This window comes from Tyto alba, unplaced genomic scaffold, assembly GCF_018691265.1.
Source record: "Tyto alba isolate M040663 unplaced genomic scaffold, T.alba_DEE_v4.0 Super-Scaffold_28, whole genome shotgun sequence".
Lineage (NCBI taxonomy): Eukaryota > Metazoa > Chordata > Aves > Strigiformes > Tytonidae > Tyto > Tyto alba.
In genome coordinates, this window is record NW_024881302.1 from 16882922 (window position 1) to 17134282 (window position 251361).

The 251361-nt window shown below is 47.5% G+C and overlaps 8 protein-coding genes across 25 annotated transcripts; 2 read left to right on the forward strand and 6 right to left on the reverse strand.

Moving 5' to 3' along the window:
* Positions 1-1637: 1637 nt before the first annotated feature.
* Positions 1638-10349, forward strand: UBALD1 (UBA like domain containing 1). The gene is made up of 3 exons (XM_042798723.1): positions 1638-1961; positions 8047-8106; positions 9222-10349. Exons 1-3 carry the CDS (start codon positions 1854-1856, stop codon positions 9540-9542), a joined length of 489 nt encoding a protein of 162 aa, XP_042654657.1. The 5' UTR covers positions 1638-1853; the 3' UTR covers positions 9543-10349.
* Positions 10350-11410: 1061 nt separating this feature from the next.
* Positions 11411-17276, reverse strand: CUNH16orf96 (chromosome unknown C16orf96 homolog). Its single transcript, XM_032998298.2, has 15 exons — positions 16753-17276; positions 15658-15762; positions 15308-15388; positions 14788-14844; positions 14528-14669; positions 14124-14209; positions 13810-13920; positions 13281-13445; positions 12943-13061; positions 12685-12747; positions 12497-12592; positions 12280-12403; positions 12051-12150; positions 11787-11879; positions 11411-11653 (listed from the first exon to the last, which is right to left on the reverse strand). Exons 1-15 carry the CDS (start codon positions 17092-17094, stop codon positions 11571-11573), a joined length of 1767 nt encoding a protein of 588 aa, XP_032854189.2. The 5' UTR covers positions 17095-17276; the 3' UTR covers positions 11411-11570.
* A 66-nt stretch (positions 17277-17342) lies between these two features.
* On the forward strand, positions 17343-40434 carry CDIP1 (cell death inducing p53 target 1). Of its 5 annotated transcripts, none has more exons than XM_042798549.1 (6): positions 17343-17393; positions 36672-36772; positions 37409-37507; positions 37895-38041; positions 38304-38568; positions 39130-40434. In XM_042798549.1, the coding sequence occupies exons 3-6, from the start codon at positions 37423-37425 to the stop codon at positions 39239-39241; spliced, it is 609 nt and encodes a 202-aa protein (XP_042654483.1). In that variant the 5' UTR covers positions 17343-17393; positions 36672-36772; positions 37409-37422; the 3' UTR covers positions 39242-40434. The 5 variants fall into 5 exon arrangements, with proteins under 5 accessions (XP_042654483.1, XP_032854185.1, XP_032854182.1 ...); XM_032998294.2 differs by lacking the exon at positions 17343-17393 and adding an exon at positions 17418-17722 and having other exon boundaries at positions 38307-38568; XM_032998291.2 differs by lacking the exon at positions 17343-17393 and adding an exon at positions 17419-17722.
* Positions 40435-41565: 1131 nt separating this feature from the next.
* HMOX2 (heme oxygenase 2) lies at positions 41566-45701 on the reverse strand. Of its 2 annotated transcripts, none has more exons than XM_032998290.2 (5): positions 45597-45701; positions 44029-44146; positions 42986-43477; positions 41924-42044; positions 41566-41839 (listed from the first exon to the last, which is right to left on the reverse strand). In XM_032998290.2, the coding sequence occupies exons 1-5, from the start codon at positions 45674-45676 to the stop codon at positions 41715-41717; spliced, it is 936 nt and encodes a 311-aa protein (XP_032854181.2). In that variant the 5' UTR covers positions 45677-45701; the 3' UTR covers positions 41566-41714. The 2 variants fall into 2 exon arrangements, with proteins under 2 accessions (XP_032854181.2, XP_032854180.2); XM_032998289.2 differs by having other exon boundaries at positions 41566-41842.
* Positions 45702-51527: 5826 nt separating this feature from the next.
* On the reverse strand, positions 51528-57540 carry LOC104369368 (zinc finger protein 436). 5 transcript variants are annotated; one of them, XR_006165854.1, is made up of 3 exons: positions 57438-57540; positions 51962-53328; positions 51528-51796 (listed from the first exon to the last, which is right to left on the reverse strand). XR_006165854.1 is itself a non-coding variant. In XM_042798546.1 (3 exons), exons 1-2 carry the CDS (start codon positions 57526-57528, stop codon positions 52139-52141), a joined length of 1281 nt encoding a protein of 426 aa, XP_042654480.1. In that variant the 5' UTR covers positions 57529-57540; the 3' UTR covers positions 51528-51796; positions 52134-52138. The 5 variants fall into 5 exon arrangements, 4 of the variants coding, with proteins under 4 accessions (XP_042654480.1, XP_032854179.1, XP_009975172.2 ...); XM_042798546.1 differs by having other exon boundaries at positions 52134-53328; XM_032998288.2 differs by having other exon boundaries at positions 51528-52018; positions 52134-53328.
* Positions 57541-57859: 319 nt separating this feature from the next.
* On the reverse strand, positions 57860-93396 carry SLX4 (SLX4 structure-specific endonuclease subunit). 3 transcript variants are annotated; one of them, XM_042798543.1, is made up of 18 exons: positions 93308-93396; positions 92597-92670; positions 85863-85965; positions 83371-84105; positions 81939-82202; positions 80943-81117; positions 79062-79277; positions 77873-78087; positions 76468-76781; positions 74687-74969; positions 73199-73287; positions 69958-70104; positions 68085-68254; positions 64793-67236; positions 63507-63609; positions 62788-63270; positions 60315-62147; positions 57860-58488 (listed from the first exon to the last, which is right to left on the reverse strand). In XM_042798543.1, exons 4-17 carry the CDS (start codon positions 83738-83740, stop codon positions 61811-61813), a joined length of 5610 nt encoding a protein of 1869 aa, XP_042654477.1. In that variant the 5' UTR covers positions 83741-84105; positions 85863-85965; positions 92597-92670; positions 93308-93396; the 3' UTR covers positions 57860-58488; positions 60315-61810. The 3 variants fall into 3 exon arrangements, with proteins under 3 accessions (XP_042654477.1, XP_042654476.1, XP_042654478.1); XM_042798542.1 differs by having other exon boundaries at positions 57860-59074; XM_042798544.1 differs by lacking the exon at positions 93308-93396 and adding an exon at positions 92913-93056 and having other exon boundaries at positions 57860-59074.
* Positions 93397-101968: 8572 nt separating this feature from the next.
* On the reverse strand, positions 101969-127762 carry TRAP1 (TNF receptor associated protein 1). Its single transcript, XM_042798773.1, has 18 exons — positions 127665-127762; positions 122810-122977; positions 121278-121360; positions 120729-120869; positions 112897-112968; positions 112001-112161; positions 110690-110799; positions 110423-110496; positions 108282-108437; positions 107779-107899; positions 107582-107651; positions 106232-106379; positions 105520-105705; positions 104789-104927; positions 104277-104362; positions 103593-103738; positions 103108-103180; positions 101969-102817 (listed from the first exon to the last, which is right to left on the reverse strand). Exons 1-18 carry the CDS (start codon positions 127747-127749, stop codon positions 102716-102718), a joined length of 2121 nt encoding a protein of 706 aa, XP_042654707.1. The 5' UTR covers positions 127750-127762; the 3' UTR covers positions 101969-102715.
* Positions 127763-130342: 2580 nt separating this feature from the next.
* On the reverse strand, positions 130343-229482 carry LOC104357394 (CREB binding protein). Of its 7 annotated transcripts, XM_042798330.1 has the most exons (32): positions 228939-229482; positions 214594-215129; positions 214417-214467; positions 193131-193307; positions 182833-183082; positions 182156-182269; positions 173180-173422; positions 172455-172554; positions 171839-171985; positions 171244-171361; positions 168402-168594; positions 168214-168267; positions 166851-166975; positions 166024-166212; positions 164016-164435; positions 163206-163385; positions 162790-162976; positions 157645-157763; positions 157272-157511; positions 156685-156773; positions 151048-151158; positions 150222-150278; positions 148838-148915; positions 148278-148345; positions 144051-144201; positions 143088-143234; positions 142547-142660; positions 141934-142099; positions 140320-140487; positions 137052-137213; positions 136499-136780; positions 130343-134814 (listed from the first exon to the last, which is right to left on the reverse strand). In XM_042798330.1, the coding sequence occupies exons 1-32, from the start codon at positions 229021-229023 to the stop codon at positions 132643-132645; spliced, it is 7293 nt and encodes a 2430-aa protein (XP_042654264.1). In that variant the 5' UTR covers positions 229024-229482; the 3' UTR covers positions 130343-132642. The 7 variants fall into 7 exon arrangements, with proteins under 7 accessions (XP_042654264.1, XP_042654262.1, XP_042654263.1 ...); XM_042798328.1 differs by having other exon boundaries at positions 166851-166945; positions 214417-215129; XM_042798329.1 differs by having other exon boundaries at positions 151048-151128; positions 164016-164432; positions 214417-215129.
* Between the last annotated feature and the right edge of the window lie 21879 nt (positions 229483-251361).

Consider the following 251361-nt stretch of genomic DNA (forward strand, 5'->3'; position numbering starts at 1 on the left):
CCCCAGTGCTGTCACCCGCTTTGTTTGTCAGGTACTTGTAGAACAACAAGGTCCAGGAGCCCTGCAGACTACACACAGAGTTATTCCTCACTAGAAGGAGTGGCAAGCCCATGAACTTTGCCTCCCTAAACACTGCCCTGCTCCAAAGGGCTTGCAACCCTCCCCTAAAGCTCTGCTGCGCCAGGGCCAGCCCTTCTCCCTTCAAACATCAAACTACAAGGTTTCTAAAGAAGTCTGGTTCTCAACAATTAAAATAATCATTCAGGAGATTTGTTTTTCCAGCTGTATTTACACCTTCCTGGCTACAGAGCTCCTCTTGCTGTTTCCCTCTTGGGGTTGTCTCGACCTTGCAAAAAAAGACCTGTCACCCCTTGAGGCGTCCCACTGCCACCGCCATAGAGCTGTGCTCTCAAACTTTGATTTAGTCAGGGACATATAAGGAGGAGGAAACCCCCTTGACTCTGGCAAACTGCAAGGCCTGGAGTACTTTGTGTGGTGACTAAAGGAGACGTGGAAGATGTGGTAGTCAGCTTTGGACAATACCGATGCAATTTGTGTCCAAGCAGCAGAGGCTGCAAACCCCTCAGGTCAAACGCGTGACCTGCCTGAGCTTCAGCCGTTAATCCTCACAGCTCAGAAATATCTGCAGCCGTACATGAAACGCCGGCCAGGGACAGAGGTGTTAGCAAACATGCTGCTTGTGGCAAGGCTACACCAACCCCCGCAGTCCAAAAGAAAAAATTAAAGAGACCAGAATCATTTAGGAAAGGTGGAGGAGGCCGGGGGCCTCTGCAAGCCCTGTGGAGCCAACAGTTTCCTTCGTCTCCCCTGCTTTTCCCTTCATTATCCCTCCAGCCACTCAACCGTGTGTCTGTGCCTGCTTATCCTTCCCTGGTACTTAGCAACAGCCCTGTCCCCAGCCCCGCTGTGCAGCACTGCGTGCTTCCAGCAGCTATGGCGATGCCCCACTCTCCAAGGATCCTTTCACACCACCGGGAGCCCCCTGGCACCTTCCAGAACCTTCCCCTGCTGCCACCTCTCCTTTTACAGCTTGGCAGCCATGTCAGCGGGGCACTGGGAGTGACGAGAGCAGGCCTGCCAAGGGGACTGGGCTCCCCCCCACGCACCCCAAGTTTTTATTAGCGCTGCTGCAGAGCCCTGAGCCAGGCCCGGGGCAAGGGGCCGCCGTCCCCCCCCCCACCTCACCTCACCTCAGGCCGCGGGGCGGTGAGGTGACAGCAGCTCTGGCCTGAGATGGGTCCCCGCAGGCGGGGGGGCACCTCATGGCCTGCAGAGAGCACCCCGCACCCCAAACCACCCCCCCCCCCCCGTCCCCCACGCCGCGGCCGCTCCCCTCACGTCAACAGGAAACCGCACGCGGCCGACTGTAAACACCGCCCGCGCCCCCCCCCCGCCTCCTCCGCTCTCCCACGTGACCCGCCCCTCCCGCACCCCGGCCCGCCCCCGCCGCCCTCTCATTGGGGGCAGCGGCGTTGTTGACCATATACGGTCAGGTACTACCAAGCCGAGGGCGGCGGTTGGTCGGGCTGGCGCGTCACTCAACGCGCGCCGGCCGCTCCGCAAACAAAGCGGGCTTTGCCGGGAGCTGTAGTCCTGGCTGGGGGAGAGAGGCGCGGCGGCTGGGCGGGCGGGGACTACATCTCCCAGCGGGCACGCCGCGGCCCGGCCCGCTCCGCCCCGCCCCTGGCGGCCGTCGGCGGGGCTCGCCGGGCGCCGTGAGTCAGTGCCCAGTAAACATTGGCGTGAGCCGCGCCGGCTCCGCCATGGTGGCGGCGCCGTGAGGGGAGGGGGGGGGCGGCACGGCGGGGCTGGGCGCGGCGGCGGCGGGGGCCATGGACGAGCTCAAGCACCAGGTGATGATCAACCAGTTCGTGCTGGCGGCCGGCTGCGCCGCCGACCAGGCCAAGCAGCTGCTGCAGGCGGCCCACTGGCAGTTCGAGGTGAGGCCGCCGCCCCGGGACCGGCCCACACTGCCGCCGCGCAGCGCTCGGGGCGGGTCCACGCGTGGCGGGGAGGGGGGAGGGTTTGCCTGGCCCGGTCCTGCGGGGCAACGCCGCTCCTTCCTTCCCTTCCCCCTCCCCCCCCCCGCTCCCTTCTCGCGTGTCGGTGCGTGGCGTGAGCCGCCCCGGCGGTGGGCGTGGGGAGTCGCGGGCGCCGCGGGGGTTAGGGCCCTGGTGGGTTCGCGTGGGGCGTGCTGCCCGGCCGCTCAGCTAGCGTGGGGCCCACGCGGGATGCGTGGAGGAGGGGAGGGGGGCGGGGAAACGGCGAACCACGGCGTGCGGGTGGGGTGCAGAGCGAGGGACCGCAGCCCGCCGGTGCCCCACTCCGGACTGTGGAAGGGCCGAGGGCACCGGCACCCCCCCGCACCCCCTGACCGGCTCCGTGCAGCGCTCCTCCCCGCGTGTGTCCCCCCCCACTCCATGCCTCAACCCTCCCGCGTGGCCGTGGGCTGGAAAACCCCAACCCAGCCTTTCCCACGTCCCTGCCTCGGAGAGTTTGAGTCCTCAGGCAGCCGTGGGAGAGGAGACTTTGTAGGTCAAAGCTTTTCTGGCTCCAGACGCCTTTTTCTCTTGCTTGCGGGCAGGATATGTTCCGTGGCATAGACAGGGGTTAACGTCACGCGTGGGGCTGAGGTTGCGGGTGGGGAGCTCCCTGGCAGCCTTTCAGGGTGCTCTGCTCTTCCAGAAATCCCCGGAGCTAAAGCGCAGGGAGTAAAGGGGGGAGTGCAGCGGCTGTTAGTGAGCAAAGCTCTTTCTAAATAGGATTTTTTTTTTTTTTTTTTTTTTTTTCCCCTTCTGCAGCCCCAGCAGCTCTCTAGTCTGGAGCTGATGGATTTGACGCTAATGGCACCTTTGTAATTGAAGTGTCTGTTTTGTGATGCAGGAGGAGGTCTGAGTCAGTCTGGAGAGCAGGAGGTTCGGTTTGTCTTCATCCCTGTGGCTAGGGCACCCCTCCATCAGCGCGGCACCGCCCGGGGGGCTGCGGCCAGCCCTCCCCGACGTTATTCGGGGGGTCATTCTGTAACGCGACGGCTCTCGGGTGGATCGGGCACGGAGGCAGTTCATCGCCGCGTGGTCTGCGTGCAGTCACAGGATTTCCAGATGCTAAAGCAGAGGTTGAGAAGCATTCAAAGCCAAGCCGTGCGTGGCCGGGGAGCGGGTGGGGGGGGTGTGGAGCGGGGCGCAGGAAGCCGAGCCGGCGTTTCCCTCCGCCGTGTCCGTTTAATGTCACGGTCCGCTGGCCGGAGCGCCGTTGCATGTGGTGTACGTGTTGCATGTGTAACATACTCCGGGTTTTGTTTACTAATACACTTTGACAGTGGCCCTCTGGGACGGGCGGGATCCGCTCCCACCACCTCTGTGCGTGTCGCGAAACAGCTGGGAACGGATGACAAAAGTTTAACTTTTCTTTCAAAAGGCTTTTTGCAGAACTTTGCCACCCTTTGGTGAGTTGCACAAGTACAAACAGCCGTCTCCTGCCGGCTTGGCACTCACATGACTCAGAGGAAGCTCCGCTGTAAACAAACGCGCCGCGATGAGCAGTTACCATGTTCCCACTCACTTTTGGTGCAACGGTCAGATAATTCCCTTTGCAAAATGGCCGCTGGGCATGCCTTCTTCGGGGAGCCACGCTGGGGAGGTGTCGTCTCCTGGCTCCAGTGTGTTCCCACCTCTTGCCTCTGTGACATTCCTAGGCTTTTGTTATTCTAGCTCGGTACCCATTTACTGGCTGGCCTCGCATCTGCAGCGAGTGTAAATTGGTGGAGTTCAGGCAACTTCAGTGCTAATTTATGCTGTCTTCACTCATAGTCTCCTCAGATTCAAAGCGCTGCTCCAGGGGTGCAGTGTGAGTCGGAACAGTCCGCTCACACCCTGAGGACGTTGCTCCTCCCTGTCAGAGCACTGTGAGGAGAGGTGTTCTGCACAGCGGAGCCAAGGTGAGCTGGATGCCTGGTGACAAGACAGCAGGAGCTGGGTTCACCCAGGTCTATGCCTCTGTCCTGGCCAGAACTTTTCCTCCGTGGGCACGTGCCCTGCTTGCTGCTTGTGACAGCCAGACGGTGAGCAGGAGCATGGTGTGTTGGCTCACTGGCAGGAGGGAGAGGGAGGCCGCTGCGAAACGTGGACAGCTTCGGGCTGGTGGGGTGCTGATGGTTTGGGACTGCTTTCCTGAGCCTGTGCTTTGGGGCTGCTCTGGGGCTGTTGTGGCTAGTGGGGGAGGGTGCAGGGCGGGTGGCAGAGAGGGTTTGCTCTGCACGCTGTCCTCCTGGCCCTGGCAGACCCGGAGTTTGTCTGAGGGGAAGGAAAATGATCCAGGACAGTGAGCAGGGCATGAGGTCAGGAAACTGTGGAGGATACAGCTGCCTTCAACACAGCACAAGCTGATCAGAGCCTGTACCGTACTCGGGGGCTTGACAAGAAAGCCATTTATTTTGCAACTCTCCATCCCTGGGGAACAGGGCAGTTCGCGGGTAGTGGATCACCTCTCCCACTCACCGTGACTCCAGTCCTGTTTCTCAGGGACCCGGGACAGGCTTTCCTGTGGTGTCCACAGCACAGTTTGCAGCTCTTGCAGCGCCGTGAGCTCTGCTGTGCTTCCAGGGACAGCTGCGGTGGGTGCCAGCAGGAACGGCCGTGCCAGCCCAGCCCTCCGGCAGCTGGAGCTGTGCCATGGCTGATCAGAGGGGGAGGTTTACAGTCTGGAGAAAGCAACTTGGAGTGTCTCTGGGTGAAGGCTGGCACTTGGCCTCCAGGACCGCAGGTGCCGGCTTTTTGGGAGAAGCCAAGGAGGGCAGCAGGTACCTCCACCATGGCTGGAACCCAAGCAGGCTACCAGGGAGATGTTTCAGAGTTTGCAGAGTCTCATGCTGGGCTGAGCAGTGGATCAGACTCCTTCACAGATAGAAGAGTATTATTCGGCTTTGTTATGTGCTGATTGCCTCTGGAGCTGCTTGGGAAGGATAAGACATCAGCTTTAAAAAAACCACCCGTTCCTTCCTTTTTCCTGGTGCTAAGTGTCGGTCTCTGTTCGGTGGCGTGAGGCTGTGTGTGGGGAGCAAGAGGAGGAGCAGGTGTCTGGCTCTGCTCACTGTGTTCATGGTTGGATTTCCACTTCCTCTTCCGATTTATTTATGTTTTATCGAGCCCCTTTCCTTTGTGGCTCAAGGGCAGGGTGCCCCCAGGGCTGCTCTAGCACCGTGGGCTCCCTGTACTGGCATCTGATCCCTGGCGCTGGCAGTGGCTGCAGCTCATGCTTGCAGCCGGGAACGGGTGTGGGTGCAGCTTGGGCAGCGATGGGCAGGGGATCGAGCAGCACCCAGGGTCCCATTTGAGGAACTGCAGAGGGCTGGGTGTCCTGCTCCTCCAGGCTGAGCTTGTTATGCTCAGTGCCCAGGTCTCCTCGCATTCACTTTCCCTCCTGGCCCCTGCAGCCATCCTCCCTCTGACTGGCTCACCACGGGCCTTCTCTTGGCAGCCTGGTGGGATCTGCCTCCTGCAAAGGTCCTGGTTTTGCATCCTTGGGGGGACACGTGGTGGCCTGGTCTCCTGCCGAGCCTGTCCAGGCGGTGGGTGTGTGGCTGCCCCGTTCCCACTCACGCCCAGGGTGACGTGGGCGATGGGGCCTTCAGGCCAGGGTCAGGGCTGAGCTGCACCTTGGGCTCCCTCTCAAGCAGAGGAGCCTTTAACTGGCTTTGCAGTTGCACCAGTTGCTCCCAGCACTTGTGACGCTGGCTGGGGACCAGGCGACATCAGCAGCTTTGGTTACCTGTGTGGCTCTGGCACGCCGTGCCACCGAGGGGATGGGTGTGCAGGCCTCTCACCCACCTGGATTGGGGCTGCTGCGGGTCCTGGGTCCCCTTGGGAGGAGGTGGCAGCCATTCCCTGCAAGCAGTGGACATTCTGGTAAGCAGAGGGGTTGTTTTTGCCACTCTTGGAAAAGGGCAGATGGAGGGGAGGAGATGTGGTGTTTTATGTAGAGGGGCCTGCAGTGGTGGAGTGCTCCTTCCACCCAGGTCACGGCTTTCATCTCAGTTTTACCGGGGATCAGTGGGTTGCTCAGGGTGACAGCAGGGGCCTTCTCTGCCCCTGTCTGCTGATGGCACAGTCCCAGATATGAGGCCACTTGGAAAACAAGAGCACAGAGCAGATTTAATCAGCTTATGGTATCTGGCTGTGCCCACACCTCTGCCTGTGCTTCCCGTTTGCCGTTACCCCCCTGCCTTGTCACGATCCTTTCTGTTCCTGAGTGATAGGACCTGTGGGTGTTGGCATCAGACCTCGCCCAGGACGAAGGGTAGCATGGTGATGGGAGTGTTGCTGCCTCAGAAGCATCTGTGTCTTTGTTGGACACTTCCCTGATTCATGGATGTGTGCCGGCCTGGTCAGAGCTGGTCTCTGGAGTCACAGACCCTCCTTCTGCTCTGTGTTCGTTGCTGAAATCTGGTGGGTCCTGCCCGTGGGTGCTGACAGCTCTCGGCTTGCAGCCTGGCTGGGTGCAGGGTTCGGGTGCTGTGTTATTAAACACAGACAGAGAAATGCAGCTATTGTAGGGAAGAGCCTTGCCAGCCCAGCTATTGCACAGTGCTCCCCCCGAGGTTTGGGAGCTGCCAGACTCTACAGCAGCAATTGCTTCCCCCACCCAGATCTGGATTATTGTTTGCAGATACCGTTCCTGGCTGCCACCTGGTCTGGTTGATAGTTTGCCCCCATTTAGCTGGGAAACCATAAACCCTGCTCCGAGTGGCCAGCACCGGCTTTCCAGCTCCCCAGTGGTGTGAGCACAGCCCCTTCACCTCTCCGGGGCCTGCCAGCCTGGGTGTTTGGGGCCAGAATAGTTTTCCGTCGGATCAGTGAACTGAGCTGACTTGCCATCGTTCATCCTGCCCCTGGATGGGACACGGGAGAGTGTGGCTGTGGGCACCAGCATGAGGAGAGTGTGTGTGGTGGTAGGACTGTGGCTACTGCAGTCGTGCAGGCTTTGGTACAACCTGCTTTTTCTTGATTTTTTTCTGCTTTTTTTTTTTTTTCCTAAGTATCATGGGTAACCTCAGTCACTGGCTTGTGGGAAGGGAGCAGTTCTGGGTGGTGTGGCAGTGCCTGGCTGCAGCCCTGTGCCTCGATCCCAGGCCACACTGCCCCTGGAGAGGGGTTTGAATGGGGGTTGATGGGGACTTTTCCTCCAACCAGAACTGAATCCAAACCAATTCTTCTAACATTTCTATCAAGTCTGATCTGCAACTGAATCAAAACATTGCTTTCTAGCCCTGACTCAGTTAAAGCCTGGCACAGAACAGGAGTCAGCTTTACCTTTGCTGGTCCTGTATCAGCCCAGTCCTGCACACCCCTCAAAGCTCCCGCTGCCTCCGCTTCTCCCAGACCCGGGCTGGGTGTCTGCCTTCCTGGCCAGCCTGTGCCCCCAGCTCTCCCTCCCTGCAGCCCCCATGTCCTCTCACATGCCTTTGGTATTTACCAGTTTATTACTGGTCTCAACTGGAAGCTAACCAAAATTATGTCAGTCATAAGTATGCTGCCTGTCACTGAATTGGAAATACTCTGATCTATAAGGTGAGGTCACAGCCCCAGCCCTGGACATCTCCTGGTATGAACATGGTGACCATGATCTTGTCCTGTTAAGGACACACATCTAACTGGTTGCCACTGGGCTTCCCCTGCTGGGTTTGGATTTGGTTTCCCTCCTCTCCCTGCACACAGCAGTTGCAGAGTATTGCTGTGAGTTGTGAAACGCCTGCCGGGGTCTGCTCCAGCAGTGGCTGCTCCCCAGCAAGGCACATGGTGATCCCAAATATGTGTGATGGCCACCTGCGTGGGGATGTGGGAGCAGCTGTGCACAGCCCTCTCCGCTGTGGGCAAGGGGGCTGTGGGCACAGCCCAGTCCCCTAGGATCTGTTTTGAATCATCTTCAGGGTCTTGCAAAGCCCTGATGTGTTGTGCAGGGATGAGGTGTGAGTGTCCAGTTTACATTCTGGTGGTAACATTTTTTTTTTTTTTTTTTTTTTTCCTCCAGACTGCTCTCAGTGCTTTTTTCCAAGAAACAAACATCCCCTACAGCCACCACCATCAGATGGTAAGTGCTTTCCCACCTCTCCAGCGCTCGCCCGGGGCACAGCACCAGCTGGCGGGCGCATCGGGCTGTTGCTGGTGCTCAGCTTGCTGCCTCGCAGCTCCAGGAGTGCAGGCAGGGAGGTCTGGCCGGGCGCTGCCAGAGCTGCCTGCCAAGGAAGGTTTTCCTGGAGAGCAGCCGGGGGTGGCATAGCCTGTCCTAGGCAGTGGGACAGTGGGTCTGGGAGTGCCTTCAGAACCCTGCAAAGGAGTTGGGGCTGTTCCTCAGAGAGGGATGGTCCAACAAAGGATGCTTTGGGCATGGCCAGCAGTCCAGATCAGCCCCAGCGTGGCGGAGGGAGGCTCGGGGAGCAGTCCAGAGAGCCCAGCGTAGGCTGTGTAAACACATGCGCGGATATGTGCGTGCTCCCCACCCCGCAGCCCAGCTGCACATGTGAATCCTCATGTGCTCGCTAGAGCAACTGAGCGTGCAAACCCCTGGAGCCTTGCTGGAGCTTGCCTCTGGAACGGCGTGCACAGCGGCTGGATGTGTGTAAACACAAGAGAGTGTAAGCACGCGTGGGTGCTGCCTGCCTCTGCACTCACCCAACTGTCCCCAGGCTTGGTCACTTAACGCTTGTGCCCCAGCACCTGTAATCTGCTTGGGCAGATGTGTCTTGGGAATTTGCTGGCTGCTGTGGCCTCATTTGACTCTCCAGGACAATTGGGGATTTGGAGCGTGCAGTAAGTGTGCAGAGCCAAGTGCCCGGCAGGGCCTGAGCGTGCCCAGCCTCCTGTGGGGTGAGAGCTGAGCCTGAGCCTGGTGCCTGCTGAGCTGAAAAGCTGCAGGTCAAGAGTGGCACCAGCAGGTCGTGGAATTGAGGAGGTCCCCGGCTTGGCTGGGTGCAGGATCAGGTGCAGTGGGGTCCTGTCTGTGCCCTCTGACAGGAGCTCTCACCACAGCATTAGTTTTCAGAGCCTTAAATAACTGCTGCTTGCGGACAGCATGGTCAGCAGGGCGCAGGCCCGGGGGCTCCCTGTGCTGCAGCAGTTTGGGCAGAGGGGTCTTGTGCTGGGCCCTGGTGGGAGGCAGAAGGTAGAGACCCCACCCCACCCTGACCCCGTGTCTCCTTCCCGCAGATGTGCACTCCCGCCAACACGCCGGCCACGCCGCCCAACTTCCCCGACGCCCTCACCATGTTCTCCCGCCTCAAGGCCTCCGAGAGCTTCAACAGCAGTAGCCCCGTGGCCTCCATGGCGACCTCCCCGCCGCCCCCGGCCCCGCCGCTGCCCCAGCACGGGGCCTTCAACCCCACCTGGCCCGCAGCTTCGCCCCCCAGCCAGCAGCAGAGCATGTGGACTCCGGCCCCGCCGGCGCAGCCTGCGGGCTGGCCAGCCGCTGTCTCCCAGCAGTCCACGGCAGAACAGAAGGCCAACGTGACCATGGAGGCAGAGAGATGAGGCCGCGGTGGAGAGCGAACGTGGCGGGGACCCCTGCGTATAAATATATATATATTTTCCCCCCCCCCTCCCTGAAGAGGAGAGGAACTCTGCTGCCAGGGCATCTGGCAGCCGCCGAGACACATGAGCAAATAGCTGCCTTGCATGGGTTTGGTTTGAAGTAGTTTTTACTTGTCCTCGAGCTGAACAGAGCTCCCCAGAGACAGCGGGAGGCTGCGTGGGACGCGGGACCGGTGCTGGCCTCTGCCAGGGACCCTGCTGCTGCCGGGCTCTCGGGGAGGGAGCACCCCCTCCTCTCTTGGGACACCGGAGTTTGCATGCGAGTGACATTTACGGAAGAGGTCCCTTCTTCACGGTCCCCTGGGCCACCCTACCAGGCAGAGTGGGTTGTGCCTGAATGTTTTCTCCCCATCCCTTGGCCCCACTCAACCGGGTGGGGGGCAGGCACCCCACGCGGCTTATTTTTTGTAAGGGAGGGAGAAAGCAAGGGCTGTTCCTGCTCGGCCGCAGCCTCCGCCCTGCATGTGCCGTGCTCGCTGGTGAGCAGGGCTGGGGGATGCCGGCTCCCCGGAGACGATGGGGAGCAGGGGGTGGGGAGCAGGGGGTGAGCCACCGGTGGCCCGGCTGGGCCAGCATGCCCTCCCCTCCACCTCCTGGGATGGGGTTTGCCCTGGGGCTGTTTGCATGACACAGTGTAACCCTAGAGACTGGGATCGTTTTTAACCCCTCTGTTCTTTTTCTCCCGGCGGCTGGAAGTCTCTCCGGATGCGCCACAGCCGCTTGCAATACATGCTCTTCTGCTTTGAACCCGGTGTCTTTGCTTTGTTTGCAGCAGCGGTGGGACGCGGGGAAGGCTGGCCTGGGCCCCGGGGTGTTTCAGGATCCCCTCTCCGCGTGGCTCTGTGCGTGCCGTGCCTCTGAGCTGGGGCTGGCCATTGTGTGCTGCTCCAAACACCCCGTCCCAGCCGTGAGGTGTGTACCGGGGCTCAGCCCCAGCAGGAGCCAGCCCAGCTCTGCCCCACCACATCAGCTGTGGATGTGAGATCCCACCAGGAGCAGGGGCAGGCTGCTGGCAGGGCTGTGCTGAGACCTCAGGCTCCCTGCGTGACACCCACAGGTCCTGGGTGTCTTACTGTGACCTGGCTCCTATCCCCTCTCCACCAGAGGACAGGAGCCACATCCCTCAGAGGTTGCCATCCCTGCCGAGCCCTCTCCCTATGAGGCTGGGCCCCTGCATCCCTGTGCTCACCAGTCAATAATTAATTTGAATCTCTTATTTGTGTTGCCAAAATAAACACTGTAGGAGTAATGGTTTCACCCAGGCTGCCTCTTGTACACCCTCAGCAGAGGCTGGGAGCAAGGGCTGGAGCTGGTGCTGACCCTCCCTCGTGAGCTTTCCTGCGTGGGCTTGTGCTGGAGCTGTGTGCAGTCCTGCCCCACTGAGGTGGACTGGGGCGAGCTGGGGCCGTGGGCCTCATGTCCCAGTTACAGTGACATGAGCATGTTGAGGTCAGCATGGAGTCCTGCTGGGAGTGGGGGTGGCCCATGGGGCAGGGGGGTGTGCAGCATAGAGCCCACCCAGGGGAGACAGAGACGGGATCTCTCCCCAGCCTTGAAGGGAGGCACCTGCCCGTGAAGCTTCACGGAGACTGGGGTGATGGGGAGGGGAACCTGCCTGTGACTGTCCCAGGGCCACCAGGAACCAGAGGGTTGGAGAATCCAGGACCAGACCACAGACCTGAACATCTGACTGGTCAGAGAGAGCTCACAGGGAGGTATGGCACAGCCCAAAAGCATCAGGCTCTGGTCGCCGAGTCCCCAAGGATGCCCCACATGCCCTCACGAGCCCAGGGACTGTGCAGGAGAGGTGACAGAGGAGGGAGCATCTTTATGGCCCACAGTGTTACCCCCACGGCAATGAGTGGCGGCCAGGGCAGTGTGGCCCCTGCCTGAGGCCAGGCAGCGCAGCCCTGGTACTCCTGCCCCCCTCCCCAGATCCCCACACCATTTCACGGCCCCCTGGCCGGCTCAGACGCCCACTGTCCTGCTGCCACCAGTGCCAGCCTGCCACCGGTCCCCCAAGGAGCTTGTCTTTGTCCGCGTAGCAGCGCCTGCAATGCAGAAGGACAAACAGCCTTGTATGGAGCACGACACCCCCAGCGATACCCCTGGGAGTGCTCAGCAGTGGGCTGAGCCCACGAGGCAGGGCTGGTGGCCCGGGGGACACCTGGGACAAGCACTCACATGAGTATGGGGACACGTAGTGGCTGCCATACTTGGGGACGCGGCGAATCTTCTCTGTGGTGTGCCGGCAGCGGGGCTGGGGGGTCTTTGTTGCTTTGGGGTGAGAAGCAGAGAGTCTGTTAGCGCAGGGAGATGCGAGCCTGCTGATGGCTCAGCCCCGGTGGGGCACTGAGCCATCCCAGGCGCTGACGGTGGGACATGCTGGGTCGGGTGGCTGCACAGCCTGGCCAGAGCTAACGCGGGGCCCCAGGGCTGCTCCCCTACCTGGGAAGTCTTTGTCCATGGTGACAGTCCTGTTGGCAGCTGGCGAGCTCAGCCGGCCCTTGTAGACCACCCTGTTGATGCCCAAAATATCCACTTCTCCCTAGAAGGAAAAGCAGCTGGTGAGGTTGGAGGGGCCCCGAGGCTGCGCCCAGCAGCACACCCACCATCCCAGCCTGGGTGGGCTCAGCAGGTTTCCAGAGCACAGGGACACACGGGGATAGGGCCTTACGTTCTTGCAGATGAAGTCTGCCGGGTGTCCGCAAGAACAGATGGTGATGAGGGAGCTGGAGGTGGGCAGTGGCCCGGCAGGACTCGCGGGACCCCGGCTGGCCCTACCACTCCCTTCGCTCTCCCTGGGCAGGGAGCACCTACATTATCCCTCCTGCCCAGGGAGAGGGACCCCAAAGGGAGAGGGAGGGACATGGTTGGTGCCTGGCAAGCCTCACCTCGCCGGCAGCCGCTGTATCGGGCAGTTGGAGCCGCAGGCGCTGGCTGGCTGGGGCTGGAGGAGCTGACTGTCCTTTTGGATGGTCACCAAGTGCCTGCAGATGAGGATGTGAAGGCAGAGTCAGGCAGTGTCTAGTGGAAATGCAGCGTGGGGGGGTCTGTCCTGGGGGAGATGCACACTACTCACGGCGCCCGAGTCTCGGCCAGGGGTCTGTCACAGGAGATGCACTTTACTGGATCAAAGAGCTGCCTGCAGCATGGGGGTGGCTGCTGAGCGCCCCGCCGGCACCCCAGGGATGACGCGAGGTCCCAGGGGTGGCTGACACCCCGTGGGCAGGGTGGGACAAACAGGGTCTGGATGGGACAGCACGGGAAAGGGATGGGACAGCAGAGGAGAGGACAGAAGGGGACAAGGTGGGATAGGATGGGACGCAGCCGCCCTTACCTCTTGAAGCCGGCGCCATGGTTGGCACCGCAGCAGGGTCCCTGGCAGAGGCACTGCTGGGTGAGCTTCCACACCGGCTCCAGCTGTGCTTGCAGGGGAGCCAGCACTGTGCAGTCCAGCTGCAGGAGGGGCAGAGGGTCTCCTTGGGACACCAGGCCCATTTTGAGGGATGCTGTTGCCCCTGAGGGACACTGGGGACACCCTGGGACACATAAGCAGCCATGACACAAGGACCATCATCTCTTGGCATTGGCAGATTCGGGACTCGCCCTCCCCGTGCAGGGATGTGCTCCGTGGCCTGGTCCATCCCCACCACCCTCCCTGGGTGACACTGCTACCTTGGAGTCCATCTCACTGAGGAAATTCTCCAGGGCTTTCTGCCTGTCCTGCTCCATCAGGGACATCCTCTGCACCAGGTCCTGCATCATCTCGCTCAGCTGGACTATGGCTTGTTGCAGCTCCTCCTGGCTTGCTTTGGTCTCCAGCACAGCCTTCTCTGCTTTCTGAGGGGGGCATGGTGTCAGCCACCCCCTGCAGATCCCCAGCCCTGCCACCATCCCCGCGTGCCTTTGCTTGCTCATAACACCCAAGCCCTTCTCCAGCAGCACCTTGTTCATGTCCGAGTGCTCCACCATCCCACGCAGGCTCCACGCCTGCCACTTGCCCCCAGCCACCCACCCTCCCCTTCCTCGGAGCCACTCATTGTTCATCCCCAGCCCCACCAGCATGGAATGGCCACAAAATCCTGGCACGCTGAGCTTCTTCGGAGTGGGGATGCCCCAAGTCTGGGCAAGCCTGCACCCAGCCTTGCTCAGATGCCAACCATGGCACAAGTGGCTCCCGAGCTGAGCCCGGGGCTCTGCTCACCTGGGTGTTCATGGTGTCACACCACAGCTGCCCCGCGGTTTCCTGCAGCCTTGTGCACTGCTCCTGCAGCTGCCCCACCTGGCCCAGCACCTCCCTGCTGAAATCCCGCCCCTGGGGAGGACAAATGTGGCCCTGGGTGAGGAACAGGGTGCCTGCAGGACTCAGGGGAAGCAGGGAGATGTGCTTATGGGTGGCCACAGTGAGTGGCTAGCAAGGACACCCCGAGAGATGCCCAGTGTGCCCCTGGCGAGCAGGGTGTGGGGCTGCAGCCCCCAGGCCCTTGGGCAGCCCCACACCCTTGGGCAGGTAGGCACCTTCTCTCCTCCATCCTGAAGTTGCCTCATCTCACTTGGCACCTTCTCCGATTGGGCAGCCACGTCCTCCAAGGTCCCCGAGTCGGCTGAAAACAGACACCAAAGCCAGCTCCTGCAGACCCCCAGCATGGCACCATCCCAAGCCCAGGTGGTTTTATGGCTGCAGAGACCCCCCAGCGTTGCTGCCAGGCCCTGGGCAAGGCCAGCACCGAGGTGTCACATAAAGCAGTCCCCATCAGCCATGCCAGCGTGGCTGGGAGCGAGGCGGAGGGACAAGGGAGCTGCAGTGGCTCGGGGACCCAGATGGGATGGCCGACTGTGGCCCTGGCGTCCATGGGTCCTGGCCAAGGTCTGGTGGCACAACCTGGCATGGTGGCCAGCATGGTGGGGATGTCAGTGCTCACTGTTTTGCTGGAGCTGGCTCTCACAACGGCTGACATGGGTCCCCACAGCCTCATGCTGCTCCAGCAGCCAGCTCAACCTGCACGAGGCTTCACGGGCCAGCTCCCGCGAAGGCTTGGGACCGAGCTCCTGGCCAGAGAGCTTCTGAAATGAAACAGCCCCTGAGGTTTTGGGGAGAGAGAAGAGCCTCATGCTGTCCTGGAGTTGAGAAGCATTGCCAGCCCCCAGCAAAGGAGCCTGGCATCCAGGAGCCTGCACACACCTTGACAGCGGGCACCCCACAGAGATTGCTCCTGCGCAGCTCCTGATGCACCTCCACCTGTGACCGGGAGAGAGATCAGCCCTTCCACCCTGCTCTGGGAAGGGAGAGCCTGGGCAGCCCCTGGCATGGGGAGGGAGATTCCAAACCTTGCCACCACCATCCTGTCGCCAGCCCTGAGGGTCTCCCAGGGCCTCAAAATCTAGAGGGTAAAATCCTGCTGGCACTGCAGGAGGCACAAGAGCAGTGGAGGTGGCCAGGACACCGGGACATCCAGGGAGAGATGTCTCTGCTCTGGTGGCTGTGGGGGTGACATGGACCCTGCCAGAAGAATCTAGTGGGGCCAGATGCTTGCCCAGGCAGGTTACCACAGCAAGGGCAACCCTTGGGAGGCTTGAGTGCATTTTTCATAACAATTTGCAAAGCCTGACCTTGGACAGCTTGGGGACAGTCCCCAGGACTGGATGCTGAGTGCCCCTGAGCACGGTGCCACAGACCCTCTGCCAGGGCTCCCCCCACTCACCAGTTGATCCAGGATGCTCTGCAGGAGGTGGCCGTGCTCATCCTGCTGCACCGACTGCTCCCGTGCCTCCTCCAGACCAGCCTGTTAAACAGAGGCACCGGGGGGTTCAGCATCCGCAGGGGTTGGGAGTGGTGGAGATCAACGTCAGCAGGAAGGGGCAGGGATTGGCAGCACCCAGCTGGGCTCCGTGGCTGCAGGCAGATCCCACATCTCCCAGCTTGGCCTCGGGGTGGGAGGGAGCTCAGGCTTGGGACCTCATCCCTGTCACCCCCTTGCCATCTGTTGTCCCCAGGGAGCCCAACCCCCCTGCCAAGAGCTCTTCAGCAACTGTCCCAGCTCTGCGCATGCACCTTCTGGAAATTGTCCTTCAGGAGCTGCAGCTCCTCCTGGAAGCCCTCGACAGTGGTTTTCAAGGAGCAGATGGTGGTGAGCATCTCCTGCAGCATGTCCATGACCTGAGGAACACGGGTTTGGGCAGTGATGCTGGTTCCCCACAGCTCTGGGGGACATGGAGAGAAGGGAGGCTAAGCACTGTGCAGAGAAGACTGGGGCTTGTGGGTGTCTCTGGGACCCAACAGGGCTGCCACAGCATTGGCCACATCTGGCCAGCGCATGGCCATGCCCATAGAGCTCCCCCAAACTGAAGTGAAAGATGTTCAAAGGGGACAAGCATCCCAGCTCCATCTTCCTCACCCTGGCAAAGTACTGTCACCTTTTCCCTTTGCCCTGGACAGCTGGGGACAGCCTGCCTGCGAGGTCGCACCACTGTCATCTGCAGCTCAGCCACTTGCTGTGCTGCAGGGAAAAGAGATGATGAGGAGCCTATCAAGGCTGCTGCTGTTCCTGCCGGGGGAGTGGGGGCTGTGTGCTCCCGCCCAGGGTGACCCCAGCCCCCAGGCACAGCTGCCAGGGCAGGATGGGACTCAACAGACCTCTATTTCAGAGCAAATATCGCTGGTGCCCCAGGGACACGTGAGAAGTGACCAAAACCACCTTTGACCAGTGGCTGTGCTAAAATAGTGTTCTTTAATTAGTCCCCACAGTGGAGCTGGGGCCACTGGAGCCAGAAAGGTTCCTCTGCACTTTGCTGAGCTCCCTGGTCCTGGGGCTGCTCAAGTTTAGACTCTTGAGTGGGAAACACACCATGTAACACGGGCACATCACTGTGCAGGCCAGGACACTGTGTGCAACAGGATGTCGTGTCGGGTGGGACACCGCGTAGTGTACAAGATGGGGCAGGTAAGTGCATGGGGCAGGACACGGTGGAGGGCAGGATGCCTCCCAGAGCAGGACATCGTGTAGGGCAGCACAGGGCACAGGGCAGGACCCTCTGTAGGGTGGGATGCAGCACAGGGCACAGCCTGCCTGTGACACTCCGTAGGGCAGGACCCGGCAAGCCAGCAGCCCAGCAGCGGTGTGACACCAACCAGAGGATGGCTTCTCACCTTCGTCATCCCCTCCTCGGCCACTTCCATCCTCTTCGTCAGCTGCACCATTTGCCACTCCTTGCTGGCCGCCATGCCAGGGGCTGGCGGCTCCGCCGTGCCCAGGGGCCCGCTGCTGTGGCTCGGCTGCCCCTGCTGATGGAGAGAGCCAGGCTTCCCTCGGGGCGCGCAGGCGGAGGGCTCCAGGACACCCCTCTCGTCTTCCCCGGCCCGCCCCGCGGCCTCCGGCGGGTGGAGGTGCTCCAGGAGGCCGCGCAGGAGGCCGCGGACCAGGGGCCCACCGCCGCCGGCCGTGCCGAAGGCCATGTCCGCCAGCTCTGCCAGCGTGATGGTGACACTCATCCTGCCCTGGCCCCCCTTACCCCCCCAGGGGCGCCCGGGGCCGGGGACGCTGCCGGGGGGCCTGGGGCTGAGGTCACAGGGGCCGTTACCCGGAGATGGCCCCGGGGTTCTGCCCGCCGGGTTGGGGGGGGGCGCAGCCCCGGCCTGGCGCGGCCCGGCGCGGGGGGGGGGTGCAGGCCGCGGCCCCCGGCGCGGAGAGCGGCGGCCCGGGCCCGCCCCGCCGCGGCACCGCCCGCCGCCCGGCCCGCCCCGCCCCGCAGCCGGCAGGTGCCGGAGCCGCCGCCGGGAGCCGGCAGCCGGTAGGTGCTTCCACACGAGGCCGAGGCTGGGGGACGGGCGCTGGGCCCGGCTGGGCCCCGCAGAGCGGCGGGGAGGGAAGGGAAGGGAGGCTTGGCGGGGCCGGTGTCCCCCAGCCCCGGGTAGGCTGCGGCGGCCGCCTGGCAGCGGGGCCGGCCGGAGGCGTGGGGACACCGAGCGTGGGGCTTGGGGGGAACGCGCAGGAGCCCAGCACCATCCACCGCTGATAACAGGGAAGAAAAGAAGTGCCCCCCCTAGCTCCTCCGGGCAGAGGGAAGGTCTGCCGGGGCTGGGGCGTTTGCTGCGGAGCCACGCGTCCGGGGGAGAAGAGGTATGGAGAGACGGTAATACAGGCCGGGGAGAGGAGGAGGCAGCCCCGCTCTGGGACCGGCCTTTAACGCTGTCTGTAGCGCCGCAGGGTGCCACTGAAATCTTGCAAAGCTTCAGCTTTGTACCCTCAGCAATGCAGGGAAGGGTTGGGACAGGAGGATCGAGGTGTCCCGGAGGGCTGGAGCAGCGGGTGCGGGATGAAATTTAATCGGATGAAAAGCGAGGTCATGTACTTGGGAAAAGACTTTCCGCTGTAAGGCGAGCGCTCCAGCCCAACTGAGGTCATGCCAGCTTGTGGAGAGGACGGCTGGGAGCTGCCAGCGGGGCACAGCTGTGAGAAGAGCAAATACAATCCGTTACCCAGACAGATCCCCGGGAGAGGAGGGAGCCAGGCCTAGGTACAAGCGTGTGTGTTTCCAGTCATCCCTGCTCAAGAGAGATGAGCTGGGGCTGGAAATGCCTGTTCAGTGATCAGGAACGATGAGCCAATTTTAGAGGAGCTGAAAGAAGCTTCACAAGCAAGAAGAGAAATTATGATGATGGGGATGGTATTGTCCATCAGCACATTGGCAGTGTGAACCCTGTGAAACAAGCTAATGGGTGACGCAGCACAACAACAAATAACCAATCCATAAATGTTAGCGGGAGACTGGGAGGTCTTTAGCCATGAGAGCGGTGAGATCTTGGTTCTGCCTCCCAAGGGGACAAGAGAGGCAGAAGGGTGGGAGCTGTTAAGGCAGCGTTCAGTTGCTTTATGAAAAGCACAGTGGGATGGGGTTGTTGCTGAATGGAGGGATGAAGCTTGGGACCCTGGGAGTAGCTCCAGGGGAGCGGGAACAGGCAAGCTGGGATGGACAGTGCAGTGCCAACGTCCTGTGGATCATCCCCGGGAGTCACACTCAAGGTTAAACTTCTCCCAAGTCACTCCAAGCACAGGTGTGTGCCCCTTGGCCCAAGGCATCACTAGAAAAGCTGCTCAGAAATGGTCTCCTTGCACCAGTGAGAAATGGTGAGGGGACTGGTGCCTGTCGCGTTCCAGGCTGAGCCTAAAATATCAGGTGGTAGGCTAGGTCAGGCACAGTGATTTTAAGTAGAAGTGTTTTAATTTATAATAGTTTTGGCCTGTATGTAAAACTTGCTGAGAAACACTTTGTGAATATGCGAGATACCCTCCTGTTTGTTCCCTTTCAGCCAGCGTGCTTGAAATTGGGCTTTTGTTTCAGCAGGAGCCCTTCTGCTTCCCAGAATATGTGACTGGAGTAGGCAGTAGGGGAAACTAGAGTGAGTATTATGTAGCATAATATATAACCATAGCATGCCATTCATTCATTTTTAGGAACTAAACAAACTCAGGTCAGCGTGGAAAGCGCAGGCTGAAAACTTCCCTTTCCCAAAGACTTCTCTGTCTAAATGTAATGATGTTCTTGTGCCCCAGGAAATCCCTGGAAGCGTTTAGCAATGTAGCTGCTCTGTTCTCCCTAGGCATTATTTGAGGAAGGAATTCCTGCTTGGAGGTAAGGAGGCAACAACTTTAGGAACTGGTGCGAGGCATTCTAGTGGTGTGGCTTGAGCACAGCTGGGGGATGAGGCTTTAACAAGGGCAGGGTGATGGAACAACGTCCCCAGAGTGATGCCAAGTGGAGCAAACATGCTCAGTCCTCCCAAGCTGCTGTTGTAGGGGTGGTGGGGCTGCGGTGGCTGTGTCTGCTCAGGGCTGCACTTGAGCAGGTGCTGGGAGAGCGGATGTGTGTGTTCATATGCTGACTACCAAAAAATCTTGCCACAGATGTGACTGGGACAGTTAGAGAGGGACCATCTTTTTCAGAACCTGAGCCTTCCCTAAGAAGACGGAAGACCGTGTTGAGTTTCTTGTTGTGTTCCCTCAACAGGTCTTGCACCTGAAATTCGGTTCCTTGTATTTTTCTTCTGACTGGAGCTCCGTCTCAGCTGCTGTTATGAAAGGAAGGAAGGTGTCTCTGCCAGCGCCTTGTTTTGGTTTACGAGCACGTTTTTGTAGCTCACGTCCTAATCAGCCATGCTTTCTGTGCGTGGGAGATAACGGCAGCCGCTTTCCTTCTGGGTGAAGCACAACTGGCAGATAACGCTCTGGGAGCGCAGCTAATGCACTCCTGTAGCTGAAGGGCATTCAGTGAGGGGCCAGACTAGAGCCTGCCCACAGACCCACACTGTGTTTCAGGGGATTTTGGGTCCTTGGCATGGTGTTGCCATCTACAGAAGTGTTCCCATTGCCAGTGTTACTCGCCACCATAGCAAGAGAAGGGATAGAAGTAATTTTATTATGTAAAATACTATCGTTTTCCCCTTTCAGATGTGAATTTAGCAGATAAATACTTTAATTTAAAGGATGTGGTTGATGCAGAGGTCTTCCAGTACGAGGATGAGTGGTTTTGGAAAGAGATACACAGACTTCTAGTATCTGCTCTGATCCAAGACCAATTTTTTGCTTATGGGTAAAGAGAAGTACAAAACTGGGTGTTCTACGTCTGTTTGTGGTACCATTGTAAAGCCCTACGTTTGATGTCTTATAATTGCTTTAATCAGGAGGGAGTATTCTAGATTGAAAGAAGCCAAGTTTTTAAAACTATTTTTAATAACGTTTTTTGTAGGGTCTGCAACAGGGCTGTACTTCACTTTTACTGGCATTACCCCAGCTCTGTACCTGTGCTGAATGTACCGTCAGTACTGTGATAGTTTTTCTGTGTGCAGGCTCACATTTACTCAGCTTTGCACCCAGCCGAGGAAAAGAGTGATGGCTGCCAGGTGAGACAAGGAGGAAATAGTATTTGCATAATAAGGAGATTAAAATAATAATGGAGGCAGCGGAACTGAATATACCTTTGAGCTTCTAGAGATCCAAACTGCAGTGGGAAGGTGTTCTCCCAGACTGATCTGTGCAAAGCTGCTGAAAACAGGGAGGACGGGAGAGTTGGACAACAACAAATAGATGCTGATATGCCTCATGGCTCTTAGCAGCAGTCAGTGATGTTCTAAAAGGAAAGATTTTAATTGTACAGTACATTCCCTTCTCCCCGATACAGTAAAAATGATGGTTTGTAGTGGGAACTTCAGTTGCTCTGCAAATCGCTGGAGGTTTTTGCTTGGTTTTGCTTCCAGGACCTGATTTTGCAACTGTTACGCAGGCAAAACACTCCAGCCTGACCTGATTGACTCTGCTGAAGATTTCAGAGCAAGGCACCTGAGCACACAAAGTTGCAAACACAGATGTGGATATAACTTTTTTTCCTTCAAAAAACACATGATGAGCACCTTCTGCCTTGGGATGTGATACTCACCTTGCTGTTTTCCTGTTGTTCTCAATTGGCACTTGGTATCCATTCTGCAACCAGAGAGAAACAGTACGATTTTTCATAAACAGCGTCATATCTTTGCATTCTCTGATCAAAGGGAACACAATTAGAACAGATGACATAGGAAACCACAATCCATTTTCTCAACAGTATAAAGTCGCTGAGGCAGGGGGAGCACAGTTTTTATTTCAGGCACGATACGCTCAGGGAAACTCTTGGCTGCTGTTACAGTTTTGCTTTGGGCTCATTCATTCATAGTTGCCTCGTGGCTGCAGTCTAAAATTTGTTGTATCTGTGGTGATGAAAAAGGGCTGTTTGAGAGCCCAGAGAGTATAGCAGGCCTGTGTTGTCATAGGTCTGGGTAGAGCATGGAGGTAGGAAGGAAGCTGCTTCGTGCTGCACATCTCCTGTGTGAGGCCCCACTTTAGTGCAGCTATCTTTAATCTGAACTCTCTTAGCAGGCCTGAATCTAGAGTGGGAAAATAGAAGAAATAACCCCAAAAGATGGCAATGTAATTAGCATCTTAGGAACTGTGAAGAACAGCTGCTGGCTGTGTGTGATCACAGAATGGAGAAATGAGCTGGGGCTTTCTGTGCAAATTCAGTAATACATTTCTCTATTACCTATTGTGATTAGTAAAATAACTCTACATTAGTAATAGTTATGTTTCCTTTGCCTCCTTTATACATAAGAAAATGGAATAATACCCAGTTCTCTTATAGATTAAGAGAACTTAAGATAAAGCATTTGTGCTGAGATGGTGGTCCCTTTGCCCTGAACCAGTGTGCAGGTGAACATTCCCTATTGTGTACGTCTCTGAACCTTCTTTGATACCCAGTCTCTGCATTTAGAAAGAAATTCTTCTTTACCTTGCCGTAACAGGATGGATACCTATTAAAAGTTTGGGAAGATGTGTTTTTGGAAGGATACACTTACTGTTTCATCTTGCATTCCATCTTACAATCATAAATTCCACCCATCACATCTTACTGTGGTACGTGCACATCCCATGCTCTAGATATATCTCACCTTTATTTACCCATTGCATTGTGTGGTCGCAGAGAAAAAGAATTTTACTATACAATTTGAACCATGAGAGCCCGTTTGCTTTGGGAGTTTCCTTGAGCTCTCATTTTGGGAGTTAGTGTCAAGGCTCTGTCTAGGTGTGAAGGTGTTGTAGTTGTCCCAGCCAGTCCCAGAGCTGGGAAGAGGTCAGGTCTGTGGAAGCTGCCTTCTCAGCAGGGTGCATTCCCCTGCCCTGCCCGGGACGGGCGATGGGAGACTTGGGGACCTGTGCAGGCTGCAGGGAGAGGCTGCTGCGGAGGGGTAAGTTAGGCTCTCTGAGATCCCCTGTGGTTTATACTGTCTCCCTAAAAAACAAAAAACAAAACCAAAAATACAGCCCACTCTCAGACTACAAAGACTTTGCAAGTGTAAAAAAGAAAAGCACAGAGGCTTGCTCCCTCTTGCTGTTGGGTTTCATGTGTAGACACAGTACGCTTCCCGCCTTGCTCCAGATTTCAGCCAGTATTGTTTTTGTGAGCACTGACGTCCCAAAATGGTATCTGCTGCACGTATCTTTACAAAGGAAGCCCTGACTTACGTCATTTGACAATTGAATCTCTTACTGAGACCAGACGTGGTGGCTGAGGCGCAGTTACACGTGAGCACAGGTTATCTGCCAGAGCCTGGGGACGGCAGGCACCGTCAGCCTGCTCCCAGGAGGGATGGACTCTGAGGGTCTTCCCACATCTTTCCTTTGCATCTTTAATCTGGCAGTACCTCACAGTGCAAGATAAAACAAGTTGTTGTGGGGGGGTTACCAAACATGTTTTGAAGCACTGTTATTTGATTGAAAAGATAGAGCCCCCTCCCTAGTTTGTGAAGGGTCGTTGAGGAATTGTATTAAAAATAAGCCCTCATTGCTCAGAAATCCCTTGTGCTTTCTCCCAGAGCCCCACAGCTGGAGAGCAGGTATAATCTTTTAGATTATGGGTGAGTGAATAAGATTACTGTCCTGGGGAGAATTATTGTAAAATTGATTTTATTTAGGTCACGGGACAAAGATTGTCACATGGGAAGACTTGAGCAAAACTTAACCATAGCCTGGTCTTCCTGGGGGGGCAGAGGGGCAGTGCTGAGGCTGTCTGTGAGATGGGAGCACTTGTCTTCTGCTCGGTTGTTCGCAGAGAGTCGTAGGAAGCCTGTCCAAGCCACCACGCTTTAATTTGTGCCCTTCCAGTGTGGGTAAGGAAACAGCTCCTCACCCTCTGCTAGTGGCTGAAATGGACTGCACTTTCCCTTCTGGAAAGCATTTGCCCAGCCTGTAAAGTCTTTGTGATATTGGGATGCTAATGCTGTAGAGGAACAAATAAAAACAAAGCTCAGGGCATAAATGGGGAGCATTTTGTGTCCTGGCACACGGCTGAGAGGGTGTTGCACTGAGAGGCTGGTGCCGGGAAGCACCACCGACTTTGCCTGATTCAACCAGAGCTAAATTTGCCTCCCAGGAGCAGAGGGAGGGTAGACTGCTTTTTATGGCAGTGCCATGCGTTTGCAGAGCTTTTAAAAGTAAAGATTGGCTAATATGTTCTGGATTGACTTGTTCATATCTCCAAGACCCAGAACAGCTGCTGTCCATGTTTTCTCTCCTTCCTTCCTTTTTGGGTTGTTTTGTTGTGTTTTGCCTTTTTTTTTTTCCCCTTCAAATGGCCATGACTCAGCCCTTCCCCGCTGCTCTCTGAGTTTCCTGGTTTCTGAATAGGCTATTCTTGGGACAGTGGTTCCTGACAGATAGGAACAAGGGGAGTGTTGTGTTGTTCTGTTTTGTTTTGGTCTTTTTTTCTCCTCTGGCCTGTCTTAATGCTCTGCTTCCCTCTGTTTTTTTTCCTTGTTCCTGAATTATTGAATCGTCCTAAATTGTTGGGCACCAGCTGGGGCGTGTTCTTGTCCTTGTACCAAAGGAGACTTCTCAGGCACGATCCAGGCTGTGATCCTTGCCCAGTACCAGCTTTTCATTTGCAGCAGGGTGGTGGTGACGTGCCTAAGAGCGTGGAGGGTTAGACTGGTACGGCTACGTCTACTGTAAAGCTTAAAACCCCCTTGTTTTAGCCCCTCTAATTCCAAGGGGCTGTGTTTGGCTTTCCAGTGATCTACCTTGCAGGGGGTAGGTCCAGGTGAGGACCACTTCTTCATGCCGTGTCCGTGCGACACAGGCGATACGGTGACTCTCACTGCAGACCTAAGAGGCAGCGCGCTCCGGTTCTAATGGCTAAGCATGACTTTGGATGCATGCTGCCTCTGTGTGCACTTTTGCAAGCAAGGGGGGAAGTATAAACTAGAATTTAAAAACAATGAAAAAAAGATTTCTGGTTGCTTAATTAGTTATTGCCCCCCCATGGATGGCAGAGGCTGAAAATCTGAAGGATTCTCTCTCTGAAATGCTTCGTGATGCACTTACACAGCTTCTTATCATGGACAGATTTTGAATTTCTTCTGAAGTTTATTCCTCTCTAGTGTGGGCTGGGGAAGGTCACCTTGCAGTGGCAGGTAGTACACCCCAGGCTAGGCATGCTGGCTGCCACTCTTGTGGTGCAGGTACGCAGTTGGAAGTGAACATGGTGTCTAATACTAAACAATCTTTGCTGGGTTTTAGTTTTATTAAGAGCACAACTCTTTCTGTCAAGACACAGTTGTATGTGAGGGGGAAGTAGCCAGAGCTGTTGTATATTTTGCCTTGAAAATACAGTTAGCTTTTTAAAAAAAACAGAGGCACTCTATGTTTTCTCAAAGTCTGTGGTTACCAAGAGAAATTTCTCAGACAAAAGTACTAGAGGGCTCAAAACACAAGGGTAGTGTTCTTCTTTAGCATCCCTCCACGTTTTTGGATATGCTGTATTGTTGTTAAGCCAACCAAGATAAAAGCTTTTCTGTGTGAGGAGGCTTTGAGAACATTCACTGCCAGATTAAATTAGCCTTTCAGAGAATAAATTAGTCGTTGTGATGTAGGCAGCCCCGTTCACTGCAGCTGTAAAATCCACGCACGCTAGTACCCGCAGCAGATAACTTAAATGATAGATGTGATAGCTGTGTTCGGGGTAGTGGTGTTAACTTGAGATTAGATTTCTGGCTGGTGATGAATGAAAACCAGCCTGTTGAATTTTATTGATTATTTCTCCAAATAAGAAGCAGGCCACCCTTTCAAGAGAGGGAAAGGAACTCCTGGGGTTCACTGCAGCTTCATTTTGGGAGGAAATCATGGACTAAAGCCAACACTGTACCCCTGCTGCAGTGACTCCCCAACCTGGGATGCTTTTGAGGTCCTCAGGGGTCCCAGTTACCCAGTGTGTGGCAGAAGGGGACCGTTGGAGCCTTGTGTTGAAGGGGAAGACAAGGACTGGAACACAGAGTGGAGGAGGGCTGTCACGATGGGATTTCCATGCTGCTGCTGTCTCCTTTGGGCTTGTGTTTTAACTGACCATTGGATAAATAGCTGCTGCTAGTGTGTGCGTCCTGCCCTTTTCTTAAAGTTGTGTTCAGTTTGTCTTCTAATTAACTTAATGCCTTTATTCTGCTTTATGGTACAGAAGAAAGTGCTCGCAGGAGGCGTGGATATATGCTGAAGGCTCAGCTTGTTCTTCCCACCTGCTCTGCTGTGTCCATTTCAGCTCTTCCAAAATCTTAACGTAGTCTTTGAGCAAGAGGGTGAAGCTGGGCCTTGAGGCCACTTTCATTGCCATTAAATATCAGCTCTTCCCCTGGGCTTGTTGTAGGTCTTCCAGAGAGATGTCATCTGGATCATATTTGTGTTTTGGGAATGGAGGTTTGTGGCTCTGAGCTACAGGTGGTGTTATTTTAGCCTTTAAGACTCCCTCTTGGGTGCCGTGATTCAGGATGCATTAGCGCGGTGGGAGCTCGGTTTTGAGCTGGCTGCTGGGCTATTCTGGTGAGAGAAATAACAGTTCCCAGCTTGTTCAGTGGTGTAGCTGTGGGAGCTGCTCTGTCTTCATCAGGCTCAGGAGAGGATTTCAGTCCTGAATCCGCCAGAGCAGCTGAGGTATTTACCTGTCCTGAGGGCATCTTGGTATTATGTGCTTGAATTTTCACCAGTCTTATCCCCTGCTGTGAGAGCAGTGACCCAACCTTAGGACTGTTCCAAAACCCTCTGACCAGCTTTACTGTTAATTTAGCAGTAAAGCAGTGAGGTGTTGCCTTGACAGAGAGACAGAGAAAGGGTTTAGAAAAGCTTAGAACGGGGATTTGAGGAGGTGCGTTGCTTTGAATCCAGCTGCTGTGGCTAGATTTTCAGCGAGAGGTCTTCCGCTTGCTTTGCAGTTCTGGAGTTGGTGCGGCTCATATCCAGGTGATGTCCCACTCATTCCAAAACTGGTGCCTGGAGAGGTAGGAAGACATCATATCTCTTCCTTCACCCTTGCTTTCAAAGGGAATACAGCTCTGTGGGCCCAACTGAAGATCTTACTGAACTTGGCTAGCTGATTTGTGTCTTGGTCAAAGTTCTTGTCAGATCTGCCAGGCTAACGATGTGGCCTTGCATGTCTTTGTTGTTACCCCTGGATGACTGCTGCACGTTGCCTCCAAGCAAGCAGTAGTGGCATATCAGGCTCATGGGGAAGCAGCTTTTGGCTGATCTGAGGGACAGATACATAGCAGCTTGTTACGTGGCTTTGTTCAGCAGATAGCAAGAGTTTTGGGGAAGGGGTTACGAAGGAGTTGGCAGGAATTTGGTGCTGCAAACTGAAACCAAAGTCACAAAATGCTTTGGAGTAAAAATGACTTCCCTCGACTGGGAAGTCACTGCAGACTAGCCAAGTCTGGCTGGAACTGGAGGGAGAAATGGGACTGGCAGGAGCTGTGTGTAACTCAGGGGTGCATCCCAGAGCTCCCTCTGAACCACCGCAGTGCTGCTGGAGACAACCCAGCACCGGGCACACTCAGTGGCTGTTGATTAACCCAGGGGGTTTCCCCTTCTGTGAGCTGGGACATCATCATCTGTCTTTGAGTAGCCCAGATGAGCTGGGCTTGGGAGCAGGGGGGTGCAGGGTACCCTCCTCCTGTCACACTGCCATGGGACGAGCAAGCCCCACACTCTGGGCCACCCTGAGAGAGGTCCCAGTCTGGAAACAGGAAGGTCTGGTCACGCTGTGGGAGCAAGAAGGTGAGTGTGATAACATGAGCGGCCTCAGCACGGAGGAGTTCCTCCAGTGCACGACTCTGGATGTGCATGGGTCCTCCTTGTTGGCAGTGGGACTCGGGAGAGATCTCAGACCTCACATACACACTCCTGCTTAACCCCAAGCCACGCTTCTTTGCAAAGAGTGAGCCGTGGCCTTAAATGAAATTGAGTGACATAGAGCACTTCTCACTAGTCCTCAGAAGAAAAAAAAAGCAAGGTGACACTGTACCTGTTAAATCTAAATGTCAGCAGCTTCTCTGGCACCAAGGCAGGGGTATCTGTGAGGATAGAAAATGCTAATGTTGTTGGAGACTGGAGTCAGTCCTATAGCAAGCTGGTGAGATGCCTTGGATAAAAAACCATCAGATCCGTGACATATGTTTTGTACATCACTTGGAAGGAAAATGGATCTGGAATCACCACCAATGTATTCAAAATTATTTTATTGTGTTGCAGAATCTGCAAGGGAGTTCTGAATAGGCTCTTGGGCTCTGATTAATTCTGAAACTGAAATGTGGCTTCATCTCCACAAAAGTGCTGATCCCCTATGATTCTAATTTCCTCCTCCTTTGGAGCTTACTGTGTTATTTAATGGAAGTCATACATCTAATCAGTTTGATTCAGCAATGATGTAGCTATATTATTTGACTTTCTCTCAAAAAAATTCTGTAGAATGAGGGAGTAATGAAAAAATGGGGTGCATAAAGGAATAAAATATTTTTAGTGTAGTTTTGGGAAGGAAATCTATAAAATCCTGAGTTGTGCTGTGAGACGTAGTGGGTAATCATCCTGTATTCATCTTCTCTGTGTGAGAGCCGAGAGGTGCCACTGAAATGGGCAGGCAGCAGCCTGTGACAGCAGGAGACACTTTTTCATGTGGGTAACTGAAGAGCAGAACTTGCCACTGCTGTCGGTGGCAGAGCTCGGTGAGTTGGGGGGCTGTAAAGGAACTAGGGTGGTCCATGGAGAAACTCCAGGCTGCCTAATCTCTAAAACCCTGGGAGGGACTGACAGGGGGGTCATTCTGCCTTTGCTTGCCTCCTGACTTGTCCTTAAGCATCTGTTACGGGCTGCCATCAGAGGTGAGCTGCAGAGCTGTGACTGTCTTTAACGCGAGAAGCTGCAGAGCTCCTGCCTGATCTCCTCTGGGACTTCTGCTGGCTGTTAAGCTTCTTGAGCTGGGGTTTTTTTGTTTGCTTCTTTAAATGAACAGTTAGTCTTGTGGCACAGTTAAGTTTGGTGTTATGTTAAAACACTAGTACTGGAGTAGATCTTGGTTTTAGTTGCTCTAGATTGTTGCAGGTTATGTTATTAACATTATTAACTAGATATCAAATAGATGATGTAATGCAGCATTTATCCTCTCAGGGGGAAGATTAAGTAGATGCACAGAACTCCAGGCAACAGCTGCTGATATTGCTGGGTGCTTTCCCATGGATCTTACAAAGCATTAGTTTGGGCAGTTTGTGAACTTCACCGAGAGCCTCACAGAAAAGCTCTCTGGCTCCCCAGAGATTTGGCTTGCAGCACCCTCCTTTTCTCACCTAAGCCTCTCTGGAGCAGATTGCTAAGGTGGAGAGGAACTCGGGTTCATCTTTAATGTTTCTTTTAAATCGCATCTTTACATCCATGAGAACACCTGGCGTATTGTAGTCTGTCTTCTCTCCTGAGGCCAGGTCACCAGCTGGTAAAGTCTGACCAGTAAGCACCTCCGGAGTGGGAGGGAGTGTGTTTTCCAGGGCCAGCAGCAGCCTGGCTGCACTGTTCTCTGTGTTTGCTCCATGTTCAGCAAACCATCTTTTGTCTGAGTTCAGCTGCCCTGGTGCTCCAGAGTGCACGCCTGAGCCTTCCCCGGTGCCCCTAAATGTGTAAGGGCTGAGGTTCAGTTTTGAAGTGTGGGGTAATGGCCTCTCCTCGCTGGAACCTCCCAGGCCTCCTTGAAGCCCCTCTTGGCTTGTGTTGGATGTCACTGCCGGCACGGCGAGCTCTGCAGACGCGTGGTGCTTCCCGCGGCTGTGTGCTGCGGCTTGGGAGCTCATGGCAGAGAGCAAAGAGCTACCCCGATTTATTCTTTTCATTTCGGCTGGTTTTTCTTTAAATGTTCAGGTTAACCTGGCAATGCTGCTTCTGCAGCCCGGATGTGGAGAGCCAACAAGCACTTGGTCAGCCCATCTGGAGTGGAATAGCACTGGAGAGAATCCCAGAGGCAGCAGCAGGTCCTGAGAAGCGCTCCTCCCGCGCGTAACCCTTTGTGGGTGTTGGGGATAAACCATCCTTGTCTTAAGCAGGGGGATTTTGTGTCCGGTTTTCCTGATATCCATACAGAGGAGCTGTGTGAAGCAGTAATTTGAATCTCTGGCTGAGGACAGCTGAGCCTGGGCTGTGTCGTGCAGATTAGCTGACTGTGCTTTGGATTTAAAGCCCTGAGAAATCTTGCATTGGACACAGCACCTGGCTTCCAGCGAGGATTCTGCTCTTAGCTGATTTGCCTGCTGGGTTACAGTGGCACAGAGGAGGCCAGATGACATGTCTGGGGTCTCAAGGTAAATGACTGCAATGGGGATGCTCCTCCAGAGATTCGCATACTGTAGAGCAGAGCGGGGAGCTTTGGCCGTCTGACGTAGCTGCACTGAATGGTGAATAACCTTCTCCTCCAGCAGTCCTTTGTTTTAAAGGACTGCTTCTGCTCTGCTTTGCCAGCAGAGCTCTCCACTCCTGCAGCAAAGAAAGAGCCCGGTCCTCCTGGCAGTAGCAGTTTTCTGCAGCTGAAATCTGACTGCAAAAGTGTGGGAGAAATCTGCTGCTCTGCAAGCAGCCTGGCTGTTCCTGCACGGTGGGTTTGCGCTCCCTGGCAGCGGCGCTGGAGGCGCAGGGCTTGCGCTTGGGGAAATGAAGCTGAGTCGCTCAGAAAAAAGAACAGACCTTTTCCTTAGTTCTTAACTTGGGTTTCCATCTGTGCCTTGCGCAAGTGTGCTGTAGGCATGCGCCCTCTTGCTGTCTTGCCCAGGACCAGGATGATGAGTTGAAGAGGTGCTGCTAGGGTTAACAGCGGAGTAAAGGAGGGGGTACGTGCCACCTGGTCAAGGATTGCCAGGGCATCTTCTTTCTAAAAGAGGCTGCAGCACTGTCTGATGTTTATTCTTTCCCTCCTGGCTCTGGGGAGATGGTGTGCAGGCTGGAGGCAGCAAATGTGCACGGGAAGACGCAAGGCTGAGGGGGAAGTTTGGCTCCTTCACAGGCAAAACAGTTGGTTTTCTTTTTGTTCTGCATAAAACCCAGGCAGAAATAACAGCTAATACTGCTTTTTCAGCGGGGATTTTTGCTATCTTTCGTTTCAAGGTAAGAGCTGTCTGTTTTGAATTGCATGTGACGCTTTTGGGAGCAGTGGGAGCTGAGCCACATCCCTGCAAGCTGTGTGCGAGCATGCGAGAGAGCATGCGTGTGGAGAGGGCAGCATCCCGGGCTTGCTCTGTGGTGCAGGTGCAACGCAGAGAACACACTGCAGAGCAGGCCCAGGCTGGGCTTTGGAGAGGCTGCTCAGCAATACCGGTGTGGAGGAGGGCAATCGTGACTGCCACGGTCAGCGTATGGCTCTGTCCACCTCTCATCCCACCCTGCTTGGTTCAGTCTCGCTACCCCTAACGGCATTCTAAAGGGTAACAGGCTTTTGGTCAAATCACATTTTGCCAGCATCTGCTCTGCCTTTTGTGCTCATACACAGCACACTTGTCTGCCTTCCTAGTGTCAGTATTTCCTTCTTTCTGGGGCACGTAGGAGCCTATGGCACACAGGTAGCTTTCCTGGGGCCTGGAAAGCTGGCGTAGTGTTAGCCACAATGCTGTTCCTTTTTTAAAAGGAAGGAGGTTGGCCACAGTAAGGGAGCCCAGCTTCTTTGGAACTCTTGACTTTGCTTTTAAAGATGTGTTTACAAAAGCCTGGAAGCTGAAATTTTTGTCTTGTTTGATGTGCAACGAACCTGGAAGTGGTTGTGTCCTTTTCTCTTAGTTATTAATTTAATTTTAGTGTGTTTTTTCCTTTTCTAAATATCGGAAGTTATTTCTTTATGGAGGAAGAGCTCCAAAAACGTGCAGTAGCAGCTTTTGAAGTGCCAACATCACTGAGCGTGTTTGGGTATGACCAAACGCTGCTTCCCGTCTTAGAGGCAGGAGCCACTGCTCACATAGGCCAAACAAAGTCAAATCACCGTGGGTCTCCAGTTATCAAATGCAGGAGGAGCCAGGACAACGCACACGGTGTTTCTGCTCGTGGGAGCAGAGCTCAGCTGCGCAGCGAGGCTGACTCAGAGCTGCACAGGGCCAGTGCTGCACCATCAGGGTTTGCACGTGAGTTAGGCTTGCCAGCGATCCGGTCTGTCCTTCTCAGGGTTGTCTCTCCCTTGGTGATTTCATCCAGGAGCAAGCAGCTTGAAGTGCACACGGCTGCTGCCTGGGAGGAATGGCATTGACTTTGGGTCTCCAAGCAGTGCAGGAATTATCTGTGACTGTGCTCTTCGTGGTGTTATCTATTTTATGGTGTGTTAGCATATGATACGCTAGGACCTGTTCAGGTGGTGTGATGTTCCCTGGTCCCACTGAACGCCACAGTTCAGTTGTTTTTGACGTGTGGTTGGATGGGCAGACCTTTCCTCTTGCCACGTTTGAATCCCAAACTGTCTCCGCAGTGATCCTGTGTGACGTAGCGGAGGGAAGTACAGCCAGGGGGGGAACACTGGACCCTAACACATCGGCTCCTCTCATTGCTGCTGTAAGCAGCTGGGAGGGCTTCGTGGGCACCAGTGTTGGATGTGTCAGTAATGGGAACTGTGGGCTTTGGGGTATCGATCCCTGATTAACTAGAGCTGGGGTTGCTGAGCACAGGAAGGAGGCGGGTGAGAAAGCTTTGTGCTTCCACACGCAGGGCTGCGTGCTGCCCCACTGGCTCTTTGGCTGTGCTCACTGCTGTAGAGAAACCTCAGACCAGACTTCTTGAAGCTGGGAGTGATGCCCTGATCTGGGGGGCGGTCAGTCGAGAGACGTGCTGCCACAGGTTTGTTCTTCTCCTGACCCAAAAGCTGCCTGGAGTGGGACTTTGGGTCGACCAGGGAGCACAGAGCCAGCTCTAGGGGAGGACACACAGATTGAAGCCACAGCCAGGGTGGGCCAAGCCCTTTCTGCCTTTGTGGCTGCAATGGAGACGTGCTCTCCTGGTTGTGTCTGTCACACCGCTGTGCCCCAGCAGGGCTAGTGGGAGCGGTGGCAATCTGGATCTTTGCTCTTTTGTTTTCTTCAGCAAATCTCCAGCCTAGCCTGCGCGTAGGCTCCCGTGCAGCTGTGGTTTAGTCCCTCGTGTCCCCACGGAATCCAAGCCACCCATAATGGCCACAAGCAGCGAGATGGTAGGGGAGGACGAAGGGTGGCCGGGTGTGCCCGTGCAGTCAGTGCTGCAGGGCAGGTGAAGCTTGCTGGAGCAGCAAGACCAGCCACGGCTTGCTGTCCCATCCAGGCTGCAGCAGCACGCGCCGGAGAGCGTGCCAGCGTGGGCGATGCCGTTGCCACAGCCGAGCACGGCTTCAGGTTGCCGATCTAGACAGAAGGGAGGTAACGGTCCTGCACGGCACACACAGTGCAGAAATACCCCGCCAGAACGCCGTGCGTTCAGCCTAGCAAAACAAAGTCTGAGTCAGGGTATGATGGCTGTTTGCAGCAAGCAGGGGAGTGAAAGAAAGCTGTTCGGGCACAAGACTGGCTACAAATAAACTAGAAACTGTCAGGCCGTCAGAGCAGTGGGGGGCCTGGAACAGGCTTCCCAAGGGAATAGCAGGAGCAGGACAGCCAGCACACCGCTGGCACCTGAAGAGAAGTTTTGGGGTGTTATCTCCAGAGAGGGAAAGAGGGATGGGCCCCCTCTGTCCTCTGATCCTTGTTCTGCTTGGTTTGTCATGCTGCCAGCCCGTGGGGGCCCTTTGCTTGTCTCCTGTGTTTAACGGGAGCAGTGTTTGCGACTATTGTGTGGTGGGTTCACTTTTTGCAGTTAGGTTAAAGAAGAGGCAGTGAAAGCTGTTCTTCCAGTTGAGAACTGATCTGCACTTTTAGCTGGAAATAGCATCTCCTCTGTCCATCCTTCTACTGGTAACCGACTCCTTTTGAGTCTAATGATTTTGCAGTGTGTCCTTGCTCCCAAAGGACCTGCACTAGACATTAGTGATTCCATCAGATCTTGAACTTAAGCCTGGTAAACTTGGTCCAAATTATTTGTAAGCTTTTGTTTTCCCCTAGGTGTTCAGCTGATTTATAAGCGTGGTTATTCAAGTAAGCCCTAGTGTGGATGCAACTTCTGCAGGCTTTGCCAGCATTTCTTCCCACATGAGACCAGCTAGTTTTGTCTAAGCTGTTTTCGTGCCACAGAAGTGCACTGGTGGCTCAGCTTTAGTAAGCCGGCATGGTTAACGTGGGACAGCTTCGTAGTGTGCTGGCATGGGTGGCTGGAGGTCCTGGGGCGAAGCGCAGCCTGCCAGGGGTGTCATCCCTGGGCAGGGCTCTCCGGGCTCTGCGTGCCGCGACACCTCTGCGGTGAGCTGCCGCCGCGCTCCGCGTCCCTGTCTCTGTGGCGGCGCCGTGGGCAGGAGAAGTCTCGTTTCTCTTCTGCAAGACAGAAGGAGCAAAGTAAGTCAGCTTCACCAAAAGCTAGTGAGTAAACCCAGCAATGACCAGCAGCAGGAGTCCTTGTTATGTGCTTCTGGGGATCGTGTTTTGATGCAGAATGCTTCTGTGGTTTTGTCTAGTGGCTAGATCTTCCCAGCTCACCTGTCTGCCCACATACCACCAACCCACCCTCTCCCAGGAGGGCACTCTCCAGGCTCCCCTCTCGCCCGCGGTGGGGGGGATGCTGCTCGGGGAAACTCGGCCTCTTTGCAGGGGTGCTGCTAGCTAGCTCCTGAGAGCAAGGTTGCCTCCCTGCGCTGCTGTGGGCAGACGAGGGGGAGGATCTGGGTTGCTTTGCTTTGGCTGCGTTGCTTTGGAGAGGCAATACTGCAGGATCATCCATGCCAGGGTGGTGAGTGACAAGCTGGGGTAGCTCCCATCCAGCTGTCCCAGCGTGGAGGGGAAGCTGTGTGCCCCCCAGCTCCCCGCGGAGCGCTCTGGCGGATATGGGCTGGGGCGGGTTTTGTGCTTCTCGCATTAAGATAAAAGAAAGCACAGGAGAAACAGCTTCTAAGAGGCTTAAAAGCAACAGGCTTTCTTTTCCTCCTGGGAAGGGCACACTGCCAACGTCTTGCTCTTTATAGATCTCTCTTAATAAGCAGAATATTGCTTTAAGAGTGACTGAGTCTGCCAAGTATGAGCAGAACAGTTCTGCTGCTTCCTTCATCCCAGTTGCACGCGTGGCTCTGAGGTCCGCTGGCCGTTGCCTTCTTCTGCTGGTCAAGCTGGCCGGATTAATTGCTGGCTCAGTCTGGGGCTGTTGCTTCATCTGATGGGTGTTTCTGGAGTGGCTGGTGGAGCACGTGGGTGGGATTGGCCTCTTGGTCTCCTGAGTTTTCTCACCAGCTGCTTTGATGACAGGGGGAGTAAGGCTGGTGAGTGTTGAAAGATGTTATGTTATGGGAAGGCAGCGTCTGAGCGCTAACGGGAGGAGATCTGTTACATTAGAACAGCTGTGGGCTCAGCTGGGCTGCGAGGGCAAGGAAGGTTCCTGGCAGGCCGGTGTCTCCAGGTAAGGACTCAGGGATGCTCTGGTTGGGCTGGGCTCATCCAGGAGCCCTGCAGGCACGGGGACAGGAAAGTCCGAGGCTCCTGGGTGCGCAGGGTGGGTTGGTTGGCTACTTTCAGAAGAATAAGGCCTCCTTTTCTTCGCATCCCCAGTGAAGCTAAAAAGAGCACGGCCCAATTTGTAGCTTTGTAGGTCACTGAAGGAGAAGGAGGGCTCTGCAGCGCACTGCACTTCGGCTGCTTTCCTCTGCCTGGAAGCGCTCCGTGCCGCAGCAGCTCTGCCGTACCCGCTGCACGGGCCGGCTCTCCTTCCCCTGGCTCTTAAGTAAGACATTGGAGAGAGGAGCAGGAGGAAGATCACCCCCAGCACTACACTTTGAAGCTGTGTGTACTTACCACTTCAGACCTCTGGGGAGAAATGCGGACGTCCTGGGGTGACCCTACGCCTGTCAGGGCTTTGCTCTGCTGCTTTGGGGGTCAGCAACGGGTGTTGGTGCTGCTCCACAGTCAAGCGATGGGTCGTGGTGCTCCGCCGCGGACTTGTGACCTGAGTAGATTTCCTGGCACCTCGCAGGAGGCTGATGGGAGGCAGGGAGTGCGAGCTAGGAAAACGGGGAGTGGAATAAAGCAGAGCCAAGCAGGTCAGGGGAGGGCTGGATCTTCCTTCCCGTGCTTGCCGAGGCCTTGGCTTCGCTTGACCCGGCAGCTGCAGATGGAGGTGGCTGATGCCCCACAGGCACCCCTCCGGGCACGCCAGCGATGCGGCGGGGCTGGGGCGGCACTCGCTGCCCGGCCGCTGCCTGTGGAGGCTTGGCCCGTGCCCTGGGCAGGTTGCCCAGCACGTGGCATCGGTGCCGGGGCCAGGGGGACCCTCGCTGCCTCTCCCTCCCTAAGGAGTGACCCCAGCGGGGTGCTGCCCATCTCAAACCCTGCTCCGGCAGCCCTCGGCCCCGAGCTCTCTGGGGCTGAGCAGGTGGTTTGTGCCTCACCAGGGCTGCAGGGAAGCCTTGCTGGTCATGCCTTGGTGCGGGCAATGTGGCAGCAGTGCTTTCTTTGGCCAGCTTTTGGGGTCCAGAGCTGCCCTGGTTGTGCCCATGGGATTTTTGTGGGCTGATTGTAGCCTGGGTGGGTTTTTCTTGCTCAGTCAGAAGCTGCTGGAGGGGGACCTGTGGGACCAGCTGGGAAAGCACTGCCCTCACAGCACGCTGGCCTGCCTCGAGGAGAGCAGGAGACCGAGCGGAACAGGACAAGCAGGGTCACGTTTGCTCCTGGCCCACTGGGGACGAAGGATGGGGGGTTTGGGCAGCTGCTCAGAGCTCCTAGGGCTGCTCCCTGGGCACTGGCAGCAATGTCACTGTGTCCCATGCCTGATGGCAGCCTTCCCAAGCACCGAGTGAACAGCCTCTCATTTGTATTTCCCAATTTAGTCATGTCCTACCAGATATAACTGAGCCAGAGTAAACAGGGAAATCAGGTTTCCTGATGTCATTGCGCTTCCTTGGAGTTCAGAGCGTGTCGGTGGGGCTTTTCCATGTGCCGAGGACGTGTAGCCTGGTGCCTGCCATCGCAGGGGCACACGTGGGGAGGTTCCTGCCCAGAGCCGCGCTCCCCACGCCTGTGCTGGGGCGAGGAGGGGCTTTGGCATGGTGGCCAAGGCAGCGCTGTAGCAGTGGCTCCTCTCCATCTCTGTAACTCGCTTGCTGTCTCCTTTCATGCAGGTTCGTGGGGTAAACCGGCTTCCAAACTACGCTGCTGCCAAGAATTGTTTTTCTCAGCTCTGTCGAGCCCTCTGAGCTCCTTGGTGCAAGGAAGAGGACAGGTAAATTTTACCCGATCTAAAATATTGTCTCCAGCTATTAAAGATGGTCTTACCTTAACTCACTCGAGAATATTTAGATGCTCTGTGGGTTTGCACCTTCACTCGAGAACATTTAGAGATACCCTGAGCGTTTGTACCCCTCTGCCTCAGGGTTTGTGCTTCAGGCTCGGGGTCCTGCCATCCCCTCGGGGCGCAGCGTCTCGTGTCACTCTGCTGGGGGGAGCTGGGGAGCTGTGGGCAACGCGGGCAGCTCGTCCCCACCTTTGGCACCGTAACGCTGCAGCCGAGGCGCTCGGCAGAGCAGCTTCTATCCCAGCGCTGCCCCGGCAGGCGGCCCACGCCGCCGAGAGCCGCACCGCTGAGCTGCTGTGCACCACGCGTGGGCGTTACGGGAGGGGGCCCTGCGGGGCCGGCAGGAAGATGTTACACCCTGGTTTTGCTGCCTGGGTCGAAGCCCATCCAGCTTTGGGGCTGTGGCCTTGTTTCTGCCCGGGGTGGGTGCTGAGGCCGGTGCAGCGGTGGGACCAGCCCCGGAGCCCTCTGTGAGCTGCCACCGCCCGCCCCGAGCACCGCGCAGCTCCGGGCGGGCGCCTGTGTGCAGCCCGGGTGCTCTTCTAAAGGCTTCTGTCCTTGCAGGGCCGCCCTGAGCCATGTCCAACGACCCGCCGCCACCCTACCCGGGCGGCCCCTCGGCACCGCTGATAGAAGAGAAGCACGGCCCACCCCCTGCGGCAGGTACTGGGGGTCCCAGTTGCTCCGGGTGACATTGCTGGGGGGCAGGAGCCCCGGCCGTGGCCTCTCCCCGCAGCTCTGCCCTGCGGCGCGATGCCCCCCCAGCTCCATCTGTCACTGTATCACCCTCGGGGGTGGCAGGAGGTGCCAGGGGAAGTGACGGGAGCAGAAAGCACTCCCTGCTTAGAGCCTGGCTCTGCGCCCTGCTGGGGATAAAGTGGGGTGAATTTGGGCTTCTTGTAGCCCAGAGGATGTGGCCTGGGGGGGGTGTGTGTGCCCCCCACCCCGTGTTGCATCCCCCGCTTTCCTACTGGGGCCAACCTCCAGACCACTCAGCCAAGTCACCATCTCCCCACCAGCTCTGCTGCCTGACTCCGTGTTTCCTTTCAGATGGCGTTGCCCCAGTCGTGGGCCAGCCCCAGGGGGTTCCCATCCCCCCTCCTGAATTTGGGCCCCCCCCATATGAGCCACCCTCGCAGCCGGGGTTCGTCCCCCCCCACATGCCCACAGACAGCTCCGGGCCCTACGTGCCACCTGGTGAGTACTGTGAGGGGGGGGCTGCACGGAGCAAAGGGTGGTGATGGGCCGTGACACCCCCCCCCCCATGCATGTGTCTCCCAGTGCCCCGGGGTGGGTGGCTGGGTGGGGTGCTGGGGGCTGCCATTCGGGCCTTGCAGCGAGGCTGCTCGGGGTGGGGGGCAGCCTGGAGCAGGGTGCACTCCCCTCCCCTCCCCGGTAAGGATCTGGCTTTTCCTTCTGCACACGAAGACGTTCACCTGTGCCCGTTTCTTGTTCCTAGCAGGTTACTACCCGCCCCCAGGCCCTCACCCCCCCATGGGCTACTACCCTGCTCCGAGCCACTACCCCTCCCCTGGGGGCCACACAGCGACGGTGCTCGTCCCGTCGGGGGCTGCCACCACGGTGACGGTGCTGCAGGGTGAGATCTTCCAGGGTGCCCCCGTGCAGACAGTGTGTCCCCACTGCCAGCAAGCCATCACCACCAAGATCACCTACGAGATCGGGCTCATGAGCTTCCTCCTTGGCTTCTTCTGCTGCTTCGTGGGGTAGGTGCTGCAAGCAAAGCTGGGGCCTCGGGGGTGGTGGTGGTCACTCAGGCCTGGTCCTGGTGGCCCCGACGCTGGTGGCCTCAGCGGCAGCCTCAGCACTGAGCTGTCACTGAGGCAGCAGATGTGACAGCTCCTGGAGAGCTGGGCTTCCGCCAGGGAAGGGGAAGGTGCCACCTCCAAAGGGCTCTTGTAGAACCTGGCATCAGCGTGGGTGCAGTCCATTCCCCCCACCCTGAGAGCCACGGCCTCTCCTCACGGCCAAGGGCTGGCAGCGGCGGGGGCTGTGGCAGGGGATGGGGTGCTTGTCCCAGCCCCCTGCCCGGCGGGGGAGGCAGGTCCGGCCTCGCCGCCTGCGTGAGGCTTGGTGGGAGCTCCCTCCCCTCCGCGAGCTGCCAGGGGGGCTTCGTGCTGCCCCACGCAGCAGTGGCTGGGGGGTGTGTGTGTGTGTCACGAACTCCCTGCTCGTGCCCCTGCCCCAGAGCGCACCCCACTCTGTGCCCACCGGCTGCCTCGGGGGGTGCCCGAGCTCACCGCGCTCTGCCTCTCCCTCTGCTCCAGGTGTGATCTCTGCTGCTGCCTGATCCCCTGCCTGTTTGATGACTTCAAGGATGTGACCCACACGTGTCCCAACTGCAAGGCCTATATCTACACCTACAAGCGCATGTGCTAACGGCGCCCCGCGAGCCCGAGCCGCTGCACTGACACCGGCCCCTCTCCCGCCGCCGCCCTCCTAGTCTCTGCGTGTGCAACGCTCCTTCGCTTCACCCGCCGGTGGTGTGTATGTGTGTGACCCCGGCTCCCTCCCACCTTCCCCCAGCTCCGCTCCTCGCTGTGAAGGGTTGGCAGGGCGATGCTGGTGCGGGTGCGCAGGGGAAGCGGGCCCAGGCCCCCGAGGCTGAGGTGTGGGTGGATCCCTCTGCACCCCCTTACGCTGCAGGGCGCTTGCGCAGCCCCTCTAGCCCGGAGCAACCCGGGGAAGAGCAGCAGCTGCTGGAGGCGCCCACAGTGATGTGCTGTCCCCACCCCTGGGGAGCTGCGGCAGGCTGGGGGGCAGGTGCTGCCCAGGAGGGGAAGGGGGGGGACCCGAGCAACCCACAGCGGAGACAGCACCACCCTTGTGGCACTTTTAGGAAGGGGCTTGACGGCAGGAGCCAGAGGGTGGTGCCACCCGTGCCAGGTTTCAGCAAAGCCCCTTCCTGCTGCGCAGCACTGGCAGAGCCGTCGTCGTGGCACGGGGCAGCAGCCCCGCACCCTCCATCAGCACCTCCGTCCTGCCAGAGCGGCCGCTCCGGCTGCATGCGCCTCCTCCCGGCCCCTGCTGTGGCTCTTTCAGCAAAGGGAAAAAACAAAACCCAAAAACCCCAAACCCTTGGCCCTTCCTCACCCACCTGGCAAACTGTTGGCAAAAAATGCATCTGGCACGTGGCTGCCTGCCCCGACGCTGTAGATGAGGCGTTTGTTACCCGGCTCCAGCTCCAGAGCAGCCCCTGCCCTCCCGCTGCAGCGCCCGTCCTGCCACCGCCGCGGCTGCACCCTCTGGGCTTCCTCCTTGCGTGGGGGTGTTGGGGTTTATTTTTAGCTCCCGGGCTGTAGGGCAGAAGGAAGGGGGCAGTGACAGGAGCTGCCAGCAGCACCGTGACCCACGAGGGCCAGAGGACCTGGGAGCCAGTTGCAGCTTCTGGCTGGGCCGTGTCCGGCCGCAGCCAGCGCCGCTGGGCCGGGCAGACCCCGAGGGGAGCCGGGGGGGTCTCTCAGCAGGAGGCTGCACACACAGCCTGGCCTGCACGGGCAGCTGCTGTTTGCTCAGAGGTGGAACTGTGGCACTAGTCAGTGTTTTTATGTAAATAAATAACAGACCCTGAACTCACGCACATCTTTTCTTCTCACCTGCTCCAAAGCAACAGCAGATCTGCCCCGCTGAGGATGAGGAGGGATGGCAGGGCTGGGGCTGGGCACTGGAGGAAGAGCAGCAGCTTTCTTACCCCAGCCCAGGGCAGCAGAGGCCCTGGGGGTTAACGGGAGCTTTCCCTGCCCCTGCCTCAGCTGAAGAGGAGAAAAGCCCCCCCAGACTGGGCTGGGAGGAAGGCCAGGGGTTGCCTATGTCACCCAGCCCAGGGCCGGAAAGCAGAGAGTGTGACCTGGAGCATCTTCCCAGCAGAGCAGGAGCCCCCTCACCCCAGAAAAGCCCCAGGCCCCCCCAGGACCTGCCTGGGCCCTTTGGGGGTGGGTTCCCTCCCCCCAGGAGCTGGGGCACAGTAGAATGTAAGGGCAGGAGTGTCTCAGGGAGTACATGAGTCACAGAGACCAGTACACCAGTGTGGGAGGCTGCACCCACTCCCCTGCTCCCCATTAACCGCCTCCCCAGGCTTCCGCCTCCCCCGCACCGCCCCACACCTCATGGCACAGTTCACTCACTCTCCCAGCCATGGACTCTTGGCTTTCCCCAGCTACAGCCTTGCAACTTTTTATTCCAGTCAGGTCTTCAGAGGAAAAAAAAAAAAAAAAAAAAAAAAGACAACCCACACCCCCAGTTTTGCAGGATACATTCATCCCCTTCATACCCCCACCCACAGACAGGTTCCTGTCCCCACCCGCCGGGAGCTTCCTCCAACACCCGTTAAGACTCAGTCCCTGGGGCACAGCACCAAGCAGGACACTGAGCTCACGGCTCCATGGCGCAGCCACTGCCACACGACTGAAACATCAGTTTCTCAGGGTAGGAAACCAAAAGCTCTTCACTGAAAGGGCTGATGACGCATTGTCAGGTTGCAGCCCAGGGCAGGAAACTCCCTCCAGCGCCTGCTCCCAGAAAGGAGATGAAAAGCCAAGCTCGTGAAGCCTGTGCCAGTACAGGACAAGACATCTCTCGCCTTGAAAGCTGCCCCAGCCCGGGTAGGGCAGTGCTGGAGCGGGATCCTCACACCCGCTCAGTCCTGTACACTAGTCAGCTAAAGACATTCCATTACAGTGCTTGCATTACTGGCGGGCAAAGAGTCTTTGACAATCCCGCAGGATTCCCCTTTATTTTCTTAACTTTCACCCCACAGTCAACTCACCACCAACAGCAAGGGAACAAGTTTGAGAAAGGAGGGGGCGCGCGCCTCTCCCCTGCCGCCGCTCGGAGCCGCGCGCCGCTCTCCCCATCACATGCTGTACCAGGCGGCAGCTCCCGCTGCCACGGCCACGCAGGCCGCCAGGATCAGCCGCACGAGGGGCTGCTTCGCCAGGGCCACGGCGGCGTGGCAGGGGCAGCCGGCTGCTGCCTTGCCTGCTGAACACAGAAAGCACCGTTAGCGCTGCCGGTCTCGCGCCGCAGGCGCGCGCGGCAGCTCTGTCCTTGCCCACGACCTACCTAGTTTGTCTGCATAGTAAGGGCATTTGCGCAGGTCTCCTTTTCCGTTGTGGGCTGGGAAACCTCCGTCTTGGGCTTCTTCTGTCAGCGACCTGCCAATCTCGTCCAGTTCATCAAACACCTGCAAGGGGGCACGGCGAGTGCGTGAAGCAGGCAGAGCCAGGCAGGTTTCACGCAGACCCCTGGAGCGGACCCGCAGAACGGGCAAGGGGCGCTGCCGCCCCCCTCCCCCCGAAGTGCTGCCGATTCCCCTGGTGACACCTGGCACACGCGAGAAGGCGCAGCCCGTTCCAGGAGCACCAAGACAGACACAGCATCTCCCAGTCGGCCTCCCAGCCTGCTGCAGGCGGGTCCGCGAGGCAAGGCGCTCGCCCTCCCTGCTGCAGACCCTCTCTGCCGTTCACTGGGCGCTCGGGCAGCCCCCCAGCCCTGCTGCCAGGGGTTTCCCTAAGCAGCCAAGCCCATCCCACCACCTTTCTGGACGGCTTCAACCACACCGGCCTGCTACAGGCACAGACTAAAGCTTCCATGCAGTACCTAAGACTACGTTCATTCCCCTGGGGCAAGTGGCAGCTCAGTCAGGTTTTATGAAAGGCAAATTCTATGGGAAGGAACAAGAGGCCACCAGCATTTTTGGCCATTGGGCAACATGTCAGACAGGAGACAGGAGGTGAATGGTAACCAGTGTCGTGCAATATGCTCAAACTGTTTGAGGCTGTCTCGGAGTGAGAGCTTTGCTCCCCCCACCGCCTCAGAGCCACACAGCCCATGGGAATCTTGTAGTGAAGTCATCTTAATTTTGCCCTAATCAAGGCCCCGGCTGCGGTGGTGGAGTGTGGGAGGAATTCCTGCCCAACACCAGCCATGTCTCCAGGCACGAGTGGAAGAACTATTCAAACCAGAATCCCGGCCCCCGGCCGGAAAAGGAGGGGCTCTGGCAGTCTCAGACCCCCAAACTGCTGCCTGGGTGAGCAGTCTGACTGAATTAACCTGGGCCTAAGAGTTGGTCCAGACCCACACGCAGCAGCACCTACTCATACAGGGGCTCAAGGGATTCAGTACCTGCATGTTAAATCTGAAGGCTTGGTTGGCCTCTTCCACAACCCGTTCCTTGGTGTTCTTGTCCAAGTCCAGAGCGTTCATCCTCGCTCTGTAGAGCTGCTTGAACTGCTGCGCATTGGAAACGTTGTCAAACACGTAGAATTGGATTCCTTCCTCAGTACTGGGCAACTTCAGGGCCCTCTGGGCTACCTTCTTCAGCACTTGGCCACCTGAGAGGTCCCCCATGTAGCGTGTATAAGCGTGAGCCACTAGCAGCTCTGGCTCGTGCTGTCCCACATGATGGATTCTGTCCACATAGTGCTGAGTTGCCTCTGAACACTGGATCTTCTCCTTCCAGTCTTCTCCATAGAAATATTTCAGGTCTTTGACCAACGCTTCTCTCCGGTGAAGCTCTAGGGGGAAATACAGAGGAGCAAAGACTGGGTTGTCCTTGTTGCGATCCATTTCCTCTTCCAGGGCCGAGTAAGTGAAGTAAAGTGCCACGGTGGCCAGCTACAGACAAAGCACAGCTAATGTGAGAAGCCATTCGCTAGATCGGCACATCACACCCTGTGACTACTCCCCCACCCTGCATGGAGTTGGGGTAAACAAGGAGGAAACGCCCAGGCTTGACAGAGGCTCTTCTCTACCTCCGTTCCTAATGACACAGCCTACAGAGCGCGAGCGAAGAATGAGTCTCATGTTGCCAGCTGCGTGCTCTGTAAACCAACCTGAAGTCCATGGAAAACAGTTGCCAGAGGATGGAATAAGTGCTGTAATCCCACCAGGAATCCACTCCTAACCAGTATCTGTGCTGCAGCTGCACCTGCCCCGAGTGGCCAGAAGCCCACCTAAGCTAATTTGTGCTGGGCCAGCACGCTGCTCACCCCGCTGGGTCCCACCTGTAGGACACACCAGGCAAGTGCCCTCCTGTAGTTTTGACTCTTCGGTCCAGATTCCCCCCATCCCCTACACACAGAGCTGCAGGGCTCTGCCTCAGAGCCCGCATCAGTCACTGGCTCTGTCAGAGAGCTCCTCCGCCGCAGCAGCAGGGCAGCACTCACCTTGAAGAGCTCCTTCTTGATCCGTCCTTTCAGGAAGTCTTTGACAAACTGAGTGTTCTCCGCACGGTCGTGGGATTCCTTAGTCCCCTCCTTCAGCAGCTCTGAAAGGTCGGTGGGGCTGCAGGCAAATGGGGAGAGCTCCTTTCACCCCACTTCCACACACAGGAATGAGTTTGTCCCTGCTGTGTTTGGAGGGATCCCCCTCCACTCCCTACCATCTCAGTTTGGAGAGGGTACAAGGTGGGATCCATCGGGCCAGCCCCACAGGCTGGAACTGGCACCCCCAGGAGGAAGCAGCAGGGTGGCAGCAGCCAGAGGCACCTTCTGCAGATGTGGGTGCCTGTGGGCCAACCAGACTTTGCCATTCTGGGCTTCACGGGGGCTCAGACCCAGGATGCTGAAGCAATTGCCAAGGATCCTCTGATCCCTGCACCGTTCCTTTTGCTTCTCATCCATGTGAGCCTGAACAATACTATAAAAGGAGGCCTTGAGCATAGAAAGAGCAACTGCTGGGGCAGGTTGAAGGCACAGGAGCCTTGGTCTACCCTCTGTGGTCACTCTGGGGAAGCAGAAAGGCTCAGGTAAGAGCAGGTGCATATACAGGCAGGGCCTGGGTGTCAACTGTTGGAGAAGAGATGAGAGCCGAATGGCAAAATAGGGTAAGAACACCCTGAAAAAGTTTATTTATCCTGAATTACACTGTTTTTTCAGGTTTCTACAAGTTGGCTTTCTAAAAAAATAATACAAATTTTAGATTACTGCCACTGCACCTACCTGGAGTTTGGAATAAAGTTATTAACACCTATACTCATCCAAAATTATGCCAAAGTGCACCTTACAGTTTTTATGACGAATTTGCTACAGATACCGTGTTCGTGTTAGCTGTAAGAGACAGACTTTGAACACTCCAGGCCCACCGAGCGACTGAACACTGCAGCTACACAAGGCCTGCATGTGCCGGAGAGCCACGCAGCATTAGCATCTCAAGAAACTGAGCCTGTCGAGTCAAAGAGAAGCCAACCAGCCTATCTAGGTATATTCTGGGAAGCACCCTATTCCCCCTTCCCATTTTCCAAGCTTGAAGCCTTGGCTTTTAGAGTGCGTGTGTGAATGTGCTTTTTAAACTAACCTCCAAGAAAATATTCTTGCCTAGACCAGTGGGAATTCTGCAAAGGCAAAAGAACTCTGGAGCAGAGTTCACCCCTAGAGTCACCTTTCAAAACAAGAAGCTGCTGTCACAAGGCTGCCCAGCAAGCCATGGAAAACTGGCTCACCTTGGCCACGAAGGCACAAACACAACTGTCAAATGGTCAAAGCATTTCTGAAATGCCAGTCTGATAGTAGAGACTAGAAAAACAACCACTTGTTTTCAGCCTTAGCCAGATTGCTCCTTCCCATCCCTTCTAGTACCGTTCGATTAAAAAGAATTTACTGCACATATATTTGATTAATCACTTATGGGAGTCCCTTGCTTCTTTTCAGATGAGGAAAAAGATCACTCCTGTACCTGGAAGGTCTCCTGCCTTGCCCAAGATTGTGTCTGTGCCATGTTCTGAGACAGGACTCACCTGACATTGTCATCTTCTGTTTCCTCATAGCGCAACATTTCCCCTTCTCCCCCCTCTGAACCCTCCATAGCTGATGGCATTTCTGGTCAGTGCTGGCGATCAGACTATCTGAAAGGCAAAATTAGAGATGGGTTTTAGAGGGAAGCTGCCCTTGCAAAGGGATGGGTAGGAAATGCTGAGCCATCTAGCAAGGACCCTCTGAGCTGCTCTAGCACACAGGGCAGTGAGGGGCAGCTGCTGGGCACTTTCAGGGAAGCAGTCTGGCTTGTTCAGCTCAGCTACCTGAGGTGAACCTCAACACTAACACGCAGTTCAGGAAATATTAACCTTGGCGGAGACCTACAACACGGCGAGCAGCCTGCATTAGGCTTCCCACTTCAGGATGGCTCCTGGCTGAAGATGATCAGAGACCTCCACGTCAGTGATCTGCACTGAAATAGCAAGCAAGCGAGCTGCCTTCCACTGGTGCTACCAAATATCTCATCCAGTGTTAGGCTCTGAGCAGAGTAACTGGAAAGGGAAGCACTTCTTCAGTCAGGAGGAAGAAAGTGTGTTGTGGTTTAACCCCAGCCAGCAACTAAGCACCACACAGTTGCTCACTCACTCCTCCCAGTGACATGGGGAGGAGAATCAAAAAAACCCCAAAACTCACAGGTTGAGATAAGAACAATTTAATAGCCAAAATAAAAATAATAGTGATGAAAAGGAATATGACAAAACGGGAAAGAAATAAAGCCCAAGAAAAGACAAGTGATACACAACACAATTGCTCACCATCAGCTGACTGATGCCCAAGCAGTGATCCACCTCTCACAGCCAACCCTCCCCCAAGTTTATATACTGGCCACGATGTCCTATGGTATCAAGTAGCCCTTTGGCTAGTGGGGCTCAGCTCTCCTGGCCGTGCTCCCTTCCAGTTCCTCGTGCACCTGCTTGCTGGCAGAGCATGGGAAACTGAAAAACCCTTAACTTAGGATAAGTGCTACTTAGCAACAACTAAAACATCAGCCTGTTATCAGCACTATGCTCACACTAAATCCAAAACACAGCACTGTACCAGCTACTAGGGAGAAAATTAACTCTATCCCAGCTGAAACCAAGACAACAAGCTACTTAATTTCCACAGCAGTACAGAAGTACCCTGGAAGAAAGCAGCGGTGAACTAGGCCAGCTAAGCTCTGAAGTCAGGGTGCGCACAGGGGGCAGAAAAGCCTTCCCTGCAACGGAGCGTACGAAGAGGAACTTCCAAAGCAGGGGCAGGTTTCACTGCTCTGCCTTCCCTGAGCTGAGAAGAGTCAAAGCAGCTGCTACCTGAGCTGAGTGAGCTGCAGACAGTTCCTCTCACACACTCTTCTCTTGCCTAGCAGGGTTTACTTCAAACCCCAGAAGTAACTTGGATCTCCCTCCCCTTTTGCAAAAGGAAAAAAAAAAAAAAAATCTCCTTGGATTTAGCAGGATGCACAAAATGTACCCAGAAGCAGGAACAAGACACCTGGCTTAGGCCAGCCAAACACCCCTGTTAAGGCAGAGATCCAGCCAGCCCATTTATAAAACAGACCTGTAAGCAGCTCTGTGTGGAGCAGCACACCCTCCTTACAGGCTGCTTGCCAGATGAGCAAAGAACTAAGCTGCTCGCTGACCCTTCAGAAAGCACTCGCTGTGAGAGGGCCATCCTTCATGCTCTCCCACTTCAGCTCGGTCCCCCCCGGGGGCTGCACCCACAGGCTCGCCGCTCGGCTCGCGGCTGGCAGAACGGCAGACAAGACGCTGCGAGCTCGCCACGCTCCTCAGCACAGGGCCACCAGTCGCTGGCTCCCAGCTCACACGAAGCACCCCAGTTATAAATTAACTGCCCTGTGGTTTCTCTAAGCCCTGTTCCACAGCCACTCTCGCTGCCCTTGCGCTCGGATGGGGCTCAGCCAGGAGCTGGGTCTGAGCGCCCGTCCCCGGGTGCAGCTCAGCACGGCCCCGCGGCTCGGGCGCAGGACACATCGCCAGCGAGGAGGGTTCCCCCGTGATCACCCAGCCTCTGGGCTCACCGGGGCAGAGCCTTCCCCGAGGGGAGGCCTGACCAAAACACATTATTTTGTGATGCAGCAGAAGTCATTAAGGGTGACAGCCCTACACCCCCAGTGCCCCACAGGACAGAGCACAGCACAGCCTCCCCACCCTTCAGGTAGAGAAGTTTGAGGCAGGATGATGCAGCTGGGGCAGAAAGCACACCAGCACAAGGGCTCAGGGATATTTGAGGAAACCAGGTTCAGGTGCTGTATTGTCTATTTGATTGCTCATTAGAACAGCAAGCAGGTTCACACTGAGTCAGCAAACTGGACCCACCTTCACTCATCACACAGCACTAGCTTCAAACATCGGGCAATGCTGGCTGTGGGGAAGGGAAACTAAAGCAAAGAGGCAAATAACTTGCTCGTGCTCGGCCAGGAGCCTGTCATGGGCACAGGGGGGAATAGCCAGCTTGCCTCACAGCATAGCCAGCCTCCTGCCAATACAGATGCACAAGTTGTGATGACACCCTGGTTTCCAGCTCACCTTACTTCAGCCAGGGCACTTCTCAACAAATGTAGATTCCAAAATTAAAGTAGACAAACCGGTTCCAATTTATCTTACACTTCCAGAAAGCCAGAGTCCTGGAGGTAGGGTGTGCTGCCTCTGCACGCTGCCAGGCCCACAACAGCCACCGCTACAAAGCAGGAGGCGAGAGCAGAGCTACAAAGAGCAGCTCAGCACCTCCCATCTCTTGGAGGAGGCCTGAAGGTTGACGTTAAATATACAACCCAAAGGAACAAGCCTCAGAAACTTGTAGTTAACAGCAGCAACGGTTGAAGGCTCCCAATGGCCAGACCTACATGGCATGGCTCCCGAGATCATCACTGTTCAAGACACGTTTGCTAACTTACTCATTGAGGCCTCCACGCCTCGCAGCACGCTCGCACTTAGCAGCGCTCGCCGACACGGGAACTTTGCTCCTCACACTACCCAGGGGCATCTGATGGCGTCTCAGAAGCCTCTACCCAAAGCTGTTACGAGAATTGCAGAAGCACATCAGAACAGTGCATTATTGTTCCAGTAGAATGGTCTGCTGTTGGAAGATGGGGTTAACCCACAAAAAGTCATTTAAGGACTTTGGTGCTCTCTCAGACTTCTATTGCCCCTGGCTTTTTTTGTAGAGGCTCAGTCCAACTTACTCATCTCTACAGCAATACGCAGCGCAGTAATGGCACCAGTCCCTCTAGCCTGAGGTGAGGACGGTACACATACAGGAAAATATTGAACCTTACATTTTTCCCGATACTACCTCTAGGACAGACTGATGAGCCATGAAGTCAAGAGACAAGTTCAGCACAAATCAACCCTCTGTCCTTTTCAGTATTAGGATACTGCATGAGAACTGGGAGGAAGGGAAGTCAAAATCATTATATCTATCTTACCATCACACACCATTGCTTTTATTAAAAAACTGGCAACTGAAAGCCCACAGCATGGTCACTGGTCAAAGCCTTGGTTTCTCGAGGCATTCTGCTCCTCTGAAAGAGGCAGTGTCCTACACACCAAGAGGGAGGTTAAGGCAGCTGCCTTCCTCCACTGCCGAGACTGGAACGTCGTTTCATTTGCTACAAGGAGCTCTGCTCAATCAAGATCCTGGCTGATGTTCAGGGTAAACACATACCTTCCCCATGCCCTGACAGCAGCCTGCTCGGGAGAAATCCAATAGCTACAAGAGTCAGGATAGTGGGGCTGGAGAGTAGAGGAAAGGCTTGGTACGCAACATCTCAGCACTCTTTTCCATTTCCTTCCCCATAACAGTGTTCAAACCATACAAGAAAACATCCCTATCTCATCTAGCCATCAATGAGTTTGCCCCTACGTGCATTTCTGCAGCAAACTTCACGCGCAAGATGCGCAACCATTCTTCTAAGGGTAGGAAGCCACTTAATCTCAATAATCCTGTGACCTTTGAAGGAAGCAGACACTGCTGCTGCAGCAAAGCAGGACTGGAAGTCCTGATTTTGCCTGGACACCCTCAGAATAAGTTCAATAATTCACAAACACCCAGGCAGTACAGAGTTCGTTTGCTGTTCAACTAGCATGCAACTTCAAGGTATTTCGCCCCACGCAGAGCTCACGTCCCCTTGCTTTAACACGCAGGACAGTGCAGCTGGACCTGCCCAAGCATCGCTGCAGCAGAGACAAACCCCAGAACCCCAGGCCTAGCAGCCTGAGGAACCATCACAGACGTAACCTGGGAACATCAGGAGAGCTTCACACCTCTCCTCCTCCCTCTGGGGAGGTACTTGGCACTGGCTGCTGCTGGAAATGGAGCCTCACAGAATAAGTTACTGCATTACCTGCTCCCAGGTAGGTTTAAGACACCACCTGGACACAGCCTAAATTTAGGCAATAATTCAAGCCTCAGACGCTTCTAGCAGTGCCCATGCAAACTACTTCTGTCTCCCAGAGCTGCACTAGTCCAGCACCTTAACAAACAGACAGAGCAGGGAAGCTTCTGGTGAGTTCACAGATCTTGCCTAGTTCTGCGCTTTGATAAGCAGCCCCTGTGTCAGGCAGCACATCAGGAATTGTTTTTCTCACCGTGGCTAGGAGAACAGCGCAAGGGGCAAGTCGGTCAGGGCTTGATCCAGGGGGAGGAGAAGTCCAGTGTTACAGACACACGTGAATACATCAAAAAGTCTTTGCTCTGGGGAGAGCCAGGGTTCGCCCTGCCTGTTCCAGCACGCATCCCAAGCAGGGCCAGTGACAGGCACGGCTGATGTATGGAATGCAGCACTGCGTACAAGTGCTGGGCACTGTGAGACTTGAATACGGCATTTGTTTCACCGGATAATGGAAAAATAGGGACAGCAAGATGCGTCTGACGCCTTTGTCCTCCAAGCTCTTCCCTGAGCTCTGCTGGGTCAAGAGGAGCCAGATGCCCCCCACACCACTGGGAGAACCAGGTGCAGGTCTCCTGTCCCGAAAGACTCGGGCATCCTTCACAAGAAGCTGAGCACAAGAATCACTGCAGGGGTATGAGGCAACTGTTCTGGCACACTTCCTCAGCTGCTATGCAGACACTCGCTCACGGGAGCAGAAGGAAGAGATTAGGGAGGCCTGACAATTGCTGGCCCGGCAGGCTGCCAGCCCTCGGCTAGTCACGAGCACGCCGCTCGCAGACGGGCCCTGCGGAGCTCCCACAGCTTGAGGCGTCCACGACCGTCCCACCGCGGCCCGCGGAGCACCGCACCGGCGCCCCGGCCAGCAGCCCGGCCCGGGACGAGGCGGCCGGGAGGGCAAGCGGCAGAGCAGGGCCCAGGGCAGCGTCAGGGCCCAGGCGCTGCCCCCAGGCCCCGGAGGGCTGAGGCGCAGGGACGCGGCCCTGAGGGGTTTCCCGGCCGAGCGTCTCCCCGCCGCAGCGTGCTGGGCCCACCCGCCTCGGGGAGCAGGGAGGGGGCGCTGGGGCCGCTGCCCCCCATCCGCGGCAGCTCCGGGGGGATCCTGCCCTCCTCCCTGCAGCCCGGGGCAGGGGGGGAGCCCCACGCAGGGGCCTCAGCACGGCCCGGGCCCGCCCGGCCTCCCCGCGTTGCCATGGGGACGCGCCGCGCGCACTCACCCGCCGCCTCGCGCGCCCTCTGCCCCGCGGCGCGAGACAAAGGCCCGGCGCGGCCGCCCCGGGTTTATCGGCGACGGGGAGGGGCGGGGGCGGGTAACGGCGTGGCCAATCAGGAACCACCGATAGCCCCAGCCGCCGCCGCCGATTGGTGGAAGCGGGCGGTACGTCACACAAGCGCTCCCCTCCCTCCCCCCCCCGGTCTTGCCGCCAGCCAACGGCGACCTCCGGCCTCGCGCCAGGCCCCGCCCCGCGCATGCGCCAACGCTGTCGGGCGCGGGGGGAAGGGAAAATGGTGGCGACCGGGGTTTGTAACGGCGGTTTTATTTGGCATTTTTAGCGATAACCAAGCCTCGCTACCAGGTGGGGGCCCCGGCCCACACCACGAACCCCGGCAGCGGGGCTGAGGCGCACCGGGCTTTTGGCTTCTTCCTTGTGGCAGCTTCTGGGGACTGAGGATGGTGATTCAGAGCCTCTGAACAAAGCGGGGGCAGCGAGGGAGGGCAAGAGCTTTTGTTTATCGAGCCAGAGCGTTGCAGGCTCAACGATGGTCCATCTGGTTCACTGTACGAACTGTCTGAAACGTGTGTGCACAGAGACAAGGCAAGGTATTTACCTTCCTGTAAAATACACTGCCAACTACGTTCCTGCGTTTTCAAACTATTTCCTCTCTCCCTCCCAAGAGCTATCCCTCCCAACACCACCTCCTTCCCCTGCTGTGTCACACGGTCTTCCCCCAAACCTCCAATTCAGCTCCTTGCACCAACTCTTCCATCTCTCTCTTTTAGGACTCGTTCTCCTGAAAAGAAATTTGCTTTCACCCTCTGCAAGCAGAATGGTCATGAGAGTGATGCTGGGCTTTGCTCCCTGGGGATGCTCGCAGGGTATCAGAGCTACCTGCTCCCCACACTCACCCCTCCTAGGGCTCCCCACCCCTGTGGACCTGCTGGTGCCGGAGGAGCGCAGAGCTGACGGTGAAGCCCTTCCCGCAGTCGGCACAGGCGTAGGGACGCTCCCCGGTGTGGATGCGCCGGTGCTGGATGAGGTGGGCGCTCTGCCGAAAGCTGTCGCCGCAGTCAGCGCAGGCGTAGGGCCTCTCCCCTGTGTGGACCCGGTGGTGCCGGAGCAGGGCTGATCTCCACAAAAAGCTCTTTCCGCACTCGGTGCACTCAAAGGGGCGCTCCCCGGTGTGGAAGCGCCGGTGCTGGATGAGGTGGGAGCTCACGGTGAAGCTCTTCCCACACTCGGTGCATCCGTAGGGACGCTCGCCCATGTGGAACCGCCGGTGTTGGATGAGGGCTGAACTCACGGTGAAGCTCTTCCCACACTCGGAGCACTCATACGGCTTCTCCCCGGTGTGGACTCGCTGGTGCTTCATGAGCTCAGAGCTCTGGCTGAAGCTCTTCCCGCACTCCGCGCACTCGTAGGGTTTCTCCCCGGTGTGGACCCGCTGGTGTCGCGTCAGGGCCGAGCTCACGCTGAAGCTCTTCCCGCAGTCGCTGCACTCGTAGGGTTTCTCCCCTGTGTGCACTCGCTGGTGCTGGACGAGCTGTGAGTTCCCAGAGAAGCTCTTCCCGCACTCAGCACACTTGTAGGGCTTCTCCCCAGTGTGGGTTACTTGGTGCCGGATCAGCTTCGAGCTCATGCTGAAGCTCTTTCCACACTCGGAGCACACGTAGGGCCTTTCCCCGGTGTGGATTCTCTGGTGCTGGATGAGATGTGACCGCTGCCGGAAACTCTCTCCGCACTGGGCGCAGGTGAAGGGTTTCTCTCCAGTGTGGATTCTCCGATGCTGGATGAGGTTGGAGCTCACCCGGAAGCTCTTCCCACAGTCCCCACAGATCATCAGTCTCCCCACAGAAGGATTTCTCTGCTGGATAATATCTGGCAGCCTCCTGAAACTTTTTCCACGCAGCACTGCTCGGCTTTGCCTCTTCCCCAGAGGTCTTGGAACCCTTTCTGACCTGCGTGGGAGGACTGGGTCCTGTGCAGGACTCTGGGAACTGTTCTCCTTGGAGAGTCCCGAGAGTAAACCCTCAGGCTCCACTGGCCTGGGGATGCCTTGGCGGTGGGCATTTTCCTCTTTCTTGCTCACAATCCCATCTTCAGCTGCAGTAAAATAAGAATCCCGAGAGAAGTCACAGGCAGGACGGGAAGCTTTGGACAGGGGAGATCAAAAGGGGCCAAATTCTTAAAATTCAGCAGATTGACTTTAAAAAGTCCTGGTATTTCCCTCCAAGCTACACAGTGGATTTTTCAGTGTTCACAGGAACAAACCCTGGAAATAGCCCCGCGTGCTTTGCCAGAATCTGAATCTACTGAAATTATTGGCATATTAGAGATAAAAGTTTAGTGCTAGAATGGGAAAGATGGCTGCTCTTCCAAGATATATCTGAAAATGCTATTAGAAGTTGAACTAGAAGTCAGAGTAGGGCCATCAAGAACTGCCTTGTTCAGCAGAACATGACTTGGGTTGCAAGATATGCAGCCTGCCTGATCTTGTGCTGCTAGTATGGCAGAGAGAGAGAAGATGCACAAAGGAGACACTGGCCCTAAGGCATGAGACACACAGACCTCCCAGAGCCTGGCTTATGCCACCCTTAGAGCAGAACAACGGTAGCTTTATGCTTCCACTGGTGCAGAACAAATCTGTTGTGAAAGGTGGTTGGAGAACTGAAGATCCTCCATGGCTGATTGCAGATTATGCACTGAGGAAACCCGATAAATGTAGAAGATGAAGGTAATGCAAGTCAGTGGAAGTAAGGCTAGCTGAAATTATGAATGGCTCCTGGGACACAGGCAACGAACAAATACCTGCCCTCTTATTCACATAAAGTCTTGCAAAAGCGTAACAGGTATGAATCTATGCTGTGCAGACTCGGGGTCCGCTGAAAGCCCTTCCAAGACAAGGGGCTTGCATGGATTTCCAGGGTATTTACACAGAGCAGTGACTCCTTCCAGCCCACTGCTCTCACGTGGTTTGATGAGCATCCTAGCAGATTCAAAAGCACGTACCCCCAACAGTGCTGTGGCTTTTGCTGCCAGTGGGGACGTGTAAGCTCTCTGCAGGCTTACTGAGGGCTTATATGCTAAATTGGCGAGACAGGACCTGTGTGGCATGCAGCCTTCTGCTGTCAGGGGAGGGTAAATGGACGTCGGAGGGATGTACGTGGGATGTAGAAATGGCAACATGCATCTTGGAAAAGAGGCATCACATCCAGGTTTAAGACAGGTCCATCAGGGAAGTAATTTCCAGATGCTCTGTTTATATGGACTTACAGGGGTGAAGGACGACTTGCTGTTGACTATATGTAGACCCAAAATGTGGAAGAGGCTAAGGACTAAAGCTACAAACACACAGACCTCCAGATTTGCCTACTTAAAGATTCAACAGCTACCTCCTGGTTCTCTGAAACCTCTTGTGAAATCAGCTGGTAACATATCAGTTGTGTGGGACTGATGTACAAACCACAGGCACTTCCTGTGGTCTGGCAGCGCTGCGATAAGGAAGTGCGTGCCTTGGAAGAGGAGAGTCACTACTGAACCCTAAGTATGCAATAAAGGAAGGAGAGTCTAGAATTTCAACCAAGACTGATACACATACATATTTAATCTTCCTCTTTCTAGTCAGTGTAAGAAAACATGATTTAACAGCAAAGTCCTGAGATACCTTTTATGGCAGTTTGGTGTGGTAGCAATGCCACTTGTTCTCTCATATAGTTTTCATTAAAATTACCCCTCGAGAGGAAGAGAAACTGGAACTTTGCTATTCACCATGAAGGCATTTCCATTTGTCTGCAGCTAGTCTACCCAGGCCTGGAGGAAAAGAGAAAGGTGATATCCAGAGACAGGATACGAAGAGGACATTTCTGGCAGGCCAGCATGAAGCTCTTGACCTGTATGTCAGACTTACTGACAAGGCAGTGGAGCCAGTGAAGTTGTTCTGTTGCTGTTGTGCCCAGAGATATCCTTCACCTATGCTAGCCTTGGTGCTTACACAGAATTTTGGTTCTTTACACAGAACTTGGAAAGGCCTTCAAAGTACGTGAGAATCAAGTCCTCTATGGTGTTCTGTACTTTTTGGGGAAGGTCAGGAGTTTCAAGCTTCTTCTTTTAATGATTACAGCCACGGCTTCAACTCACAGCTTCTACAACCATTTTTGTTACTTCTGAGCTAGTAGGTATCTTCATCGGCATCTGGGAAAAGCTGTTTGTAAAGGGTTTGATCAAGTTTGACAGGAACTCATTGGAGGTATTTTAAGTGGAAGAAGAGTAAGTTCACAATGCTGAGGAATTCATACTGGAAGCAGAAGGCTGAACTGGCAAAAATAAATAAGCAAGAGAGATAGGAAGAATGTGATTCTTCCTCAGCCCATGCCAATTTGGATTGATGGTAACACCTCTGATATGCCCAAGACTGCTAGTGCTGTAGCTACAAGGCAGGCTCCAATAAGCAAATGGGTGTACATATTGGGAGAGAACCTAACCAACATCACCTTAAATGTACCCTTGGCTCTCTCTCAAGAGAAGTCAGCAGAAGTTTTGTCTTGATGCTCTGGCCTGTCTCACAGCAGCAGAAGGGCACAGCAATCGCCTCTGGCACGGAATTCAAGAATTCACAGGAGAGAAACTTGTGAGAACTATTGAAAATAACACACCACCATCATGAGTAAGCCTCAGGCTGCTGGACAATGGCAGACTGTGCTGGGGAGGTGTCACTGTGTGCTTATCTTGTCCCCTTCCCTGGCATCCACTTCTAGCCAGTCCCCAAGTCCCTGAGGCAGGGCTTGGAGTTACCCAGACCTTTGGTCTAAGCCAGCAGCACTGTTCACACAATCTCACAGCACTGCCAGACTCCTGGCTGTGGTACCTCACTGTCAGGGGACTGGAAGGTGGCTGATGTGATGCCAGAGAAAGGGCTTGAGGGGAGATCTGGGGCCCAGCTTTCCAAGCAAATGAACAGAAACTGGAGTAAGAGAATTAATGAACAGATGGCCAAAAAGGGCAGACTGGGGAAGAGCTGGCATGGCCTTTGGAAAGAGATGTCTCACTTCACAAACCACTTGGAGTTCTTCAGAGATGTCACCAATTTTAGCAAAAGAGAAGTCAGGAGTCCAAAGGCATTCGCCCTTCACCAAAACTGGTAAAGAAACTATGCTGCTGTGGGATGAATGACCCTCAATAAGGTGATATGGGAAGTAAAGGGGAGGTGGAAATGTCTGCTGATGATTTTGTGTTAACCAGGATTCAAGACAAAAAGGCTGACTACGAAGATAAACTGTGGCAGAGCCTTATGATACTGACCAACCAGGTGACAGGGGAATGACAGGGGACATTCACTACAGGTAAACATAAAGAACTGCAGAGGGGATCAGCCTCTGTACCTTGCACTTGTACCAGGATGGGCCTAGGATGTTCCTGGTATCATTCGGGAAGAGCAGCTTGGAGTTAGAGCAGATGGATGAAATCTGCAGCTCCTAGGTGGACAAAACAGCTAGTCAAATGTTAGTGATTGTTAGGAAAAAAAAATAGAGAATGTAAATCTGCCCTGCTGCTCAAATTCCACATCCTGACTGTGTGCAAGGGGGAGGATGGACCCTCTGTTTCAGGGAAACTCTGATAGAGCTGAGGAAGATACAAAGGTGTGACAAACAATCAAAGGCACAGAAGAACTTCTGCATGGGAGATGACTCCAATGCCCATTCTGCTGGTAAAAGGTACAGCTGATAGGGGGTATCGCAAAGGACTGTAAAAACACGAGTGGCCTGTGGTGGGGGGTAGGGATCCATTCTGCACTGTCATCAAGTGAACTACTCGAAGGCAGCTTCAAAGCAAACCAAAGGAGGCAGCAACTCATAAACAGCTAAATAAGCTGTGGAACTCCTTGCTGCAAGCTGCCATGGATGCTAAAACGTACACAGCTTCAGAAGGCAAGAAAATACACACAGAGCTGCAAGATATCGAGACATCAGATGTGTAGTTCAGGAGTTTCTGAAAACACAGATTGCTTGGGCCTGGGAAAGCATACAGGGACACACCACTGCTCACCTGCTCTTCTTGGTGTCTCCAATACCGGCAGAGACAGCAGGCAAAGCTGGAAGGACCATGCTCCAACCCAGTCCCACCACTCCTGTGCATTCTGGTGGGATCTGGGGAGGTTTTTTTGGAGCAGTTTTTTCTCACCGACAGGTTGACAGATGACTGCACCGGTCCCTTACCTGCACAGGTGCCACTTAGAGCCGTCTCCCCTTCGTAGGCGTGGAGGTGGGCGAACCACAGCTCCTCCTTCCCATCCATGTGGGAGATCATCTCCAGCTCCGCTCCCGGGAGTCCTGCACCGGGAAAAGAAACGGGCAGGGTCAGGCGAGCCGGGCTCTGAAATGATTTCCGCGAGCAGGGACACCAACCCCCGCGGTGTCCCCCCGGGGCAGGACCGCGGCTGCGGGGCCCGCGCGGCCCCTGTCCCGCGGGGCGGGCCGGGCTGGGCCCGGGCGGCGGCGGCGGGGCGCCCCGTCACGTGACGGCGGCGGCCAATGGCGGGCGGCGCCTCCGCCTCTGGAGGCGCCCGAAGATGGCGGCGGCGGGGGCCTGCGAGGGAACCGGTCCCGACCTCGGCCCCGCCCGGCGGCGTTACCTGCAGCCGCTGGAGCTCCCTCCGCCGTCGCCGCCGAAGGCTCTTCCTGCAGGCGAGGGGTTTCTCCCTGGGTACCTGTGGAGGGCGGGAGTTCAGCTCTGCGTGGCTGCGCGGGGTCACCCGGGGGCAACAGGGACCCTTCCTCGCAGCAGCTGGGGGAACAAGACACGGTAGCGGCCAGCGCTTTCTAGGGAGAAAAACGTATCTAGAGGAGATCAAAGCAGAGCTCTGGACATCTGTACGTGGGCTCAGCGCCCGTTCCAAGAGATGCAGAACTCCCGGGGGCACTGCCGGAGCCTCCTGGGTCCCCAAAGTGGTGTTGGGAAAGGAGGAGCGGGCTTCTGCCCAGCTTAGGCACTAGCTTACATCTTTAGCAATCCCTTAAAGCCTTAGTGAGAACCCTTAGTAATCTAAGCTTACAAGATGACTGACTGGGCAGCAGAGCAGCTGGAGAGGTGAGGAACCTGAGCAGAGAAATGCTGCAGGTACCTCTGAAACCCCCTCCCGGGGGCAGCAACTGAATCGGGGAGGTCTTTGCTGAGGCCTGTGTCCCCTCTCCCAGGCACTTTGTGTTTCACTGAACAACAAGCAGCTTATATGCAACGCCTCTGAGAGAACTTTTATGAAGGAATGATCTGAAAAGCAAGCAAACACATTTGAAATGCATTTACAGAACAGCTCCAGTCCCCTCAAAGAACTGGTCTCGGATTTATCCCTTCAATATCTAAGTGCTGGCACTATAAGCTCTCCTGACTCAGTAGAAGGGGAAGGCACAGCAGTCACCACTCTGTGCTTTACAGCATTCTCATGTTTTGCAGTTAAAACTGGCCCCTACGTGGGTCTTGGCCATGGCAGAGACTGCGGTGATGGATCACACCCACTCGAGAAATGCCATCAAGACAGAGTGACTTCTGGAGTAAGTGGACACCCAGAAAACAGCTCTCTTCCCACCTGCAAGATTATTAAGTAAACATCTGCAGCACAGCTTTTCAGAATAAACCTATCAAGACTATTTTTTCAGGCAGGAAATGTGACAGTACACAAACCAACATGGTGGTAGCTGCAAAGGAGTATCCATAATCGATCCCACCGATCATTTGATTGTCACAGCAAGTTTAGAAGCTCTGTTTTCCAAAGCTCACTCAGAGCCCACATGGTGCATCTTGGTAAGACAGAAGCTTTGTGCAAAGCCAGGAACGTATCTGCTCCCTTCTTAAAACTCTAAAAAACAATGAATACCATAGTTGAAAAGGTACTTCTTTTTTGCAGCCTTGGAAGTGTTAAAACAAACAGAAGTGTCAAATATTTTTGATAGCTGTTACTACACAGTTGGATATAAAAAATTATTACAATATATTTTCCAAGACAAATGAGCCTGCATTAGGAAAGTAAGAAAACACAGAAATATATACAAATTGAACCGCTTGGCAACACGTTATCCCTGGCAGATGGCACCACCAGTGTTAGCTTGGGGAGGCACGCTTTGCTGACAGATTAATGAAGCAGGTGAATGAATAATTGCTTTCAGATAATTTGCAGTGTATGTCGGATATGTCCTTGTACTCTTGAAGGCTGTAAAATATTTAAAATCCTTTTCTCATCACCTGAGAAAAGTTTTAGAATTACAAGAGACAGTTGATTTTGTCACCTTTAGCGACCAGGAAACATCGAGGCAACCCACGGCTAAGTGGTCGCCTCCAAACCCTGACAGCACAGATGTGATATTTAAAATCATCTTTCTGCATTAGGCAAAGACTGACCAGTTAACAGGTTTAAGCATGACAAAGATAGGAGGATGGAGACACTTTTGGTGACCAAAATTCCGATTTTTTTGGTAATATGCTAAACGTTTTTTTATGACACAATGCTGTTTGTATTATTGTAATTTATATCCACTGAAGCGTGACACTGCATTCATTGAAGGTTAAGATGTAATAAAGAATTGATTACAAAATCTTTGATAGTAAATGTAAGTCTTACCTAAAAACAGAGCAAAAAAGCTGGGAAGGGATCTTATTTTCTCATATTCAGTGATAAGTAAGACTGAACCTTTTTCCATGTATGAATTGTGTACTTGAGAAATACACAGTACACTGAGGGAAACAACATTTCCTAGAATGCCACTTAAGGCAAGCCTTGTCCTTTTCACGTAACAAAGTCATGTCCTGGCAGCTCTTGCACAAGAAAGTGGGGGAGGAACAGTGATGTGACTGCCAGGGAAGAAAACTATCCCAAATTCCTGAAAATTCACCAGACATGGCAGAAGGCTTTGCAAGGAGATTCCCCCCCCCTCCCCCTTATTCCTGCCATGGACACCTGGCAGGGAAGAGGAGGTTCACAGGCGGTCACCTATTTCCCCTTCACCAGCAGCCCTCCCCCTCCATGGCCAGACCGGACCCTTCCCCACCACCCACCCACCCTCCCGGCAGACCCCAACACCTTCCCCCCCAGCCTCTCTTACCTCTGGGCTGCACGGCCCAGCTCAGCCGGGCAGCTCATCTCTCTCCAGGTAGCCAGTGCTGGGTGACCTCTCCCACTGCACCTCTCCTTGCTGCTGGGTGCCCGTGACAACTCCTCTTCCTCCAGGTCTCTGCTCGGGGTTCCAGCCAGTACAGGCACAGACTGTGGCCTCTGCTGCTCTCAGCTAGACCCAGTGCTGCCACTAAGAACCACCCCCCCAGTCTGTCACAAGTTATAGTTTATCATTAGCACCTTACAAATTGTTTATTATATATAATATAAATCAAACTGGGGATATACTGTATCAAAAATAGAAAAAATATTTGTATGTTCCAAATACATAAATATGTTTAGAAATCGAGCTTCTTTTTCTGACGTGTCGTGTCCATTTTGTCAAGTGAGACTCTTTGCAGACTCAGAACTGCCAGAACAGACAAAAGTCAGAAGATGTTGTAAAAGTAAATACATAAAGGATGACAATTTAGAGTCCAAGACTTCCCCAAGAGTCCCAGACAGTCTGCAGCCTAAGATCAGTCCAGTTTGGAAATGAGACTGATCAGAGAAGCGGGTTTAGATCAGGTTGTAAGAAGTGCTGAAGAGAGCCAGTGGTCACTGTAATATTCTCTTCTTAAAAACATCTCCGTCGAGGACGTACTCAAGCTACACTGACAAGGTAAAATGGTCCTTAGAAAACAGAGCAGATGGTATCTTTAACACAGATCCAGCATGCAAGTGAACACATAGAACCGAATGTTCGCATCTAAAGGGCTTTCACATGACATCTGGTGTCAGAGGGCACTTCTGGGAGACATCACAAATACACTACAAAAACACCTCCACTGTTTCGCAGCCATTTAACAAACACCAATTAAGGAGTTTTAACAGAGATTGCAAACTGAACCAGGGACAGAAGGAAGGCATTGTACTTCCACAGTGCTCCCTGCCTTAACAATTAGCAGGGCAAACTATGCTGAAGAAATGAAGACAGAAGTCACTGGGGTCTAAGCACTCAGTGCTCTACAGAGGGGAAAGGGGACTGGTTTCTTGCAGGCAGGTTATTCTGCTGAATACTGGAACTTGAAGGGTGAAGTGTTTCACAGCCCAAGTCCAAGAAAAAGGTCTTGGCAAGTGTCACTGGGGGAAGCACCTGCCTTTAGAAGCACCAACATGAAGAAAAGTCAGGGACCTAAAACCTATTAGAAAAATGGAAAGAAAAGAAAAGGCACGGGAGGAAAGCTGAGAGGAAAAAAAGGCTCCAGATGACCGGTGTGTTGAAGGTAGGACAGCGACAGAGGAGTTCGTGCAATTCGGAGGGCTGGGAACAGGAGCTCAGCTCAGACCCATTCTCCAGCTCGTCATCTGGACAGCAGGCCACAAGGAGGAGCAGTGCACCCACTGATCACAGCACCGCTGCTTGCACCAGCCTGGAATCGGGTTTCCAGCTTATCAGGAAGGCCTCCACGTAAAAAATTTTCATGATGGAGGAGTGGGCTCCATTCAGTATCGTCTCCTCTGTTTTTTTTTCCCCTTTCTATTCTGTTCCTTCTCTCTGCGGGCTCTGGCAGTGGTAAATGTGATACAGTGAGCATCTAAAAAGTCCAGCAGCTTTGCCTTGGAAATTTTAATGCCATTTTGTTTCAGCTCTGTATGCAGATCAGCCAACTCAATTGGCTCATAAAAGAGAACCCTGTTGTACAGGGCTGTGTTTGAACGGATGTAGCACCTTACTGCCTCCAACGTTTCTTCTTCTCGAGCTGCTGCCTGAGATGCTGGAAGGTCTTCTTCCTCCTCCTCGGATACAAAAGCACAGGCTTCAAACCCATTCACAAAAGAACTAGAAGCAAGATCAAGCAGACCAGAGAATAAGGAAAGAATAGACCATCAAGGACAGGACCAGAGCTCCCCAAATCCCTGGTGGCTAACCCCTGTGACTACCCTCTACAGGATCACAGACTCACCAATACCCATAAAATGAGTGAAGCAGAACACGGCACGTGTTCCGCAAACTTCCCCAGCCATGACAGTGCTGGTCTTGCTCACCCAGCCCGGGAGCTGGCTGGCATTCCTTGTTCCTGACCCACAGCACCTACTGCTGCCGTACACGGCAGCCTCTGCCGAGTATGCTCTGCTGTCCTCTCTCTCCTGTAGCTGCAGGTTCTCAGTCAACACCAAGCACTCCTTGTCACTCAAACTTGCAGAGATCAGGCATGCCAGATTTGGGTCTTGCCCACATGCAGCCACAAGCACTTTTGTGTTCTGAGAATAGCTCACTGGGCATTAGACTGAAAAAACAAAGCCTATTTCTTTTGTATGTTGTTGAGTGATGGAAGGAGTGTGTTGACCTTCGAATGACACACCCAAGGAGGTGGCAGGGCCACTGTAGGCCACAGGGATGCTCACCTCTGTTTGCCATATTCCTAGCTCATCTTTGTCCTGCACCATTGACTATTTTGTTTAGTATTTTGTTGCCTTACCTCTGTGAACCAAAAGAGATGTCGCTTCCATCCCCTGAAGAAACTGCAGACTCCTGAGATGCCGAGAGCATTGGCTCCTCACCATCAGCTGCCAGAGACCATCTCTCTGGAGGTGCGGATGACTTTTTCTGCTCTTTGGCTCCTTTTGGGGGATGTGTCATTTCAGTTCCCTCCCTGGGTGCTGCACAGCCTGTGTCATGGGATCCAACAAGGCCATCATCAGCCCTCCCCACAGGGAGCACTGAAGAAGCTGTGGCAACCTGCTTCTTTTTGCCCGCAGCCCTCGAGGGACCGGCACGCTTTCCATCCGCAGTCCGGCCTGCCTTGGGCTGCCTAGAGCGTGTGGCCGGGGACTTCTGCAGGGCAGGCTGGGAAGGTGGGATTTCATCCTCAAAGTCAGAGTCCACGTCCTGGTGAGTATATTGAAATATCTCCTTCAGCTTCAACACCATCTGGCGTTTTGGGAGAGCACGAACTCCAAATCTGAAATAGAAAGTTGGGAGCTTAGGTTAAGATAATGCTGCACCTTCCCCTGTCACAGCTCAGGAAGAGGCTCAGGCCAGGAAGTCCAGTGGTCAGCTGGAAAAGTGTGACATGACCTCAAAAAACACTGACCAGAGCTTCACCATGGTTTCACTTTCTGCCCAGAACTTTCTTTCACACAACCTGCCAGCAAATTTCTGCTCATAAAAAGATATACTCGTGGAGGTAATGCTAACCTGCTCAATTCCTTCTTCAGCTGTGGGGTCTCCATGATGGAATAAGCTGGCATTGGTGTCATTGGAGTGCTGGGAGGCTTGTTGTTCTCCTGACAGGAAGATTCTGCAGCACAATGAAATAACCATGATGAGAATTAGTACAGGAAGGACTTAAAATGGCTGGCATCTTCCCCTTTTAGTGGCAGATATTCTAATATGATACAATTGCTCAAGTAGCACTACATTCCTACAAGCTCTTTTAATTATTATTCAGCTTCATATTGGACAAAACAGTCAACATGTTTTGGTTTGTTTTTTTTCTTCTAACCTGAGATACTTGGTTTTTATTGACTTCAAATCAGAAACCAGCTTAAATTAAGACATATGCCACATCTGAATATGAAGCCCTTTGAGGGCTTTGTTAGAATAGGCAAATGTTTACAAGGCAGTTAAAAAAATGTGTTTACTGAATTCTGTGAAGTGGTGGTTCTCCCAGGAAGGAAATTTCATAATAGCAACCTGATGTAGAAGAAACTGAGCAAGTCAAGCTTCTGGTGTCCTCAGTTAGATACTGACTTAATGATACCAATTTACTGATACTGTGAAGCACAGTCTCTAAACACCCGTTAAACTAATCACTTAGTATGGCATAATTAATAATATATTTAATTAGGTACTATGAGAGCAATTATTGGTCATGGATGGAAGGAACCATGCAAGGATATGTGCAGGGCATGCAGAGATCTGTTGCAATGGCGAGGAACTAGCACACAGAAGGCAGCACAAGACAGCAGAGCATCAGCAGAGCTTTGCAGGAAAGCATGTGTGGAGCCCACGCATGGGCAGCGAGAGGCACCCACCCCCAGCTAGCCTCAACACAAGCAAACCCTCTGTGCCTGCACCACTGTGTTGCTTACCTGATGTCCTTGTGCATGTTAGCACAAGCATCGCTTCACGAATGTGTGAAAAGCAAGACTGTACAGAGCAACCACTGCTACAGGGAACAAATATCCACTGGCATGCAAACTGATTTTGTTTAGGTTTTTTTTCCTCATGGTACCCGCAGCTTCTGCAAGGAGTACCACCACTATCAAAGAACCAGTGTGAATGAAATGTAAGTGGCTGCGCTCTGGGAATCCTACATTTATGGGATATATGGTCTCTCCCACATCAGAGGATGACCGTACCTTCTTTGTGCCTGGCCCTGACAACTACTTCAGATCAGAAGGCCAAAAGAGCCTTTCAACATATTAAAATGAAAACAATTTAACCTAGACCAATAAACCTAGTATAATACAAACTCTCACCAGGAGTCTTTACAGGATCTGTCTGACGGGCACCTGCTGCAGCTGACAACCTCTGAGACAGAGGAAGCACCTCTGGAGATTCAGCTTCCTCTTCCTCTCCATTCCAGTCATCCCAGATTTTGGAGTTCAGGTAACTCGCTCTACTGCCCACTGATGAACATGTCTCAATAGGACTCTTTTCAAGACAGAGCAAAGTTGTTCTTCTGCCAACAGGACTTCCTCGAAGAGGGGTACTGCCCTTAATTTCCTGCCCTTGGACTGGGCTCTCCCACTGGTCATGCCAAGGGCTGGGTCTGGGGCAGCTGGCAGCACTGGTCTTCGCACGGCTGACCTGGCCAGAGTCCTGGCTGCCACCTCTGACTGGCGACAGATATTCAACACGCCAGCAGTCATCAACGGGGACTGGGGGCTCGTCACAAAGCAAGACACTACTGCTCAAAGAAGACAGACTTACTTCCTTTTCACTGTCCCCTATCTCAATCACACTGATATTTGTTTTATCTTCCAATGACTGCTCATGGCACAGAGGCACAGGTTTGGATAAAAATGGGATCTTGGCACACGTGCTTTTTATGTTGGTGTGGCCAGGGGAGAGAACTGGATCCACTGGAGAAACTGGTGGCGAGTTCTTGGAAAATGATTCTGCTGCTGGGTTGCTGGGAGGGATCCTTTCACTGACTGAGTTCTCCACAGGCAAATGTTTGTCTGACAATGTTGTTTCATGAACTTTTATTAAATTTCCAGTCGTTTCATGGTTACTATTACCTGCTGCTAAGTTCGTTGTGCTGAGTTTAGATCCCGGATTCTTTAAAAAATTAATACTTGTGATCTGAGTCTGTGTTGAGAAACTTCTGCTTTTGCTCAAAACCGGTGTGCCTGGCACTAGCCAGGAGCTGTCTGTACCTGAAGACATTTCATGACTGAGCCTTTTTTGAGGGCTCAGGTTTGGACTCTGTTTGCTCTCTGTACAAATATTTGTTTGTCTGCTGTGAGGCAATTCGGCGGACATCTTTAAATCATTACTTATATGCACTGTGTCTGTAATGCCAGGTGAGACCTGGGTCGATCTCTGCTCTGTTTCAGTGACTGATGAGTTTAGCTCAGGTGTTGGTATCTCAGGACCCTGCTCTGCGTTTGTACATTTCAGTTGCTCAGGGATTTCCATCTTCTTCAGAGCAGAGCCTGACTCTGGCAACTTCTTGTCTTGTTGTAACTCCATTTCATCATCAGAAGATAAAACAATAACATCGCCCTCCTTGTTCCCCTGAGCTGCAGCATCCTGAGTTCTGACAACCAGTGATGTATGCTTGTTTAAATCAATGTGGGGAAGCTCTGCTGGAGAAATTGTGTTCTTGTTTCTTGATGCAGTATCCAGCTCGTTGGTTTTCTGAAAGTGTATTTCATCAGATGGGAATGATTTTTCCTTTTTGTTTCGCTTTGGTGTTGACAGGTGTTCTCCGGCAAACTTTCTCTCTGATTCTGGAGATGCAGGTGAAGAGCCAACAGCAGGAAAAAGGGGCAAATAAGGTTTGGGAGGAGGACTCCCATAAAAACTGCTCCTACGTGGAGAGAGGTCTTTTTGTGACTTGCTGTACATAAGTGAATTATTAACATCAACATGTTTTTCACTAGGGGCCTTTCCTGACTCTTTGATAACTTCTTTCATTGGGGAAGGCTCACAGTAATCTCCCTGAGTTGCAGAAAACAAGCGTTCATAACTTTCATTTAGATTAGTATCACCATGGAAGCTAGGAAACTGTTTTTCACAATGATCTGCCTCGTCATGTGAGGCCTGAAATGACTTGGAATCCTTCACACCTTCACATCTCCTAACAGTCTCTCCCTCATTAGCGGTGGCACCGTGAGATGTTATGTCCCATTTTTGTGATTCACTGTGGTGAGGCACAAAAGTGGTCTGTGGATCACTCACATTCTCGCACCTATTTATACTCTGCATTTTCTCTTCTTGTGCACACGAGTCACATTTAGATCCTTCCACATCATTGTCATCCCTCAAATCTTTGAAGCTGTTGGTTATTGAAGCAGATTGAGATCTCTTTATGTCTTCCTCCTCAGTGTGCTGGTTTGTACCTTGGGCTGCCTCAGTATCACTGGAGATGCTGCAGTCTGTTCCCTCGCTCACCTCTGTCTCACCTTGAAGCATCCTTCTCTGAGTTGCAGCAAACTCATAGATTTCTTCCAGCTCCTGTTCGCCCATCCCATCATCATCTTCCTTCTGGCACTCAGGGTTCAGCATAGCTGCTTCTTCCTCATCTTCACCCACCCACACTGACTTCAAGAGGTCTTGGAAGTTCTCAGCTCTGTCCTCACAATCTTTGTCATCCCTCACAGAGATAAGATCATCTTCTGAATCCACTCCAGAGGACACCTGACTCTCTCCAGTGTTGTTTTCACACTTTGCCATCAGTTCCCTCACACCAAACCTGCAAGAATATAATAGTAATATTAGCACTTTCCTCCTCCAGTATTTTTTCACTATTTAGCTGCCTGATCACTCTTGTAAGCCTTGTAAAGAATTTGCGTAAGGATGCTGGTTTCCTACAATGTCCAAGATCCTGTACACTCTTAAAATTCAGAATTCCCTTTTCCAGGTGTCACTTGCATGAAAGCATCAGGCTTGCTCTTCCTTTTTTACCTTTGAGACTACACAGCTGTATGACTACTCTACAACCCCTTTGCCATCTGCACTGGTGAGAGCCCCATGTAATGGCTGGGGTGCTGGATAATGTCTGTCATGTGCAAGCTTCATGGCTTTTTTGAGCGACAGGGCACTGTACATACACTTTGGCAAGACCGAACCATTTTCCTCCTGTATCTGAGCAACTGCTCCTATTTCAAACTCGTTACTTAGCGCATGCCTAGGATCACAATCGAGAGCATGGCTGACACAATACATTGGAGTTCTATGCATCCAATACATTCTGCAAAGTGTTGTTCAGATTAAGTGCATCGCTAGTGCAATACTTTGTGAATCACACATAGAAGATACGCTCATCATTGTCAACATCAGCTGACAATAAACATCCTGAGACAAAACTCTTGGCAAAAGTCTGCTAGGCATATACCGAACATAGAGAATCTCACAGATACAACCTGAAGAGAGACTTATGGAAAAGATGAGGGTAGGATGTTCTTATGTGCAAGTTTCATTTAAGATGAAAGCAGAGGACTAGAGAATTTGTAAGCCACTAAAACTGCAACTGAAGATAGCGGGTTGGGGCCTGTGTGGCTGAAAGCATGAGGGGATCCAAAGCATGCTCACGATACCAACCTGGCAGCCAGAGCCCCCACCTGGGGCAGCACCCCAGCAGGGATGTTGGCATCAGCAGCATAAAGGTATCGCAGGAACGCACACACTGCCTCCCCTGTCACGTCACTCAGCAGCACACGGCGTGTCTGCGCGTTCCCGTCCTCCTCCACTAAGAACCCTTGGCTGTGAACCTGGGGTAAGAAGAAAGCAAACAAAGTCTGTTTGCTAATAAAGGAACAGCAACACGAAGGTTCTTGTTCTTATCAGCTTACTCCTTCCATTCACCAAAGTCCCACCTTGGGACCAGGACCTGATGCCTCAGAGGGACGCTAAGATGACCAGTTATGCAGAGCTTCATATGGAACAGGCCATTTCCTTCTTGACCCTACAGCTGTTAGCTTCGATAAAGTTTAACTACTCAGTTTAGTCACACACATAAAAGATGGTCTTAGAGTTCCCCAGTTAGTTTTGGAATCAAATTACTTCCAGAGCACAATTTCCAGGGTTATCTACACCTCTCTACAAGCGAGCTTCCTCTGATCTGTTTTGAATTTACCTACCCTTGATGCACTGCCAAAACTCTAGTTCTGGCGTCTCACAGGAAAAGAGACACCATACAAAATACTGCTCCACTGAACTGGACCATTATTTGTGGGGGTCCAACTTGATCTCAGATTTTGGTGAAAATGCATCTCCGGTTACAAAAGGTCTCACTTCCTTTGCAGCCAGATCACGTACTGTGATATCTGAAACTTTCCACAGTTAGGGGACACCATGCAACAGAAAACACAAGCTCTGAAGTCATCTCTGATTAGTTGGTCTCCTTGTTACCCAAAATCTTCAACAAAGAGCAGCACTCCCTCACCTATACAGAAAATAAACATGAAACGCTGCTCTGTAGGTGGAGACTTACAGGAAAACAACCCTCTGCAGGCATCAAAAATACAGCACAGGGCCAATCCCACAACTGTACCCACACAAATGATTCCTGCCCATGAAAACAGTGGATGGGAATGCTGAAGCCAGAGTTGCAGAGAAATAATACGAGAACGTGGCTAACCCAATAGTTTTTAAAGTCCTTTGATCTGTAGGCACACGCACATTTTCAAGACTGCTGTATGGCATATATGAACTTACTGCTCCTCCTCAAACTTTCGTGACCCTTTAGAAATGGTCTGAGTCACCCTGGGTGGAAACTACTGCCAACATGCATGAGGATAAAACTAAATTTTCCAAAAGGGCAGCTTTAAGAAATCTCCCTTTGTTAGGGAGCTGGCTGTATTGACTGGTGGCAGCTCTGTGAAAGAGTAGAGTTCAAATGTTAGGCTCAGAGCCTTTCACTATCCTGACAGGAGGCTGCATAGGAGCAGGCTGAGAACTATTCAACCCAAAATGCTTCTGGGAACATAGGAACTACTTCACTAGCCTTGCAAATAGCACAGTTCAGTGCAGCTACCTCCAAAGCAACTCTGAGAGTGACAAAATCTCTGTGTAGGTTATTTTCAAGTACTTTCCAGAATCTTACTGCTCCATACTCAAGCTTTCCAGCCTGGGTGACAGGCAGGACACACCAAGATGGACAAAGCAGTCTATACTTGCACAGGTACAAATATTCCAGGGCAAAAAAGCACTTAGGATGTTTCCTCCCTTGCTCATGGGCAGAATACAAGGAAGGATCCTTGCTTCCCCACAGTCCACCCAGATAAAGTACCACGTTTTCCACCGCTTTGTCAGGATTCTGGTTTCCTAAGCTGAAAAACCACTGCAAGTCCAAAGGCAGTTGCCATGAGGCCCAGCAGTGTTCTGTGCTGATTCTGCCACATTAACTGATTGTAGGTGTGAGCAGCCTGGGCTTTCCTGAAGCAAAGGAGGAGAGTGTGTCAGGAGTACTTACAACTTGAACGGCCTCTGGACACCGTGCGTACAACACAAACATGTGAGCATAAAGGACTTCCCCACAGTCCACCTGGAACTGGACATCACTTAAGTGGGGGTTGTTGACCATTGCACTGAAATCTTCAGCCAGCAACCTGAGAGAGGACTAGAACACAGAAGGACCACAAAGACAGAAGTTAGGTTACAGCTGTCAAACGTTCCCCTGAAAAAAATAAGAAGGGAATAACCCTGTTTATCAGCACTGCTGAACAGTGAGCCCCAGTCTGGATACACTGGATACCTCTGCCTCCTGAAGAGTCAAGCAACATTATCAACTCCAGGTCTTTCATACAGGCAGACAAGTCTAACAGACATTTCACAGTCTGGCAATTGAGAAGAAAGGGCAGTCGTGTTGTATGCTACTGTACTTGTTCTGCCCTGTATTACAGCACATTATCACCCTCAGATCTTCACCACACCATTTCCTGATGTGGTCTAGCCACTGCCTACAGTTGGCCTCTTGATCTACTGCCTTACACCACATTTTTAGGAAACTGTAATTTCCACTTTGACGGACTTGAACTCAATTCACTATAATTAGAGGAAAGAGGATGATTCAGGCATGGGGTAATGAGCCTTTCTTCTCCCGTTCACTGTCTGGCAACGATGGCTGAAAAGAACAGCTCTACAAGGGGCCCACATAGGAACTTTTGTGGTTGTTACTGAAACCCCTTTTGAAAGATCCACTCAATTATAAAAAAAGAAACATAATTTCTATTATTGCTCTAGAACCCGTTGCTGGAATTTTGGGGGGGGCTTGCTGACTGAGCTACCTGTGACTGGTTACTGCTGATGGTAAGGTCAGGCCTGGGGCATGCTGCCAAAGACAGCAATGATGAACGCTGTTTCCGCTCTGGAGCTGCTCCCAGTACAAACCCACCCCAGGCAATCTTCTAAAGACTCGGATCCCTGCAGGCAAGTGTTGCTGCTCTGGAGGTGGCCAGTGCTTCAGAGAAGTGTGAAGTACCCTCAAGCTCATGCTTGAGAGGCTGTCTGACTGTAAGTGGAAACTAGTTTATAGTTACCACACTAATCACTGACCTCATGCTTTTTAAAGCTACTGCAGAGCTGAGGAACTGCAAGTTTTATTTCAGTGAACATCTGCAGGAGATGCAGTTCCACCTGGAACAACACAGCTCTTTATTTTATTAGCAGGTTTCTACATTAGCAGTGGACGGTGGAAACCCAACCTTTCAACTCAGTCCAGCATGTGTTTGCGGGCAGCCAACACTAATTAGCACCAAAACAGCAGCACCCACCAGAACACTTCTTCCAGGCCTTCATAGGTGGGCTAGAGAAGACTGCATGTTGTGGCAGTGGTGCGGACTGATCTCCAAGGGGAAGACAGGAAGCTCTGTCTGGAAACTAATCTGATGTTTCTTGCTTTCTTATTCTTGGCAGGTAGGACACCTGCAAGACAGTACCTCAGGAAGCCAGCAAACACAGACTCCTGATGCTACGTTCCAGGCAGCAAGCCCAGAACAGCTTTCCTGCTGATGCTAAAATTATGAAACAGGAATGGTGAAATTAAATAAGGCTAGAAGCCTCCTGGCTGCACTATTCTCTGTGCAAAGCAAACAGACTGGTCTGAAGACAGCTCTGAGTGGGCATGTGCTCCTGTCGGAGAACACACCAGAACACTCTCTCCTCCTGAGAAGGCCAGCTAGGCTGGACTCCACAGATGTGACAAGGGTCTTTAGCATGGGTGGGGGGTGCGTTACCAATGCGATGGGTGCATTTGCTCTACATGGTTACACTCTGTCTGTGCTCATATAAAGCACAAATCTCTCCCACTGGCAAACCAACTCTTCAGCAACACTTACTTTGCTCAAGAAAATTATCATGGAATCAACCTAAATCTGAAAAACTGATCATACTGGTTTTGCTGGTAGCAACTGAGTTTCAACAACAGTATCAGAACAGTTTCTGTATTGCTAGAGCCTCTGATTTAATAGTCTCAGGAGCTTATAAAACAAGATGTTTTTTCCTGCTAAGGATTTTTTGATTTTAACACCTCCAAAGCATATCTAGAGCTTCTGTATCAAGTAGCTGGGATGCTTAAGTTTAGTAGCTTCCCACCTCACAGAATTGTCTCCACTTGGAAGTTTCTTAATTCTGTTAGCACAATATGAAAGTGCTTTCTCAAGGCATCAAAAGCTACTAGCTTTCATAGCATAATTATTTATTATCAAACCAAAGACTGTAAGTTTCATCAGATAAAGTGGATGATTCTGGTAAGAAGATGAATTAGGGGTTTTTTTTATATGCACTTCAATTGAAGAAAACTGACTATACATCCGTGGGGGATTATTTATCCGCTGGTGCAACTGGGGTAAAATGTGATCTACAGAACTCTGCTGGCTTGATAAAAAAGGTCAACTGTGACTTACTAGCCCGTATTTGTCACCTACTCACCATGGAGAGCACACTGATTATCAAGCTAGATCCCCTGATATGTGTTCCCACAATTGAGAATTTTCTATACTAAACCTTCTAAAAGTTCACATTAGCAGCAAAAAAAGCGCTCATCTTCCATGGACCTCACCTCATTCCACATCCTCTACGAGGCTTACATGCCAGATGAGAGAACTGAGTGCGACTCAGCCAGTCCTTGCAAGAATTCTCTCTTCCACTGGAAAGCACGACGTGGAGAGGAAGGTGACAGAGGAGGAACAGCTCTGTTCAGCACCACCTGAGGTAGGTGAGTGTTCGAGCCTGGAGGAAGCACCAGGCAGCTCCGTCTCTCCTGGGCTGCAGCCAATTTTCTGTTGGATAGCCCGGGCATTAAAGCAGAGTACTGCCCAGTGTGGTGCAGCTGCATCCTTAGCTCCTACCCCCAAATACTCTTAGTGCTATAACACAACTCTTTAACCTGGTCCTCTTTATATAAACTACGCACAGATTGGCCTTACGTTACCTGTCATTTTAAATCACCTCTCTCATCATAGGACAAGTACTGAAAAATCTACAGGCCTGCTTGTGGGCATCAATGAAATACCACCACATGTGCTGATCTCACCTGCGCCCATGATGGTTCCTGAGTGACTGTGAACCTTAAGCACCTCTTGGTTTCTATGGAAGGGAATGGGAAATATTCCATACTTCTATGAATTGTACAAATGCAATAGCTTCTTTTTTACAGTGGTAAATTAAAAAAAAAAAAAAAAAAAAGCGGGAAAAAATAAATGGTTTGTCCTTACTCTTTTACAGCTGCTCATCAGAAGGCCATTCTCTTTGGATGGGGGCACGAAGCCACTATGTGGAATATCACTGGAAGTCAGTTCTTTTCCTCAAAGAAGAAAATGCACATCACAAATCACATACAACTTCTTTGTCAAACAGAGTGATGTAAGAACTCCTAACAGCTCTATCAGCAGCCTGACTGAGCTGAAGGCTCAGCCTCTCCCTCAGGCCTTTAGTGGAGGGTTTGGTTCTGGGCCGTGACAGGTGGTGGGTACCCAAGTGTCGTTCAGCCACGAGCAGCACCAATCTACTGCAGACCTGCGTGTGCCATAATCATCCTAGAACCACAGAGTGGAGTGTGCTTCTCTGCTTTCACATCTCAGTTTTCCTCCAGTGGGAAAAAAACTGGGACACTGAGTGGGATGGGACATGCCGTGGTCTCATCCTAGCAGACAGGCAGAATGTATCTTGGATCTGCATTTCAACCCAGACAAAATGCTGTGGGCCCTAGCGCTCAGAGGCAGCCAGTGATACCAGTTTTGCACAGCCTAAGCCCTGCGGTAGGCTACAGAGTGCACAGAATTGGATGCAGAGCAACAGAAAGAACTGATGTCTTCAGAAATGGGTTCTGGTGCATTTGCGTCTGCAGAGCATATTTTCTCCACCTGGTCTCATTTACACACACAATATACATTTATGTGCAGAAATTATTTCCCTCACCCAGGAAGCTATAACTCCACTAAAATCCCAGGAGTAGTTTTATACGACCAGGAATCATTTCCTGCGGTTTAACAGGGGAAGTGAGGAATATTACACCCAAGTGAAAATGCAGACAGGTGAATTTAGCAACCATATTCTCTTTCAGAGGTGAACAGGAGACACACACCACATTCTGCTGAACAGCCAGGCCATTTTAAGGGATATCATTAACCTTAAAACATGCAGTTGTGCACCACATGCAGCTATGACTGGGGACATTAAAGAGCTGCCCACAGAGGAATTCTAGGTGGTGTATTTTTTCAACACGGTACAAGTAATAGGTACAGATAAACTTCAGGTTTATGTAATTGATATACCAACATAAAGTCATCCCTCTTGCACATCCCTCTCATCCAATTGTCTCAAGACCTGAAAAGACAGTGCACGTAACAGAAAGACCGTCCAAATAGCAGGGACAAGGATTTTGTTCCAGCTGTTGAATATGTCTGGGTTCTTTCCTGGCACAAAATACTTTGATATCTTCAAGGGAATTTTAAAATAAAATTGAGTATCTGCTGTCCAGGAGTTCTCTTACATGCTGGGATTTATGAATCATTTCAGAAACATCAGCTTGACTGACTGTATCTAAAGTTTACTGCAGAAAAATGTCCCCCCTACAATATCACCTCTTGGATCAACAACATCCTGTGGGTGCTGTCACAGCTCTCCTAATTTAGCACAGCCCAAGTCTGGCTCTGTCTAGCTGAAGGGATGAGGGACAGGGCTCACAGGCTGCCAGAACTTACCTGGCTGTTCTGCTGCCTGAACGTGGTCAACATCAAGGTTCCACTGAGTAAGGGTAAGTCCTTCCTTGGCCAACTCAACTAGGTCCTGCAGGGTCTGAACATCCTTCTGGCTGTTAGATAAAAACTGCCTATCTTCTTCAGGGCTGGAATTGGATTCATCAGAAGTTTGGCCTCCAACCTCTGTGCAAGTGGGCTCATGAGAACTGAGGTCTGGCTGAATTTGCTGGGTTACTTTTGGCTGATCAGATTCCATAGATGGCAGAAGGTTCTCTGGCTTATGATTCTGATCAAAAGAGGAGGAAGAAAAGACACCAATAAATTATGTCCCATTTTATGTATTTGTAGAGCTCAGAGTACAGTCTCTACTTCATACTTTTGGAACATCTAGTAAAGGATTACAGAACATTCCCCAGGTACAGGGGCTTCTGAGGCAAAAGCTCTCTACAGTTTTCTGAAGGACTTTCCGGAGATAAGACAACTCTGAACAGAAGAAAGAAAACTACTACAGAAAATAAAGAAAAGGTGGTTTCTCCAGGAGTACGTCTGTGCAGGCAATTGCCAAGAAGGGAGAAAGGATGATGGAAATGGTCCCACTCAAACTTTTAAATATTTCATTATAGCTGGAGCGCCTGGCAACAGTCACAGCTGAAGCTCTCCAGGTGCTTCTGTTCTGAGTTCTGAAATGCTTTTGCAGTTACATATAACTAAATCAAACCTTCACCTTGGAGCTGATATTTTCCAGGTTTGGTCTCTGTTTCCCAATAAAAATAGTTTTGTTTGTTTATTTCTAAGTAAAAATGGTTTAGCCATTTCTGTGAACGGAAAGAATCAAGAGAGAAAGCACACTCTTGCCATGGTTTTAGAGGCCTTCCTACCTTTTATTTTTAAACTTCTCTGGCAGTTTTTGGCTTGAACAAAACATCAAAAATCTGTAGTGGAGTCCCTCCACTACAGCCCTAGCCTGCAATAAGCCAGTGAAAAACTCTGGGCTTTGACTAGGGAAAAAGCATTAAACAAAGCACCTATATTTGCACAGTAGTTTTGGAACAGAAGCACCAAATAATTCTTCAAGGATAGAATGAAGGAAGGAAGAGAAGTCGCATCCTTCTTCTCAGAGAGCAAGTATGTGATAAGATGAGAGACTAAAAGAGCTTTGTCTATTTTTTATAAAAATACAGAAAGAGGCAGCAGATCTAGGTGAAAAACAGAAGGAAACCATGGAACTGAAAACTAGATCAAAGCTTATATGCACCACAAGGCAGCAGGATGCACAATGAAAGCCTGAAGTGCAAATGCTTCACTTCACAACTTTAGGCGCTCCCACCTTCTCCTCTGTGCAAGACAAATACCAGTCTTCAGTTTAAACTTTTCGCTCAGATCCTTGCTGAGTGCAGTACATGGGCAAAGCTCATACTAGAATCAGAGAAAAGTGCCAAGAAGAAAAAAAAAAAACTCAGGCTGCCATAAACAGGAACAAACTAGTGGCAAAATGAACAGGCTGGGGTCCCTTTACTCAGCACTCTCCATTCCCATCAGTTTTATTTTCTGAAAGCTCAAGGAATAGCATGGTAACTTGAGCCTTGGTCTCCTCCGCAAAAGGGAGAAATTAAAGTTCAAGATCATAAAACCTAATTATGTAAGACCAGGGAACAGGGCCCGAGCAGTGAGTATGCAGAAGCAGGGAATCACTTGTTTAAATACCAAATGAGGAAACAGAAGGGTTACAGGGCAAATGAACCAGGGCACGCAAATATCAGAGCCAGGACAAAAGAGCATCCCACCTGCACAGGCTTCCAAGGTACAATTGGAGGGGTTAATGCAGCAGTGTAGAACAATTCCGGGTCACAGGGTCCTGTCAGAGTGCTGATATTCCATAAAAAGCACTCCCTGGTTTTGGACAATGGCAAGAGCCAGGTTGCTTTCCCAGATTCATCCTCCAAAATCCTACTGCGGGGAAGTGGAGGGGTAGGAGGGAATTCCATCTCTTCTGCGAGCAGCATAGCTACTCGCTCTTGGATCCTTTTGCGGACCTTCTCCGGGTCCTGAAGCAGTAATGGTGGAGGTGCAGTTGGGCCTCTTTTACGCCGTTTTTTCTCTTTAAAAAGAAAAGGAAGAGGAATACAAATAAATAAACAGCTGATCACATAGGGCAGAGGAGCTCGATATGCCAGCTCCTTCAAGTGCTGTACTCTGTGATGACCAAAAGGCAGCTACAAGCTTACAACAGCTCGTGAGATTTCCACAGGTAGTTGATGCCTCACATCGCCCTTATGGGAGAAATGAACTCTGGAAAAGATCGACTCCTACTTGCACTGCTCTGCTGCCTGTTGGGAGCTGTCACACCTCTACAAAATCTGATCATTCTGGAAGCAACTGATATCCATGCAGTCTACCTGCCAGACCCACGGAAAGGTGCCTGTACGGCAATGCTTTGCAAAAAAAGGAGAGAAAAATCCACCAACAAATCCATGAAGGACTCCTTTTCTTGTGTACTGGTCACTGATGATATCAAACCACAGCTCACACAAGCATTGAGCAGCTTTCATTTGGAAGTCCTGTGTCTTACTACTTTGCCCAGCCCCAAATCCAACTGGGAGTACTTATTGGCAGGAGACCTGAGCAGGGGCATGAAGAGTGAAGTCTCCCCTCTATACAGCACTCAACACTCTCCTCTGGCAGTTGTCTTCCTTTCTACACCTTTCTGCACATTGAAATAGTGAAGCACATGCTCAACAGCATGTTGTATACACATATGTCTACTACCGAAAGAAAACAGAGATAAGAGATAAGGCTGAAAAAGCTGCATTAATCCAGATTGCAGCAGGATGAGTAAGAAAAAATCTACCGCAGGAGAAATAACAATAACCTTTTCATGTTATTTCTTCTCACTTCCACGGTTTACAAAAAACCAACAGCTTAAGAGTATTTTACAGATCCAAAACAATCAATCAGTGGAAAAAAGCCTGAGATTCCTATGGGATTTCACAAAAACCCATGGACATCCTGCAGCCCTTCTTGACTGTGTGCGGATACTGCATATTGCTGAAGCTCTGACAGCTTAAATAAAACAAAACCAGGGCTGTCACCCCTCCTGTGCCCAACAGGAAAGTTTTAGTGCAGAGCAGGCTGTGTTACATTACTCCTCCAGCAACACAGCCTTTGACACTAACTCGCTTTAACACATACCTGATCCTGGCTTCCATTTGATTGGCAAAGCAGCCACTGGTTTCACATTTGTAACTGATTTTGCTTGTTCCTGCTTTTCTTGCTCCAACAGAGAGCGTGACATTGCCATAGCAACCAGCAAATCTTCATCCTTAGTCTCCATTTTGGCCCTCTTCTGCATTTTCTTTGAGTCCTCTTTGAAGGAGCCTTTTCGCTTTGACCTGCTTGGTTGATTGCTGAAATACAAGAATGCAGCAGGAGCCCAAGTTAATGTGACTGGATCAGAGACAAGAAACACTGAGCATTCCAGACCAGCTGCTCTACTTATTCAGAGAGATTCCCATATCAAAGATAATGAAAAACTATTCAGAACCTTCTTCCCTAGCAGAGAGCAAAAGATTTCTTATCATCCATGGAATTTAGAGCAATTTAGACAAAGTTTTATTTTGCAAAGATAAGCACAAGACCACAGCATTGATGTAAACATCTGCTATCCCTACCTTGAATGCTTTTTTGTACTAATGGGGAACAAAACAAGTTGAAGGAGGGCCAAAACAGATCACCAGAAAATGCTTTCCCACTCTTCTGCTTCCACAGGGAACAAGCAATGGTCCTACCTCAGCACAAAGGGACTTACCAGCCCTTCTACAAATTCAGTCAGGCACCACTTGCTGTACTCTGAAGATTCTGCTCAAATCCAAGACAGCAGATGCAGCTCTGTACCGAACACATTTCAAAACATCACGCCTGTTTCCTCTTTGGCTCAGGGTGTAAAGTACATATATCCAGTACAGCCACAAGCCGAATAGCTGAGGCATTGGCACAACAGATGAGGAGAGACTGCATACTCGTACTATGTGCTTGCTTAATACGCTCAAACACACCATTCAGCTTTACTGCATAATTGCCTCATGGAGCACAAATAATTCTGACAAATCGGTGTAAAATTATTTATTCCCCATTTTGCTCCTGCCTGCTGACTTTTGAAGTCATCCACCACCTGACCACTTCTGAATGAAAGCTAAATTATTTTTCCAACTAACTACCACATTCTCCTCATGTGGTACTGGGTCTACTTGACCTTCTTTGGACTTGGCGCCCACCCAGCGTGTGAGTCTGCCTTGCTTCTACTGTTCACCCCCAGGAGCACAGGGTCAATGTCTCTCAGGCCAAAGAAAGTAACCAGCATCTTTCATTCTTACCAACTTACCTGGGACACTGAGGAGGTGCATCACCAAGTGTGGACACCTGCAACTGCACCGCCTGAAGAAGCAGGTTAGGAGGAACATCCATCTCGACAGCACAGCGCTTCAAGTGACTGACTCGGCTCTGTGGGGTTTGGAACTGCTTCCCGCAGATGGGACACTCAGGGACCAGTGGTTTGCTGGAGGATGACATCTGCGCTTCTTCCATCTCATCCAGACACCTGTGAGACGATGGCAAAGCTTACTTCTGAAGACTTTAAAACTGTCCATGCTAAGATTTAAACCATATTAAAGAAAACGAAGCACGATCACCTCTAATATCTGTAATAGCCAGATACATCCCCTAAAGAAACAAGAATTATGTGCTCACCACTGTGATGAATATGACAGCTAAGTCACATGGAGATTATGGCCTCAGAAGCATATTTGTTGCTCAAAAGCAAGTGCAGGTAATAACCTCCCTCAACTTCATCAAGTGTCCATCACCTAATCCCTCTTTCTGCATTCACTGTAACATTCCCGCTAACTTATAAACCACTGCTAAAAAAATGAATCACCCTTCCAGAGAACTGGTAAGTCTTCCTCACCTGAAACATGACTACTTCTCGTCCTTACTACTTTTGTAGGCATGACCACAAGCAGCGTCAAGAACACAAGTGCTTTCGAGTCAGATATCTCACTTGACCAGGACAGTGTTTTATGTCACAGAAAAGGGAGCAGTTGAAATCAACACTGCAGTCAAGAGTGCAGGATGATGAACTTCTAATAATTTCTGGTAGGACAAAACTATGTAAAAAACATTAATCATTCTTTTTTTTGTCCTCTCCAGAGAGATTCAGGGTGTGAAACCCTGGATCTGAAGTACCTATTATAAAAATCACTCCCTGATTAGATAATGGCACAGACTACCTACACACACAGGGCTGTGTTGAGAGACCATTCAGCTGATGCACCAGGACTGGTGATTACTAGCTGTCAGTGCAGCTATCCATCTACAGCCTTACCTCTTGTAATGAAGACTATAAAGAAATCCACTGCTAATATAACCATATAATCTCATCGTATGCATACATGCTTAATTCAGAAAGCAGACTTAATTTCCAAAAAACATTTTTGACACATCGTCACTGTTTTACAGCCTCTGTCCTCTCAAGCAGCAGTAAATACCTGAAGACAGAAACAGCAGTAACACCTCTAAAGCTGCAGGTGTAGACAAGGCTAATGAATGTGAGCCACTCAGTAACATGATGTAGGACTGGACAAACTAAATTACTTTTGCCTTCTGAAAGCGCTCGAATTAAGAAATTACAATCATTTAAATGTGCTGTATCTGATACTTTCTCAACAGAGAAGCAGACTTCTAATTTACAAAGACCTATCTGTACATAATATATTAACAGTCCTTGATATTTGCCACTAAGGAAACTTAAATTAAGGGCACTAATTTCAATTTAGTCATATTTCTGAGTAGTATCACGTTTCCCTCAGCACAGAGCTCGCATACACCGTGACATACTAGATGTCCTTAGAGAACAACTTTCAGCAAAATAGAGCAAACATTACTTTGTTGGCTGAAATCAGTAGATCTCAAAATCTGCACTAGCGGGTCCTCATTAATTTTGATTGCCTCTTTACAGTCGCAGCTCCTCTGCCACACTGCTGACAAAAGCAGCACTGGCTTTCCCACATGCATGCAGAAGCCCTGCAGGGCAAGACAGTCAGCCTCTGCTTTGAGATCAAGCTGACTTGTTAATTCAAGCCATAAAGGTCAATGCCACTGTGCCGATTTCCCTGCTACCATGTTCTTTAATGGCTAAGCTGAGTGAGCGGCCGATGAGGTTAACAGGGAGAGGACGGGGAAAGGACACATCATGCTTGTCTTTCACCTGTTAACATGCTGCTCTCGCCGCACTGCGTTCATGGCCGAGAGATCCTTCTGGCAGATCTGACAAAAAAACAAGCCTGCATCCTCCAGGCTCGCCAGGGCTTCCTCTTTGGTTTCCTGCTGAAGAGCCAAAGCCAAAGCACTGTCGTGCTCCATGGATGGAAGGTGGTGGGTATCTGGCAAAGAAGGGAGAGATGATCTAAGATGGAAAACTAAGAATCCTGTATAAAAGGTGTGGAGCCGTTATACTTGTCATTATTAGTTTGTTAAACTAGACACATAAAAATTAATTGCAATCCTTCTTTTGCGTCTTCACATCTGATCTCTCACATGAGAATGTACAAACTGCACTTTTTAAATGCTACAGGACTGCACTAGCCTAGGAGCAGGAGGTGGCAATTTGTTCACAGTACATCACACATCAGAGCCAAATGACGGGTAAGTTTTGGCTAAAGTTTCTGCAAAGAACATAGGGTCTTATACATTATACATATATTAAAACATGGCAGATTTTCTCATCTATACAGAACCAACAGGGCCTTGACTTATAAAGAACCAAACCAGAGTAAAATTGCCGTGAATTCAATTCATCTGCACAGAACATGCTAAAGTGCTTGGAGATCTACCAAAGATGGGGGCTACCTCAGAGTCATATTTACCTAACAGCTACCTAACACCATCCCAAGGGAAGGATGACAAAGTTCATTGATCCTGTTGGAATCTCCACCTGTTTCCAAGAAGACAATTATCCCTCTGGAATCTAACATAAGGTTAATTCAGCCTTAGAGAAGAGCTGGGAGAAAAGCACAGATAGCCCTTTAACAATAGAGAAAGCAAGTTTTCTCAGCAATCTGGAGTGATTTATTCAGTGCTGCACACTGAGCCACTAGGCTAGCTGGGAACAAAGCCCAGGAATCCGGACTGCTTCTCATGCAACCATTCTCGCCAGCCCACAGCACTCTTTCTGCACGTACAAGAGCTAATGTGAGAAACGTACCATTCTCTGGAGGGTTCTGCTCCTGGCTTTCATCAGGGAAATCTCTGCTGGCTACAGACTTTGGCAAACTCTCATCTGTGCTGTGCTTTAGCTGCTCGGGTGCCACCCTCTTGAACTGCTGCATTCTCTCCACTACCAGCTCTGCTACCCGCAACTTCGACCCTGCGAGTGACGGTACCTTTGAGGTGGGTGAAGAGCAGGTCCCTGGCTGTGTAGCAGGATGGAAGGATAATGTAGTCTGGGAACAGCCACTCAGAGTATTTACTGGAGGGGTAGAAAACACCACAGGTTTACCAGACAGTTTTAAACACAGAGCTGAGCTGCCCAGAGAGCTGCTGGGAAGCCTTCCCCACCAGCAGCCTAAGCTAGGCTCAGTTTTGCAACAGCCATTCTTAGAGAAGAAAGCGAACAATGTGTTTAGCTATTACATGACTTTGTACTTGATAACCACAGTATCAGGCTTCTGTGCTACAGTGGAGTTTAGGTATCTCTATATCCCTTTGAGAGGAAGAAATATTAAGGAAGGCCTTGCCTGAAGGTCACTAGTGAGAACAAGCAAGGCAGCCCTACAGCCCTGCTCACCCCAGTGCTCCCATCGCAGAACATCCTGTGGGTCCTGCTGTTCCCCGCTCTGATCTCCAAACCCTACCTGTGGCTCAAACTTTCAGGCTCTAAGCTGAAGGAACCCAGAGTTCCCACAGAGAGGTGGTAACAAGCAGGAGGCAGAGGCAATGCCAGACTGACACCTCACATACCACTGCTCTGCTTGAGGTATCGTGTGGATATGGGCAGCACACAAGGCAGGACCAAAGATCTCGCCAGCCCACTCACTATCTTGTCTCTGAGAGCAGTCAGCAACATGTACTTAAGAAAGGGTGATCAGGACAGGACACGTACAAAATAATCCTTTTCCTGGCTGACCTTATTTATCAGTTTAAAGACTTCGTGCACTGGTGACTGCATTCTGGCCATCACGTTTAATAACCACTGAAGGATTAATGCTTTACAAATTAATCCAACACCTTTCTCAACTCATTCATAGTTTTGGCCTTGACAACCTCCAGTGGCAATATATTTCACCACACAATGATGCACTGGGTAAAAAAGCACCTCAATATATTCTAAGCTTGCTCCTCAATGATTTGAGGGTTTTATTCTGAGTTCTGATACAGAAAAAAACAGTGAATAATGACTCCCTAACACATCACTTTGTACCAAGGCTTCACCTTACTGAAGGACATCTGCCTGCACTCCTAGGCTAAAGCCCTAGATAAGCCCAAGTAACTAAGTGTAGACGGAAACACAAGATGCAAACCTGCTTTGATCAGTGCTGCTACAGGTCCCTCCCAGGTGGATTTCTGAAGACCTCCAGTGAACTAGAGTCTTTTCAGTCCTAGCTTGTTTTCTGTTTGAAAGATTTTGGTTCACTCACCTGTTAGAGTCCTCTGGCTGCACTCACTGGCCACTGTACTCAGCTGGCTGGCAGGGAAAGGGTTTCTCTTTTCATCCTCTTGTGCAGTCTCATCATTAATACAGGCCACAGGCTCAGCATCTTCTTTGTGCATTGAAGCTTGTTTCTTTAAACCCAAATCTTGAGGCGAGTTTGTTTCCTTCGCTGCTGGTAAGTGAAGATGGTTTTGGCTCTGAGCAGCAGCTTTGCCTCTTCTTGATTTGTTTCTTGCTGCAGTTCTCTTTGACCTGTTCTGAGCTCTCTTTGCTGCCTCATCACCCCCAGCTTGTTTCTTCCCTCTACCCAAAAGATTTGCCCACAACTCTTTAAAATCATTGTCCTGTTCATCCATTGGCCTGCAGGTTCCAGTAACACTGTGGCCTAGTGACACTGTAAGGCCAGGGGGAGATATCAGATTCAGTTCAGGTTTGCATCATCTGTGACTGGCAAATTTCACCAGTTCCCTTCTACCACCTCAGAGATCTCCATTCTCCAGATTTCAATGAGGTCAACAGAGTGAGCTCTGCTATGCTGTTCTGACACTTAATTCACAGCCATTTAGTAGTGCACATTGTCTCTCCAAGGACCCCACTTGCTTTCACAAGTTGATTCTTCAGAGGTCTCTAGACCATAAGTTAAGCACCTCAGTTCATGTAGAGCATGAGCAGGATCTTCATGATATGCTAACAGGGCTTCAGAAAGATACTTACTACAGCCCTTAAAGAAAGAAATAAAAAAAGGTGGTTATGTAGGATGGTATATGCAGATGCAGTGTGGGACAGGGCTGGTGCAGAACTCTGAAGGGGGAGAGAATTTGCATAAAATAGTAAGATGAGAAAAAGCACATATTGACCCAAAACACTACCCCTTATAATTATACTACAAACATGCACAAGCCACGTTAGGAAAGAAGAAGAAAGCTTTCAAAACAGGTATCTGATGCTGGGTAGGCTTTTCTCCTGGAGCTCAGGATTTGGGACTGTCCTTTTTTTATATGCATTCATACTTACATGTATATAACACAAGACCAGCAAATGCAGCAAGAGGAGAAAAAAAAAATAGTCCTTCAGATCAAGTTTCAGATTCAATTCTAGAGTGTAAAATTCTGCTCTGCAACACCACAACTTTGAGGAGGAGAGCTCAACCTCATTTTAACAAGTAAATAAAGGCAGTTTCTGGCATTTCAGAAGGGTTTCTGGGACAAGCCTGAGAATAATTCTATCAAACATGTTCATCCTTTCTCTCCTCTTCCCTCTATGGCTGCTCACCTTCAGGATGAGCTCTCCTGCTAACTAATGCTGACTCTTCCTGAGTACTTAGTAAACCATGGCACTAACTACATTTCACAAACTGCTGTCAAATACACAGGGTAAACAGGCTAAACAAACAGTATTTTAAAATGAGTTTTTTAATCTTTTCAGCTACAGTAAGAACAGCAGTACTAGCTAGGGATTACTTGGAACAGCACTGGGTACAATGTCCAGATGGAAATATCATCAACCTCCAGGCAACATTAAAACTAGATCTCTATTCTTAGACATTTTGATTGTCCTCTTCTTCCTAGTCCTAAGTTCACTATGGTTCTGGCTGTTTTACCAGAGGTTTTATATTGCTCCCAAAATCTATTTCTTTCAAGCCTAAACTGGAGTGTTTCACTTGGAATGGCAGCAGCTATCGTTCAGTTTCTCCAGTAAAGCTCTGGGCACAGAAAGACTCAAAAAGCAGGAAAAACATATGCAAGATTGTTTTCTCAAATGGCTTGGCTGCAGACATGCGAGGCTAAGGAATGCTGGTTACACACTTTCATGGGTCAGCCTTTCCTATAAGCAATTACAGATGTTAATGGATTTATTTATTTTAAACTCAGGCTCCCAAACCAGCAGAGGATTTTGCTGTGAATCTTGGAGTCATTTCCTGTTAGAGAGAAACTGAAGTTTTATGTAGCCAGTTCATAAATTTAATTTTCCTTGACAGAATCTTGGTGTAGTTATCACTGTAAATTGACCATTTTCTTCTAAGTAGGAGACGGCATGTGGAGAAAAAAAGAATCTCACATCCTCCATGGTTTTAAATACCTCTCACAGACACATTTGTACTGTTGTATTATTTATGGTGAGTTCCTGATATTAAACTTTGAGACAGATCAGCACTTTTGCATTTGCAATCAATGTTCAGTGTCCCAGGTAGACCAAGTCAGATGTACGAATAATGCAAAACTAACTAAGATTTTTTCTGTCTTACTCCTTCCTTTCCAGACTTGTATTTACAGGCTCCTGCTCTGTTCAGCATGTCAGTATTTCTGATGCTGCTGCTACAGGTGTACCTAACAGCCAGCTTTTGCACCAGCTTGTAGAGCTCGAAAAGTAAAAGCCTTGAAAATAATTTATTTCAGTACAGTATTCAATTAATTCTGTAAGATTTTAGGATTCAACAAATCAAATAGTTGATCAAATAAAATAAACAGTAGCACTTACCTGTCTACTTAGAGGCCAAATCTAGAGGCCAGCTGTGCCCTTCAAGCAAATGTGGATCAGCAAAATGGTACAAAGCAGGACCAGTAAGAATGAAAGATGAAACCTGGAAAATGGAAGGAAAAGGTTAGATTTAGTGTATTTTGTACTGACTGCTCCTTTTGCTCGAGTTCTAAGTTTCAGGGAGAAAGAGACAGAAACAGCACATGCTCTACGGGTACGAAGTTCTGCCACTTCCACTGACCTGTGTACCTGAAATACGTAGGTGAGTTAGATGTGCTGCTTGGGATCTGCTCAGCTCAGCAGGGAGCAGCACTGCACGTGGCTGCAGAGAGAGTCCAGAACCCTTCAGCAGGCAGAACAGGACAGACAGAGTGGTTAAAGCCCTGAGGACCCTGCTCTGACCCCATAGCTGACCTGGTTTTGAACAGGATGTTGGACTGGAGACCTCCCGAGGTCATTTCCAGCCCCAGTTATCCTATGATCCTGCAAATAGTCTGTCCTTGCCTTTTCCATTTGGGACAAATTTTGTTTCTCAGTAACTTTCTTTAAACCAGAACCACTACAGTTTATTTTTACAGAAATCCATCAATGCTACTACCATAAGCCTCCAGCCATATAACACCCTCACCTTTTTGATCCTGCCATGTTTAGGCTCACAGGCGTCTAATGAATTGAGTTCCCTGGTTTAACTGAAAAAATCCATGAGAAAGCATCCTTTTTCATCACTTCTGTTTGTTTCCTTTGTACTTCACTGACTGTCTTCTGTTGAGACAAGGAGGACAGAAGCTCCAAATCCACTCTTTAGGCCACTCAGTGTTTTATTAAATTATATGTATCACGTCCTCCAGTGTCTATGCTCTAAGAGTCCCAGACTTCCCTCTTTTCCTAGGAGAATCTCCCCTGGCCTCTAACCATCTCCATCAGTACTCCCTGAATCGCCTTCATTCTTCATTGCTTTTTCTGGGATGCACTGACCAGTGTTGCAGACAGCAGAGTGCTGATGAAGAATTTTTATATTGTTCACATTCCTTCCCTATCCAGATCTTGCAGATCCTAACATCTTATTTGCTTTGTTTTGAAAGCATCTGCTCTTTGGGAAAACATTTTACCTGAACATTGATACCCAGGGATCTTTCAGTATATGGTATCATTATGGTGTTCCATATGATTTATCTCTTTTTCCATCTCCATGCTCTACTTTACACTCCGCCACACTGAATTTCATGACCTGCTGTATTACCTGCAGCTCAGAGCCTGCTGGATCCACCTCTGACCTTGACTGAGCTGAAAAAGCTGCATCACTGCCCAGTGGGACCAGCAGGCATGCATCAAGGTAGATCCAGAACAAACCCCTGGATGCTCTTTGCTACCTTTCAGCCAGTTTCCTCTCTCAGATCCTTTACCATTCACAATAATTCTTAATCTCTTTCCCCTTTTTAAATGATTTCTAAGCAAGCTATATTAATCCATTCTTTATTTCCTAGTTTGTTGACAAATTCAAACCACGCCATTAGACTACTGAGCGGCAGTCTACTGGAGAAACCAGGCTACCGTGTTGATAAGACACTATCAGGTTAAAAATATATAATGACAGACATCTCAGATAACTTGATGATCATTTTGAACAGTTTAACAGGTACGTATAACAGAATCATTCCCTTGTAATTACATAGTTCAATCACAGAATCCTTCTTTAAAAAAAAAAAAAAAACAACAAACTAAACAACAGGTAAAACATCTGCTAGCCTCCCACCTTTCAGAGCAGCTTCTCTTTTAACAACTCAAAGTGTATTTCTACCAGCAGCCCAACCATCTGACACTATCTCTCCTGAGCTCTCAAATATACAACATCTGGTCCTGCTCACTTGCCACTTTAAACTGTCTATTTGTTCCGGTAACAACTCTCCTGCCATTTCAGTCTCCAAGAATATGTCATCATTGTGGCTAGAAAGCGTAGATCAATGCTAAGTAGGCCTCAACAACTCGTACCCAGTAGACAGCTTCTCCCCTCTCAACCCTGCAGTGGTGCCTCAGGGCCTATCCTCCTCCATTACTCACCTTTAAAGAAAGCACAACTCTAGACCTTCAGAAAAGGAAAGTGCCATGCTACCTTCGGAGAAACTTCCTGGGTTACACAAGAAATACTAGGGGAAGTTGGACTATTTAACACTAGAAAGCGAGGCAAGAAGTAACCTGGCTTTTTTGTTTCATACATACCATTTCCTTGCAGGGAAAATACAAATTACCCCATTCTGCAGACAGAACCTCTCCCCGCATCTCCACCAGTGAACCAGCCTAACAGGAAGCTGCATTCCTAACTGGGTGTAGGAAGACACGGTGCTGAGCCTGCAGCACCCGTCTCCACTCGGCAGGAAACACGGAGCCAGGCTGTGTCTGCGTGCCAGGCAGGGTGGGCTGCTGCAGGAAGGGTGGCACCTTTCTCGGCAGGAGCACCTTCTCCCACTTCCTTCACCAGCAAGATCAACATAGGAGTGGTCCTGACAGTCCTGTAAGGCTGGCCAGAACTTAACAGAAAGCCAAAGAATGAGATCAAAGTGACTGGTATCGCCTCAGTCTTCAGAAATGAGTTGCCACAGCCTGTACGAACCTAGGCTGCTAATTACAGTGTGGACAGCGGGCAGGGTGATGGGATGCATGCTGTTGCGTTGGCACTGAAGTTTTAGTGCCCCCTCCCCTTCTCTTTCTGTGAAAGCTGCAGCCTGAAGATCTGAAGGTTGGTAGCAAAACTTTCAATCAAGCCAGTCCAAATACTGCAAAGGGAAAGAATTTCTGTAGTGTTTGTTCTGGAAACCACATCAGAAGGCGGTCCCTAGGGATTCTTCCAGACCAAATCCTGTAACCAGAAAATCTTCCTACAGGTTCCTAATGGAGAAGAACCTCCGTGTCAACAGTGTAACTTCTGAAAAAGCATATTACCCTCCGTATTTTTAGAGACTCTCTTCACTAGAGCCTGTTCTCCCCAGGTTCCGGAACTAAGCAATACCTTTATCACCAACACTACTCTACAAAGACACAACACTAGAGCTGTACGGTGCAGGGTCTCTGTGTTTGTAGAAGTGCAGATAAATGAACACTGAGGACAGCAGCACTTGTTCTATGAGGAGAAAACAAACATAACTGCAGAACAGAAATTAGAGTCAGGTACCAACCCTCTTGTCCCGGTCTCTGCCAGCTTTCCTGTGCCAGAAAAGGGTAACAAAACCAGTCGTAGAAAATAGGAAATGACAAATTAACTCAAATCTATACAAGCGAGGAAATGATAGCTAGGAGAATCACAACCAGATTCTAACGAGCAATCTTACCAATGACCAATACCAATGTCTACCTGACACTACTCACTTCTATTACCTGATATCCCATCAGAGTACCACGTTCACATTTCTTTTCAAGACTACACCTCCCCCTGCTACTACCTTGTACATATGGCAAAGCATTTAATAGCCAGTAAAAAATCTACCACATCCTAGACATGAATTTTAAATCACTACTTACATGACGAAATGTCCCTCTACCTTTCAGATGCTGTAGAAACTAACCTTACTTTATCAAGCACTTCACCACAATAGAAATTTTTTATTTTATACCTCCTCTGGAAGGATAAAGGGGAAGTGAATATAAAAATAAAAACTAACGGTTGCTCAGGTGCAAATGCTCTTGGCTTATATGCAAACACAGTAGCACACACTTCAGAAATATATGCAGCTGGTGTTTCAAAAATGCTTATTCAATTTGACTGAAAACAACAACAAATTAATTCAAACAGGAAAATACAATTGAGAATTAAGGACTGTATAAAAACATTTCAGTAGAGGCCCCAAAAATCAATAAAGAGAACAATACTTATTTAAACCTAACTTGGTTTTCAGAAAATCACGAGTAATAATAAAAACAAGTATGTAAAATAACATCATGGTAAGGGAATTAGATAGCATTGAAATTGGATAGCACTGAATATAAACAATGAATTGTATTAAAATGAGGAGGAGGTAAAATTACATAAGATTAGTTCTCTGATCAGAAAAGTTAAGGACTTTCAGAAAAGATCTTTCTGGTATACATCAAAACCAAAAAGAAAACCCTACCAAAGCCACAAGATCATTATAAAACAAGCTGTAGAACTGTTAATACTGAGAATACTAAGTATTTGTATAATATGCATCCGATGATGGATGGAAGTAGCCTATTCTAACAGTAATCCAAAGCATAATAAACAGCAGCTATTGAAAGTATTTCTGTCAACAGCATCAGATCATTTGCAAGCAGAAGTCACTGTGATTTTTCAAAAAGGACAATTAGGGAAGTAAACACCCATCTTTCAGACTGAGATCAACCCCAGGCTGTTATAGAAATGGCTTATATGGGAACTGATGAATAAAGATGGATAATAAAATTAATACCAATCAACACTGTTTTATGAAAACCAAGATCTCCTACATTAAGCTAATACCTTTTTAATGAGACCTCTGTGTGTTAACAGAGGTGTAATTCTTTTGTAAACCATTAAAGAAGTATCGAGGGACAAGACGGTTCATTAAAATCATACAGAATCAATACAACACATTTAAAATTATTAAAATGTAGCAAAATAGCTTTCAAAATGCAACTGCAAACAGCAGTCATTGAGCGCATATATTTCTAGTACCATCCCACAGAGATTAATTCTCTGCCTATCTTGGTATTCTATTATTTAGACTGAGGAAATGATTTAGGAGAGACACAAGCCACCACTGATCAAGCTGTCTGATGATGCAGAGAAGGGAACCGTTAGCGCTGATGACAGAGAGGCAGAACGATGCAGACCACTAGGTAAACTAGCACAAATCTCGATACAAAGTCCCTGTTTTGGGACAAGGCCATACTTCCAGGATCGGTCATTTTATCCTGGGAAGCAACAACAGCAAAGGGGTTAGGAGTCAGGACGGATAATCACAACAGCCGCAGGCCCCTGTATGACCATGTGGCCATATCGATACACATGCTGTAACGGTAAAAAGGTTATGTTCCCTTTGTAGCTGATACTAGTGAAAACTGTGGTGAAATTGTTACGGTGAACCTACAGCAGGGATTGTTCAGAAGAGGCTGTGCTGCCCACAGGCCACACAACAGGAGCGGCGCACGGCCGAGAGGCGCCGAGCCCACAGCCCTCTCGGGGCCCAGCACAGAGCCTCGCCCAGCCCACCCTCCTCCCAGGCCGACCACTGCGTGACCTTCTCCTGGGTGCCCGACTCCACTCCGATATGGTAAGTCTGATCATCTCAAACAACTCTATCGTTCTGTAGATCAAGAACGGAGCGATTAGCGTTATGGATGCTTGCAGCAAGAACATCAGCTGAATAATTAATGAAGACATGAATATAAAGAGAAGTAAGGACAATTCAATGTGAAACATTCAAGTCATTTCTTCCCAAGGAGACAATGTTATTCTAAAGGGCCCATTCACTTAAAACACTGTAAGTTCTACTGATAGTATTTTTTCCCCAAAAGTATATCTTCTGATCTGTGATTATGTCAAAGCGTCTCATCACAAAAGCCAAATACAAAGTGAAATTTAATACATCATCTTGACTTCCCTGCATTCTCTAAAATAGGAAGGTGCTTGCTTTGAAAAGGTGACCAAACTCATCATAGGTTTCTACAGGCGATCTAATAATATATCTTTTACACTAACGTTTCATTAATTCATAACAATTAATAACTCGCTATCTTCTCAATTAAAATCACATAAGCACTACAGTAAAATACACAACATGCTACTTTGTGGATATGTTGCTTTAGGATGTTTCCATGCAACCGTATCTGTTCTCCATACACCAGTGTCCATCATAAAGCAGATTGGCTTACTGTTCTCCAAATACATTTCTACATTTCTTCCTAGTAAAATATCTTCTCTTTTTATTAACTTAACTCCTTTACCTCCTCAATATCCAAATATAATGTTACCTATCAGCTTGATGGGAGTGCTCTGGGAAACTCTGGTATCATACCAATAATCTCAGGGATGCATAAACATGTATCTTCCATGAACTGCTACAGTAACAGGAAGAGGTCAGCTCTCAGACAACAATGTCAATTCCTCTCTGTTTAGCTTTCACGAAAATTCTTTCTAGAAACTCTGGACATTGACCTTGCATGCAACCAGGTCCCTCAAGAACAGTCTGAGTTTCACTAGCACATAACAGTGTGTCAAACATCCTGTTTAAAATGCTATGTTCTACCACTTGACAGTTTATTTGAAAAAAAACATGTAATAGAAATTGACCCAGTGGGAAAAGCAAATGCTCAGAAGAATTCAAGGTCCATTTTCTTCTAAATGTAAAGCTTATGATAAAAATTCTTTCTGTTTCCGTTTCTAGTCTGCCTCTGACACATCTGTAGAGTGTAAAGCAATACAATGACTTCTGACTATCCAGAAAACTTTTAATTCAAACAGCAAAATTAGAGGGGAGAGGAGGGACCAGGAGGGAGATGAAGAACAGGATTTTAAGTAGATTGAAGCCAGCCACACAAGGGTCCTTTTTGTAGTCAAAACAGGGACTGTACTCAGTCTGTGACTTTTGAGAGTTTATACAGAAGCCAACAGACTGAGCATCAGTCCATGTTACTGCCTTTGGGCTTTACTAGAGTCAAACTATTTAGTACAAATAATACATGTTTTTGCCCAGCAAATGCACAATTTGGGTTTTAATTAAAACCAGGATGGTTAAAAGAAGCACCTGTGTATCTGCAGGATCGGGGACAAAGTGCTGTCAGTAAAACAGCCGACACCCACGCGCTGTTCCTCTTGCCCCTGGAAGAGAAAGATAAAATTCCACATTGCTCCATGAAGCAGCTAGCGGACTCCTCAGAACTGCCTTCCCTGCTAACACTGCTTGAAATACGTTTGCTTTGGGGCCAGACGCATTAAACAAAGTTTTCAATGGATCTCCCCGGCAGTCAGCGCATGCTTAAACCCCTACGCCCTGATCAGGCCGTCCGCTGGACGCTGCCTTTGCTTTGCCGCCGAATTTGTGCTTTTGGTGCCAGGCTGACCTCGGGGACGGCGCTTCACCCGACGGACCAGCAGCAGCGCGGCACCGGGCTGCCCACCCGAGCCCAGCCTGAGCCCCCCGCGCCCGCGGGTGCCCCGAGGCTCCCGCTCGCCCCTCAGCCGCCTCCCGCTCCTCAGGGAGGTGACGTCACGCCACTGACGCCACACCCCGGCCGGGGCGTGGGGGGAAGCGGTGGTGACGGCGACCCCACGGTTCGACGCCACCGCCTCCCCGCCGGCAGGTGGCGCCGCGCCGCGCTGACGGCACCGACGTCATGACGTCGCCTCACGTCGTCCGCCCGCCCTCCCTCACGGCAGCACGGCTCACGCGGCCCCCGCCCGCCGCCTCCGTTCCGCTCCGCCCCCCCCGCCTCCCCCCCCCGCCGCCACCGCCGACCTCTCCGCCGCTCCTCGCCGCCGAGCCCCGGGGGGCGCAGCCGGGGCGCATGCGCAGGGCGCTCCACCGCCTCCCTCCGAGCCCCGCAACGGGCACGGTGCGCCTGCGCGAGGCGCCGGGCCGCCTCCCGCCGGCGGGGGCTGCGCATGCGCGCGCGGCGAGGGCCGCACCCTCCCTGCGCAGGCGCAGTGGCTTCCCGCCACCGGTTGCTATGGTGATCACCACCCCCACACCCCCCCGCGTGCCCCCTCAGCGGGGCCGGCGGGCGCGGCCGGTGCTGCCCGCGGGGCCCCGGCCGGGAGCCTCCCCCCCCCGGGCGGGCAACGGCGCCTCCTGAGGCGAGCCCGGGCTGAGCCCGGCCCGGGGAACGCAAAACGCTGGAGCGTTTCGTCAGAGCCTCGGGTCTGGTTGTGACTTGGGGGGGGGGTAACTAATCTGGAAAAAATATCACCGAAAGAGGAAAGCATACAGTATAGCATTGCTTATTAATATTTCAAAGAATTTGAATCTATCGAAATACTTGTATCTAGAAAAACAGAAATTGCAAATAGAGAAATACCACCTGTTCATGAGCATGGAATTATTAATTAAAGTCATTGGTCTTGGCATTGAAAACCCCAGGTATATGTTTGCAGGCTGCAGAGCTGCAGCTAAAGCCTGTTGTAATGCTTTGGGGCTGTAAAGAATGCTGTGCTGCTCGTGTGGGAATGAATGGATGTTACTGACATTTTGAAGCAGTTACATAGCTCAAGCTTATCTCTCAAAAGAGAGCATTGCCTTTTTATTCCATACTTCTTACTACCCGGGGTTAAACAAGAAAAGGGATGCCCTTTTCCCACTATAGTCTGTTCAGGCTCAGCCCTCGCACTAAATATTAACTTGGAGTTGTGATCAGCAACCATTTCCTCCACAGCAATAGTTAATTGTGGCCAAAGGTCTCCAGGTATAAAATCACCAGAGAGGTGGTGGATGTGGGGGGATTCATACACTGGATTTGTGTTTTGAATGCATGTTTTGTGTTGAAATCCGGGTTTCTTTCTCAATGCTTGGTACCAATGCGGCAAGAACCAAAATTGCTCCTGGGTAACACTTCAAAAGAGGCTGAGAGGCAGAAGGAAGAGGCTTAGTGGCAAACAGAACATGCCGGGGCTGACATGTTTGCCTCAAAAACATCAAGATAGGCACTTTACTAACAAATACAAAGCACTACTTCTAATTGTGAGCGATATGATGGCTCCTTCATGCATAACACTTGTTTTTCCATAATTCTATCTTGAGCCATAATTTGACATTGCTGAAAGAAACTGGCACCATAGCGTTGCCTGTTTGGAAAGCATATAGAAAAAAAATTAACTACAGCTTTTAAAATGGAGCAAGCTCCTGAGGCACTGTGCTTTTCACTTCCAGCAAGGCAATTTAATCTTTAACCCATGCTAAATTCAAACAATTTTAGCTGGAAACCCTTGAAAGGAAATAATTGGTACCCCTGGTTATTCTGGCAGGACTGATAGGTGCATTTTCTGCAGTGAGCCTCCCCAGGAGATGCAATGTGCCCGTGTCAGTCTGAGAACCCAAAACTGATATGAAGAAATGCTTTGGTTTGTGTCTTTCAACACTTCTGCTAGTTTATTCAAGTTCTTCCTCAAGTTGCTACACTTAGGGGAATTAGAAGCGCTCTGAAGAAAATCCTGCAAGAGCTTGCAAGCACACATTGCACAAACACACTGAGAAATGCTCCGGTGGTGATGTACCCAGACACCGCGCTGGTTCCACAAGGACGACCAAGCCAAGTCACACTAATGGTTGCGCAACACCCTAAAGGCAAACTGAATTCAAAAGCACCAAATAAAAGCATAACCAGGAGGACTTGGAGGGGCACCTCGAGCCCGCTGCACACCCGCAATCGGGGCAGCCGCCCGCCACGCTGACCACGGCAAACGCGCGTCTTTGGCCGGAGCAGCCTCTGCACCGCGCTGCCAGGCAACGCTGCAGCCTCCAGCTCTTCTGCTGCATTTCATGTAGTCGAGCGCAACTTTCTGTTCTGAAAGTGCTGAGGCACCCAAGAAAAGGGCCTCTCAGAAACGTGAAACATGTAACAGGCACAAGCACCTGCTTTTTCACCGCGTGGATCCTCTAAAGCTTGCTGCGCTCAGCGTGAGGAGCACAAACACCCCGAGCCTTGTTGATGTGCGTAAATGCAGCCTTTTACAAGTCTGCACTGAAAAGAGCTGAAAGAGTTGTGGCATTTCCAACACAGACAGGTCCAAAAGCTCCGACATTTAACAGCACGTACTGGCTACTGAACAGCACTTATTTCACAGCACGCTTCACGGCCTCTAACCATTCAATCAGCCAGAAGCCACGGGTAGAGGTGCAGAGAGAAGCCGCTTTCCCAGAATCAGGCAGCTGACCAGGGTCAGACTGATTCCCTCAGTAGACCTCCTGGAGTTCTGCTAGAAATTTCTGATTTTTTTTTTTTAATTTTTGAATAATTTTTCTCCCCACCAGAGCAATTCTCTGTATCAGAGATGGCCTAGTGCCCCAGCGCTTTAGTATGAAAATCTCAACTTTATTTAATGCACGCTAGGGTACTCTCCCTTGAGTTCCAGCTGTACAGATGCAGGCGGGGCCCTGAAATAGCAACACTCGGGATACACGTTGTGAAAGACAGGGTATTCACTATCACACTTTGGTTTTGAGCTGCCACTGCAGAAAACAAGGATCGTGGAATTTGTGGACACTACTGCCAATACTAAAATGTTTTTAAAATAACTGTGCTTGAATTCACCGTGCAATGGTATTTATAATAAATATGTAAATATATTTATCTGCATGTCTACGAATACACACATTACGTGTTATATATACACATTCATCCCCAGTATGCTACAGTCAGCATTTCTCAAAGTCTGTTTCCCTTTGTAATCTCTGCCCAGTCTGACGGGCAGATCCACTGATCTGCGTTAAAGCTTGTGACGCTGGTGGCTCTTTGGCAGCTCCTGATCAACTTTTTGAAGTTTCGATACAAACTGATTCAATCCAGGTCAGCAGTGATCAGAGCAGCCGCCCTGGGAGCCAATTCCAATGAGTAACATTTAGTTTTTGCATTACTTGATTGTTAATGTGCCCTTCTCATGGATTTTGGCCATGCTGGATGACAGAGTTCAGCACAATACTCAGCGCACTGAGTCTCCTGAAAGGGCAAAGCAAGCAACAGTGCAGCATCTTCCTCAAGAGCGGGTTTGTTTTGTTTTTTTTCTCCATAAAGTGGGAATTTGGGGGTGGTGCATGCCACCATGGCCATCCCCTCCTGTAAGCCTGCCAGAAAAACATTCATGTTCGCATTCAGTAAGTCCCACAGCACGAGTTAGAGTGTGCATGTCAAATGAACTTGTTATACACCAAAATTTGTCTTGCTCTCCTGGGGGGTGAAATGAAATATAATTTCCAAGAAGAATCACCATCATTCAGAAAGGGCGCTGGGCATTATGCATGCTAAGAATCTCTAAATACATTAAAAACACAGTGCCCAACTAAAAAAAATAATCCATATCCTTTGATTTCTTGAAACGCATTGCAAGATAACTTAGAACACTTGTTTTTTTAAAATATCTGCTAAGTCACTTGAGACAGAACAGGTCCAGTGATTGATACACATTAGTGAAACAAACCTCAGGTTGATTCTTCCTCCGCCTCCCGCCACAGCTCTGAGTTCCCGAGTTTCTAAGGGTTTAAATTTGGGACAGTTCCATGAAGGATTTACTTACTGATTTACTTCTGGATCAGGTTTTAACCCCAATTACTCCTCATTTAGTTAGGCTGCAAAAGGAGAAGCAGGCTTTGCTTGGCTTCACAGACTGCTGCTTTGTTACTTGCTGTTACCTGACCCCAAATCCCTTGCCGATTATCTTAACGTTTGGAATAAAGTTAGACAGATATGTTCAATGGACAATTCATTACAATACCTTTTGATATAGAGATTTTAAAAGAGGGGGAAACTGCTTCTTTCACCGATTTTTCATCCTGCCTGCTGCTGTAAATAGAACAGCAGCAATGAGACAGTCAGGAGTCTTTACGTACTTACACAAGCCTCTGGTTCTCGCATGCTGCCAACTGTTCCATTTCAACCAGGACTCACAGCAGCCTCTTCCACCCCTTCTCACATGCCAGATTGTTTCTAGGATGGGAATGGGCTTGTGATTTGGGATAAAATTCTTGCTCGAAGGGGCTCTGGGACTGACAGCACCAAGGAGCACCCTTCTGTCATGGGTGAGAACGGGAAAATGACTGTCCAGGCAGATGAACTCCCCTCTTGGCCTGGACTGTGTTGCAACCGCAGCATCAGCCATCAAGTGCTCTAGAGAAGATGGAGGGAAAGTGTAAAGGGGGAGGTAAAGGATGAACAAAAGATGATTCTGAGAGCAGAGGGAGAACAAATGATCTTTTTTTTTCTGCAAGAAAATCTTCCTGCTGAGGAAAGAAAAGGAAACCCCATGTTTAAGCCACTCCAGAAGCATCAGGTGGCAAGCTGTTCTGCGGAGAGAAAGATAGCAAGATAAGATTTTTAGCCTGCCATCCTCCTCTTCTCAAGCAATAGGGGAGACAAGCAGCTGGAAGGGACTTTGTACAGCATAATTTCAGCGAGCCACCAAGCTTCCAGGTATTCTCTGAAATCCCAGGAATTTTTGAACCCAGGAGTTACTGGGAAACCACATGATCTCAATGGGTAAGGTTTGGGCAGACCCAGAACTGCCCTGGGAAGCCTTTTGAAATGAACAGGGTACTGGGCAGAGATGTCTGAGAGTGGCTGTTACAGCTCTGTGGATTGCCTCATCCAAACCCAGCAGGTACTTGTCTTTATGCCTCTGGGTCTTGGAGGAGGCTTGTTTCACTTTGTGCTGGGATTCTTGAGTCCTGGGCTGTGTCCCTAACTCAGATTCACTGTGTTTCTTGGGGAAATTTATTTAAGCTCCATGCAGACCTTACTTGTACAAGGTAAGAATAATTCTGACTTACTTCACAAAGAGAGTGGGAGGATTAATTAACAATTGTGAGGCACTACAGAAGTGCTAAACATTATTAATGGCTCTCAAGTTTTCTTCTTCTGGAAACAGTGGCCATTTCTTCCCATAATGTTTTAAACAGTTGCTGCTCAGGGAGCTTAGATTGCAGATTCCTGGCCTGTGGTTTGTCCATAAATCACAGACCTGGAGCCTACCCAAGACACTCTCGATAGTCTCAGCAGGAAGTCTGGACGAGAGAAAACTCTGTTCTCAATCTGGCCCAGTGAACTACTTTATGGGCCAGTCCAGTTTCAAGGTCCTGAGCCAGACGTGAGAGGGATTCTGTCCAAGTTTAAAAGCACAAGGTCTCAGGAATGTCCTTTCAAACTGGATTTCACTGCCTATACATATTTTCCATCTTCTGCCCTGGAGGATATAAGGTTTGACTCCACAGCTGATGAGCCTGGGCAGAGCAGGAGAGAAGGCCACGCTGGTTATCACCAAGAGTTTGTCAGCACACAGAGTTTAACCTGTCTAAAAATGAACAAAAAAAAAAAAAAAACAAACCCAAAACCAACAACAACAAGAAAAAGAGACAGGCAGTAGTTATGAAGGTCCCAGTAAAAATCAAACCCGATGGATCAATTTTCTGCACAAAGCTGGGTTCAGCATTGTTTACAGGCAGGAAACCAAATAAGCTCCACGAGATTCCTCCAGGTTGGTGATTCCTAATTCCATCCCACGGGGGAATCTGGTAGAGCAAATGCAGATGTAAAGGACACAACTAGCCCATGCTGGGAGTTTCACAGCACCATTCCCACACGCTGCACACTCTTGGAACTCTTGGTTCACCTCAATATGCTAGAAGAGTCAGGGGGCACTACTCGCTGCAGGAAGAGCACAAGCTGGATGGAAACTGGTTAGTGACACACTGTGCCTGAGGATCAGTAATTTAGTACCTGTGTGGAGAAGATGGGAGCTGGAAGAGGACGGGAGCTGGAAGAGGACGGGAGCTGGAAGAGGACGGGAGCTGGAAGCGCACGGCCGCAGCTTCAACGCTACAAACAGCACCGAAGCTCTGATGCAAGATCCATACAAGCCTCCTCTGCTTGCACAGCATGTTTTCAGGTTGTGCAGAAAGTGAAAAACCAGGTTCTAACTAGCTTCCCATGCCTCCCTTTTACCATCACGTTTGAAACAACTCATCCTTTACACTGCTGCTTTACCAAAGAGCCTCTGTCGCATTCCAGGTGGAGACACAAAGTCACCTACAGGCCAGCTTTTGAGCACCTCGCCTGTATTCCTACCAGCACTTCAGTTTGTGTTCATTAATGTGATGCCATACACATCCCCCTTTTCCACTAGGATCTGTGTTTTGTTAGCCACGCATAAAATCTTCATATACCAGCCCTCTCTGCAGGTCTTTGCAAAATAAAAGGGAAAACTGAGTCTGAGAGGTGAGGACCTGGAGAGGCTGCTGGTACATGCAGTGATGAAGCTTAGACAAAGGAGCATGATAAAGTATGTGAGATCTGGGTCAAAGCACCCTCCTGATCCTCCTGCTACTGCTCCTTGCTGCGTACGGGCTCCCAGGACTAGCACCACCTCTCACCATGTTTGATGGCTACAGTGACAAAGGATAGGTTTACATTCCAGTCATCTTGTTTGATCTCTCATAAATCTCTCATGGCAAAAAATTAGAATCTTGAGGGCTGCTGGGATTCCTGGAGGATTCCCAGGACTGGAGAGGTTAAAGACGTGTCAGACAGTTCATGACTGTCTCACAGCAAGCATGCTCTGCTTCCCACTGCATCAAATCTTATAAACTAGCATCCAGCTTCACTTCAGGCACTAGAACAACAGATGCTATTTTTAGGCACTTTACTGGTGAGCACCAGGTGACCAGCTTGCAGGCTAAAGCACTCACCTGCTGTACCTGTTAGCATCAGAAAAATCACCAAAGATTTTAATTTCTTCACTCTGTGTTCATGAAACACCCTGCATTGCGAAGTGGCCACTTGGTATTTCTCCTTTCGAGTGTCCTACAAAGCTCTGTACATCTATGTATAATAGTATTTAGTACTTTTCCCTGTGTATTTACATCAATTTTGATGGCAAAGAATCTTACATCTACTTGTAAGATAGGGATACTGCCCAGTCTCCAAAATATATAGCTGAACTCCACATGTTGTCTACTTCTAGGAGAAAAGCCTTCTGCAAGTTTACCCGTGCCAGCTCAGCTGCCAGCTCGCTTTTCTAACCTCTGAGGATGGATGATTTAAGGGTATTTCATTAGCGCACTATCAAGGAATCCCATCATAATGAAAAGATGCCATCTGTATCTTACTAGGAGCTGGAACAAGACCCGTGGCCTCTAGCTGAGCTACACAGCTACTGTAGAATCATGGAATCCTTTAGGTTGGAAAAGACCTTTAAGATCATCGAGTCCAACAGTTAACTTGCCACTGCCAAGTCCACCACTAAACCATGTCCCCAAGCACCACATTGTCTTTGAAATGCCCCCGGGGACGGTGACTCAACCCCTTCCCTGGGCAGCCTGTTCCAGGGCTTGACAACCCTCTTGGTGAAGAAATTTTTCCCAATATCCAGTCGAAACCTCCCCTGGCACAATTTGAGGCCGTTTCCTCTTGGCCTACTGCTTGTTACTTGGGAGAAGAGACCGACCCCCACCTCGCTACGACCTCCCTTCAGGCAGGTGGAGGGAGCGGTAAGGTCTCCCCTCAGCCTCCTTTTCTCCAGGCTAACCCACCCCAGTTCCCTCAGCTGCTCCTCACAGCACTTGTGCTCCAGACCCTTCCCCAGCTTTGTTGCTCTTCTCTGAACACGCTCCAGCACCTCAGTGTCTTTCTTGCAGTGAGGGGCCCAAAACTGAACCCAGTATTTGAGGTGCAGCCTCACCAGTGCCGAGTACAGGGGGGTGATCACTGCCCTGGTCCTGCTGGCCACACTAGTTCTGATCTCATGCATCAGAAGGGGTGTAGGATGTAGAAAGTGGCTCCTTGTTCTTCTCAACACTCTAAACTGTCATGTTAGTTCCTCTTCTGCATCTGAATAAAAATGAAATTTTAGGTGATGTTAATAAAACTTCTAAAATGATACCCCATGCAGCAGTCCCTTTTCACAGCCAGGCTTCCTTTAGCTTAAAGAGCTGGAGGTTGTCCTGTCCAGCAGAGCATCCAAAAAGTTAACCAAATCCAGTTCCAGAATCTTAATCTGGCAATTTAAAGATAAGCTAAACAAAGATCACAGTGGCCTCAGAGCCCCCTCTGAGCAGGAGAAAGAATTCCTGTAAACCAGTTTGGCATGGTATAAACCAGACACATAGAGGGAAATCTGGTGTGACATTTTCTATTACAAAGGCCTCTTCTGTTGAACAGCCCTTGCTCCTCAGAAAGGATTCAAAAGGCTAAACTCCATTTTCAAAGACAAGGCTAACAGGGTCCACAGCCACAGGTTCTCCTGTTTTCCCTCCACACTCACTGCTACTCCCTACTGTATTTTCACACCCCCTCTTCCCACCACTGTCCAGAGCCTGATGCCCTGAAGAACAAAGCAACATCTGGAGAGAAGAACCAACAAACCGCCACCTGGAACACACAAAGACCGGCAAAGTAAGGGGAAGGGAGGAGTAGAGGGGTCTGGAAAAGAGGAGTTTATTTATCATAAATACAGATCAGCTAGACATGCAGTTTATCCCACAGAATATGCAAAAATCCCGGAGACTCTTCAGAAAGCCACACACTGGAAAGCTGTTTCCCAGTGACTTCCCTTTCTCCACAGCAAGACCAGGACAAACTCAATTATCCAGCAGCTCAGGAACCTTATCTGCCATGGGATTGTCCTGACATGTTCCACCAACAGCATCTGTGTCTGCTAATGGCAACAATCCATCTCCATGCCGGCAAACTCCTCTTGCCTGGTCAGAGGTGGAGTTTTCTTAACAAATTAATTAATTCTGTCAGTGCTTGTTTGGAGCCCAGTGGTGCACAGGGGTTCAGTGGATGAGGGGGTGTGTTCACAGACCTAATTGGGAATCTTGCTGCCAACATCTGATATGGGAAAGGCCATTTCTAGAAACAGTATGAAATGAGGCTCTTCAGGGTTGTGTCAGAAATTTGGGCATATTGTTTTAGCAGTAACCTCTGGATTTTGTTCCCACTAAGAGCATCGCACTTTGAACAGGTTGATGACATATATCTAATAATTACAACGGGCTCCTACCTGTGCAGCGAGGGCTGGAAGTCCCCTGCATTCTCCCTGGCCCTCTGCCACGTGAACCCCTCGCTGCACGGCGCCTGTAAGCAGATGCTGCAATAGCTGACAGAGTGACTGTGCTTGAGGAAAGGGAGATCAACACAGAGTTCATCCTTGAGTCTTCTGGGGCTCAGTTCTTCTCCAGGATTCTGGTGAGAAGTTCATTCAGCCGGTTCACCATTGGCCTGGGATCCTCATTCAGTCCTGCTGCTATCATGGCATTCTCATAAATCTGAAAAAAAAAGAGAAAACATTAAATAAGTAGCAAGAGCAAGCTGGATGAGAGCTGGGGAGGAAGTGATTGTCACTCTCCAGGACTTGCATGCTGAGACCAAGCATGTCTTCTAGGTCATTGGATAGGAAAACACATGGACCACAAGTACCAGAAATACCCAGAGTGGGGACCACAGAAGGATGTGTTTTTGCTCACTATGAGGGCTTCACCCCGTTCCCTGCCGCACGTGGTCTGCAAGCTGGCTCTGGGGAGGGTGGTGCTGCTTCTGGAGAAGGCCTGGCTCTCACCTGATCAAGCAGCAGCTGGGCCAGATCAGGCTGACTGTCCTTCAGCTCGTTAAGCTTCTTAATCAGAGCATGCCTGTACGAGTGAGAGAGATCAACACTGAGACTTGGTATTTTTGGACACAATGAGAAATTTATTTCCAGAATGAGCAGCTACAGCAAGGTGGGACAGAAAAGGTTCTATCCAAAGGCAAAAATAGCTCCAACTTCCTTGCTCCTGTTCTGGGGGCTTCTCTCCCATCCTGCCCCTTAACCCTCCAATGGTCCTCAGAGGGCTGGACATAGTGTGTGTGGGTGGCTCATGCTGACTGTGCCACGCAGCCTCACAGATGAAGGCACTGTAGCACACACTGCACTTAATGGGGAGGGCTCCACTAACTGGGAGCCCTACATTGCCTCCTCTCTGCCTCCTCCCCAGAAAGACTGCAGTGCTCCAGGCCTAGCACTGGTACTGGGGGGCCTTAGCAGTAGTATTGTTCCCCCCTTACCGTGTGTTGATCTCCAGAGTGGGCTGCAGGAGCTGGGCACGCTCCTCTTGGGTCTTGGCCAGCTGCTGCATGCGAAGGAAGTGGCGGGCAGCCCCCATCTCAAGCACAGTGATCATGGCAGGGTGGGTGTCCAGCCGTGTCGTCACCTGTGGCAAAAACAGCAATCAGTGGTGAGATGAAAAATGCACGTGGGTTAGAGGTGGGGGAGGTCCAAGGGCTCAGAGTCTCCTCAGCACAGATGCACACCAAGCCCCGACACGATTCATCCCTGCCCCACAGGAGCTGCCTAGACCAGCTGGAGAGCTGGGGACCCAAATGGCCTTACTGGTCCACAGGCAGTAGGTGTCAGCTGGACCCAGCACACCCCTTGCCAATAAGCCTTTCTAGTCCACATGCAAGACAGTCACCAGCCTGTTCTTCTGGTAACCTGAGCATGAACTAGAAAAATGGCTTTTGCTCATTACACATTAAGATGTGGTTCTTCTGCTGCCATGTTGACCATCCAAATGACAAATGCCAGCATTCATATCATTTACAGAAAGGAGGCTTGGAGCAGAATGATTTCTCTCAGGGTCCAAAGAAAAATCTGTGGCAGCAGATCCCCAATCAATCACCATCTTTTTTCCCTAGATTATTACCCCCATGGATCTCCTGTACTCAGTTATCCAGATGCAGAACACCTACCTTAACACCTGTGACTCGAGAGCCTAAGGCATTTCTCATCCAGGCCATCAGATCCTCAGCCTCTTTCTCTGTCAGACGTTCTGCAGCTGGCAGGGGAAAGAGGGCACATCTGAGGGTGCATCTAGGGTGTGCCAATGGCTTTACTTCTGAGCTCAGTCCATTTCATACTTGCGTTTATCTGTTCTTTTGTGGAGATGGGAAGGTAGCACCCCTACGTACATGCCCTCATCCCAGACCGTGCCATACCCAGAGAGGGCAGGCTCGTGCCCTTCCAGTGCCTGCCCGTCTCTGTCAGGGCACCAGTTGTATGCCTGTTGTTACAACTCGTATCACAGGAACTCCACATATGACATTCCATCTGTTTAAATTAGCAAATCGCCTTAACCTTTGATCATGTGGGATGAAAGGGATCTGCAAGAACTGCAGGAGTGCTGGAGGTGTGTACCCTCACTGGCTGGCACGGGGTGGCAGGACTGCATGCAGCAGGAAGGGCCAGGGGAGCCTTGCGATACCTGGGCAGCTCTCCTCAAACTTCTCTTCCTTATAGTGATCAACAACAATATCTGTTTCCACTGAGATCAGCTTCTTCTTGTCAAACTCCCGAAGGTGCAAGAGTGTCAGCTCATCAAATTGCTCATAACAGAACAGGACCTGTGCCAAAAAAGGAACAATATTGTTTGGGATGTAGCAGCATTTCTTCCTTCTCAAGGCAACTCCGCACCAAACGGCAAGAACTGCACAAGGGAAACCAGCAGGTTCAACCCCACGGTGACTGTCGCTCAGGGCCCCAAATGACAGCAAACCCTTGGAGGGCTTTGTTACCACGGGTGGCAGGTCTGCAGCTGAACAAGTCCTGCTGCCCCATGGAAAGTGAGCACCAGCACTGACTCCGGTCCTGAAAGGGCCACGTGCCCGCATTGGACACCTGTAACACCATTACCAGCCCCGCACAGCAGCTCCCAGGCTCCTGCGCTGGCGTTCAGTGAAGGTATTAAACAAATGTCAGATCTCGATGTCTGCAGAGGTACTGACCCGCCTGCACAGGGTGTGTGACGGGTCCGTCCCCGCCTCACGCCTCAGTTGCCTCTGAGCAGAGACAGAGGGAGCCCGGGCAAAGACACCGCCGTGGCGGGGGTCTGTCACAGCCCTCGCTGCCCTGCTCAGCTCCGAGATCCAGGTGAGCCCTGACCGCGGATGCAGTAGCTCAGGGTGTTCCCCTGGCCCTGGCACACTGCTCACCCACCTCCATGTCCTTCTTCTTCATGGCCTCAAAGTACGGGGAGTGCTCGGCCAGGTGCCGGTTGGGTGCACACAGGTAGTAGATGTTTCTGCTCCCCGCCTTCATGCGGGAGGCGTAGTCGGTCAGGCTGGTCAGCTGGCCTGCGGGCAGGGCGGACGATTCGTAACGTAGCAACTTTGCTATGTCCTCCTGGAAGAAATGTGCTCCTGTGAGCGCAGGGCGGGTGATTATAGCTCTACCTGACCACCCCCAGCCCCAAGAATTCCCTTTGTAGCATGCAGGCCCGTCTGCAGCCCTGCAAAAAGGCCCAGAGGGTTCCAAGTCCCTCCTTTCCTGCTCCAGATATTAAGGAGGCAGAAGAGTGACCCAGACAGGAGGTATGTCAAGCTCTCCTGGAGACGGGAATCCAGGCAGAGGACAACAGTAGGGGAAAGCCCTACTTTATTCCCTGTTGCAGTTCATATCGCATCAGGGAGGGCTGACAACAGCGTGTTCAGAGAGACTCTGCAGTGTCTCAAATTAAGTGGGAAGCAGCATCCAGTCAGAAAGAGTAAGTGTTTGGGCACCAGAGAACCTGTAAGTCTTGTTAGACTCAGGGACACAAGTTACAGGCATGCAAGATTCACAGAGAAGGAGCAGTCCCCCCCTCATCCCGGGTCACGGTAGGAGCCAGTAGTCTTTCCCATCAGCTGCAGTACTTCAGGACTCCAGGTACCTTGACATCCTGCTCTGCTATCGTGACAATCCCCTCTCTCATGAATACCCCGTATTCCTCAAAGAATTTGGCATATTTCTCAGGGTCCTTCTTGCTCTGGTCAATGAAGAACTTGATCAACCTCTTCTGCAAAACATCTCGGAGCTTCCTGCAGCAGGAACAAGCCTTTTTAGAGATAGCTGCTAGACCAAGACAAGAGACTGTAGATGAACATCTGTCTCCCTGTGCAGTGTTTTAGTGATGCGTTTGCGAACATGAGGACAAAGAAGAAACTCTGGGTCCTCTGTCTGCTTTCCCCCATGGCTCTACATCTGTTCTTTGTACCTCAGTCAAGAGCAGCTCTTGAGCTCGAGAGATAGCTAGAGCTGTGGTACAAACGTACTGCTGAAGCTCAAATCTTCAGTAACTTGTGACTCAGTGATGCTGCAGTACATAACCAACTGTGCACAGGCCATCTGCCTCACTCCCACAGCCACCCCTAAACACGGGAAGGAAGTGGCTATGTAAGGGCTACCCTTGGAGGAACCCTTTTTTGAAGGCCTGAAAATCCACCGTGAAGTGACAGGGTTAATTTGGTCACTAAAACGAAGATAGAGGCATTTCACCAGCTGTAGAATACAAAGGTAGCCATCAAACTTAACAAGATAACAGTGCCAAGGAGTAAGAGCCTACTCTAATACTTCATTCAAGTTGCAACAATGGCAGACGTTTGAGAGGGGACTTGAAGGACAGAAAGTAAGGAAAAACTAAAGCTAGATTTAAGGTGTTTTTAGAGAAGACTGGCCTGCCAGCAGTCAGCTTCACAGGGCCTCAGCACCAACTGAAAACCCTGCTGGCTGGCGCTCAGTTTTCAACAAATGTGTGTGTGAGCACGGCAGAGCTTTGAAGGAAGTCTGGAAACACGAAGCACGAGGTGCTGTTTGAAGATCTACACATAAATAATGGTGACAGTAAAGTACGGCCCAGCTTCCTAGTATTGACAGCTGACTTACTGTTTGGTTTTATTTTCCAAACCACTTGGTGGTGCAGACCAGACACTTTAAATAGCAAATCCACTGTTACTGCCACAGACCAGATAGTGAAAGGCAGCCCAGGACACGAGGGACACGTGGCCCAAGCAAGCAGCAGCAGACTGTATGACACAGGACACTGTTCCCACATCTCAAGACGTGATCAACATGGCTGAGAAACAACTCACTTTATAGACTACAGACATTCTGAAGGATGGAAACGGTGCAGCTTACAGCCCAGGTCTCTCCAAGCCCCTCTAACTATCCCACAATGTCCCCTCCTCAACCAGCAAGAAACCGGAGAAGCCTCAGCAGTTCACAGGCCCTACCTCCTGCCTACCTGATAAGGGCACTCTCCTGCAGCAGCTCCCTGCTGAGGTTCAGGGGTATATCCTCACTGTCCACAACACCTGCAACACAAAGCAACCCTTGAACAGTGAGGCAAACAGGAGTGCCAGGCTCAGGAAGGCAGCCCCTCACCTCACCCCCTGTGGAAGCCACGGTCCACAGCCCGCTCCTCCTGGTGCCAGCACATACCTCTAAGGAAACGCAGCCATTTAGGCAGGATGTCTGCAGCTTTGGTTTGGATGAGGATTTTGCGGCTGTAGAGGGCGACGCTGGAGCCCAGCTCCCTGCTGATGTCAAACATGGATGGTTTCTGCAGGAACAAGAGACAGAAGGGTAAGACCAGCACTGTGCAGGGTGCCCAGCTGCACACTATGCTGCAGTATCTCTGTGGCTGCACCAGCTGACCAGGTCACACTGTGGTCTTCCCTACCAGTGCTGAACCCAACGAGAGCTGAAATCTTGGCTGTCTTCCCCAGGGACCTAGCTGAGCTGTCTCCCCGCTCCTGTCACAGCTCTGTATCCCCACAACTATCCCGTGGCACCCCGCCCACTGCAGAGATGCCACACTGAATACTCCTCCCTGCTGTTCTGCAGCCTCAGCTGCTTCCTTTCCCCAAGAAGCTCTCCTGTTCTCTCCTCTTCAGAGCAACTGGGCAGATGTTCCACTGTTCCCTGGACAGAAGGGCACGTACTTGCTCAGGCACGTAAAAGATGCTGCGGATGTTGAGGGGAGCATCGGTCTTGTAGTGCAGGACGTAGCGGGGCTTGTCGTAAGCCTGGGCTATGAAGCGGTAGAACTCCTCGTGCTGCCACTCGCCGATGTCCTTGGGGTCCAGCATCCAGAGCGCCTGCGGAGGAACAGGGAGATGACTTCCCATCAGGTCTCAAGATCTGTGGCCTCACAGCGCAGGGCTCTTCTTTCACAGTTACACTTTCTCTCCCGGATGCTGGAGCAAGGAAATAAGACCTTTCAAACAGACAGACTCCTCTGCACAGCCTGAGGGCAGTGGGATGTATTGTGGTTCAGGCACATTATCACAGACTGACAAATTCCTGCCCCTCACCTGATCTCACATCACCCCTCATAGAGGTACTCTTGCCCTGCAACATATATAAGGCAGCTTTGTTTAGCCCAAAACAGAAGGGATTTGGCTAACCTCCACTGCTTCACAGTAGCACCTAGCGAAGCCATGGGAGGTTCTGCCCATTTAACAAGCATTGGGACACAACTAAGAATCTCATGCTTCCAGCTGGGTGAAGCCCACTGCTACTCAAGCCCCAGTGAGTGACAGGAGCAATTACTGGGGGCAATACAAGCATCCAGCCCACCCTCCGCCTACCAGAGCCCAAGGGATGCAGGGCTCTGGCAGCCCTGCCATGCTGCCACACTCCTTAAAGCTTCTTCTGCCTCAAAGCCTTGTTCCACAAGTGGCTTCATAACGTTTCCAGCACACACAAGTGTCCTGGAGGGTTTGCAGAATCACAGGTAGGATTACAGACCCAGCTGGGTACTAAGGTGTTTTACAGCAGCTGTTGTTAGGTAAAGTGCTGCTTTCCCAGAGGCTTACTTGTAGCTACAGTTATCACAGTTAGACCGGAAAAGCCTCTAACTCCACATCACCAACAACATGGCAAGCATTCAAGAGCTTATCTAGGAAAATCCACACCAGGGAACTACCTATGGCTCTGTTTACAGTGAACTGATGTTGATGTGTGCAAAACCAAGATCCTGGATAAAGAAAAGGCCTGAAATGGGAGCATAATGAGAATAAAGCTGTTGCTGCATCCCAAGGGAAAACAGACTTTCTGATAAGAAGATAAAAGTACATGACTCTATTAAGGGCATTTCACCCCTTGCTCTAGTACTACTCTACTCTAGGGAGTCTGTTCTATTGATTGTCAGGTAGAAAGAACAAACAGCTGTCTAAATCTATTTCTGGTTCTGTAATTTAAGGGAAACAGCTAGAAAACCTTTGGAACAGAAACACTATTATGCAGGAATCCAAATAAATATCAGTGACTAATAACATAAATTACAGAACCTTAGATAAATTAACATGATAAAATATTAAAGCACAGTCTTGAAAAGTCTGTGCATTCAGTGCCACATTCCAGGAAATGAAAAAACCACATACGTGCTCTCTACCTCCTATCTTAGGTGAGAAAGCTTTAAACAATCAGAAAAAGGAGATGCCGAAGGAAAATGATTCATAGATTTGTGTTTTAAAGACAATTAATTTCACCTAGGTGATTCCTGCAATTGGGACAAGAACTTCTGACTAAAATGGATCTGGCTGCAACATAATTGTAAGTGGTCAGAAAATGCCAGCATCAAGCAGTGCTCAGCTAGGGGCTGTGAAGAAAACCAGGCTGTGAGCTGTGCCTCTAAGAAACCCAACCATTCACTGGTACTGGCTATCCCATGCTGAAGGACAGAAAGAACTGCGGCAAGAGGTGTCAGCACACCAGTGATGTGAGCAATCCCTACATCACTAACACGTCACCTAGTTTAAACTGTTAGAATAAGTGCTACAAAGCAATGAAATATTAATTCCGATTGAGGGAAGATCCAGAAGATAACTATAAATAAAAACTGCTTTGCTAACCTGCAAGCATTCTCTCCAACAAATGCAAACAAGCAGTTCCCAGCATGACTTCTGCTGGATTGCCTCCTTTTGTTCGAATTAACTGATCATTACAGGGGCTGTGATACCCTGGACGATCCTCCCCTGACTTCCAGGGACAGCAGCAGCTTTATGCTGTTTCCTGTCTGCAGTGAAGGACTGCAATGGCTCATCTCCATGAGTGACCTTCCTGTGGCCCTCCTGCTCACCTGCAGTGTGTTAATTCTTCTCCCATTGAGGTACAGCGGGAAGCTGATGAAGTTGCTGTATTTTGTCACCACCTCTGGAATGGAAAGAAGACACAGAAGAGTCATGTTTGTGAAAACAACACAGTAAGAATTTGTGAAACACAGTAACAGTAGGTGAAAAGTGTTGCAGGAGAGGATGAACGCTGTAAATTCACCTCCCACTCATGGGGCACCAACAGACTTCACACAGCCCCTCAGCAGGTAACAGCATTTCCCTCCTCCACTCACCCTTGACTCGGTCTTCATTTGCAAACTCCTTGCAGTCGTCTTTGAGATGTATAATAATCTTAGTCCCAGTTCTGACACCAGATGCTTCTGCAATCTCAAACATTCCTGAACTAGGATTAGAAACAGACCCCATGTCAGTTTATGCCTCACATTCATGACGGGACATAAAACTATTTTATTAACCTAAGCCCACGCAGAACACTTCAGTGCCAAGAGGAAAAGGTAAAAGTTCTTGAATGCCTGAATGTTCTCTGTGCTTCGGAGAAGCTCCCCCCCCAAAATATGCGGCTGTCTTCCCTAGAGAGAGTCCAGGCCCAGGACACACCACCAGCCTCTACTGAAAAGGAAACAAACCTCAAACAGACTTCAGGTTGTGCGAGTCTAGCCTTCAACTCCTCCTCCCCTACACTGCCTACACCCAGGCTCCTGCCTTCTCCCTTGACAACTCTGACTTGTTTGCGGGCCCTCATTCATCTCCGCTGGAGTATGCAGCAACTGGGCACAACGAAAAGCAGCTGTGCTCTGCTGAAGACAGCCCGTTCTGGATGACCATTCCTACCCCGCTGCTAAGTGAATGCCACATGGGGATCAAACACTGGTGAGAGCGCTGACCCAGGGGAGAGACAGCGGCAGCGATGACAGGCAAGCATGCCTTCAAAGCGTACAGCAGTACAGACTGCAGTATACTGCAGCTTGACTGCAGCCCAAGACAGTCTTGATGTCTCAGTTACAAGATTTTTTTTCGAGAATTTAAATAACTCAGTAAATTATTGATTCCTAGGAGATTTTAAGGGGATGCAGAGCTTATCAACCCCAGAAGCTCCAATTTCAACATGGTGCAGCAGTCCACAGCTTTGCCATCACAGTTCTTTGCAACTTCAAGCAAAAAAGCAAAGGATGAGCACACAGATTTGACCCCCAGAAAACAAGGGCCTACAGAGCCACAGCACTGCACAAGCCCTGCCTACTGTGAGCAAAAACCCAGGGGACAACTAGACCAAAAAGATTAAATTTGTCTCTCCGGTCTGCAGCACAGCTAAGATGGTTGCCTGCCAGCAGGGAAGGAACAGGAGAGGCAGGTACTCTCTTTGTCCACAACACGTTGTTCTGACAAAGCAAGTTTGTCCCTGTGGTTTCCACCCTGGCACGTTTGGCCACGCTTTGTTACCAGGTATAATCTGAGCAGGATCTAAACCAGGAAGCCTGGTCATGAAAGACCACACAGGCCCTGCCTTGCTTTGCACAGCTTTCAGTCCGCGCCTGGTCTGGACACAGCCCCCTCACCGCTTTCATCCCACTCTGCAGCCTTACCCATCTGAAGACCAGTGGTAGCCTGGGCTCCCCGGCTCTGCAGACTGTGAGAACACCTCCACTTTATCGGCCACCATGAAGGCTGAATAGAAACCCACTCCAAACTGGCCGATGATTTTACTACTGGCTTCAGCTTGGCTCTGGAGAGCATCTAGAAAAGCCTGGAGGAACAAAGGAGACATACAACAGCACATAGTGAGTTCCGGTACCACTGGGAGGCTGCAATAAATCCTCCAGCTGGGCTGCTTGTGCACCGATGCAGCCCTATGCCAGATACTGCAGCCTGGCAGTCCTGCACCCTCATCCCACACTTCTGCATCAGTGCTCTGAGAATGGCACCCAAGGAAGAGGGTTTCTCCCACAGGGACCGCACCTCTGGAAAAGGGGAGCGTTGCTTAGAGCAACACTCACTGCCACTAGCAGCAAAGGAAAACAAGCGAGGGCTCAGTCAATCAGGAGCATGAAACCTCAAAATGGTGACTCCAGAGTTGAGAAAAAATAACCAGGTACTTATATATAACAACTTTCCAGCCTGAGGACACAGCTGGTGCCCTCCTGGACATAGGGCGAATGCTGAAACGAGCATGTGCCCCTCTCTAACAACAGCCTGGGGAGGAAGGCGGTGGGGAGCGAGGGCAGCCAGGTGCAGCAGCATTACACACGGGGCCCATTAGCGCTGCCTGGGCACCACGGGCCTCCCACAGCACACAGCAGAGACCATTAAGAGCTAGAAGACTCCACAGGCAGGTTTCACCTTCCAAGAGGGGTGTAATTTCACAGCTGGGCTGGGGGCCAAGGGACAACACAGAATGAGAAATTACCGGGAGAATAAAAGTGGCTGTAATTGGAGAAGACTCTTCTAAGGGGAGGAGAAGGGGTGCCTCATCCCAAGTTACCTTTGAGCCTGATCGAGCGATGGTACCGAGGTTAGAAACCAGCTCCTCCTGGGTCATCCCGACACCTGTGTCCTGAAAAGAACCAGCAATTGTAGCTGAAACATCAGTAGGGAAGGGTTGCTTTAGCAAACAGCACCTGAGCAACTTCTACCTCCGACTCTCACCCTCTCCCAGCCAGCTGAGCTGTAAATGCAGCAGCAGACTTCCAGCACTGACTCCACCTGCACATGGCCACGACAGTGGACTCGAAAGGCACACAGCTCCTAGGGGCAGCCACAGCTGCCCTCTGGCTATAAGCCACCAGAGAGCTCAGAGACTCAAACCATGTCTTGAGGAAGACAAAACCATGCCAAGACAGGCTGATTTCCATACCCCTCCAGAAATGCACAGGATGACAGTGCTGGAAAGAGACCTCAGCCCAGTCAAGGCCTCACTGTGCCAGGTGCTGTGCGTGTACAGAGATGATTTCTGTTCCTGAACGGGTCCAAAGGGGAGCTGAGGAGCAGTGAGAAGCAGCTTATTTCCAAGCCACAGATGGGGAACCAGTGCCCTCACACCAGGAATCAGTGGCAGAGCAGTGAATCCCTTAACTCTCAGGTAATGAAGACACTTGTCTACAAGCGCCACATTCACTGATCTCCATCTCCTCTTGTCTGTTCCGTCCTCCTCTTCCCCTCACGTTATGCTCCACAAGACCTGAGTATGAAGCTGACCACGTCCAGGTCCCTGAGAGCTGGGTACTGCGGCGTCTGTGGGAAGGGGCCAACCCCAGCGGGAAATCCAGTGCACTGGTCACACCTCACGGTGTTCTGTCAGGCTTCCGAGGCACATGGCTTGTTCTCATCCCCAGTCTAATCCAGACTCACGCTGCTTCGTGCAGATAAACATCTCCCTGCTGCCAGCACACGCGTCTCAGGCAGCAGACCCTGCAGCAGCACGCCTCAGACTAGGCTGCAACTTCTTTTGTTGCCACAGCACATTTGCACGACCCCAAGGCAACACTGGTAACAGCAAACCCCAGCTAGAGGTGACCACCCTCTCACTCAGGACCCCAGCAAAAATCTTTCTCACTTTGTAGTCCAACGTATTTTCAGACTTGCTCCACACATCTTCCATAGATGCAATGGGCAGGCTAATGCCCTCCACGATGCCACTTCTGAAAACCAAGTGCCATTCCCCCTCCTAAATCTCAGCAGCTTCTCTACCTGACAGAAGCATCCTGAGAAGCTGCTTACAGGTTCTCTGAGCCACTCTGTAAGGTGGCAGCAGTGTGAAAACTAGCCAAGTGAAAGGTGATTCTCGTTCATGTGAGGAGTTCAGCTCTACTCGAGTACCTGTGAGCACAGTTACCGCAGCTGACAGCAGCCTGTGCATCCAGACCTGGGCTGACACACTCCCTGCGTTGCTAATGCAAGGGTGGGATTCGGCATGCAGGAATCAGCAAAATGAGCCAGAGCGGAACTGGCTGCTGCTAGGTGGCTCAGAGGTGAGATGCCAGAGTGAATTCTGGCACAGCACGCCTCTACCACCCATGTGGGGCATTTACTGGGCTTATTTATGAGCAAAGTAAGTTAACGTCAGTACGTATTTTTTAATATAGTGTTTAACTCCACTGAAGGATCAAACTGTGGTCGACTTGTGAGGTTACTGAGTGAAGTGTCATCTTGATAAGACATTTTCCTGCATCCCCACAAGTCGTGGCACAGAAACACCTTTCCCTTGATTAAATATGGTAAGGCCAGACAGTTAACTTGGCTGAGAAGAAGGATGATGCCCAGTAAGATCTTAACAGCGGGAGATGAAAAGCCAGGAAAAACAAACAGGGTATGGCAAAATCTCAGGAATCTGACATGGTCCCTTCCCCCAGGGAAGAAAAAGCCAGAAAGAAAAGTTTTCAGCATCTGGTTCAGGTTTTGTTCACGCCAGACCCTGAGCAGAACTCTTAACTCCTCTGATCCACTCCTATTTATAGCACAGCATGCCATTCCCAAATTCCAATACGTTAAAAAAAAAAAAAAAAAAAAAAAAATCCCTACCCCATGAATTTATTTGGCTACTGAATTCCGGATGCCCTGCCAAACTTATTGCAAAATGCTTAATGACAATTCCTGGAGACGGGTTTGATGAGGGTGAGGCGCAACGAACAAAGGGAACACGGCACAAAACGTCCGCTCCCCCGGCAGTGCCGAGCCACTAGCGGGGAGAGCGGAAAGCGTCCTTCTAGGCGGCCGGCCGAAGGCCCTGGCAAGGCAGACATTTCCTACCGCAGGAAAACACCTGGGTGGATTACGATGAAAACACCATCAAGATTCAAACCGCTCGTGCCGCGTACACGCGCTTCCTGCGGCTGGCCTTCGCACTGTGCTTCTCGGCTCCCTTCACCAGATGGTGCTGCTCCGGGGAACGGGGAGCAAAGCGGCGGCGGCAGAGAGAGGCGAGCTGGGCTTCTGCAGAGCAGGCCCTCTTCGGCGATGGGAAGCAAAGGAACCTGCCCACAAACAGCCCGCCTCGGGCCGGGCCGACGCAAGCGCTGGCAGCTCGAGCTCCACGAAATCCAAGGAAGCGGCTGGCGGGATTTCCACTGCCCTTCTCGCATCGCTCCGCGCTGCGCAGGCTGCTGCTCGGCCTCCGGGCAACCCTCGCCAGGAGCCACCGTGTTGTCGCACAACCCTCTGCAAGCACTTTCTACCTGCCATCGGGCGGTGTAGCTGCAAGGACTGCCGTTCCTCCACCACCAACATTACAACTTTTTTTCCCCTGCAGGCAGTTTCAAGCCCTCCCGTCAGTCTGCAAGAAAAGTTTTAGCAGGCTGAAAACAGCCCCAGCAAAGTTATTCACAAAAGCATGAAGCAAACTGTACACGGGGCTTCACAAATTACAAGACATGAAGGGTATGTTCAGAGGGCCAAATGCTTCTCTACAGCTGGGAGAAACCAACTAGAAACAGCGTTCGGTGCGCTGACACTTCATTAGCTGAAGGTTAATTACAGAAGCCCTTCTCTGTTACTCAGCAGAACAACCACCTACTCACCTGGTTGAATTTCCCTTCTGGGACTTCTGAGGGTGCAGAGTAAACAGCCTCCCCCTGAACCATCCCCGCTCCAGCCCTGTCCTTCAGAGACAACACAACATGCTACAGACCCTCACTCCATCTTCTGAGGGACTATGAAGAGCTCTGTGGCCACACTTGTTGAACTATACTTCTGAACTAAGTAACATTTACCCTGAAGATAGGAGCTGAACACCGCTCTTGGCACCTTTTTGTGTGTGGAGACCTCCCAGATACAAAGCCTGCAGCTGAACCGCACGGGACCTTTGTGCTTTCTCTGCACTTTGTTCTAACCTGTGTGGTGTGGGTGCTGGATGTGTGCAAACAGAGACCGTTCTGTGTGACGACGGCTGGAAAACTGCTGGGCAGGCAGGACCTCAGGGCTCCCACCGTGAAATACTCTGTGTTTGCTCCACAGCCCTGAGGACCTCCATCTTCCTTGACAGAGGGGTAAATCAGCGCCACTGTCTCATCAAACCAGTCAGTCCACAGCTGTTGTGTTCATATCATACTTTTTGGTAAAGCAGAAACAAACTGCATGTGATTACACCAACAAATCTAGCTTAAATCAACAAATTGCTTAGTTTAGCTGGTAAACAAGAACTAGGTAATGCAATATCTTTGCTCATTACCTGAGTCCAATTTAAGGTATTGCAGAGCCTCGTTACACCAAACAATCCATTAACTAACCATGAACTGCTGCCTTTGCCACGGCTGCATCTGAAATAATGCCTGCAGTTAGAGGTACATATCTGAGCTACTGTGCCTTTTCATTTTGCTTTATTGCAAAACAAACACTCGAAACACTTCATGCAAAATCTCAGCAGGGCATCAGAGGAACACTGACTGCATTATAAAATAAGGACACGCTGCTTTCACCAACTGGTAAGGTAATAAAAACCAAAAATGTCCAATTAGCAAATGTCCCTCCTGTTATTTAAATACCTTGCTTAAAGAGACTTAAACTTCACAAGACCAGGACAGCAGCCACACTGGAGCAGCATTCTGGTTTAAAACCAATACAGCATCTGCAGCAGCAGCCAAGAGGAGAAAAGCCACAATAAAACTAATGCATACAGATACAAGTTAATCTAGGCCTAGTGCATGGAAGCTGTCCAAAGCAGAGAGCCTGAGGTTTCCTTTCCAATACCCTGTGTTAACACTATTTTCAACAGTGCTGAGCATTGCTACAGGCTCAGCCTCCACCCATCCAGGTCTAAATACCTGCTGTTCAGAAAAGTACTTCCTTTTATCAACTCTGAATTTCCCATTTTTAAATGTGACATGCTTTTATTCTGGCATGAAGAGGAAGGAAAGAAAAGATTCTGCACTTCCTTCCCTAGGTCGCAGGTTATTTGAGATGCATTTGTATTTCTGGTTCCCTGGCTTATTTGTTAAAGATGATGCAACAACTGGAAGCTCTAACTCAGCCCTGCAATCAGTGCCACATTTCTGTAAGCTTAATTCCACCCAAGGCTTGTTCAAATCCAGACAGCTTTACCCCTCCATCTCTACCTGCTTAATGTCCATCTCCTGCTTCCTCGAGCCCAAGTGGCAGATGGATGCTGCAATGCTGCACACAGCTAAGGATGTAACCCTCTCTCTGCTGCAGCCTGGTAGCACAGGGTGACTGCCAGGACACGATCCTGCGTGGAGGGGAACTGGCTCCGCATCTGCACCAGGCTTTGTTGGACATGAGGGTGCACCTGCATTGAACTGCTAAACCCCAAACATCTCCCTCCCTCAGAGCCTCAGGACAGCCCAGTCCTTGTCGCAGACTGTTTATAACTTGTAAGGCAGGAGAGATCTGCTCAGTGATACAGGGAGCTGTTGCAAGGAGGAGTGGTGTTTGCAGTCATTTTAACTCCTCCCAAACACAGCAAACTTGGTATTTTTTGGCTTCACAGACACTGATTTTGGATGACTGCGAAGTGAGAAGAAAGCCCAGCAAAGAGAACTGAGCAGCCCAAGCTTCCTCACGCTGCTTACCCACGTTAAAACAGCAGTCACGCTCCCTCACCCAGCAGCAGCAGCTATCAGCTCTGTAAACCTTTTAAACAATTTCCTTTAAACTGCTAGCACTGTCCTAGCCCTAAATTAAGCACCAGCAACGAGCACAGCTCCAGCCCCCGAGCTCACACAGACACAGGGTTACCACCAGACACCGCAGTACGGCGGAGCTGCGCCGCTGTGGTGACACAGCCAAGCGCCTGTCACCGCCCGGCCACCAGCAGCCTCGTGCAGGGGTTGAAGGAGAGCTCTGTGGTCACAGGGTTTTGGGGTCTGTGAGGGGTTCTCTGTTCCCACCTCAAAGGGTCCAAAAACACGTCTGCAAAGCCTCAGCATGCCGAACTGCAGAGCTCTGCAGATCTGTCCTCATTGCAAACGCACCCTTAATATTTTCAACTGGATTTTCTTAAGAGATCTGACCTTGCAGGCTGTGGCTGCTACCAGATGGAGCTGTCCTAGAAGCAGAATGGGGCGGCTTTCAGAGGGGTGGAGGAAACTGTGGAATTTGCTAAAACAATGGGACTTTGGTGAAGGAACTGAGGTGGTGTAATCCGGTGGACTAGGCAGCGAACACTTCCCTCTTAGCAGATCCAACACTTGCCAATGCTCAGGTAAGGACACCCCTAAATGAGGATACCATATTAAAATTCTGGTTCTTGCTATGCTTACAACTGAAATTCAGCCCTGGCAGAGAAGTAAGCAGAACTTCAGTCACCTAACAGAGACGAATGTAGTCCACTGGAGCTAGACAATCTCCCCCAGAACGTGCCTGTAACAGAGGCCATCACACATTACAGACCTGCCTTTTCTCAACTGGTGAGACACAAAGAGACACTACAGGGCTTGGAAGGGGAGGGGAGAGATCCAGCAGATCCAGAAGCCAAGAGCATGAAGATCTGAGGACAAGGACCTAAGGATCAGAGTGAGACAATGGGGCCTTTCTAGAAAAAAAATGGGGTGACCATTGCTATAAATCACACATGAGGGACCTGCTGCTTCTGTTTTGGTGGGTCCTAATGAGTACAGAAAACAAAACAGTAACTAAGGGACAGGTTCATCTTTGCCTCAGTCATTGCAGACAAGTTTTTTGGTACCTTTGCATTCCTGAAAGGTAGGAAAATGTTCTGAGTGAGGCTTGTTCAATGTAATAGTTATATGCAGTATGTTTCTTCAAGAGGTTATAAATAAACCCTTCACTGGAGGTAAGGAGCTTTAGGCACTACCGAGAAGGCAAACCTATTAAGAGATTGGAGTAGCACTGTTCCCTCTCCCTTCTCAGAGTGCAGTACTGCTGCAGTTAAAAGCTTCCTAGTTAAGACTCATTAAGTCGCATTAGAGATGCGCAGGCAGCCAGGTAGGGGGTTATAAAAAGACAAGTCCCTCACACATCTAATTGAGTATGATGTCAAATGCACCCACCTGCAAGGTGGGCAAACAGGTCTCTTAATCAAACTGCCAGAGAAGGGGACAGCTTCCACAGTTACGGGGCATGAGTTCTAAGAAGGTCTTGATGGGTTCCGAGGCTACGTGTCCACTATGATCGCAAAAGGGAAGGACGAGAGCAAGACAGGAATGACATCGTGCTTGGGGCTATGCAAGAGCTCAGTGAAGAATCGGTGTTACACAGCAGTCAGAAAAATGCAATAGTCAGGTGTGATAGGAAGAGCAAAGCCTCTGCATTATGGTTTGAACATCTTTGAGTTGATGATTGTGTTGCCCACTGACGATCACTAACTTCCCCATGGCAACCGCAGCTGCTTGTTCTGCAGAGAAAGAAGTATAAAATAACTGAGCAGCCTCTCATAGCCAGTGCTTTTGTCCCACGTGAAAAATATCAGATTGTGTGCTTCGTCCGTGCCACATCTCCCCTGGACCTGCTACGGTCAGCCTTCTCTCACACACTGCTGCCTGCTTTATTCTCCGCTCTCCTGAGAACAGTCCTCCTGTATGCTCTCATGTCTGACACCGGTCCATGAGGAAAGCTACTGATTTGCCTTCTTTGCATTAAGAACTTTGCCAAGAAAACACAGAAACTGAGCCTCAGCCTTTCACCCTTGACAACAGTCACGAACAAGAGCAATCGAAGTACAGAGAGAAGGCCCAGCTCCACCTTCCCTCACCACACCGAGGCCCACAAGTGAGCAAACTTACTGACTGCCCCCCTCCTGCTAGGCATTTTCTCACCAGTAGGGATCAATCAAAACCAGGGCTGCAGAAAGGAGGACAGGTAAGTGCTATGGTACTACCCCAATCTCTAGTCCCACCTGTACATTAGGGCAGAGCCTCAGCATCAGCTGGACTTGGCCTGTCCTGGAGTAGGAGGAGACAGAGACAATCAGCGATGGGAGGTTCTTCTCACCATCCCAGCATCTCCCAGTAACAGAGGTGAGAGGGAAGGTCTACAAGCTATCATGTAAGGAGGTGAGGGAAATCTTCCCCCAAGGTCAGGATGAAACCAGACTCCCACATGCACACACAACCTGGGAAGTGCACCAGACAAGGTACTGGGAGAAAAGCTACTGGTAGTTCCTAACAGGGAAGGAAGGAGCAGCAAATTTTCCTGTGGGGAGCAGATAAATTGGTGGTTTCTCATAAAATCCTGAGGTTACAGCCTCATGAACCAGAGCCCAGTGGAGGACAGCATACTTCTTCAGGCAGGCTTAGGAACCCACAGCACTGTGCTGCTGCTCAGCTTCCACTCATGCCTCACGGGGAAAAGGCTAGTGATGAGAGCAGCAGGGAGTAATGCTCTCCTGTTACCAAAAGGAGGTACCTGGATAGTGATGGTTCCCTTTCCACTGTCTGTCTGCAGGTGGATCTCCATCTCTGGCAAGGCCTTCCCTTCTGCCATCAGCCGATGACGCAGTTTCTCCAGCGCATCGCTGCCATTGGAGATCAGTTCCCGGATAAATACCTGGGGACAAGACAGAACCTGACACTGCAGCCGGGCCCTGTCCACTGCACGGGACTCCCAGAGACCTGGGAAATCATTGCCTACTCGCAAATTAACTCCCAGCTTGCTAGAAAAAGAACTGCACTCCCCTGTTATCTGCCAGGTGAACAGATTGTCTGAATTCAGTATTAAAGCGCAGAGGCTCTGAGGCTCACAGAGTCACCCGGCCATACCTACAAATTGTTTTGAAAACACATTTTCAAGGTGTCCTAAGAAAACGTCATTCAAGAAAGCAAGACATGTGAACAGCACAGGAGTTGCTGGGAAACTGAGCAGGTATTCTCCCAGCTCAACAGTTTTGGATGTTCCCCTTGACAGAGACAGGGCTTTGCCAGCAGAAAATCTACTAGAAAGTAGTGGGTGCCTTACCTCCTTTTCTGAGTACAAAGAACGGGCAACAATGTCCAGCAGTTTCTTTGTTTCGGCCTGAAACTCATGTTTAGAGGCTGCACCTAGAATAAAACCACAAGCACACCTTTAAGGCACTTCACCAGGGTCCTCTTGGGAAGGAAGGCAAAACTGCAATCTTACCACATGCTTCAGCTTCCCAGGAGCGAAAGCCTGAAGCAGGATGGGACACAGGTCGCTGTGGTCTCCAACAAGATGACAACAAAGGTGTTGTTTACACACCCCTGCGAGGCAGCACGCTTTGCCAAGCAGACACTTGGCCTCTGCGCCTCGACGCCTGGCACACAAACCTCAAGGCAGTCAAAGCCTGCAGTACCGGCACACCGGTCACCACGTCTGGGCTGCAGAGCAACCAGTAAACGAGAAGTGAAGGGAGATTCCCCCTGCTCCTAATGTGTGGTTCCACGCAATCCCCAACTGCTCTCTCAAGTGCCTCCCGTGGGTTATGGCCTGCCTTCCATTCGCTTTCTTGACTCAGTTTTCAGCGGAAGCACCTGCACATGCCCTGCTCCAAGAGCTTCTATAGCCAGATAGCATTTATCGTGCCCAAACAATACTTGGAGCCCTAAGCAGGAAAAGGCAGATTCTCACATGTCTCTATGGAGCAGGCAAGGCAGTGTATACGTACAGCCACCTATGCAGGCAGGTGGCTGTGCCCAGAAAGAGAATTTTCCTCAGAAAGAATAACACTACAAAACATCTCAGCTGAAATACCATCCTTGGCCTTTTAAAAATAGCATTTCTCCTGCTAGAAGCATTAGAGAATCCTGAAGCAACATGGGGAAAGCCAGAGGTCACATATCACCTCTGCCATGACTGGCTGGTGAGGACCTACATTCCCCAGAGACAAGGGCGAAGCCAGGGTGCGGACAGCAGCAGGAGCAGTGCACCAACCCCACTGGGAGCTTCACAGCCTGGCAGTCCCAAAAGTACCTGCCAGAAAAACCATGGGAGCACAGAGTTAAGATGCTTTTTCTGTGCTTGAACAACTCACAGGACTTTGCTTTAAAGCACTTCTCCCTGGAGATGTGCAAAGCAATTCATTCTAACTAAAAGGCTGACACCAGGATTCTCATTAGACTTCCGTGATCCACAGCAATGACCTGGGCAGACACAGCTTGCTTCTCGGACAAAGAAGTCTCTTTTTAGGCAAATTCTAGTGCCTGTGGAGCCCCTACACGTATGCAAGACCATCAGTTGCCTGGCTAAGTCCACAGATGCAACTTCTTCTCGCAGTCTTGACGGCCTGATTTCTCAGTAAAGGCCATTCTGATTTACACGTTCCAGTTTTGGGGAGGTGATGGTGCAATGCAGGGTCAAACTGTAGTCTGGCAGCTAGGATGTGATGACCAGTACCTGCGCCTCCTCCAGAGGCAGAAACACTACTGCAGAGGGCTCGCCCTCGTAGTCAGGGCATGGCTGCACCCAGACCTTGTCCCAGGGCTGCCTGCACCCTGACAGTGCTCCCACAAGATGTCCGGGTCCGTGCCCACCTTTCACATTCTCTGTGTTGCTGATGATGGTGTGCAGGGGCTCTTCTTCCTTGTTCTCTGCCGTCTGCGTGCTGTATGTCCGGACTCCAGAAACGCTGCTGGTAGGAATGTTGTACCGGAGGCTCCAGTGACGGAGTATTTGTCTTTGGATGCATGCTGCTCCTTTCGCTAGAAGGAAAAATTGAAGATATTTCAGTATAAATCACAAACATCAGCAGCAACAGGAGCACTCTTTAAAGGTCCCACTTAAGCAATCCCATGGGGAGTTACACTGTCCAAACAAGACTGAAGTTCCCCCACAACCAAACACCCACCATTTCCCTCCAGCATTGTCTTCACTGCATAAGAAGGGCAAGGTGCTACTCCAGACTGTCTCTTCTGAATTAAAATTCTAGCCAGAAGATGGCAATTAGTAGCTTTCACAGTGAATTAACTGGTAAGGAAGAGGCAGTCTGCAGCTTTTATTGCTGTTACCTGGCCAAGCTGAAGACAAGAGGGAACACTTCAACTCCCACATTACTGCCAAGGAAAAAGTAAACCCCAGTGCAAGCAAGGCAGCCTGCACCTCCAGGAGATGCTTGAGCTGCACATGCAGCTTCTCTGCAAGCTGTACGAACACTTACCATCAGGCAGGCCTCTAGGAACCAACATCTACTTCCTCCTGCTCAATTCCATCCCACCGACAGTAACCAGCTCCTTTACAGGCAGCTCACTCCCATACCTAAGCACAACGCCAACCAGCCGAGCAGTTACTTTATGGCAACAGGTATTTGGCCCTTCATTGTCCCAGCACAGTTAACAGAGCACAGGGATTACATCCTCCAAAGCCAGCTCTGGGGTAAGCAACATGTGCAGCAACAAAGCCACTAGTCAACAAAGCCATCAGTGGGAAAAATGAGAGGCAAGTCAGGAAATGGCACGAGCCCTGTTAAGGACTGGGACTCCCAGTTCTCCTCCTTCCATTGTGCCCAGGTGAACTGAACAGTTTTCTCTCTGTTGGGGGGATGAAACAAAGCCAAACCTGGCCACAAAAAGAACATTTACAGCACTGCAGAGCTCTGTCCAAAGCCAGTTACTTGGTGCGATTTCTGAATTGCAGTGAGAGTGGCCTGTGCCAGAGCAAGAGCCCGGAGGGCGCGGATCTGAACGCGCGGCTGCGCTGGGGGCAGGCGGTGACTCGGCCTTCCCCAGCCCTGCAACGGACATAAACGGGCGGGGCTGATCTGGGAGGCAGAGGAGCGACCAGGGTGGCCTGCGCGGAGCAGGGAGAATCTGGATACAGAGCAAAAGTGGCTGGAAGCAGTGACAAGCCCAGGCTTTTCTTACAACTCACCTTGTGCTTGCAGGCTGTTTCATGAAGCAAGGAAAGGAGGCAAACCCTACATTTTCAAGGTGTCCTTTCTTTAGATGAACAGGTACAAAACCACCCACAGGCTGAACAGAGAACCGCTGGTACGCTGAGAGTCCCAAAGTGCACCTGTGACCTCCCTGGAAACAGCTTCTTTGCCCATCCACAGCCCTCCAGTCCAGCTGACACGCTGGAAGAGCTCAGCCCCCTCCTGAGCCCTCCTCCACCTCGTCACAGCCCTTGAGTGAACTCGGGATCCCAGCCCTTTCACCAACATCCCTCGTTGTCCTCTGGTTCATCTTGGGAGGTCTCAGGCTCCCTTCACAAGTGCTCTGTAAACCTCCTGCCCACCTTAGCAGGTACTACAGCCAGTACAGTCATCGAGAACAGGTCTTGCTGTTCCAGACCACCAGGCTGGGCTCTCACTCGCTCCAAGTCAGGTGAACACAAACCCCTGAGCTCTAACAGCGCATCTGGCTCCTGCATTTCATCCCCAAGAGCCCATTGAGGAGGCTGTCAGTCCTCATTCTTCTTCCACACAGAAAGCTTTGAATCAAGATCCACTTCTCCAGCCAGAACCTTGAATTACTCCCCAGTCATTCTGCCCTTAAAGAGCCCACAAATAGTTCTTAATGCATCTGAACACCTCCTACACACATAGCTGTTCGCTCTCTGTATCACAAACAGTTCTGCCGCATTATCACAGGACGTGCTCTTTATCTTTCATTCGACTGAATTTGTTGGGCTCATCTGAGAGAGCAACAAGGAAAACAGCCCGGGTGACTAAAGCGGAAAGCAGCGGAGAGCTTGCTGTACGGCTGTCCAGCCCGCCGAGCTTCAGAGAGGAAGGGCCCGAGTCAGCCCAGGGTTCACATATTTTATTTGACTATTTATACAGGGTTTACAGATTTTATGTTCATTTTATGATAGATGGTATACCCTGAAAAACCTGCACTTGTATGCACACACACACACACACACACACATTCCCTCAGCTGACAGAAGTAAAAGGGGGGAATTTTGCTCCCTCCCTGATTCCAGGATCCAAAAGTGAAGCAGATCAGCAGCAGCTCTGTGCTAACCCTAAGGCCACTTCTATCATCAAATCTCCAGGCATCAAGGCCATGGAACCAACAAACAGGTCACACACCCCCCCCCCCCCCACACATAAACACTAGCTGACTCTGGAAACTATAGCTATTTATAACTTTGGATGTATTCACATTTTTTGTCTGCCTACCTCTAAAGCTCAATAATACATCACCACCCATCAATGCAGAAGTTATTTTTGGATTTGTGTAATGTTTGGGTTTATCATCCTTAATTAACAGCCCGTCCTGTGCCAGCAGGGACAAGGCTCATTAAGTACAAGCTGCAGCATCTTCAGACCCTTTGTCTCTTGCAAAGCCCTTGGCTGGCCAGCAGGGGAAAGGCTCCCATCAATTCCGGATACAAACCCACCACAATTATTGGCACACAAAAGCTATTGAGAAAGTATCTGCTGAATTAACAGGGCAAAGTGACACTCAGAATGAGCCCGAGGAACAAATTCCTAAGACCCAGAGACAAAGAAGGAACGGCTCTTGCCCTGGTTGAGTGCAGCAACGTGCTGGGGCAAATCAGGTCTTTTTATATCAAGTTGCTCAAATGCTGAGCTTTATCACAGTCCACATAGCTTCCTGTTGGCATCACTGCCCCACCTGCACTGTAGAAGATGGCAAATACCCACATTACTCTTCAACTTCCAGTTCTCTGTGAATCCTAAGTGATCAATCCCGTGTGCATGACCAGAGCAGCCTTGCACGGGGGAACACGCCACAGGAAAGAGAAGGACCCTCGGTCTCAGTGGCTCCTTTCAGTGCAGGCACCAAGGTGCCTCTGTGATTCCCGAACCTAATAACCCCTCCAGGAAACACAGCTTCTTCTGGAAAAAAGGACTGCAGTGAGCCAAGCAGACTGGCAGTTAGAAATTCAGGGTAGGAAATCGAGCACAAAGCAGTACGCAGCTCAAAACAAAGAGGAGAATTTGGGTCAGCAGAAATTACCATAATAGCTTGATTGCTGTGCAGTTGCAAGTCTGAGGATGCTCTTGCAAAGAGCAGCACTACCAGTAAGACACTTTCACCTCAGATCTCGCTAGGAGAAAGGGCTCTCTAGCTGGGCACCAGATCCTGTACAGATCTAGGGAGAAGAGAGTCCCGGACTGATCCGCTCACACCAACGCATCTCCCGAAAAACGTGCCACCAGCTTCAGCCTTCAGCATCGTCAGAGCCAAGAGCAAACACTGCCAACTTTGCACGGCCGAAGGGAAGGGATGGCTGTCCCTGCAGCCCGGGATCTCCACCTGCATCCCAGTGAAAGGACACCACCTCCTGCTCCTCCCTCTTTATTTCCACCCCACACAGCTTCTGCTCCTTATTTTTTCCTGGAAGGACCTGAATGACAGATTAAGAAATAAAACTCTGGCTCTGCCAGAGTACCTCTAACCCTAGGGAGGCACATGGCTTTTCTCAGACATGGATGTTAACAAGCCACTGGGGATTTCCGTGGTGGAAGAACTGAATTGCCCAGACACACTGAAGTGGCACTCAGTGGCACAATAAATCTAACAATCTGACCCCGATAGCGACCCTATTTGTCACACCATTTCCTCTGTCACATTTTCTCTTCATAACCCACAGGGAAACCACAGACCACGCTGGCAACCTACAAAACTCTTGATTAGGAGCCAGACAACAGATAAAGAAATAGAGAGCACAGCACAGGCTGCTCTCAGAAGACGTGCAGGAAGCTTCTCACCACGCCTTCCCTAACGACAACTCACAAGCATGTTTCCAGGCCTGCGCACTACAGCCTCGACAGGACAGTACATCCTAAATCGAGACCTCAGAGTTTGGATTTTCTTAGCCTGTCAGCTACCTTAGGCGAACTCCCGAGCGCGCCCCTGGGAAGCACAAACCCTTCAGGGGTTATCTGGTCAGGTTATCTAGTGCTGGCGGGGCCAGAGAACAGGAACGCTGCCCTCGTCCCCTCCTTTCCCAGAACCCAGCTGATATGCACGTGCTGTAGAGCCCATACGAGCCAAGAGAGGAACCTGGAGATCCTGTATGAGCAAAGAGAGGAACCTGGGCATTCTATACACCCTATATGAACGCGGAGATGAACCTGGGCATTCTATACACCCTATATGAACCCGGAGATGAACCTGGGCATTCTATACACCCTATATGAGCCAAGAGGCGAAGCTGCACATGCTATATGCGCTATACGAGCCAGCAGACGACCTTGAGCATGCCGTATACCCTACATAAGTAGGTATATATACGCACTCGTCTCCCACCAAGCGGGTGGGGCGCTGACAGGGCCGAGCCGCCCCCTCAGCCCGGCGGGGCCCGCGCCCCCCGCTCCCCCCGCCGCTCCCCCCAGGCCCGCGGCCCCGGGACCCGCCGAGGAGGCTCCGGTGTGTGTGTGAGGGGCGGGGGGCGGTGGGGCCGGCCCCAGCTCACCTGTGGGGACCCGCGGCCCGGCCCCGGGGCGCAGCAGAGCCGCGAGGCGCCGCCCCCCCCGCGCCGCTGCCGCCGCCGCCGCCATGCCGCGCGCTGCCGCCTCACGCGCTCCTGCCGGCGCCGGGCGATGGCGTCACGGGGCGGGGCGGGGCGCGCGGGCCTCCCCCGTTTCTCCACACACACCCCCCCCCCCCCGCCGCCTCAGCGCGGCAAAAGTCGCGGCAGGGGCGCAGCACCCCCCTCCCAAACCCTTCCTCTTTCGATGGTGAAAATCCCTCCCCGCGCCCCGAGGACTTGTCAGCACGGGGAGCCCCGACACGGGGCACAGACCCCCGCGCCTCCCCCTCCGCGGACACCCGAGGGGCTGAGGCGAGGCCGCGCGGGGCTGGGAGCTTGGCCCTGGCCAGGCCCCCCCTGCTCAGCTTCGGGAAAATTGATTAGAATCTCCTTTTCCCGTTTCTTTGGAATCCCTCATCTTCTGGGGCTGCGGCGAGCGTAGAGCGTTGAGAACTAAAGGGCTGAGGTGTCAGAGAAAGGTTTTGGACGGGGTGGGGTTGAGAGAGGAAATAAACCGCTCTGCTGAGAGCTGAATTTGGAACGTGCATGAGAACAGAACCTCAAAGAACACCACAGCTAAAAATAAAAGATCGAGCAGGTCTCATTTCAGTGAACACTAACCGTTTCCAGATGGAGACGAGGGCCTTCAGGCGGGAACCGTGACCACCTAAGAGAGATTTGTAATTCCCAGGCTCAGGGGAGCTCATGGGAAAAGCTACACGTGCAATACAACTCATCTTCGGGATTATGCGGATCCACACATTGCTCTGGAGGTTTGCACCTGAGAAACAGTTGCACGCAGCGGGGTTTGTGCAGTGCTGGATGTTACGGATTAGGTGCAACAAACCCAGCGTGAGCCTTTGCATCGTTCCGGCACCCTTCTGCTGGGCTGCCTTTCCGCCTGGAACCAACCTCATCCCCATGCCGAGTGTCCCTCTGCTGTGCCCCAAACCAAAATGACTTCTGTTCAAACGCTTCCCTCCTGCTGCTGTGTTCATCGCTGACCCCAGAGCACTCCTGAGCGCTGCTCTGCCACGACACCGTGCCGGAGCGGAGCTCCCCTACCTGCTGTGAAACACCTGAATCCTCCTCCTACCTCACCTTGTGCCGCGTCACCCTCCTGCCTCGGGTGCACTTGGAGCGTTTAGCCACGAAGCGTGCTCCTGCAGGGAAGGCTTGGGGACTGCAGGGGTTCTGGCACAGATCCTCCCCTCCGTCCAGGCTCATTTAGGTGGCAGTTGGCACCGACTGGCTTCAGTCGCTGCCCTGGCAGCGGGCTGGGGGTGGCAGAGAGCACCCCACTCCCCATTTTAACTGCCCAGCCGTGAAGAGGAAGCGCAGGGAAGAACAGATTTCCCCCGCACAGCAACTCAGGCGCTCTGCCGTGCTCCGCTGCGGCTGCTAAATCTTCACTGCCCTGAGAAAACCACGGGCTGTAATTTGCTTCGGAAGAAGCACCAGGCGCACACCCGGATCGCCTCGTAAGCCATTACCTGCTGTCCCTTACTGCTGTACACTGTCACCGACACGGAGGGACTTCATGCTGCTACAGCTGCGGACACGTACTGCTTCTGGCTTCCGACGCAGCGACTGGCGGGGTTAGTGTCCCCAGCAGAACTTCGTCACCTGCTCCTCTTCCTCAGCCCGCTGCTGCAGTCAAGCCCTCGCCCCTTCTCTCCAACGTGTCCAGGTGGAAGTCTCGGAGCGGGGAGTGCTGGCGGGACGTGCTGCGGGCAGGTCTCCGGCCCGGCGGGACAGCGACGAGCAACCAGGAGGGCGAAGCTCAGCCGATGCGTCTGCAGCAAGAAACGCGCTCGCAGCCGGCTGCGGCGGTGGTAGGAGTCAGGAGAGCCAGCAGCAGAGTGGAGCGTGGGGGGCAGGTGAAGGAAAGAGCAGCAGAGAACCAAACTGTTCAGATTTAAGCACTTTCTTCCCCTCCAGAATTCAGTAAGGGGGAAGGTCTTAGCCACCCCATCAGGCGATAAAGATCCTGCCTCAGTCTCCAGTGCATTCTTGCCTTATAAATTCTCATGTTTCTAGGATGCTGTTCCTTATTGGCACTACCTCCCCCATCAAAACACGGGCAAGGACCTGAAAAATCAAATGCCTGTCTAGTCTTCAGATATTTCCTATCGACATGGAAAGGAGATTAGAGTGAAGCCCCCCACCCCGACTGTACGGGCTGTACACCAAGCCCAGCCCCTCCTGTTTGGCTTCAGTTTTGCACTTCCCTTCTTTCCTTGGTAAAATACCTGCTCTTGCCTAAAACACTCACTCCAGCAAGCTGGTAGTATCAGATCTAAATCTATCCCTTGCTCTGTGCTCTCAATCTACTCCAGGTTGTACTTAAAAATATTCTGGTATTTGCTTCCCATCAGGTTTTGTTTTGTTTTTTTTTTTTTTCCACTCTTCCCCAGGAGCTGCAGCCCAAGAGCCACACCACCTCTCTGTGCTCCAAACAGGCCTCGGCTTATCCAAATCCGGGAGCGGTGCTGCTGTTTTTAAAACGGACGCTACTTAAAGGTATTAGCGACATTGAGTGCAGTGATCAGTGATCTGAACCTTGGGTGTCAGGCTTCGCCGATCCTAGCGGGCACCAGCCAAGTGGAACCATCCTTCAATCCAAGCAGTTTTACCAGCTTTTATTAGAAACACCAGCACATTTCAAGTTTCCTCTTTTTGATCACAAATATAGTATTTTTCCTCTTTTAAGTACACAGCATGAGACACAGCATCAGGGCTTTCCATTTTTTTTTTTTTTTTTTTTTTACAGCAATTTCTTTTGGACAAGCTTTGGGTTAGTGTTCACTGACCTCATCCCAGCCCCAAATTTTGACATCTTGAATTGCTGAAGACAATTGCGCGGGCAGATGAATCCAACGGTGGTGAAAAACGTACAAGAGTTTGCAAGAAAAGTTTAAGCAGAGACCCTCTACCATTAAAAAGAACGAAGTAGTGCAGCAGCGCACTACTGTTGTCACAGCACGGGGATAAAAATTGAGATAAACCATTTGCTCTTCTCCCCCCCTCCTCCCCCAACGCCGTTCCTATAAAAAGGTAAGGCTGGAGGAAGCGCTAACTTAACGTGAAAAGCCAAGTGTGCCCGGTGCTCCCCCGCTGGAGAGGCGGCGGCTGCCGGGCAGGACACCTCGCTGGGTTTGCTGCAAATCCCACGCCAGTCGCACGTGGTCGAGAAGCCTCAAGGTCTGAGTGATGGCATTTTAGGCTAAGTCGTGGTTTTAAGCTCACACCTACGCTGGGAAGGTTTCCCCTCAACTTTTTAAAGCAATTCACTGCGGGGAGGAAGGGCGAGTATCCCAGGAACATGAGGGCATGGTGACAGGATATTAAAGGGAACATGTACATGATTTGTTATTTTTTATTCCACAGAAAACCCTCAAATCTAGACTCAGAGTTAACAGCAGAAAAATAGTGTTAAAGTCAATAGGTTCATATTTTACTGTAGACTAAATAAATTAGCCTAGAATTAACTCAATACTCTCTATTTTCCTTTCATTGGTGATCCTTCTCTAAATTAATGCAGTTTTTAAAAAGCAACGGCTATTAATAATTTATTCCAGTTAACCCTTATGGATGAACACCTGCAAATATTCCATGTATGGGAACCATTCCCCTCTCCTCTCCCTCCCCGAAAAGGAAACAATCACTAAAGGGTGTTGTAAAACAGACATGCTACCTACAATACTCCATGTATCGTGCCACTCCTATCGATGCCTCTGGCTGCTCTGTGTAATGAGTGAATATTCATAGCTATGTCTTACAAAGAACATGATCAAAAAATATATAAATAAATAAAAACCTTAAACATTCTTACATGGATTTTAAAGAACAGAATACATGTTAAAAACTTCAGTAATTTATATCAATTTTAAGCAATACTTTATATACAATGGAAAAAAGACATGCATAGTCCAAATACAATGTTGAAAACAGCATTTTCATAACAAAAAACCCAAACACTAAGTGTTAATACCATGTACATGAATTCAAGAAGGACCACCCTTTTTGTCTGTTGCACACAGTTTATTTAACAATATGATATTATAAGTAAGAAATGAGTTGTTTTTTTTTTTTTTTTTACCATTCTATACAGTGATTGAATCTTCTTGGATTTTCTTATTTATAGTAATTATAGCGCTTGCATGATTTACACTAGAATTGCTTTTCCTCATTTCAAGTTTCACACAGAAGAAAGAAAGAAAAGAATGCTTCTTCTCTATTCAAATCAGCACGGTCTAAGAGTGATCATCCCTATTTTCATCTAAAACCAGTTTTATCAGAGAAACAAAGCAACAATTTCTACATCTGCAAGACAAGGATTTTGGCATTGGCCAATGTGTGTTTTTGTGTGCAAGAGTCAATTCCTATCTTTCCAGGGGTAATACTTCAAATGCCTGCAGAGTTCACTATAGAAAAAAAATCTTCCCGCAACGTGTCAAAGTTACCGGGATACATTATAATGTTGCATTATTTCAGGAAACAGTTTCTGAATATTATTTTTTCTTCTTTTAAACGCAAATGTTTAAAGTCTTGAAAATACAAATAAAAAATATGAATATAATGAACTTGTTTTCCCCCGTTAAAAAAAAGGTATGAGTCAACAGCAACAAAAAAATAAAAACCAAAAAAACCCACAAAAGAGACCAGATATTTTAACCGCCTGGCTTTAACAAAAAAATATATTCTTTGTATTGTTTTTTGTTTTGTTTTTTTTTGATTTTTCTTTTTTTTTTTTTTTAAACAGCAATTCATTCTTCCATGTGTAGGAAGCAGCAGTTCCATCTAGGACTCAAAACAACCCAGATGTCTGAATTTTCAGTACAAAATGTCCAAGAACACGAAAGGAGAAAAAAAAAAAAGAAGAAGAAGAAAAAAAAAAAAAAGTGATGCTCCCATAATGCTACAAACCCTCCACAAATTTTTCTAATGTGTCCCCGGTGGTGTCACCGACCAGAGACAATTCGTTAGACAACGCACTCCTGTTCGGGGTGTTTAGTTGTGGAAGCATTGCACTCTGTTCTGGGTTGCCCAAGTGTCCCTGATCCATGGAGCTAGCCATAGTAACTGCGAGTCCTGGGTGGGGGGAACCAGTCTGGGGAGAGACGTGGTGAGGTGACGGTTGGGGCTGTATCCTGGGTGACGGGCTGGAATGTGGTGGCTGGGACTGGGGACGGGGAGACTGAACGGGCGCTGGGGACCGCACCTGGTTGCTGAGGGAGGTGGCGATCTGCTGGCCAGGGAGATGAGACGCCTGCGGTTGTCCTGAGAGCATGTGCTGCTGCGGGCTCATGGGGTTAGGCTGGCCGGGGGACCCTATCTGCTGTTTCATCTGCTGCTGTTGCAGGATCCGCTGCTGCAGCGCTTGCTGGATGTTGGGCGTGCCGTCCGCCCCCATGCCGGGCTGGCCCATCTGGTTCAGCTGCCCCATCTGAGCCATCTGTCCCATGGAACCCCCCTGTATCGATATATGCTGCTGCATCCGCTGCTGCTGCATGGCCTGGGGGTAACCGCCCGGTCCTTGAGGCTGCTGGAACTGGCTATGTCCTGCCATCCCTCCTGCCATGCCAGCCCCTCCTTGCTGCTGCTGCTGCTGCTGCTGCTGCTGCTGCAGTAACTGCCGCCTCAGTATTTCTCTGTACTGCGGGCTCATGTTTGCCATGCTAGGGTTGTGGCCGGGGTTCATAATGTTTATCGCTTGTCCCTGGGGATTCATAGCTCCTATCCCTTGCTGCTGGGGAGGAACGCTCGGTCTCTGCACTCCTGCTTGCATCGCGTTCATGTTCTGCAATCCCGCCTGAGCGTGCATGCCTGGCTGTTGCATGCCGGTCTGCGGCTGCTGCATCCCCGGCTGGGGCTGTATGCCCGCTTGCGGCTGCATCCCAGGCTGGTTAGCCACGTATTTGGCTGTTCTTTGCTTTATAAAAGCTGCCATAAGCTGAGGGTTGGATTTGAGGATGTTAAGAACCTGCTGTTGCTGCTGCGGAGAACTCGGCGATTTCAAGGTCCTCAGTAAGTCCTGAAGGGCGTTCGGGGGGATGCTCCGTGGCGGCTGCTGCACGCCCGGCATCCTTGGCCCGGCCACTGCCTGTGGCGTCGCCATTGGCATAACTGGTCTCGCCATTCCTGGCTGCATTGGTTGCTGCTGCGGCATCGGGGGCGACTGCCACTGCCCAGGCTGCATGTTGGACATCACTGGACCGCTTACGGGGTTGGGCCGGGGTACATTCATGCTGACTTGCTGCATCTGGTTCACTGAACCCACCGTTGGGTTTACTAGTCCTGGGCGACCAGGAGGCAAACCATTGTTAATGTTGTTGACCCTGTAGAGCTGCTGCTGCTGCTGGGCAGCTTCTCTCTCAATCTGCCGAGCCGCCTCCACTGCGGCCGGCGGGGGCTGCGCCGGAGGCGGAGGTGCGGAGACCGGGTTTGCGGGTTTTCCTGTTGAAACAGTAGTAGGGGGCTGAGTTCTCGACACACTGGGAAAGCCAGCCGGTGACATACTTACAGGGGAAGGCTGGGGCTGGGGAGGAGGCTGCGGTGTTTGCGGTGTACTTGGCTGCTGTGTAGGGGTACCAGGCGTTGCTGAGGTAGGAGAAGGCAAACTTTGCTGAGGCACGTTTCGGGTGTTCATGGTCGCCATCCTTCTGCGCATGAGCTGAGCCTGCTGCAGGCGATGCTGGATCTGCTGCTGTCGAAGTTTGTGTTTGATATTGAGACAGAATGGCACGGGGCATTTGTTCTCTTGGCAGTGTTTGGCATGGTAGCAGCAAAGAGCTATGAGCTGTTTGCACACCGGACAGCCACCGTTGGTCTTGCGCTTGCAGCCCTTGGTGTGCTGGACAACCCGCTTCATCTTCTGGCAGGATGGCAACGAGCAGTTTGCGTTGCGGCACTGACAGGCATGGACAAGGGACTGAATGCAGCGCTGGATGCTCAGTCGTCGCGACTCCTGGGGGCTCTTTGACTGTTGCTCTCCTTGGCTGTTGCTCTCATCATCCAGACCCAGACCCCACTTAACCATCTTGTGGTCATGGCTCTTAGTGTTGTAGCAGTTAATGCAGAGGTCGTAGTCCTGAAAGCAAAGAAAACCCAGAGTTCAGCTGTCTACAGAGCACTAACCACACCAGCGAAAGAGCAGAGGAGTAAGAGTGGTGCTCGGTGAGCAACACGAGCCTGGAGTGGAAGCACACTTGGGGTTTCAGTGGGCACACACCCAGAACAAAACCAGGACAACAGCCATGCGCTGTGAGCAGCTGGCAGTTGGAGTTTACACCCAGGACACCAAGGTGGAGAAGCGGTTGCGCACGTTTTGGGGCAGGGAGTGCTGGCAGCTGAGGGCAGAAGCCCCCTCAGCAACGCGAGCCGGCAAAATCACGAGTCCTGACTGCCGCGGGTTACAATGCAAGCAGGGGCTGCAACGGTGGCTTCATTTTATTAGATGGAAAAAGTCTTGCGGGAATTGGGTTTTTTTGGTTTGTTTTTCCCTTTCGATGGCAGGAACTGTTTACTTTTCTGTGATGACTACTGGGGTACCAACATAAGGAGGGACAAAACCTCACACTAGTAAGACAAACCTACTGTCACTGTCCAAAAAACAGGGTTTGGCTCTCCCTTTAGCTGTTCTTAGTGTAATTACTAATGACTAATAATTACTACCCTGAAATATGTTTTGTTTTGTTTTTTTTTTTTTCCAGTCTCTAAAACGACCCTCAAATCAAGTGCAAGTTTCATGCTAAGACAGACACTTACCTGAAAACCCCACATTTTCACCGCCCTGTTCTTTTTGTCCTGGACGAAGGGCAGTCCCTTAGACAGAAGTACCCAGAAGAAACCTAAAGGCCATACCTTCTTCCCCTAGTGTGTACGATCCATTTCCTCCAGTCTTGCCTCAAGAAGCCCTGTTCAATGCTTTCCTCGGAGGGATTAATTAAGACTCTTTCACTACAAACCTGGCAATAACTTGCAGCGTAAAAACTAGGCTGCACTTATTCAATTTTTTTTGTTTGTTTGTTCAGCTACAGCCAGAAGTCATCACAAGCCCTCTAGAGGCTACCTTCTCCTCAAGTCTGCTGGTCTGACTCCATGCATAATTGCTCTCTAGCACAGTTCAGTGGAAGTGATCTATGCTGTAAAGGGACTAGTCGTTAAAAGCAGTGAGCCAGGTTAGGAAGCAATTATTTGGCCTGATCTGAAGGGCAGGTGACCACTAATGCTGGGCCCAAAGAGACAATGATGAAGAGCTGTGGCAGCCTCCTCCCCCAGCCTTGCGGCAGCCTGGACACGCGCCCGGCCGCGCTCCTTACAGCACGGAGTACCACGTGTAAAGCAGAAGGAAAGCCACATTGCAGCATGGTACACTAACTTCTCTCATGGACATCCATTTAACCTGGATGAGCTCGTGCCCTGCAGAGTCAGACTAGTCTGATGCAGTCACACCCTACCAGCCCAGTCCTAAAGCTCTTTAAAACTAAGTCAAAAACTTGTCTAGGCAGAGGAACCACGGTGGAATAAATGACACAGCAGCAGCTATTCCAGAGTACCGGCGTTTTCCATGTTGAGAAATTAAAGACACTTATTCTAGAAGAGGCACCCCACTGTGGCAGCCACCTTCCCTTAAGGCCTAGCAGACATTTTATCAGCATAAGCTTAATTTGGAGGAACTCTGAGCAATATCCAAAAAAAAAAAAAAAAAAAAGGAAAATCAAGCTTGGCTGTAGAGCAACAGAGAGCAGAAGCCTCTGGTGATATACACCTACCTCACAGACAGTGCAATGCCACCTTGTTTCCACGTGATGTTTGCACTCATTGCACGTATAGACAAAGCGATCCTGCCCTTGAGTATGTAGTTCCACCAGCATGCAGAGCGTGGACCACTTGGACCGGCGTAGTGAGGAGAACTCCCAGTGCTTGTCTCTGGCTAAGGTGAGGAAGGCGTCTCGCCCATCCATGAGATCACAGCTAAGTAATGGATCAGGGTCCACAATGGGAGGCAGAGTATTAATTACAGGCCCAGCATGTAAATGAATCACAAAAAAGACCTGCAAACAAATGGGGGAAGAAAAAAATAAAAATCAATGAGGATAGATAATCTTGCAGGAAAAAGCTCATATTCTGTTGCAGTAATGGTATGCTACAAATGTTATTTAATTGACTTAGTTTAGGCTAATGTCTTCCAATATGTTGTTACACAACAGAAAAAAATTCTAGTGCAATCACAAGCTCTACTCCTGATTTCTCAGTTCGAAATATCATTATGCCTGAATTTACGGGAATAAAGTCTTCTCTTTACAGAGTGTATTTTGACAGTACCTCTTTATGCTTCTCCATAGTGGCATACAGCTTCTGAGACAGATCATTGGACACATTTGGCATGCTGGGCTTCTTCTTGTTAGCTCTGCTGATGCTACTCTTATTCTTGTTGGTTTTTTTGTTGTTCTTTTTCTTGGCGTTTTTGCTGTCGCCCTGGCTTCCCTGCAATAAATGCACAGGAAAGATGTTACACTTTGTAGAGCTCTCTCCCATTCACTGAAACATTTCTGCGGTCAATAATAGAACTTTGTTCCAATGCCTGCAAATCGGCCATACTGTGTTAAATATATCCTATCTTCCAGGAAAAATCAAAAGCCAAACTGGCAGGCAAACGAATTCAAACACTGTTTAAAAATAGATTTTTAAAGTATGCATATACATTAAATAATTTGATTCTTACACTTATTTTTTTTCCTTCTCAAACATGGTACTTCAACTTCCACTGCTTGCTTTACAAGATCTTATAGATATCTGATGATAAAATAAGTTGCAAATAAAATGGACCTTAGAAAATTCCAGAAGTGTTTTGCTTTGTTGTGCAGTTGGGGTTTCACATACTTGCTTGAGCTCTGATTTAATGTTTGTTTTTATTGAATTAATTTAGGGCTAGTACACAGATAAGAACATGCAGGATTTGATACCAACAAAAAACGTTATTCTCCATCCTGAAGACTTACAGCTGCATATGCAACTCAAGAAACCATAAAAAGCCCCAAATCTTTCACTTGTGTCTAAGTTGCAACAACATAGACCACAGTGACTGTATACTGAATACTAGATGTAAGTAAAGAGGGTAAAAAATAGCAGATGATGCTATTTAGATGACCTGTGAAAACAGAAATAACTTTTAGACTTCTCATGTCCTTGAAAAATAAAAACCCAAGCCCTCAGCAGGGAGCTCGCCACTCAGTAAAAATCCCCTCTGTAACTGCTAGAACGCTGGTTATTGCAGTATTAAAAATAAGCTACTGAAATACTTTGAGATATATATATGCACACATGCAAGAAAGTTTCACACACACTATGTACAAGCAAACACAGGGTTTGTCCGCAAGCATATTTATTCAAAGAAAACAAATATATTCTAACTGAAGAAAGCAATTCTATATATAGGCTGTTGCCATCCTTCCATCCCATTAATTAGGCTTAGATAGGAATTCCCTGTCCAGTCGTGGTTTTTCTGTGACTAATTTGATTGACTTTTTGACCAAACCTGTTTGGAAATTAAAATTATACTATTTTATGGGAAACCAGACAGAACTCCAAGTGATTTGAAGGTAATTCAGAAATGAGCTATTGTATGTTCCCACCTTGACTTCTTTTCCCCAGAATGCCCTGATGGAATTAGGGCATGTCCTCCTGTATCTATGCATTCTAGAGCATGAACACAGATATAAAATTTAAACACCAAAAGCAATAATAGATTGAAACTCAGGTTAACAGTAAGTTTTCCTTCTACTCCACCTTTAGCAAGTTTGTATTTGGTCAATTGTACAAAGCTATTCTAAAATGTTTTAAAGAAGCTCTAAGATTGTTTTTGTAGTACTTCATTTTGACAGCATTTAACTTACTGAGCCAGGTTTGCCAGAGATGCTGACAGCACGATTACTCAGTGAGCCTTGTCCCTTCAGAACCTTTTTCCAGAACTTCTGGATATTTACCACCTCTCTAGACTCTCTTTAACTGATACTTTTAAGAAGCTTTCTCTCCACATATACAAAGTTTACGACTGAGAATTCACGAAAAGGTAAGACAGATTCTGTACGATCTTAATACAAGGAAAAGATTCATCAAGTGCTTCTACACATGGAGGTCCCCACTGCTGCGCAGTTTCCTTCATAAAGTGACACAAGTTTAGGTGACTGCACTGGAGAAGTTCTCACGCTTTTAATTTCACCCCTTCTACTGAGCCAAGTGGCAAAGACCACGCTCTATTACGTTTTTTGTTGCGTTCTTGCATGACATCTTCAGCAACTTGGATGCAGATTTTGTTCCCTCACTACCCTGAGCAACATCAACGGCATTAAGTGGGAACATAAGGATGTTAACAGTCAAGGCTGCATCATCTCACTTGTATGAGTTTCACAGTTAGCTGGGCTTTTTAAACCACCTTTTTTCCCCTCTTAGACGTAGAGGTTTACACTGGCATTTTCACTAGAAGGGCATGCTGTGATTTATTGAAAGTGATACCGTTAGCAAAAGAGAACTGCAACTTAAATTCCAAGCCTCGTCTTTCAGTTACTTTTATACTGCTATGTTTGTTGAAATATTTCAATATTAACATTTACATTCAGAAGGAACAAGGTGAAAACTATTAACTTTATGGTTCCATAAAAAAAAACATAGCAGCAGACTGTGTTAGCTTTGAAGAAGCTGCTAAGGTTTAACAGAAGGAACTTTCTGACATAATGAAATTGATGGATTAAGGTCTATCACTCCACATCAATCACATGTAATACACACTGTATGCAAATTGTCACAGCATCTAAGCTGAATGCAGTTTTCCCCAGTTAAAGCTTCTCAATCTACTAGACTTCATATTTTCTTACTATTTTATTTTCAAAACACCTTGCTGCAAATCACAAGTAAGAGGGATAGTATAAAAGTGCTAAGACCATTTAGCTACAGATATAATCAAGACAGAAATAAAAACAAATAATGAAATTCTGGCCAAGACCCTGAAAAACCAAGTTGTTTGTGTTTTTTGTATGGTTGGTTTTTATACACAAAGAGAGAATGCCGGTGATAGGAACACCACCATCAGGATCAGTGTTCCATCCCAACGCAGAGCATTCAATAAATACTTTAAAATTTCAGCCCCCTACTGTTGCAAATGACTACACGTACCTTCACTTAAATTACAGCAAAATTTAATTCAGCTTTAAAAAATACAGCATCTTTCAAAATGCAAATACTGAAGGTGATTTGCAAAGGTGTGAACCAGAAGCTCAGCCAAATGACTGCAAGCAAGCATAGCAGTAGCAGTCATGACGCAATCCAAAAGTAGCTTAACACATTTCTCTAAGAACAGAGATGCTGAACCGAGATAACTGACTTTTGACTCTGTTATAAAAAACAAAACCAAGCCATCAGTATATTTGTTATCCAAGAAGAAAACCAGAAATGCAGTTAAAGGGAACCCTGATTTAACATCTGATGTGAATGACCTTCTTTTCTAGTTTACTGGATGTGAATTCTCTAATTTATTAAACCGTTAATTCTCAACTTTGTAAGCCAGAAGCAAGTATAGCATATGAAGCTAACTCACCTCTGTTGTTTCACTAGCTGCAGTACTTTCTTCCTTTTTCCTTTCCTCCTCCTCCTGCTCCAACTCCTTAATGCTTTCTTCCAGCACATTGGGCCAGAAATCACCTTCAAAGTAAGGCAGCTCCTTGGCACTTGTCAGCCTGTCCTCAGTTGCTTGTTTGAAGATGTCCTGTTAAACGTACCACGCAAATACCAAGAATAAATAAATGAAGACCACTTAGGAGAGAGAGGAGAGCCGGAGGCATGACCCAATGCTACACCGGACAGCTGTGCCTCGCCTGCAGCCCATGGCCCACTCCTGGCAGCCCTCCTTTTCTGGGTGCAGCTCAAAAACTGGCCTGGCAGTATTGATAACAGCCCACTCCCTGTTTCATCTTAGAGAGACAGCTGCTGAGGCTCTCCTGAACCTCCACCATGCAATCGGTTCATGCTCCTGACATGAGGGGAGAGACTAAGATACCCCTGGAAAACATAACAAACGCCTCCCCGGTAACCACGACAATTAAAAATGAAGCCTACACCACATAGCTTTTCCTACACTGCTCCTGGACAGGAGCAGGAACTGTTCTAGTGACAGCAAGCGTGTCTCATCCAGTCATTTCCCTTACAAATTTGAAAGCGTGTAAGCCCTTCAATGCACGTGTCTGGGCTGTGCATCATCACAGGTGCAATAAGGCTGATAACTCTGGGAAGAGTTGCTGAACGCACCAGCCAACTATCACACACAGGGACGTTGAGGTCTGGCTGTGGTAGGGGACCCGTGCACAGCCCGTGTGCCTCGCTGACCGCTGGCTGAAGCTGTGGACCACCTGACCAGAAAGGCTGGGGACCACCAGGAGGAACAGGTATTCTGAAAAGGCACAGGTACTTTAGACGGTTGTTCTGGAGGTGGCTTTTTAAGTGCATTGCATTTAACAGGGCACATACAAGAGTTGCCAATTTTCTTCTTCGGATTCATTTCAAGACCACCTTATTAGGAGAGACACGGATTTTCTAGCTCTGCTACGCTGGATCAGATGACATGGCTTGCTATCAGCTGTTCTATTCCATGCATTTAGTAACTGTCACTTGCAATCAAAACGTCAATTTTTTTCCAGCACTGTCACTACCGTGAAGAAATCCTTGTACACTTTAGCATGTAAGGAGTGGCAAATGGTACCTTTGCCACCTTTAACATTTCCTTGGGTACATGTGTGATATTCTCCAATTATGAAAATCATCCTTTTTCTCTTCAAGTGAAGAAGCTGTTTTATAAGCAGATTTTTTTTATTTCACACTAGTGGGGTCCAGTATTCCACCTGTTCCTCCAGAATCACCAGAAGCAAATGACTTCCATAAGCCTTAACAAGCTACACACTTGCTTGCCTAAAGATTGCAGTGAAAGACAAGTACGTGAAGGCAGGCTCTTGCACACTTCTCTTAATGCAGAAAGCAAACCTAATGCCTTTCAGTCTGAAAGGCAGAACCTCCAGAACATCTAAGAAAATGAAGACACTGGCTGAGAATAAAAACCCTTGTACAACACTACCATAGCTTCATGCATTATGAAACAGTATTAGCTACCTGCAAACGAAAGGCCCGTAAAAATTAATTCAGGAAGTAAGCAGTAGCAAACCTTGTAGTCATGAATGATTCTCTCAGCAAACGCCTTGTCCAGCATCTTCTTATACCATTCTTGCAAACGCTTGGGTTTGGGTATTTTCTGGTCAGGCGGATGGCAATGGAAAATATAGTCATCTCCTTCACTTGGGGGACAGGCCCAGATGTGTCCTGTCACATACCTGCATTTCACACACAAGAAAATAAATCTTAACCATTTTGACTACCAACTTAAAATTAATTAATACAAACTGAGATATAAATTCAGACCTGTTTTTCCCCTCCACCCTTCTTTTCTCTTTTCTTTGTAACAAAGATGCTGAGGCAATTACCTCTATTTATACAAGAGATAAGAAAAGGTCCAGGATATAATAATGAAGCTTAAGCATCAAGTGAAATTCCGATAAAAAGAACGATATGCTGTCAGTTTAAGAATCCTAAAAACAGAAAAAATCACCCTAATGATAAAATCCAAATCTCTCTCTCCACTGCAGAAGAGGAATGTGTTCCACATATCTTAGAGAAGACGGAAGAAAAGAGAGACTATCCCAAGTGAAAAGCTATGTGGCATCCTGGATAAAAATAATACACTAAGGAAACATTTTTTTATTTACAAAGATCTCACTTACCCAAGTTTCTTCACGTACTCCAAATATCCAATGAGGATTTCATGATAAACTGCAGTTCTGAGACAACGGGGGCGGAAGAAATGAATACTATCTAGATACGATATGTACACACGCCTATAGTAATGAGAGAAGAGTGACAAAATCATGTATGGCTGAACATCTGCTTTGTCTATTGAGAACTGACTTTTGTACTAGAGACATATACAGCCATAGTGAACAAAGAAAAATTTATGATGACATTATTTTAGTGCATATTTAAGCATCCTAATATGGTATAAATGGTTCTCAAAAGCAAAAGATGGATAGCATTTTATTTAGACAGCAAGACTACACATTGAGAGGCAAAATTAAATACAGAATACAAAAAGTAACATTTTTGTTGTGGTACTTGTTTTCCCCTTCAAAGTCATCTACAGTCATACAGTAGGACTTATTTGTGCCACAGAACTGAAACATATCTCCCAACTTCCTGTATTTGAGAGTAACTGTCCAGCAAGACGTTCTCTGCGCATGCACCACCAGTACAGAAATGAAAGAGTACCTTGTATTTGGAGGGGGGCAATCCGAGCCATACTCCTGCACATGCATGCCAAAGAAGCACACATCTACTCCATCTATCTCTTCAAACGCAAACAGAGCTTTGGTACGGTAAGGGAAAGATTCTGACATCTCACCAGAATCCACAAATCTGAAGGAAAGGGCGGTAGGAAGGAACAGGAAAAAAATAAAGCAAAACAAAAAGCCAATTATTAAACCAGTGTCTCACTAGAACGAGGAGATTCTTTTCAACCTTATTTTTAACTCACTAGAAACATTTATGCAGAAGTTAAACAAGGTTAGATCAGAGCTGTATTAAAACAGAGTGTCCTGTTACTAAAAAAACTCATGGAAGGACAGTTTCCATGTAGTTAACACATGACTGAACAGGCAAGCATTGAGTACAAGAGCATCCCGAGAAACCACAAGCTTTTAAATACGTTGCAGAGTAGAAAACCTGATGCACTATGATGAAGTGATGTCATGTTAACACTGTCTTTACGAACTAAAGCTAAAAGACTTCACAGAATAAACCTTTTAAGCTTTTCATTTATGATGAAGCAAATTAGAAATAACTTCTGAAAGCTGAAGACAACAAAATGAAGCAACAGTACGGAACAGAATCTCAGCAACTGTTCCAAACTGAACTATGAATTCTGTAATGCTAACCACAATGTGGTCAGACTCTCTCTCAAGATTAAGTAATACAAAGTCATAGTCTTCTAACCAAACCCAGGATGTCCCTGCTACCCTTCCAAACAGTCAAAGTACAGTTGTCATCGCCTCTGAGTTCAGTTACTGAATATTGCTTTTTTTACCTTTCACAATCTTACTCACGTCTAAGTTTCAAAAACGTGCACAGGGATCAAAGTGCAAACTGACACAGTTTCTCAGGATTTATGCAGGAAGAATTCAGAATAAAAAAAAAAAAGTGACAATCACATTTATTGTAATTAATAGAACTAACCTGGATTTCATTCCTGGTTTAACTTCTACTGTCTTGTCTGAACTCGCTACTACCCTGACAAAGACCTCTCCAGCTTCAGGATGATTCTGTCGCCGCAAAAATTTGTTTACTCTATCTTCCAAATGGTTTCCTAAACGCGTAGTCTGTAGCCCTAGAAATGACGAGGGAGAACATGACAACAAGAACGTTAATACTGGAGAAATCACTGTTAAGTTCAGGGGGGTTACCAGGCTTGTAAGATCTTTCATCTGGCTTCTCTGTACAGAAGGCGGCTTTTTTCCATTTGTTTTACCTCCATATGAAAATTTGATATTTTTATTTATGCAGCCAAAATTAAAAAAGCAAAACCATCCATGCTTTAACCTGAGCCTTAAGTGTTCATACCCTATTACGGAAGCTAAAACCACTGTAGTGGGAAAATTACTTAGTAAGTGAACTAACAAAGAAGGCTTTACATAGCATTTTTGAAATTTGCAGGCTTATTTTATGAACACTGCAAATGTTTTCTCCTAACAAAACCACTATCTGGCTATTTGACAGAGATTACATCACTTTATAGATCTGGCTCGATGCCACACCTTTTCAAGCAAAGCAAAGCAAATCAACAGAAATGAAAAGCCTTTTGACTTCAATGGAGATTTCATTGCCTTTTCTTTTCAAGAGAGCTTTTAGATTGAACAGTTACAGTAATCTGCACATAAAGCTTAAATAGTTCTTGCACAGCGATAGAGGTCTCTAAAAGTTCAAGTCCACATATTGTCCAGATCCCCTCTCCCGGTCTTTACATCTGCAGTTAGTTCTTGTGGTGATAGCTGGTTTGGTAGTATTACAGGATGTGTTGGTTTTCAAACAAATCCACAACAAGTTACAGAAATTAAGATGAAGATTTTGGTTTAAACTGAGAAAACAGAAGCAGCACACTGTTTTGACTAGAAGGTTTAGGACTATTTCTCTTATTCTGCTGTACTTATTTTACCAACTAGTATTTCTATGTCATTTTTATGGTCAATCTGCTATCTCTTCCAAAGTGATGGTGCAATCTACAGATGTTTGTTTTAACTAAAATGCATTTAGTTTTTCATTAGCTCTCCACTGCTTCGTTCTTCAGTTATTTGGCTACTGACACATGGCTGTTGGCTCTTCTTCCTGACTACTGAGCTTGCATAAAGAATGCTGCAGTGAAGTATCTATGCAAAAAATTATTTTAGGCTCCAATACTGGGGAAAAAACCCACATTTACTCAAAAAAGACCTCACTTTCTAAGGGATTTATGTACTTAAAATTTTATTTTACAATTGGCTTATAGAAATTGCCAAATGTGGCAATCTTCTTTTACATATTTTAGTTTGTCCCTTTGTCCAGTGAGAGTCTGTGGTTATAACCAGCACAACAGTCTAAACATTGTTTACCTGGGAGCCAATAATTAAATTTAAAGGCACGTTAAAAAGTAAAAATACACTATGCCCTTTACCAATTCCAATACACCGGCCTTTCCCAGTGCTTCCCAGCCCAGTACAACATGCTGGGCTTTCCATATTTAATAGAAGGGGGTTGATTTTAAAGGAAATTCAAAAAAATTTAAAGAAAATTCACAAATACTTTCAGAAGAAATGATTTCATTTTGTTGATTTCTCCAACGAAGAAAAAGAAACAGCTCCATTTCAACCAATGAGTTGGTATACTTTTAAAAAGCCATTTTAGTTAACTCTACTGTCTTGTGTTTTCATTTTATCATCTTTCCAATGCTAAGCAACCAAAGGATATCTGTTTCCTGCCTCATGCTGCAATGTATTAAGACTTGAAAAACAAACAAACAGAAGGCCAGATAAGAAGATAAACGGAAAAGGCAGAATTAAGATTACATGCACTGTAAGGAAAGGATCTAAAAGCTGCATATTCTGATATATCAGAATGTGCAAATTGTTTTACAAAGCAACCGGATTTTGGTTCCTGGACACCTCTAACATATGTACTTCCAATAAAAGCTCAGGTCTCAATGAAAACTGCAGTGCAAACTTAAAAAAAGGCATCCAAACTGGAAACAACACAGAAGGCTTTCAGGCTGCTCGAGTACAGTTTTGTTGCAGTAGCAATGGCCAGACATTTGCTACTGGATGAGTAATCAGACAGATAGGAAGAAAGTCAGACTTCTGGCTTACTGTGACTTTTTGTCAGGAAACTATTTTGGGTGACTTACTCGTCAGGGTATCTTTTGTCTTTGAATGTCTCTGCATTAGCTACTGGTTCAGTAGTATTTGTAGATTTTCTTAGTAAAAACATACTTCCAAAGTTAGGAATTTCACAGCATAATCCAGCTGTACACTGGTTTATAGGTTATATTTGGCATGCTATCAGTCAGCTTTATGCAACTTGTGATGTGGTTAAGATAACCAATTTTACTTAATATACATTAGGAATATGAATGTTATGATAATGGCTGAGCAATAGCTTTCAGCACGTCCCTCAGCTATCTTGTTTATTAGCAGTTGTGCCAACATGTTTGAGAGCACGTAGAAATACTGACTGCAATTCAGTAAGTAAAGGTTTTTACAAGGAGGGAGGGGGAAAGGAGAGGAAACATGTTAACGTTTCAAACTTTCATGCTCATGTGTGTTTTTAGGTCAGTAGAAAGACCAAGGTTTTGACAAGAGCAGGCTTTCCTTGCTTGTTCTTGTGTTTCCACTCGAGCACTGTTAAAGAAAATGGATCTCAAAAGCTGAGCCCACCAGAGGATTTACAGCTGGCAGCAGGACTCAAATCATCATGGGAAAAAGAAAACAAGACAGTCAAACAACAGGGAAAGGAGAAGGAAAAGGAGATCAATGGAAAGGAAAAGCAGCACCACTATTTCCCTGTCCCAATTCCCCAAAACCAGAATGGTTACACCTTAAGCTAAATGGCTGGTTACTCAAACTTTAAACAACATGACAGAACAACTGCAGACATCCAAGGAATCACATATTTATTAAGCTAATTGACATCAATATATGCTGTAAAGTCAGCATATAATAGAAGAGGTATCTATTTTAAAATGGTTATCTAAAACTACATTTTTATTCCATCATTTTATTAATGTTCTCTTACAATCTTAATCTGTCTTTAATGAGACTAATTTTAGTCTTTTTAACCATAGTATCTTGCGTGTGTCAGGTTACTCCAGAGACCATTTTGATTACTGTAACTGAATAAGTTTCATACAGCATTATCACCTCCAAATTATTCCTCTTCAAATCTCTCATTATGCAATCAACCACACACGAAGTTATCAAGAAGTTACATTTAATGCAAAACCACTCCTTTATTACAGTTTGGAAGATTCAGGCTTACAAAGTCAGAGTATGACAAGCTAGTGCCCAGAACTCCCAGGGACCAAAGAAGAACAAGGGAGGAATCAAGTTCACCTGCAAGTTGTAGTTGTTCAAGTGTCTGAATCACCCTCTTGGTTTCTACACTCCCTTTATTTTCCTACTTTATGCCATTGACACTGCACTTCCAATGCTAGCCACTACTCTTCCCCCCATACATGTGTATGAGTAAAAGTTATCAAATTATGCTCTCTGATGTTAAATGCATGCAAAGAATGCCTGTGTAAGGAGTACTAAGGAGACTGGGACAACCTGACCCGGCAGCTTTTGGCACACTTTTAGTGCACATTTCAACAAGATTATGACAACAGTTACGTCTAAGAAAATCTAGACATGTAGTACAATTGGTTACTTATGCCAGCAGGCAATTCTTACACCACAATCCACTCTAGAAGAAAAGCTCTTCAAATACATTAGTACTTGGCACAACCACAGTACACCTGAAATGCAGTACAACTTGTTACTACATGTTATTTGAAGGGCAGAGAGGTGACAGTAATTTACTACAGTTTCAGTGCTACATGGAAACATGTCTAAATATAGCCAGTAAAGTGCGTGCAGCCTTGTGTTTCTCCTGTTCTGTTCCTCCCCCCCCTTTCTTTTTGTCATCTTAGAAAAATAAGGACATAGATGCCAAATACCTTAAGCAGCATTAAGACTGAGCACAAAAACATAAAGAGCACGTCTTTAAGATGCCAATTAAAATTCTGACAACTACTGAAGTCTTGGGCTACGCTACTCCCCATTTTGCAAATGTTCTTCTAATGTCTATCGTGACAACAGAAAGTCTCAGTCAAAAAGCTATTAGGGGTATCAGGGAGAAGACGAAAGTTGGAGATAAAACCAGAAATATCAAACTCACTTTTAGCACTGAATTTGTTTTCTTTGCGTGTTCTACCAGTTTTCTTCAGGCAATTATCACAGACAAACCTAGTGAGAGAAAAAAAATTGCCAAAAACTTAGCACAAACCCATTATTGGCTAGCTTGAGCCCAGTGTTTGAATTTGTAAGTTAAATGTCAGAGTAAAATATATTTTTCTCTGGATTTGAACATCTTTTCTCCATTTTTGAGGGATTTAAAGAACTTTATGAGCTGGTTTAATTCTGCCAGTCACACCTGCATTTGTGTTCTGTAGTATAAAAACTCACCTCCAACCAGCTTCCACTGTTTAGCAGTTAGAAAGAAACCACAGAAATTTGCATAGATCAACAAGTTGGTTTCATGCACATTTTCATCTGACTATACTGAAATGAGACCCCAAACACCAAAAAAATGTATTTTATTTAAACAGACTTTGTCCTTCTGTACTCAGTTCCTAAAAGGCAGGGACTGCGTAGTAAAGAACAAAGGCAGAAAGTCTTAATTATATAAATTGCATTGGTCTTATTGTACAAGGGGTGAAAAACTAACAAATATCTTACCCTGAAGGCCAAATAATATCATAGTGTAATACACAAATCTGGTGCATCTTCCGACCACACTCTTTGCAGTCAACAAACCTGAGAAGAAAAAAAGAGCAGCTAATCACTTTTGTTGTCACGCAAGTAATTTTCCAGAATTCTTCAAGAAAGGACTTTTCAACCCTGTGCTAAGAACTGCATCAACTGTAGCAGGCCCAATTTATGTGTGAAATAAAAAAATACTCATTAGAATAGCTTCAGATATACATCTACCTACTCACGTGCAAATAAGATAGAGGTATATAAGTAAAAAATAGTAAATTGTACTAATTTAAAAATGTGAAATGGGCTTTCAAGCACAGCTTTTTCTAGATCTTTTTTACCCTTTGCTAAGAAGTTGAGAGTTTTCCCAGCTTCAAAGAATTCTGCTCAACAGTACCACTACAGATTTAATTTTCAATTGGTACAACCACCACAAGCTGACTAAATGGTTGCTCAACTTACTGTCAATGTAAAAACTAGTCATTCATGAATCACTGCTCCAAGAAAACACGTATTAGCTTGCCTTTGCCTGCATGGGTCTGCTGTAGTCTTTTTTTTTTTTTTTTTTTTTTCTTTTTGGTCTAAATGATACGTCAAAATTCTTTTTTAGGATGGAAACACTGTTAAAAGTTTTCCCAGTCAAGACTGCAATACTGGTCATGAAACCAAATGCGCTGGGGTATATCTCAGCAGTCTACCTTTTAACAGTCTGGGGGAGGAGCTCTATTTAGTATTTGCAAGAATGAGAAAAGGCATCAAAATGTATTATGTATCAAACTGCCAGAGAAGAAAGTGGCAGTAAGACAAAGTCCTGCTTCAGTTAGTTAAAGACAGTAGGAAAAGCAGCACAGGGCTACTAACAAAATGTTGAAATTGGCTTTTACTGAACTTCCCGAGGGTACTAAATGGAAGGAAGGAGGATGGCTCTTTTGGTGGGCTAAGCACTCAGGTGAAGAGAAAAACTCGTTTTGGAAGTCTAGCTAAATCAGAAAAGGAAAATGCAGAACTCCCCCAGAGGCACTCAGGGCTTGGTGTGAAAGGCTCTGTATGACCTTTTTCAACCAGTTCTGCAGTGCCTTGCAGAACGCACCTTAGGAATTGCCCAAAGAGCAGAACCAGCAACTGCCACTAGAACAGGCTCGCATTTCCCTCTAGGATATCAACAGTAGACATCAAGCTCTTACATTGTGCTACAAACTCTAGAGAAACATTTTGCAGCCTGTTTGGGCAGAGATGGGGGGGAAAAGGAAGACTTCTTTATTCACTGCCTAATTTCTGAGGTGCTGGCTAAGGGACAAATGAAAGTGATGAGATTGTTTTAAGAAAAAAAAAAAAACAAAAAAAAAACCAGCCTGGTACTTACGGCTCTGGATCTAGTGTATCGTTTTTCTTCTTTTCAAACTGATCCTTAGAGATGGTTCTAGAGACAAAGAGTTAATAAGAAAACTCAGTAGTACCTTTATATCAGAGGCTGAGACAGTATCATGCTTTTCTGAATTGCAGCAAAAGAATAAACCTCAAGTCAGAAGAAAGCATATCATTATTTATTTTCTATTCAGAGAAAGCAATTCAGTTAATTTTATTTTAAGCTACAGAAAATATTTTCCCATTTCACCTTCTGTGTAAATTAAAAGCAAAATAAGAGATACGCAAGTATACACATAAATTTGAAGTCATAAACAACAAGGGAAGCTATCGTCAGTAAAGCTTCCAGAACAGCTTGTATTCCTTAAGTCTTAAAGCATCTTATTTTCTTGTCAAAGACAAGCCATTGGTTTCGTAAACAAAAGCTATACTTCAAGAAGGTGAGGCATCAGGATTAGCTAAAGTCTTTAATTTGAAAAGGCAATGGATTAGCGACATTTATTGACACAGCTTCCATTCCTTCCCCCTCCCACCGCATTATCTAGTGTTTGCCACCCCCTGCAACCAGTCTACAGGCAGCTCTTGAGTAGCACAACCGGACACAAGCGACGTTGTTGGGCAGACTGATAGACCCCAACACAGTAACAACTCTGAATTACCTGTTACTGTAAAAAAACCTCCATCTCCTACTAGTAAGAAAGTAGGCATTTCCCCACAAACACCACCCCTGGCCACAGGTTTTTACTATCAAATCAAGACTACGCATCGCCTGTTGATGTGACTGTTTAACAAGGCAGCATGCAAGAAGAAAGGAAGCGACTTACGTTTGAGGCTGGGAAGGGTCATCACCCAGGGTGACATTCTCCCCCTGGATTTCAGTGAAACACTTCTCACAGAAGTGATACCTGTCAGCAAGAAGGCCATATTTGGGTGAACTGGTCCAGCACAACATACAGCCACCCAAGCACGGAGCCACCAACCAGAGCAGGGCAGATCACCACGACGAAAGGGGGGGCGTTGTTGGTTGATTGATGGGTCAGTGAGGACAATGAGGAGGAACAGAGGGGAGGGGAGGGCAGGATTAGAGAACAGGGGAGGGAACAAACAGCACAGACGTAAGAGGTAAAACGCAAACACCAAGACAACACAGAGCAGAAAGCCAAGGCAAAGCACAGATTAGCATTCGGTCTCATTTTATACATTACTAACAAGTCGTCGGGCGTCAAATTCAAAATTTGGGGATGATTAATGAAGTAGCTACCAAGCGCTACGTTTGTATAGACTTCAAATTTAAGAATTTGGATTTGATTTGCATTAGTTAGGGAAGAAATGCTCTTTGATTCCAGGCTTGCAACTGATCTAGTTTCCTCTGGGTAAAAAAAACAGCCTGTCAAAAAGCTTGAAGAACACATTTATTACAGATTTAAATAATTAGAAAATATGCTGAAAGCATTTACTGATTGTCAGTAAAAACTGTAAAATCAGAAACACTTGGTATTAGAAAATATCTATAAAAAATATTAAATTAAAAAGTTATTTGACTACAAGATTAAATGTGACCAATTGCTCAGCTAGTATTATTGAATATAAATGAAACCAAATCCATACTCTAGACAAACATTTAACAGAAATGCAATTATGGGTCAGAGTTTCCAGCCATTTATCTATATAAGTACAATATATGTATATATGTGAACAACATTAAATATTGTACATACATACAATATATTTATCAGGTATATTAAAGATGTGGAATTAAGCTTTACAAATTGAACATGAACCTAGGTACAATTTTTGGTCACCAGACCAAGAGCCAATCCAAGTTATACTCAGCAAAACCAATCCTGCAGTTTAACAAACCAAGCTGAGTAAATTGGAATACAACTCTATGAAAATACAATCTGCATTTGAAAAAAAAATAAAATCAAAGTTACACGGATTTTTTTTTTTAGGGGGGGTGGTGGAGATTTTTGTTTGTTTGTTTCAGATGAACTGGAACCAAAGTTGTCGGGGTCATTAAAAAACAAACAAAAAAAAAATCAAACCATACCAAAAAAAACCTAAACAACAAATAAAGGAGGCTAAATGTTTGGAAAGGATATGAATTCACACATGAACAAAGGTAACAAAGAGAGGCCACAGCTGTAAAATGCAGGAAGGCCACAAAGGATCATCAAAATAAAGGAGCTTTATGGAGGATCGAGAGTGAGAGAGTGTAAGCAGCAATGGCAGCACAGTAAAACGCAGTTTTAGTACTCAAAACACTAGAACTGTAAGAATGATAAGTGTCAAAAGGCATCAAACGAGACTCAATGTCACAATGAACCAACAACTTAAGGGATGGAGATTAATAAATATGGCAGCTTGCCCTTCAAACACATACTCATACACTTAAACTACTGTAATCCAGGTGACAGATCTCCCAGGCTGTGCTTTCTTGGAGACAACAAAAGCCATTTATAGGCACTTATTGAAACGTATGGATCAGAATTTCCTCCTGCGACACACACTGGCCATCACATCACCACTACGTGTTTTCTAACTGCTTGTGAGACACAGCCCAAGCAAGCGGGAGCGGGTCCTTCAGCAGCGCCCGATGAATCGGGGGAAGACGTCCTGCAGAGCAGCCTGCGTCCCCCCGGGCCGGGGCCGGGTCCACGTTACCATCGCATAATTTACAAGAGCCTGAAAACTTCTGCAAACTCTGCCAGCTGGCTCAGGCTTCAAGAGCTCCTCTGCTAGCCAAGAACCACTTAAATGCAGCAGCACACTGAATACCCCCCTCTACTGTGGGATTGACACAAAGAGGAAAAAAGTGTATTTTATTCTAGCTAATATAGCCCATACTGACAAATCCACGTAATTACCTTACCAGCAGGGCAGCTGCAACTTTGATAGTGACCATGGGAGCTAAAATGCCACGTTCCCTGCCAGAGGGCCGCTGGCCAGCCTGCCGCAGGTTAAACTGCAAGTGACTTCTCCTGGGTCAGCTCAACTAGGATTAAACTCATCACCCTCCCAAGGAAAAACGAGGCTTTTGGTGCTGATAATGCAACAGAACAAGGCCAGGAGGGGGGAAGGAAGAAAAAAAAAAAAAAGGTATTCCACTGATTTGTAATCATTGGGAATGATAAATATATTATGGGTATTACAGAGCGGTATTACAACAGAATTTCAGGAGCAGATATACTGACACTGCACATCTCATTTACACTGACCACACTTGCCCCTCGCCCCATACCCCTAAATGGATACTGTATCACCAAATAATTTTTAAAGAAAACTACCCAAACATCAGGTTCAGAGTTTTAAATCCTTTTACACATTGTCCATGTCCTTTTTTTCTATTATGTGCTTCTTTATACTTTTCTTCAATTAAAAAACCCTACTAATTATTTTCCTTACTAACAAGGTTGTTCATTTTTAAGAGTCAGATTGGGAAGGACTGAAACACAGGAGGATCCAAACATGGGAGTGTGTAGCCAGAAAAATCCATGGTCGAGGCTCCTCTTAATACTTTGCTACATTTATTTAAACAATCCCAGAAAAGGCTAATTCTGATCCATTTTCAGACTAATTGATGGGCTTTCAAAGCACTCATGAAACTGAGCCACGAGGCTGCCTTCGATGCTAGATTGAAATTACACCACGGAATCTAACTACCTCCCCACCAGCACTGGTATTTCACCCTCTGTTCACGCTGCGGGAAGCTGAGTCTCGCGGGGACGAGCCCTTCGGTTCGGCAGCGCGTTACGCGCGCGCTCCAGAGATCCACGGATCCGAGGGGGAGCACAGGCTTTCACATGCTGCAGAACCGAAGCCTAACGCTAGCAAGAGTCAAGCCTTAATCCATGATATTAAAATGAGGAAATAAAAATTGAAACAGAGTGAAAATGAATCACCTAAAGATCATGAACATTTGTTCATAAAATAACCAAGGTGAAATAATAGCTGTAACTTATTATGAAAATGGACCCTCAGAAACAGAGACTTGCTTGTAATTCACTGACTTTTGCATGTCACTACAAATAGTCAACAAAACTCAGAGAAAACATACAATAATCTAGTTAAGTCATAGAAAATCCAAAGAATGTACTTATTGCAACACATCAAAAATGAAAATCTTTTCAAATGCAGACTGTTTGGGTGACATTCTTGTTTATCAAAAAGTAACATTACAGCTCAATACCAAAGTCCAAAAAATGTTCAATCTCTGCATTAACAGGTGAATTTCCAACTGTAATTAAGTGCATTCAAAGGAAATTCTAAATCAGTAATTGAACACTAGTACTGATATGAAGTACCAATCAGTTTTCTCAACTGGATATTCACACATGAAGTACAGTTTTCTGAACACCTGCTTTAACCTAAAATTCTGCCTCATTACGGAAGCCAAACAGTTCTAAACCAAATCATTAACTTTTAATCATTGAACTGTAGCACCAGAATTCATTTATTCAATGGTTCCTAAATATTCTTAGGTGTAATTTAGTTATGCGATACGCTGGACTTTAAGTACACCCAATTTTGTCTGTTCCATAAATGGAAAAAATCAGGAACATTTGACCAATTACAGACCTGCTGGAACCACAGAACTTGTTTTTCACTGACTTGCCGCTCAGTTAAGGAAAATCTAAGATTTGAAGATCACTGTCACAGGAAATAGTTAATTTGACTGTTTTAGAGCAGTACAGCCAATGAATAAGGGCTTTCTATGATCTGATAGTCCAAAGGCACATTTAAAAATATGGTGATTAATCTTTAGAAATATTCTCTTAAAAAACCCAGTCAAAAAAACCCCATTAATCGCTTGATTTAGGTGACTTGAAATATAAAACCTTGCCTCCCTGCCCCCATCTCAAAACCACCTCAAATCCCCAAACCCCAACCCTTTTTCAAGACATCTGGATGAACAGAAATCTACACCTACTTCTGTTCTGCTACTGGGACTTAAATAAATCACCCCCCTTTTATTACTACCCCTTAGACTGAAGTCAATGTAAACGGATGATCACATTTGTAAAGGTAGGAATCTGAAATAGTGCATCACCGAGTCCAGAGGAACTCAGTGCCCCACCAACCCTGTACTTGCAACCAACATTGCCCTCCAATGAGTAATCCAGATGATTCAATACTAACTTAAATAGGAAAGGTATAACAGAAACCAAAATAACCCCTTCTTCAATTATTTTTGCAGTTGCTATTCTTTTCAAATACAGCGCTACCTGGATGCATAATATGAAAATTATTTGAAATTCTACCACATAGAGTTGGTATTTAAGGTTGTTTTTTCCACCCCCCGCTTCCAATACTGAAGTACTGTCTCTTTAAATGCATTTTACTTGATTTATTTCTCTTCAGACTGACTTTTTTGGAGTTCACAGCAGCTGTACAAAAACTCGTGAATTTACGTTCCTCTGTGCCCACACTATCTGCCTCACAAAGGCCACCTAAGACCCAACATACAAAGTAAGATGACACGTTTTCATCTCCCACACTGTGCTGCTCCAGCTAGGTGGTACACACCCGAGTCTTGCACTGTCTTATAGCGTGTTTGGTGACATAGGGATCGCCCTAAGAGAGACGAAATGCAAGCACAGAACTAATTCAGACAGTTGGTAACTTCAGCTCGGCAACCACCCGCTGTGCACTTCAAAGTTGGCAAGACTTACAGATTGCCAAGCTTCTGGAAAGCGAGCCGTAACTTTGTTTTAAAGAGGGCGAAGGAAGTTTGTGTCTTAGCCCTTTTATGGTTTGTACTTTTTTTTTTTTTTTTGGTGGGGGGGGAATCTAAGAAACCAAAACCAAACTCTAAGTTTGCTGTTATTATAGCACTGTTGGATTTAAACATTAAATGGCAAATTAACATTATAATGTAACAATTGTTTAATAATCATACAAACACCAAATCCTAATATTAATTAAAAAAAGAACAGAAACTATAATTTTCATAGCTTCTCATGAAGTCAGGGTAGTTTTCAATGCTAACTGAAGGATAATTTAACCAAAATTAAGTACTAACTTGGAAGAGAGAAAGTAAGTCTTGCAATTGATCACTGTACTGTACAAATTCTGACACTAATTTGAAAACAAACCTGCACATTTTTACAATCCTCCCAGAACAAGGTAACATGCACTTTCTCCGTGCCTTTTTGCAGTTCTGCCCTTCCCTCTCCAGCAAGCCCTGCCACTAATTTTGTGGAAAACAACATCACTTCCACTTCAGCAGTGTGTGGTACAGCCTAGCTAATAGCAAGTACTTCAGTACAGTGTGTATCAAACTGCACTACAGGAAACCAAAGGGTCACCTGCAGAAGGACAGCATGCAAAGATAGAAAGATAACTTTTTCCTGACTTAGCTGACAAAGAAAAGTTAATCCTCCTCCTCCGTCTGTGCAGAGAACTCAAAGGATCTCACTTCCTGAATAAGGAAAAAAAAAAAAATCAAGCCAAGGACTTACCTATTCTGGTAACTGTAGTAGGCAGCATCACGAGGAATAGTACACAACTGCTTGCCATAGCAGCACAAGGTCTGTGGAGAAAACTCATACTGCAAAACAACAGTGAGAAAAGAAGCTTTAAAATGTAAACTTACGTTAATCAAGTATCTATTACGCCAACCTGACGCTTATGGCCATCATAACACTTTGTTGTGTTCATCGCAGTTTTCCCAGATATTGTAAATATATTAGCACAGCTCTCAATTTAATTACAATTATTAACTATATAAGCCAAACAGCTGACCTTCTAACCACCTGCTTTAGTGCAATGGACGTAGGAACCAAGCAAAGCATTTTAATACTGCTTATGACCAAAAAAAAGGTGTTCTCCGAGGGAGAAAAATACAATAATAGTAATAGAATAGCAGCAAGAAGGATGCTATCTACTTTTTTTAGCTCTTAGCATGCTTATAATAAAGTCAAAACTTTTACCCACCCTTTCATTCAATATTTAAATTATTGAAAAAAAGCATACAAACGTAAGGTTTTATCTGATTAATCAAGCTAAGTTCTTTGGAAGAACAGAACTCCAACCCCGGGATACATACCTTGCGCCCACAACAGTAGCCAAGTGATTGCATAACAGGATCAATTTCTTGTTCAAACACCTCTGCGAGTTTAGTGCAAAACTTATAGACCCTGGAAGTCTTGCGATTGTAAAGCCAGGCATTGTTAAACATTAGCCAAACATCGTCCACATACTGCCAGGGTTCTTGGTACTGCCCAGTATCCAATTTACGTTTAATGGTTGAAAGATCCATAGGATTCTTCACAATGTCAAAGTAGTCCTTCAAACACACATAAAACCCTTTATTTTTAAGATGTCAACTGTTCACAATATCTTGAACAGAAAAGACAACACGTTTACATGAACAAAGACAAAACACAAAAACTTTTTATATTTTTTTAATGCCAACTCACAGGAATCCCTAAAAGCTGGGGATCCACAGGCTGTCTGAAAGGTAGAGACTCTGGGTCCTGCCGGTACAAAGCTTCAAGGGTAGGCATGAGAGCCTGGCGCAGCTCCTCAGGTTTGAAAACTGTTAACAAAAGTCAGAAAGGTTAGAAAATTTCTTTCCATGCTTCCCTCTTGACTCCCCTAAAAAAAAACCAAAACAACAACAAACCAAAAACAAATAAAAAACTATTTAACCTAAAAATCTTAAGAGGGATTTCCTGATCTGCATAGCTGAATTGAGGCAAAACTTACAATCAAAAGGCTACTGCACAGCTTTTATGTTTATTCAAATTGCAGTACGTGATATTCCCAGAATAAGGAGACAGAAATATCTGTAGGCCATCACGATACATATTCTAGAGCACAAAAACCCCCGGCTTATCTAGAACCAAATTAATTCCATTGCTTCAACATGGATGAACGTTAGCTCTTCAGAGAAGAGACTAGGCATATTTTCTTCTTCCTCCCTTCTAACCTTGTTTGCTATTTTCAAGCCAAGATTTTTCTAGTAAAAAACACTGTAGCGGACAGGGCCAAAGAGCCAGCTCCACAGAGAGTAACCAGATGCCTCGATCCCTGGCACAGGAATCTTCTGGCCATCGTATACAAACAGTCCTGGTCCGATGGACTGTTAATTGATTTGAAAGTGTTAATACTTCCAGATTTATATGCATCATTACAACCACTTGGCAACAGTGGCATGGCAACAGCCATGTTTCCTTCAATAGTGGATGACAAGGACAAGAAAGGCAATGCATTTTTTTGAAAAATAATGATAACTTGGAGAGCTCTTTGAGCATCTCAGTGTAATTACATTTATTTCCTTAGTAACAGAGTCTTTAAATAGGGAAGAATGCCTATTATTGAGAAAAAAAAGCCAACTAAGGAAAGCAGGATGGCATCTAATATTTATCTACCTGGCCAAAACAGGAACAATACCAATAAAAGGGAGCAAGTGGGAGTTCTGTTGAAAGCACTTAAATCAGCAGGGCTAGAGTGATCCCTCTGAGGCTGACCACGGCTTTTGTCACACAAACAGTATTCTGGCAAGATACCAACTGCTTTTTGGGACTTCTAGTTAAAAATCTATTTTTTTTTTTTTTTCCTTTTTTCTTTTTCATTTGGGTGATATTTCTGAGAGGAATTCTTTTTGTCTCACCTACACTCACGAAAATTACACCCAAAAGTAAAAAACAAGACAAGAAATTAAGTTAACACTACTCAAAAAATTTCTGAACCATTAAGTTCTCATTTTTTTTTTTAGCCATTTCTAGATGTTGCAGCTCCTGGAAACTGTTAGTCAGGATGAAAATTTTAGGATGGTTTGAGTGTACTGCCTCTAACTGGAGAGAGGATTGCTGCTTACATACACAACAGGCAAGACACCACCCAAGTCACCTAAATCATGGCACAGGACTACGAAGCAAGCTGCCAGAATGGCTTCTGCAAGGGCTTGCCTGACAGATACATCACGATCTCATGCTGCTACTAATGAACTCAGACTCACCAGATTAAAAATGAGATGAGCCAAGGAAGCCTACAATTGTTGTTACAACAACAAATGTAACTTGATGATCATTTCAGCTGTTGCCACAATCTCAGTCTTGATAAAATGGCAATTCTCTTCCATATTTATTGATAACATATATGCAGGCACTTTCCAACGAAAGGAACCCTACCATATACTCTCAAAGTTTTATGAAAAACTACTAAATTGTATTATGGAATTCTCAAGAACAGAAGGAAATATTAAATTTCATTAATGAGAAAAAGCCTTCTCTATTGCTTCTGGAATCATCTGGCTCAGGTAGTTCATAACCTGATAATATAAATAATTTCACTTAATGAAATTTAAAGGTCAAAAAGCACCTTTTAATAATCTATTCTGGCCACCTGTTTGACATTGCTTTTAGAATTTTCCCAGTACTGACCCCTACTACAACGTACTGCTAAGATAGAGTATCTTTCAAAATAAATCTGATCGTAAACCCAAACAACAGAGATACAGCACAACTTTTGCCAAGTTCCTTAAAGCCTAATTATCTTTGCTGATAAAGTCTGCAACCTACTTTCATTTTGAAGTTTGAAAAACTAATAATCCAGTTATTATTTTGATATATGGCTTCACCTAAAAATGTAAAGAAAAGTTCATCTTTAGCAGTAAAAAAGCTGCTCTGCCTCTAAGCGATGTGACTAATATCAGAACATCTGATCACAGGATCTCCCTATACACAGATTTTACAAGCCAATTTCTGTTCTTCCCTCTCTCCCTTTTCCAAAACTGAACGCTCTTGTTTCTCCTCTGGTGGCTAGAAGACCTTTGTAAGGAGCTGGCATCCAGTTACCCACTTCATCTTGGATGTGTATGTGGTAAAAAGAAAATGGGATCTTTGCCTGGATCATGATGACATTATCTGCCAGAGAAGCATATTATGCTACCTCTTCTACCTTCTTAAATTTTTATTTCCTTCAGAGAAAATCCTGCTTATGATTACTAAGGAGAAAATTCATAAATGAAGACTTCTTCAAAACAGTAAGGACAATATACCTGAATAGATACCCCCCAAAACCAAGCCCTTGTAAGTTTTGCATTATTATATCTTACAAAGAAGGAAAGAAACCAGTAAAACTAATCTTGAAGGTCATCAAACTAAGGCAGCCATCTACAACAAGAAGAAGAGATAAGAGCTACCCAAATGAGTATTATACTGTTTCTTTTTTTGAGAAGATTGCAAGGAAAAAGGCAAGGAACCAAAAACCTTCCTTTCTTGTTTACATTAGAATCACAGGAAAAGAGCAAAACAAACCCAAACCCCAAATTTGGAAGAGTTTGGATGCCTGCATTCATGAAAGGAAAACCTTGATGAGGAAGAAAAGCTTACTGAAGGGGTGACTGCAATTCTCCAGAAAAGCTAAACTACAAAAATTCAGATGTAAGTGAATTGAGCAGACCAGTATCTCAGCAGAATTATCTTGATGTGCTCTCTAGCCCATGCAGTATTTCCCACCACACAAGGCAGGTTACAGTCTAGTTACGGAAGGTGAGCACAGCCAGGCCGGTGGTGTTTGCTACACCTGCACGGGCGGTACAAACGGGTGAGATTCCAATTCCACAACATAAGCCACCTCTACTCAGAAAAACAACCCTTTGGGGTCCAGATGCATCTTTTCAAACATTAAGGTATCAGGTTACAACTTGCTAAGTTCACTTATAGCATACACTCCACGACATTTCCAACCGTGAGCCTTCCCCTCAGTAGCAGCAGCACGTATCTCCTACGTCCCAGGTTTCCGTGAGGTGCAACTCAGGAATCTGGCCACGTGGGAAGGAAGGAGTTTCCAATACTTCTGTAACCCATGCAAAACTCCACGTGAGTCTTACAAATAGTTTTAAAATATCATATAACCCTTAAGCACACTTCACAGTATTTACTCTCAAATACCTCTTGGTTTATTTAGCATTTTAGTACAAACACTCTATTAAAGTTCGACAAACTACTTGGTGAGAAAATGTCACCATTTCAAATTGTGTATATGGTTGTACCTGCCCACGCTGCACATGTATTATACTATACGGTTACTTAGTGACAATATTTCTAAGATAAAATTGTGTTACTAAATGAGGTATTGCAAATACATAGTAACCCAGACTGAATCAGCAGAAGGACACAGAACAGCTTCCATGGACTAATTCTGCAAGAACCTTCCACTTGCAAGCACTCACTGTGATTTACTTGCAAGCACACTCCTCTTAACAAGCAGCAGTGATCCTTTCCACTGGAACTGTAACTGGTCTATAAACGTTAATAAGCTTTCCACTCCCTACATTACATTTTGTTTGAAACAGGCTCTGCCAGTTAGTTCTGCAGCACGCTCTCATTTGGCTGGCCCACTGTGCTACAAACTGAAAATACCATCTACAGGAAAATGTGTTTTGTAGTGTTTTATTATAAAAAGATGATGTTTGGTAATTAAATGCAAGCCAAAGCGTATACAGGAGATCAAGATTCAAGCTGCGTAAAGTTTAAAACTTTATGATTCCTTGCCCACATTCTGGAAAGCACACACCCTTAATGTTCTCCTAATATAGTTATATGCAGTTTCTTTTGCACGGGAAGAAGAAAAAAAGTAATGAAATGGATCATCACTTTCCTTTTTTTGACATTTGCCGTGTGTTGAAAGCTTACCTTTGGTCAAAAACTAAAAACTAACCACTGAAAACATCATCTCAATAAAGCAGATGCTAAAAGACAGCAGTCTCTAAAACAGCTAAGGTTTTTGAGTCTAAAAACCTGTCTTGCAGGCTCCCACAAAGCCTGCACTGTAAGTGGAGTAATTTATTTTTGTCCATTTTAAGAGTCTTACTCATTTATTTCTTACTAACCCAAGGCATGCAATGGTTTATATAAGTCCATTCAAAATCTGTAATGCCATCAATTTTCCTTTTGAAAAAAATACACAGTACAGATACAGTCACACTTAAATCTATGCTAAGGCTGTAAATTAAATTAAGAGACTACTGACCTATCTATTTCTGAGGAGAAAGCTATCATATGAACCCTACACTGAAAACTGCACAGGACTCTACAAAAGTTGAAGTCTCTTGCAGCCATCCAGTCTTGGAGGAATACAGATTCAGGAAAGGAGTTCAAGCACCTGATTCTCAGAGAAGTGAATGCTACAACTCAGTCTGGAGGTGTGTGTGCAGTGTCTAACGGAAAAGCAAAGCAATGGATAGTCTTGGTTAGCAAGAGCACTCTTCTCTACACTGAGGTACCCTAAAAGAGCACTGGCCAAGACGTAGGGGGAGAGATTTATTAATGAATTTCTCCAGCAATCACTGCCTTATTGCCTTGGTCCTTCTGGGCAGAAACTGCAATCTGCGAAAAGACTGCTGGGATGAAGACCACATGCTTTTCTCACCTGTGATTCGTGTAACATTAAAGGAATCCTACCTTCAAAAATAAGTTACAGAGTATTGATCTCCTAGAGCTCTAGGTGCTGGAATGCACATGCAAACAAGACCTCCCAGCAGGAGCTGAGAGTGTGGAAAACAAATGCTAGTAAAAACAAAGTACAGAAGAAAAAACGAGTCTTCATACACATACTTTTTTTGCGGGGCTGAGACGGCGATGTGGATTGTGAAGTGGTTCCATTAGTGCCACTCTCCTCTTCCTCTTTAGCATCTACTTTTATTTCAGGCTTCTTTTCTTCTATTTCCATTGGCTCCGATTTCAGTTCAGTTCCATCCGTTTCTTCTTTTGTTTGTGAAGATCCTTGTAAATCCTCCTCCACCTTAAGAAAGGATGCAACGAGATGTACTATTACATCTATGGCCCAAACTTCAGTTATCAAAATATTAGTCTGAGATTGTCAAAGCACTCTCCAACCATGGCTTTCCTCAGGACAGTTACTTTCCAGTAACTACCCTCCTCTCGCCCCTTAGCTCACCAATTCAGACACATCATTAAGTGCTTTTATATCTATCACTGCTTTCAGTTAAGCTGTATAGAATCTCATTTACCTCAGTCTTAGCTTCCACTTGTGTCTCACTAGTCTCTGGCTCAGTTTCTTCAGTTTTAACTTCTGATTTGCTTTCTAGCATTGGTGCATCTGGTCCTAGTTGCTGGGAATTCGTATCAGCACTAGCAACTGAGGCAGGGGTGGGGACCCTGTTATCAATACTAGCTGCTGCCTGGGATAGCTGTTGTAAAAACAGTACAAAAGAAAGACACTGCATATATAGAAATATTTTCCTTTACTAAAAATGAACAGCACAAAAGAGACATGAGATGATATTCTAAAACAGTGCAGAACATGGATACAGGAGCTCACTGTAGCCAAGTTTTGATATCACACATTTAATAACTCTGTTTTACAGAGGAGAAGCCAAGGAAGAATTATGCCCCAAAGAGGCTTCTTTTACGGAGAAAACACCTGCCCAGTAAAACACTGTACATTCCTTGAAACGTGCATTTGCCCTGACTGTATCTTAAAAGCAAAAAAAAATTATGCAAATCTCATGATCAGAAAAGACCAATTCTTATTAAGGCCAAATATTATATTAGGCCCGTTACGCCTCATCTTTCTGCACACTGCTGCCATTTTTACTTTGAGCAGTTTGTAGTCATTCAATACTCCCCCCTCCTTCAAACAATGCTGAGAACATCTGAACATACACATTTTTACACATCTCTATAATGAACCCTTTGGTCTAAGTAGAAGCTACTGTTGACAACTACGGGCTCTAGACATTCACAACATGGTGCTACACACAGGGAGAACTCTCGTGGAATGCCACTACACAAGAAAATTGCAACTAGCTGGTACTTACTGGAGTGCCAGGTGGCTGTGCCTGCACAGATGTTGGCTGTTGCTGAGATGGCTGCGGGGTTGGCACAGACTGGGGTTGCACTGGGGTCTGAGGTTGCGGTGTGACTTGGGCCTGTGCCGCAGTCTGCCCCGTAGGTGTGCTCTGTGTCTGCGTCGCGTTCGGAACGGAACCCGGTGTCGGTGTCGGTGTTTGTCCTGAAGATGAGACCGGTGTTGATGGCTGAGTGGGTGCTGCTGGCTGAGGAGGAGTCATTCCACTTGGCGTTTGGTGCTGAATAGGTGGCATCCCAGCAGCAGTGGACACAGGAGGTGTAGTCTGATGTAGAGGTGGCTGGGTCACTGGCGGACACGGTAACTGCCCGCTCTGCGGACCCAGCATGTTCATGGAGTTGGGAAGAGCAGCACTGGGAACCTGCCCCTGCTAGAGAGAGAGATTCTCTTACAGATGTGTGACTCGCAAAACTATGGGAATCACACTTTTAAATCGCAGCACTGAAGTCGTCTTTAACAGAATACTGTAAGTCTAAAGATGAGATCAGCTATAAGCAAATGCTGCTACTGCAAATGACTACGCTCTGATTTCTCTCATCATTTTCATCACCTTAGTCAAAGACCTGGCTCCTAGACCTAGATGGATCACGCACGTCTTTTTACACTAACTCTACTGGTGCAGAGAAGGAATCCCCACAATCTCCGAGTATCACGGAAAGCCATAGGCAGACGATCTCTAAAATCATGCCATTAGCTGGGCAAAGGTCAGACGTTGCACACATAATGGTTTTGAACAAATACACATTTCAGGCCAGGACTCTGGAGCAGCCCTGCTTTAGAAGGCAGTTCAACACATTTAACGCCTGCCACAGTGCAAGCCTCAAGAGGGGTGGGTTGGTTGTTTATGTGGGGTGGGTTGTTTGTTTGGTTTTGGTTTGTTTGGGGTTTTTCATGGGGTTTTTTTGGCTTTTTTTTTTTTTTTAATTCTAATTAATTAGACTACTCCAGATGCTTAAGAAAATTGCTGATGTGTTTTTCAGAGCAGAAACAATATAGTATTTTGGATGTGCACAGACTCTGAAACTATACATTTAACTAAAGACTGCACCAGGTAATTAGCAGTAAGAAAGAATACTCTATCCTCAGACGTACCTCTTACTCTTAGAGATCCAAATCAATTACTAATTTCCTGCAGATGAGGTTTTAAATTTAAAACATGCTTCTATATTGACTACACATAGGCAGTTATATTGAACCAAGTGCATTAAGAAAAAATTGTTCACCACAAAGGTGGTCAAACAACTGAGCCAGGGCCCAAGAAATTGCAGATGCTCTGTCCTGAACATAGTCCAAACCTGACTCAACAGAGCTCTTTGTAACCTGATGTAAGTTCTCTCTCATTTGAGGATGGGGCTGGACTAGAGAACTCTGGAGGTCTCAATGAACCTAAGTCACTTGGACTCTTGAGTTAAAAAAACAAGCCCCTGCCTGTGAAAAAGCATATCCATCGGCATCATAAGCACAGCTGCTACTTCACTCGCTACCACTGTAACAGAAACATGTTACAGAAAAAAAAAAAAACAAGCCCCAAACATTTTCTGTTCAGAAGTAGAGAGATTAAAACAGATTTTAAAAGATCCTTCCCAGCCACTTTGTTGTAATTCTTTGTTGTAATTCTTGAGTTAAAGTTAGCTACTAAAGTCCACACAAAGACAAAAGCACAGGCTCATAAACATCCCATAAACGAACTTCTGATATTCTCCCTAAAAATCTTATTAGCGTGCAGTTTTTTTAGAATTTAAACCAGGAGTTACACGGTGTTGCCCCCCAGTTAGCATATGTAGGCAGGTTATATAAGAGCTTATGAAGAAGGCAGATGTAACCCAGGATCCCCCAAAGTCAGAGGTGACTACAATAAACAATCGATATATAAATGTAAACAAGCACACACACACATGAATAAAATAATTTAGAAGAAAATAATTAAGAGTAAATAACTGCTAGAAAATACATCTTACCTGTGCCACCCCAGCCTGGGCTGTTGATTGACCCATGCCTACATTGTTCACATTCAGAGCCCCACTGGATGCTGGAAACTGATTCTGGGGCAGGAACTGGTTCTGGGTGGGAGCCTGACCCATCATGTTATTGGAATGAGCTCCCATCATGTTCTGTGGCTGAGGCATTCGCGAAGGAGACATTGCCATCTAAAAATTAGCACCCAAATTAAAGATATTACCATTTAGTATTATTATGAAGCAAGACAAAGGAAAATACCCTCAATGTGACCTATCAAAAGATAGGCCAAGAAAAATAAAAAGGAAAACTGGCTTCAGTAAAACAAATGGAAGTGGGCACATGCATATAACTTTAGCATTTGTTCCACGAAAAAGTAAGCTATTTTTAAACAGGTAATATTCAAACTCTACAAAGATTGTTAAAACTCCCATTTTGTTCTCTGTACCAACAGAGATAAATCAGCGCAGCTGAAAATATTTTTGTTTTTCTTAAGAATAAAAACATGTTTTCATGGAGTAATAAAGAAGGTATATATACTGCAAAGACAGTTTCTGAAAGAACTATGATCTTCCCCAGATTGTTGGAGATTGATGCATCTCTCGTATCTACTTCTCTAGAGGTTATTATTAAAAAAAACAAAACAAAACAAAAAAACACATAAATATTGAAAACAAACACCTCAATAAAAGCCTGACAGACTTGGTACGTTTCCATGAAATTATCCTACAATTTACAGTATTACTGTGACACGGCCTTTTCAGATCAGCCTTAACACTGCTAAATGTAAACCAATTTTGAGAAGAACTTGGTAACAAGAAGTACGAACCGCAGGAACAGCGCCCATGTTGTTCATTTGTACAGGATGGTTCATTGGAGAAGCTGCACGGGGTCCCATGGGTGCTTGTGGCATCTGTACATTCCCTATGGACATGGGGTTAAACTGATTCATTCCTGCAAATGCACCCCCAAAACAACTCATTAGGAACAAGTCATCATTATGGATGTATACTTTACTATAAAATTCACATTTATTATGACTAAAGTTTGACTGCCCTCCATAATGCCTTTTTCCTTTAAATTCATTCAAATTACTTAGATAAAAACTGGGATGCAAGAAATGTTTAGAAGAATAGCAGTTAGAGTGAAATATAACTTTTGTTGTCTAAAAAAACTGCAAAAGATGGAGAGTGTAGATGATCTGTAAAGACAGGATGCTATTTTTAAGTAATACCTTAAGACAGTTTCTTAAAATCAGGTATTTGCCTTGAAACAGCAATGTCTTATTCAGGCCTCACTGAAACGTTTGATGTAAATATGATAAAAATACATATTGCATATATGAAAGCAACTTCTAGCCTCGTATCAGGACAAAAGCTAACAATAGGATTAAAAAGCTGCTGTGCATTTCACACAAAACATTTAATTCCTCCAAAACACTCAAACTTTCCTAAAAGGAATAAATGTGTAAATAAATAATTTTGGAACTATACTTGATATCAATTTTTTCTCTTATTGAAATGAATTTTAAAAGAAGGTAAGTTCTCAAGGACATTTCAAGACAAGTTTCAATTTACTACTAACATTCAGTCAAGAAATAAAGTAATTTGGAACACTCTTTTGGAGGCAGCTGAAGCACCTAAAAGTCATGGGTTTACATTTTTCAGGAAAAAACTCAACACCGGTGAGTCCACAGCAGCCTAAATCAGCGATGGCAAAGCCATCAATGCTACGAACAAGCTACAAGGCTTTTTTAGATGCACTTTGCATCAGAAACCAAGAAAGGATATAATTAGTTATACAGATTCTAGGATTAATGTGCTAGGTTTCCACCTACAGGTGTATTTTTGGCTAATTAACTGATGAAAACATGCCAACATTCCCCCCCGATGTTTACAGTGTTTTAAACAAGATTATCCACAGTATTCTTGCTCCCGCTCTCCTCTTTTTAAAAGGACTGAAATACTTCCCAACTGCTAGCAAAGTATTGAGTGCACACTGCCACTTAAGACAAGACCGCACTTGAGACAGCTCCTGCCACAGAACAACAACAAAGAATGATGCTAAAAAAAAAAAATGGGAGACCCTCTAGTTCCTCCCACCCCAATTCCAAAAGAAAAACAGAAAAACAGCTTTTCCCCCTAACAATTATTTTGAACCCACAAACTGCAATTAGAGGAAAACATAGATACCTTGAGAAACCTGCATGCGACTTATAGGCACGGTTGGCATAGACATAGGCCCATCTGCAACACAACAGAAGAATGGTCAGCAAAAATCAATTTAAAACACAAATTCAAGATTAGCATGAGATCCCAAGTACACAAACTGGGCAGAGCTACAGCTAAAATGTGAGAGTATCTCCTACAGGAATACTTACTGGGCGGCCTCACGGGCTGTGCCTGGCCCATGGCAGCAGCCACCTGCGGGATACCAGGGGGCTGAGGCCCTGGGGTCTGTAAGGCTGGCTGATTCCCCAACATCCCTTGTTTGTGTAGGCGAGATCGCCGCTTCTCTTCTAGTTCCTTTTGTATCTTATAGATTTTCTCTGCTAATAAATGATAGTATTCATCCTAAAAAAGAAAAAGTAGTACTCAGGGTCAAGTATAAGAAAGGAGCAATAGAACGCATGTCACCTCTGTTTTTTTTCTGTTTTTTTTTTTTTTTTTTTTTTTTTTAAGTATACACCTGTCTATTTAAACAAGAAATATTTCTTTTCAGAATTCTGTTAAATTGAGATAGTTTCATCACTGCTTTAAGGAAGAAAAGGAAAAACAAAGCTTCCAGACGACAGGTATGAAACTTGGCTTTATGGCTATCCATCATATCTACTCTGAATAGATCAGTAGACGAAGAAGAAGACTGTAGGTTCCGATACCTGGACAAAAACCAATAGGAAGCTGTGATTTAGTTTGTAAGTGTTAATGATTTTTAAGTGTTGTTTTCATAAAAAGCATTTCCACTAATACACAGACAAAAGAAAAAGATGTCCCCAGCAACATAGTTACATTGAATAAACTTCAGGAGACAGATGTTAAGGACAGATCAATTTTTACACAAAGAAAGGAACCACTCTTTTCCCAAAGAGTCTGACTACTGACACTCATTGCAGGGAATAAACAAAAACAGACAAAACCCCAAAGGAATGGAGGAAATCAGTGAAAAATAGTCCACAGGCACAGACAACTAAACACTACATCTGTACAAGATGAAAAATCCATTTTACTCAATACACATTGACAACAAATCAAATAAGACAGTCACAGTGCACAGCAAGTTAAACAATTTTGCTCATCAGCAAACGCTGGACATGCATCTGCCAAGTGCATGAGATTCTGCATCTGTGAAGCGCAAAAAGTCCTGACAAACCCTCAAGACTACATTTCTTTTGTGGGGTCACTTATGCTCTCAAAACCTAGTGTTATGCAGACCAAAAGCTGAGTGATGCTTGTCCCACAACCATTTTCTCTTCATCCAATTTTCATCAAAAGTAGGATTTGTTATTGCGGTCAGATTAAGTTCATCTTGAAAAACCAATGAGGCAAGTATTCCTCACCAGTCTGGTTAAGAAAGTCCAGCGTTGCAATATAAAGCTTTGGGTTTAGATCACTTTCCTCCTCCAAATGTCTCAAATCCAGCAGTGCAGACACTTTCTGCTGTCCAATTTAAAAGCACTACAGCCCATTCCTTTCTCCTGCTCAAGACATTTCACCTGTAACTTCCTACTTGTAACTTTAATAATGTGCTACTTTTACACTGCAACATACTACCACAACATCAAACTGCTTACAACGATGCCTTATACTAATCTGTTTTTCAATGTCAGAGTAGAACGGATGCTCCTCAAAAAGGATGCAATTCCACATGGCATCGTTAATACATTCTAAACTACTCCCTTCTTCCAAGATTGCTGCTTGGAGCCAAATACGTTAGATGAATTCCCACAAGAGAGACTTCTGTCAAGGAGGCTCTGACAGCTGTTTTAAGGGGTGAAGAGAAGATACTCCTGGGTATTTGTCTAGCATAGAGGTCAGAAGACATTCAATTTTATAACCAGAGGCCTACTATGCTCATCCTTACTGAGAAGGTATTTAGATGCCTACATGTGTCTGTGAAATCCTCATTCTCTCTGAAGTTGTTCTCTAAAGCTGCCAGGGTGGTCAAGGGTGATCAGACACAAGTCTTCCTTGCTAAACAAGCCCTTGGTAGTCAGAAGGAGAATATGACATTGGCACTGACCAATGCTGACATTGCAGCAGCATTACAAGTATGGTCACTGCCTGTGTCTAGGAAATAAAACCTGGGAATCCATCTTCAGCTCTTCTAGGAGATGGTCTGAGAGCAACAGACTAAGTGCTACTGTGTTACTGGATGATTATCACTTGAAATGCCACTAACTACCCTCTTTAGATACTCTTACCTTATTTAAGGAAGGAACTCAAGATTGTGATCAGGGAAGACCTCACTAGCTATTATTACTAGTGCTACTAAATTGTCTTCACCTGATGAAAAGTTCCAGGGAGTGGTTCCTTTAGGGTGGAATTACCAGTGTCATAATGAAATAGTATCCTCAGCATGTCAATCAACATGGGTTTGAGTAACAGGGATTTGAACTGACACCTCTTTGCTAACAGATCAAAAATAATGAAAAAGAACAGGAATTCTGTCTTGTTTCCCATGCACAAGGACAAACACAGGCAAACCGACTTCTCATTGAGACATGAAACTGCTGCGTGTCTTAAGCAAATCACTCTTGGTGCTCCTAAGTAGAGGAGAAATCATTCCAACAGTGCAGGTAAAAGGTAAGCAGTATAACAGGACTGAGTCCTAGAGAAAACATCCAACAGTAAAGAGGCATTAAGAAAGTTTTAAAACTACTATTTACACAGACTTCCAGAAAGGAGAAAGTCAGCAAGGGAAACATCAAGAACTGCAAGCTGTGCTCCAATCTTCATGCACGTCAATCACACTTTCAGGAGGAATGCAAATAGGGCTGGGACCATGTTGTCTAGCTTTCACGGAGCTGAGGGAGGTGAATTAGCTTAGAGTGGTATTAAATCAGATGGCTTGGGACTATACAAACACTGTCATAGATGGAAAGCATGACTTTCCTCATCAAGAGAACAGTGAAATGATTCTCTGTGGTTTTCATTATGCTTATAAGATTTGTGATACTACTGTTTGTTAACATATGTTGAATAGCTGGGACTGAAGCAACATACCCTACTGTTAGCAGATTCATACATATCTCCTTCCACTTTCCTGGCATAAGCCACCAAGTTCTCCATGCGGCGATCCTTCAGTGCTGCCGGATCGGGAGTGGGGAAGATGGCTTGGACACTACAAGAAAGGGTAAAGAATAAAACAAAAATTCTTTAGAGAAAAAAAACATATTCAGTACGGCTTTATGATATTCATCCTGGACATTCCCTTATACATCAGAGATGTAAAAGCCTATCAAAATTGCTTAAAAAAAAAAGCTATCAATATTGTACTATTTCCCACAAAATTAAAGCAAATTCAGTGATGAAAAAAATGTGAGGTTTAACAGTTTAGAGTCTAAATACTTGTTTACTACAACAGAGTGAATTTACTAGCAATATAAACTAATTTCATGCCCACCGCTTAATATGAGAGTGAAGAATGAACCAAAGAGGAGGGCTAAAAGGTAACAGCTCATCCTCATGGATGAGGCCCAGCATCAGAGGACCACTACTGACAACTTTCTCAACAACTTTTCAGCTTAACAGTAGAACTACTGTACTGAAATTCTTTAAAAACATTCAGGGAAAATATGCAGTCGTGTTGAATACTTACAGTTTATGCACTAAATGATTGCGCAGGTCCTGAGTGACATGTTCATGCCATGCTTTCCTTACCCCGGTACTAGAAGGAGGTGCAGCCGTTGGCATTGAGCTGAGGTTTCCAACATTGCCAGAATTTGTGCCATCATTCATTAGTGGGCTAATTTAAAAAAAAAAAAAAAAAAAGAGAGACTGTTACAGTACAAGACTGCAGAGTTTGGTCATATGCTTGATGCCTGAAGTAATTTTTGAGTAATTGCTTTCATCATTTCTAGCTATTGCATCAAACATTCTCTAAGTGAAATTTTGATACCAAGAAACTGTAACACCGAAAGCAGCAAAGTTCATAAGTTTACAAGACATGGACGATACAGAATCACAACTGTCAAGGTATTTGTATACTTAAAATACAAAATACTCTTCTTTTGGGAATTCATTTAAAACTACTAAATATTCTGGGGCTCTCTGGGGGGACAAAGTGGTAGACAGAGAACTGAAAGAGTGTAGCTACAGATGTGACTGATCATTTCCATGCCAATACAATTAGTTTTTAAAGCATGCTCTTTATTTACATTTATAGACATGTAAATAAATGTTTAATTGAGCAAGAATGAAAATGTGTGCATTACTTATTTGTCCCAAGGGATGTTGGAAGAGCGGTTTCAGAAATTAGACTAGCTTGCTGGTCTGTTGTTATTCCTCCTGCGGGAAGGTTCATCTGGTTGGCTCCTTTGGGACAAAATTAAACATCATTGGTACCCAGTTCACAACTCTGACAACAACAGGGCAAAACTACACTTTACAGACCCAAATGGTTCATGAAAGAAACAAGGCATCAGATAAGTACTTTAATGATAATATCTCCTGTGGTACATAGGCATAGCTACTGATGGAATTATGTTACTTTCAGTCTGAACATTTTTTTCCTACATAAAACAGTCTACTAAAATTTAAAATTTGTAAACTCTTAAGATTAGTTTGATCAAAGAAGAGAATACTAACAATTAAGTTCCTGAAAGAAACTAGCACACGAGACAGAATTGTCTGCTAGAACAGGTGAAATACTTGTTAAACCAAAATCCTTCAGCAATTCTGTCTAATTGCCTTGGACAACAATAAGCTCTGGACTGTATTTTAAAAGAAACTACAACTACTGTTATCTGGCAGAAGCAATATATTCAAAGCTTTCTAATATTAAAATGTAAATGGATGGTAGTGTTTGCAGTATAATTTTAAGTTATTAATCACCATGAACAGAAAGTCACTACGATCAAGTGAAATACGAGACTATCCTAAAAATTCAACAGTTTGGTTTATCTTAACACCTTAGTTTCTTGGTATTTTTTCCACCTACCCAATGCATTAATGGTCCTCATTTGCTGGTGAGCCTGAGGCTGTGCTGGCTGCTGGCCTTGTACCTGGGGCTGCAACTGTGTTTGAGGCTGGTTGCCGTATGGCAGTCCAAGAGCAGCGTAGGCTCGCTGCATGGAGCTGGGGTCAATCGGATTAGGATTACTTAGCGATGGAGTATTCTGCTGGCCTGTGCCAACAGAACCGATGGAATTTTGGATTCCACCAGCTGGAGACCCTAAAAGGGCTATAAAAAAGAAAGGATAAGAGAAAACTGAAAATCAGTGAGGACAAACAATAAAACGAATCATGCCAAGAATCAACAGAACATGCATATAGTTATATGGTATGTATTTCTCTGCCAAAGGACAGAACGACACCCGAGATGCCAAGTGGGGAAACTCAGCCTTTGATTCTACAGGACAGAAACCACCCTAGCAATTAATACATGCAGTCTAAAGAGAAGTACTGTAAATTTCAGGCAGATAAGCCCATAATTACTGTAATATACATAAAGTGTAGGCTCCAGTATAAGGCTAAATAGGATTTTCATGCTTGGGACAGTAGACTAAGGGGGAAAAAAAAAAATAAATTAATTCCTCTACTTCCCTCTTTCCCATCAATCCCATTTTAGGTCAAAATATTTGGCTCCAGAACAGAGATCCTGAGTTCAGCAGAAATACTGTGTCCTTGGACACTAAGGTAATACTGAAGATCTGTTGGTAGAAATTTTCATTCCGAGCAGTCACTAGATGAATCCTCTGAAGGCCAAATTACCCTAAAACCCAAGTTATTCAGAGATATGAAAAGCCCTGATGGGTTTCAGATTGTACTGACAAAATCTAAAATAATTTGAAGAGTGAGAAAGGGGATGAGCCTGCCACAGGTTTTGGTAAACAATTTAGATAATAATAGGTATTCATTAACCTTCATGACCACCACAACCAACCTCTCTCACTGCACAGATATATGGAAGTCATTTCCACTATAGACAAGAAAGGGAAACAACAGGGAAAAGTGTTTTTTACTAAACCCAGAAGTGAATAGAATCTGCTTTCTGGTCTGCATTTTAGCTGCCATTCTAAGTTATAACATGATCCATTGTGAATCACACATTGACTATATCCTTCACTACAGAGACACTACATTTTGCTAACCCAAACTGGTAGAAGTAATGCATACTTCACATTTTCCCCTTCAAGTAATTAAATATATAACGCGCATTACATATTTGTGAGCTAAACATAGCAACAATAATAGCTTTTCATATAGGCAACAATAGCTGTTTTATTGAAATATTAGGAGAGGCATATGGTTAGACAAAAACAAAATCAGGAAAACAAGCCTTCTGAGGCATTAACAGCATTATCTAGGCTTTCTTAAATCCTTACCCACTATGGAAATAGAGAATCACCGAAAAAGATACACACACTTTCAGCTTCTGTCCAAGAGAAAACACGCACATTGCAGAGTCCAGGCTTTTCCCTCTCCAGATGATAACTCAATTTGATCTCATTTGCCAAAAAACTACAAATAAATATAGTCAGAGATCCCACTCTTCTGAATAAGCAGCCCCACAGAAAACATCCTTGTTCCCTCCCTCAGGGACAATCCGCAGTATTTTCAACACTGGGTTTACCATGGAAATTGGGCTTACATATGCTTACACTCTGTGGACACACTGATAATAACTTTTGAACTCACTGATCATTTCCAAGCAAGTTTAAAAACAAAGACAGAAGCTGACTGAGATCCTAGTAGTTTCATTAAAAGACGACATATTAAAGAGCAACTAGATGAATTTCCTGTTGGTCTTGCACATAGCACTCTGGAATCACACAATCTAAAAGAAAGATGCCTTTAAACCAGCACAAGCCAAGAAATAAGTCTCTAGAAAGGTTAAGCAGCACAGAACTTGTGGCACCCTGGAATTCAAAAGGCTTCAGAGGCTGTTGTGACAGCAGAGAATCAATTCAGGAGCTAATAAAACTCCAGCTTGTTAGAGAAAGAGGATGATATTTCTCTGGAAAAGTTAAAACAAAAAAGCCCCATAGTTTTTCAGCACTGCCCGTAAATCAGAGGCACACCTGCGGAGATGGCAGAATGACCACAGGTGATGCTGAAGGCTGAGAACAGGAAAAAGGCTTCTAGCCATCCCACTGAGAACAGCCAAGTGTTTCACCGTTCTTCATTCTCTCTGGGGAAGAAAGCTGGCACTGATCATCTGAGGGCTGCAAGCTTGGCTGGAAGCTCACACTGAAGCTACGGCAGAGCTTGGAGAAGTCAACCACCTCTCACCCACGGCTCTGGGCTGAGCCTTGGCAATGAGATCGATTACTGTGAAGCAAAAGTTCAACCCTTCTGTTAGAGCAGCTTTAGGAACCACAATTCAGCCAATTCTAGAGAAGTCTACTTAAGCAAGATCAGATTTCCAGAACTCTAGTTCTGCCCCAGACCAAAGACTACTTATAAAACCTCACTTTGGGTATTTGTCAGAGTTGATAGTCTGAATGTCATTTTAAAAGTGACAACATGGATAGTGAGTCTATTTTAAGCAGAAAAAGCCCCACTGTTTCTTCATAAAACTACTATCATTATCGCAAGGGGACAGGGCATGAAGGCCACTATTCTGACTTGTGGCTTGAAAAGACTAATGATCTCCAAGAAATTCCACGTGTGTGCATGTACCTATTCAAGCAGGCAAAACTCACTAAAGCTGGTAAACAGACAAATGTTGCTTCAACACTTCAACTGAAGTATTATTATTAGGGGATGGATTACACTCTTACAGCCAGCGGTATACTTACAATGTGGAAATGAGTGGCTGTGATTACTTGGTCTCAGCTTTTCTATATTTTATACCTCAGTTAACAGCATACTGTATTGAGTGTTTTCACAACATCAGGAATCTGATTTTATGAAGGGTTGGGGTTTTTTGTCTGTTTGCTCATTGGTTTTATATGAATGCATGACATTATCTCAATCTGTCAAACAAGAAGATGGAGGAAGAAAGTATTAAATTTCCATACTGGACATATCAAGTGTAAATGCAGTCCTTTCTGTGGAAAATACCATAGGAAATTAAGTCAATTAAAATAAATACATCACTGAAGCAAACAGGAATTATCACATAAGGCCACTGCTACATGAAGCAATGTCTACTGTGTTTTTTTTTTTTTTAATTAACTGATGCTTCAGACATTGATGAGCTCACAACAGAAGCTACAAGTGTGAAGACAACTCTGTACAGGACTGTTCACATTCTAAATTCTTTGATGACAACTGAGCTCCGTACATTCCACTGTTACAAAGTCACATGTGTTTATATATCTTAAGAGTGAAAATTCAAACAAGAAGTTAAGCAGCCCCAGAATTTCCTGAACAGTCCTGATTAGGCCCTCTTGGGCATATGCATTAGGATGTAACTTAAATGATCAAACACTACCTCATCTACAGGATTCCTGTTTCAGTGTGTAAAGTAGATAATGCTGCCTTACTGAAACTTCATTCACATCATCTAGAGGAGAAACCCTCTACCCCTCCCCTATTGATTACTATTTATTTTAAACACAGGCTCCTCATACTAATTTAAGTATGAATGCCCAGCACTACTTTAACCTGATCATCCCCTCTGTGAAAGTAACACGTTAATCCATCTTTGAGAAGTCAGATTTATATTTTTTGTTTTGTTTCTAAGTTCTGTAACTGAGAGTTGTTCAGCTGTGTTCGAATGCTCTGTCCTGCAGCTCTGCTCGCTACATCCATTCTAGCTCAAAGTGGCTGGAGCAAAAATTGACTCGCCTCAGCACAAGCCTGTCCTGCACCCAGAATTAGGTAGCTATAGAAAAGGTAAGTATACACAATCATTTAATTGAAGGCTGTATCATGAATCAAATCATGGGGGTAAGCAAAGATTTTATGAGCAACTTATAGGTAGGAAGTGTCAGTATTAAACTTCACCACCAATGCCATTTTATTTTTAAGTTAAGCATTAAACTAAAAGCCTTCACACAGTATAGTACCATATTAGTCAAGGAACAGAACTTCTTAATCCGTGGCTAACCACCTATCATGTGGCTCAGTGGAATAACTGATAGCCGGTAGGTCACCATTATATATGTTTTCCAGCACTTGAAAACACAAGAGACATTTTGTTTGTGGATTTTACAGACAGTTACTGACAGTAAGACTTGAGCACACTGGATTTCATTTTTCCAGTTTTCACAAGAAATGGGCTCTAGTGAAGAACCTGCTGCCTACTCTTTCTGAGCACATTTCCCCATGCAGCAATGTACTTCTTCCTTCTCTACAAAGGGTCAGGTCCCAAACGCTCTACATCCAGGTCTTCTTTCATTCTCTGTCCATACTCAATAACCTCCTCCCTCAGCCAGCTAGCTCCTAGTCCCCATTTCCATTTCCCTCATTAGATTCCCACCCTTCATCCTCAAGTCCCCAGTACACCAGAATTTCTGGCCCAGTGTTTTTTAAAAAACACATTTTTAGATGAAGAATAATCGTCTCAAATTTACTGTCTCTCAATCCAGCTTTTTCCTCACTGCATTTAAAATTTTCCTACAAGGAGAAATAGAGGGGAGACTGGCTCCATGTTTACAGCTCCACCTTCCAGTCTCACCACGGTGGGCTGACCCTGGCTGGACGCAGGGTGCCCACCAAAGCCGCTCTATCACTCCCCTCCTCAGCTGGACAGGGGAGAGAGAATAAAACGAAAGGTTCCTGGGTGGAGGTAAGGACAGGGAGAGATCATTCACCAATTACTGTCACAGGCAAAACAGACTCAACTTGGGAAAAAGTAACTTAATTTATTAGCCTACTCTGATCTGATTAGCAATAAGAAATAAAAGCAAACCTTAAAACACCTTCCTCCCACCCCTCCTCTTCTTCCTAGGCTCAGCTTTGCTCCTGATTTCTCTCCCTCCTCCCCCCCACCAGCACAGGGGGACGGGGAATGGGGGTTGTGGTCAGTTCATCACCCGTTGCTTCTGCCACTCCTTCCTCCTCAGGGGGAGGACTCCTCACACTCCTCCCCTGCTCCAGCGTGGGGTCCCTCCCACGGCAGACAGTCCTCCATGAACTCCACAGGCGTCCTTCCCACAGGCTACAGCTCTTCACAAACTTCCGTGGGTCCCCCACGGGTCATGAGTGCTGCCAGCAAACCTGCTCCAGTGTGGGCCCCTCTCTCCACGGGGCCACAGGTCCTGCCAGGAGCCTGCTCCAGCGTGGGCTTCCCACGGGGTCACAGCCTCCTTTGGGCATCCCCCTGCTCCGGCGTGGTGTCCCCCACGGGCTGCAGGTGGAATCTGCTCCCCCGTGGAGCTCCCTGGGTGCAGGGCACAGCCTGCCTTGCCATGGCCTTCACCACGGGCTGCAGGGGAATCTCTGCTCCGGCGCCTGGAGCACCTCCTCCCCCTCCTTCCTCACTGACCTTGGAGTCTGCACATTTGGATCTCTCACATGTTCTCACTCCTCTCTCTCGCTGTAATTGCTCTGTCCCTGGTTTTTTTTCCCCTCTTTCTTAAATATGTATCACAGAGGTGTTATCACTGTTGCTGATGGCCTTGGCCAGCGGCAGGTCCATCTCGGAGCTGGCTGGCATTGGCTCTATCGGACACAGGGGAAGCTTCAAGCAGATTCTCACAGAAGCCACCTCTGTGCCCCCCCCAACCTCCCCTTTGCCATGCAAACCCAAAATGCTCACTCAACTGAAATTGTGGTGGGGTCAGCAAGGAGCAAGAAGTACCTCCTAACCAAAACAACCCTCCAACCCCAAAACATTTCAACCAAATTTCAAGACATTACTTCAAAACACAGGAGTCAGCAGCCTATTCAGAATAAAAGCTTAATGTGCAAAATCATATTTGTTTTGAAGTTTCCCCCTATCGTCCCAGAAGTATACATGGTATACACAGTAAGGGCCCCATGGAACAGAAATAATTTCTAACTTGTCTCAACATGGCTTATTGTCATGTTATTATCAACAATTACAATAAAAGACAGTTTAAGATTACTTAAAAAAAAAAAAAAAAAAGAAAAAAAGCTATACAAATGACACCTGGCACAGATAGATGTTGCTTGCAAATAATTTAAACACTAAAGCACAGAGTGATATACTATCCTGGTTTAAACATGGCCAGCAGCCAAACACCACACAGCCACTCACCCACAGTGGAATGGGGGGGGGCAGAGTTGGAGGGGTAAAGGTAAGGAGAAATTGAAATAACTGAAACAAATTGAAATAAAAATAAAATGAATGACATAATTGAAATAATTAAAAAAAAAAAAAAAGAGAGAAGAAAATAGTAATAATAGAAATACAAGCGAGTACTGCACAATGCAATTGCTCACCACCCACTGACCAATGCCCAGCCCATTCCTGGCTAGCGAGCCCGGAGAAGAGAAGATCCCGAAATTGCAACCGCGGAAAAGAGAGCGAGCTTCCCGGCCAACTCTCTCTATATACTGAGCATGACGTTACATGACATGGAATATTCCATTGGTCACTTTGGGTCTGGTGCTCTGGCCGTGCTCCCTCCCTCCTTCTTGTGAACCTGCGCACTAGCAGGCCACGGGGAGTCGGAGAGTCCTTGATTTTTTAGCAACAACTGAAAACAGCAGTGTGTTATCAACATTCTTCTCATACCAAATCCCATACTGAATCCAAAACCCAGCACTATTCTAGCTACTATGAAGAAAAAACAATTAGCTCTTCCAGCCAAAACCAGGACAGATACCTGTAAAGAAACAGCTCCACAGTAATAACCTAAAACCCAGGACTTTTTGCAGCATGCAAATGCCCAAAGAGCAGGAATAAATCGCTACAAAGGGCACATGAACCACTGTGCGTGGGGAGGGTGGAAGCAAGCCACCCTACTGCAATGTTTCAGAAGTGTTGAACTGCAGAACTTTCTAAAAGATCGACACACTTTGAAGGAGCTGTTTGAAAGCCCAGCACAGATACAGCAGGACTCGAAATAACACTGGTAAAACAGGCAGGAGCACAGGAAGTAAGATCCTAGGACTCAAAGTCTTTAACGACCACCACGTGGTCATTCACTCTGTAAGGACAGCAGCCTCACAAAAGTAAAGAGGGTCTCTACACTTCTCATTTCTTTTTCCCTTTCTAAATGTTCTCATCATACTCTGCCACATGCAGACCCGCTCCACCCCACAGTTTAGTAGATGCTACGATTATTTAGTCCTAAGAGATCTGACATTTTCTTCAAGTCTTAAACTAACCCAGCTTAGTTTTCACCTGATCAGGCACAGTGTTTTCAAATGAATGAATTAATGCAAATAATTTCACAAACCTAAGAAGGGGCTTCCTTTATAACATATCTAAACAAGTATTTTTAGTGTTCATCTTTTATTGTCAAACGATCCACAAGGTGTTACATGTATGACTCAGACATAATTGAGAACAAAGAACCTTGCACCTCACCATACTAAGCTGTAAATTTTCATGGTTATTACCATTGGATTATTGATTAATTGAAGAAGGGGATTTCATATTTACCTCCTCCACATGCAACAAGAGAGCCAAACTCTACACTTAGCCATTATAATTGTTACGTTTAAACAATACCCTCTTTGATCCCATAAAATTATTAAGGACTGGTTTTGTTCAAGTGCCTTCTCTCTTGCTATGTTGTACGAATGACATAAAAGCAAATACTGCACAAACTACTTTTTTACAGCAGCTTGTATTGAAAGAAACAATTCTGTTGTGCTAGATGTTGTTAGCACTTTGATAACAACTGTGTAATAGGGATGTTATGCACAAATGGACCATGTCATATTAAAAAGCAAAGCTTTCAACACATTTTTCTAAGGCCAAACATAACTAATGACTTGCAACAAATTACTACTTTCAACACACAAAACTTGTCTTATTTTCATTTTACCAAATTTCTCCTTGGTAAACAAAATCCTCACCTCCATGTAGCTCTGTATTTGTAATTTTTTTCGGTCTTGGAGGAAAAAAACAACCTCCTGAAACCATGATGGCATGCTCAATGGATAATTTGGACAGCTTTACCAGCTACTCTCTCATCTGCCTTAATCTCACCTAACCTAGGAGCTCTCCCCTATCCTCCAAGGTTTATTCATGTTCCTCACTGCAGTCTCAGCCTAAATGGAAATTAGCAGAATGCTTCCAACACAATTCCAATGTACAAGCTCCACTATTTTCCACTTCTTAACCCTTATTTAAATATACTTAGGCATATCATTACTTAGACTTCCAGAACTGCTGCATGTACACTGTAAAATGTTCTACACCTTGGCATCTTTTAAAAGGATTTGATGAGATGCAAACCTACGAACACAAGTTCGTTATATTCTGTTTCAGAGCAAGAAGGAAGCAATGCTCTAGAAATCAACTGCCCCCAAGCATCAGCAACAGCTACGCTATTGTAAGAACCAGGCATGGGCAAAATCACTAATTTGCAGAAATTTAACTAGTCTACACCAGCATTAAATACACATAGTCATTAATATACTCAGATCAGATCTTTTTCTACACTATAGGTGTTTTTATTTGGTTGGGTTTTTTTTAAATTTTTGGTTATTCTTAATCACTAGCATGTTAATTTGTTTCTAGCAGCAAGAAAAATAACGAAGTAGCTTATATCTTTTCAAAAACCCTGCCTACATACAAAACTGCATTATAACTGCAATCCAGTGACCTGTCTCACAATGAAACACCAGTTAGAAGTTGCCACACCTTTTAAAAACAGATATGTGCTTGATCCCAGACCCTCCCTTTCAATTATTGTGTATTTAGGTAATAAAGTGCATTCAGTGATCAGAAAGGAGAATTCACTAACATATTCATCCCTATGCAAGATTATTAAACAGCTATACAGTTTGTTGGGACACTGTTGAAGTTTCTTCCTAGACTGCACATTTGATGAACTTTATGTTGACGGTATCATTCCACTGCGACAGCAGAACAAGTACTTACGTTGTTGATTTCTTTTGTCACTGGCATTTTTCAAAGGCAGGCACACAGGACAGTCGTGCCGAGTACAATTCTTCCAGTGGGAGATGATTTGTCTCGAAGATGCACAATGAGCAACTGTAAAAAGGAAAAGCAATGGAATTACGGTCATTCCTTGATTAACTGATTTTGAATTAATTAATCTAATTTTTTTAGAGCAACTCTATTCTTTCTCCCTTATAAGCAACACTGTATGTATAACTGTTGTGGTTTGAGGACAATACCTAAACACAGCTAAGTCCAACTAAAATTTTTGGAGGCCCACCATTAATGCCATAACAAATGTAGGAAACTTGTACTAAAATCTAAGACAAAGCACATGGTGGATTGGATATATCACGCTCTTTATACAACAGAGTAGATGAGAAAGACGCTTGCAAGACTACAGTGGTGCCATCCTACTTCTAAAGGGCAAATACTGCATTCTGTTTTCTAAACTGTCAACTGCGAAGAGATCAGAAATGGAAACTGGACGAAGGTAATGAAAAAGGGAGCAGCTGTTTAATTAAAGAACCAGTTTTGGCACTCATTTGTGCCAGGCATAGGGATCTTCTTGACAAGAAGAGAAAACACTGCTGACAAATATGCAAGAAACCTCACACGGCTCATTTGCAAGAGTAGCTTCAGCAACGTGCTCTCACCTTGACAGGCCTTCCCAGCTTGACAGTGTGTCATGTGGTTGAGGACGTTTTTCATGGTTCGACAGTGCGGGAGCGCGCAGGCCCGCACCTCTCCATTTGCTTGCTCACGCCTCTGACATTTGTGAGCGTGAAGCAGCAAAACCAACTGCTGCTGGATCAGTTTGCGCTTCTCCGGATCTGCTGTTGGTCCAGTGGCCATTGCCTGCGTCGGTACAATCCCCACTTGCTGGACTTGGGTTTGCATCTGAGACTGAGAGAACAGACAGATTAGCGTCACGTTTGCAAGTGTCAATTCTTACCTTAATCTTGTATAATAATTTGTGTGTCACAAGACTATTTGCCAAGCATTCTGCTATGACTGGCTACACGGATTATTATGCCAGTCTCTGCAGCATTCTCAAACATTTCTATTCTAACCTTGGAACAGCAAAAATGTATTGGCAGGTTCCTCTGTTAAGATATTTACAAACAATAGTTGAAATAACAAGCCATCCAAAAATCTTCTGTTTATCAGACAGATCGTAATTCCAACAGGAATGAGCTCCTACCACATTTGGAGATGGAATTCAAGTCTGTTTAATATTTTATTTTCATATTACAGGTTTTGTATGCTTCAATCCTAGTTTCTCGTCTTCAACAGAAAGGGGAGTCCAATGGGAGAAGATAGTCAAAATTATATAACTGTCTCTATATATTACAGTAAAATGTAGAACTGATTTTCCAAGCCTAAATTAGCCTTTTTTCTCACAAGTGAGTGCTGATATTCCTTTCACAGAGAAAATTTCCAAGGTAAGATGTATACAGTTTCCTCCCAGGGAGGGCCACCTAAATCTGGGTTGCATTATATCTACAAAAGTGAACTAGAGTTAGCTACAGAGCAACACTAGGTTGTACCAGCTTGTAAAATCCACTGGTTTATTTCCAGCACCCATTTTTTATGAACACAATTCTGTACAAGTGTGCATGCCACGCCTGACACAACCTGCATACCCACAGAGGTCTTCAGTCTAAGCGTAACTCATAGCAGTGCAGAAAAGAAATAGCTTCCTTAACAGACCACTTCATCAGCACAAATTTAGAAGCTTTACTACCTTCTTGGACCTTTGAAGGACAACAAACAGAGAAACGCGATTTTCAGAACTGAACACATCTACAACCTCCAACAACTTCACTAGCAGGAGCAGATATGGGACTGCAAAAATGCTTAAATCCCTGTGATTTGCAGCCTGACTTAATCTCACAGACAAACATGAAACTGCCCCACGAATCACTTTGCTTATGCACTGTAACAACAGGTTATCACAGAAAAGCTCACCAAGTTCCAAGCTACCTAAGGAAAATCAGCCATTAAAACCACTTAGAATATAGGAAGAACAGGATTATACTGGGGAGGTAACAGAGGAAATAGTTCAGTGCTGTCTACAGAACTACTGGCCAAAGCCTGCTTACTACATTTAAGGAAAATCACATTTAAGTGACAGAATACAGCATTTGTAGCCCATTCTACTTTTGACCTTTGAGGACTCCCCAGGAAATTCCACAGCCTATGAAACAGAGCAAATAACAGCAAAAGCCCTCATTTTCTTAGGTCAACAAAGGGTTCCCTGGACCAACTTCTCACTACTCCAGCAGCAAGCTTTTTCCTCAGTTTTGACACCTGCACATCACGTTTTAAAGAGCTAGCTTTTCTTCTGGAAAACGAAGCACACAAGATCAAGTAGAAAACACGACTGCTATTTGATGGAGGAGATGAGGATTCTGCCACTGAAGGTGATTACAGTAAGTCTTAAACAAAGAGGAATTTCTGCATCTGTTTGTCTTGAACTTGCAAGAAAAAGAGCAATGAAAGGAAAGAGGGTGAAGGAAACTCATTCACTTATGCTCCCAGTGCATGCAGCTGAAATTAAGTCTTCCATTTCTTCTGTGAACAAATCCACAAAAGCAGACAGGTTTTGCTGAAACAATTCTTGGGTCACAAATAGGAAACAATTAGATCAGCCAATCTGCAGAAAAATACAGAGACCATGCCAAAGAAAATCTTGTTGGAAGCAATGTTTTCACCCTAGTCAAAGAATTGTTTCCCAAGCCAAAGTTCTCCTTTTGTTACTACTCTACCAGTTAACAGACATGACTACAGCTGTACCAGCACAGATGTCCTGACCTGAAAAGACTTCCTGAAGATCAAGTAACAAAAAAGCAGAATCATGGAGCAACAGTGGTTAGAAGAACAAGCAGTCTCAGTCCAGATGACAGTGTCTGCAGGTAGGCACGAATAAAGAACTCCAAATACTGCCTAAGCTCTATCAAGTTATGTTGATCATTATTTCAACATTGTAAAGTCCTAAACCTGAAAATATAATGAATGCTCTTTCCACCACCTATCTCACTTTCAAGACTGCTGACTGTTTGAGGAAGTTGATCTCTTTCCTGTTAGTCTGTCTTTTAAGAACAGTGGTCTGCAGGACCAGTTCAAAACCAGAGATATGCTAGTGCACTGCAGTCACATCAAAGGTGTGTAAAAATCCTCCACCAACCACAAAAATCATTCCACTCCAGAACGAGCAGGAGGCTTCATGTTGCTTCACCTGAATAACTAACAGTTTCCTTGATGAAGTAGGAAATTCGGATACCTCTGTTCCCACAATTAAAGTAAATGCTTCAATGGTCAGATACAGGAGGGGAAAAAAAAAGATAGTTTTGCTTCTCTTGCTCCCTTGCTGAGCTCCACCATAAACAGAACAAACAGATCAGGGGTTGAAAGTCTGCTACAATCCCCAGCAGAGACGGTAGCTTCATTAAGCCGTTTTCTAGAAGCAGAGTAATACAACACTTACAGAAGAGCTATTAATACCATTTAAAACTAAGGAAACTATATATTCATACAGGAAGATAGTTCTACCCCATCCCTATTCCGAAGAGCAAAAACTTCCTGTGCTTCTGGGTGGCAGAGATGCACAACTATCTCATCTTCATGGACTTGGATGGATACAAAGTTCCCTGGCAGTTTTAGTTCACTGAGATGACCAGTAATCCTCTATGTTTTGGCACGTTTATATTCAAAGGCATTCAACATTGTCAAGATCAAACACTAGTTACACTTTCTTATAAAAGTAGGCACCAATTTCAGTAGCACTGGTAATCTTCCAACAGGTAAACAATCTGATTCAAAACTCAAGTATCAGCTTAGTTTCCATATAGCATTATGTTTTAAAATACATTTCCTCTTCCATAATTTCTTTTTACTTCCATGTTCTTTCCTTCTCCCTGATAAGACTGTTACTTTCTAGACTCACTGTATTAGGCCAAATCCCGCATTTAAGCAATGTCTTTCAGTTTTTTAAGACAAGTCTGTAATCAACTGTGGACCCTAGTGAGATAATTAAGAATCCACTGCCACAAAGGATTACTATTTGGATACAGTTGTTTGTTTTATAGACTTTCCCTCACCCTAACCAGAAGGCAGGTGGCATTTGAGGTTTCTCAGTCTGTTGACATCTTGGACTAGAAAAAGGATGTTATTTACTGGGGACAAGAGATTTTTAAAATGTCAGAGAGGTGCATTTACATTAGGGGCACACGCAGTCTATCAATTAACACTTCAAAAAAAAGAACCCGTGCAGCATCTGCAGAGAGCAGGGTTGCATCCCACCTTCACTCATGCATGAGTGGAAACCGTGAAACACACCCAAACCTCTCCAGTTCCCCTTCCATCACAGGCTTGAAGTGTGATCTTCAGGGCCCCTTTCAGAGAAGGAATAGTGGCCATAAAGTGGATATACACATGAACCGCAAATCTCAAAGAACATTTTTATCTGAATTAAATGTTCACAGTGTGATCAACTCTAGTCATGTGTCCTGCACGTTTACATTAAGACTGAAGGAAGTCCTTCCTGCAAACAGGAATTGCAGGACTGTTCCAGTAAGCCTTGAAGCAGCCCTGAACACCCCAGAAAGCACTAGTTCTGTCACCAGCTGCAATGAGAGCTCATGCAGCAGCTATCTGATGGCATCAAGGAAGGAGGCGTTTCTCAGCGCAGTCACTTAATGAACCCAGGCTTTCTGCAGTGGTAGAGCTTCACTGTGAAAGCAACACAGAACCAGTTTATACTTCTTGCAATTCACTCTGATATTCTCGGTGCGGACGGTGGTTTCTCTGGTCCCACCAAGTACTGTGAACAGGCATGGTCTGAACAGCCTGATCCTACGCAGGAAGGATGATCCTTCTGACACCAAGAGTTGAAGGTCTGCTTTGGCTCGAGAAGCCTAGGCACACAAGACCAGGCTGACATGGGTGGAAGCACTACAAGCCTAAGTGCTTGTATTTGCGCTCAATAACCCTACAATGCTGCATTTTCGCATTCAACTAGAAGAAGGAATCATAATCTGAGTCTCTATGGTGGGCAGAAGACTTAAAGGGGAAAAAATGGCTTCCTGAACTGGACACAGCCCCAGAGGGTGGAGAGATCAACTTGAGTGGCAAGAAATTATGTTAGCCTGTTAGTAGCACCAATCTGAGAGCTTGTAATGCAGCTACAAATGAGAAGAAATGGAAGGTGATGCTCTCGGCTCCCGCATACAAAGTCGACATGATGTACGGTCTTAACATGACGAATATGTTCAGAGCCCAAGATTTATTTCAAAGCTTTGACCTTGACACGGCTATAGGCAGAGTCTTCATGTCAAGACTGAAGAGGAGTATTTTCACCTTCCAACTTCCACTCACCACTATGGAATGTAACTTCCACCTCTGAGGCTGGTACTGGGGAGTGAGCCTCACAAGTTCACAGCAACCACAGAAGGCGAGAAGGCTCCTATGGTCATTCCATAGAAGGAACTTGAAGAGTTGGTACTGGAGAGTGCTCCCAATGCACTTGGCTTTTAATCACCAGATGAGTTTTCTTCAAAAAAAAGAAAATGCCTCAATATTATGCAGTTGACTCTGCTGGGAATCAAGGCTGGATCAGTATCTTATGGATACACTTTTGGAGTTTTATCTCCTTGTCTTTATAAGCTTTCTGATTTGAAGGACCAGACAAGAAATACATAATGAAAAAGCGTTTCAAAGCCAAAAAAAGGAACAAGGCTTGATATAGGAATCTGCAGACAGAGTCCAGCTCCCACATACAGGAAATTAAGTGAAAAAAATTTTAAGAAAGCTTTATATAGAATTTACTGGGTGATAAAACAGGCTGAGGAATGATCAACATTAAAAATCCCAATCTGTGGATAAGAGACAAATGTGAAGTTTTATGTGAGGGAAAGTCATGCTGTCAGAAAGCTGGCTATAGAGTACTTCACCTCAACTGCTGGAAGAGAGTAAGAAATTGATATTCTTTACCGCATATATTCATATACGGAGGATGGGAGAGTGGAACGTGAGCCAGAGCGCTGGGGAAAGCACAGATCCTCTTTTTCAGCTCACTTTTGCCAGCCTGACACCATTATTTATGGATAGTGGAAAAATTAAAATGTTCCTCCATTCAAAGCAATAGGCGTTCCCACGATGAACTCCTGCACCATGACAGAACAGAGATCCCTGCTTTGCTCCCAACATAACAACATGGTTTCTCCAGCACCGAACATGATCTGCTAGATTTGTTTCCGGATTATTAAGATCTTCTCCTTTAGAACACCATGGCTAAGCAACATGGACAAGAGCTTTTTCCCAGTTGTTTGCTAGGCTGCTGCCCTACTTCAAATCAGGTGGGATTTTCTTGAGGAAGAGGAGTGAGCATGTGTGGGAAAGAGAGACTTTCAGAGTGCGGGTCAGGGCAGGCACAGGGAAGGTGAGCACAGCAAAGAGCAAGCCCACCAGAGACTGGGAGACTGTTGATGAGAGCGGCAAGCAGACACACAGCATGCCTCTGGGGCAACAGCCACAGACCCTGCCTGCAGTGAAAGAGAAGACTAAGTTTGCTGCAAGGGCGGGGGGGGTGGTGGTGGTGGAAATAAATAAAATCACTGAAAGGTTAAGAAAGCAAGCCTTTCTCACTGTAAGGACACAACAGATTTTTCATAAAGCTTTCTATTTCTGGTCTCTAGAAGAAAATACGAGTTGTCTATTTTAAGTAGCTGCAGTTCTACTCGTTCCAATTAAGCCTGGCCTCCCAGTTTAAAAAGCTTTCTTCCTCTCTCTAGGAGGTCCACAGCAAGGCACACCTAAGACAGACATCCTCATCCCCCAGTCATTGTTTTTGTCTCTTCTGATCAAATTCTGTTAATAAAGAAACCTGAAGGACAAGAAAAGAAACAGAGACAAGGAAGAACGCAGCAGAAAACTCAAGATATAGTTTAGGAAGAGATTGGGGAAAAAAATGCGAGAGATGTGCCGCTCCAATTCTAAGTCAAAGAACCAAGGAGAAATTATTTCCTTTGCCTCCAAAAAGTAATATTCTCTCAACTCCATCTGCTGGTCATAAGGATAACTGTGAAACCAAGCCGGTGTCTGGAAGCCAAACTTCACATATTGCACTCCTATCCCATGCAGAAATACTGGATTTACTGGTATGTCCACAAAGAAACCATCCATTGCCACCGATGGAATATGAAGCACTGCAGATACTACAAAGCTTCACCAAGTTTGATGGAAAAGTCTAACAGGGTTCCCCCCACCGACAGCATATCCTGGAGTCCGGGCACTCCAAAAACAAGAGGCTCCTGCCTTCCACACAGGCTGCCCATCGTGCTGAGTGCCAAAGTGCAGAGCATCGCTCGCTTCCACAGTCCAGAGGTTTTGCATGATCTCACCACACCAGAGCACTGCCAGTCCTGCATCGAACAATTTATGTGACACTGAATCTCAATAGTGTGTCACCAAAACTTCCAACAGTATCAGAAGCAACATCTTTCTTTTGGAAACAAGTAACTCGCTCAAGATTTCAAGCTGCCCATTCTGTAAGGAAAGCCGATTATATTCTGTAATGGTCACACAAAGCAAAAGCTAGTATGTTGTTCGGATCCACAGTTAGGAAAATAGAAACAAACAATCAATCCATCTAGCTGGCAGTGAAAATTAATACCTTAATGCTGACCTTTTAATACCATAAGTTTTGTTACTTCTTTCCTAATTAAAGAAATTAAAACAAATGTGCTTCTCAGGGTCCAGCATAAGGTCATGCTTGGAACAAGGGCTGGAAGATGCTTCTGAGAACCACTTCATCTGGGAGGCGGGCAGGGAAGAGAGAGCGTGTTCTTCTTAGTAGAGTGGTAGCCTGCATTTGGATTTCAAGATATCCACTGCTGCAGCTGAGGTTTACGCTGGCTGCCAGTGTGAGGGTTATTCCTGGCAGTGGGAAAACTCCTGGCTAGTGTTTGGGACAGGGGTGCCACACATAATGATGCTTAGAATAATGTGAGTTAAACACACTAATCTTTTGCTTTCTTTTTGCAGTGTACACATAGGGTTACAGAGAAAGGCAAAAGATTGAAAAGAGTATTTAAAAAATGTCTTGCTTTTCAGGACCAAGGGGTCTTAAGACAATGGCTGAACATTTCTATTTCCTCTTCTCTTATTTAGATAGTGGTAACCAAGGTGTTTAACGTCATGCTGGAATCTGGTTTCCTGCCTCAGACATGCCATGTATAACCAATGTTTTCATTCCCATGGGCTTGTCTCTCACATGGAATAGTCCTTTCAGGGTCCTTGAAGATAAGGATAGTATAGAGGGCTGGGTTAGCAAGATATGTGCTCCCAATAATCTCACAAAAACCCCTGGAGGTCTTTTAAAGAGATGTAGTTGGTCTTTTGCTGGCTGCAGTAAATGGAGTCTGAACTGATCTTCCACAGGTTCATTTCTGACAGATGGTAACATAACGCTGTATACTTTTCCACTTCACTCCTGCCTTCTTCAGGAAACAGGACAGACCATGTCTCCAGCAGACCACATACAAGGCCAAATACATTAAATCAAACTGCCATCTCTAGGGTCCTAAAGCATCACAGGACATACCACATGGTGAAGGGATTGCAGCAAGAAAGCACGGCGTAATAGTTCAAACACTGCAACTGTGCTCTGGGGAGCTACCTCTGTCACAAGCAACTTTTCCCAAGCACCATTTGGGTCATGTTTAGTTGCCCATGTGCGACACAGATAACACTTCCATGAGTTATGGAAGCATGCATCTAATCAACACGAATGGTATTTTACCCTTAGATAATGTCTTAACATATGAAATAAGGAAGAATTTAGAAAGCCAGAGCCTACAGACCTCAAGCTCAGAGTCAGCAGATTCTTCTAGTCTTATTCTCCTTGTGCTTCTCAGCCTCATGTTTAAAACTGGGGCAACACACCTTTAACTCACAGAGGCACTGGGAAAATTAACTAATCCAAAGTATACGCCTGCTCCAGTGATGACTGCCACAGAAAAGACCGTTTGGAAAAGACTGGCTGAGTGAAATAGATTACCACATACAGTCAACAAAGCCCACAGCTACACACTGAGCAGCAAAAATAGAACAAAATGTTGACTATATGCTCTTTCAGAGGGCACCGTTGTACATTGAATAAAGCAACGTCCCTGTGGAAGGGATAGTATATGGCCATGTACGTACTATTACCAAATAATTACACTGCCTTACCCACCGCTGCCAAGTAAAGGTTAAAATTTAACAAGTCTGACATTTCCTTTTTAATTCTTGGCTTTGCAATAAAAATGCTTAAATAGAAACTTCAGTTTTTAAAGATGAAAGTTCCAGCCCCATCAGGGCCACAATCAGACACTAACCACAACATGATCCATAAGCAAAGCTGAGACCTTTTGGCTCAACACTACAGAAGCCTATCGGCTAAAATGGCCATTACTCTCTGTATTGGCTTGAAGGATAAAAAGATCTATTGGACATACAAAGCTTCTGATGCCTGAGAAACAAAGAAAGATGGTTTTGATTGTCCTCTCAGACGATAACTGATATTTTTGACATTTTAAAGGGATGGCAGTTGATGGTACTGGGAAAGTAAGTTTCCTTTACTTTCCTCTGTTTCTTTGACAAGATGGGAAAAAGGAAACAAAGTTTTTTCTTTTACTTCCATTCCCACCACTAGACAAGCCTTTTTTATTCCAGTTGAGTATCTGCCATTACATCCTATACTAGTAAGCAAGCACATTAAGATTTAGGCTTCTCAAAACCTGACATTTAAATAAGCACAAAATTAGTCTTCAGAATCAACCGGTCCCTGAGATGAATACAGCACCGTGGGCAGATTTGCAAGTTCCCTGCAGAATCAGGGCAATAATTCATTTGTTTTACACCTGATTCAAACTTAATGTATTTTAAAACCAAAATTAGAACAGTTACACAGCAAATGGTCTTTTACAAATATTCTGCATGAGTGTGTCATTCTAAACATGGTCTTAATCCCAGTCACCAGCTCCTTTCCATAATCATGAGCAGTAAACGACAGATTATGTTAAACAAAGATTTCACAGTGTAACTAAAGGAAAATTAGGAAGTAGTCCTCTAAAATGAAGAGAAAAGAGGAAGTTTACTGCATCCTGTTCCCTCTCATATATAGCCTGATTAGTGACAGGCAGGTAGCAAACTCACTGATGGAAGGACAAGCATTGCTTGTGCCAAAAAATTGCTGGTTTTCTACTTAAATTAAAAAATAAGCAATTTGCATCTTACGGAAGGTTTTACAAGTTTCTATAGTAACTGCTATCATGTATAAGAATATAAAATGCAACAAGCTGGAGTTTCCATAGAAACAACACAAGTAGTTTGATTAATACGCAGACATACTGAGACAAATGGGAATGTTTAATTTCACTTTATAAAGAAAACTCTAGTAAACAGAATACTATAAACTTGGGCTAGGTATCCTAATAAGAACTATTCTCATAAACTTGTGAGCTGCAAGTCATGCACAGTATAAACTGAGAAGTATGTGGTGTGTTTACCATATTAGATTCAAAGGATATGAAAGGTACTATTTAGTTTCAGGAAGTTGATGATGTATCCAACATCTTCTAATTTACTAACTTAAACCTACAAACAGCACTTACAGAGAAGACATTTTCATCTGGTTTGGAACTAAACGTATCAGACAAAATGAAAGGATGTAATGCAATTCTTGTAAACAACACACTGCGATTGCTCAGCAAGTTAAATTGCCACATTAAAACGTACACAAAAACTTTCTACGTGCACTGCAGTGGTGGCGAGGAACCACGGGGCAACTCTCATGTTCAAATGACCATGGAGGAGTAGTCCAGTAACGTGGCAGAAGCCATATCACCCAAAAATTTAGCATGCACTGTCAAGACATAATGAGTAAGGGAAACGGGCAGGTACAACTCACCATATTTGGCACACTGGTGACGGGGGTACTCTTGATGTCGGCAGGAAAGGGAGACAAACTATTCGCCATGCCTGGCTTGTTTGGTAACTGAGGATTCACTCCTGTAGCTCCCATCTGCTGCCCTCCAGTTTGACTGAAAGGCTGCCCAAAGGGACTAGTGTTACCTGTCATTCCCATCTGGAAAAGAATTAATGAAATTATTATAATTTCCTTGAATATGAAGGGACATTAAAAAAAAAGAAAACATATGTCAAATATCCATCTTTGCATTCACAAAGACCAAATTCCAGTTTAAGTTCCTCAATATTAAATTCTCAATTTCACAACTTTAATAAATTTTAAATTAAATTTTTCATAAATACTTTCTAAATTTACAGCTGTCCATGTCTGAAGTCTTACAATTCAACTTACAAAATCACTGTGCAAATGCAAAGGAGAAAACAAGATTATCCTTCCCAACTTGCACTGACAGAAATTACTACTTCTACCACTGCAAAAACTTCTGAAAACCAAACAAACCTCAAATCCTATAATAGTCTGCGCATTCTGTGCACAAAGCGTGACTTTGTGCATAGACTAGATGGGGAGGGAGGGGAATACATAAAGGCATCTAGCAAATGCTTCTCTACTTATGTTTTGGTACTTGAGGAAAAATGTCTGAACAAAAGGACATCTATCTAAGGCTGACATCCTTGACAAATTACACCCCCAAAACTCCTTAAGAATAGCAAGCAGAAATACAACTCCCCCTGAATAAGTAAAGAGAACACTGTCCATCCAAAGAACCATTTTGCCTGAAGAACAGTCTCCCACGAGAAGTGGTGAAATCTCTATTACTTGAGTCAGTTAATATTACACGGGACAAAAGGTCCTGAAAAGACATTTTAGCAGGAATTTACTTCTTTCAAAGTGGATGACTAAGACTAGGACCTTCCTTCCCCCCTCCAAATAAAGACGAAATAAAAGCTGACAGATCATGTTTGTGCTCCCCCCTACCCCATACTGGGAAAATTTCTAGATTACTTTATCACCTGTCAGAACGTCTTAAATATAAAACCATTCCACTGAGTGAGTCTTTATTTGAAATATTAAATCCTCTTTTCCCCTTCCTTTGACCTCTCCAGCCCTTCCTTACATAACACACTGGTTTTCCATGGTCTGGTCTTTTCACTTCCCTTCTCAGCAGTGATTCGGGAGCACTGTTCCCGTGGCTGGGAGAGGGACAGACCGCACACATCAGCTTATCAGTGTAAAAGCCTCATAATAGGGAATTGCTCAGTGGTTGCTTTTTCATGCTTACAGGAATCAGACTGAATGACCCGTTGATGAAGCACTGGTTAAGAGCACTAAGTTATGTCAGGGCAGAGTCCAATAAACACAATTTGACCATGCCTCGTCCCCTTTGTCAGTGTACTTTGTATACTTGGGTTTCAGACAGCTGGCCCAGTCACATTCAAAGTAGCTTTACATTAGGAAATATTCCCTTAACCTGCATCCTGCAGTGACTATTGGCAGATTCAGGCCTTTTTCCACAGTACAGAATGTTACATCTTTACAGAATCATCTGACTCACTATATACACATTAAAAAAAAAAAAAAAAAAAAGCTGTTACTTGGCACAGTAAGAGGCTATCATGTATGTGCTGTGTTCCAGATTAAGTTGAATAATTCAAATAGCATACAAGACCAAAAAACCCTAATTGCTGAAAAGCATCAAAAGCTTAGTAATAAAGACAGCTTTTAAAGAAAAGTGGTATTAGCTACTATCACATTGCAGAAATCTCAATGATTTCATTTTCTGTATTTCTGTGTTGTGTAGGAATGTATGTTCAAAGAAATTAGGCTTTTTTCAACTATTATTTATTAAAACATGGATTTTGGCAGCTTTTCTCTAAACAATAGCAAAGTATTTATTAAATTTAGCCATTGAACCCACTATTTCAGACAAGGTATAAGAAAGGATCTTCTGCTATCCACAGCTATGTATTATGTATATTAATAGTATGATGGTTTATCAGATTAACAGTGAAGAAAATTTCTGAAATGAAAAGATTCTGAAAAAGTAGTTTATGACTGACTATTTAAACCTTTCAGAGGCCAGAAATAGGCGCATTAGCTGTTGGCTGTTACTCAGTTTCCCCTTGTGTCTAAAACCCCAACTACAAACATCATTTGTCTGCAGAAGGACTTGGCCCTTCTAATTCTCTTTGAACTTCTTTGCAGGTTTGGTGGGTTTTTTAAATGGAATAATACACTGCCCATTCTGACAACCACCGCTATGCTACAACTTCCTACGAGCTCCTACAGCCACGGCGACAGCAGAGTGGTGAGCCCAAACTGGGAGAGAAATGCTGCATATCCGCTCGTATTTCCAGCACTTCCATGGCCCGACAGAGCACGCTCAGCCACAACAGAGCTGCCCAACACGGATGTGCTGAGCTTCAGCAAGGGAACGCTATAAGCCTCTGGCAGAATCTCAAACACAGCCAAATTTTCAAAAAGCAGAAGTAAGGTTTTCTTTAGGCAGTGAGAATACTAAGCAAATTTGACGCCACTTTAAGTTCTTGCTCCAAAAGAAACAGGGAGGTGTTCTTCATGCCATTTCATTGTCAGGAAAATTTTATATATTTTTTTTTTTAATTAAAGGAAAAATGTTTAAAACCAGATTTTTAGGAAAAACATTACAAATATTTTGGTCTCAAAAGACAAAGAACAGAAAATTTCATTTTAAGGTTTTTAAAACTTTAAACCACTAGAACATCCCAAAAGGACCAAGGAGCTGCAATTCTAACAGGTACCACATGGATGGTTTATTATATTTTAGTATTTCCTTTTCAACAGATCTTATTAAACATACCCACAGCTCAGTACAACAACAAAGCAACTTTCCTTGTCTTCCAAACAGAGTGCTTAATATGATGAGGATAATTTTTTCCTTTTCTAGGCGGTCATTAAATAATAGATACTTAATCTAAATTTTAAGAAATGCCTTGCTGTTCTTTGAAATCAAGCTGGAAGCAGAGTAGCTTCCATTTGAAACCTTGCATTTTTTTTAAACCTGCTGCCTGCCACAGGGTATTTCAGTGTCTACAGCTTTGCTTTGGTAAGCAAAAGGAACCTTAGGCTAAAGAGTTACCCCACTCTACAACTTCCAAAAAAAAAAAAAAAAAGACAGATAGTTTGATAACATTGTAAAACATTACACATGCCCTTTAACCTACACTTCATTTTTGTAAATTACTGCCACTGAAACAAAGTGCCAAAGACTTTATTTTTGTTTGAAGTCCAGCTTTTAAAAAAAAAAAAAAAATCTGAAAAGGTGGAAAGACCTATCTTTCTTATGTGGCAATACCTGAAGTAAATACAGAGACAAAAATCAGGAAGGACCATACACAAGGTGAGTTCATTTAAACTCACAGATGTTTGCAATTTTAGGGTTCTTTAAACTCAGTTTTGCCTCAGGAATTAATCTTATTAACAGGACTAGAAGTGCACAACACAATGCCAGGACTGCTCTAATGAACTCTTATCTATTTATAACCATTTTCAACCAAGGCTGGGATCAATGAGGAGTTTTAGTGGCAGAACAACCTGCTGCCAAACAGCATTAAGATCAACAGTGTTTCAGAGCTGTTACTGGTAACCCGAGGAGCAGCTCGGCATTTATTCCAGCAGCAACCACCTCCAGCAACTGCAGTCAGGTAGGGATTCCAGCAAAGCAAACCACTGTCAGCTCCTCACCGGCGGGAAGGCAACAAATAGGAGGTGGGAGAAAAGAAAGAATCAGGCAGATCCCCTGCATATCAAACACTGAAAGATGTCTGAGTGGATAAGGCATTAACTGGCATTTCCTGGTGAATTATCTGAACACTCAGATCAGCTGACCTTCCACAGAACTTTATCTAAACCACTGCTAATTGAAATCCCAGAAAACAACTGGCAAATATAATCAGAAGATTGAGCCTATACGTAGTAAAGATTTTACACTGCTTATTCATTCTGCAAACTGAAATCAGCAGCTCCGAAGCGAGCGAGTCAGAAGGCTCAAACACTGCGGCTCCTGCCTCTGGCCCCAGGTTTTTTCCTATGTGAAATGAGGGGGCAGTTGGGGGAAGGCTGATACTTGGAAGACCTTTGTTTTTATATTTCTGAAACAGAACTCTGATCCCAAATTAGGTAGTTCAGGGGAGGATTACTAGGTAATTACAAGTCATCAAAGATAAATCATCAGGAACATGGGAGTTAGCACCCTAGTAAGAATGGTTGTTTCCATACAGGACTCTGAGCCATAACAGAGACTTGCATTTTGCTTAAACTTTGTTAAATTTACTTTCTGGAACAAAAGCAAAAAGCAGTCCAGTGCGAGTTGTTTCTTCCAGCAAGGAATGGGTACGGATGCGTATCACAGGGCTAGTCTTCGACCTATCAGTGTGGTAGCTGGTGCATTTCCATTACAACAAAAGCAGAAAGGTTCTCTCTGAAAACTTGGGTTATGCTGCAGTTCAGTTCCATTTTGTTCTAAGCTAAAGGATGTTCCCTCCTCTGTTGCTTTCTCTTCTTCTCTCTCAGTTCATTCAACTGTCCATTCATTTTCTTTCTCTACTTGATGCAACCATCATTTTTTGCAGGCCATGTTCACTGCACTCCACCCCAGGTGGCTCCTTTCATCCCACCTCATCCTCTGGTAACTCACATTTTGCACTCTTGTTTCTGTGTTACAATTTTGTGCAACTCTTGCTTTTTTTCCAGGTTCTTTGTGGTCACAACTGCAAAGACTTCTGATGGAATAAAGCAGGCTTGTTCACAAAGCAAGGTGTTTTCTGTGCAGCTGTTTCACCAGTTGCAACAGGGGAGATGCAGGAATGCTATAAACCACCCCAGCACAGGATGGCAACTCAAGGCTAGAAGTGCTGGAAGTAGTAACATGATTAATGTAGGACACCAGCTTAAACACATTATTTCCAGTCTAAAACAGTTCTTCTCAGAAATATGATAATGCTACTCTCCTTTAATGGAAAAGATGCATTTAATTTAATAATTCTGCTATCCCACAAAGACAGCAGATTCTGTTCCCTTTTTTATCGCTATGGCAACTCTCTAAGATACTGGAATCTATTACTGAATGTGGATGGGAAATAGGGTATTTCACTCTACCCTCACAAGCCAAGGAATGTAAAAACTTCCAAGTTGAAAGAAGGAAAACTTAGAACGTTTGTTTAGCTGACTCGGACTACACAAGATCTCGCACTGCAATGTTTTGAGCAGCAGGTGTGGGAGGTACTTTGTTTTGATTTTTAGTTATTTTCAGAACAGAACAGCAATTCAATTTCCTCTAGTTCCTGGACTTTCATAGATATTATAGATCAAGTCTGTGATCAAATCCATATTCTCCATCTGATGGTGCAACTCAGACTTGATATGACAGAAATGAGAAGTTCACCAATCTAATTGAAAAGATACCTTAGAACAGACTGGATCTTCCTACTATGACATTTCTTCTGTTTTTAAAGCTTACTCTTTTCCTCCCTTTTCTATCATTGCTGACATACTACAGTACGTCTTCCTCTACGCCAGCATCAAGGAGCTACTCCTTCCTTGTACAAAAAGCATCCAAGCCAGAAATAAATCGTGTCCTTGCCTCCTACTTTAAGTTTTTATTAACTGTCCCTTCACCTCTACCACTATAGCCAGTTCTTGCATTCAAGCAGTTACTTCATTACCACATGTTCCTCTGAGGCTCCCAGGACATGCAACCAGTACAACATGCTGCAAAATCCATTCACTGTTACAAGCACGTAATTTCTGATTCACAAACCCTTTTTTAGCTTCCCCTCCAATATGCTGTCACAAACCACAGAACTGTATACAGTTTGGTCCTTGCTGCACATTTTCCTTTGAGAAACTCTGCTCTCCTCTGTTGCCCCAACCCACTTCTTGCTCCAGGGTTTCCAAACTTAATGAATACACAGTCTGTCAGGACAGACAGAGCTCACTATCAGTTTTCCTGCAAAAGACAAAGCATTCTCATTTGCAGGCACAGGCCAAGGAGCAGCACCTACCTCTGACAGCACTCCTGGTTTTGTATCTTGCACCACCACCGCCTACATAAAGTTAATGCTACATTTTCTTGTTTTAAATTAGTTGGTCCAGACAGATTAGTCCAGGAAAAAAAAAAAAAAAAACAAAAAAAACAACTGCAAGTTAAATGTTGACTTTCATTCAGTTTTGAAGCACTGACTCTTCTGTATAAAAACAGAAGAAGATTATTCTGGCCAAGTATTTAAAAACAAAATAATGCCACCAGATGTGGACTAGCCTGACAGCAGAAAAAATACTGAAAGGTTGATATGAGCATCAAAGAACTCAAAGCAGCATGGGTTCAGTGGAAAATAAGCCTGGCTGAAGTAATCTGATTATGATCCAAACCTGTAAACTAAAAATAGCTATCATTAATATTCAATCCAGTACCTACTAGATTTTTAACTAGAGAACAGTCCTAGAAAGAAAGAAAGGAAGCTCGACAAGCTTGGCTGGACTTTGAAAGCTGTGAATCTGCAAAGTGCTTGAAACAACAAATCTGAGCTCTCAATATGACAACAGGAGGTATGAAAAGACAACCGGGTAAGTGTAAAGCAATGACATCTTTATGTGTTTGGCTTGATGTGAATGCTATTGCAATGATGATCATGCTGTATTAGTTCTTCATGAACAATACATTAAAATGACAGAATTCAGAGAGGCTTCAAGAACTATTCAAAGGACTAAAAGACATGGCTACAACAGACAGTCTAATTGCAGTCTAATAGTCTAATTTATTTAGCTTACTATTTAATCTTATTAATTTGCTTATCTTATTAAGACAAGGACTGACGTCATCCTAAAGTACCAATTTTGGGAACAGAAAGGTGATAACATATATTTTCTATGTAGCAAAGACATATCAACAGGTAAGATATGAAGACCTACAGCTTCAAAGCAAAAATTAGAAAAAAATATAAGTGACCAAATACCACTGAAATTCTTAAGATTATATTAACCTTTTATCTAAATAGTGTGCACTTCTGCTCATCAACATGAATTAATTCACAAAAGCTGTAAGGCCTACAGAGGTATCACGTCTGACTTTGTATCACTGTCATTTTTATATGCTTAATTCTTTATAAACTGGACCCTAATAATAGGGATCTAGAAGCTCCCTTCTGCTTGTCTAGAAACAACAAAGAAAGGTGAGAAGAAAAAGTTATCTCAGGAAACTAAAATGATCTAAGACCTTGACCAAGCTGCCAAGTCCATTAACCAAACCCAGAGACAAGTATCAAAGTCCAGGAAAGCAGAGGTGCAGAACAGAAGCCAAAAAAACCTGCATCAAAGTACTGTATCTTCCTCTGCACCGCAGAACCCTGTTAGACAGTGGTTAAGTGAGACTTGAGATGATTGCTCTTCTAGTGACATGAGATCATACAGAGTGGACTGCAAAACAGAATTTCATTCATTCACTCAATTCAGCAGCAATTAAGTTGCCTCTTCAGACTGACATTGATTGCAGGATCACAAAACCAGTTATGTTGTTAGTTAGGTACCCTAAGGAAACTGGGCTTAAGCAACAGGGTTGTGACAATCAGTGTCCCATCTCCTTTCCCTTCCTCAAATCAATTTTTCTCTAATCACTTTGGAAATCACTGGTCAATTTGACCCATTTTTGTTAAAGGTCTCACAGATAATTAAGTTCCTAAAACTGCTGAGTAGAGAGATGAACAGCTAGATTATGACACTCAGATTAACATCTCCACGAAGAAAAGGCACAAAGACCTCTGCCATTACCCACTGCGCTTAGCAGCAGCCCGCCTACCCAGGGCTCTGAATGAGCCACCGGTACTGCCAGTTTTGTCCTGTCAGCACCTCAGAAAGATTATCTGAGGACATGGGAGGGAGCTGAAAGCACAACAGGAAATGGTTTAGAAGACCCTTGGGGAGGGGTGCTGTGAAGAACTACAGCCTCTATAGCAGCAGTGTGAGAATACACTGCCAATCTACTGCTTATGCTACTCTCAGATGTGTTTTGGCAATAGAAAAATAGGAAGGTCAGAGCCTTTTTTCCCACTAAACTGTTCCCATACCTCTGAATCTGACAGAATAGTTATAGGAGGAAGACACAACCAGCCTTTTAGTGAGCCACCACTATCTTTACATTATTCTGGTCTATGGTACAAAAGCTAAAATCAATTTACCTGTAAACCCCAGATTAATAATTTAAATTATTTCAACGAAGAAAGCATGCATGTCATAATTAAGGAAAGAAGAGAGAGAGCAGAGGCATCCTAGATATGATCTGTTTTGATAAAAGGCCAGATTTTCACAAACTAACAGTAGGGTTGAAGAGTTGCATACGTGAGAGCTTGTCTGCTCAACAGTATAAACTGCTCTAGTAAGACATATTTGTCACTTACTACTGTTTTCTTCTAAATCCCTTCTATTTGCAAGGAAGGACATTCCCCCTACTTCCTCCTGTTGCATCACTGAAACAACCCAGTGTGAAATAACATGCTAAATGCTGAGGAGACAATCAGTTCTGCCTTTCAAAAGCTACCTATAAACTATGATTCAGTTTTCTGAATGCCTAAGCTGTAACTTTAGGGTTATACCATAATCAATAGCCTCAGGTTGGCAGAGCTACTCTGCATAAATAATCCAACCCTTCTAGAGCCACAGCTACTCAGCATCTCACATGCTTCATCCAAAATCCCCTATTAAATCACTGATGTTAGGGACACTTTTTTCCTCTCTTAAAAGAGCAAGCTGGCACAAAACAGAAATTCTGCACTTCCCACTATGACCCACAGATCCAAGACGTATCCTTTGGGCTCGGCATGAATAGAATGATTGGGTTTACAGATATGGTGTGCTGCTCCTGCACCAAGCTGTCACTGTTGTGAATCACTACAGGACGGGGATGATTCAGAATTTCTGTACTTGCTGCCACCAATCCACGCAATCCCATGCACCCTCTACTCTCCTCTTTTATGGGCCTCACCAAAACCAGTCACTTAATACTCCGTTATCAGACCAAGCCTTCAAACCCTGTGCTGTCAAATTACTATACTTACTTCAAATCTCTTGGCAACTTGCTTAAAAGGCTCAGCATTTTGGCCCCCTTCTCATCCACTGAAATGATTTTGCTACCAAGAAGTGTGTCACCTTGCTTGGCTTAAATAATTTTAACTTTCTTCCATTTGATCTTTCTCATCTTTCTCTCAGGACAAGGAAATCAAGCAGTCAGGTGTCTCAGATGTTCAGTAGTTATCAATTAAATTATAGAAAATACTGTGAATGCTAGAGTAGATCTGCTCTAAGTAATGGAGGAACATCAGAAATTCAGAGTGATAGACAATTCAGCTGCTTTTAATACTGTTAGTAAGCAACAGTGGAAGAGGACAGAACTGCCGTCAAAAGGCTTATTTCTGCTTTCCAGAGTGGTAACTCAACGAGAGACAGAGACCTATGCTTTGCCATCTGCACCGCTTCACCACCGGGTCCAGATGAGTTCAACACGCACAAGTTCAGAGCTGCTACGCTCTGGCATCAACCACCTGGAGTTAATCCCTCCTCAGTCCCTGCACGCTTCTGCCACGATGCTGACCAGCCGCTCTGCTTGCCCGCTCAGTGCAAAAGAGCAGCTTTCCAGGCAGGCACACACCGAGGACTTCGCACTTTGGACTCTTATCTCCCTCTGGTATGAAACGCAAATCTCTAACACGAAGCAAGGTCCACCTCACTGATTAAGGCTCTCGGAGAAGTATAAAAGATAAGTCCATCAGGAATTTATGTTCATTCGTGAAGTGGGAAAGACAGGCTTTCTTTACTATGTTGGCATCATCTTGTATCTGTTTACTGACACAAAAAAAAGTAACTATCCACTAATTACTATTTCATCCTATAGTAACATGTTCCAAAAGAAAGTCACCATGGTGCTTGGAATGTATATGCCAGAGGGACAGATGGAGAAGCAAGGAAAAGATTAATCATTTTATGGCAGAAAGCCAGTGGCGTTACCAAAAAAAAAAAAAAAAAAGTGAATTCAATTTCATTGCAAGAATGGTGACGATCCTATTATCTCAGCTGAGGTGAGAGCTCCTGACCTAAACCAATCTGCAGGCTTGGCAGTTTGACAAAAATACTAATTTACAAATATTCACTTTTAAAGTCAGTGAGTAACATGAATGCCTTTTAGAAAGTATCACTTTAAGAATCAGTTTTGAGAATTAAATCATGATCTGGCTAGCAGCGTCCAGAGGAAGCCTATCGTGCTGAAAGTCTCCACCCTCCTACTTTAAACTAAGTGCTGTAACAACTGCCTATTGCAACAAATTCACAAAGGATTTAGAATGTCTTGTTCTTCAGCAGTAAACTAACTCAAAAATACTCAAATGCCCAGGAATAATTGTAATTTACTTCATCCATTATTACTGGATGAGAGATTTGGTAAAGATAGAAACAAAATTTTTTAAATCCCATTAAGAGGAAGCCAGATATTTTATTATCACTTGTAATAAGATTTGAAATTCTCTTCCAGGCATTTCACAGAGGTCAAAGACAAATCTAAGTATTTCAAGGCACTAAGATCACTTTAAAAACATACAAACACTTCTGCATAATTACTGAAATACAAAAGACAGAATTTCTTGGGGAAAAGATCTTTACAAATGACTGGGTATGTACAGAATAAACCCTTAATACATTTAACTAGAAATTAACCTTTTCAAGGGTAAAAACAAACAAACAAACAAAAAAAACCAAAAAAATAACCCACATATGCCTGCATTGTATATATGCTTAAAGAAAGAAAATGTCTCCAAAATTCTGCACAAGCCTGAGTGCTGATACAATGGAATATACTATAGGAAGAATCAAAGTAATTTCTGCACTGAGCATAATTGTTGCACTTACAAATCAAAAATAAAGCTCAGAAGGCTTACTTTGTGATGAGTGTAACCTCTACAAATAAAAACTTCAAAGCTCTAATGGATAATTAGCCACAATTGATCCTCGTATTCCAATTGCTTCCAGAGTTTTTATGAGCGCCAAACAGAAAATATTACTTTCTTCGGATAAATAAACAAGAACTATTCTTACTGCATAAGAACAGAAAGTTAACCAGAACTGCAAAACTTAAAGCTGTTTCAAAGGTTTGTTTCATCAGGAAAATCTAGTTTGGACACAAACAGTAATTCAGCAGCACTTAAAAAGAGGATTTTGAAAGATTGAAATTCAGTTACAATACACCTCTACCGATACCTGATTGTATATTCACAGGCCAAAGCATCATCGTGCAGTACAACACATTCAGTCACATCAAAACAAAACTTTGTAACACAGGATCTCAACTCAAATGTATCTGTCCTCCACCAATACTTATAGTATTTCATAATCATTAAGCTAAATGCATGTTTCTAAACCAACAAATCTCAACACAAAGTCCGTGCTTCTTCCTTTATTTTCTGTACTGTAGATATTAGCCTTTCAAAATGTACACAGCAGGCTACAAAAGAATTTACAGATGTGTCTGCCAGCATCTCGGCAGTTCGGAAGTTCCTATAGTTGGCTGGAGACAGTCAAGCAAAAGGAGAGCACGTCATACTCCAAAAAATTTAGTATTACAAGGAATGAACTGTTATGGTAAGAAAAAACTGTAGCACTAGTTAAGAGATTCTTTTCCATTTAATCTCCCAGAAACTGGCCAAAGATACATTATCAGGCAGTGTGTGTGATGTGATACAACATTCTACCGAGGTGGGGGAAAGGCAATAGTAGCTCTACAGAATAACAGCAACAGGAAATGTGTCTCAAAAATAGAATGAAAAGAGGTATTCTGTTTCCTCTGTATGCACTCTTCTTGACAGACATGAATCCTAAAGGAAAAGTGGACATGCTGAAGGAAGAGATTGTGCTTCTAAAAGTAATTATTCAAGTTCAATACAGACTGGGATGGGGAAGAAGAAAAATCAAATAGACAGGAAACAAATTTACACAGCAGGTTACATTAAGTACATTAAAAGAAAAAAACATCAATATAGCTTACCCAAAACAACCACTTAGCACAAGTATCATGGCCTGACATTAACAATAACTAAGGAAAAATGTAACTATAAGTAATTTACACTGTTGAAATAATTTGTAAATAACTTTAAAAGCCAAATATGTTTATTTTGACACACCACGCTGACTTTAAGAGCTACCTTGAAATCTCCAGTCTTTCTCCTTAAAGATTTAACAATTCAAGTGAAGCTATCAAGAGACTTCTCAACAGGTTTTTAAACAAGGCAACATCTGATGGTCGTCTTTAAACACATGCTTAAAATTGAACAGTGTGAACAAACTAGGCCCATACACACACACTTCTCACTGAAAGCAGCCTGTACACAGTACTATCCAGAAACGTATTTTAACCCAAGATGCCCAATATCTGACTAAGGAAGCAAACAGCTCATTCCACAAGTGAAATCCCATCTTTCACTCATGATGTTCCAACACTTTTCCACTTCCAGAGTACAAAGACCTCCCATCATAAAGGTAGTTATTTAGTCAACGTGCCGTAAGTTTCAAAGTGTACTTGTTTTTAAAAATGCCCTTAAGAAAAAAAAAAAACAAAAAAAAAACCACACAACAAAACCAGAACACCATACAGATAGGACAGCATTATGCTGCAGTCACTCTGAAAACACAAAACCTTTGTGCCCCAAAGCAGCAGCATCTTGCACACACTGCTAAATTATCTACTTACTACTCTCTTCTAAAGGTGTATTTCATAGATGGGTCCTTTTGGCAAGGATGTTCCTGTGTTTAATGAGCGGAATTTTCATTGTGATTCATTCTAAAACAAAGCCACTACTGAATCCCTCTTATGGCACAGTATGCTTCTTATTTGCCAAACCTAAAGCAGATCCATACATACACATACCAAAGAATATACTATCACTCTGGGGCTTGAGCATCTTCATAACAAGTACTAACATTTCCAGATGCTATTTAGAGGCAGCTTTTGTAGCACCAAGCATTCAAAAAAAAAAAATCATCTGAAGCCCTCAGCCATCCAAATCTCAAAGTATTTCTGGCCTTAAAATTAAAGGCATTGCTTGGATTACGTACAAATGTTTAAAACCAAAACAATAGGCTTAGGATGCCACTTGCCTCTCCAGGCACAGTGATTTCTGGAGTAAATACTCTTTACTGTAGTGGCAAGAAGGAGGGTGGGGAGGAGAAATAAGCATGTGCCATTCAAAGCTGGTGGACAAAGTTGCAGCAGTCAAGCTTTCTCTCAATGCCACACACAAATGGACTTAGGCTTCCAAACAAAACCCAACATATTTCCTCAAAACATTCATAAGAAAGGAAAGTGCTATTCTATTTTGACATTCCTTATATTCAGTCTTGCAAAGTAAGCTAGCAACTGTGTCAACAAGAATTCAGGATTTTTTGAGGGGAGGGATGTGTGGGGAAACTGTGTATTGAAACATCTTCTCTAGTTTAATCTTTATTTAAAGATGAAAAATAGCCCGCCCACTATAAGGCAGACTTGGGCATGCCCTATGTAGCCTCTTGTATTGAAATTTTAATCCCCTAGCCAAGTGAAGGGATTTCAAAATTCCAAAGTGCAATTTTCAAACATAATGTTATTTTCTGTCTGATGGTAGAAGGTGTCCCATTTGTACTTCAACAAAGTGGCAGCCACAGGAGAATGGCTTCCTCCCACTGCTTTTGCACTCCTGATCCGTTTCTTAGGTAGGCTGACACACTATATCATGTTATATGTAATTTTGTTTCCTGCATTGCCCTTTTTCTAAGGAGACAGACCACCAGCATTTAGTTTCCAGACCATAATATCAGCTGTTTTGACACATTTCTGTCTGTACTTCCAATGACAGGATTCCCAATATAATCACAGCTCACTGTCAAGTACAGATCCTATCTTTTAAGTAAGAAGTTTTGAGACCTGTTAAAAGGTCTTGTCATCAGAAATGCCCCTGTGAAATAGTATCTATATGCACGATTGGAGTTTATTAAGAAAAACATGACAAAGATACTTCCTTCTGACTGAAGTAAGCAGCATTTCGTAACTTCTACACACCAACACTTAAGTTGGCAGGTTTTCCTCTCTCAACATCTGAGTCATTTTTAACCTATTAAAAAAAAAGCCCAAACAGCAGCAGGAAGATATGTGAAAACAATCCAAAAACTAGAAAGAAATCATTTCACTCACATCTATTAGTAAGGACTTCGAAGTTTTTGTCATTTTAATAAACCCTACGAAACACTGGAAACCTTGCTTTTAAGGTCTGGCTTCCAAAATAAGTTAGTTGCACTAGTTTCACTTCCAAGACACTCTTCCACAAACGGTACTTGGAAATAAACCCCATCCCAACAACAAAAATTGAAGAATTAAAAGACAGTAACCAGTATAATTTAAAGTTAGTAACAAAACCCTTAACGTTTGTGTTGTGTTACCACAGTAGAAGATAATAGCTCAAATCTACTCTGAAAAGATACCATTAACATTTCATTTTTGTCATCTGGATGATAAACCAGAGATAAGTTAGAGACAGGCTTTTTAACTAACTGCCTGGGCTGAAAACAGAAGGAGGGGAAACCAAGTTGTGGTCTGGCCCCGTGAAGGCTGACTGTTCCATTTCTCACAGCATTTACCTTGCAGCACGAGAGCCAAGCTGAACTGAGATCCCTGCCTAAGCAGAAGCAGAACCCAGGGGCCAAGTGACTATCACTTCAAAGATCTTCAATGACATTGCACAACTGCAAATGAAGTTTAACTCATGTACTAGAAATAGGAAACAACTCAATTTCAGGTGCCAGGAGTAGCAGTTGTGGTAAGTGAGCTTTTTAAGCCACCAAATCTCTTCAATAAATCAGAGTACACTCATCTGTGGAGTACCACTTTCCATGGCCATGTTTCAAAACAAAACTGCATTACAGATTATTTTAATTTTACTACAAGTCAGTGAGTTTTGCTGTTACGTGTTTCTATATATTTATATCCTTCTTCTGTTTGTATTATTATAAAAGCACATATGTCTCTTCTCAGTAGAAATGCTGTTTTGGTGATAGCTATTCAACAGAGAATGAAACAGCTGTGGTCAAATCTGTAACATTACTAAGAGTCCCCTGAAACTGGGAAGCAGCATTATGTGGAATATGATTTGGACTGGCTACTTGTGTTTGCCAGAGGCATGGTCTGCTAGGAGACAGTCAGCTTGGCAGCCTAGTACGGACAACGTAGATGATGAGAAGCAAATTAACTGCAAGTCATGTTAAAACAATTCAGGCAGCTTCAGACAGATTGAGAGTCACCAAAGAAACAAACAGCACGAGCAGTTTGCTAAAACACATAGAACTGCAAGGGAATGAGAACATCTTCAGCTGACTTAATTCACAATCATCAAGCGTATCTAAATCTGGTACTTAGCAATATCAACAGGATAATCTGTTTAAATAAATACTTTGCTTCATTTTTTTCTCATCACAAATTTTCCTTACTACAGATTCCTCAAAAGACCGAGTCAAGTAACGTAATTACATACACAATTTACATCCTGTATCAGAATTTTTGCTCTTTAACATAGTTCATTATCTTATCAAATTTGCTCATAATATCAAAACACCACTCAGTGAACAACAGGGAGCAAAACTGTGAATGTGCTTGTCCAAGGCACGTGTATCAGACATACACCCAACCCAGAAACAACAAATAACAGAATTCCGCTCTTTTATAGCTCACCAATAAAATAAAATAAAAAAAAATAATAAAAAAAAAAAAACACAAAAAACCACAAAACAAAACTGGTTATTCTCTTGGTAGACATAAAAAATGGTTTTACTGTTTTCTGAAGTTCACTTCTGGTAAGAGTTTCTCCTCATCTTTAATCTGAAACTTCTACTTCAACATGCACTGCCATGCAGCTATTTTGACTATAAAGAAGTTGAAAACATGGACTATTCAAACAAATTAGGCCAACACAGCTAAGAGAAAAAACTGTTCTGAACTCATACACAAAAATCCATCATAATAGATCTGGTCTTGCACAGTTAGTGGTTATTTTGAGCCTGTTAAGATTTTGGTGTCTATTCTACTACTGGTACCAACTTTCAGTGGGACTTAAATGCATACATGCACAGGTAAGGAAAACTCATCAATTGTACAGAGCACTTGGAAGTCTATATCTAAACTCATTACTACCAGATCATCTCCTGAAATACTACATTGGAAGATAAGCCAGCCAGATCAGCTTTTCTATCAGTTTCTTCCTGCCAGGTAGGTTCTAGCTTGGATCAATACAAATATATTCCTTTAGTTTTCAAAATATGTAGAATGAGGTTACTTAAATTCTACAATCTTGAAAAGGCATTTTACAAAAAAACAATAATGTTGTAATCCTCATAGCTAAGTATGAAAATAAACATTTTCTCCTGAACTCTACAGATTCAGACTAAGCTCTGACCAAACAATTACATCCTTCTCTGGGGCATACAGAACCCAATAACATGCTTAATCAAACTGCACCTTTCAGAAAGAAAGCTAACCTTGTGGTAGGTTTATTAGTTCTGCAGAGAAAAACACTTTGAAAGGAAACCAGCAAGCTGTAGTTTCTCTGCACCTTAAAAGCAACAGCTTCTGCAGATCAGCAGCCACACACAACTCCAGAACTTTTTCCTAAGTTTCTGCTGCTGGGTACCAGCATATCCTTACTGCAGTGATACAGCTCTGAAGTTACTGATGAAAAGGTGACTCCTTTTACAGAACTGTGTAAGGAGGCATTACACCTTGGAAAGACATGAAAAAGAAAACACTCCAACTCATCTCAATGGGACGTTACTACTTCTTAAGGGAAAGGGGGAAAGTACCAATTAGGTGAATCACTGTCCAAAACTCTTAGAGTACAAAAAGGAAGTTTGAGAACCACACAAAACAAATGGGAACTTCCCAAAATTTTCTTCTGATTTTCCACAAGCTTTGATATCCGTGTTAGGATGAGGTGAATGCATCTCAGCAAGAGACTACATAACATCTCATCTACAGAAACACAGCTTCAAGCTCTTGCAAGCCACAATGAACTATAGGAAGGCTTCATTGCCCTCATTTGAAGATGAGCTCTCACATCAACAGGAGAGTATCAGGCACAGAGCATGCTCGCAATGAAGTGCTCATTTCTATGGAAGCTATAGACCATCTGCTTAGCTTTGCTACTGCTTAACGTGTTCGACAACCAGCAATCTTAAAAAAAAACTTTAATTTCAAAAAATTTTCTAGATGGTTTGAACACGTTTTCTGGACTTAATGAACTTTACAAAAAAACACAGTACAACACAAAAGGACAATTCTGCTACTACTAGAAATTATTGTGACAAGATGACCTGTTCCTCTACCCTGGTAATTGTTCAAGGAAGAGTCCCTCTGCTTTTTTAGGCAGATTTCTTAAAAAACTTCAACCCAGTCAAGTGAAAACTGTAGTGCTGTCCAAGAAAAGAGGGCCACAATGCCACAGTTAAAAGCAAAATTGTTACAGGAAAGGAGTCTGGTAGTGAACAGAGCAGAGATACACACAGCAGCATAGAAGAGGGGTTTCCTCAGAGGTCTCCAGATGATCTTAGACAAGTCAAAAATCACAAAGCAGACACTCTAAATAAATCTGAACATGCATATTCCACAGTCATGGCCAATGAAGAATTCAAATCCTTGCTGTAATAAGTTGCTGTATATTTCAGAAAACCTTCACAGGGACTACTCCCTACTTCCAGATATTCTAGGCTATCAAGAACATGATATATCATCACAAGAAAAACATGACTATGACTTTAATAGCTATTGTTTAACTTGTATTGACAGGTTGCTTCTTCCGGAGGATCATATGAAATCCTTTGCTCATGTCTCTATAGATTAAACAATTATTCTGCTTTAATCCCTCCTTGCCAATGGAAAAAACCTGTGTCTTGATGTCGACACCTTATAGCACTCTGACAGTGAGAATCAGTTATTTTTCATTCCCTTTCAAATTGGTAAGGGGCAAAGTTTATCCACCACCTTTGGCTTGTGCAAGCACATGCATCATAAACTTGAGTTACCATGCTCATTTCTGGTGTACTTTTCATTCTTTCAAGAGCTGCCTTAAAATGGCCAAGTCCAACTCAAAATTAACCATATTGGCTTATGATGCTCCAAATTAAATGAATCCCAGTTATTTCTGAGAGCAGGTGAAAGGATCATATTCTGGACTTTTTTTTTTTTTCTCCTTTTCTTTCTCTCACTAGAAAGAATGCTTAGAAAAACATACTACAAGAAAGAAAAACAGAAAAAGCAATAGACTTTCCTTGATTAGTCATTTACTAAAAAAGGACTAGAACAAACCATCAAGGAAACAAGGTCTTGCCCAACAAAACTGGTCCCAAACCATAAAGGGTCATGAGTGCCACACACTGCATATAAACACAATGAATTGAGAAAAACGGACTTCTGAGCCGTACCTGAATTACGTTAATCAGTGATGCACATCACTTATTTTACACATCATGAGAAAATCTTGGTTTAAAAAAGGTATTTTTTCAATTTTTTTCCCTGCATTTGTATTTCACACCTCTTCCTTTCCCTTAGGATATATCACTACAGTCACCACCTAGAGAATTTGCTTCCAGCCTTGATACAGTTATTCAAGCGTAATGGCAGCTACGTTTCAATCTGTTTAGTCAAGTTAGGCACATTCTCTGTTAGGTGGATCAGCTGCCTCACCACTTCTATCGCTGCTCTTCAAATCTTTTAAAATGTATACATTAAGCAGTAAACATCAGGAAACAGGACATGAAAAAACAAACTAAGCCACATTCTCCTTCTGCAGAAGTTTCAGTTTCAGAAGGACAAACTCACTGAAGTGTTTCTTTACTTTTCTTAAAAGCTTTCATTGCAACTGGAGCATCAATAAGAAAAAACTAACACACAATCACTGTTGATAATCCTATTAGGACAATAAACTGGGGGATGGGAAGAGACTGGAAAAGAATGCCAATCCTCAAGAGCCTACTAAGGAAAATGGCAAAAATAGAGAGTGCTTCTGCTTGCCTGAAGAAAATTCAGAGAGCAATTAATTTGTTCCATAATAGAAACACAAAATGTTTCTGTAAAACATTGAGCTCACTTACTAAGAGAAAATAAAGATGTAAATAAAGTAAAACTAAACAAAACCAAACCAAAACAAAGAAACCCACAATGGTTTTAAGCTTCATCTTGTTCAAGAACAGATGGGAGCCCTGGAAAACACCAATTTTTCTATTTTTGTAAGTTGGCCAAGTTTTTAAAATTGTTTTCTCTTAAGTACTAGCACCTTCACAGAAGCACCATTTTATCACTTATGTTCTGTCATTAAACACTCCTACTTTTTCAGTTTCTCCAAACAACTTTGTGTGTAAGGACTTCTGAAAGCACTAATTTTGTTCTCATCTTTTGGAAATGCATCACCAGTGCTGAGCACAGCACTGCATATGAAGACAAACTGATGATTTATGTAATAGGGATACTTCCATTACTCATTTCCAATGTTCAAATTAACTTGTTCAAATTAACTTTTACTTTGCTTCTTGAACATACGCTAACTGAGAAAGTCCAGGTTGCCTTCCCAAGCCATTTGCAGCTGGCATCAGGCTAACACTGAAGTCCTTGGAAAACTGAATTTGTCGGAGTGCTGGCCTATTTCTTACCAGGGGTGGGTTTGTTTAAAATAAACCAAGACATTGCAGAACCTCCCCCACCAGGCTCATACATACTCCAGCAGATGAAGAACTTCTTAGGCAAGTCCCTTTGCTTTGGGATAATTCTACTTGAGCTAGTTCACAGAAAATCAGTAGTTTCATCACGTAACTGCGTAGCGGCTAGGAAAAAACCTGCTCCAAAGAGCTTAGATATCCCTAAGTTTATAGAAATAAGCCAGATAATTAGAATTTGTCACTTCTCCCACGAATTTCAAAGAAAACCAAATGAAAGCTTATTTTCTTTCTGCGCAGACCAATCTGCTCCACACAACAAATCTAACCAATTCAGAGGTCGGGGACTGCTATATCCACTCTCACATGCTCTGACCTTCACTCAGACCACAAGCATCTCTTCCTTAAGCAGAGGGATCCCATTCCCTGAAGAGAGAATGCTTTTTATGTTTTTTATTTAAAAAAATAAAAATTAACTATACAGTACTCCACAATGATGTCAGCATTTCTTCAGAGAACATGACATACACCTTTATGTCAAGCAATGCAATTTTTTCCACAATTCCTAATGCATCAATGAATTAAGAGCTATGTGTTAATAAACTACAATGCTAATGAATAGCGAGGTATGAATAGGTAAAATATCAGAGATTAAAAAATTGTATTTTTCTACATATCAGAACATGGTGGGTTTGCCATCAAAATTTCAGGAAGGAACCGTATCAAAGCAACACAGGCAAGAGATGAGGCACACTGCTATCCAACCGAAAGACAGGAGAAGCAGCAATCAAACCACTTCTCTAAGCTCACACCTGGAAAATAAAGACCTAGAAAGCAATTACTATACCAAGCAGGGACCAGAGCAGTGCCCCAAGACAGAAGCAGATACTTCCAGGTGTATATATTCCCTGCCCCGACCTGCAGTGGCCACAGAATTGGACTTCTTGCCCAGACACTGCCCTTCCCTTTCACAGGATTTACATTAGCTTGGTAATCTATGTGGAATTTGATGTTTTCAGATCAGTTCCTCCATAGTTGAAAAGAAATCACTGCACAGCAGTTGATAGTGGTCCTTGACAGGAGGACCAACTGCTACATCTCTCCCTTCAATCTACAAATATTTCTTTGACAGTTTTCACATTGCTTTAGAAGATATTGTTATCTGGCAGCTAAACTGAGATCCTGCACAGAAGTAATCATCTGCTTCCTTTTTGCTGGATTATGCTACTATTTTCTAATTCACCCTGCTAAGATACTACCCAACTTTCAACTTCAAGGATGTGTTTTTCAAAAAGTGTTTTGTTTGTTATTACACGAGAAATACTGTTTCAATTATCTTGCTTTCATGAGATGACTGAAACAGATAACTAGTCTCAGGAAAGTGCATTTTTTAGTTCTGTTCCAGAAAAGAATCTACTCAATTTTCTAAATACCTGTATGGAGAAAAAAAAAAAAAAACAAACCAACAAAAAAACAAAACAAAAAACCACAAACAAATGCAACAAATAGAATATATTAAGTTATATATACATACTTTAGTCATTGCTCCTGTCTGTGCTGTGTTCAGTCCGGTGTGACCAGCCATCTGTGGAGATACTTGGGTTAAAGTCTCTGCCAGCACACTGCCTGCATTCCCCTGCATGGCAGGGGCAGAATATTGCATTCCTGCTCCCCTTCCTCTTCCAGCTGCCCCAAGAGATCCATTCATTACCTGCCCTTGTCCTTGCTGAGGCTGATTCATTAAACTGTGACCAGAATTACTGTTGAGAAGGCTCTGGTGTGTCTGACTGAAATTAGTATTCATACATATCCCAGGTCCAGTCTGTGATGTTGCAGGGCTGCTCGTCACCATCCCCACTTGTTTTTGTGCTTGAGAGTTCAGAGTTTGTGATGCAGGTGTGGTAGGTCCAGAGGTGCTGGCTGCTTGCTTTGCCAGGCCTGAAGCAGAAGAGTCTCCCTGGTTTAAAGGGCTCTTACCCATAGCACCCAGATTACCGATGTTAGCACTGTTCGGCTGCCCTTGAACTTGACTACCAACTCCCTGCTGGACAGGGCTATTTGAGTTCACATTTCCAATTCCTGGGTTTAAGGAAGAGCCGCTGCCTCCCCTTAGAAGTTCAGAAAGTTGTTTGTGTTTGGAAGCTGCATCTGGGACAAGGTTCCCACTGCTGTTTAAAAGGCCCAACTCGCCGTTGGGGATCAGCTCATCAGGAAGATCATTTTCCAAGTCAAACAAAGATCCAAAATCTACAAGTTAAAACAGAAACACATGTGAAAAAACATGACAAACAAGTAACTAAAATATTAATCTACACTACTATGTACTAGTTCTAAACAATGACATGCATTAAGGTACATCTTTACCCAAGACTCAATACTGCCAGCAAGCAAGCGAGGATCCCTGCGACGTGAACTCCAGAGCCTTGCAGAAAGCACAGTCGTTGGCACATACTGTGCACGTACCACCATACAGAGCACTGGCCAAAAAGTAGTTTCTTCGCAAGCCTTTTGTCAAAACTTTGTACCAAGTTTAAGAAACAAAAGTGGCATGAATATAATGATCTAACCTAAATTTCTATTGTTCTGGCTAAAAGAAGGTGGCAGAAATAGCAAGAGATTTTCCTTTTGATTCACTCTCCAGAAAGAACGATTACGTCACCTTCTCCAACCTCCTATGTAATGCCAAGCCACTGCATTTCACCCAGCAATCCTACCTCAACCTTGTAATTTATGTTTGCGCATGGCCAAAGAACATCTTCCAGCTAGGCTTCAAAGCTTGACCAAAAATCAACTACTACTTCAGTAGTTTGATCCCAATCGCACATACAAACGCATTAATTAACAGTTTCTAGTCATTGATTTGTTTCATGATCCACTACCTCAGAAGATCCCCAAAGGCGCTCAGCATTTTTTCCTTATAATAACTCTTGAATCAAGTCACTTCTCGATCCCTGAATGGCTCAAATAATTCAAATTTCTCTTGAAGTGCCTAGCCCTCATTTATCACGCCCAATATTGACAGGTCATCCACACACTCTCCAGATCAGCAAAATAAAACAATCAAATCTTCATTAAGCCACTTGAAGGAATTTCTCTGCCTGGCTGGAACATCCAAACCAATAAAAAGTGGTGGGGTTTTTTGTTGTATCTTTTTAAAAAGGAGCAACTCTGGTTCACTAGAATATTTTATTACACTTCATAAGCAGCGTCTGTGTAACAATGTTATTTCAAGATGCAACTAAAAAGAGAAAGTCACTTGACTGTATATAGATACTTCCATGTAAAAACAAAAGTTATATATTTGAAGACATAAGGACAAGTGCATACAGCAATATTAGTAACCACATAAGCAGACTAGCCTCAATTCATCACAGTAGTTACTCAAACATGCAGCATGTGTCAGAAAAGTTTTCAAGCCCAAGGATGTGACCCAAACCCCCCCACTTTTTACTGTAACATATCAGAAATGTGTGAAAAATTTCTTTTGCCCCCAAAAAGCCAACCTTGAAAAACCCTGGTCCCTCTCAATGAATACCAGACAAAGCACATTTTTTCCAGGTTAGAGCAAAGAGAAGTTCTCTTCTAAAGAAAGGCATCCCAAATGCTTCACTGTCTTAAATCCAATCTTCAACCACAAAATGTTGGTGCAAGGCTCAGAGTGCAAAAGTGGCATAAGATCACTCAGCAAGTGACAGCCTGGACCACACTAACTACATTGAAAAGAAGCAACAAAACCCAAACATCACGTAAGCAGTATCCCAAAGCTAGGATGCATTACCAACGCATCTCAGTACATTTAAATACAGTGTTTTTCATCTGCATTTCAATTTTCAATTCAACCTAAGTGAAGAAAAATTAATAAAAATTTTCAGGTATGTTGCAACAACCAGTGAATTATATAAACAAGTCACAGTAAACATACACAAAAATGTTAAATTCTGCCTGTTATGAGGCACTCACAGCAGCGTGTCCTTCAGCAGCCTGCACCTTGCCATCATTACTTACTGAGGTCAATAAGCTCTGAAGAATCCTTCCAGGCTTGCGCAATGTTGGCCACCACACAACACACCCCAGCTCAGGAGCAGACCTCCTACCCCCTTTCAAGCAGGGAAGTAACAAACTAACATTTTTGTTAGCTAGGCTCATTACAGAATTTTTATTTCTCTCTACTTGCTGCCTTTCCCTTCAGTCGTGTAGTTCACCTTTCCAGCTCGTCTTCTAGAGGAATTCTTGGTGTACCTTCAACCACATTGCTTTTGGCGAATGCTTCCTCCCTCCTCTTTCCCACACAACCCCTGGACACTCGCCGCGCTGCAATCTGTGTCTCCTCCTATACATTTTGGTTCCACTTTCCTCCTCCCGAGATTTCACTGGTTTTAACCTTCCGCCCGTGCCCACCCTCCCCTCTGATGAGAGCCCCGCTGCCTGTTCTGGGCGCCGAGCCCCGTTTGGCCAGCAGCGAGCGGCCGGTGCCGGGGTCCCCGCAGCGCAGCGCCGGCGCAGCCTGGAGCGCAGCCAACGCGGTGACACGGGGCCCGCGGCTCAAGCTGCGCCTTTGTTGAGCTGTTCTCGTCACCCCGGCTCGCTGGGAAGGCTCAAGGTTTACAGCGCTTGTTCAGACAACCTTTGCAAATCCCGTGGAGCGGTGGGTTTTTCGCAAGGTTCTGAACCGAAATTGTTCATACTTCCTGAACAAAAGGTGCATGTGCGTGCACGTGCAGGGCCCAGGGGCAGAGGAGAAGTGACAAATGTGGAGGGGGAAGATGTTGCTGTGGCTTAAAGAAAGCACCTTTTCCAACTGTACTTTAAAATGGGATGCTGGAGTATAAGTGCTCAATTTTTTTTTTTTTTTTTTTTTTTTTTTTTTTTGTTTGGCTTGCTGGGCTCTTAGCAGTCTTGCCAGAGCCAAGGACTGGAAATGTTTTTCCAGTTTACAAAAAGAGTGAAGAAAGCATTTGGGAACACTGCCTCTTAAAACCTAAAATAATCTACCACTCTTAAGCTCCTGTAAGAGGGCTATACATTAAGGTTAGACATGGAAAGTTTACAGCTCTGCCAGCAGGAAAATAAAAAGCAGGTAAACAGCTTAGCACAGTGACCATGTAAAAATTCACTGAGTATTCAAATGTTCAGGCAATGATTAGTCTTCCTGCTTTTATATTTTAATCAGTCATGTACATTAAAAACATTAACATAAGGCACATTTTACAACAGTTATAAAATACACCAGAAAACAAAAGTCTACTTGAGCATGTCTGCAACAAATCCATAAAGATAAGAGATTGTCTTGGCAGTTAAAAAAGTAATAAATATATTTATATAGGTATAAAAATCTGCCATAAGAAGAACGCAGCCCATTTCTACCAGTAGCAAAATGAAGTCATCTCAGTCCACCCCATCCTCACGAGAAGAACGTAACTGATCCCATTCTCCATGCTTCCACTCCTTCTCTAAGTCCGCGGCAGCTACCAAGAGTCTCAAAATCGAGAGGTGCCTCTGCCTTTACATAGTTATCTGAAGCAATGCTCAAAAGCCACTTACACTGACTTGTCCCACTCCAGTTACTAAGCTTTGTACCTGCTCTGTCTCTCCAACCTGCTGCTTACCTAGCACGCAAAGGAACAGAAAAAGTAGTCTTTGTTTTAAAAGAGGACAGATTCCCTTAAGGAATCGTAAGGCACATACGTCTAATTTCAGCGCTCAGGAGGCAGTGGAGCTGACTAAGGCTGCAGAGATCCACCTCACGGCATCTCTAACACAGCACTTCCGATCCTAAACCTCACACCTTTCATTACCTCTGTTACATAAACCCAAACTCTCTTAACAGGAGAGAGCCAAAAAACAGCAACAACATGTCCTTCGGAAGGGATGGAAAAGCACTAGGCAACTATAACACCCCCACTCTTTCCAAAGGGCTCCTTTTCCAATTTGAGAATTTTGTGTTCTTTGAGCAGCTATTTTCACACATAGAAGATAACCACACTTGAGACACACTCTCTCTCCTAATTTCAGTTTTGTGAGCTTAAATGTCACAGTTTTCTGCCTTCTTGGACAACACTTTCAGCAATCAGAATAAAAAAAGATGTTCTGTTTCCTTCCAAGCCTTCTCAGAGGAAAAACACCGTACTGCATTCTCAAAGCAGAACATTTTCACCTGTATGGCTACTTGCAACTGTTATCAGGAGACTCTTTCTTAACATACATATTTAATCAATTAACTCATTTCAATATCACCATTTTTTTTTCCCTTTAGCTCAGCCTGGAAAGGTGACAAACATCATCTAAGGTATTTCTTTACGTGATTTATTATCTCAAATGTATCACACAGCAAGCAGGAGGAGAACTATCAAATCCAGTTTCATTTTTTACAGCATATCTCCACTTGAAACGTGATCAGGAGTTTTCCCACCACAAACTCTTGACTGCTCATCCACAGGGCAGACGCTGAAGTCACACTGCAGTCCCAGTACACAAGAAGTATTTTCACGGTGCCTTTCTTTCATGCCAACATAGCTGTTACATTTCAGTGAGCCCAATTTTGTTTTGTAAGGCTTCTTTCAATCATGCCAGACCCCAGCAGACAAAGCCTCAACAGTTCAGAGCTCCAGCCATTCCCTAAAATTCAATGTCAGGTAACTCAACTCAATAGCCATACTGTTTGGTGCAGTCAGCAATTACCACATCCATTCCAACTTCCTTTCGAGGTTTGAGGATTCTGTAATTTATTGTTTCATAAAAGACAATTAGCACATTTAATGTTTTAGAGCAATTAAACAATGCATTTATAAAAAAAATAAAATTTCAGTAAGGAAACTTTAAATTAGTGTCTTAACCTAATGAGACACACAGGAAGATTGGAAACTGATGTGCATTTGACCTTGACTTTCAGAAGAAGAGCATCACTTTTTCACAACATGCTGCTTAACAGCCAGGTTGAGAAAGACAGCGATGAGGGATCTGGCTGGGCCAAGGAGGCCCTGACAGCTGGGTGGAGGGGGAAATGCGAGATCCAATGACTCCCAGCAAGTTATGGCTTGCATAATAACAGATTTGGAGATTTAACTAAATTTCTGTCTGCCTGATCTTTTGAACCATTTGCATTTGGGATGAGAAAGACAGACAGTCTGGTTTGCTCATTCCCAAGTCAAAATTCAAATGTATCGATGCACAGAAACAAGCTTCACCTTTAGGCCTCTAGGAAGCTCATTGGAATAATTATTGCAGCGCTCTCTCGCTTACAGACTCACAGCCACTCAGGTTGGAAGAGGCATCAGGAAATCTGGAGCCCAGCCCCACAGCCTCTTCTCAAAGGGCAAGTGCTCCAGCCCCCTGACCTCCTTAGTAGCCCTTCATTAAATTCACTCCAGCTCCTCCACAACATTCCCAGTGCTAGAAGCGAGGCTGACCTGGCTGTAGTTGCCTATATTGTCCTTTTAGCCTTTCTTGAAAATGGGTTTAACACATGCCTTCTCTTGTTTTCCTGCAGCTAGGATTTTAGGGATGGGGGGTCGAGAAGGCAGCATTTGTTCTACCACACTTCCTTTGTAACTTGTCTTCTGGCAAAGCATGATTCTCCATAAGATGAATACCATTCAGGGTACAAACATGCAACTAAGGAGCAGCACAGTTCCTAAAATCAATTAAATTAGATGTATTTTGTGCACCCCGATAATCAAAAGGGTCACCATCAGCTTAGAATCTAGTTAAGTTAAAGTAGCTTCAAGCTCCTAGAATCTCCCCCAATCCATTTCTGTAAGACTTCAGCAACTAAGTGACTTTTCAAAACTGAAGCTCATTACACAGAGCAAACAAATCAAGAAGCTAATGAAAAAGAATCAGTTCTCTTCTAACCTCTACTGCAATACTCCCAGCATTATTGATTCTGTTTTAAAAATGCTCCTAACACCAGCCATACACAGATGGGGAAAATGCACCCATCTATATCCCCTATACCACAACTAATGTGTGTGGTAACAACAGCTACCTGATACAGGAAAGACCAACTGTTCTGCCCCTGGCTTCTTTCTCACCTCCCTGAAAAGAGAACAGTATAAACCGAGATCCTTCCTTGATTACACCAAGTTTAGTTCCGAGCCTCTCCTTCCCCCTGCACGTGTATCACAGAGTCATAACCTCAAGTTTCTCTCCACTGTACTTACCTGAATTGTCTCCATCATCTCTCTTTTGCTGTGCTCATAATTAAAATACAAACTGTGTTGAAGGTCCAGAAAAACCTAATATATTAGCTTTTTTCAGGAATAATCCCTGTTTTCTGATCTACTTCTACTACCCTTCCATTAAAAAAAAAAAAAAAAAAATATCACAGATTACTTGAATGTTCCACTATTAAAAACAAAGCAGTATATAAGGGCACGTTAAATGCACCTGGTACCAAAGTTAACATACAGAAACAAATATGAAAAAAGCCTTCAGGTAGGAAGCTAGACTCTTATCTCTTCCCAGATCCCAGAGGGGAATAAAACCAAAATAACCTCCAAAATGTGTGGCAGAAGCAGCCCAACAAGAATGCTCACGCCAGTTTGTTCCTGGAAGCACTGGATGGCAAATGATGGATTGACTTTGCTTTCCTCTGGCCCTACAGAGCCTCTCCATAATCATTTTTCCTCTTAATTGTTTCCCAAGGTGTCTTCACTATTTTGACACTATTGCTGTGTCTGCTCTTGTGAGTAACTTTAAATCCCACCCAGTAGCATCAGCGACACGGACATGACTATTGTCACACTGCACGTTGCAAGCAGGCTATATGCACTTACTGACCAAAAGGCTTCAATAATTTTCTTTGCTATAAGAGCAGAAATCTGGACAGAAGGCAGAGAAGGCAGGCAGTGTAGCTATACACAGGGAGACCACTGCACTGGTAACATCAGCTTCTCATTCACAAGATTATTCTGATAAAGATTCAGTATTTTAGGGTTCTTGGCACGCATTAACAGAAGCAAGATCTCCTTCTTATCCTATATCAAACACACATATCTTTTCTATGGCCCTATTTTATAAGCTGACAAAACATTTAAGTTCAGGATGACCCTTTAAAGAGGAATCACATGAGAATTCAGTAATTAATAGGGGGCAGTTGCTTAAAGCAGCATGAACTGCACAGTCTGTACCAAAAGAGAGTGTTTGCATGTGAATGCCTTCAGTTAGCTCACACAACTGTCAGATCCACTGCTTCACCTTAAGGTTTCTACCCTAACTTCACATTTGGAAAAAAAAAAAAGCAACAAAAAAATGGCTGACAGTGTACGAAGATGTGAATTATCTTGACAAACAAACTTTAACTGCAACCTCCTCTGGCCACAGACTTCTTATTAAATACATAGGTCAACACAAGACTTTTCAGATTTTAAATTGTTCAGTCCTCCACCCTCCCCACAATGACTGACAGCATCGGCGAGAACTCCATGCTCAGTATTGCCTTCTAGCTCAGGCTGCTTCCAACACTCCTCCCTTCAGCTACACACATCTTTCTCTGAAAGCTCCCACCTTTATGTGCCTTCTGTAACCGAAGCACAGAACAGGCCTATTTCTGTGGAGTCTAAAATAGCAATGATTAATATGTACTTGAAGTAAAATTATGAAACAAACAAACAAACGTGTTATGCAAGATTTCCAGGAAACAGGCACGTTTTGTGTCTGCTTTATGATATATAAGAGCTGAAAAAACTGTGTTTCCATTCTCTGTTTTAATGCCACTTTTTCCTCCCTATTTCTGATACCAAACTGTAAGTGAAGGGTAGTTTGCATGGCAACTCAAATTCAGCTGTGCAAGAACAGACAACACAAAATGTGCATAAGGAAGCAACAGGAAACGTGTGCTTGAAACTAATGTTTTTTATATATTTCACTCTAAAAAAGCTTCCAACCATAACTGACTGAATACAAAAAACCCAATGCCTTCACAAATCTATTTTACTTTAAAGCATTAATTTCAGGGAGATGAGGCTGTTCTGAATCATTCTCATTAATACTTTCCTTAAAGGAGTTTATGAATCTTAGGAAAAAACTTCACAGCTACTACAAAACAGATTTACATTCAGTAGCTACTGAATTCAAGTCTCTTGGTAATTTCCACGTTTCTTTGCTCCATTAGATGAAACTATACAGGAGATGACACACAAGCTATGTCATCAACACCACCCACTAAAACAGCTATCAAAGTATCAGCAGCGGTAAAGTTGGGCAGAGCAAGAGCGAAGCTCATGCTCTTCAGGTGACACACACACAGACAGGGGTTGGAATCAAATAGTCCATTTTCCTTCTCACTGTGCAACAGAAAGTAGCTAGCTCCGATGTCTGCCTCAGAGGTGTCCAACAGCAGCAATGAAAGGACGTCTAGCTGTGAGATTGGGAGAGACGTCACCTAAAGAGAACGACGCGTTTTGACACCGCTGTCTGCCTGAGGAAGTTCCCACAGCATTACAGATGACCCTCGGAGAAGCTGGAGATTATTCTACAGACTTCTGTATTTATAAAAATATATACACGCACACGGAATTATTGCAAATCAAAGATACAGTATTTATCCAGTGTTCCAAACAAGACCCTTATTTCTCAATGGTGGTGAATAAGAAAAAAGGCAAGATGAACTGAAGCTTTTGAAGAGTATATGTTAAGAGATACAGATTCTGAGTTATGATTGCCAATTATTAGGGATAATAAAAGTTTCAGCTTTCTTTTGATTCACATCATGATTCTGCGCAATATTTGATCGTATTTGTTGAGACATCTCTATTAAAGAGAGTTTTCCCAATAAAAGATTTAGGTTCTCTCTGTATCTTAGACATCTGAGAAGACAGATGGAAAACATAACATATGTTAAAAGGAAGATTTACAAAGCAAAAATTCTTGAAAGTGTAAACCAAATTAGGGTGGAAGTGTCAGATTTCTAAGCTATCCCACATGCTTTTTCATTGTATAAGAACAAACTCCAGAATTTTTCAAATCCTGTTTTTCAACTACCCCCTCCACCCTGATTTCACATTAACCTGCAGTATTTTGCGAAGAGAGTGAGATTTTTGTTCATATTCTTCTCTGTTAGCAGGTAACAACAGAGAACAAAATATCTAATAAAAATAAACACCAAGAATAGGTGGACTTTCAAAATGTGAAGTTGCAGATGTAAGAGCCAAACACAGCATGTTGCTGTAGAAATAATTAATGGCACTGGACTATGACTCCAAGGAACGTTCAGCCAGAATAGAAAGTGAATAATCTGCAACAGAAAACTGGGAATCATTTCACAAGCTATCAAGAGATCTCTGGGGTACAACAAAGACTGACCCCCCGAGCACAGCCTTTATTCCTGCCTGCTGCTGGCAGGGCTTCTCCAGGAGCTCTAAGCTACGGCACAAGACAACATTTACCGAGTTAAAATTAAGTCATGGGGGGAAATGAATCGATTTGATAAACTCCCAAGTACATATGCAATTGCCACTCAAAGTATGAATTTCAAAAAAGGAACGGGCACAACCGTAGACCTGCGGACTGTCACATAAAAATCAGGTCAGCAGATCATCTGCTCAACTTTTCATCTCACACAGATGTTAGTGTCAAAGTCCTTGGAAAAAATCTATAAAAAACCCCAACAATCAGAAAGTACACAATCACTTGCTATCAGCAATGCTTCATGAATTGATAAGAATTAGCTGCGCTAGACTCTCAATAAACGAGCCCATTTCTAATCTTACAAATCTCCTGTCCCACATTACAACTGCAGGCATAAAGTTATGCAGGTCAGTCACTTAAGGAGCAAAAAAAAGAAAAAAAAAAATTCAGCTTGTATTGAACTTAACACAGCTCAAAGTAAACATTTTTGCTTGGCACCTTCATCTCTCCTCCACCACCTCCATCGTTACACATACACAGTAAGTCTGAAGAAACAATACAGCCATGAAATACCACAGCGTATTTTGTTATGGTGCGAGTACCACAAAACAAAGGTCATTCCCCTGAAGTGATTAAAACTATACGCACTCTATCACCTACATCTTTTCAGAAGATGCATTTCTTGCCCCAATTTTCTGCTTATAAACCCAGCTCTGTTCACTTAATGGAATGACGCTTCTTCTTATTCCAGGGAGAGATGGGGAAAGCACGTGTGTAAAAGTGATTCTCACTATCACAGCACACAAATGACACTCAAGTTTTGCACATATCGTCTAAACAAAGAGCACACCGATTAAGCAGGCTTCCACGAAACTTTTCAACCACGCAGGAATGAACCCCTCTAAAACACATACTAATGCTTCCACGCGCACAAACAAAATCTGGTTTTAGATCACCGAGACGTCACTCCATTTGAAGTCTCAGCTAAGTATATGAACATAAGCTGAGAAAGTCTCTCCTTAAGCTACTTTGTTTTAAAGTCAGTCCACCTCTTTTATAACTAAAAACTAAATTCACTGAAATACACCTATCTGTTTTTTGGCAGACCAAACCAGGCTGCGTATCGACACAAACTCCCTCCCTGTGAAGTTTGGTAGCTCGCTGGGAGTCAGCCAGAGATCTACTTATCTCGGCACGTACCAAGGCACGTGCGACAAGGCCAGTCCCCCCTCAGCGCTAAAATACGGGCACTGCGATGCTAACACACCGGGCCGTAAAGAGAACGTGAACTACCACAGATCTCAGCCTGCAGCTTTTGCAGCAGCAGCCATACTGCTTAATCTGTTTATGATCTGAAGTTGTGGACAAGAAAACACCCCAAACCCACACACGTGAAAAAGTATGAGGTGAAAATGGACTTCTGAAGCCGCTCATCTCCCCTTCCCTCCAACTTCACCCACTTTAGGAATTCATCACCCCCTAACACTGCTAAGGACACCCTCTGCTGCGGCCCAAGTTACCATGTGTCGTTTCTAGAACCACAATAGCTGTGCAACAGCAGAAGGCTGCGGGGGTACGTAACAAACACAGAGGCGTTACTTGCAACGCAACACAGACCCCGGCCAAGCTCCCTGCAGAGCCAGGGCGAAGGGGCTCCCCACGGGCGCCGCCGTTGCTGCTGCCCCATTCGAGCACGTTTTTCATGATCTGTGCGCAGAGTTCGGAACGAGACCGGCTCCACGGCACTGCCAGTTCACTGTATATTCTGACGATGGAGCAATGCCAGCCACATACAAAATAATCATGATCCTTGATGTTAAAATAACAGGCTACCATAACCAAAGTTGTAATTCTACTTTTCGTACAAGTCCCTTGTTTATTCTGCAGCACACTAGATGAGAATGCCTCATAACAGTTACAGAAGAGACAAATGGTTAGGTATGAAAAATATCATGTATCTAATAAAGTGGTAATTAGACAAAAGCACTACTCCTACCTGGCTAGACAAGGAAAAATCTTTCCCATGGACATTTTACCATGGGAGCCAGCTTGTTCAATACTGAAAAGCAACGGCAAGCTAAGTTAACAGCCACAAGTCTTATCCTTCCTTACTGATACAAACAGCAATGGGGCAACTGCAAAACGGGACTATCGTGAAACTTCATGACGGTCACACATTTCTGCTATCCGTTCATCTCTACTCCCTTCTCTGAGACCAGACATTTGATTTAGCTGCTTAAGTTTAACAGGAGATGTCGTATTTTCAGAACATAAGTAGACCAATTTCAATTGCACAAACTTCGCTCCAGTAGGCAGAGGAGCTATTTTTATCAGAAAGATTAAAGGCAGCTAAAATTTACCCTGACAAAAGGAGTTGCTTAACATCACTGCATCAAAGCGTAAAGCAAAATATAAACAAGGACGAGCGGTTGCTTTCTGCTGAAGGTTCAGGCCTGCCATCAGACCCTTCGTCACCGCACCGCTACGCTCAGTTACAAGCATTTGCAGGCTCGGAGCCTTTGCTGTTCAGCAACAGAACTGCACAACCGGGCCTAGCGCAACGTCTTTCAAAGCACGCCCCGATCACGCAAGCTGCAGCATCAAACAGCGCGGGTTTACGACTGCAGTTACGATTCAGTTAACCAATACAGACCGTACTGCTCGCTCAGAGCACAAGCCTCAAACCCACCTCCCCAGGCACCTCTGGTCACACAGGCAACTTTCCAGGTTCAATGTAACTTTTCCACGTAAGCCTCAGTGCGACGGAGCAGCCTGCTTTAGGTTCGCGAGCGGGTATCTGATAGCGGTCGCTACTCAAACCGTTTGTATTGCCTGCTCCGAGGCACAGAAACGTTCAGCAATCTTTCAACAAGCAGCACTAGCTGCTGGCAACAAACCTAAAGAGATTTTTTTTGGAAAGAAAGCACTTCTAAGTGCACAAACATTACCTGCACTCTCGCAGAGGTATTTTTGCCTGAAGAACATCAGGATAATGACAGTACGCTACGGACACACTCCTACTTGGTCAAAATACAACCTGGGGTTTGCCATCCCTGGTGACCAAAAGCCCCCTCAACTGCGCAAAACTTTATGCAGAAGCTGGAGTTTGCATATCTAGCACTGCACAGCGCTCACCGAGACACATTAGAACTTGCTGAACAGGATGTAATTATGACTGAAGCATTCCAGAACAGACCAAGTGAACTTCAAAAAAGAAAGAGAGAAAAAAAAGACACGCTTTAAACATCTTTCACTAGCTACCAGCAGAATCTAAAATGTCTAGCTGAAGAATTAAAGAAAAACTGTGCTTTTCATGAATTATTGTGGTGCATTTTGTAGCAACTTGTGTATCAACGTTCTGCATGATATTCCGCCGCTTCCATGAAAGGGATTAGCGTAGTTCCATCACAAGACCTCACCTAGATATTGCCTGCTGATTCGTACTCTCAATACCGTTTCTTTTTGGCATTTTTCATTTATTTGTAGGCGGAGAAGAAAAAGATTCCTTGAAACAAACCCCAAAAGGACTGAATTATCTAAGCTACTGCCAAATGCAAATGAAGCAAACCAAAAAATCCCACAGAATTTATCAGCTCGATTATAGTAGTATTTTTTTCAGTGTATAAAAACACAGCAGGCATCTCATGATTAACTTATCACTGTCCCTTCAACAAGATTCATGAATCTCTGAAAACAGAAATGCAAGTCCAACACACTTTGTGTTCCTAAAAAAGCACTGCTTCAGTGATCAAAACAGTCAGAACATTGGAAGACATCAGTACACACACACATGCTCTTATGCACACACGTGCATATTTACAACGGGCACGCACTTGCTGGAAATGAGAAATGTTGATGCATTTTATTATCTACAAACCCATTACAATTGAAAAAAAGGCACACCGGAGATACTACGCGATCTACAAACAAGTCGCAGCGACTGTCAGCCTGCTGGGCATTTCATCACGCCAGCAACACCACAACTTAAATTACTGCCTGCAAATTATTTCGTTTTTAAGGAAAAACGCTCGGAACAGTTTGAGCCAGGCACCTTAAACCAGGGTCACAGATGGGGAAATAAAAAAAGGCAAAACGTTAATATGTTATTAGGGAGTTTTTATTCCGTAGCGTGTCGCACACGCAGGGGCACAGTGGAAGGGGCTGCCTGTATAGGGGCTTTTAGTTGCGGGCAAAATATGGGTTTTAAGGAGCGGAGACAGAAACCCCGACCACCCCCTCCAGAAGTAAGGTGGCGGGTGTTTCCGACGACCGGCTTTCTCTCCTTCCCCACCCGTGCCCCGCTCACCCGGGCACCCCTACCCCCCAAGCCGAGGCAGCTCCCTCCATCCCTTCACCATTAAAACGAAGCGGCGGTCGATGACGGAGGGAAGGGAAATTCAACTCACAAGGCCGTCTCTCCCTACCGCTATTTATAGCCGGGACGGTACTTGGCGTACGGGTCCCACCCGGTAACTTCGACTGGAGGAAGCCCAACCGCTCCGGGAGGGATCCAGCCCCCCCCCCCCCCCCCCCCCCCTTTCCCGGCACCTCGCCAGGCGGGTTCCCACCCCCGCCGGGAAACGAGGCAGGGCGGGCGGCTACCCCTCCCCTCCCTCACCGGGCCCGACCGGCCGCCGGCGGATGGGGGGGGGGGGGGGGGGTAACCGGGGGCGAGGCCCGCCCGCCCCCGCCCCGTCCCGCGGGCCTTACCTGTGCTGTCGCTGGCGGAGAAGCCCGGCGAGTTGAGCTTGGCTCGCTTGGGGTTGGGCGGCCCGTCGAGTAAGTTCTCCGCCATGGTAGCCGGCTGGGCCGTCCGAGGAGAGGCCGCCGAGCCGGTAATCGTCGGAGAGGGGGGGAGCCCGAGGAGGGGGTGAAGCTCGCTCTCTCCCCGTTCCTCTCCGGAGGGGAACCCACCGCCGAGCAACAGCGCCGCTCAGTGCCCGACCGGCGGCGGCCCCCGCTCCCCCATACCCGGGCCGGGCCGCCGCCGCCGCAGCAGGCCGCAGGGGAGGAGGGTTCGGGGCGGGGTGGGGAAGAGCCCAGCGCCCCCTCCCTGCCGGCCTCGCTCCTCCCGGCCTCTTCCCCCCGCCCGGCCGCCGCCGCCGCCGAGGAGGTGCCCGGATGGCGGCTCAGGCGGTCACCGGGGGAGCAGAGCGCCCCCCCAAACGCTCCCCTCCGCCTCGCCCCGTCCCCTCCCCTCCGCGCCGGGGGGTTCGCCCCGGCCCCGCGGCGGCCCCCGCCCGCCGCCCCCGGCCAAACCGCGGCCGAGGTAGGGGAGGGGAAGGAGGGGGGGGGGGGGGGGGGGGGAGGAGAAAAAAATTAAAAAAAAAAAAAAATCGAAAAAATCACGAAAAACCGGAAAAAACCCGAAAACACCCAAAAAACGCCCCAAAACAATGAGCGCGGCGCGGCGGCGGCCGCGGCTCCCGGTCCCGGCGGCGGCGTTCGGTTGGCTCCGGCCGGCTCTGCCCCGCTGCCCCGAGCCCCTCTGCCCGTCGGCGGCGCTCCGCGCGGCTGCCCGTGTCCCGGCGGGCGGCCCCGCTGCCCCGGCCCGGCCCGGCCCGGCCCCGCTCCGCTCGCGCCGCGCTCCGGCTCCGCGACAAGATGGCGGCTGTTGATTCCTCAATTAAAAAAAAAAGTTTTTTTTTCTCTTCTCTTTTCCAGAGACCATGGGGGCGGGGACGGGGCGGGGCCTGCGCCTTGCGTCACCGCGCACGGGGCACGCCTCCCCCGTCCCCTCCCCACCGCCCCCGCCGACGCCGGAAAGGCGCGAGCGGCACCGGAAAGAGTCGCGCTCGTCCTCAGTTGCTCCGCGGCCGGCGGAGGGGGCGGGCGGGCGGCGGAGGGGTCGGCGGCCTCCCCGCGGCCGTCCCCGCGGCCCCTTCTGCGCTCCCGCAGTTCGCAGTGTCTCCCCGCAGTCCCCGCCTCAGCGTCGCCGTTGGTCGCCTCAGTCTCCCCCTGCGTGCTGCTGTCAGTCCCCCCGCTCAGTCCCACCGCAGATGTCTCCCCTCAGCGCGCCTCTCATGGTCACCCCTCACAGCCGACCACACGTTATTCTCCCCTCAGTCCCCCCGGTTTCCCCTCAGAGTCCCCTCCCTCAGTCCCACCGCAGATGTCTCCTCTCAGCACGCCCCATGGTCTCCCCTCACAGCCAACCACGCACACCGTTCTCCCCTCAGTCCCCCCAGTTTTTCCCCTCAGCCTCCCCACAGTCTCCCCGCTCAGCCCCACCGCAGGTGTCTCCCCTCAGCGCGCCTCTCGCGATCTCCCCTCACAGCCGACCATACGTTATTCTCCCCTCGGGCCCCCCAGTTTTTCCCCTCAGCCTCCTCTCGGTCTCCCCTCAGTCCTGACGCAGACGTCCCCGCTCGGGGTCCCCCCTCAGTGTCCCCGGTCCCCTCAGAGCTGAGGCACACCGGGACCCAAGGCTCCTCACGCAGCCCCGCGCGGCCACGCCGGCCTGTGCCCTCCCGCTGCTGCAGGTGCTGAGTTCAGGGGGTGACCTGCAGCCCCGGGGCCCTGCCGCAATGCTGACGCCACGTCCCCCCCAGCGCCTGCCCGCCCAGGCTTCCCTCAGCGCCCCTCTCCCCCTCCGCCCTCCCTACCAAGGGGAGGCCTCTGCACCCCTGCCGCCTCCTCCTGCCCGCCTGCACCCACGTGCACCCTGCGAGGGGTTGCTGTGGCCTCCTGCGCACCCACGGGCTCGGCTTTCCCCCGCTCCTCAACCCCCCTGCGCGGCTCTGCCCCACCGCGGAGGCCGGCGCGGCCACGTGTGAGGGCAGATCTCTGACCTGAGCTGATGGGAGCTGACCTGACTGATCAGGCGCCCAGCCTTGCTTTACAAGCGCCTTGTGCCCTGCGTCTAGACAGACTTCCCCAGCCCAAAACAGGTTTATAGGACTGGAGCTCATACACTTCTGTGGATTTCCATACTGGTTCCTAACCTGAGAAGCAGGTCGTATAAGCCCCAGTGACGTGCCAATGTGGCAGCAGAGCTCCTTGTACCCAAACTGGTTGCTTGGGGCTGTTTTCATCACCTATAGGTTGGTACGTCCTTGAAGAGCAGCCACAACCAGAGGAGAGGCTGGAGAAGGGCACTGAGACAATCCTGAGAATGTGTTGATGAAGTCCATAAGCCGTGATGGATTAATCAGCCACATTTTATTGGTTTAAAGGAGATCTATAATGACACCTTCTTCTGCAAAGAGCAAGTCTGCCTTTTGTTTACTGCAAAACTTGAATTCATTACATTTACTTCTACATTTACATGCATTTCATTACATTTACTTGCAAATTCTGTATTTATTTACATGGTGCCCGTCCTTGCTGAGGTCTGACTGTAATCACACTGGAGGTCTCTTACAGGCCTCTGCCTCTATCGCTACATTACTCGTTAGCTACACAAGTAAGTGCTCCCTGGTTGTGCCTGCCTTAATTTCCTTCAAAAGCAGCGAGTTCCCATCTGTTTCAGGATGGCTCAGTGTGGGACAGGGTTTGGTGTCTCACAGAGGCTCCAGACATGTGAGCAACAGCTGTTGCACAGCAGTGTTTTACTGTAATATAAAGCATTTACCACATTTTAGGTTGAGGGAAAATATTTTGCTGTTGGAGGTGGCAGGGGGTGGAAATCAGATCAGATGTCTGTCGGGCACAACTGAGGACAGCAGTGCCCTTTGCTATCTGCTGCTTCAACTTTTTAGCAAGATTGGTCAGTGCATTTTGAACTGCAGCTTGGACAACCGTTTGTGCTTGCCTTGCCCATTGTGGTCTTGGAAACGAAGGATCTGCTGGAGCAGGTGATGCCGGGAGACACCTCCCCATAGCATTTTGCTCCCCTTATAAAGCCCCTTCTGTGCTGCTGCAATGACTCTGCAGCTCTGGCGCGAAGTCTGGATGGAGATCAAGCACTGGGGACCGAACCTGAGCAGTCCCGCAGCTGCTGCCCAGCTCTAGGCAGATGTTCCTGCTGCTGATGTTCCACCAGTACCGCAGCCCTGCCCGCACAGCCGAGCCAGAAGCCCTGGGGACACCACCACACCGTCACAGGCCATCAGCCTGCCTGCCAGGGCGATGCTACGTGCTCCATGCTGGGAATGGGGACAGGAGCGGGGAGGACTCACGGAGGCCGTGACTCCTCTCCCGTTAGCTGGGAGAGCTCCTCTATCTTGACAGCAAGCGCCAGGCTTGCCAAATCGGTGAAATCAGAGGTGGGCCGTGAGCCCTGGGGACAGAGTAGGAGGGGAAGAAGGTGCTTTGGAGGGAGGGAAACCTGTACCCCGGGCAGTAGGGTTTTTTAGTATTGCTGCTGTATGCTGCAGATTCTCTGTGGCACGATGTCCCCCTTAGGATGGCCCCAGTTGCCCCTTGCCATGGGATTAGAAGAGCATCAGGTAGATGGCAGGAGGGAGGGGAAAACCTTGACCCTCATCCACTGCTCCTGCAAACAGGGCTATGATTAAATACCCAAAAGGCTTAGTAGTACTGCAGTGCTCAGGGTATCATAGCCCTTTGGTAACAGCATTGCAAGAGTCTGATGGCCTCACCCATTCGCAATGCCAAACACAGAATGAGCTCAAGTGGAGTAAGAGGATTTTGTGAGAACAAAGGAAACTCTTTGAAAGACACTAGATAGCAAGGAAAAGAGCCCTACTACTGGAAACTTGCACCCAGGATTCCTGGTCTGGACCCCGGTGCACAGCTCTCCACTCCCCCAGCTGACGGTTAAGCCTTTGCATGGATTCCGGAGGACTTCACCTGTGGTGCTCAGGAGGCACGGTCAGGCAGGTGCTTAATGGGTAACTCCTTTATTCAGGGACTAGTTCCAAAAGAAATTGCATAATAAAATCTGCACTGCTGCAGCCCATTGCCAGACTTCCTGTCTCCAGAGCTAAGCTGCTTAAAGATACAGTTCCCGAGATCCTACCTTCCTTCCCCGGCCAAAACATGGAAGTATCATTTCTATAGCTTGTGACCTCAAAACCTTACAGCCAAACAATTAACAATGTTTGAATAACTTCTGAGGAGCTCTGCCCTGTAACTTGTAGTCGCTGTGGCATCAGCAGAGCAGTTCTCATGGGGAATAAGAGGGTCTGTTTTTCCTGGTAATGTTACGTCCTGGCATCTGGTTGCTTTACCATCCCTGTGTGCAGCCAAAGGAAGCTGTCCCAGGCAAAAAAACGAGCCCATTGCCTCCTCTCCTCCCGGCAGCCGCAGAAGGTGCTGCCTATTCTCTCTCCAAGCATGTCTGTCTGGTTACACACACCCCGCACTCATGGGATTGTGGAGCAACTTTATGTGAAATAACTGTTGTTTCTGGCTTCTGATTTTCATTGTATGTGTGAATTCTTGTCGTGTTCAGGAAGTGGTGGTAACCCCTGGGACCGCAATCATAGTGCTCTTTTGTGTTTAGCTGTATGTCTGTGCACTTCTGCAAACCCTCAGCTCCTTGGGCTCCGGAGCCTCAGTGACATCCCAAGTGGTCTCCTTGCTTCATTTTCTGCAAAACAAAGTATCTGCAGGTGGCTAGCCATGTTTTGTTGGTGCCATCCTGCCATTTAATGCTGTTAAGCACCAGTCAGACCTGATTCTCCTTTCCTTTTCAGTACGTATTCATTGTTTCAAAGTCATTTACTACCCACTTGTTGAATAGAGCCAAGTGGGGACCGGAAAGCGAACATGGACATTACTGCGAACTGCTCAAAATCCTGCCCATCGTCTGTTGAGACCATCCTCTCTACTAGCATAACTCTGATGTAGGGGAATCATCCATTTAATAAGTAAGGCCGTCTCACAGAACCGAGAACAGCTCAGGAAAACCACGTAGTCTTCTGTCATCAACATAATCCAGTCTGTCGCTCCGAGTGGTCCTTTTTTCTTATGTCCCAAACATGAAGCCCTTTTGCTGGAGTTGGCCTGTAATTTTGCCATGTCTGACAAACTATTATGAAAAAATCTGTATAAATCTGTCTTTACACTCTCATCTTGGGTTGTTGCTCTAGAAACCATAGTTTGCACTTTGCCTGAGAGACAACAGTCCATTTGCTTTAATTTTTAAGAGTCAAACCGCTATGAAAAATATCTGTCTTTGGGCACTGCTACACTACAGTTTTGTCCATCTGACGCCAGCTCTCACCCAGCCTCTGGTTCCATTTGAAAATTGTATTTCTATCCATAAAATAATGACTTGGGTAATCTGGTCAAATTTCATGTCTGCCAGCTCCCTTTTGGCAGTTGCAATTAGTGGTTTATGGGTGGTTTCAGCCAACATGGGCCAGAATTAAGACACTAAACTTTTTTTTTCCCCGTAGATTATAGTGAAAGATCCCTTCCCTGAGCACATGGAAATGCAGGGTGCCCACAGGTACACTCTGGCCATTCAAGATGGGAAGATTTCAGCATTTTGCACCTCCCTGCTATCTGCCTTGTCCCTCTGTCAAAGACGTGGCCTTCCCCCTTGCACAGTCAGCAGGAGGGAGCATCTGCGAGCTCTTCAGGTGCTGCAGGTCACAGCCTGGCATTAGCTTAATCCCAAATGAATGGCAGTCCAAGTTATCGTGCTGAGCCGGGAGCTCCGGCAGTGAGTACCGCTCACGCTCTTGTCTGCTAAGTTCACTACAGAATCCATCTCTTGCCTGAAACCGAATCTCAGAGAAGGACCTCGTCCTTCCCACCGGAGCTGGTGCCTCCGTCCATTCTTTCTCCTCTTCGCTCCATACAGCTCAGAGCGGTGACACGTTAGCATCTTCGAACCCCTCCCCCAAGGTGGAGGATTGGGTGCTTCCCCATCCATTGAAAGGTGTCTTCAGATTGCTCCTCACCCATTTTTGTCCTCTGCTCTATCCACGAGGGCATCACAGAGACAAGATCAAGGGCTTAGCACATTTTACCACATTAAGCATGGCTCCTTTCAATCCAATGCAGTCCAAACATTAACCTACTCGGAATGACTGCATACTTCTTTTGTGGAAGTAAATTCATTATTACAAATCTCATAGTTCAGCTGTTTTTCTCTCTCTGCATATAGCTTTCTTGTTTTTTTATTGGTAGCAGTGCTCTCAACAATGCAGTGACTTCCACGTAAGCATCTGAGATGACATTTCGAAATGCCCTCCTCGCATTCTAGCTGACAGTCCTTATATTTTCGCTGCAGCAAAATCTGATGTTCCCATGAAAACTCTGCCTGAGCTCGTAGTCTCACCACCATCCTATTAGTCACCCGTCTGCAAAATTCTGCCGAGCCTTTGCAAAGCCAGGCCATGGGGACACGGATTGCATTTTTCCCCTGCCCTGCCATTGTTCTGGCTGGTGGAGGTAGCCACCACAGCACGGCTCCTGCTCCGTTGAGCCTTGCCAGTCCCACTGCTTCAGTCCTCTTATTTATAGGAACTCTTGCTGTGAAACATGGCTTTAGTGCAAGACCTTTGGTTATCCTGGGAGTTTCATTCCTGGAAAATTCTCCCTACCTTGTCAAGGGTTAATCCTGGCTTGTCCACCAACCTCTAAGATTTTTGCTTTGGGTTCAACTCCTCATGCCTGTTAAAAAACTTATTCTTTATGAGAGACTCTGTCGAACTCCTGGAGTCACCCAGAGAGCAACCCCAAGCTCTTCTGTAGCGCCGGCCGCTCCGTCACCTGGGTTAAAAGCCAACTCTGGGACACGTTTTGGTTTTAGGTGGCAGACAGGTCCCTCATCTTCTACCAAAGTTCTCGGAGGATGGAGCCGCAGCGGTGGCCGCCCTGTCCTTGCTCGGGCACCGTCATGTGCCACCATGCATCCCGCAGGCGCACGCGGGCAGAGACCAGCTCCAGAGGCGAATGCACCACAGCACTCTGCCTCTGCAGACCCTGCCCGCTCTCCCAACGCTGAGCTCTTTGGAGGGAAAAGGTCGGCTCCTCCACGGGACCTCCCTGCCCTACCGTTCTCTCGAGCACCCCGGTCACCACTCAGTCTGCAGGCTCTGCTCAGCCCGCTCCTTTCCCCCGAGGCACCAACTTTTTGTGTTTGCTGGCACTTCCAGCAACAGAAACGCCTGGTGACCACGGTTCTGCGGCCGGACACCTGCAAACCCCTCTGGCTTTATGGCACACGAAACCTCTGCAGCACTCAAGTCCCAGCAGCTTTGCAGGTGGCCATCAATCCATCCCGCTGGCCTGAGAGTCCCCCCACAATCACCCTTTTTGGGGAGCTGCATCTCCCACAGCTCACCCCGAAGAGGAATGGGGGTGCTCATCCCCCTCAAGCCTTTGAGGAAGGCTGCGGACTGCGCTCTCCTCCCATGGAGGAAAAGGCCCCCCGGCGGCGACCAGGAAGCCTTTCTGGGCTGGGTCTCTGGAAAACTGTCCTGCTGAACTAGTTCCAATTTGTATAAAATTCTTCAATATTCATCAGGGCAGGGAGCCCACTGAGCTGGGTTGACGAGGTGAATACATTAAACCGCCTGTTTGTTCCTCCAGCCTCGAACTTCCTCCACCACAAGGGTTCTTTCCTTGTTTTGGACAAAAAAAAAAAAAAAAAAAAAAAAGAGCAGCTTCCACAGGAGCCCTTGGGGTGGGATGGGTGGACATGGTGGTCTCTCGAGGGCCCTCTTGATCCAGAGCTGAGGTTCATCAGACCTGGGGCCAAACCAAACAGGCTGTGGTGTAGGGCTGGACCTCAGGAGAGCGTTACAGCGGCAGATGTCAAACAGAGGAGACACCTCCCTCTGGTCTGGAGAGAGGAACTGCATTTTCTAGGAGAAATGAGACTCAACACTGGTCGCCTTCTCATCATTGCTGGGGGACTGGTAGAGTTGGATAATGTTGGCTTTTTCCCCCTCTCTTTCTAGCAAATAACGCATGTGTGGAAAAATGCACTTTTCTGCAGGTGGATAACTCTTCCATGTTCAGACATTCAGTGAGGATTCAGAAAACCCCTGAAGTTTCAGCTGTTGGAATGTGGAAAGCACTGAAACCTTCTGATCTATTAATTGATAAAAAAAATAAAAATAATAATTTCCATGCTATATGAGCAAAGCTTTAAAAAACACCTTTTAGCTCCGAAACTGGGAAAATAAAAGGAGTAAGGAAGGAGAAAGTGACCAAAATATAGCATTTCACCAACCTTCCCCGCACTGAATTTTTCACATTAATTTGATTCAGACCAAATTCCTTATTTTTTTTCTCGTTATGGCAACAACCATTCCAAAGGCTCCACTATTTCCCCAGCCCTGCGGTTCTCTCGGAGGGTTCCCTGGGTGAGGTCTGGCTCTCGTGCATCCCACTCGGATACTTCTCACATCCCTCCTATCGACTCGAGCCGGCTGCCTGGACCACACCGGGCAGCTCCGGGGGGGCTCAGCGTAGAGCGTGGCAGAGCCGAGCCCAAACCCTTTTCTGTCGCTTCACTCCAGAGTTTCTCCCAAACACAGCACGAGGGCTTCAGCCGTAAAACCTTCTTCAGCAGAAACCGCCTTTCGCCATGTGTTGGCACAGCGCCTAAATATTGGGCTCAGGCAAAAAGAGAAATAATTGTTGTCATTACAGTTTCTAGCTCAGGTTAAGGGGAGCAGAGCAGGGCAGCAAAGCGGACTGCTGTGGTGGTGATAACGGGCACAGGAAAAACCGGGATAATTCCCACCGGAAAACCGGTGTGGGAGCGAGCCCGAAGAGGTGCTCTACTCTGTTGCCTTCAAGGTTATCAAAAAAATGATCACCTCGTCTCAGCTGTGATGTCCCATTCTGTGACATTAATGGCAGGAAAATTTAAAGCCAAAGGAATCTCTTGGCACAGTATGTAATTTGCCTGGGGAAATTAGTTTCAAAAAGGATCAGAAAGTTAAATACTATTGCTGGGCTTTAAATGAAGGCGAATAATTTTATAGACAAAATAATATTTTTCTACGATAAATTATGTAGAAGGCAAGAGTAATAAAATGTCATGCTCCAGGGTATAAAACAATCCCTGTAAAGGTCAGGAAGAACTTTTAGCGTACATGCACATCACCGCACATTAGTCCAGATGCATTTTAATTCATTTGGATTTTGTGCCCTTGATTGGACACGATATTCTTCTCGCCTGAAGTTCCTCATCAAGGCCAAACACCTTGTTGGCTGGACCAGGCGAGAAACCTTCCCCGGCTCTCTCGGGTTATTGCTCCCTTCCTTCAAGCATGAGGCTGGATTATTTCTGTTATGCGTGTTACTCCTGCCCCATTCTTGCAAGGCTTGACACACTGCAAGGTCTTGGTGGCATCTCACCCTCTGATTTGTGGCTCTGCGATTTTGCTGTTACAACACTGACTCTAATTACAACAGGATTAACTTTTCAAACCAACCTGTCCTCCTTACGCACGCTGCTTTCTTCCCACAACGCTTCGGTCTCAGCTCATCCTAGGTCTTACCCAACGCAGACAAGGCGTTAAGAAGAGAAACTCCCTTTTTTCCTGATTTTCTCCCCACCCCACAGCAGCCATTAAAGCTTATCCCAGCCTTGTGCTTAGCAAGGGAGTGGAGCCAGATCCGCTCCAAATCGCCCAGCCCAGAGGTCCCACCGTCGTCACCCTGGAGGGGTGCTTGGCCAACTACCGTACCTTGGATGTGTCCCCCAGCTCCACCATACCCAGTTTATGGCCACATCTATTAAATCAACCACTTTGGCCCCTCTGCCAGGTCAGCTCCGCTCCCTGTGGCCCAAGCCCACATCTCCCTGCTTCTCTGAAGGTTTCTCAGGTGCCTTCCAGGCTCTTCTACGCAAGAAGGCGGCACTTGGTGCTCATTTAGGGCAATTCACCAGGCTGGTTTGAATTTGAGAGCTCTGAAATACACCTGTGAAATAAAACCAGACCCAATCTTTTTACAACGGCTTTCAGTGATGGCCACAGCATCCCGGAATGCTTCGGTGAAATTTGCTCATGAGCTTTGTAAAATTACCCTCTGGGAGAGAGCAAATAGGGGAGAATTCAAGCTAGGAAAGCCACTTTACATTATTGAAGCGTTAAAACAGGACAGAGCTGTTATCTCAAACCCGTATTACAAAAGCAGCCAAAGAACTGGTAAAATACAGGATCTTGCACGGATGAAGCCCCTGCCAGGAAGAGTTTGTAACTTTAAACATCACAAAACATAGCAGAGCCAGCACGGGCCCAGTCACTGGAGCAAGCGCAGTCCCGTGATCCCAGCCCACGCGTGGGAGAGCGAAGCAGTCGGGAAGGAGAGTGACACCAGACCTCCAGCTACGGACTGACCCCCCCGAGGCACGCAGTGGCCCTCGGGGCGAGCCCCGGTTGCCAGCACCGACACCAGTTTTCACACTGGGCTCTGGAGCCCCTTTTTGCACCCCCCCGGTCCTGCCTCCTCCTGTGGCTACAAGGAAGGGGCCGGGGCAACCCAGGCTGGGTGTCCGGCACCACTACGGGTGCAAACCCACCACAGGGTTGCTTAAAAGCTTCCAGGAGGCATCCAGTGAAAAGGGGGACCTGGATGTGGATTTTACCTGCTCACAACGTGACGCTTCATTTACTCTCTTGTGTCTCCAGCAGCCGGCGCAGGTTTCTCCGTGGTGGAGCCCGGATACCAATTTTGGGGCGTTTTCGATGGATCTCCCAAGGCTGCTCCCTTGGTGTTTTCTCATCCTGTTGAAGCCAGGAAACTTCCCGGGATGGTTCGGCAGTGGGTGGGCAGTCTGGGGCTCTGGACGTGGAGTTCAAATCCCTCCTGCCAGACATCCCAGGCTTTTTGGAGAGTTGCTGGAAAGAAGTCTCATTCTCATCTTTCTCTTCCCTTGGACTGTAAGTGGTTGCTGTCGTGACATGGCCCTTGTCTCCCCCCAGTCTTCATGCAAAGATGCTCAGAATTATCTCTGCCTCTTTCAGAGCACAGGCAGCCCCATCTCCTTCTTCCCCACCTCTCCTTGAGCAAGCAGTGACCCTCTGTGCTCCCTCTCCAGTGCGCTCTCCCACCACGAATTTGGTTATGAATTTGGATCCTTGGCTGGCTGTGCCCAAACTGTCAAAAAAAACACCCCAAAACTCTCTGGCTCTGTATTTTCCTGGAGTTTAAGTCCAACTGGAACCATTAGATCGTCTTTTCTGTATCTTCAGATGCCACAGGTCATTGCGTTCCACGCGAATGCTGAGCCCCGTAACGCGGGTGGGCTCAGAACCCCGCAGCCCCCGTGAGCTGCTGTGGGCTGAGATGGGAAGCGTCGAGGTGCCCGGGAGGGTTTAAACGCTCGCAGCACGAGCTGGGCGCTCCAGCCCAAAGGAAGGGGGGACGATCCAGGCACCCCGAGCCCTCTCCCTCCCCGGCTGGCACAGGGCACTGAGCTCTCGGGCTGGGGGAAATCACAGCACTGGTGCAAGGCAAGAAATCCTTGTGGCTTCACCTGCCCAGCTCCCCACTCACAGGCTGAGCAGCTCCTCCCAGAAATGGAATTAAAAACGTGCGGTTGAAAACGGGCTAATTTTGCTTTAAAGGCTGCAAGCCCTGGTGAGTGCACCGCTCCCCTTGCAAATTGTCACAGTATGCGGTTACTGTCGCTGCGAGAGAGCTGCAGCTTATTTCAAGGTTGAATTTGTCCAGCTTCTCGTCCCCGGGACATTTACATCTCTGGAAATAATCTGGGGACGTTGCAGTCTGTTACAGCATAGCTATCATTTTCCTTGGTCAGATCTCTAGGCAGGAGCTTGGTTTTTAACGGTCCGATGTCACTATATACCCCCTTCTTTTATATTCTCTTTTTTTTTTTTTTTTTTTTTTTAACATGAGGGAAAACATATATTTTATTTTCAAGCTTTTCTTTGCAATTGCAAGGACCGGCTACTTTTCTAATGCTGAGAGCTGAGTACCTCATGCATTTGCGTGGCTACAACTGATGACTTTAAAAACTCCTTTAACTAAATCACTGCCCAGAATTTATCAAAGACTCGCGAGGCTGATGTACATGAGGGCTGCTGACACCCAGCGCAGAACATATGAGCCCTAAAGTACCTAAAATTATCTTGTGTTAGCTTTTGAAAATATGTCTCCACCCTCCATTCAGAATGACAACTTTTGGCAACAACAAGAAAACAGAAATGACAGATGGTAACAAAATCTGGTACACAAACATGACAGTAGGCAATATAATGAACATTTCACCCACTCGTTCATTTATGCTAATCATCGCTTTTGAGCAACCTGAATTGTTATGCCAGACAGCAGCGGATCTGAAGCATGGCATAGCAAATCTCAAAGGGCCACCAACCTGAAACCAGAATAAAACCCCCACCGGGCTACTCGTTGTGAATGAAATGAAAGTATCGCTAAACTACAGCCTGCTCCGATGGCCACTGAAAAATCCCCCCATTCCTAAAAAAGCACATCAAACTCTCCTCCTGCCCTGAAATTCCTGCCCTGAAAAACACCACGTCCACAAAACAGAGGTTGCCCAGTTTTCCCGCTACCCAAAGCTTCATCAAAACTCAGATGAACCAGCAAAAATCGGCAGGCAAAGATGAGAATTAGCATCCTTGCAGTAAATGCATCTTGTGCTAATGAAACGTATTTTTTATGGTGACAAAGATTTTCTTTTGAAAATGCTTTCCTCCCAGACTAAGCTCTCCGGTATGAATTCAGTCCCCGCGGGAAAACATTTACTCTTTTATTTGAAACCCACTTATCTCATGCTGACATTCTCAGTGGAAGGTGCTATGTCACCCACAAAACTCCTTTTATTTCCTATAAAAATGTAAATCAGCCTATTTTTTTCCCCAACAACCTTATGTAATGAACGGTATCCTTGCTCTATTATTTTGAAGACATGCTTTTAGCCTCTATTTTATGCAGAAATCTGTAAGACAGAAACCATTCCTCCCCTTCCTCCCCTGATGTCGCAGTGTTTGCTCCTATGCCTGCTGATGCAAAGGCTTATCAACGTGCCTGGGGCGGGTAGGACCTAAAAACCTCTCAGAGGGCAACTGCAACACCATTATATTCTCCTGAGGGTATAAAATAAGTTTTCCCCATAGATGAATTGCCAGTGCTTTCAGGAAAAAAGAGGCAATCTTGAGCAATTGCCTTCAGAGCTGGCCGAGATGTGTGATTGTACAAAACGGTATGTATTTATAATTATAAACGAGGCCAGTCCTCCATGATGAAGATTTCCAGACACTGCCCTTTGTAAAACCCAATTTTCACTTGCTTATAACGCTGTCAAATGTTACAGACAGTAGATGAAATGTTCTTTTCTGGGGCCAGAACTGCAGAAGAATAAAAGCAAATTTCAGCCAAAACATTGCAGTGGCTTTTAAGGGGGAAAAAAAAAAAAAAAAGAATACACGGTCTTGGTAGGTTTCCAGTAACCAGGTCTGCAGGTGCTACGCTCAAACCCAGGAGAAGGGGTTGGAGATAATCTTTGTGTCGGTGACGCATCTCCCATTGTCCTCATGAAGATCCACTCAGATTTGTCTGACCTGGGGAAAATTTGGCTTCTCCTGCCTTCTGTCTTCTTGCCCTTGTCACCTCCTGCCCTGGGTGAAGCATCTCAGTCTGTTTAGTTGTTCCATGGGCGGAAGCCACTCCGTTTCTTTGATCATCCTTGTTGCCCGTTTCCGCTTCTAGTCCTTCTACACAAACAAATGCACCTATTTTGAGTCGAGGGGATCTCAACAGCATAGAGTGCTCAAAGCAGAAGCCCACCATGGATGAAGACGTGCCAGACCAAGGCTTTCTGTCTTCCTTCCTGCATCAGCCTCAATCGCTCCTAAAAACAATGCCTCAACCAACTGCCAGCCTCGGCAACGCTGCTGCTGGAGCAACACGGATCAGCAGAGCCGGGGCCTTCCAGGGCGCGCTCTCTCTGCAGCCACAGCGGCTCAGCCCGCCCTCAGGAACCACGCTGCTGGCTTTCAGCACCCCGAAAGCACCCCGCCCTTGAGAGAGAAACGCTTCGGGCTCGCAAGGTTCCTCCTCGGCTGGCTCGTGCCTGTGGCTGGCTGCAGCCCGCGCTCCGTCTCCGTCATCGGCAAGAAGACGTTGCTTGATCTGACCTTCCCGGATCCAATCCCATCTCCTGCCTTTCGGAAGCACCTACCCAAGCGCGCACCAGCCAACACCTCTTGGAGGCCCTTCTTCCCTCCTTCCCCCTGGCTCTTCACAAGGCCAGCCCCCTGCATCGGCCACTGACGCTCACGTAGAGCGGGACGGGGCACGGACCGTCTGACGGCTGCGGACGGCGCGGCAGAGCTGGGGTGGCCCCAGCAGCAGGACAACCCAGGCCGAAGGTGGGGGCTGCGGTGGGGAGCAGGGCTCGGCCGCTCTCGGCACAAGGCTCCCCGCGGCTGTCGAGCCCAGCACCTCCTCCAGCCTCTCCCTGTCTGTTGCAAACCACAGCAGCACAGACAAACGGACAGCCAGGACCGCTGCGTCGAGTGTGGGCCCCACCAATCCACGGGTACACGTGCCACCTGTTAGAAGATAAGCAAATCCTCGTTTTTGTTGCTTTTAGGGTCTGTGGTTTTTTTTTTCCCAAAGCGTTGACACACACACAAAGGCTTCCCAGCCCCTGCCACCCACACTGCGCCCCCCAGTTAGTTCCAGTTAGGAAGCCAGAGGTGCTGGTGCTCTGCGTCACTCTGGGATGTGGTGAACTGGGGGGCAGGCTGCCTGGCGGGACGGGACCCGGCCCGGGGGGGGTGAGGAGGGGGCAGCTTCTGCCTGTTGTTTGTCATGGCAAAGGGAAGATGTCTCCGGGAACACCAGCTCGAGGGGACGCCGCTCCGAAGCTGAAGGAGGCTTAACCCCGTGTCCTCTGCCACCCGGGGGCGGTGGGGGGGGGTCCCCCCACAACGCGGGGTCCCCCGGTGCTGCCTGGCTGGGGAGCACCCAGCTCTGGCGCGGGGTGCGCGGGGGCCGGGCCGTGGTGAAGGACAGTCTCGGTTGTGTTGCCGCAGCCCCAGGGCTGGGACCCCCGACAGCCTCCGGCTCTGCCGGGACGTCCCCGCGTCCCCAGCTGGGGTTTTGCCCGCTCGCTGGACTTGCTCAAAGTTCACCGTGCTATAAATACCCGGGTGCAGGGCTGCCAGCTCGCTCCTGGCCGGGGAGGGGGCGGGGGGGGGCTGCTAAAACCAAACGGGGTTTCGTTGCAATTAACCCTTCGGGTGCGTGACTCCCCTCTGCACGGTTTGAGAAGAAGAGGAATCCTCCAATTTGAAACGTTTCTAAAGCCAGAAGAGTGCAGCAAACTCCTTCCTCCTGGGAACGGCCCAGGGAATCGGCACCGGGAGCGGAGGAGCGCAGGGGGACGTCACAGGGGATGGGTGTTTTGTGGCACAGCCCCTGCATGACCCCCTCTCCCCCTCACACTGGGGACACGGTGGTGTGGGGTCAGTTGTCACTCATTGCCCGCCCCCCCCCTTTGAGCAGAGGCTGCCCCTGCACCCCACGCTCCCCGCAGAGCACAGCCTGACGCTGCACAGCTCTACACCCTGCCCCATAGGGCCCCACAGAGCGTGACCCCGCGCCCTGCGCCGGACGGTCCCGTAGCCCAAAGCCCCACGCTCTGCACCGGACAACCCGACGCGCTGTGGCCCCCCAGCCCCCGGCCCCCCCCAGCCCACCCCGCGTCCCACGTGCAGGGGCTGGCCGCCAGCCGCAGCCGAGCAGAAGGGCTAAAACACATCTAAAGCCCCAAAGGGCAAGAGGAACGCACTGAATCAGAACAAGCTCTGTCCCCGGCTCGGGGACAACCCCAAAATGCGGAGTCCCTGGCAGGGTGTCAGCTCACCCAAGACAGAGCACAGCGCATCGCCTGCAGCAGGGTGCGAAGGGGCACCAGGCTCCCTGGGGAGGCAAACACGCGGGCGGACCCCCGCCACCCTGTACCGAAGCTGTACCAAGCCCTTTCGTGGTGCCAAACGTGCCTTTTGAACCATTTCCCTGCCACACGTCTTACCGCGCTGGGCTGACGGTGGAGCCAGTCTCCAAGAAAGAGCTTCGTCCTCCTTTTGCCCTGTTCAAACCCCGGGGGACGGACGGCTCAGCGGTGACGGCAGAGGACAGACCTGCACGCCGGCAGCAGCAGAGCGGAGTCGCCTGGGGAGCCCCGACCCCGCGGCTCCCGCTGAGCCTGGACATAGCTCGCCGCACGCATGGATGGCTTCAGGACCGAGCGAGGTCCTTGTCCCCCGCAGCACCCAGAGCTGGTCCCCAGCTCCAGTGGGGCCGGGGCTGCCCCGAGTGTGGTGCCGAGACCCAGCGGGGGCCAGCCCTCTCCCCACCACCCCGGGGATCCTCGCGGCTCCGCCGAGCCGTTAACCTCAGGCCTGTGCAGGTCACAACATCCAGCTGACCGTGACACGGAAAAAAACCTCATTCCTGAAACAACAGAAACATCACTTCTGGGTACTTTCGGGCCAAGCAAAGGCGCCTTCATCGCCTCGCTCTCCATCATCTCCCTCTCCTCCCCATCCCCACCGCAGCTCCCGGGATGCCGCGGCCCTGCCTGACGTCTGCTCGACCAGGTTTTTGGGGCAGAGCTGGGCGCCCCCGAGCCCCACGGCCGCCGTGCGTGTGCGGCACCGCCGGACTCCGTGCACCCCGCAGCGCCGGAGCAAACGAGCCGAGCAGGTGGCACTAGGGGGAGATAAAGGCCGGGACATGTGGGGCCCTGCACCTTCGCCAGCCCACTCCTGTCCCCGTGTCCCCAGGGCCACCCTGGCCCCAGCTGCAGGTTTCTGCGGGTCGCGGTGCCTTCGCTTTGCAGGGTCTTTCCTGGCATCTTCAGTCTCTGGGAAGCACCTTTAGCAACGAGGGGCCTTTAGGCGTTTACACCTTTTTGCAGCAGGTTATAAAAGCAAGAAGCTGCCTTCTGTCACTTGCAGACAGCACAGGGGCACCCGAAAAATAAACTCAGGAGGAACTAAAACAGCACACAATGCCCAGAACAGGGTCCAGCACTGAAAGAGGAGTCTGGGGACCTGGCCTGGGAGCAGAGTGATGCGCGCTGCAAGACCTCAGCTGGAAACTCAGCCCACCGCTGCCTCGGCTCCCCTGCCCTGATGCCCCCGTGGGTACGCTCGGCATCGGCACAGCGGTGCCAGCCCCCGCGGGGCCCCTACACCAGCAAACTGGGCACCTTCAGGGCTAAAAAAAACACTTTGGGGGGATGTCTGGCTCCAGGCACCACCCTGGTATTGTCCCAGCTCCTCTCCTCCCCTGGACGGTCCCCCTCTCTGCAGGCTCCCTGCGATCCCTCTCACTGGAGACGGGAGGATTTCCCCAGGCAGAATTTGGGGGAGCTCCCGGGAGACGAGGAGCTGAGCCAGCAGGACCTGCCCCTGTCAGAGCTGTCAGACCCATGGGTGCTGCCGTGGGTCTCGCGGAGCAGATCAGCACCACACACTGGGGTAAGCACGGTGCGACAGCAGCTCCACGGGGCAGGAGCAACATGAGGGGGGCACTTTGTGCTTGTACTTCTGATGTGTTGAAAAAAAAAAGGTAAATCTTGTCCCCTTTCTCTGGGAGGAGGGATCCGGAGCCCGGCTGGCACAGCAGTTCCAGCACTTGTAACCACAAGCCACATCGATAAAGGTTTGTACACGGCCCATGATGACGTGCCACGCCGCTGTGTCTGGGCTCACCGGGCACATCATCGGGCTCCCCCAGAAACGCCCGCAGAGCACCAGCCTCCAAACCCCCCCGACCCACCCCAAAACCACCCGTTTTCTCTCCCTGTTGCCCACAGCCTGGCTTCGCAGAGGGTTCGGGCTCGCAGCCTTCCCAGATCCCAGCGCCAGAGGGGAGCTGGCCGGGGCAGGGCAGGGGGGGCAGAGCCCGTCCCTGGGTCTGCGCCGGCCGCCAGCGCCTCGCCAAACCCGTCCCCCTCCCAGGGGAGAGGAAGGGCCGGAGCAGAGGCTTCCCCCCCCCTCCGCCACGGCTCGTTGGGGGCCCTTCGGCTGCGAAGGGGTCCCCGTGCCCGCGGGTGCACTGCCCCACAGAGCGGCACTGCTCACCCTGAAGCCACATCTCTATTTTGCTAACACTTAACATTTTTTTTTAGAGCCCCAGCTCTAAAGTTTTCAATAGCCTCAGTCTTAAACTTTATGTCTGGCTGCGCTGGAGGGAAACGGGGAGGCCGGGGTGGCTGGTAACCTGATAGTGACGTTGGCCTCGGACCAGGGAGGCTGGATGCAAAGAGGGAGGAAGGCAGAGGGGTGCCTGGGCTGGGGTGTTATCTGAGCCCCTGCAGGAACAAGGTGTCTTTGCCATGATGCGAGCTGGCAAGAGCAAGAGAAGGGAAGGAGATCCTCCGTCAGCGCTTTGCTATGCGTGGCGGCTCCCCGTTCCCCGGGCACACGGACTCGGGGTTGCGGTGGCAGGACGCCCGTGCCCAGGGCTCTGCGGCTCCGGGGTTGCTGCACGCCGGGTCCTCGCTCCCTCTCCCAGGCCTGGAAAAATTCATTGTTCTGCTTTGGCTCAGTTACAAACGTACGCTGAAAAAGCAGAGATTCGGCGCAAGGCACCGTCACTGGGATGAGAGGCGAGCGAGGCACACACAGCAGCACCCCCATGGGTCACCCCCGTGCGCCGAGCGTCTGCAGAGAGAGGCGGCTCCGTTTAAAAGAGCTAAATATTTGTGCTCAGCCCCTGTCAGGGCCCATAAACCCTTTGGGGGCTCTGGTGCAAGTCTGGGATTTGCACCGCCTCTTACCCAGCAGATCTATGGATTTGCAAAATGACCTGGAAGTAAAGGCGCGGGTTTTCTGATATTTTTGAATAAAATTAAATAAGGACAAAAGCATTCCCTGTGATCGTGCTCATGGCACCCAGCGCTGTGACTGCAGCGCAGCTTCCCCACTGCGAAACGCATCGTTTGCCGCCAAGGGATGCAAGTTCAGGACCTTGGGCTGCAAACGGGCAGGGTTTGGGGTTTATTTTAATTCTTCCCCACGCAGGAGAGGAGCCGGCCGTTGGGGAAGGCTCAGGTGCTCCACGTTCCCAAAACCAGGCTGGAGAATCGACTGGTGAAACAGCTCTCCCACGCCACCAGCAGCACCCGGGTGTGAGGGAGGAGGGAGCCCGGACCTGAGCGCCGGCACGCAGCTCCGCGGTGACCCTGACAGCAACCCCCACCTCTGCACCTTGTCTGGCTTAAAAATCCCTCATGCCCAACCGTGGGACGGGTCCATCAGCGCGGCGCCGGGGGGGTCAGGTCTCTTCTGGGGACTTGCCCAAAGCTTTTCTACAGTGAAGCCCCTTGGGCGAAGCTCCTGGCTCCAGCTCTGCCTTCCTGCCCCGACCTCCCGCCCAGCAGGGAGTTGCTGGCCCGGAGCCCCTTGCCAACGTTTCTCCCTTTTTGACACAGAAGTTTCCATGCTGTTTTTTTTTTTTTTTTTTTTGCTTTTAGCAAATTATTTCTAAGATTGTGTCATCCTGTCACGTGTTTTAGCGGTTCGTTTCCAGTCTCACGGCTGGGACACGGCCTTGGAGAAATGACATTTCACCTGCACCACTCCCCCCCCCGGCACTAAAGCCTGGTCCCTCCGCAGGCAGAGCCGGGCTCTCCCCCCAGGCTCCCGCTCGCCGGCGCCTCGTGCCAAGCCTAACGTGGTCACTTGTCTTAAAGCGTCGAGTACAAAGCATATGCAGGACAGATGGATATGAGGTTTATAAGATAATTAAGCATGTTAATGAAGTTCATTTGCATCTAGCTCTTAAATTCCCATAAACTCCGCAAAGCTGTGAAATGAGAATTGCTGCCTGACACCACAAAGCAACGAAAATTTAGTTACCAAAGCAAAACGCTGATTAACAAGTGAGAAGGGAAGCCGGCCGCGGCCCGAGCGAGCGCCGCCCCGGCAGGTCCCCGCTGCGGCAGAGCCGGGCCGCGCGGTGCCACCCACCGGTGCTCCGGTGGGCACGGGAGTAGAACACAAACTGCTGGCGGGCTCCGGCTGGACACAAATGTTACGAATCCAGGGAAAACGAGAGGAAGGAGTTCTCGCTTCAAAGAAAGATTCAGCCCCAGAGCTGGAGGAAAAGCTTTCTGAGTGAGGAGGAAAGCCGGTCACCGGTGCGGGGAGCCGGGCTTGAGCACCCTCGCTGCCCTGGCGATGGCGCAGGGGCAGGCGGGTGGGCGTCCCCTCGGGCAGAGACGGAGCCCAGCTCCGAGGGTGGGGGGCTGAGACCCAGCGGGAGCTGGAGCAGCTCCAGGGAAGCAGGGGGGGCAGCTGGGGGATCCCCAGGGGATCCCCCCCCAATATCCCCAGAAAGGGGTCAGGAGCTGGCAGGTCTGCTCCACACCCACCTTCCACGGCATCGGTGCCGAGTGCACTCGGGTGTCCCCGCGCTGCCGAGCCCAGGCCAGCTGCGACCCGCTGGCTCCCACCTCCTGGGGAAAGGGTGAAAAATCACCTCACGGTGTGAAAAATCACCTCACAACCAGGGGAGGGCACGAGCCGGGCAGTTTCCACTCACAGCTCGCGGACGGCGAGAGGCTCCGGGTGCTACGGCAGCGTGCCCATTCACATCTCTATTACCCTGGAGTCGACGACCCCGCGCCCGGGGGCTAAGCTGGCGCTTACCTTCCAGCACCCAGGGCGATCTTGGAACACCACGAAGCAGCGAGCGGCTCCCGCCGAGCTCCCCGCGGCCGCAGCGTGGCTCAGGGCTGGGATCCCCGGCAGCACCTGCAGGTGGGAGAGACGCAACGGCCCCCAGGTCAGCCCCGGCGTCCCCCGGCGTCCAGCTCGGCCGAGGACACCGAGCTGCCCCATGGACAAACGCAGCCCGGCCTTTCGGCAACCGCTGCAAAACGTGTCCCTGGAAGATTTTTGGCCTTTTCTTACACCCCACGTCCCCACATAAACTGAACAAACATAGGGTGCATCCTTCAATATACCCAACGGGTGTACAACGCGTTCCTGAGCATGAACCAAAGCACAGAAGGAGAAGAAACTGTAGCGGGGGGCTACCTGGGGAGAAGACAACGTAGAACTGGAAAGGAAAACGGAAGACTGCTTTTATTTGAAATGCCTTGGTAAGATTTATTTAAAAATATCCCTTGGCAGTTGAATATCACCACGATCTAGAGTAGGACCCCAACCGGGTAAGAGCGGAACAGTTTTTGCCTGGAACAGAAGGTGAACGCCCAGGAACGCTCGCGCACGGCTTACACATGGCTACTGGTGTGAGGAACCCCCCGGGCGGCCTCGAGGAACACGGTGCCAGCGCCGGCCGCAGAGCCCGCCGCACCACACGTGCGTTACGCAGGTGCTCTGATACTTACCTCGGCTTGGGGGGAGAATAAAGCACCAACCGGCTAAAACACGGAGGAAAATAACAAACCGGCCCGCTCAGAGAAACCAGACTCCACCTCTCTGCAGTTCCAGGAGGGCAAAGCTCTGCTGCAAGCTGGAGGGAGAGCGGGGGAAAAGGGAAGGCGGATGTCTGACGCCTGGACCCGCGGGAAGGCTCACGGCCGCGCGGCCCCGGCGCTGGTGCGTGCGAAGAGGAGGAGAAGGGTTTGGTGCAGCAGCGGGTCTGCGGGCAGAGAGAGGAGCAGAGCGCCCGGGCACGGAGCCGGAGGAGACCTCCACATCTTCCGGGTCAAAACCTCACTTTGCAAGGGCTCGGGGATTCATTACGGTTGTTTCCCCTCCGCGCCACCCCCACCCCCCCCCCCCCCAGTGAAACCCAACGAACACACAGTGGGATGCTGAAGGGAGACCCTGAGGGGGGGCAGGGGGGTGTGACAGACAGACAGACAGACTGACTGACTTTGCTGCCGAGCCGCCTGCAGCATCCAACACCCTCAGCGCTGTCGGCCGGACAGGTTCAGGTTCTGAAAGCACGAAGGCTCCTCTTCTCCGACAGCCGCTCCTGGTCAGCCATTTCTTTCCCTTGTGGACTCTTACACCAGAATAACAATGCCTCACTCCGCTTTCCGAGCGGATTAAGAGCGTCTCAGTAAGGCACTGGTATTCCAGAATGAACCATCAATGCTCTCTGCTAAAGGAAAAAATAACTATTTAAAATTCATCCCCAATGTTGGCCAAAGCAAGCGCCCCGCGTGGAAGGGCTCTCTGCCGAGACCTCCCGCCGCAGCCGGCAGCGACGGCGGCAGAGGTCAGCCCCTTCCCAGCACTAGAGCGGTATTAAAATGAGGAAAAATTAGGGA

Coding starts and splice junctions, on each gene's coding strand:
- UBALD1 (XM_042798723.1), top strand. CDS start 1,854: ATGGACGAGCTCAAGCACCAGGTGATGATCAACCAGTTCGTGCTGGCG. Junction 1,962..8,046: donor CGGCCCACTGGCAGTTCGAG/GTGAGGCCGCCG, acceptor TTTTTCCTCCAG/ACTGCTCTCAGTGCTTTTTT. Junction 8,107..9,221: donor ACAGCCACCACCATCAGATG/GTAAGTGCTTTC, acceptor TCCTTCCCGCAG/ATGTGCACTCCCGCCAACAC.
- SLX4 (XM_042798543.1), bottom strand. CDS start 83,740: ATGGATGAACAGGACAATGATTTTAAAGAGTTGTGGGCAAATCTTTTG. Junction 73,288..74,686: donor TCAGGCAGCAGAACAGCCAG/GTAAGTTCTGGC, acceptor TTCTTCTTTGAG/GAAAAGAACTGACTTCCAGT. Junction 63,610..64,792: donor AGATCCTGTAAAGACTCCTG/GTGAGAGTTTGT, acceptor ATTGTGCTGCAG/AATCTTCCTGTCAGGAGAAC.
- CDIP1 (XM_042798549.1), top strand. CDS start 37,423: ATGTCCAACGACCCGCCGCCACCCTACCCGGGCGGCCCCTCGGCACCG. Junction 37,508..37,894: donor CGGCCCACCCCCTGCGGCAG/GTACTGGGGGTC, acceptor GTTTCCTTTCAG/ATGGCGTTGCCCCAGTCGTG. Junction 38,569..39,129: donor TTCTTCTGCTGCTTCGTGGG/GTAGGTGCTGCA, acceptor CCTCTGCTCCAG/GTGTGATCTCTGCTGCTGCC.
- LOC104357394 (XM_042798325.1), bottom strand. CDS start 229,023: ATGGCGGAGAACTTACTCGACGGGCCGCCCAACCCCAAGCGAGCCAAG. Junction 173,423..182,155: donor TGACAAAAGAAATCAACAAC/GTAAGTACTTGT, acceptor TCTTTTTTATAG/CCCTTTTAGGGTCTCCAGCT. Junction 156,774..157,271: donor GCTACTGTTGTGGGCGCAAG/GTATGTATCCCG, acceptor GTTGTTTTGCAG/TATGAGTTTTCTCCACAGAC.
- CUNH16orf96 (XM_032998298.2), bottom strand. CDS start 17,094: ATGAGTGTCACCATCACGCTGGCAGAGCTGGCGGACATGGCCTTCGGC. Junction 15,763..16,752: donor CCGAGGAGGGGATGACGAAG/GTGAGAAGCCAT, acceptor CGTGTTCCTCAG/GTCATGGACATGCTGCAGGA. Junction 13,446..13,809: donor GTGACACCATGAACACCCAG/GTGAGCAGAGCC, acceptor TGCCCCCCTCAG/AAAGCAGAGAAGGCTGTGCT.
- LOC104369368 (XM_042798546.1), bottom strand. CDS start 57,528: ATGATCTCCCACATGGATGGGAAGGAGGAGCTGTGGTTCGCCCACCTC. Junction 53,329..57,437: donor TCTAAGTGGCACCTGTGCAG/GTAAGGGACCGG, acceptor ATTTTACTGCAG/CTGAAGATGGGATTGTGAGC.
- HMOX2 (XM_032998289.2), bottom strand. CDS start 45,676: ATGCCATCAGCTATGGAGGGTTCAGAGGGGGGAGAAGGGGAAATGTTG. Junction 44,147..45,596: donor ACAGAAGATGACAATGTCAG/GTGAGTCCTGTC, acceptor ATTTGCCTGCAG/CCCCACCGACCTTTCAGAGC. Junction 42,045..42,985: donor CCTTCAGATTTAACATGCAG/GTACTGAATCCC, acceptor GCCCCCTTGCAG/GTGTTTGATGAACTGGACGA.
- TRAP1 (XM_042798773.1), bottom strand. CDS start 127,749: ATGGCGGCGGCGGCGGCAGCGGCGCGGGGGGGGCGGCGCCTCGCGGCT. Junction 120,870..121,277: donor CTTTGTACTCAGAAAAGGAG/GTAAGGCACCCA, acceptor TCTTGTCCCCAG/GTATTTATCCGGGAACTGAT. Junction 110,497..110,689: donor AAATGAAGACCGAGTCAAGG/GTGAGTGGAGGA, acceptor TTTCCATTCCAG/AGGTGGTGACAAAATACAGC.